Genomic DNA, 272,420 nt, shown 5'->3' with positions numbered 1-272,420 from the left:
AATGAAGGGGGATAAGGAAGGTAGATAAGCATGGATACGTCCATCAAATGGAGAAGAACTCACCGTGTGTGCTCACTTCACAGGCGTTTAACACACCAATATCAGAATGATATTACTGCAGGTGACGCCTGTGTTTGAGATGATATTAAGACATTTGATTCATCTGAATGTGCAGTGTGATAGTTCATAAATGGGTCTTGTTTTATTTTAATTTTTTTAAGCTTAAACTTGTATAAGAATTGCCTACATTTTCCCCAATGTGATAATCTACAATGACGCTACCTATATTTTATTTATCGACAAATATTATGCATGTAAGTTCTTAAGTATGCTGCCTTCAAAATAAGGGCGCGAGGCTTACACAAAATGTTTCCATATGTCATTTGCAGACTTTCTGCAGTACAGCTCGTTGGCACCGTGGATCTCAGGATTTCCCAGGGTCCACAGGAGCAGGGAGGGAAATGGTCAGGCTTAACTCCGGTGGGAGGCCGTGGATGAGCCTGACCTTTTCCTCATGTCAAGCAAAGGTTAGAAATCTCCACTGGCCTTAAAGCAAATGCACTTGTTTGCCATAATGGAGGAGGCCCCTGCCTTCTTTCAGCTAGAGACCAGGTCTGGTCTCGGGGGAGTTCCCTCTGATGGAATTCTCTCTGCACACACACACACACACACACACACACACACACACACACACACACACACACACACACACACACACACACACACACACACACACACACACACACACACATACACACAGTATATATTGAGTACTGTCTCCATTGCTGCCTACTTTGCTGTATGATAAAGTTTAAGGAAATGTCAAGCTCTCTTCTATCAAACAGACAAAACTATTTTAAACATGTTTTGCATGTTGTATTTTCTGGTGCTAAAACGACCACATCACATTTTTATTATTATAATAATCACTTGTCTTTTACATTCTGAGTTTGCAGTCAAACAGTCAACAGTATGATGAGACCGCACACAATGTGAGCAACTTAACTACGAGGAAATCAGCCGTCTCTTATCCCCTTCTACCAGATACACTGTAGAAATCTCATAAATATCCTTGAGACCCTCCTTCCGCTGCCTATAGACGTCCTGTACGTCATATAACACATATGACCGCTTGTAATTCACACATTTATATTCACAAACCTGATTTTGTATTTAAAATATGACTCATAAAGTGTGATATATGGAAATTGACGGATCATATGTGATTCCTGAATTAAATATCATATAGATCACATGTTTTATGTCCCTTTCTCTCCCCTCTCCTTGCCGAAAAAAAGGAGCCTTGACCACGCAGGCAATTTACAGTGTTATGGGATGAGTGCAAAACATGCTGTAAATAAATAAGAGTCGACCCATTTCATTTGAGTTACCCCCCCCCCCCCCCCTCTTTGTCCCCATGTTCCCCACCTCGCTGCCCCTCTGAAAGCAGTGATGTCCCATCACTGGGTGAATCTGTATATCACCCTGAGAAGAGGGGGCGGCAAATGGGGCAGCAAGCGACACTATGCAGTCCATTTGCTAATTTCAATATGGTGTCCGTCTGTGTTGGTATGGCCTTGGGCACTGTAGCAACCCACCCCTCCCTCTTGGTTCCCCTCCGTCTCTCCCTTGTGTCCCTTTGACCTTGCACTCAATCACAAACAACCCCACACATACATATATTGACTCCAGAAACGACACTCACCACATCTGTTTTCCAGCTTCTGTTTTTATAGAACGCGCACGGCGACTCTGAGATAAATTCTGTGATACTAATTTATCCATTTCAGCATCCGGGTTTTTCTCTTTTCAAGTGTCAGTTGTTCAAAATGCAGCCACTCAAAGTGCCTCTGCCATAGTCAATGCAAAGGTTGCCTCTGTCAATGCCTGACACGCATCAATACCTGCAGCTGCAAGACTCTTCTTGTTGTCTTTGTGTAGTAAAAGCTCACATATTGGCAGGTATTTTAGGGCCCTTTTCAGTGGAATTAACACTGTCAATGAGAGCAGACAGGGGATAGATTATTGTAGAAATGTGTGTCCGTGGTTGTGTTTCTTTTTGTGTGTTCCTAGGCCTCAGCAGCATTGAAAAACACTGCATAGTTCTGTTTGATTTGCTGTGATTTTCCCAGCAAGTCTCTACGCTGATGTGATGTGGTTATGTCCATTCCCCAGCTAAACAGTGTGATATCAAATGAGTACATTTTTTTTCGAATATTTTCTCCCCACATTTAGCCTTCTCTCTCACACATCTATGTTCAAGCAAATTCTGATCTGTTTGCGAAAAAAGGGAAAAAGTAACTTTGAGATCATATATCAGTCTTTGTTTAATCCTTTGTGCAATTAAAACGTCTCCAGTTTCTTTTCCTTCTGTTGTTGCAGTTTGTTGCCTATCAGTGTCCGTATGTCTCCCCTCATCCTCCCAGTCGTCTCACCGTGTGTGTGTGCGCGCGTGTGTTGGTGTCTGTGTGAGGAATAGGTGTTAGAGCACAAGCAGAGGGAATATTACACAATCCTCTGTGCATTCTTGTAATTAGATTTCCCAGGATAGCTCAATTAAGTCATACTGCTCAAGGGAGCCACTGGTTTGTGGTTTGACTCTCACTCACAAGGGGTCCGGTGTGGTAAGTAAGGTAGAGAAAGCCAACTGTTAGAACAGTCACTTTGTCCTTAAAGACGTATAGCTCCACATTTCTGCTTCCATATGCATGCGTGTTTGTTTTCCTGCTGCCTCTTTTTTTTTTTTTTTCTGCTTGCAGAGGGCAGGTGGAGGTAGAGCGCACACTGCAGCTCAGCTCTGCTGCAGCTGAAGAATGAAGGACACACAGCGCACAGATACCCAAGGACAGCCTTATAATGTAATGTAATGTATATTCTAATGAGAAGAGCTCCATCTATGGACCACCTGTTGAACTGCATTCATGATGAAAGAAATCCAGCTGAGAAGAAGCTCAGGAAAAAGCTCATGATGGTAAACGATATTAAAGACGTGTTTTAAGCAGCTGCAGGATAAATGTGATGGACACTTGAGTGTTACTGTAGAGGTCAGCTTTAAAGGCTTCCCTGTGATTATTTATTTGTATGAATAACAACAAAATTGGGAATATGTTTGGAGGAATTGCATGTCATGTGTGGTGACAAAGGGAGATTCAGCACTTTTGATGATATGTGGTTACATTACTGCTCTCAAGGCTGGCACCGAGTTTAAATGCTCCAGTAACATTTCCTTTTATTTATATCTGCAGACCTTGGCTGAAATAAATGAGTTGAGACAAGTGTGAGGGGGGCCCGTTGTTACGAACAATTTCTTCCTGACATCGGGGGAAAACGAGTATGCGCAAGACATTCAACTCTTTCACTGCCAGTGGCTGACAGGCTCGTCCCGGCTCGGCAGCGGGAGGCCCCTTAAAAAGATTCAATGTCGGCATCAACGTGAAAGTCGTTGTGTCATTATCTTAAATCTTAACTATCCAGCAGGATTAAAGTGAGAGAGACAACCATATCTGTCAGGGGCCGGCAGGAGATGTTTTATTCTCTGTGTACAGTCTCACACACACGCTGAGACTCAGAGTCCCGAACCGAAAGGAAGTCACTCCACAAGGGTCATTCTGCAGCCTGCCTTCAATTTACTGCCACTTTTAATATTCTGTCACAGTTAACATTTTTATTGCCCTCTTTTATGACCATATCCTTATGTCCCGTGCTTATGAACTTTCCTATGCAAATCACTCACTTGGATCAAAAATGGTGTCTGGTGCTCTTTGTTTTCAGGAAGCTGAGGCATCAAAAAAAAAAAAAAAAAATTCTGCCTTTGTTGTCATCTAACACTCTTTTTCCTCTTCGGTTCTCAGTGTTTTGTTTTTGTGTGTGTGTGTGTGTGTGTGTGTGTGTGTGTGTGTGTGTGTGTGTGTGTGTGTGTGTGTGTGTGTGTGTGTGTGTGTGTGTGTGTGGTCTGGTGGAGCGAGCCATGCAGCTGTCCAGACAAAACAACTGAAGAAACAGCCGAAGATATCTGGAATCCAAGAAATGACATCAGCTTACCCACAAAAAAATATCAAGAACAGAGGAAGTTTCTCCGTGTATGTGGGAAAGTCGACTGTGAGAACAAACAGCAAATCCTCAGCTGAGCCTAATGACTCTCGGTTGGGTTTTTTTTTTTTTTTTCTCCTGTGGAAGTGCACACAGTCTCACAGGGGACTCGTTTTTTTTTTTTCAAGCTCAACATTTGTACTTGCTTCACCTCGCCGTATTTCCACACGCTCGTGTTTGCTCTTTCTTGGAGGCTTGACAGGCCAGGGAGAGAGGAGGAAAAGAAGACGAAAGAAAATGAAGAAGTAACAGAAGTAGAAGAGGGACGAAAGAAGAAGAGAAGAAGAAGAAGAAGAAGAAAGGCATTTGTGAGAGATTTACAACTGAATGTATCTGATGTTTATGAATACAGGGTTTGTCCTCTGATGCTTTAGGTTACGCAGCTCTGTGCAATGACACAGTGACACATGGCAGCCAGCCGAGTTGGGGGTGGGTTGGGTTGGGGACAGAGAGGGATGCTGGGACACTGACCAGTGGCCGGCAGGACTGGACTATTGTCATGGTGCCATGGAGACTGCGACCAATCAATATTACATTAGTATGGATGCACTATGGATACAAATATCCTGGTGACTCTTGCTTTCTGTCTGTCTGTCTTTTCTACACACTTTCCCATGCACACACACACACACACACACACACACACACACACACACACACACACACACATATGGGCTTTTAATGATAGTTATCTGATTGGGAAAAAGGTGCGTGGAGGAGAGGGCTGGCCTGACCAGGGTGATGTGTGGATGTGCACGGGGCCTCTAAGTGCTCATGAATGGTCCTAATGAGGGTAGAAAATGGAGACATAAAGAGGGAATGGGTACACTTTTCACTTTAGTCTGACATACCGTTGCTGCCCCCAAAAGCCCTTGAGGGGGCATTTGGAGAGGGGTGCGACCATGCTTCAAATCCTCCTCCTCCTCTCCGGACTAATTGTTGAGGAGATTGACCTTGGGAAGGAAAAGAGAGCGAGGGGAGGAGGGAGCGAGAGGGGAGTTTGGGTGAAGGGTTGAGGTGGCTCACAGTTCAGGCCGCTTTGTGACCTACAGAGAATTTATTCCCTCTTCAAAGCGGCCCACACACACACACACACTGTTTACAGTCTGTAGCTCTGTGTGGCCGTTTTGGAAGGAAGAGGGATCGAAAGAAGAGAAGTGCAAAAAGGCGTCAATGAACGCAGCATCATAACTGCTGGAATCAATCAGTCCAATTTCAGGCCTCATTTTCAACCCATGTCATTGATCTGGGGCACACACAGCACTATTGGATCCATGCTGGAGAATGCACGGGGGTCTCACACACAAACACACAAACGTCGCCGTGCCCTGTCCCTCGCCCTGACCCTGATCCGTGTTAGACAAGTTCACCATCCTGCTCTTCCTCAAGTCCCAGTCAATGGGTGTCAATACGCTGGATTGGCCGGGCGACAGGGGCCAGAAGGGGAGTCGATGAGAGGCTGATAAGCAGCGAGAGGCTGCTTTGTTTTAGTAATGACGGCTTAAACCGACGCTCACCGGCTCCTCTGTTAACCCACAGCGTCACCTCAAACAACAGGTTTCATCAATACAGGGGCGGACACAAAGTGGACCCTCGACAAGGAGTATTCTGTCTTCTTTTGTGACATTTATTTTAGGCACTTTAAGGATATATTGTGTTGTACTGCTTCAGAGAGACATGAGAGAAACATGCAATATGCTAACATTGTTCAAAGGTATATGATAATATAAAGTGTGATGGATAATCAAAAATGAAATTGTGCTTACTAGGTACAACTCAGTTTTTGCTGTTCTCCATGGTTTACACATTGCTTGTTTGCAACATGACTCATTCCAAAAAGCTTTTTTTTCTCACCACATAATTAGCACCAATCAATCTGATGCTAGCTGATGCTAGCTGAAGCTTCATGTGTCTGCATCCAAATAGTGTTAAGAGCATGATCATTATAGTCAGGCCTTCATCTAATAGGACAAATATGCTGAGTGACAAAGCATTGCTTGTTCAATCAAATATTTTTTAATTGCAATTCATTTCAGACTTTTATGTGTTTGTTGTGAATCCTCATGTCCCAACAGTTGAAGTTGCGGTGAGTTGTGCAGCATGAGCATTAGTGCATTGCAGGAGAACTTGTAAAGACTGACTTCTCACTGCTCAGTATTGTGCAGAAATGATGAAATCTAAAAGTTTGGCAGCAGTTAAAAACTTCCTTTTCTTATTTGTCATGCTGATTAACTACCATCTTAATGTCATTTTATAACGTTACATTAACACTTTAACGATTTAATACTCTTAGTTCTGCAAAGCAATATCCAAAGTTCATTAGAAGTAAATCTTGTGTAATTACTGAGGGCTCTGTAATTATTGAAATAATAACTCTGATTTATATCTCAATAAGATATGTGGTACAGTTACAAAATCAGGGATCTACTAAATATTTTATCAGAGGTGAATATCCATGAGTATCAACATATGCATCCTCACTGCTCTGCATGCTTTGTGTTTTGTACCAGTAGTTGACATTGCTGCTCAGATAAACACATGGTTTGGTCAGAAACACATTTCTTAAATCAACTTGATGCACTGCGGTATTTTCCAGAACTTTGAATTGGAGGAGTTATAGGCAGAACGATGTCTGAATACAAGATCTGCTTTGTCATTTTACACCTTTAATTGACTCATATGCTCCTGTCCACAGCGTTAATTTAACAATATGTAGACATGGTTTACAGTGATAAAAAAAAAAACACTATAATGAAGTAAATCACAACGGTATAAAAGAGGATTACTCTGACGTATTTATGGCATTAATGTGGGAGGTGTAAGAAAATAAAAGAGTCATGTTTTCAATGGATCATTGCCCCTGTTAACATTTAGCATAAAGGCTGTTCCGCCATTGCTTTGACCACTTGCTGTATGGTATGACTGCAAACAATAGCCCTTTATTAGAACACCCTCCTCCTCCTCTATGACAGGCTTTTATGGCATGACAGTTGCACTATACCTCCGCAATTACTTTTCAATTAGTGCGATGAACATTTCCAACACTGCGCCGCAATTATTTTATAGCCCAGTGTCTTAGCCCATTAATGGTCCTACCAACAGCACAGGAAGTGATAAACCATCTGGCCGGGCTCCCAAAGAGATAGAGCACACTTAATGGAGTGAAAAAGTAAAAGCAATTAATGTCACATTAATATAATGATAATAATGCCTTCCCGCACAGCTCTGGCAGGCAGAGCAGGGGACTGGGACAGGACGGGGCTTTCATGAGCGCCGCTTAGCGAGGAGAGGAACTCTGCTGGGACTCTAGAACGCAACCTGCAGGACGGGTGAAAACAATGTCACTACGGCTTCTGCAGCTGAAATGTGCACAACGTAAACAGTACTCCAGCCGAGGAGGAAAAGTCTGAATGGAGGAGAAAGCAGATACGTGAGCAAGTAGTCGATGATGTCGGATAATTAGCATGTCTTCATTTGGATTATGGAAATGGGTCGTTGGTTGACACCAAAAGAAAGTATAGGCTATTGCTTCTAAGTATGACAGCTATCAATATATCCTGTCACATAGGTAACTTTTTTTTGTCTATGCATGCATTTATACAATTGCAATTGTGTATTGACTGGGTTTAATCAAGAAATGAAGTGCATATGAGTCTGCATGGTCATATGCTCAAAAACAGTTTTTCATTTAATTTGAGCCTCCCTTTCACTGTCTCTCTCTCTTTCTGTGTGTGTGTATGTGTGTGTGTGTGTGTGTGTGTGTGTGTGTGTGTGTGTGTGTGTGTGTGTGTGTGTGTTGCAGTGCCTGTCTCAGGAGTAGCTCCCCCTGTCCTATCTCCTGACCCCTCTGTGTTCCCGACGCCCTGCTCTGTTTGTGTTAATTCCTCTACATCTCCAGGGTGGCTTACATTAGAATATCTTAACCACTGGGCTGCATTAGCATAGCGTGATGGATGCCGCTGAATCTCCATGCCAGATAATGTCCACATTTTGCATTTTAAACTAAGCTTCGCTATGGACGTGCTATCCATTTTCTCAGGGGGAAATTAGGTCCTGGTGGGAGAGCGCCTGGCACTCTGTCATCCCCAGCGAAGCTCTCTGCCCAGGTTTTATGACACCTCTGGGGCACCATACAGAGACAGGTTGAGGGTCATTGTCTAGCACTGGTCAGCTGTGATGTCACATAAACACTTGGTAAACTTGGGTGTCAGTTAACTCCACTTGTTTTTTTAAAAGCTGGCCAAAGTTGGGGATGGAGTGCTGAAATATTCATGTGTTACCGCGTGTCCACCTGTCCAACACTCTTTCCGCAGCACCCCCTTGTATTTCTTCTCGTGGAGTTACTTTCAAGTGAAGCGTGATAAATCATGCATAATTTCCATTTTAATCCGTATAGTCCCGCAGACGACTTGTGTGCATATGTCTCGGTGCAGCCAGACTGCCGTGGCTGCGAGGGGAGTGTTGATTTCCGTTACAAGGCTGTCGCGGCCCCCGGCAGCTGATCAATAGGAATAAATCAGAGGGCTCCTTTATGTGACATGAGATGGTTGTACATTTATAAGCCTCTTTATGAGATAAGATCTCAACACTTGAGCTTACGTCATACACATTGACACTTGATTACAAGCCGAGCCGGAGCCTGGATGCTTACTAGAGCACACAAAAGCAGCGCTGTCTGTAAAGTCGTCCTAAGGGGGGGGGGGGAATTCCTCGATAGATATACACAAGCTACTTGTGTTCTCTTATATGGAGATAATATAATATGTTGCACAAAATGAGTAAAAAGATCAACAAAGCATACACAGAGTCATCCACAGACCCACACAAGCGTGTACACACATCCACACGTGTGTGAGGAAGATTTTCAAATGCGCTCACATATCAGCAAGAAGTAAAAGATGTGTGAAAGCATACATTGCAAATATGTACGCATGAGTGGATTTATTTATGTATGTGAGTATCAAACGCATTAATAGATCCGCAAATGCATGCCAGGTAATGTTAGAAGGTGAGAGTAGGGGATGACATGCAGCAAAGGACCGAGGTCGGATTCAAACCCATGGCCGTGGCAACAAGGACTATAGCTTCTGTACACGGGGCGCGCGACATATCTGCTAGGCTCTCCGCGCTCCTTGTCTGTTTGTTTGAATCCTCTCTGTCTCAGCAGATGAGTCTGAGTTGTGCACGAGATCTCTGCCTGCAAAAGGAACTCTTCCCTTGCCAGTTTTGCCAAAATCTTGCTCCTGAGTGGCTTAATGTTGGGTAGTTTACCTGAAGTGTCACAAAATACCATTCTTTATGATTTGAAAAAAACAGATTGGCTGAAGACAGACGGCTTAATACTCACTGACAGTGATAAAATAACTCGGATGAAGATTGTTAAGTACCAACTAAGACATAATTCTCTTTTGAAGAAAACATCTGAAAATGTATCTTGTTTCGTGTACGTGTGTTTCAGAGGTTTGCGATGTATTAAAACTGTCCTTATCCCTGGAATTATAGTCCCATTGATTAGTCGTCTCCTTGCTTTCCCTTCACACAAGCATGAAAGGCATTGCCGTGCAGCCGAGTAATTCTGTAATGTTCTGCTAATTACGTTTGACTAATTATGATTCTTTTATGTGGCAATATAAGCTGGGAGTTTCCCCCCTTATTACGATATAGGTCCTGGCTCTGCTTCATTGATCATGATTTGATACCGAGGCTTCCGTTTTCTGTTTATTTTCTAATTAAATATTAGCTTTAACCACTTTAGGGGGAGATAATTAAACTGTTATAACCCCTCTCTGCCTCCCCCCCCCCCCCATTGACCGCTTCAGAATGTGATCAAGTGAGACTCAAGCTTTAATTAGATGCTTGGACATAAGCAGGAGTATTTTTTTTTTTTCAGGTTAGGAAAACTGGGCAGGATGCTTTCAACACCAAGCACATTGACTGAGCTCAAATTACATCCGCCTTTAAGTAACAGATTGATTGGGAAAGGAGAGGCTGTCTTTACGAGCTAAGTGTTTCTGAATAGAGCGATGGCGAATACATCCTCCTCTGTCCTTTCACATGGCCCATAAAGAAGAGGGCTCCCCTGGAATGGAGTGTAGAGTATGTGAAAAACAGGAGGGATAATTTAACAACACACGTGTAGATGAAAAGGGGGAGGGGGCCGAGGGGGTTGGTGTGGCAAAGACGGGATGTCTCAACAGAGAGAAAGAGTGTGCAGGGAAAGGTGTGTGTGCAGAGGGGTTGAGGGGGAGGTGGAAGGCAAAGTGCCACTGCGCTCTCTTTCTATTCCTCCGCAGATGATGGATAGCAACAGTGGGGAGAACAAAACCAAGCATTCCTCATGCTGTCACCACAATGAAACAGGGACATAACAGGATTTGGTCACAATGCGAGCGGAGCACTTCAGAGAGATGCCAGGCCATCATGCCACTTCTACTGGAAGTCAAAGACTCCATCCATCACGCATAACGTCCCCTTAGCATTTGATTCGGGCCGGGGCTGCTGTCTTCCCTGGGACTTCCCGGCCTAACTCACGAGTCGGTGTGATGAATTTATTGCGCGAGCTATTGTTTGGCTGTTGTTGTTATTCCATTTGAGGAGGAGGTTGTCAGTGGGAGTGTGGAGCATTTAAAATAATCTATGTATAGGCAGAAAGAAACCAGATTTGGTTATTTCCTTAAGTGGTTCAAAGACAGATTTCAGAATACCAGGAAAAGAAGCGTATTGCTTTCTGGCTGAGAGTTAGGTGAGAAGATCAATACTCCTCTCATGACCGTAATAAAACATGTAGATGCAGCCAAGAGCTGAGGCTTACAATACAAATTTGAAATAGTCGGAAACTGTGGGCTTGACTTTGTCCGAGGGTGAATAAATCTAACTACCATTTCCTCTAAAGCTTGTGTAACCATGCTGGATTTTACTTGTAATATAAAATCTCAAGGTGGCCGCTAAACAACGATGTATCGCCAGAACACGTCAAAGTCTTTGGGATCTTTTTAATGTGTGTCGATGAATTTGTCATTTGTAACTGCAATCACAGCATTATGCCAATATGGTGGCAGTGGTGTATCCTAATTAGTCCAATCTGAGGAAGAAAAGCAAAAGTAGAAATAGTAGTAAACATTTTCAGCAGAAAGCTGAAGAGTATTTTTGCTGCAGCAAAGGGTGTAGAACTGAGTAGAACATTAGGGGTGTCCCTACCAATATCATGCTACATAAAGGTTTTTTTGAATATTAAATGACATGTGGTTCAACCAGCAGAGGGATTGTTCAGTTGAGGCAGCTTTCACTGAGACTCCAGAGTGCAATGTGATGTTCCCTTCACGCCGCTGATAGACCTGAGACTTATACAGAGCAACAACACGCTTCATGATCAAATGAGCCATATTTGTTTTGCATCCACACTTATGTTCATACATGCAAATCTCTATCTCACCCCTTCGCTGGCACTGTAGGAGTATATTACCTTTAATAATGATATATTTAATATCAACTGGCCTCGTGCCTCGGTTACAACATGTTAGCATGTCCTTTCTTTACCTATACAGTTGTTAGAATTCCTAACAGATGTTGCTCGTAAGTGTTTGGTTAAGCCACACAGTAAGAAGGGTTCCACCTCCATCCCGTTTTCAAAAATCCTGACGAAAACATGATCGGCAGAGCTAAGCTAGCTGCTTTCCCCTGTTTTGAGTCTGATGTTAAGCTAAGCTAACTGAAAAAAAAAAAAGGTCAAAATTAAAAGTCTGTTAAATAATCTCATATCAATCTGTTCCACCATTTTACTTTAGCAGATTTCAGACATCAAAAAAGTGAACCTAACAGACTGGATTCTATGAAATACTTTTATTAAATTAAATTGTAAATTAGTTCATAATTTGATTGTGTGAACTGTGTAAAAAAAAACAACCGTTTATTTCATTAGTCGTATCAGTGCTCACTATTGATATGTCTCCTCTTCTTCAGAGAGGACTGTGATAGCAGGTTTCCATTGAACCACAGCTAAATGACCAGGTTTATCTACAGTGGTGGGCTGTGCTCCAGTCTGTAACGTGAAGCCCCCCATTCACACTACACAAAAAAAGAGAACTGAGGGGGAGGACAGCATTTACAATCAGGCTGAATAGCTGGCACCGGCTGATAAACATGATTGTGTAATACTCCTGTATGTGATGATGGGAATATTGTGCCGTGAGGAGCGGCTGGGGGGGGGGGGGGGGGGGGGGGGGGGGGCGGCGGCTTAAGGGTTGGGGGGGGGGGGACTAGAAAATGAGGAAATGGAGGAGGGGAGCACTGAAGGGGGAGTTGCATTCTCAAAATTAAAAGTTGTAGCCTATTAGTCTGTGTTTGGTAACTGAGCACGCGCCCATGCCTAACACAGCTGCTAATAGGAAAAGATGTGTGGAAGTGTATGATTTATGGGTGCACGCAGGCAGGGGTGGAATAATTTGGTGCAGAACGGGTACTTACTGAACGGCAACAACTCGGCTACTTATCCGTACTTTCTCGTGATAAATTAGCTCTTGTTTAAAGTAGCAGGAGACCCATTTTTCATTTTGATTACTACACTTGATATCTCTTTCTTTCTTACTCTCTCTTTGTCAGCAGAGATTCTTAGCATTTTTTATGTACGGTTCTGAGTAAGGTATGTGTGTTTGTGTGTATTCAGCCCAGCTGCTGGTTCCTTAACCCCTCAGTGACTGAAACACTGCAGCAACTTTCATGTTAAAACAAGAAAACGTTGTAATTGCGACGAGTGACACGGCTTTTCTCATTGAACATGCGCTGTCCTGCTGCCAGCTGGATGCAGGGCTCCTGTCAATCAGTAGCCGACCCCTGCTAGGACCTTCCCCTGTTCAGACAAGGTTCCCATTGATCCCTCTGTCGGCCCTCTGACAGGAAGCAGCCTCAGTGGGGGAAATAAGCAGGTGAAATATTAAGTTATAAGTCAGCTTCCAATCAATAAACAGAGCCAGGAGCAAGGAGGGGCATGGCCAAGTCCCCAAAGCGGGAGCCCTCACTAGCCGGGGGGTAATGCAATTGAGGTCTGTGGATCACCCCGAAGACCTGCAGGCAAACCCTCCCTGACTGAGCCCATCACAGACTCCACTGCCAAGTCCTGCAGCTCGGGCTGGCATCGGCTCTTATTGTCCTCTGTTTGGCACTGCCAGCTGTGCCATTGCCCGGGCAGAGCTGGACACTCTACAGACAGCATAAATAAAACATATGAGCGCTGTAATGAGGAAAGAGCTGCAGGGCCAACAGAGCCAGAGAGCGTTGTTCATTGATACACACAGATAGACAGCTCCAGGAGAGTCCAGTACAGTTGTAGCAGACAGCTGTAGAGCCAACAGCTCCACCTTTAGTTCTGACCGAGCGCTGCAGCGTGACATTGATCACATGTCTGCATGCGTCTCCACTCCATTGTCCTGAGTAGTTTGTTTGAGTCTCTGGCCCTGAGGTTGGATAGCTTGGCAGGTGTCAGCGGTTATCTTGGCCTGTCTTCTGTGGACAGGACAACTGAGGAAGGAGGAGGTGGGGGGGGGGGGGGTGCTGAGCCCCTGTCAGCCCCCCTCACTGTTAGGCCTGGAGGGGGCAGGGACAGAGGGGCAGCAGGGCAACCTGGAGAAGGCCCTTTTTTCCTGCAAGGGCAGCATCTCCGGGGGGCTGCTCCTCCAGCCTCCCCCCCCATCCGTGTTGGTGCTGCTGACTGACAGCTATCTTCCAGCTGCGGGACATGCACCCCAGCAACCCGCCGCTGATAAAATGTTAATGTAATTAACAGATAATGGCTGTTGTTTTTAGCTGTCAATACTCGGACTGGGAAGGGATAAAGGATTGGAGCTGCACAAAGTCACATTCAGATATCTGCCAGCCATTGTAGAATTCAATTATTTCGGCAACACTACCCCCACCTGTCTTCGGCTACTAACCTCCACACCGCCATCTCCAGCCCCCCTCCACCTGCCTTCATGGTGTAGAAGAACATCTGATCGTCTTCATGCGATACGGAAAGTTTCCTCTGGCGTGCTGTTTGAACCAGCTGGAGGGTAGACAGGCTCGCTCTCTCAACTTTTTCATATTCAGCCATGTCTTCCTGCTTTCTGCTCTGAGATCATAAATCATGTGACTGAGGCAGACAGCCACAGGGCTCCTCTCACCTCGGACAGCGCGTCGGACACAGGCGCACCTAGCCCGCCACAAGACAAATGTATTTATATTTGTAACAAAAAAAGAAAAAAAAACAACAAGACGCCTATCAGGATGTGGCCGGCGCTGCTTTGGACACTGGCCGCCTGACTATTCTGGTATTTTAATAAGTATCAAACCCAAACAAGATTAGGCGCTTCCAGTTTACGAAATGTCAGTGAAGGCAGCGCTATCACTCATAATAAATGGGCTTATGCAAACAGCGGGGTTTTTGCCATGCATAAGAGCTTGTTTGGTGTGCACCACGGTGATGCTGTATGCTGATATGCAATTATTCTAAAGAGTATCAAAGTTCAGGTGTGAGTCTACCATCTTGCTGGAGCAGAGGGGGATGCTGTGAGCAGCTACAGATTACTGCAGGAATATTCCATGAATAAAGAGGAAAAACTTGCGACGATAAGGGGGAGCCTGAGAGTATGATAAAATGTATTCCATAATGGATGGTGCTGTGTGTATTCATATTTTGTTTTCGGTCCAGCTGCTGATACCAGTGATAATTCTGTAGCTTCACCATCAGCTGGATCCAGTCTGAACCATGTCATACTTTGATCAGTCCATCTCCACTGTTTGTGCTCGTGCGCCCTAATTGAACCCAGTTTGTATGTGCTAATGACACCTAATTATCATTTGTGTAACAAGATTGCTCTTGTTGCCATAATGAGAAAAACTCCTTCAAATGTTGCTCCTCTTACAAGCGCCTTTCTGCTGTTATTAGCCGAGTGTTTATGCAATCACATCTAATTGAAGTGTTAATTAAATCAGGAATGCCATTTTGCCAAACAAAGACGCTAAGTAGTGCAAGTTGGGCTAAAAGCTAACACGCCCCCTCTGCACCAGCCATCACTGTAGATACCCTTCAGACCACAACTCCCCCCCCCCCCCCAAACCCACACCCTGCACACCAGCACCCTCCGACCCCCAGCGGCATCCACAGAAGAAGAAGGAAGAAGAAGAAGAAGAGCCAATCAGAGTTGATTGGCACTTTGACTGGCGGGTGAAAAGGGCCCCTCCCTCCCACTGCTTCAGTGTTAATTGCTATGCACAGGAAGGTGGGAGGGCCACTGGCTCCTGACCTTGTCCACTCGTCAATATCCACGCAGCGCTGGACGAGGGCGATCTCAGGTGACCAGACACACACAGGACAAAGAGAATTTTCAGCAGTCAGCAGACAGAGAGTGAACACACACTATAGGACACGCAGTGGGTGTGTGGCAATCAACACTGTTACATTTGAAAATATTCTCAGATATGATGATTACAGTGTTTCTTTGTATTGATCATAGATGACGTGACTAAGGTTCTCTGTGTGATAACTTAAAAGCAAAAGAAGGTGAATATATTTGGGATTTTAAGATACCAATAAGAGAACTCTGACTGAGCTCAAATGAAACTCTAAGACAATAACCAGTTTTAACACAACTGTGATTGAATATTTTGTAAGAAAGGAAGCCAAACTAAACACTGTTGTCAGCAGATGTTCCGCAACTTGGCAGTAAAACTAACAAAAGTTACCTGTGTCGATATATTTAACAAACGAGCACATTTAAACGTTATGAGAATAGTCTAGCAGACTCTACTTCAAGACCTTCTGTAATACATAATATTCACTTGTTCAAAATGATAGTGTTGTGCTCAGCAGGAAAATATGGAAATACCCTAACCCTAACCCTTAGCAAAGAGACACTGGCATGTGAAGAAGAGCAAACATCAGACCCTGAGACACTAAAAAGAAGAGCTGCTGTCCATAGCCTACAGCAACATACATTGATGAGTGTAATATCGTCAATTCAATGCCAACACTTATATATAAGGTGCACGATTTCTCACTCTGAGATGAGCCATCTCCACCTCCTCAGTATTGCTTGTATCATGTAGTTTTTCTTTTTTGTCTCTTCACATGAAGATATGTTCAAAAAATAAAGTATGTGTTCCCAACTTATGTACGTTTATTACAACTGAAATGTTGAGAATTGACAAAATTAAAAGAAAACACTCAAATAAAGCTAAACATTTTTTTTTGTTTTAGATGTCTCCAAAGGAATTGTTTTGCAGATTATTTTTTACATTCCACATTGAATTAAGAAATATTCACATTTTAATCAAAGAACTACATTTTTCAACATCAGATGTTCACTCTTTTTATTTAACAAATGGAGATAAAACATTTCTTCATTCGGAAAAAAACATCTCACATGAATATGCTAATTGTTCCTTCTATCACTCTGTGTGTCAAAACAATATTTCAAAACAGAGCCAACAGAGTAATTCAGTAAGTGTTGGAGCGATATATCTTTCCGCTGGGTTTGCATACTGATCCCTCGCCCAGGATGATCCATTTCTCTTCTCTGTCTTTACCTCCTCCTCTCAATCTCATTTCATACCCCGGTCATTACGTCTCTCCCCCCTTCTCCCATCCTGCTCCTGAACGGGACCCATTGGCCTTGATTAATCTGCTGCATTTGACTTAATGAGAGGTCATTCACATATCTGATCACAATGGCTACAGGAATCAATGATAGATGGCCACTTGGCAGAAATACTACGGCACTGAAAGAGAACTTATTAGATATCCCCCCTCTGCTCTGTGTACAGGAGTGTGTTGTATTATTGTGTTAGGATATCTCTTTCCAGCCTTTAAACGCCTCTCAGGCTGCTGCTTCTTTTCCTACCTGTAAGTCAACTGTGCAACTTAGACTCTCAGTCAGCACTATGAAGTCGGATAAGGTGAGTGCTGTGACTGAAATGTGTGTTTGTGTGTGTAAAGACTAGATAAACAACAGGTCGTTCAATAATACAGCATCGTGATACACACATCTAAGCAGAGAGAGATGTAGCAAGTATCGGCAAATGTGCACACACGCACACAGAAAAACCTTCAGTTAGGAGATTATGAATTGATTTCTCCCGTCCTGCACAGCCAGTGTCTTCCTCGCTGAATGCCATAATGTGTCCACTTGACCTTTCACGGTGGGCTCCTTTCGGGTGAATTGACTCCTAAGTGTTCGGCCCTGGCCTTTTCAGCACCATCAGTGTCCTCCGTCTGCAGCGTGGCCCGGGCTGGCAGACATCTGCAGCCTGTCAGCACATCACACTCTGCACAAATGCAAACACGCTGTTCCCTCGCTCTTCACAAAACTGCGGCAATGTGACAGAGTGGGCCCGTGTCATTCTCAGGCTATATCGATGGATGCAGGTGGGGGATTTCTTTCAAGCTTGCATCGCTGGCAGCAGAGGTGGCAAAAATACACAGATACAGATTTTTGACTAGAAGAGACAGTAAGAAAGAAACTCTGAATAATAAACTTGAAACTTAGTCTTGATATTTAAAATGCACTGAAGCCCGAGTTACAATGAAAAATGTGAAAATGCAACGAGTAGGAAGTGCAGTTAAGGACAGATATCTGTAAACTTCACTGTGAAGTATTTTATACATTCCACCGCTGGTTGGCAGATGGAAAAACAAGCTGTTCAACGAGAGCAGCACATGACACTTTACTTTGATGACCTACAGCATGTATGTTGTCTTTTACACTGCGTCGTAGATATAGTTCTACACAGCAGCCTGTCAGTGATCCATTCCACTACATTATGCAGAGTGAGACACGTGTATGGAGTATTAGCTGCCAGTGAATTTTCTGGTCTTTGTCCAAGTGCCATCTCAGGTCCGTGGAGTGTGGTGGCAGTGAGGCTGGTCAGTGACAAGAGGTCCAGGGCATCTGAACCAGCATCTGTTGCGGACGGGAGCAGCACAGCGGCCGCCCTGTCCTCGCTGTTGGCCCGACACCATCCTGCACTACCCACTGTCTGTCACACCCGGCGCCCTGCAAAGTTAATTGTGAACTGGAGTGGCGCTCTGGGGCCCTCTTCGCTAAGCAGCCCCTAATGACAGGCAGAGAGACAGCTACACATGTTCTCCGACTCTCCCTCTGGAGGAGGCTACAGATAGCGCTCCGGCACAGACACTGACCTGTCACAGAGCTGTCAGCAGCCAGCCTGTCAGCCATGCAAGCCCAGCACGCGGCCCGACTATCCCAGGTGCTCGGCTGACAATCTCCACACCCCGTTCTGTCGTCTGCTCTGCCAAGCCTGCTGCTGCTAACATTCATTAAGGCTTTATTTAAAGCGGACTCGGCCACTTCATTATGAGCCCACTTAAGACTGTGCAGGACATGAATTAACAACACTTTTCCTGCTTTGAATGGCTGTCCAGAGTCTTCCAGAGTCCATGTTCAGGCATCTTGTACTCCTCTGTTAAATTTCCAGAAAATGTTCTCCACCTTGTTCCACACCTTGATCTCCAGTGTTAAGAAGACTCCTGAGGTATGCGTCTTTTGTTTAGGAAGGATTCTCCTGTTGGTGTAATGGAGCTCAGCACAGACGTATGGAACACATGTGCTAATATCTCCTCATAGGAGCCCAAATGAGCCATTACAGGAGCTAATCTGACAGGCATACTGCGTTCAGTTCCCCATCTGCCAGAGCTACGGTGTGTTCCTCCTGAGTGCAGAGCAGGGATGGATGGGCCAGATGGAAAAAAAAAAAAAAAACCTACTTTAGGAGCAAGCCACTGACCATGGACGCAGGAGCAAGGAGGATATGAGCATTGAATCACCTGGTTAGAGCAGGAAGTTTGGGAGAATCAAAATCCCCCACTAGAAAGCTATTGTACTGTGTCTACATGTCCAGTTTGGCTCTCCACCTCTCCTCCTTCCATGCAGTTTTTTCTTACTTTAACCCATGGAGAGCAAGGGTAGAAAGGGTGAAGGGAACAAAGGGGCAATCTAGGCTGCCTTCTACCTCTTGGGAAGAAGACATATAACATTAATGGTATCCGTTAACATCTCCTTAACCCCAATCCCCCCTTGCTTGCCGAGCACCTTCCATCCCCTTCTCCCCCCCCCCCCCCCTGCAGCCAACCGCAACCGGCTCACAACCCCACTGGTTCCCCATCTACTTCCACCCCCCTCAGGCTCTGCTCCCTCGGGGCCTGTTTGTTTCCCTGCCAGGGGCACAGGCGGCGGAACACTGATGAGGTGCTCAGACCACCGTGAAATGCGCCATAACCTGCCAGCGCAGGGGCCTGGTGAGATTGCCGTATTTACTTTTTAATCTGGCCGCCTTAATACATGCGATAAAAACTTTGTCACATTAGATGGTGACAGATGGGCCCGGAGATGTTATTACTGGTCGGGTGGGGAGTGAGGGTGGCTTGGGAGGAGAGGGTGAGGCTGAGGGGGAGGGGGGGCACGAGAGGGAGAGAGGTAATGCCCCCAATCACGATAATTTTTCATCACCCCAATTACATTGTTGAGTGCGTCTCGGCAGTGGCATGTGCACACCCAGCGCCGCTGCTGGGTAAAGAGCGAGGCAGAGAGACATAAATAAAGATAAAATGAGGTGCCCTAGGTCCTCTATCCCGCACACTACTCCTCTGCCATCTCTCCAAACTGATGGAGGCCCTGTTTAAATGAAGGCTAAATCTTATTTAGATAAGAGAACCGAACTGCTGCCCAGGATGAGAGCATCATTGTTTCTAACTGCTGGCTGGAGAGCGGGAGGGAGGAGGAGAGGAGAAGGGGGTCGGGGGGGGGGGGGGGGGGGGGGTCTGGTCTTTGCATGTTGTTATGCTGTAAGAGAGATTGAATGTTGTTTGTGTGTATGCAGGCATTCAGACCACTTGCAGGGGTAGATCTGTCACTATACAGATAGACAGGTATGGGTTCTGTTTTCTAAGTGTGCATTTGTGAACTGAGTCCCCTGGTAATAAAATTTCATCGTAGTAGATCCATCCTAATGTCGTTTCCTATCTCGGAGCTCTTCGATGTGTGTTGCATGGAATACAATATCAAAAATATAGCTGTCTTTTACAACTTCTCTTTATAGGTGGACATCAAAATGTGCGTTGGTGAATGTTTATTTGTTGAACAAACATTTTGTCTGAGCTATTGCGCACACAGCATCCAGCTGCCTCAAGCAGCACAAGTTTAGCAACTGTTTTCCCTTTTTTAATTGTTGTGGAAATTAAATAAGAGTGTTTGTGACAAGGCTCTTGTAGGTAATGAGAGCCTGAGCGCAGCTGGGAGCTGTGGGCCCTGCGTGCGCATCATTAGGAGCTCAGAGGCTCCCAGGCTCCACGCTAGCGTAAGCCACTAATGAAAAGAATGTAGTCACAGATCTCATTTTTCAGGCAATTCTTGTGTAAACTGGAGATTTTCCAGTGTATGCACAGTGGAACAGGGGCCCCACATAAATCACACAGGCTGGCTGCCTCCAGTGAAGGAAAGAGGGGGTCTGGAGCACATGCTAACCACGCAGACATATGCTGCAGGAAACTGGGAATCTGCAGCGGCACAGCCAGAGAGAGAGAGAGAGAGAGAGAGAGAGAGATAGAGAGAGAGACACTCGCAGCACCTACACCTGTCCCCCCTTCCCTCCTTTTACCCCCAACTCTTCTAGCTCTCTATCCATCTCCACTGTGCTGTCCAACAGCCCAGCCCCCATCCTCCCCCCGCTCTAACATCCCCTCCTACCCGCAGGCAAACCAACCAGCAACGCCTGCATGCAAGCCATTGAAATGGGTCATTTTTTAATTAAATACAATATTAATTACTGCGAGCATCATTACCGATATGTGAGATTTGACTAATTAGTGTAATAGTTTTGGAGTCACGCTCATTAAATATGAAAATTACAGCAGTAGAAAAGATTGGTTCCGTGATCAATCTTGTATGGACAGAGAGGAAATGATTTAGAGAATAGCTTTTATTGTACAATTAACTCCATTACAACCTGCCAGACAAGAATAAAGAGAGCAGGGAATTTGGTCGCCGTGAAGAGTTTCACACAAGTGCTGCCTTCGGGTGCTGCCTCTCTCCCTCACTTTCAAATGCAATCTTTTGCCTGTAACTAGATGAGACACTTGCCAAAGCACACAATACCCTCCAGAGAAGCCGTAGCTTCATCACCCACTCAATTAGGACAGCTGCTAAATGGACGACTTGTTGATCTCGTCTATTTGACACCCTCAGAGTTCATTGTACTTTAGTTTGGCAGCTTTGCACTTAAATAGAATAGTAGGCCATTGTCACTTGACAGGGCAGTCTTCTGGTGAGATGTGATTCATTTTTTAAATCAATACGAGCTCAGAAGCTGCCGCTGCCAATGGCAATTTGACCGTGATGTTTTACCGTGTTCCAATACCACGTCTTCTTCCCGATACTGTCACTGAAACTAAGCTAATACTGAGAATCCCTCTGATTCAGAAGCACATACTATTGGTGGAAAAACCATAGACTGTATGGATGTAACCTCAGTGATGTCACCCAAGCTTACTTTTGAAGCACATCGACGGTGGTCGCCATATTGGAAATGCTGTCATCGGGTCAAGCTAACATTACATTCCCCACCAACACCGCACTGTTGTATTTGGTTAACATCGTAATTTACTTGAAACCATTTGATTTTCAGGGGAGCCTAAAAATGATGGATTTGTGAATGAACTGCAGAATACCAGATACTGCATTTAGGGCTCTGTAGTAAAAACTCAGGATGTTTGTTATCTAACTGAGTTTGGAAAGGACAAAATAATGATTTTTAAAAGTATTAAAACAAGAATTAATGGGGAATATCATTCCCTCATTTACCTCAACTCTATTAGCCTCACAGAGTTAAAGTAAACAATGTTATGCCTGACAACCTTATTTTAAAAACTAAGGCTGAATACTATCAACAATTTAGTTCTCAGTATACAAATGAAATGTTTTGTAATATATGAAATCCACACTACAATGAAAGGCAGTCCATTGTGCCTAAGTGGGATATTTTTAAAGGACCTCAGTCATCCATTAATTCACCACTTTTAGCTTTTGCCTTCAGGACAAAGGTACAGTGTCCCCTTTGCAGAAAAAAAAAATATTTGTCCCAGTTACCATAAAACATCTTAATCAGTAAGGGCACTTTAAAGTCAGCCTGCTCCCTCATACTGCACACAGCACTTTATAATATTATTGAACACCCCTTCAAAATTCACCATTAACAACGTGCTGCCCTCCTTTAATGTAGACCTCTATTGGGTCTGTTTTTATTACGTGTATTTTGTGCTTTTTTAACCATGTCAAATGATTGTTTTTAATGTGCCACCCTATGTTAATGTGTTATCCAAATTACATATATTTTCAATTGCAGGTCAGAATCAGAATCAGCTTTATTGGCCAGGTTTGCTTACACACACAAGTACATTTACTTCGGTGAACAGTGCTCTCTATGAACAAAAGTACAACATTTAATATCAACAATAAACACAAAATAAGCAACGACTAATATGTACAAGACAAGTCAAAGCCAAGTTCCTGCCTTTTGCATGCAAAAAGTAGACCATCAACATTGAGCTCCACGAGGAGCTCTATATGGGCTCTATATCAGAACAGGTCTATGTTTCACCAAATCAAACCAGGAAGAAAGCTCTCACACAGAAAACACATTTACTTGTGTCAATGAGTTGGTGAAAGCCAAAAAAAAATGACTTTGCGATGCAATTAAAGTATTAATCAGGCATTAGTGTAAGAGCTTTATAAACTTACCATAGAGCTCTATATCGGAACAAGTGTTACTTGTATCAGTTTGAGCACTACAATAAAGTACACAAGAAGACATAATCGCACAAAATGAACAGTCCTCATGCTAAAAATCGAGGATGGATGGTCTCCAAGATTTCAAGTGAGCACTGAACTCCTCTGTTGTTTGTGTGTATCAGGGTCTCTCTCCACTGCGTGGGTAAACACATTGCATAGGACCACAGCCAGTGCATAAGAGCTGAACAGAGCTCCTCTATGTCCTCACCATGTGTATGACTAAACACTGAGCGACAGAAATTGGCCCCTTTGCTGGAGTGGCTTTTGTGTGTTTAGCATATCAAAGCTGTGAAAATAACCGTGTTTGCGTTGCCTCGTCTCTTTCCAGGTGGTCTATCATATCTGGGCCCTCAGAGCGGATGGCACGCGCTGTGTGTGTTGATCACAATGGCATCTGGACGGAGGGGAACACCCCTGGCTGGCACCGCAAGTGTGTTAGTTTCAATACAAGTGATGGCAGCCATGACAGAGCAAACAAGACACAAACCTCATTCAAATTAGGGGTCTTTTGACATGAGTGTGAAAATGCTGATAGACAAATGCCATCAAGTTCAGTGCTGAGCATGCCCTTGTAATAACAAATCCATTAATTACTTTTACATGTATCCACCAGATTTATAAGTATTTATATGACTATTACTTTAAACTGAGTTAAATGAATTATTCCTCATTGACCTTCAAAAAGCACCTGGACTTCATTGATCGCTAGAAGTCATTACATTGATTCAGATATTCTTATATATATATAGATATAAGACGTCCAACATTTGTCGTATTTTTTCTTTTGTTTACATCTCTTTACATCCCTCCTGCAGTGAAACTCTCCACTTCTTATGACCTTGTACCATGAATGTCTTTGTGAGCCTCTGCTGCTATACGTATGTACCATAAACATTCCCCCTCTTTGAATATATGCAATAATCCTATCTGCAGCCACATGAATACTGGCCCTCCATATTATTGTAATGCTAACCTCCAGACTGCATGCCTGATAGCCAATACTTTATCACAGCTTTGCCTTTTTTATGGGTCTGGTGTCTCCTTAAAATGATTGCCCCTGTTTTGATCTGATTAATTTTGTGTGAGCACAAACAATTACTTTTCATCTTTATCTGCTCGGGGAATCACCCCTTTTTATGGGTATCATTTATTACAGGTGGACAGCTACTTGTTTATTAGAATTTCAAGCAGCCTATCGCGGCCGAGATCTCCCGCGGTTTATATTTACATTTCAACTTCAGCTAAACAGGCATGACAAACACACATAGCAAAGGGCCAGCCGAGGCCACACTTCATTTTCATATTGCCTCCTCACAGGGCCAGACGGACTGGACTTAATGCAAAAGTTCCTGACATGGTGGCAGAAGGTGCTGAGCAGCAGGGAGAGGAGACGGAAGGTAGACGGAAAGAAAACTGAACGAGCGTGGGAGCCGGAGAGAGAGGAGGGGAATGTGGAGGGATGGTGAGAGCAGGTTGACTGAGTATGTGTTTGAGCTTTCAGGTGAGTGTCCATCATTCAGGGAAAGAGGATGGGTTCATGGCCTTTGAAATCCTTCCATGGCAAGGGGGTCTTCACAGTGAATATAAATATGTGTGTGTGCCACGGCCAGGGCCACTCTTGACAAGCCAACAGCTGTTAATTATGAATTGGCCTGCAGAGAGGGAGACAGGCTGGTGAATATGCAGAGCTGAAGGAACGCGCAGAGCCCGTGCAACACAAGTGTCAGACCCCCACTGCAACCGGAGTGGCAGGGGCTGACCTGGGTGTCAATCACAAGCTCCGGCCAGGCAACAGGACAGGGATTGCTTGGAAATGACCCAAAAAACTGTAGTTTGACTCGTATGGAAATTAACTTTTTCATTTCAAAGAAAGTTAAGTTTCATCTCACTTCTCAACAGGACAGATATTGTGACACTGAAAAATAAAGGCTCAAGGTTGTGTTAAGTCAAAGGGGGAACAACTAGGCAGTCTCCACTGTCCCAACTATTATATTTAAATGCTTTTAGAGTGTTTTATGTCTCATTTCTCATAGGTGGTTGAAGTCATAACTTGCCACTCAAAGTTTCTGCCGTGCTGCAGAAAGGTTAATCAGGAAATGAGCGCCTAAGCCCACTTAGGACAACTTTAGTATTGTAGCACACATCATGGGTCAACGCAATTTAGAAATAAAGAGCATCACAGGAAAAGGTGTATATGTGCTTGAACATTTCTGGAGTTGATGTCACAAACTGCACCAAAATAGCAGACAAAAATAATCTATATAAAATACATACATGACTTAAGAGTCAAATTTAGAGCAACAAAAATACAGCTATGCTTGCATAACATACTCACATCTTAAATTACAACACACTGCTGTTTCGCAAATGTAGTGTTTACCATGTTCACTGTCTACATTTCCCCCGGGGGGGTCACAAGACACCAATTTCTGCTTTAGAAATTGGCTTTTTGAATGGGGTGTGTATGTGCTTCTGCAGCCAGCCTCAAGTGGATGCTTGAAGAACTGCAGGATTTTGCACTTCATCATCTGCTTCATTTTTCAACACCAGAGGTTGCCGCTTGGTTAATGCATGCAGCTTAAAACATGCTAATTAAAACATAAAGGCCTACAGGGTCCACAGATCACAAGGCTAATAGAGACAAGTAGCCTACCCATAGCAAAGCAAGCACAATGTATACCTTGGATTACTATTAAACAAAACAACTGCTTGAAATGATGTCACAACCACAACCAACCATGACGATCCAATTAAAAATCAACACAAACATCACCTTGTCGTTTACTAAAAACCTTCAGCTGTAACTGTGAGCAAATACGACTGTAGCAAACCTATCAAAGCTGTTACTTTAATATTTTATGTAACACAGATACATCTTTCATTTCTATGAATGAAACAGCGATACACACAACTCATGTTAGCATGCAGCTGCCTGCCTGCTTTAGCCTATGATTAACAGCGCGCATGACATGAGCACATAAGTAGCTAACTATAGGCCCGACTTCACTCACAGTTTTGATGCAGGTCGTTCATACCATCCTCTTCTTCATCGTCCCCGCTGTTGTCATCTTTTCCATGTATGTTGCCACATTCCTCCATTTGTGTCATTGATGTCATCAAGCACGTTACCAATTAGCATGCCCCTCAAACACCTTCTGTTTTTCACCTTTCTTTCGCAGTGGGCTGCCTAGCAACGTATTAATCATCAAATAAAATAATCTGTTGAAGTTGATCCAACACTAACTGTTATCATGAGGTAGGCTACTCGGATTGTAGATTTCAAATATCTACAATCGATTGTTACTAGTTATATTTTTAATGTAGTATATTCAAAATTAGATAGGCCTAAATTATGGATTTCTTGAATATTTTTTTCATTTTGGATACATAAAATCAATTGGGCTTTACATAGGCTATCTGAGTATGACATTGGAATGCTTATTGCAGATACTGAAAATATGAATTCTGGATTGGAAGAATGATGTTGTAGATTTCGGGAAATTAAAAGCCCAGCAGATGAATTACAAAAGTGACATTATCTACAGAAGAATGACATTGTGGATAGCTGTAAAGAAATTTGTTGATAGGAAAAAAGTCATTGTGGGTATTTGAAATGTTCGTTTCGACTAGGAAGAATAATAAGATAGGATGAACATTATTGATCTCCCTTCTGGGGAAATGTGGTTGTTACAGCAGCTCAAAAAAAAGCTATAGCTATAAAATATTAGATCTGTTCAATATGTAAACCTAAAATATGATCATAGTTAGTTTTTATATCTAAACCAAAGCAAAGTTGATTGTCTCTATAAATTACTTTTTCTAAAAGAATTATACATCCAGTTGCATACCTATTCAGAGCAAGATGATTCCAATAATGTTACTCTAAATTCAATTTTGATCCAAGAGTAAATAAAATTGGGAAAAGAAAAAAAAAATGTTTTAAAGAGCTACAGCGCTGATCCCTTATTGACCTAAGTTAAGGGACAGATCCTTCACTGTCATCTCTAAATACTTAATACTTCTCCTTAAGCCATAGTGGGGAGCCCCCATGTGAACACACCAGCCGTTCGGACCAGGGTTAACAGAGCCTGTGCCTTTAACGACAGGAATATCTCCAGGAATTTTAATGAATTTTCCACTCTTAGCAGCTGAATCTGCGTTAATTTCCCCCTCAAGGACTTTTACAAATTTCATCATTAATAAAATCAGACATTCAATTAGTCCCAAAATCCAGATTGCCAACTGTTTCATAACAGTCCTGGTCTGATTTTCCCTTTTTTATTAGGTTGGCTGAAAAAAAGTAAAAACTAATTTCATTAATCTAATTGTCATAACTTGGAACCATCTCTTAATTAGTTCAAATTAATATGATTAATCACAATAATGACAAAAACTCATTCAATTACAGGTTTTCAATGGCAAGTGGATGTGTTAGGGGTGATAGGGGCATAAAGGATGAGGGCGGGAAGCAGAGCTGGCTGTGAGAGACAGGATTGGCCGTGATTATTCCAATGACTGACAGGTTATCAATCATGCTGCACTTTTAATAAAGGCTGCTGGAACTTCAGTAAGAGGCCTGGCTCAGTTGTCTTCTTTCTTGTTTTATTTCTTCAAAACCCTTTGGAACTCTCCTTATTCCTCTATGAAATATGATCCTTCCTTGGATGACTCGAGCTGCACATTTTAATGAAGAGAGCGTAGTGCATAAAAACAAAAATTGACTCATCCATATGTAAATAAAATGACTGGAATGCATGTGCTCATCTCCACCATCCCATTATTGTAGAAAATTGCATGCATTTATGTGCTGGAATGACATCACTTTATTATCATTTATCTGAGTGTTTGCTAAAGCTGCAGATGAGTCTGCCGCCTCTCTGCAGACATATGGATCTGACGGATGCTGCCTGCTGCGCTGCTTTCAATCAGGGCCACTGATCTTACAAAGCAGGGGAGCAGAAGCATGTCACCATTTGTCACATGCCACTGGGGCACAAGCTGAGCAGCAGACGCACCCTCGGGTGCTGTAAGGCCAGGAGGGATAGCTACAGCTGCCAGTCTCAGGCAGGTTCCCTCTTGTCCCTTGCTGTCGCCCTGGGACCAGCCACCCAAAATCGTCCCCAGCCAGTTGTCTGGGACCATTTGACCTGTGATCCACCCATCTGGATGGAGGGCTGCACCAGGAGGACTGCGAAGCTTCCATCACCCTGAGGAAGGAGTCTGATGATCTGGAGTCCCATCTGGGGATTGAGATCCCTCTGGAGAATCTGAACCTTGGAATCCTAAAGATGCAGCTTTTTCTTTCCACTTTAGTTTCCTGCCTTCATTTCTTCTGCACGTTGATCCTCTCACTCCCAAGCTATCAACCTGAGCAAGGGAATTCACCTCGCCAGCCACCTCAGGTAAAGTCAACCAAAGCCTACTCAAGCATTAAGCAAAGCAACGCATAGATACATATGTTATGTCTCTGTGACAGTGCTTATCATGCAGCTCAAGGGCTCCCATCCTTTACCCAATGGTTATATCTCACACAGCATTGGATCCATGTCTGATGCATATCTTTACTGACAGCATAGTTGAAAGCCTGTAAGCATGACAGACATGTAAAAGTGTACATTGTGCACCCCAAGTGTGCTGTGGGCTTTTAAGTCGCTGTACTCTGCAGCAGCATGTGTTTACTGCTGGCTTTGTTTGTGCAGCCCAGTGATTAGAGGCTATTGGAAGCGATGCAGAACCAGACAGTGAGCAGTGCCATACTTACAGGATGCTGTGACCACATGGGGCAGCATATGGAGCTATTTCCTCTCCTCTCTCCAGGACTTTTTAGACATGTCAGTTGGGCCTTAATCAAGCATTTTTCTGCATGAGGGGACAACTGGAGTATCTGTGCCGAGCTGGCTTCTGTGCCCTGTGGGTCTGCACCAACACAGTCAATCAATAGTACCCATGCACCGCTGTGTACACACCGCAAACGCATAATCACATGCACAAAGAGTTTACCTCTTCCACATTTAGGAGCTTATTCTGCCCTTTTATCAAGCCAACATGCTTTAGACTATCTCCTTATTGCCATCATGTTTTTAATTAGAGAAGAGTGGAAACTGCTTGATGGGGGGACTATACCTCCATAGTTCAGCCTTCCAGAGACTCAGGGACAAAAGGGGCATTTTTCAAGGTCTAAACCCACCCTCCCCTCATGTGCACAGCCATCTCTGAGTCCCCAGCCACCCTTGAGAGGGTAGCACAGCCTTCCATGTGCATAAAGTTGAAATAAACTGCAGTCTGTATTTTCATTGGGGAAAGTGAACCCAATTTACACGCTGCTCCATTGGAGATGAGCACTCTAGCGTACCCTAGCTGGTAATCTCGCCCAGATTCCCCCCTTTGTGTCCCGCATTATTGTTGAAATAAATAACCTTTCACTGCAATCAGTGTGGGGATCTTCACTTAAATTATCGCCCCGCAGATAGCTCACTCATGATCTGCTTCTATATCCATTAACTATCCGGGAAAGTGATTTATTGGTGAAGGGTAAGAAAAAAGGAACGAGGAGGAAGGTAGAGGAGTTAGTTTGGTTAGACAATAGTGCCCTCTACTGTAGAAAAGTGGACTGTTTTCACTGAGAGGGAACGGAGATTGGCACTGACAACATCTTCAAGCCAATGTGATGATGAAGTTTCAGTGAGTGCTTTGTGTCTTCCAACCTCAAACCAGTTCATTTGACCACTAATAATGACCAAACTGAGACAAAGGGACCAAATTAAGCAATAAAAACAAATGTAAGCCCAAAGAATGAGAAAAACCACAATATAACCAGTTCTTTACTGCAAAAAAAAAACCCAGAGCTCAGCTCCCTTTCATACCTGCAAGTATGGGCATCCACATTATGCCCTCTCTCAGTGGCATGCCAAGCCAGGGCTTTGGCACCGAACCCCCCCTCCATCCCTCAATCCCTCCTCCGCAGTCCCTCCTTCTCCACACTCCTGTGATGTGTCGTTACACGCTCGGCTGGCTCCTCTTCCATGACAGACTGTTACTTCCTGGAGCGGAAACGCATTTGATTGTTAACATCTGGGCCATTACAATTGCAAACTAGGGCTCTGTACATCAATCAGGAAGTGATTTCAAAACAAAGAGACCGTCCTCCAATCAATCTATCGGGAAGCGGGGGCATTACATGCTCCTGTAATCCCGGCTAATTAGCGGGATAATGGGAATGAGATTTATGAATGTGCTGAGGAGGTGTGGAGGTGCGAGGGCACACTCAAATTAGCAGGGATGCACAACAGCCAGGGCTGCAATAAGGAGGATGTGCTGTTGGTTTTTATCAACTTCTTGCCGCCTGGACACCTTTGGCTCGGCCTCACTGTGAAAGGAGCATCACAGGCTAATGTACAGGCACTGTGTGAAGCACTGTTACACTACATCAAATCTCTGTTTAAAAAGGCAGATGAACTTTGTGTTAACATCCCCCAGAGGAGCATTTTCAGTTCCTTATAGCTTCTGTTAGACATCTGGTATTTTACAATAAAGGAAGAAACTGCATCATCACAAAGTAGAATTAGACAAAAGGAATGGCAAAGGACACATTCGATGTATTTTTTTTATCCATGGATTTAGACTCTTTGGAAAAGTGGTTTTCAATCTTTTTCAAACCAGAAATCCCTTTCAAATGTGTTTTATTCAATGGCCCTTACAATTTTCCACCCAACCAAAAAGACTAGAGATGTACCAATACCAAAAAATTTTCTAATCAGTGACTAAAGCGACTAAATTAATGGTCAATATCAGGTTCCTTTTTATACCAGCGCTTTAGAAAATCATAATTTCACTATAAGGAAAGAGCTGATGTTGACTTTTTGTCAGCTTTAATAATCTCCATTAGCACCTCCAACTGTTATTGTCATACAGTATGTGAACTGACCTGGAAACAGTTGATTATTGGGGGTCTAGTAAATTATGGTATAGGATTGATGCATCGACCGATGTTGTTGCCAATACCCGATGTACTAAAGGCCGATATCAGAACATTAACAATGACGTGCACAAAAACCATCTACACCTGAAATCTGAATCTGGGTTTATGGCCTAGGAAGTTTATACAAACAAAGAAATTGTCATGGTGTGTTTTTTCCTGCATCAGAGGAAACAAAAATAGAATAAAAAAAATAATAATAATAATTGAACACAGCTGTTCAATTAGATTTTTTTTATTATTCTATTTTTGTTTCCTCTAATTCCTAGAATAAAATAAATAAATAAAGATGTAGAAAATGTTTTTTGGTGTTTCACAAGAGAAGAAACAATGATATAACACATGTAAGTGATAAGGGATTATATTTGATATTAATGAAGAAGCTCTGATTATTTGAAATGTATGCAAAATTTTGGAAGATTGATTCCCTGCAGTCAACTCATCTGCACCTGTTTCCCTGATCTTTACCATCATTCTATTTGACAGACAAGGCAAAAAGGTAACAAAGGACAGGTGCAGGATGAAGTTCCAACCTTACTCATCTGCTTTAACCACTACATTTCTGTTCTATTTTCTACAATCAACTAGAAACTGATTCACATCAAGAGTGGTAAACAAAAGCATTTGTTAAGGATGAAAACCTCCCCTTTAATCCCTTTCCAGGATCATTTGAAGCCTTAGTGAACGTGGCAGAGTGCATGTACAGCACTGTGCAGCAGTGTGTGTGAGGCGATGCATCCCTGGAGGTGGCTGCCTTGGTGCCACCCTGAAGCCTCTTCCTCCCCGGCGGCCCCGCGGCCTGACCTTGCCCGCTGGCGGGGGACATCTCCCATTAAAGAAGCGCATTGTGATAAGGCCATTTCTTTTCCTTCAGCATCCCTTTAATGTCATCCCTGAAATATGAAGTCATTAAGCGATATTAAAACAGTGCTGACAAACTAATTAACAGAAGACATTATACGGGATGGGCTCGATTAATCCGCTTTAATTGCTCTTTTAAATGGGGGCTCCAATTAAAATTAATAAAGATTTACTGGTGATCACACCAAACTACACCAAGAAGTGGTTGTCTGAAGGGCAGCTTAAAGTCAGCGGCCTTACGTTCTCAAGTTACACTCCCTTTTGCTCCCTGCGCCCTCCCAGTGTGAGAATGCTAAAACTGCTGTATCTGAGCAGGAGATTAAACCGGGGGTCTGTCCCAGTGCCCCCCAGTCCCCCAGCTCCTTTTGTCTCCAGCTCAGAGGTTTGATCCTGGTTTTGTCTTTCCAGGACCCTGCTAAGGAGACACTCAGCTCATTTTCCGATTAATATTTCACCACACACATACACACCGACTGTTCACAAATCTGACATGCTTTTCCAACAATATGTAGGAAATAAGAAGTTGACAATTAAAAAAGATTTCACGGTGTCCATTTCCCTGAAGTCCTTACACTGTGAGAAAAAGAAAGTCAAACAGTGGTTGATATAGTCACTGGAACAAGTGCTCCCCTTTGTGGAGACTACAGGACACAACAGGCTCTGATGCTGCATATTTAACAACTAAAACACTGATTTAAAGGGCAGTTTCTTTCGAAAAGCCTGTTTTAAATTATTGCCTAAAATATTGAATTCCCAATTTATTTACAACAAAACACTAAAGTGAAATAACTCCCTCATCTTGGTCTAAGCTGCAGAGTCACCTCGTACTAGATGGTTTTTAGAAGTGATTAAAACAGGACTAAGGATCATCTGAAAAATGATGTGCATGTTTCATCTCTGAATTCTGCTTATTAATTGTTCCTTTAATTTCTGTGTTGTTGTTGTTGTAGTTGTTTATTTTAGTTCATTAAATGAAAATCTCTTTTCTGCTGCTGTCGACATGGACTCCTTTGACAAGAGATTTTGTTTCTCAAAGGAAATATTCATGATAGTAGACAGGTTAAATAAAGTAAAATATAGATATATATATATATACAGTATTTATATATATATATATATATATATATATATATATAGATACGTGTATATGTATATATATAAATCTGTATTGTCAGATATGAATGACTTTGAGGCCAGAGGAGATGTGTGTATTATAGTAAAGATTCACTAGATGATGCTGTTACTCTTTTCTGTTCATCCGCCTCCAAGAAGCAAAGGATCGGCCCTCATATTCAACAAATTCATTATAAAATAAAATAAAGTACAGCTTCATCAAAAGCAGATTTTTTAAAAATAAATCTGAGGTTAAATGCATTACACAAAGACAGTGTTTTTTATTAAATGTTATCACGTCCTGCTGCCTTTTTCCTTTCCATTTCATCTTCATTACAAAGCCTGCTGTTTTATCGGAGACTAGGGTTAGTCTAGTCTAGTCGAACATAATTTCATATCTGTCTGTTTAAGTTGAAGGTCTGTCAGCCAGAGGCGGTTCAGCCACTGGAGGTATTTTCTGTTATTTTCTTTCATTATATCAGAGGTCACCAAGTCTTGTTCAGAAATTGTAACACAACAAATTAATTTCGAGCGCCTCACTTTGCTTCATCCAGAGGCATTTTAATTGAGTTGAGAATGTAAATCAATTTACAGAAGAAGACTGATCTAATTGAAAAGAAATGTCTATTAAAAGATTAGTGAGCATCATTGTCTCCAGTCTGTGTCATCAACCAATCCAACTAATGTTTTAATTTCCTTAATGTTATCATTTCTGATGTAATTGGTGCTTGGGTGCCTAACAGGTTTTTCAATTAAATGTTTGGTTTTTGGGCGCTGACGACTTATTCTCACTCGGGGAAAAGAAACAGAATACTTTTATAGAAGTGGTCAATTCTGTTTTGAAAGACAATGTATTTTTCTTTCATTTTGAAGGCACCTTGTTGTGATTTAAAAGCATAAAAATACATGTTAACTTTTGAAATGTATTTCTTCACGGATAAATATATGATTTAATTCACTGTTTTTATTTTGCTGTTTATGTTCAACTTCAGGCTTAAAAAAAAGCTTTTTGTGACATCACCAAACGTATGTGTATGCGTGTGTGTGTGTGTGTGTGTGTGTGTGTGTGTGTTTGCGATCAGCGTGCTTTGAGTCTGTGCCTGGAAGAAAGAGTCAACAGGCTGGTGGAATTTTGCTTTGGTTGCACAACTGTGATATGAGGTCACCTCGGCATTAGTCATTAGGAGGGAATGCATTGTGGCTTTTTTTTTAAGACATGGCAGTTGTCTGCATCCGCACGGGCCACACAATGAATGCAGGCCTTAGAAAGTTGACTTGAACTGAGCTACGGTGAACAATGTGAACAGCATAGTTTGGGGGACATTTAACAGCTGGCTGCTGGACACGGATTAGAGGCACCTTCGGGGGCTCGGCGGTGACACACAGTGTTTTCATAGGGAGAATTCAACATTACCGGTCAAGAAAAAAAAATAAACTACCTGCTGTGTCTTATTTCTTTAGATGTGAAAATGTGTTAAATATGCAATTAAAGGGAAAACAAACACAAGCTCCACATTATAATTTAGTGCATCTTTAATTTCAATAATCATCCAGTACAGTGTTGCTGACTGAAATGTGAAAATGATTGTACTTTACATGACCTTTATACATGATATTAAAACCTTTGCAGTGTTTTCACATGCACATTCTGCCAAACATAATTATAACACATAACTGCAACATGAACATTTACACAACACACACACACACACACACACACACACACACACACACACACACACACACACACACACACACACACACACACACACACACACACACAGCTAGGAAATCAAGTAGTATTAAAGCAAAGTAATACTGACAGTCATTTGCCAAAAAAAAAAAAAACAAGTCTTCGAGTTCAACTAAATCAGTACAAACTAAACTACACTCGAGTTTAATAATACTGAAGAGAAAGAGAACACTTGTAAACATTTGTACACACCTACAAACTCTCTAAATGTGATGAGGCAGAGTATAAGAGAACACTAAACAATAGAATAAACCACAAGAGCATCAAGAATCATTAGCTTGTAGGTAAAAGTAGAACATTCAGTATTTAAGACTAGTTTCTTCCTTCTTTTTTTTTAAATGTGTTTGTGTGCTTTTACAGTTCTACAAAATGATTCATTATCCAACACCTACATTTCACCTCACTAAAATGCACTACAAGAAAGGATGATATAATACTGTTACTATTCTCCGCTTTGGCCTATAAATAGGAGGATGTCTTGAACTCGTCAGGCACGTCGCTGTCCAGCTTACAGATCACCTTGTAAATGGCCTTCTTCCAAGAGGTGTCTGAATCTTTGGCTGCAGAAATGGCGTTGTAGAATTCATGCAGGGTGATTTCAGCCACCTCCAGGAACCTGTCTGGAACCTGCAAAAAAGAGAGAGAAAAAGAGGCAAAAGTTGAGACAAAACACAGCGAAGAAGCTCTTTGTTTAAAGCTGTTTTACAATCAGTCTTCCGTTTCCTCAAAGTCAGATACATATGATATGCAGACCTGTAGCGCAGTTCTTCAAACACTCAAGCGGATGAAAGGGAGCTCACCTCTTTGTTCTCTGCACACAAATGTGGTGCTGCAATCATTAACGTTCATTTGGGGGCCTCTTTGATTAACCAGTGTTGTTTTCTTGAATCTAAAACTCACTACTGGTGAATTTTCTCCCCGGGGGACTCTATCTAGCTCTGTCGAGATCAGTCGACAAAGTATGATTATGACTCCAACCAGGAATATGGCCGGAATCAGAAGATTTTAATGATTTGGTTGAAGGGACTGAGATGGTCAAACAGCAAAAACCCAAATCGCTTAGCACGTGTATTTGTCTAATTTCTAGTAAAATTGATCTCATTACACTTATTATAAGCCACATTCACCAGACAAGTCCAGACAAAAATGTTATTTCAAGACATAAAAAGCAACTAAGAAAAATATCGGCCAACACTGCAGGTGAGATGTCTCTATCTAAATGAGTTAGTACATCTAATTTCAAGACACTTAATGAATATAATTTGATTGCTGCATTGGCAGATATTTTCTACCTATAATGTGCAATTCTGGCCTTATTCTTTGCTTTTATATCTTCAAATAAAAAAGTTTCTCTGGACTTGTCAAGTGAATGTGGCTAATAATAAGTGAAATAAAGCAGAATACACATGCTTAGATTTGTGATTTGCAGTTCACGTTTAAATTCAAAGTAAGGTTTAGGTGTGGTTTAAGTTGGGATAAGATTCTGAGAGTGATCAATAACTACAGGAAGATCCACAACATTATCAACACATCAAGTCTAGATGCAAAGGATGCTGGGAGAAAAACCGCCCTGCAGCCCTTGTTTCCCACCCACTGAACAGTTAGCAGAAGAGTTGTTGGCACAAGTTATTTTCTTTCCCCTCATCTCCTGACACAAAGGCATCCCTGGGAAGGGAATGTCTTGGTCCCAAGGTAAAGAAAACGGTCTCATCCCTTTCCCACCAAACAGCCTTCTCCCTCGGCATCCACAGCGTCTTTCTCAGCATTCCGCATCAGTAGCAATCTGAGTCTCGCTCAGGCGTACTGGTCCTCTAATCCTGAGTTGTTTTAGTGGGATTTTGCGGCTTCCTCTTCCCACAGTTTGATAAAGCATCACTCTGGAGTTTAGATAATGGCTGTAAAGGCTGGCCAGCCACAGGTGCAGTGTGACAAACAGGTCAGCACTCGGACATATGTGACCGCAGCAGCTACATGCTGACACAAAGACATACTTCAGCAGGTTAGTGCTGTTAGTAAGTGCTGTGCTTCCTGTCACTGCCACGACTCGACTTCTCAAAAGAATTACTTTGACATTTAGGAAAATGACCCTGACTGCTTTCTGATAGGCTGTTAGATGTAAAGATCAATACCTTTCTCTTAATTGATATGAAGCAACAGCCAGCTGCTGGTTAGCTTAGCTTGAGGGGGGGGGGCAACAGGCATTGTTTGGCCAGAGGTAAGAAAATCCACATACCAGCATCTCTACAGAATCTCTATTCAGCAAGTTTTTTCTCATTTAATAAATTACGTAAGAACATACAAACCAACAAATCATGTTTATCCAGACGGCTGCTTGCAAATAAAAAACATATATTGTGTAAACTTGTGTGGTGGTATAGGTGGATTTTGTTACCTCTTGAGCAATTCAAGCTAGTTGGTTCCTCCTCTTTTACAGTCTTTGTTCTAAGCAAGGCTACATTGTAGCTTAATAATGACCTGACTAAAAATAACCAATCTTATTTAAAACTGTCTGCTAAAAACAAAATGTAGGCTATACTTCCCTTAATTTCAAACATGCTTATTGAACAAAGGGAGGCCCATAACGTGTTGTTGTTTTTAAGAACAAAAAATCCTGTCGTGAATGAAAAAGTATAGTGCAAGTCATGGTTACAAGACCTGGACAAAACCTGTAGAAGGGGCATAAGGGTGGTGAAAAACGATGTCAAAACAAGTCATGTGACCTCTAGAGGTGCTGATATGCTACTTTTGATAAGGTATGAGGGGGCATTTCCAGTCATTGTGCTAAAATAAGCTAAGCTAACTGATGGATGGAAGTAGCTTGTTAATAAGCTGACAAAAAGAAATGGGAGTTGTATCAATTTTCACACTTGAATTAAACTATGTGTTTGAAAAGAAAATAATTACATAATTAATTGTCTCGTATTTGCTTTAAAATAATAATTGTATGACTCATTTTTTTTTTTTTTTTTAAATCCAGCAAAGTCAGCGAGATCTATCTTAACACTAACAATACAAACTGTAATATAAAAGGATGAATGACTAATCAGGGATACTTACGTGGAAGTCATTGGCTTTATTGTAGTGCATGTTGAGTGCCCGGAACAGCTCTGAGTCTCTGCTGACTGTCATGTCTTTGACATCACTGATGCCGTCCACGATGGCCTGACGGGCAAACTTCTCCATCTGGATGTAGTAGAACTCCCTGAAGTTACTGAACCACTTGATGAGCTGAGAGGTGATGCAGCGGTTGAACTGCAAATTGAGAGAAAAGTATTTTTATGCCATATATATTTAAAGCAAAAGATTAAAGAGAAGAAGAATTGACAATAATCTTTTGAATTAATATCTCGGTACAGAAGGAACTCTGATCCAGTAAAGAGGGCAAAAGAAAGCATCCTTATTGGGATATATGGAAATATGTTATGACAGAATTTAATTTTAAAAATACACTAACTCCAAGTAGAAATGTAAAAACATTTTATCTCCATGGTTTTCAATTATAAAATCAACTGTGTCTCTCTATAATTGCCTGAAAAGCAGCATTTGTACCTGTAGGGCAAAATGCCACCAAATGGTCTGTCACTCTACGCAAAATTAATTGCTCTGATCCTTTCCCACCAATATCCTGCATGAAAAAACATCTGTCAGGCCTCTGTGTTTCTAAACTCAGTCTTGACATTAGTCTTGTTATTCTATCTCCTCATCCAGAAAGACAGAAAAAAAATGCCTAAGGGCTGGGCAGGCATCAAAGACGCTTCTTCCCTCTGGTGTGGTTGGTGAGAAAGCGGCAGCGTAAGGACAGAAGGAAGCTTCCCTCTCATTGACTCGGGCTGATAGGATGGAATCAGACACTGGGATTAGGTGCTCTTTTGTTCAGTGCCACTTCCCACCACAGGATTGTAAGCAAGGAGGAGACGTTTGCAGGGACTGCAGCAACAGCATCCTCCCCCCTGACCCCGGGGGTCAGAGCAGGGGCCCGCACTGGCTCAGAAATGGAGGGATGAAGAAGAAGAGAGAGCAGAGAAACTCGACAGGTGTTTGAGTGTAACTGCAAGGGAGGCAAGAGAGGTGTATAAAGGATATAGTGTTCCTATTCGAAAAGACAAAAAAGAAAGAGGCAGAAAGAAATAGATAATGAGGAGTACACGGACACAGATAAGGAGACAAGAGAAAAGTGGACACAGAAGAGAAGGCCTGACACGAGACCAAGGCCAAAATAGACAGGATGTTGTGTTTAGGGCCAGCTCATCGCCGCCTGGTTGCAGCCGCACAAGTCTCTAATACCAACTCTGTGTTGACACTCAATAGCAATGCCTTTCCTACAGAGTCCTTTGTCACTCCATTTGCTGACTGGAGTGGCCTTTTTAAAGAGAGAATGCCCCTGTATCTCCCTCTGCCCCCAGGACATACTAGCAGCTCAGCGCCTTTGTTGTATAAACCCTCTGCCTTTTTGTTTCCCTCCTCCGACACACTGCTGATTTTTCTGTCCCAAACACAGCCTGACAAGTAGACACCGGAGAGTTCAGCGCAGGAAAAACAAATCCATGGGTTGTTTAAATAAAATGAGATTTTTTTTTTTTTTTACCTTAACATCAGGGAAGAAGGTTTTCAGCACGTTGGAGCTGGGGTAGCGGGTGTAGAAGAACATGAGCTTTGCCTTCTTCAGGTGGCTTGGGGTGAGACCCTCCTGGATGTTCAAATTAGCGTCAAGGCAAAAAAGCTGATAATTAAATATATAAAACACACACAGCACACAGTCCCGTGCAAAGTGATAGCAGAGCAGCGGATTGTGTTGCCTCAATCTTCGGCTAAATTGGATTTCCCTAAAGAACAGCTCGACATTAGCCACAGAGTCAATAATGACCCTAACATGTGCTAATTGGCAAAACAGAATTACGAATTCGATTTGGGATTTTTAATTAGAGAGTGGAGCACTTCATGGCTGGCAGTTAAGACGGCTTGTTTGGAAATGTTTTGAAAAAGGAGCTGACTGTCTGACATAATTAAGTTGGTTTAAAGACAACATATGTTGCTGTATCCTTTTTTCAGAAAAACACATTGAACAAATATTCCAAAAACATATATAATTCTTTCATAGATTTATGTGCTTTACTTTAAATAATTAAAATGTATTATATATATATCTATATATATATATATATATATATAAGACAACATGTGTCTTTTATTGCAAAAAGGAATACATTCTATACCTTCTCAAGTTTTTCCCCTATGGCAAAGAAGACGCTCAGGAGCATTTCCTCTGTAGTCCAGCACCACGCCTTAGGTCATAATATTTCCTTATCAGGTAACAGCAGCGTACATTTTATTAGGGATCCCTACCTTTGAAATAAGGAAGTTGGAATGAAAGATTGATGTGGTATTGTTCAAAGAGAAGCAGAGCTCTTTTGCACTGTAAAGAGAGAGTGAATCCTGAAAGGCATCACAGAACAATAACTCTCTAATGCCTTGCAAAAATAAAATCAAGCCAAATAACATTTTTATGACTTCTTAAGGACCTTTAGGAGGAAATCATTTACCTTATAATCAGTGACAGTGAAAAATAACGTATGTATTTAAATTTATGAGTGATTACATTTATTTGTTATTATCTTTTTTGTGATAATTTCTGCATGGCGTGACCAAATAGTGTAAAAAAAGGTTATTTTGGTTATGTTACATAACTATATTTTAGAATACTTAAATATTTTCGATTGGATGCATTTCGAGGGAATTTCTTCCTTTAGGAAATAAATACTGTTATCGTGCTCTCTTTCCGTTGTGTACATCCTCCTGACAAATGTATCCAACAACAAATGCTCAAGACAAGAGCTCAAGTGTTGTGGTTGGCAGGCACTTTTGATTTCCACCAGCACTCAGATGTGACCTTTTAGATGCACCCCTATCACTCTGATGATGGAGAAATAGATCCTGCACCTTTTCAAGTCTGAAAAAACGACGCTTCCTGAAACAGAAACCGATGCTTTCTCTGCCTTTGAAAATTGGCTTTTGTTCCCGGCAATTCTTATCAAAGCCTTGTATTCCTTTTTATTTGTCTTTTTCTAAACTTAAAGTCATTACTCGGCTTGGATTAAAGAAGACGCTGTAATTTTCTATGGGGTTAGCGAGATCAAAGAAAAAATTCTCCTTGAAGTTTGTTACTGGAACTGCCCATGCTGCAGCGAGCTTCAACCAGCCATTGTTCAGATGGAAGAGCTGAAATAGAGGGAATTTGTTTGAAATAAAAAACAGCATATATTTGAAATTATCAAACATACCCTGCTGTAATTTGCAATAGCACAGAAAAATAGGATTTTAAATCACGGTTGTCACTGCACATTCTGTCAATTTGACAAGTTGACATTTTAAGTCTTGAGTAAATGTAGTTACAATCAAAAGAATGCATTCTAAAAGATTGTTATAGTTTTATAACTGTACTATTTTCTTTTTTATGTTGCTTTTACTTTTAACAATATGTCAGGAAACATGGTGTTATATGTCTATGTTTTTTTTGTAGAAGTTGTTAAATAAAATCTTAATTCTGCATCAAAAAATGGCAAAAAAGAAAAAGAAAAAAGAAAACATGCAAGAGAGCAAACTATTATTTTCAAATTGAAAGGATATATTGAGTGACATGTAGGGGTTTCTTTCAGCCATGCTCTGCAGCTCCCCACACTCCATCTTCACATGCGGGAGACACAGATTGTCGACTGCCACTGCCCCGAGGGCGGAGGGACGCGGGTGGTGTCCCAGGTGGCTAGACGTCACCTTGGCCCTCATGGAGATGGCTTCCCAGGGCAGATCTACTGAGTCCGGGGAGGTCCTGTCCATGGATGGAGGCATGCAGGGGAGTCCCCCGAAGCTGGAATGTGGCCCGTACTTCAGGAGATGCTCCAGGATTTGACTGTCATGCAGAGGAGTTGGGTAATTGAACTGAAACGGCGTCTGGTGCACAGGATAGGGCCTTTTCACTGTTTGGTTGACCGAGCTTAGAGGGGTTATAGCTGGCTTGCGCACCACCAGGGACAGTGCCTCGGTCTGGTCCTGTGGGCTTTGGGCCTCAGAGCTTTCATAGTACTCCAGAGAGTGGGGTTTCCCTGCAGCCTCCTCTGCCAGGGGCTGCTCCTGGGTGGAACCCACCTGCTGGCTCTTCCTGTCAGCACCCATGTTGATCTGCAGGTCCGGAGAGGAGCACATGCGTTGCTGGGGGGACAGGTCCAACCCTGAGGATGAGACTTTCTTGAAGACTCTGTCCACACAGTCATTCACAGCCTGAGAAAGCTCCTGCTTCAGCGTCTCCTGCAGGTTCTGACTTTCTCTTTGGTGGACCAGATAACCTACTTTCATTCTGTCCTTAGTCTTCCTTTCAAAATCCTCTTCAGTGTGTGTGTAGCTTTCTCCCAGGCTGTCATGCTCAGCAGCCAATTCTGGCTCCTGCGTGTCATTGTGTTCAGGGTCCTCCTGATTGTAAACTTGAAGGAACTTTTCCTGCAGCTGACGCAGGAGCCTTTGCATGCTGTGGAGCTGCTCCTTCAGCTTGTGACACTCCTCATCCTTAGTATTGCAGTTGTCACTGTTAGTGCTTCCAGGACGTCTGTTTGCTGGTCCTCCAATGCTGTGCTCCTGATGCTGAGGCAGCCTCTGTTTGCGTTTGTTCTCCCTGTATGTTTCCCTGGTCTCTCTTGTGTCTCGGGCATCAGTGTCCAACCTCTCACTGTCTCCGTGTTGCCTGCTGTTTGGAGAGCCAGCCATCACCCTGATAATGTTCTCCACCCTGGCCCTCTTGGCCTGCAGGTGGTCACTGATGGGATGCTCTCCCTCTGGGCTGCCTCCTGTAGAGACATGAGCACCGGGAGAGGCAGCTTCCATAGTGCTGTCCTTAGACGAGACGCTGCTCTGGTCCTCCTGGCCGGAGTCAGGAGCAGCAGAAGAGGAAAGAAAGAAATGGCTTTCATCTAGTGCCCTCTTGTTGTGGATTGTCTTGCGAAGGAGTTGGGAGATGATGGATCCGTTGGAGTACGAGGCCAGAGGCTCGTCGTACATGTTTCTGCGGAAGCATGGCAACATGATGTCAGGTTTGTCGTCTTCCAGGCAGCCTTCAGAGGAGCTGTGCATGTTCTGGTCGGGGAGACTGAGGTTCATGTTTCATACACGACGCACAATCAGAGTTATGTGAAATGAAAGAATCTGAAAACAGAAGAAAATTATAAGAACAAATGTTGGAAGCACTTAAGATAAGATGTGAAAAAAAATTCTCTTTCTCATTCTCTTTCACACTGCAGTTTCTTTTACAGAAATAAAGTAATAAAGATATATTTAATATGTTTGTGTCAGCAGGTAGTTGCTTGTGGCATTTAAATAAACAGTAATGACGATAGCGTGTGATATTTCTATATTGCTTGGATGTATAGTAAAGGTATTTTGTCAAGCAATTCACAATTTTTTTCTTTAAAAACTTAAATGACCCTTTTAAATTTTACAAAGAAAAAATGAACAAACACGTGTATAGTTACTCCTACGTATCATAGAAATCTATGTATTGGAAAAAAGAGCCCTGCATTATTATCCAGACTCTCAGGTCTACAATAAAAATAAATCCTCCATCCTTACACGGTGAGGGAGTGCATTTGTTTCTATTATTTCATATTGAGTTTGTAACAATAGCTTACATAAAGGATAAAAGAACATGTGTAAAACAACCATGAAAATAAATGTCTGCTTATTAAAGCCAAAGAACGGCATGAACAGCTCAGTGTATACATTATTTAAATGATGAATATCACACGGCTCTTTCTTTTTCATGGATTTTTTCTTAAGAATGAATCAAGAATGAATTCAAGGTCTGAAAATAAAAGATTTCAGGGTCACTGCATTCATTTCCTTTAAGCCGTATTTTAAAATATTTCCTGTGCTGTAACAGAAACTTACTCACACAAAAGGCTACAGTGTTAACTACATAAAACACGCTACTGCATACACAAATGAAATGGACCGACTGAAAAATAATAAATGTAACCAGTCATGTTCTGCATAAGACAATGGATTATCAGCAATTTACACTTTTGTTTCTTGCCCTTAAAAAAAAGAATTTTTAAATATACAAAATCACATCAGGAAAACGTAAATGATAGTATATACAAAGGAGAGTCACATATGCCACAAAGCAAAGTTTGACAAATGTAATCATTCCATCATTTTTGGCAGAGAGAATGGTTTTAATGTTTTCTTTGCTCTTAACAGTTTGTAAATGATAACAGTCTGTTGGTCAGGCTATCATATCCTGAAGTGGTTTGTCAAATGTTTAAATCATGTAAAAATGTAAAATGTAAAGGTATCCATACAGGACACTAAATCAGGTAAAGTTGCAGCTATAGATTCACTAATAACTTTTACCCTTAGAATAAAGGATCGAATAATCAAACCAATCTGTTTAGTCAACTCACCCAAGAAATTCACTCAACAACCATTAAACCCGTATTACCTCAAATTCAAACTCACCTAAACTATATACCGCTGTCAAAGAGCAAACAAACCTATTTTAGAAAAAACTAACAAAACAAAACTGATGTGGTGGGTTTCTAATAAGCTGCAGACATGCACTTTGTCACAGCCCTAAAGAGCTGCAGTCTAACGCGGTTGTAAGTGAGCGGCAGTGATGGGACCTTACCTGTTGCTGGGACGAGCTGTCGAGCTGCTGGCCTGCGCACACTGTCAGATACACAGAAGCAGCAGCACGAGGAAGAGGCGATGCATCAAACCGAGCTGGGGCGTGGCCATTAAAGAGCAACGAAGTGGTCGAGCATCAGCCACGAAATGTCAAGAAGAGCAAAGTTTCTGTTGAGAGGTGTTGGAGTTAAAGTCTAGTCACATAGTGGCTGAATTGTGTTTTTTTTTTAATAACTGATACATCTGTGCATACTGAATTAGCCAAAGCAATGTCTGGAAATATGCATTAGTAGCCAAATAATACTTCCCCAACACGCATAGCTGCAAAAAAGAAGGAAAGAAAGAAAGAAAAAAGAACTAGTCAATCGCCAACGTGATGCATACATCTAAATAAACAATTCTATTTTGGAGCCAGCAGTAAAATAAATATTTTCATCAATTTAATAACTCTTTCCACAAGTAAGTGTACATACTTTGTATTATTCTATTATTGTATTTTTTCTCCCTTTATTTAACTGATGTACATATGTTTGATTTTTAACTTCTTGTTATTTTTGATAATTATATTCCTGTTTCCTGTTTCTTGAGCTGTTGTGACAAAAAAAATTCCCCCATGGGGGATCAATAAAGTTTATCTTTATCTTATCTTTCTAAGAAGAAACTATTTAAGAACAATCTATACGTTAAACTTAACTAAACTGTACTCAAGTTAAATTATGAATTAAAAATATATATCAGAACAATTAAAAACAAAAATGAAAGTTACAATCTACTCAATCATTTTTTGCTATTCTATTTTATTTCACATGGTTTATGGTTTTGTCTGTTTTACTTGGAATGTCATCGCTATTCTATTGTTTTCTACTTTCTGCTCAAATGTTAAAAATGTATTTGGAGTTGAGATCATATCTTATCTATTTTATCTTATCCGTATTTGCATTTTTGTATTTTATATAATTAGCACAATGTTGGTAGGCTGTCACCGTTAAATTATCTAATCTTATTTCTATTTCTTTTTCTCTGTGTGTACATTGTTACCTGTTATTATTTGTACAGTCTATGGTTGTTACCTTTTGTTATTTGTACAGTCTATGGTTGTTACCTGTTGTTATTTGTACAGTCTATGGTTGTTACCTGTTGTTATTTTTACAGTCTATGGTTGTTACCTTTTGTTATTTGTACAGTCTATGGTTGTTACATGTTGTTATTTTTACAGTCTATGGTTGTTACCTGTAGTTATTTGTACAGTCTATGGTTGTTACCTGTAGTTATTTGTACAGTCTATGGTTGTTACATGTTGTTATTTGTACAGTCTATGGTTGTTACCTGTGTGCTCTCAATGTGGTTGCTGGTGTATCATATTTGCACCAGAGCTCTGATTTGCACTATATTTGTAGATCATTTTTGAATTGCCAGTAGTTTGAAAGACCAGGGTGAAGGGTGAAACACAATGTGGACCCCCCTTCCCCCCCCTTCGGACAACTTGGTTCATCCCACACTACTTCCTCGTTTCTTACGCGTGCTGTGACCAGAGATTCCCTTCCGCTGACAGGCTGCTGTCACACAGCCACCATGTTATCCCATTCCCGGTGTCTCACCCGGAATTTTGGCCGTTCCCTCTCTGCCATCCGCCAGGTAGGCAACAAGCTAATACAAATGCTGTTTCTCCCGCTCTCGACAGTCTCCTCGCTGTCTTTCAGAGCCTCAGAGACTCTTTAAAGAGCTCGCATTAGCATTATCCTGCTAGCTGCTGTAGGCCACGGAGAGGCCGTAACATTGTAAGCCAAGGACAGTCTGACACTTTCCTCCAGAAGTCTTTGCTGCAGCCTTTAAAGTTAAAATTAGTGCCAAACTTTTTCAGTGAGTCTGTCATTTTGACATGCATGTAAAAAAAAGTATCTGGTCCATGTCACGTAACGTAAACTTATTCAGTATTGTCTTTTAAGTTAGCATGAGCATGTTAGCCACACTGTACTAAACAGACGGTGAGGTTAGCTTTGTGCGTTTAGCTGTCATGCTGAGGTCATATTATGGTGTTTCATGGAAGGACGTCCAATTGAGGAAACCCATTTACGTTAATTTTAGTTTGTATTCAGGGTGTTACTTTCTGTTGCTGAATTAGAAGCTAAGCTAGGTTAGCAACTTAATATATTAGTGAAGTGTTTTTGTCTTAATTGATATCTGCCATTAAGATCAGTTAAGATAATGAAGCTTTTGTGTCACATTCCTAATAAAAATGACTGCATTGCATTTGTTTGTCATGTTCCTGTGTCTCTCAATCAACCTGTTTGTCAGAGTATTTGATCGATTATTTCAAAGGTCATTGTCTACATTGTGACTTCTAACAGACAGCAGCTTTCTGTACTGTAAAGTACTATACAGCTCAATCTGATGTTTCATATTAATGTTACACATTGTTAACTTATGATGGCATGTTTTGGTTTGTATTAAAGAAATTGTATTTGTAATGCATTTGGTTGTGCATTACAATTAAGAGTTTTTATTTTTGAATTATTCTAACATTTTTAGAGTAACAGAAGTTTTGTTTTGCTCATTTTCTCTTTTTTTTAGGGGAACAATGTCTTAGCTCGTGGAGCCACTGCAGGTATGTGTGTTTACTGTTCAAGCCCGAAGTCCTGCATTTCAACTTGGTTTTGATTGCCCAACTGTAAGAACGTATATGACATGTTGCTCTATTTTATTTTCCTACAGCTCTATCAGTAAGCCATTCTGTCACTCTCAACAACCATGTGTAAGTAAACAAACACTTAAAGTATCTTCACTGTCAGAAATGAAGTACACTTATGACACTGTTTTTTATTTCTGATATTGATAGTCTTGTCATTGGTTCTAAAAGCATCATAGCTATGCAACCTGTTAAATGTAATGAATATATTTTTAATCACTCTGTCTTTATTGAGTAAATATAGCTTTTGTCTTTCCAAATGCAAGATCTAAATCTGAATTTCCATTTTTATTAGCACTTTCGGATGATCACATATGTATATTTGTTTTGGGGGATTTTATAATTAATATTATGAATTTCATTTTTCTCCAGAAAAACAGATCCCCGGTCCAGTGTCTTCCAAATTCAGTACTTCAGGACATCTGTAGCCTGCAGTATGTTTGAGCCTGTTTTTCTCCATTTCTACAGTTTTTGAAATTACCAGCCACTGGTGAATACATTTAAATTAATTGCATTTCCTTTAACTTGTCTTTGTTTTCCAGGAAATGAAGTTGTCACAGTTAAGACCCCTGCATTTGCAGAATCTGTCTCAGAGGGGGACGTAAGGTGGGAAAAAGGTAAATTTGTATTATTGAGCATTTTATAATTATTTCTGTTTAAGATATCATCCAAACAAGAAAAAAAAGAGTCCGCTTGTTCTCAGATGCTAAAATCATTCTCCTGTTACAGCGGTTGGAGACAGCGTCTCTGAGGATGAGGTGGTGTGCGAGATTGAGACTGATAAGGTAAAACAAAGTTACTGTCATTACTCTCCTCTGTTAATTGTCTGATTTTGCTTAAAGGCAGGGTTGGTAATTTTCTCCAGACATACTTTTTAAGATTTTGGTTGAAATTGTCTTTAGGTCCTGCCAGAAATTAATAACTCATGTGCTCTGAAAAAGGAAAAAAAGACAATTGGTCATCTGTTGCCGTTGTACTGTAAGCATGTAAAAAGTTCGACCGATGTCTGCCACGAGGTACCAATTTTAAGTTAGTTTTAGAAAATTACCAACCTTTCCTTTAAGGAAGTGAAATCCATCAAATTTCAGGGTAAAACTAATGAAAGAATTGGTGCATGACGGTTTCCAGTTTCCACTTTATCCATAAAAAGTCAGTTTGCTGATGCTGAGTGGTGTGAGAGATAGTAAAAGGACAAAACTTTACTTTTGTTCCCTTTTCAAACATGCTTCAATATTAAATTGAAACAATGCTTCAAAAACATTGGACATTTGATTTTTAATTACATTTACACTAAAATAAATGTCTGCCTTTATTAGTTTGACTCAAGCGGCAACATCTGGTAATGAAAAATGAAGCCAATGAGGAAGTGCAGAATCCTGCAGTTCCTTGAGTGTCCGATTGAGGCTGGAACACCAGAAGTCACATACACATTACAGGCAAAGAAGCTGTTTTTAACAGCGTAAATAAACATGTTTACAGCCTGGTACAAAAAAACAAATAGGTCTGATTAGTTATTGTGATCACTGGCACACACTGTATGGGGGGTGATTATTATTATTATTTTTAAACGGCTCTGTTTTGATTTTGAAACAATACGTTTTATTCATAGTTAGGCGCATAGCTGACGTGACTGACAGGTGGGCGCGATGTAACGGTTATTCAAGAGGCTTAAACCCTGCCTCAGCTTTGGTTCTAAGCCCCTCGTTAGGTTGACTAAAAGTTAGGCTGAGACAGCATTTCCAGCATGGCGGCGGCTGACCATGAATGTCTTGAGTCCCCTGCCTTAACAGATGGCTGACATCACTCAGGATTCATCCATTAATATTTACAGTCTGTGGTTTGACTCCAGAAAACAACAACATACATCCTGTCAAGAAGATCTTTTTAGAACTGTCTTTCTCCACTAAACTTTTGATTAATTTGACATGTATATTCTTCTCCCTACCTTTAGACATCAGTGCAGGTTCCTTCTCCTGCTGCTGGAGTGATCGAGGAACTTTTGGTCCCTGATGGAGGGAAGGTGGAGGGAGGAACACCGCTCTTTAAGCTTCGAAAAGGAGGTCTGCAGTACTGTATTATTCTTGCATAAAAAGACTGGATAGTAACATCATGAAGATGATTCTTCAAAATCAGTTTTATAACAGTTTTTCTCTGTGCATTTAGCTGTTGCTGCAGCCACTAAAGAAGCTCCAAAAGCTGAGGCCCCTGCTGCTGCAGCCCCTCCACCACCTTCTGCTGCTGCTCCTCCACCTCCCCCTCCTCCACCCTCAGCTGTGGGCCCCATTCCCACCACTATGCCCCCTGTGCCACCTGTGCCAGCACATGCTATGGACACCAAACCAGGTTAGTCGAATGAGACAGCAGGCCTGTGTCATGTGAGAAGTGTTTTGCTTGACATCTGTGCTCTTGACCTCTAGCTTACAGGATTAATCATTGTTAACGCTCTGTAGGCAGTGACTGTGACTAACAAAGTGTCGTCAGTAGACACTGACTTCCTCTTTATGTCGGTCTCTTAGTTTCAGCCATCAAACCCACTGCTGCTCCCGCTGCTGCAGCAGTTCAAGCAGAGACAGGGGCTAAAGGAGCCAGGACAGAGAGTAGGGTAAAGTGCAAAAATCAAAATATCACCAAAATAGTTTGGCTAGAGTCATTTCATTTTTATTAAATGGTCTGTAAGAGTTGGACTAGATTTAAGATCTTTCACGTTTAATGACTGATATATATATATTTTTTTCTTCTTTTCTTTCTTTTTTTTCTCCTCGAGTTTAGGTTAAGATGAACCGCATGAGACTGAGAATTGCTCAAAGACTGAAGGAAGCCCAAAACACCTGCGCTATGTTGACTACGTTTAATGAGGTCGACATGAGGTAGGAAATACTAAATTAGATGATCTACTTTATTAAGCTCTCAATGTTATTTTACTTGGTAGATGTTTTTAGACGATAATATACACAAATAGAATAAACAGAGGGAAAGAGACAGGCTTTATTAGAGCAAAAAAATCAAAGTGGTTAAAATATTTTTGTCTTTTTTTCCTCTGCAGTACTAAACAGGATGCACACTGAATGTACAGCTGTGTTAAAAGCCAAAACAACACTTGGTTATAGATTGGATCAGCCAAATAGGAAAAGCTTTCTGAAACCCAATATCCTCTTAAACACTGGAATGTAAATATTTGGTGGTAATGCCATCTAAAACGAAGATAAGAATTGGTAAAACGGGTTTTATTAATTTACAAGGAAATGTTATTGTCTCCACTCGCCCCCTGTGCTGAAGAGGACACTTTGAGGATTTCTTTTTCCCCGCAAATCTGTGGTGTCAGCTTTCAGCTATTCAGGGTTTTCTATGTATCCTAATTGGATTGACATTGACGGTCTGGAGGAAGACTTCCCAGGCTAGGGCTCATCTGGAGCCGAAGGAGCGAGTCAGAGCAGGAGGCTGGAGCATCTGCAGGGGCCCACAGAGACCTGCGCACTGAGTGGAAGAGCAGCCTCAACCGATATGGGCTTTTATGACAGCCCAATAAGATTTACAGGCTCTAGAAAGTGAAGATTTTTATCGCTTCTTCTCTCCTTTCTCGGAGAGTCTGTGTCTTGGGAGGGGCTAATTTTGTTAGCGGAGAAACCCAAGAGCTTCAACAGGGTTAGAGACAGGAAAACAAACAATTAAAAAGAGAGATACAAGAGAAAAATGAGCAATGATGAAACGATTACCAGGACAATTTCAATAGCTTACATTCCCCCCAATATGTAACAGCAATGTTTCATTGCCATAAAAAAAATTCATTTTTGGTTCTTTGAAATTATTTAATATTTGTGTCTATTGTTTATTTTTACATGATTAGAATATTTGTTCTATATATATAAATATATAACTTATTTACAAGAGTTTTCTGTATCTTTATGTCTGTTTATAATCTGTTCAATTATACAGGAGAATAAATTAGATTTTTTTTTAAAATGAACATCATTTTTACACTTCTGCTCTGTTTCCTGAACTAACAGCATAAAAAATGTAAACCTAAAAACAGTATTGAAAATAATTTTAATTTGTGTAAAAAAAAAAAGGTTCAGATTCATTGATACAGACTCCTAAAAAATAAATAGATAAAGTTCATGTTTTATTATTTATTTTTCAAAAAGTGATATTTCTAAAAGCCTTCAGTATGTCACGATTTTCTTACTGCCATCAAATCACATTTTAGATTGTCTTAAACCCTGTGTGTTGCTCTTTTTAGACAATTGAAGCTCATTTATCTTATTTTGTTCTCTTTCCCTGCAGCAACATCACGGAGATGAGGAAGACGTACAAAGACGCCTTCCTGAAGAAGCACAACATCAAGTTGGGCTTCATGTCTGCGTTTGTGAAGGCTGCTGCCTACGCTCTGGCTGACCAACCTGCAGTCAATGCCGGTATAAATTCAATCTTGAAAGATCAAGAAATCTGTCTTTGTGGTTTCTGTTTTGACTATGTCTTTGCATGTTTGGTTTTGTCAAGCCTGTGCAGACTTGTGTGTGTGTGTGTGTGTGTGTGTGTGTGTGTGTGTGTGTGTGTGTGTGTGTTTGTGTGGTTAAAGAAAACGATCTCAGGCCTTAGTATTCCATTCCAAAACCTCGAAACCAACACTTAACTTATTTACTGCCTTCAGACCACCCGACCTATTTAGACAGACCACAGGTAATGGGGGGAGGGGGGCCCTGTTTGCTAGCAAAAAATGTAACATTTTCTGTGGGTTTCACCCTCCATGGCTTTTCATATGCACGTTATAATAAATGCCACATGTGAACAGGAAATGTAGAATGCAAATGTAGTGGTGGTTCACAGGTTAATCTGTATTTTAACTGTATCTGCCATTTTCTTTTTTGTTTAATGATTTTGTTTGACTTAATCTGTTTACACATTTTTTTTTTGTTGTTTTCAGTTATTGATGACACAAGCAAAGAGATTGTGTACAGGGACTATGTGGACATAAGTGTAGCTGTGGCCACGCCAAAGGTAAGACAAGTGCATCACATCCTAACGTTAAGTTAAGTGCTTGATGCTCCACTTGTCTCTTAATGTAAAGGGCAGAAAATTGAGTAACAGATTTTTTCTCTCAGGGTCTGGTGGTTCCTGTAATCCGAAGCGTAGAGGGAATGAATTTTACTGACATCGAGAAGGCCATCAACTTGTTGGGAGAAAAGGTAATATTTGATTGAAGTTAGAAGATGTGTGTTTGTTGTAGTTGTGTTTGATTCTCATGCTCTTAAGATCTCCTCATTATGAGATGGGCAGTAATTCTGAATGTATTGTATGCAGGCTCGTAAGAATGAGCTGGCCGTGGAGGACATGGACGGAGGAACCTTTACAATCAGTAACGGCGGCGTGTTTGGGTCCATGTTTGGCACACCGATTATCAATCCACCACAGTCTGCTATCTTAGGCATGCATGGCATCTTTGACCGGCCGGTTGCAATTGGTGGCAAGGTAGGTTTCCTTGATGTTACACAGGGAACATTTAATAAAGTATTTAGAAAGCTTTGTGTATGTACAGAGAATGGAGGCTAAATGAATAAGTGATATCTAGGGCAGGTAAAAGAGTGCATTCAAGTTTTTTTTAACCAGTGAAAAATCCCAAATGTACATTTTTCTATCATCAGTTGTAATCTACAACTTTACTTCGTCAAAATTTAGTAGTTTCTTGTGTTTTTTTTTACAGGACATTTCTCAATATTTCTGAATATATATATATATATATATATATATATATATACTTCTGAATAAACTATAATAATAAAGTAGCCTAGGTCTTATGCTTGGCCTAATATTCCCATTCAGACCAGTGTGAAGCTGTCTTTTTAAATGTTTACACTCTTACAAATATTGAATGATAATATGTGATACAGAGATTTGAAGAATAGATGAAAATCATCTCAACCTTGTGTTATTGTTGTTTGTTTGAAAACATGTTTTTCTTTAGCTAGAACAAGTATTTATTTTTTCTCATTATTTTTTTTGTGCTCAGGTGGAGATCCGTCCCATGATGTATGTTGCCCTGACATACGACCATCGTCTCATTGATGGAAGAGAGGCCGTCACTTTCCTGCGCAAGATCAAGTCAGTAGTGGAGGACCCACGGGTGCTGCTTCTTGACATGTGAGCCGCTGTGAGCTCCAGGCCCACCCAGACAAACGACCCCTACACGAACAGTGGCCGTTTCCACCCGATGAACATTACCCGTCACTGCAGTTGATGTATTGTTGTTTTGGTTAAGTAGAAGAAAAAAAAGTTTTTTCGGGGACATTTGTAAGGCTGGTGGTGCTGAAAGGTTTAGTTCTGATGTGGGGAGATGTTTGGGGTCGGGGGTTTCTGTGGTGCTGGTCTCTAGATCAAAAAGAAGATATTCTTTAACTCATGTGTCATTTTCTACATATGAATGAAAAATATTGTATAAAATGGAAGACAAATCGATGGACTGCATAGTATCATTTGATTATTTTGGTTGAGAGAAGAACAATGAGCACATATGCAGCCATAAACCAAGACACACTATGTTCTCAAATGTCCAAAGTCAAGAAACCCTCTATGAATTAATGTCACCTGTTTTTCAAAAGTGAGGATAATTCTCTATATGCTGTGTAAGAAAGACTATTTAAGAAAAAAAAAGAGCGTTTTAAACAATAAAAGCTGCATTACATGACTGTCAGTTTATGTTTTGTTGTGTGCTCTCATATTAACACTGGACAGTATTCATTCACCTATGATGCAGATTTATGGCATAAAGAATGAGTTTAAAACATTAAATCGTACTAGGGTGATACTAAAGGATATTAAATGGATTTAATGAAGTACATCTGAATTGAATCAGCTGTTTCTCCCCTTAAATATTTAGGTTTTTACTGATCTTGTATGTGTACAATGTGGAATATTAGTGGTTAATTAAGTTGTTTGTAAGCTCTTCTAAAAGCACTAACATAGTGTTAGGATGTCATCAAACTTTCTCTAAAGAGCAGATACCAATGTAGGACGGATGAAGAGGAACAGTCGTGTCAGTGAGCTGGAGTTTGGATCTCTGACAACTGATGAAAACACATCAAGACGCTAGAAAGCATCTCCACATTAAAACTAAAGTCACCTCTTCTGAAGGGTACTTTGTAAGTTATGTTGATGTAAGTTATGTTGATGTGCTGATGCTGCTTGCTCAAAAACTCCAGATCAGTTCAAACGAATGGAGACAAAGTACTACTGTAGAGAAGAGGTTATCATTTATTGCCTCATTTCTGTGTTTTTGAACGACTTTTGGAGTCAGTCCAAATATTTGTAAATATCAGAATCAACTTTGAGTTGGTTTCAGTTTTCATGCTGGGGAATAAAGGAGGTGATATTCATGGATACAACAAAAGTGAGAATTTTTTTTTTCTTCATAATATTCGGAAGTTAAACATGGTTGGTCCGATTAGTTCTAGTTTTTTTTTTTTCTTGTGGAAGCACAAAAGTCAAAGGAGAACAGGGGTCTGGCTCTGCCCCCATTCGGCCTCATTATGATTTGATTCCATTTAACCCCAATCTTCGAGCAGGACGAGGGGATCAGAAGAGCTGCAGCTGCTCCTGCTAGCAGCTCAGAGCTTTCCAGGAGACAGCGCTGAAGAAGGGATGACACTTGATGTCACTGACACCTCCACCTCCAGAACCCAAACGATAGCCAGCATCGAACTGAAGCAACTGTGGAGCAGAGTAATCGAGGGTGGAGAGATAATGTTGGATCAATTCAGAGTATTAAAAGTGAATGTTGCTGAGTGCTTTATATAGAAGAGAACAGAATCCTTGAGGGTGTTTCAAGCCTAAAATCTGACCTCAGTGAGCAGAGACGCAGCTGCCGTGCTCAGGTGGTCTGGGATGAGCAGTTGGGTGTGGGAGTGGATTCCTGCTGGGTGGAGCTGCCAGAGTGGCTGGAGACACAGTGAGCAGAGAAAACATTGACCTAGTAATGTAGTTTTGCATGAATGATATGCAATGAGAACGCTGCAGACTTAATTATTCGGCACTGAAAAAGCTTATGAAGACTTTGCTCACCATTCCTGTTAGAAGTTCAAACAACAAAGCCCCCAGACTCCACCAATCACAGGCTTCTGTTACCCTGGATACGCCACCAATCTCTGTCAACAATTAATGAGCCCGGTTTAGTTGCATTCATGAAAAACAATACATGAAAAAAATAACCCTCATACAAAGTGCTGTACTGCCTAGTTCGCGTAGCCTAAGTGTACCATCTAAATCTTTCCACTAGGTGGCGCATAACACCAATGACCCATTGCTTTCAGTCTGCAGCAATGAATGTTTCTTACCTGGAGCACAGTACATCTGGTCCACGGCTTTGGAGCAAATCTCTGACTGAACTTCACTCCACTGGCCGAAAAAAGTCAAACACACCTTTCCTGCAGAACACATTATGTTTGATCAAAGTCTAACATCTTCAGATGGGGACATGCAGTCCTACATTTATTTACACCATTTTCCTGAGACGACGAGTTTTCTCCAGATCTTCTCACTCATCTCTCGTTATCTGCTGGTTTCCCCTGATACCTAGTTCATTTCAGCTGGTTTCTTGAGATTGTCTTTCTTGTTATTCCTGAGAAAATAAAGGCGTTTTTTCCCCATACAGCGGATTCATTTGTCCCATTATCTCATAATCTTTCTGGCTAATCTGGAAAGCAAAACAGTATGCCGGTCAACGTGACAAAACCACAGAGCCGAACCCCATCACACCATGCTGACATTTCCCATAAACAAGTAAGTTAAGCCTATTTCTGTTTTTTTGTTTTTTTTTATTGCTTTTGCAACTCTTGTAGTACAAGATAATTAAGTTACGGTCTCAAGCACAACCAGAAATGACACAGTTATCACAGGAGAACAGAGTAAATATGAAGTGCATACATTTCCACTTGAGGCATCGGTAGACCGCTGTATCACACATGAAGTTTTAAGAGGACATTTGATGAACTCACCATTGCTGGTAAGCAGAACATTCCTTGGGTTGAGATCCCGACACAGGATGCCTTGCTGATGCAGACTCTCCAGGGCCAGTAGGATCTGAGCGCCCCAGACACGCACCTCGGCCTCAGGAAGCCCCCAGCAGGTCGGCACAGCTCTATCTGCAGACCTTGACGGCTTGACAGGGAAGCGGGGCAGGTGGCACCATCCATCCACCTCTATGATCTGGTCTTCCCCCTGACACTCTGACCCCTCCGATTTAACGGGAACATCTGTGTCCCCTGACTTGTTACTGGGCGGGGCTTCAAGAGTGCCGGAGGAGAACCAGCTCATAAAAGATCTCTCCTTTGCAGGCGCTACCTTTTCTTTTGGACTCAGTTCACAGGCTTCTTCTACACCATCTCTTAAACATGTTTCCTCTTTGTACTGGTCCCCTGTGAGGGCAAGTTGGACCCCTGCAAATGTCTCCTGTTTTGTGGCAAAGCTGTGACAGAGCGAGGCAGAGGAAGTCCAGGAACTCTCTACAGAGATACATGAGTCTGTGTGTTCAGAAAACACCGCTCTGTCCGTGCTCCGTATGACTACCATTCCATTTCTCTCCTCGTTTGTCGGGCTGCTGTCCTGCTTTGACTCTGAAACTGTATCTGTGGAGTTAGCGGTCAACACAGACCCTTGGAGCGAGGCATTGTTTTCCCATGACGCCCTTCCCCGGATCTGAGTTTGGCAATGGAGAGGAAGATGCAAAATGGCAGGGGAGGAACTCAAACCATTATATTCACTGTTTGGTGATCCTGCTTTTACAAATGAGGTCTGACTGGTACGAGGTGAAGTTGGTCCTTGTGTGCTATGTGAATGACTGTCGGTCACTGCATAGGGGTTGTTTTTCTCACAGTTTTGTGCCGCATCTGCAGTTTTCCAAGCCACTTCAAACTCAGAGCTGCACTCCGTCAGCCCCATCCCAGCGTTCTTTGCGTGCAGTCCTGACATCACATCGAGGGCCTGGCTGACACGAGCGCAAGACAGTGGGAGAGCGGGCTGTTCCTGAGTTTCACTGGAGTGCAAACACAAACTGGGAGCTGGTGGATGGATGCGGGTGTTGACCCGTGTTTTCGTGGGGCCAGAATGCAACGTCAGCCGCTCGAGCTTGGTATAAAATGAAGCGGCGGAGCGTTTGTTCTGCAAACAGCCCGTCTCCTCGATGTAGGAGTGAGTCCCGCAGCTCTCCAGACGCTGCTGAGTCTCGTCCCATGAAGTGGGGAAGTCCGCATCCCCACTCTCATCCCTCGGTTTCCCTTCCGTGCTCCCGCTTGTGTTGTGCTGGTAGTCTGCGCTGATCGCTGGCGAGGTGTAACTGGTCTTCATCTTGATGCTAGGCTGCCCGGAAGTGAAACATTCAGGATGCTCCTTGGCTCTCTCGTTCCTTAGTTTGTGCAGCTTGGAGAAAAGCCTCCCACCTAGGATGATAAGGTAAGAAGCACTGGATCAGACACTGGCGCAATGATGCTTTTAATTGTTTCTGATGCTGAAGGCAAAACTTGGCTCAAAGCTCATAATAAACTGTATTTACTCTTTCTTAAAGCCTCACAGCCTGTCCACTGTCCCAGCAGAACTAACAGAGCTGATATTCAAAACTCACCTTTGATATGCTCCAGATGCAGGTACACAGCATCCTCGCTGACATAATATCTCAGCAACTTCACCATGTAGGGCACCCCCTGAGGAATGATGGTTGGCTGGTCCCTGCTCTCCCAGCTCGACTTTACCAGACTCTAAAACAACAAATACACAATGATGACGGATCTTTCTTTAAAAGAGGGAATATGCATGAATGCAAAAGGAAAACAGTGTCACTCATGCTTTAAAAGCAGAAGAAAAAAAGACATATCGGCCTATTATTTCATGTACTGTCTCTTTAAAGATCCTGGCCTATCTGTTATGGTCTCTGGTCAGTGAAATTTGAGTCGACTTGCACTGGCTAAAAGTGTGAGAGCTGTCAGGCAGATCAATGCTGGGTGATACTCAGGGAGACAGGATACAGAGAGCTCCCATGGACCAGCCTGCCACACAATACAAGGACAGGCTCACTGCCAGAAGGCAACCCTAAAAAAACGTATCAGATTTCAGTAGTTAGATTTTGAGCATGAACCTGTCTTTAAAACGGGCGGTTTAAAGCGTCTGGGTTTGAGATTTAAGCAGGTACTTAAATTATTATTGGTGCCTCTTTATGACCAACGTAAGCAAACAAGATCATCAGGAATAATTTAGTCATTTTCTATACAGTGATTTTAATGCCTACAACCTGCTGCTGCGGGGTAGGTGTCAGATAAATTGATAAACAGCACGCTGCAGAAACAGTCATTTTCTGTTTTTACAACAAAGATTCTCAGTGAGTGAAAACTCTTAAAATAAGCACAATGAGATTTTTTGTTTAAAAAAAAAAAAAAAAAAAAAAAAAAAGAAGCTTTATACACATTTAGACGAAAATTAAAGAGGTAGCGCTGAGTCAACATGGGGCCGCAAGAATGAACACAAGCTGAGAGTTACTCACAAGAGCTTCCATTTAACACAGCGCAATGCCAAACCGTTATTCACTGGATCTTCCTACTGACTGTATCCTTGGAAGAAAAGTGAATACTGACCTTTACAACAAATGTCTCCTTATTGACCATACTTTGGACGATCAGGACCTTTGGAAAGAAAAAAAAACATCCTCAGACAACCATCGAGATACAACTAGGAAGTTCGGACAAAACGCCAGAACAGATCCCTAAATGCAGTGTTAAGAGTTCTTAAACATTCATTCTTACCTTATCAGTCACTCCAACCACCTTACACATCTCTAGGTCCTCCACAGGCGAACTCAAGTGTCTGATTGGACGGAACCTCAGACTGCTGTAACCCTGGAGATGACAGGCACAGACGATATCAGTGACAGACAATGACGCGAGCAAGAAATGCTACTTTTCCACATTTTCCACATTTTCCAAAGGGTTTTGCTTGAGATAAACAGCCGCTTTATACTTCATTTATTCATTAATTAATCTCACTTATCCAATATCAGACATGTAAACTCAAAAAATGCGTCAGAATGCACTGATTTTATAACATTATTAATAACAACTCAGAGGTATTTCTAGGCAACAATCAAGATCTGCTTTTGTGTTAGTAATTGAAAAGGATGATTGTCTTACTCCTAAATAAGAGCTTCCCTTGCCGAGGTTGTCCTGCAGATGTGTGATGAAGATTTCTTCGGCTCTTTTCAGATACTGGGTTGTTTTCCTCTTCACTGCCTCTCGACGTTCCTTGTTTGGGTCCACTGAAAAACATTCAACTCTGTCAGACAGCAATAAAAAGAAATAAAGAAAACACAGTAGGTTGCGTGATAATGTAACAGACAATACACTATTTAAACACCAGCTAACAAATGACTAAAGTGAGTGTTGTGTGACTTCCTGTTTTTATTCTCGTTCATATGTTTCCCATCACATGTCTTGTGCAAACACGCCTGATCAACCCCTTTTACAGAATCACAAGCTTTAAAAAGACATGCGTATTGTCCACTTACACTGAACCCCATTCAGCAGCAGGTCCACCCCATTCTTGTAGTAACTGAAAGCCGCCTCATAGTCCTCGTTGACCTCGCTGTCCAGGGCCATGCGGATCTGCTTGGCCGCCTCCACCAGGTAATCCCTCTTTGCCATTGCTGCCTTGTTTAGGACCCTTCAGGGACCGGATGGGCCTGAGCACAGCAAAGACAGAAAACAAGACACTGTTGATTCAGCAGGACTAAATTCAGACACAGCTAGAGATGAGAAACTAAAAAAAAAAAACTAAATCTTAAGCTGCAGTAAGTGAATCATTCGGCTTCTGTTTGACTCATAAAGACCATAGCAGTCTAGCTCGTGCCTTACCTTTGCACTTTGGTCTTCTCATCAAAAGGACACATCTCTATATGTTGTCCCTGGGCTCTGTAAGTGTCCGCCTGCAGCGACTCCAAGGCTCAGGTCTGTGCAGCCTAGCATGATCATCTGTGCAAACCAGTGGAAACAAAGAGTTAACCTCCAGACCAGCACAGGAAGTGAGTACAAGCTTGAGCCCACTATTTCTAATGAATGGAAAGAAGCATAAAATGCAAACGTCCAAAAATGACTGGGAGGTAACTCAGAGCACTGAGGAACATTGCCGTGTGTCTCGGGTACATCAGGTTGACATTTTTTAATGTTACACGACAGAATATGTGAGCCTCCAAACCGTGCTTCATATTCCTAGTTACATATGCTACAAGCACATGTTTTTTAATCTTACAAAGTGGCTGCATCAAAATCGACCCACATAAGCCAAAAATCACATGAAATGGATTATTTTCCAAATGCTAAATACATTCTCTGCTGTCACGAATATTTAACAGCACTAGAATTATGAATTAATATTTGTCAGATTTAACAAATATATCACCAGTAGGGCAACTGAGGCTAATGCTAACAAGCAAATACAATACAATAAACAGATGTCAAATATAATGCTGATTTTTTTTTTTTTTTCCTGAATGTGGCTGTAAAACAAACATCTCACACACACACACACACACACACACACACACACACACACACACACACACCCTCATCCTGGTTACAGTCATGGAGGCTACATCCTCCAAGGGGTGTTATGAAACACACAAAGCCATCTTCAGTCTCCTCCATCACCATCCATCACCTTCCAAACATGCATTCCCATAACGAGTGACACAGCATGACAACAGTGTTAAATAAAGGAATACAAATCACACTGTACCTGATTTGGTGCGATCATGCCCTGGCCCCTCCACACCTAGCAGCTATAACAGCAACACCAGCATCATCTTCATCATCAGCAGCACCCGTGTCTTCAGCCGACTCAACACACTCCTCTCAGGAGCAGAGGAGGAGGAAAGAGCTCAGGCAAGGCTGCTGATTGGCTGAGCGTGATGTCACTTCAGGGTACCATTTCACACAAGGCGCGCACTCTCCCCCCTCCCTCTCATTCTGACAGATGCTGACCGATTTAAAGAGACAGTACTGTTTTTGTGCGTACTGACTCAAGACCACTTTTAACCCTGAGTTTGACTCCCAAAATGGATTACAATCTATTTAGTGCTGGTGTTTAGTGTTAGTGATTAGTGTTTACTGCAGCCAAATCCCATAGGAAAATGATTACATTTATAAATTACAGTCTGCAGTTTTGGCTTGATGTCTCCGTTCCTTTATGAATAGAGGGAAACCCTACTCAGGATTTATAATCTGCTGGTTCTTGGTGCTCAGTACCAGATGGAGCCAGGCTCCAACCACAGCACAAAGGAGAGTCGCTCTCTCCCAAGGGAGGGCTGGCTTACAGAGGAGGGAGGCAGGATGGAAGGAGAGGAAGAGGGGGAGGGACTGAGATGTATCAGCTGCTGAAACCTTATCCAAAAAGCAGGAAGGGAGGGGTACAATTCATTTTTACATGACATTCTGACATTTTAATTGAAACCGGTGGACACTAATTTGAATGCCCAATATTAATTGCATAATACAGCAGATTGAAGAACACAGGCCATCACTCTTTGTTAAACCTCACATTATAGGACACATAATAGCTATGGCTGTACTCCTCATCCGTCTTGGTGTCATAGCAGTAACAGATCTCCTCAGTCTTCAAATCTCCAGGCCTGGTGGAAAACATCACCACACAAGCAGTAAAGGCTTTCCCAGCTTGTAAGTACTGGTGCTCTATTCATCCTTGAATGATTTCTGATCGATTTTAGAAGAAAGATTTTACCCTTGGCCCCTATTGTGGCATACATTACCCACAATCCTTTTTCATCTGCTGAAAAATCATCAATCATATCATTTTTTATGTTCTTTTGTGACTTCCATGTAACTAAAAACAGATGAGGTCAAATTTAATTTGGCCATTCTGGAAGGATCAGCAGCCTGGTAATAAATACTGTTACCTTGAATCATTAAGTTATTCCCTGTGCCTAAGTCGCCTTGTGGTGAAGTGTGGTATGTAAAGGTGGATCTCTGAAGGAGTTTGTCATAATAAGAGTATAAGTAAAATTCAGAACAGTTCTTAACAAGGACATTTATCTTCCGGACTTACGAGCTAGGTCAGTGCAGGGCTCAGATTGGCAAAGAAAGATGCAGCAGTTTATGTGCATTGTGTCTCTGTTTAGGCTGTCTGTTGACTCTCTGATGAGACTGCTCCTATGGTTTGTGGGTTTCAACACTCTTACTTGCAAAAATCAAACATGTGGCACATGTGTCAACAGTCGTACAGTAACTATTTACGTCCCTGAGACCAGTGCAGACATGTCTATTGATAACACCACAGCAGGGTTATGAAGTTCTGGTTATTTCTTTATTAACCAAACTTCAGCATGTAAATAATCAATGCTATCTGCAAATTCTGACTAAATTATTGGGACAAATCATTTGAAAAAAACATGAACATTTTGTTTCCATATGATTTGGTTAGTCCATTTTTTTTTGGCTTTTTTGCACCTTTATTCGAGAGACAGGACAGTGGATAGAGTCGGAAAGAGAGAGAGTAGGGAATGACATGCGGGAAAGGAGCCTGGGCCGCCCGCTTGGAGAACTACAGCCTCAATACATGGGGCGTGCGCACTAACCACTGCGCCACCAACACCCCTCCATGGTTACCATTTTGATTAGTAAGAGAACAACACAGTGAATATTTACAGGAACAATGTTTTGGGTAAAAAGCCCAACTTACGTGTACCTCAGTGTTTCTGTATGAAGTGTACTTTAATTCCTGAATTCTATATACTCTTTATGATTATACCGTTACTTTGTCTCATGTTACAGACTTCACCTCCTATGTGATCCTTGATTAGCATGATTTAACCAACTTTTACTATGCTGATGTCCAACATGTGGCCTGGAGTGAACTCAAAGACTCACTGAGAGATTTCATGAGCACATCTTGAGCATTCTGGGTTTCCTGGAATAAACAATTTGACTAAGGAGCAAAAAATAAGGGACATTTAATTTTATGAAGCATGATATTTGATTGTAGGTTCTTCTTTGCACTGCTTTTAATTTTTATTTGCTATGGCTATTAGTTGGATTATGATAATCATCTTTTATTTAACCCTCTGGGAATAAAAAGAAAACGTAACAACACTCAAAATTTTGGGAACAATCCTGTCTTGTATTACTTGGAAAACAGATCGTATCTTGTGTATGGCGGTTCTTCTGTTCAAGCTGCAGAGTGCATGCAGCTAACAGTGTTCATGTTGATCTCAACACTGTTTTCAAAAATTCATTGAACATACCTGGCTGCTGCAGCACTTACATTCTTACAAATGTCAAATAATTATCTTCTTTTATTTCTGTCATTTTGGATATGAGTGTTGCATATTGTGATCACATCTGGTAATCCCAATCCTTAAATCCAAAATGTAATTTGGTAGAATATCCTATTCAAGCGAGTATCAAACCGCATTATGTAAACCTGCTTCAAATTGTGCTTGCCTGATGTCTTTGTTCGTTTAAAATGTGATAAAGATTCAATAGGATTTTACAATGAGGAGTATTAACTTGTAAAAAAAAATTAAATGTAGATTTAAATAAGTCAGAAAGGAACCTGCCTGACATTACAGACTGATAAATAGTGATACATTAATCATCATATAATGTCAAGAAAGAAGAGTTGTTTACAAAACCTTAAAAAAAAAAAATGTATCCCACGAAATGTAGCAAACCTAACCTTCTCTCTCCAAGTGAATTTAAGATTTATCTAAAAAAAAACAAATATGGTATCATATTGGATTGTACTCAAAGGTCTTTTACTTTTAATGATATATACCTTCATGTTATTGTTGGATTTGGATTTGGATTTTCTCAACAACAAAACAAATTCCTATACATGTGATTAATGAATTAATATATTCATAAAAACTTCAATCACTTGACACATTTTGAATGCTTCAGTTTGATTTTATTCAAGAAAAGATTTTGGTAGATATATAGATCTCCCAGGGCAGCGTGATTCAAAACAGATCAATCGTTTTAATCACAAAGCGATGGATCACAAAGACAGAAGCACTTATTCTTTGTTGAACCTCACATTGTAGGACACATAGTAGCCGTTGTTGTACATGTAGAGCTTCTGATCAGTGGGATTGTAGTCCAGGTTGAAGTATTTCTCCTGGAACTTGGGGAAGCGAATGCTCAGGTTTTTCTCCTCCCTGGTCTTACTGTCAAAGGCGTAGAAGATCTCCTCTGTGGTCACATCCACTGGCCTGGTGACATACATGACTCCACAGGCCATGAAAGCATTACCAGCCCTCTGCTTGTACACACCAGTGCTTATCGCATCCTCGATGCCAAACGATTTCTCATCGATTTTAGCCAGGACTATTTTACCTTTGCTCTCTTCAGAGGCATACATTACCCACAATCCTGTTTCATCAGCTGCAAAATCCAGGTTCTGATTGTCTGAGTAACTGTACGAGAACTTTTGACTTGCAGATGGAATCACGCGGTAGTCTTTTGCAGAACTGGTCAGATTTAGTTTGCTCATGCTGAAAGGATTGTTGATTTGATAATACATGGTGTTACCACGAACTATGTAATTGTTACCAAAACCTGACCATGCTAAATCATGGTATTTGGAATTAGACCTGAGAAGCAGCTTTTCATAGTCAGCATACTGATAGAAGTCGTGCACATAGGGGCCGCTATAAGCACCGTACCAGTACATTGACTCAGTACCTCTAACTGGTTTGGAGTCTTTTCCCCAGCCACCATATTGGTATCCCGGGCTCAAATGAGCATTCAGTTGGCCCACCAATGGCTTGCTGATGCTCAGGATTCCTGTATGATTGCAGTTGCCTGGGGAAAAAAGGAAAATATTAATATCAGCAGGAAAAGTTTGCTTTTTTAAAACCATTTATCCCCTTCTTTCTTGTTGTCTTACCAATATCCGGCTCGATGTACTCCTGCTCCTTCTGGCACTCCTCCAGCTTCTTCTGCAGTTTAGCAAACTCAATGCGGATCACCTGCAGGTTGCTCTTGTCGTATGTCTCCAGTTGGTTCACAATAAGGGTCATGTTGCGGATCTGGGATCAAACACATACATTAGATTAAAAAACTATTATATTACTATTATAATATCCATATTATATATTATTATCACCTCAGTGTACAGGCTGTTGAACACGGGCGAGGAGGAGTTTAGGGACTCTTTGAGTTGAGACACCAGAGCCTCGAACTCTCTGAGCTCGATCCTGAGCATCTCAAAGTCCAGTTTGATGTAACTGTCAGCACTGCTCTCCAACATGGTCACTCGTAAGCTCAGGTCCGCCAGTTCCCTTAGATAGACCTCCAGCTTACCCTGGTAGCCCTCAATCTGAATGAAAAAAAAAACATGACTCAGCAGGAAAAAAAATTATTAAATGGGTGCTTTAATGCATAAATACTGGCAAACACTCATCCCAATAGGCCCGACTGCACCTTGTTCAGTTGAATGTCCACTTCCAGGATCAGATCCTTGCTGACTTGTTGCATATGCTGAACCCGGTCTACAGGGAAGATGGTCTCAGGCAAATACACATGACAAAGGCACTGACCAGACTCACCCACTGATGTTGTCACATTGCCAGACTCCCAGTCCTCCACAGGCTGAAATAACAGAAACAACAACACTGATAACATAATAAATGACAGATACACCAGCATATTCAGGAGAAATAAGTGGTCACTTGCAATCCAGGCTGAAGCTGGAGTGAGGGCTGAAAGAAGCAGCAGCAGAAGAAATGGCAGCATCTTGTATCACTTTTCCTACCAAGTGTCTCCTTGTGGGCCAGCATGGAGGGCTTTTAAAGACCAATGTCATCATATAAGAACACCTTCTATCTCCTCATGTTTATCTAACATTATCAGTTTATGATTACACCTTTGTTTACTGAAGGTCATTCTGCCAAATCCACCACGTCAGCTTTCATCTGCTTATGGAAGGTGGATGAGAACAATGCCAGATGTGGTGAATTCTGGCTGCTCCTTGTTTTGTTTTATGGTCTGTTAGCTGAGTGTTGCATGTGTTAGTATTGTATCAGTCATCAGTCATCAGATTTAAAACCGGATACAGTTTCAGATACGGGTATGGAAATTAATCCCAATCTAATCCAATGAAATGCAACATATCATCTGTGTTAGTATTTTCATCAATAAAGAAAAATGTTTTTCACTTAACTATGGATGAAAGAGTCAAACTACTTCATTGTATTGCTTCCTCATTCACTATTGTGTTATCTTTTGCATGTGACACCATGACTGTTATCACATTATCACAAACACCGTCTATCTTCCCATGGTTGGTTTGTTCATATTATTAGATTATGAGCATATCCTTGTTTGCTAAGAGTAACTTTGCTGAGTCCACCAGCTCAGGTGTGATCTTTACATAAAGAGTGGATGAGAAGAGTGCCAGATGTGGGGAATTCTGTCTGCTCCTTGTTATGTTTATGGTCTGTTGGCAGACATATGACAGATCACATGTGTTTGCATTGTCATCAACAGAGAGCTCTTCCTCATCTAATATTGTGAAATCTTTTGCACGTGACTTTTCTGTTGTTTCTAACAAAGAAGTAGGTACTGTGCCTCAAGTGAAGTTTTAGGTGAAATGCTGAATCAAACCCCAGTAAATTACTTAGTAGGAACACTCAAAAGCAGATTGAAGAAGAAACATTAGTGCAGGCGTGACAGCTATCCTACCTTTATGTACACCATATATTCAGTTTGGGTTGTGGGGGGCTGGAGCCCATCCCAGCTGTCACTGGGCAAGAGGCGGGTACTCCCTTGAAAGGTTGCCAGTCATGTAGACACACAACTATTCACACTCACACCTGTGGGCAGAATTAGAGTCAACAAACAACCTAACTATATTTTTTACCTGGAGGGAACCAATGCAAATTCCACACACTTGAAATCAAGAATCTTCTTGCTGTGAGGTGACAATGCTAACCACTGCACCAGCGTGCAGCACAATGTCATTTGTAAATGTGTAGGAATTTAATGTTACGCTTTGGTTTACTAGAACTCAACAAGCCCTTTCATATCAAACAATTTGACATATCATTTCTAAAAAAAACTGCTGGTGTTGCCGATTTATTAATTACGGGTACTTCACATTTAGGTTTACTTTAACCTGGTGTTCTGCATGCTGGCTCATACGAATAGCATACAGGGACACTTTCATATAACCGGGCCTATATTCATGTTAATCCATTTTTTTTACAATCATTTCCATCATCCCCATCAAAACAATACAGTACAGCATGTAAAGCATGGTGCTGCAGCCATGTTGTCTGTGTTGTATAGTGTTGCAGGTTGTATAGACATCATTACTATTTCAGAAATAATTGTAGAACAGAAAATGAGAAATAAAACTTAGGTAAATCAAAGCATACAACCACACATAAATGAAAAGCATCAACATAACAAGGTACCTAAAATTGAATTTTTAATATGATAGTTTGTCTTGCCATGGTAACAAGAGCATTGGGTTTGTTATAACGACTTTTTGCATCCTTTGTCGAGATCTGTCACCTCATTGAAGAACAGGGTCTCACTCTCAAAAGAGACCTGATCAATACGACAGCAGCTAAACGGCTGAAATAAAATGTACAAGACCAAACCTCAACATATTCACTCTCCAGCTTTTTCTGAAAGTGTGCACTTTCAATCTGAGTGTGTCATGATAGTGTGACAGTAAGCAGCCAGGACCAGGAGAACTAGGCAGCTTTAATAATTAAGTCACCATTCATTTTATTATTTACATTGCAGGTTCTAATGTTTGCTGGCCTACATACTTTAAAGCACTGTGTCTGCTGTATTCATTATTATGCTGTATCCTGGAAGTAAACACTATGACAGCAGACTAAACATGGGCAGCAAAAACTCCCAGGAACCTTCCAAACAGACAATTCTGCGGTGTGAAAGTGTGTGAAAAGCCAGCATGAATGGGTGAGAGTAGCTACTCTCATGCTTTGTGTCATTAGAAAACAGTTCAATATCTGTTCAGGAGAATTTGCACAAAGACACACGACAAATGTTTTGTGATGCTTGAAATCATTTATTGGCTCACAAGAAGAAGGAGAACTGAGGCAATACAGGAATTGCAAGAAAAAAAATCATGATTCTTAAATTCAAGTAAATCATTGTGAATGATTTAGCTCAGGAGAAGTGGTGGTTCCACTGTGGCTTCCTCTGTGTGATTAAACCACAGATGGTAGTTGACATAGTAGCCATCGTTGTACATGTAGAGCTTCTGGTCGGTGGGATTGTAGTCCAGGTTGGAGTACTTATCCTGGAACCTCTCAAAAGGAACACTGACGTAGCTCTCTTGTTTGGTTTTAGTGTCAAACTTGTAAAATATTTCTTCAGTGTGGGTGTCTACTGTTCTAACTACATAGAGAACGCCACACACCATGAAGGCATTGCTCACTCCTGGTTTATAGACACTAGTCAGCCATCCCTCTGAAACCCCAAAGGAAGGCTCGTCTATTTTAGCAATGATCATGCGTCCGCTGGACTCTTCTGAAGCATAGGTCACCCACAGGCCGGTTTCATCTGCTGCAAAGTCAAAATTCTGACTGGGGGAGTTGGTGTAGGAAAATCTACTGCTAGCGCCAGGAATCACCCTGGACTCATATTTCATAGTTGTGAAATTGAATTTCCCCAATCCAAACGGGCTGTTTAACTGGTAATAAAGAGTGTTATCACGGACAATGAAATTGTTCCCTGTACCGGTCCAGCTGCTGTGTAAGCTGTGATGCTGAAAATGGTCTCTCAAAATTAGGTTTTTGTAATTAGTGTAGAACCTAATGTCACCCATGTAGGGACTAGTGTAGCTAGAAAACCAGAACATAGATTCTCTGTCAGGAATGGGCTTTGAATCTTTACCCCAGCCTCCGAATTTGTGGCTAGTGCTTAGATGGGCATTCAAATGGCTAACAATTGGAACACCGACCCTGATGATACCCGTATGTGCACAGGACCCTGCAGAGAGAAGGGGGGACAATTGTAAAGTGTGCCAATGAGAAGGCTAAATGTGGATCTATGTGAAGAAGCTTACCAATGTTAGGGTTGAAAAGCTCCTGGTGGCGTCTCTCGCACTCCTCCAGTTGTGCCTGCACCTTGATGTACTCCCGACGGGTTGCCAAAACCAGATTCTTGTCATAAGTCTTCTCCAGCTTATTCAGAGTCTCCACCATACCTGTGATCTAATCAGGGAAAAAAAGGAAACGGTTTGCCCGTGGATTAGCATTATTCTGTTATCTGTTGATAAACTGACTGCCACTATCAGGACATACCTGTGCTTGCAGAGACACAAAGACAGCCGTGGAGCTGCTGATGGAGAGCTGCAGCTCTTTGATCAGAGCTTCCACTTGTTTAATCTCCACTTTCATGTCCTCCATGTCGGCGTCATTGTAGTCATCGGGGTTCTTCTCCATTTTTTCAATTTCTGCTGTTAACTTCATTATCTTTTCTGCATAAGACGTCAGCTTGCTCTCATATTCTTCGATCTGGAACAATATTGTTGTTGTTTTTTTGTTGTTTTTTTTTACACATTTTGTACTTTTCAAATATTTAATTATCAAATTAGATAAGCCTGAATACCTTGCCCATCTCCAGCTCCAGTTTGTGTGAGACCTCCCCAGCTGTCTGCTCCACCACCACCAGGTCTTTAATGGCAAAGGTAGAGCTGGGCAAGAAGGCATCACATGTGCACCTGTCCCCACTTCCACCTCCTGTCTCATTCCTGCCCTCACTCCACAGGCCTGCACGCTGAGAAGAAATGTCAATTTTTGTGCAGAATTTTAAATACTGATGATCAGCATAACCCTAATGTGGAAAGAAGCTCGAAGAATGAAGTAATAAATTAGTCAGTTAGTCTTTGAGTGCCATACCCCCCAGGCCATAGTGGAGCTTAGCAGTGCTAAGAAATGCAGAGTGCCGATCATTCTGGTGAAGTCTGAGTTGGTATGATCAGTACAGCTGGATCCTCAGAGCTTATATAGCCTGTTACAATATTTGAAGGTTGTAAAACCTGTCTTAGTTCACAGCATTGCTGGCCGAGAAAACACCCATGTGTTATCACCTTTCTGTGGATGGTCTCCCTCATTTAGCAACAAACTTAATGACATACTGATTCAGAGACACATGCTCAATAAAGGCATGCAGAATAAAGTGTTGACATGTGTAATTTACAGAGATTACAAAGATTTATTGATTCATCAATTAAAACTTTTATTCAAACCTTGCAAATCGACAAGATTCTCTCATTCAAATTATGTAGAGTTAATAAAAAATACTGGATTTAGAAAATTCAAAAAAGGCTACAGTCAATGAAATGAACTACACTCTGGGCTCAAGCGGCTGCAGATCATCATTTTAAATTGAAGTATTGATCTTTAGAATGTGTTGTTAAAAAAGGTCTTGTTGGGTGCACAAACCCTGAAGGTAAACTTTTTCCAAGTTTAAAATAAACATGCAGGACTTGAAGTGTTACAATGTAAGTATTAGTTTGAGAGGGAAATGGGGTCCAGTCTGGAACAAATGTTAAAGGCTGATGAAACAACCAGTAAAAAAAAATGTTATATAGTATAAAAATGTTTTTATCACACCTCTTTGTTAGTATTCTAGAGATCATGGGTAATATATTTGAGAAGAGGGGGATACACAGTCTAGAGGTTTGATAGTGGTAGCAGGAGCATGCCAATAGATCAACATGATCTAGAACTGATAGAAAGAGGCCTCTACTATACATTACAATACACTTCAATTGGGCTATTTTTTATGCAAAAACCAACATTTTGTCACAGTTTGTCAAAGAGAAAGTTTGACATTTTCAATATGGTCTTAAAATTATGTTACTATCTACTACATCAAGCCAAATACTTAGATACCAATGCTATGGGACACTTTCAAAATAGCTTTGTGTCAGTGTGGAGGAAGGCTGTTATATTCATTATGTCTTGAGAATAACTTATAACTTTGGTTTTGCTGAGTTATGAACTACTTTGAGGTTTCCTAAAGAACACTAATAGAAGGCTGCAATTTGTCAAAAGCCATCTGTATAATGTCTTCTCAACCATAACGAATTGTATCATCTGCATAAAGATAGATATTATATCAAGAAAATGTTATATAAATGTCGATTTTAAATAAGACAGGGCACTGAACTGATCCTTGTGGAACACCTTTTTTGTAAGCTCCTAACTGAATATTTCAGGATGTGAAACACTGAAATCTTTCATAAAGGTTATTCTGAAAAATTGTCAGAAAAATGGTGTCAATCTCAATATCATAGTGTCTTTTATTTTATATTTGTAGGTTGCAATTTAGCCCTGGTTTTCAGATGAAAAACAAACAGTCATTTCGAATTTTGAAAGTCATTTGACAGTTCGTGTGGGATTCTTAGAGCCTTTATCCACACGTTTTGTCGTTTTCTTCTTCTTTGCTTTCTTGGTTTTGGGTTTAACCAGAGGTTGCTTGGCATTAAGAGCAGGCCTGGACCTGGTCAGCTGGTTAGCAGTGGGGCTGAGCTTGCTGTGGCCCATCTCCGGATCGGAGCGTACACCCTGAGCAGAGATGGACTTGCCTGGAGAAGAGCAAGTGGACTCATCCAGTAGGTTTGGCTGGGAAAAGGAGCGCATGGCTGTAGAACTTGTAGGGCGGTAAGGTGTGGTGCCTCCTAACATGGGCAAGTGGATGTGTTCATTGCTCAGATTGGTGACAGAATAGCGATTGCTGTTGGACATGACAATGTGGTGCCAAGAGCTGAGCGGCGTGGCAGAGAAGTGCTGTGGGCCGCTTGAATCCTCTTTGGCTACTCCAGGAGACATGACCAAGGAGCCGCGTGGTGTTACGGCCTCCACAGCACTCTGGAAGGTCTTCAGGATGCGGTCACTCTTCTGCTTCTCTTTCTTCTGACGGGACTCAACCTTCCTCAGTTGGCGGCGGTGATCTCTCATCATCTGTTTCCTTGTATCTGCCAGTCCCCTGCACAGAAACGTCACAAAACCCAATAAACATCTTGGACTGACTGACTGACTGGAAGGAAGGTGTCACTCGATGTGAAAACCTGGTTGAATTCCCAGCTCATTCCAAAAGCAAACATGGTTACACTATACCATTGTTCAAGATATGATCAAATGACTGCAGCAGCAATACCATAACTCAATGTTTAGCAACAATAAAACTTATCAACTATCAAAGCCTGACTATAAGAACAAATGTAAAAAGCCCTTCTGTGATCATTAACAAACATGAAGAGACATGCTCACCTGTAGTCTACCATCCCTGTCCTGTCACGATCAAGCCTCTGAATCAGCTCCTCAATCTGGTATCGATCCAAAGGAATACTTGATTGCTTCAACGATTATTTTTTAAAAAAAGGGAAAAATGTAAGAGGGGTTAATTTATCATTTTTACCTATCCCTTAAAGGATGCTTTTATTTAATCACTATTGGCTGTATATTGGTCAGAAAACATTTGTGAATATTAATAGAAGGAAGCTGAACATGCATGATTTAAAAGGATGTTTAACCCTTCAAATATCATTGACTCTTCAAAGTTCAATAAATCAGCTTGTTTTGGAAACCTGCACTGCCTTCCTGAAGTCAGCAGTAGGGACCCGCATGGTGCCATCTTTGTCAATATTACGGAAGAAATCCCACAGACGGAGCTTACGCTGATCCAAATAATCCTTCAAAAGAAAATTGGGATACAAGACATTTTGACAGTTAGTACCCCTACAATATCAGTGCCATTTACAAAATGCAAAGCTTTCTCTGCTACCACAGTGCTGTTTTACTATCATCAAAACTGACTTGGATGACTTTCATTGGATCGACACGTTTCAGGGGCTTCTTAGCAATGAACCCTCCTACTCCTCCATACTGTACTTCCAGACTTGGATGCTCCTGACATGTCACATCCAGCAGGTGCACAAAGGACTCATTTACCAGCACATTCTGCAGGAGTATAATAAGGTAAAAAATAAAGATAGAAACAACAGCACGCATGTGTTTTTTTTATGTCTTATTTCTTCCAAGAAATGTGAGATGTTTAAGCTGTGATCAAACTGTTTGGAAGTATGACAGAGGCTCAGTAACTCACACATATGTTGATCTCCTCCAAGGCAGTTTTAGGTGTGTTCTTCACCACATTAACCAGAGCCAGTGCTCCCTCTACTGTTAGAGAGTTGTAAGCCAGCTACAAAAAACAAAGAGTATAACACTGATTCTGCAGCCTTACTGATGGTTTAGATTTGATTAACACAACTCGTCCACCCACCAGTAGGACCCTGAGCGTGTCATTGAACTCCAGACCCCTGCACAGCATGCCAACACCCTCGTTGGTGAGCCGGTTGTTGTTGAGATTAAGGTGCACCAGAGTGTTGTTGAATTTTAGGGCCTCTCCCATGGACAGGGCACCCTCATTCCCAAAACCGTTCCATGATAAGTCGAGGTGTTTTAGCATCATGTTGACCTAAATATTAGCATGTGATCAGATTCAGTGATCATACAACTTACACATTTCTCACTAAGTCTTACCTTGAGTCCAGCACAAAGAGCCACAGCCCCTTTCATTCGGAGGTGGTTCCAGCTCAGATCAAGAAACTCAAGACCCTCATTGTTTGCTGTATAAAAAGAAGTAATGTATGACAAAAACGCTTTGATATTGTGCCCTCTTATTTTGTCATTTTCCTTGTTTTAAAGAGTAAAGAAATGTATAAGGCCGCATCTTAAAAGACATCAAGATTAGGGGTTTAACCATACCAAGCAGTTGTCCCAAATGTTCCCCTCCTTTTCCACAAAAGGCATTATGGCTCAGGTCGAGTTCCTTTATTCTGGAATTTATCTAAATGCAAATATATCAGGAACAAAGTAAACACAAATAAAACCGAAAATTATTTATTTGGCATTGATAAAAACAAACCACAAAAAATGCTTTTTACAGAAATAATCACACTTACTGACAAGGCGTCTGCAAAATACTTAGCATCATCATCAGTGAATCCGTTTCCTATAGTGGGAACAATTCAATATAAACTTTCAATGTCTTGTTAAATTCATTTAAAAAAGGGTTGAACCTTGACAAGCACCAACTGGTTGGGATTCACTGTCACACACATCAACCATAGGTCAGTACAATGTAAATGCTGTTAATGTGCACATTACCTGAAAGTTTCAATGATTTCAAAGAAATATTGTCAAGCAGCATTTTCCCCACATACTCGGCCCCCACATAAAGCAGTTGGTTATTAGATAAATCCTGAAAGGAAAAAGAAAGATGCTCAAACAGGTTCTATTATACTCCTCTGAAGTCGAGCACAATGTCAACTGAAAAGCACTTCTGCCCTCTAGTGATGTGATGACTGTACGACATACCAGGTACTGAATGGTGAAATTAGCCCTAAGCATCTCCACAAGGTATTTGGCTCCCTCGGCTTGAATGTGATTGTCTGCCAGTTCCAGAGTGTTGATATTCATATCAGTCTATAAAGTCACATTATTAGAAACTATGTTGTAAAAATGACACCTGATTATTACACACATAAACTTATAGAACTTACCACTAAAGCAATAGCGAGTGCCTTGCACCCCAAAGGTCCCAGCCCGTGGTGGCTGAGTGTCATGGTTGAAGAGTTGATGTTTCGTATAAAGTAGGAGACTGGCACCACACCAACCAGCTTACAGGCCTGGAGGTACACCTCACATATCGATGCCTTGTTGTGGCTTTCCTCTTTTTCTGAAAATGAGTAAACAAATAGTGTGAGTATCATTGTGTTGGCCCTTTCTGACAGATAAAGTAATGATAATTGCAGAAACAATTTATCAAATCAAACCATTTACTTGCTGTAAATCAATCAAATAAAATGTTTATTGTTGAACTCTCATTAGATACACTTACCATCTGACTCCAAGTCGGTCTCATCCTCAGTGTCCTGGGATTCATTTGGGGATGAACAATCATCCTCTTTTAAGCAGAGGGACTCAAATGACAGTGTTGACATGGCTTTCTCTGCTTTAAGATCCTACTTACAGTTTGAAATCATTTTTTAGACAGAAATGGCGTACAGCCTTCAGTGTTTCTTCCTGTGTTCTTTGTGCTGGCCAGCACTGTGAAATGAAATAGGTTTGTGCTGCCGAGCAGGTAATTCTACCCCTCAGGTAATGTGTTATGTGTAGTGACATTAATAATTTACTCCACAGTAAAGTTACAACACACATGTTTTCAACTATGGCAGTTGATTGTATGATTATATAGGCCTATAGGCTACATATAAAGAATACTTATATTCTATATTAAATGTGGGTTGAAGGGAAATTTCATGAAATTGGCTGATTTTTGCGGTGAGGATATCTTATATATAAGATATCCAGATGGAAATGAAATTTAAAAAAGACAATTCTCTACACTACAGACCTTTGAAAGAAGAAAAAAAAACACCGGACCTCACATCCAATACCCCAGAAATTGCGCATGCGCTGATTTCATTACAGAAGCATGATTGGCAGTGTGTTATTTTATGCGCTATACCCCTTGTCGAGGTTCCTGACCGGTCGACAGTCAGGTAAAACTATGTAAATGTTTCAAAACTAAGTTTGTATTACACTTGGGTAGCTTCTGGGAGCTCACAGTTGCTAACCCCGTGTTTGCTGACTGCGCAGTTTGTGTTTGTGTTACGCGGCAGGGAAGTGCTTGTTGTTTTTAAACTTGTATTTCACCACAGAGTCGATGCGACACATTTCTGGTGGTCTCCCAGTATGATCTTTTATTGATTTATTCCTTTTGCAAACGTGGATACTTATTGCACATTTGTGTTGCAGGTTAGCTAACGTTAGCTCAGTGAAACGTGTGTTTGGAGCACCTGTTCGTTTTTTTAAGACACCTCTCATGACGTCAGATGTCACCGCATGGTACTGTTTTGCTGTGCAGTTTAGGTATCAAACAGAATGGTTTGGGTTTTACCAAGAAACTATTTATTTGTCAAATCTGACACATATATTCATTATTTTAGAAAAAATAAACGACTCAATCTAAAGAGCTGTGTCTTCACTGCGTATTCTGGAGTCCCAACTGTCTTCAGTCGCTGATCTTGTTTTACAGAGGCCCCCAAAAAGGGTCACCCTGCCGTGGTTAATGGCAAGGCAGTGTGGGATGGTGGTGCTGTCAAAACCAGAAGGTTCACCCAGACTCAGACGTCGCTGCTGGACCAGTGGCTCAGCTCAAGCAGTGGGACGGAGACAGAGAAGAAAGAAAGGATGAAGGAACCAGTCCCAGAAAAGAAATGTGATACCAGGCCGGACACGGACAAAGAACAACGTATTCCTGTCCTGCGGAATGAGAACAGTGACGTTCAGCCTGCAGAGAGAGAGAAAGAAGCAGAGAGAAGAAATGGAAAGGTACATGATGACCAAGAGGAAGCTCCAGAGAAAGAGACGAGAAAAATTCCACATCAGTTTGAGGAGTATTATGTCGCACAAAGCACACAGGAGGGGAGCGTTTTTCTAACTGAGGACATAACCCCACAGCAAGATCTTTGTGCGCGGTTAGAGTGTCTAAAAATGGAGGAAAGCACTCCAGAAACGACCTCCTCTGTGCAGGAGAAATTAGAGAAACCAAGCTTGGAAGATCCAGCGACTTCAGCTCAGACTGACATACAAGAAGCGACCTGTCAAACACAGGAACAGACACAGCTACCGACAGTGACAGAGTTGAAGGCTCCAGATAAAACCCCAGCAGAAATAACTGAGTTCTGGGATGATTATTTACTTCCTGCTGCTGATGAAATGCAAGGGGGGGAAAGCAGTTCTACGCTGGTATTTGCCTCCCCTCTCTCTAACACTCAAACCCACCTTCAAATCTGCAATGAACATGATACACAAACTGGCTGGCACTTTCCGGCAGGGCTTGGACTAGCAGAAGAAGTGCAGTGTCCACTGTGGCAATTTCCTGCAGTGAGCTATTACCCTCCATTAGAGCCAACAGCACAGTTTGAAGGTGAGAATTACATTTCTCCCTTTACTGGAAGCTTCATTTTGGGCATTTTCACCCTTAAGTTTTCCACTATAATGAAATTTATCTCGACGTAACGCGTTTGTTTTCTACTCAGTAATGTGGAGAGTGTGGGAGGAGGTGGATGAGAGTGCCCCTGCAGAAGGTACTTCCCTAAAACCCCTCCCATTCACAAACGCCTCAATGGAGTTCACTGTTATGTCCTACAACATCCTTGCTCAGGATCTACTTGAGGCCAACGAGGGGCTGTACACACACTGCCCCCTGGAGGTGCTCGGCTGGAGCTACCGCTGCAGCCTACTTTTAGAGGAGATACTGAAATGGGCACCAGATGTGAGTCAAGCACTAGCTGGTACAAAATAGACCACACCTTTGACTTAATTTGAATTTAGAAATTGCATATGTTCTTGTATGTCCTCCTGTGTGTAGATTTTGTGTCTTCAAGAGGTTCAGGAGAACCACTACCAGGAACAACTCTTTCCGGTCCTGTCCCAGATGGGTAGGTCTTCTGAGATGATACAGTGGACCATTTGTCGGAATATTTAACTGTTATGTTTATGTTGTCTCTCCAGGCTACAGCTGTGTGTACAAGAGACGTACAGGAAACAAGACGGACGGCTGTGCTACTTGCTATCGTAGCGGTCGCTTCTCTGAGCTGTCAGTCACCCTGCTGGAGTTCCTCAGGCCTGACACAGAGCTGCTGGACCGGCACAACGTGGGTATCGTTTTGTTGCTTCAGCCAGTGGTCACCAAGGGCCCAGAGATCAAGGCAAAGGGTCCACCGCTCTGTGTGGCCAACACCCACCTGCTCTTTAACCCAAGGAGGGGCGATGTGAAGCTTGCTCAGTTGGCCATACTGTTGGCAGATATTGACAGTGTGGTTAAGTCGTGTAAGGCAAACGGTGAACACTGTAACCTTATACTATGCGGCGACTTTAACGCCCTCCCCCACACGCCTCTGTATCAGCTGATTGCCACAGGGGAGCTCTACTTCCAGGGTTTACCAGCATGGATGGTGAGACTAAAACACAGCATAGAGTATAATCAATGAGAAGGAAATGACTAGACTTCTCCTACACTCTGCGGCCTGTTTGTTACATTATGGTCTTTGATTCATGCTGTCTGCTGTTCACCTGAATCAACATTTACCTTATTCTCCAACAGATTTCAGGTCAGGAGGACCTGTCGTACAACATCCACTGTCACAGACTGCAAGCTCCGCTGTGGCCCAGCAGTGTAGGAATCACAGACAGCTGCCAGTACTCGACTGTCAAGGAGATACTTGAGAACCAGCATCAAAAACCAGGCGAGCGTTTGAAGTCGTAGAATCCTTTGAACCTCTGTTTTTTATGTGTTAATCTTGATCTGAAGACCAAGGATCAAGTTTCTTTTTATATTTCTTTTCTCACTTCCCTTCCTTCCTTTTCATATTGTGCAGGGAACCGTCAGTTCAGTCATGACTTCCTGCTGCAGCTGCGCTTCTGTCCGGCTGCATGTGTCCGCCCTCTGGACTTGGTACTGATCCCAGGCGTCACTGACAACACACCAGGTACAAATGTGCAATAAAAAAAAACTTGGATACTGTTCGATTTGAAGAAGCATCTTTTTTCCTGTATCGTTTGAAAATCTGTGTCTTCTTTCTTTATTGACCAGATGCTTCAAGGAAAAAAAATCTGCCGTATGATAAAAGGTCAGTTCACCTTTCATACGTTCAGAATAAAAAATCCAGGATAAGAAGGGAGTTAAGCAGCAAGTTTAAATATGATAAGCATAACAAGTTAATTAATATAAATAATTCTATATTTGTCTCAGCCAATCTATTTTGCTTGTCACACATATAATTAGTGTTGAATGGGAAAACCACTTTGATATTATATGAAATAGGAAATTAATGAAAAAATTAAATAGAATTGAGAGGATTTTTTTTTTCTTAATCAATTTTGTGCCACAGCTTCAGACACACAGTCCGTCATCAGTTTGACCTTGAGTCAGTCTACAAACACATTCTCCCCGGCTCTGGCAACCCAGAAATCACGACACTGCACTCTGAAGGAGCAGCCACTGTCGACTACATCTTCTACACCCAAAGACGGGCGTTAACTGCTGATCAAAACGGTACAAAGACACAACACAACAGACACAGTCTTTCTGCTCATAATACACGTGACTTATTTATTTCCTTTTGTCTTTCTCAGTTGGTGGTAACTCGGTGAATGAGGGTCTGCAGCTCATTGGATCTCTCTCTCTCCTATCAGAGGATGTTTTACTGTCAATGAGGGGTCTTCCCAATCACATATTCCCCTCTGACCATCTCAGTCTTCTTGCCAAATTCCAGCTGGAACTGAATGCTTCATGAAGAAAAAAAGAGTCTGACTAAATTTAAAGGATGGCAGCATAATGCATATTTTGGTTCAAATGGTTATGCCCTGTTAACATTTAGTTTGTTATCTTTTCAGTATGGTACTGTTGTGGATTAATCCTGAATCATAGTTTTGTAAGTTTAGAGTGAAAGGAAAGTAAAGAAAGACTAAACAGAGTCTGGTGCCTCATGGTGTTGATGAGAGGAAAGATGCAGCGCTTTAACTGAGATATGACAAATCATTTCAATGATGCTGTAATAGTTCATTTAAAGACAGGTAGAGGTCGCTTCAAGACTTATTGGTGTCATAACTCACCTGTTCATTTGGATATGGTTTGTTCTGTTTTAATTTATTTGAACAGTTTTTTGAAAAGGGAGTATGAGTCAGTTTTATTTTTTTCAGATGGTAAAAATATTGAATAAATATTTTAAAACACTCTGTGGCTCCTTGATTTAATTAATTTTTTTAACTTGAGCACATTACCAAAAGAACAAAATGTCCTTGAGAATGTCTTGCTCTGTCCTGCATTTATTATGTATCACTTTTAAATAAACAAGATGACTGGCTCTGTGTGTGTGTATCCGCCTGGTCGACTGCTCAGACTGTGACCTGAATGTTTGCTCTGCCCCTCCCATCCCACGATACTGAAGCACTCACTTTGTCAGGGTGAAGATGTCTGCTTGTATGCATGTGTGTGTGTGTGTGTATCTAGTTGATGCATGAATGAATAATTGATTTAGATAGTTGAGTGTTCATGCATGATAGAGCTCAGTAAGAGAGCTTTGTGTAATGTGTGGGCTATAGAAAATATAGCAGATAGGCATTTGAGGGGAATTCCATACCACCATCCATGAGAAGCTGAAAAGGTCAATGAATAATGGAATCAGATCGTCTTTACTCTTGTTTTAGCATTAAATGTAGGCAAATTCTAAAGTAGATCATTAGAAAGAGGTCATCACTCCTGGTTCTATTTCTTACAAGCACAGCAGGGAAAGATGTTTGCATCAGAAATTCACCAGAAGAGAGAATAATGAAGTTTGAAGAGCTCTCTTTTGCCTAGGAGAATTTACACTACCACACCTGTATTCACATGCAGCCCTTTAAGAAGTATGTTGTTGACCTACCGATGAAAGTGGTTCCTTGCCTGATGGTGGTCATTGAACGCAGCAGCCATTAAGCCTGATTAGGTGATTAGAGGAGCATCCGTCCTATCGGTTATCCATTTAGCAGGAGGATCCCTGATCAGGAGAACAGCACACGTGGTGCCAGCCAATAATCTTATGACTGCAGTGAACACTTGCAGCACCTAAACAGTATGATAGTTGAGAGCAGTGAACAGAGTTTTTCCACTTTAAATACTGTGAGGTTTGGAGGATATTGTGAGGTCTTGACAGATTTCCCATTGAATTATTTCCTTTGTATTCAGACAGTTTAAAAATAAATTTCTGCTTCACACAAAGATTTCTGCTTCCCTTTTATGGAGTTGTTTGTGTTAAGTTGTTTATCCTTTGTATAAACCGAAGAAGGAGTGCTCAGATATCATCATTTGCCGCTGTTGCCAAAAGCTGCCCCCTCCAGTGAGGACACCCTGTGCTCAGTTTGAACCAATGGTTGACAGAAAAACTGGCACCATTTCCCGCCTGACAGCCAGCCCGCGTGAAATCAAATTAAGGAATACTAACTGACTGAATGATAAATGTAATTTTCATAGAGGACGTAATGCTCCATAAATAACGCTTGCTTACAAACTCATGAAGTCTAGTACTCTATGAACTACTATTAAATTAAAACAAGAAAACAGAATGAGAATCAGAGTGAGTCTTTATTTTGATCTTGTAAATTAACAGTCTTTTGGTACAAAACAATTGTGTTTTACAGCACTGAAATAAAAGTGGACATCTACAGTACCAAACACATACGAGTGTTTTTTCTTTGTGTCAATCAATTCCAAACAGTTTGTGGTAAATATGAAGTGCTCCACTGGTGATCATCAACACTGAAGGTAGTATAAAATGGCAGAATCCCATATTTAAAAAAAATACAAAATGCCATTAAAAGTGCTGCAAACAAACGTCTTTACTCCTTGAATGGAAGTCGGTTGCTTGGATACCATTTAAGGCAAGAGAACTATTGGAGAACGTTGCTACAAATGAAATCAGGAAACAACTATTTATAAAGCCGTTTACAGTACATACTGACTGACTTCCATTTCTTTACATCTACATTAGATGCAGATGAGCTGAGTCAGCTCGATTGCCACAAAACACCTTAATAATTGTCATATAAAAAGGTCAACAGATGCAAAAAATTCCAGAACCGGTCGCCATTTCGATTAGTGATAGCTAGCTAAACACGCTAGCATCTCGATATGACAATTTTAAAAAAACGACTCCCGTGATTTCTTTGATTAATTTACAGTATTTAGGAAGTGCAGGGTGTTCAGTTATGTAATGAGAGTAAAGGGTTTTAGATGAAAAAACAAGTCTCTTTGAATTTTCAAACAAGGCACAAGGGTAGTGGTTTGCAAACTAGTCACTACACAAGCAGTTGCTGCCCAGCAGAGCCTAAGTGGACTTCAAATTACATTACATGTATTTGCACACTTACAGTACGACGATACAGATTGCAGACGAGCAGAGCAGTAAGAGCTTTTGTTGAACTAATAACGCCACAGATACCTACGATATGTCCGGTAGCATGATTACACTGGGTGGTGGCCAAGGGTCAGGGAAGAGTCATATTTCTCTTGAACGAGTCGGAAAGACTTACCAAAAATGTTTACAAAGTACTGCACTTTTTTGTCCCCCTTTCTTTAGAGTTTGGGAACCTAGCCAGCACCAATTATAGTCTGCAGTAAGTGCTCCAGAAAGCCTCAAATAACACAGACATAGGGACGCTCAATGAGGCATTTGTTTTTAGAGGGGAAGCTGCTGGTGACCTATTCAACAATGCATCCAGTGAACAGGCCAGTTCATATACATATTTCAGCCTCAGAGTAATTCAACGGCCCTGTTGGACAAATGTCTGGTACCTTGTTACTTTCCAAACTAAAACTAGAATTCCTTTCAGACTCGAATCTGGTATCCATTCATGTCTGTGGACGGCTTTTGCTCCAGAACCTTCTTCTCTCCGGAGGGACTGCAACAAATCAAACACAAAAAAAGATACAAGATAATGAGTTTTAATCACGAGGAGGAAAATGTGACTACTTCATAAACTCCTTCAGGTCATGAGCGCGACTGTGGACCAACAATTTTCCAGCAACTAAAAATGTTTCACCACAGTGGCAGAAATGTCTTTATTCTTAGCAAGGGAGAAATGTATCTTAAGCACATGATTCCTCATACCGTCTTTCGACGCGGCTGATTCTGCGTATGGGGCTGCTCTGTCCTCGAAGGGGTGAACCCATGCTGTTTCTCCTGTCTTTGGTGGGAGAGGGCGGTGCAGGCTTTCCAATCTGCAAAAAAAACGATCACAGAAAAGAGCATCTAACCAAAAATGTCCCTTATGGATGAGTCGACTGTGCCCTACGTCCTTGCCGTGCAGTTTTTTTTTGCAGAGCAATCGCTGTAAAAGATCAGCTATTGATGGACTGAGGTGGCCATGCATGAAGCACAGCAGCGCAGAGTGAAGCCATCACATTAGTTTTATTACACACAGAGCTCGGCGCCAAGGCTGCCTTCATTATGAGAGCATGAGAGGTGATGAGAGCGTGTCATTTCAGAGGAATGACTCCTCACACAGCAGGTCAACTCAGTGTCACTGAAGAAGCATCACGTCAAAGAAATCGAATAAGCTTTAAGGAAGGGCGGCTAAGACTAATTCTATTTATCATCATTGTTTTTCAACCTGCAATATCTGTCAGCATGCAAAACGAAGCTTAAACGTGAGAACAGAAAATGTAATGTTACACAAAAGCTGAACCTGTCCGAGCTGTACCTTCAGCCTCATGTCTCGAGTGTGTCTCTCCAGCTCCTTCCGCAGCTCCTCCTTGGTCAGCTTGTCCACGTCGAGTATCGAGTGCTTCCAATCTATCTGCTCCACGCTGTGAGGGTCGTGGGACACGTACTGGCCGATCCTGACCTTACGCAGAGTGTGCCAGTAGCCCCTGTAGGCGCCTTCGAACTCCTGCACCAAGTCCATGAGTGTCTTAAACTCCAGGGGCTTGAACATGAGGTCCTCCCGGCGGCTGATGCCCAGTGCGCCGAAGCGCCCGCCGCTGTGAACCCCCAGCACGATGTGGTGGAAGTGGTTCCCTGAGAAGTGAGACTGAAAGCTGAGGGGGAAGCGCTCCACTCCGGGCATGTTGTTGGTGAGGTAACTGTGCAGGTATTGGTCAAGAAACTGGAACTACAATCTGTGACTATAAAGGCACTTTAGCAACGTTTGGAAAGACAATGAATGTCTGCCAAAAAAAAAAAAAAAAAAAAAAACTTTATTAGCAAACTAAATCAGGAGCATACACATGTAAAAGTAGCGAGATCAAAAATAAAACATTGCAAATTTCAAATATCATAGCTGGAGTTGTTCTGTTACCTGTATTGGTATTTACCGTATTTACTGCCTTAAACTAATTAGCTCCAAATAATCAATTTGTTTTAGGTAAATTATGGTGTGACAGTTGTTAAGTGTAGGTACTGGAATAAACACATCAAAACATGTCTAATCATAGCAGACAAGATGTCATTTAAAATGATCCTGCTGTTGTAAAGATACATCCCCAGGATCACCGCCTCCAGGCATTTGATTGGCAGAGCCTCCCGTGTCATCTCTTTAGCAATGTCCATCAACCTGTGCAGAGGAAGAATGAGACAATAACACTTTTACTGCCTGAATTAAAAAAAAAAGAAGCAGTTATTCATTTCATGCAGCCAAAACATTTTACGTGAGCATTGGAAATTAGTTCTGCTAAATCGAATTAAGCTAGCTCTGGAAAAGTGTGTCCAGGCCTCTGCTGCTTGCTGTTAGGGTCTTCTGACGAGCCTCTGGGCTGAGCCAGTGATGCATCTGCTCCACACACATCAGGCTTCAGCAGCACAGGCTAAAACTATTACAGATGAACACGCACAATCTCTGACATCCTGTGATTTAAACCCCTATAAGTGTGTCATTAGTGATCAGAAAAGAGAATGTGCTTACGCAGTAAGAGGTCTGCTCTTCTTGATTTCAAAAAACTGTGTCCCTGTGTGATTGTACCTGCAGGGTAACAGTTCAGGTCATAAGCTGGGAGAACGTGAGGCGGCTTTGAGAGAAAACTTTGCAAGAAGCATGCAGGGAGACGACACAATCACTCAGAGTGCTTTGTGATATTCATAGGGTTGTTGGTTAATTATGGATGAATTTCTGCTCCGACTGGAAATCAAGCTTAATATAGAATATCAAGACAGTGGCCTACTTACTCATGTTTGGCCCATATCTATCAAAGTGTGTCAAAACACTGGGTCAGTAGGATTAATCAAAGAACATTGAAGGCATTCTTTTCATTTTTCATCCCTTTCAGTGAGATTAGTGCTTAAAATATATCTTAAAAGGTCATACCAGTTTTATCAACAACAAAAAACATCCATCTATTGTGGTTCTAAACAGCCAGACTTTGTCAAAGGATACTGCAATTCCCTGATGTATTTCTGTATGGCTTCGAGTCGCTGTGGGACAGTGGTGGTAGGTTGGTACGTAGGCACACTTGGTATTGGAATCTGTGGGAGAGAGCGTCCAAACAGCTGCATTAAACAATCCCATGATTCACTGCAGCTGGAGAATGTAGTCTTGTGTTTTCAAGTATGGCAAGTGTAACTTAAATACTCTTTAAGCGCTCTTACAAGGAATGAAGAAAAAGTTCCTTTCCTTGTAACATCTGTAACATGTAAACAATAAAATACACATGTCAAATTGACAAAACGATGTTTACTGCAGAAGAAAAACAATAAGCGTATTTAGTGGCTTTCCATCAGCCATGTGCGGCTGCATAGTAACACTGTGAAACACATCCCGCAACACATGGGTGTTAATTGTTAATCTGAGCTGTGTGTGAAGTTCACCTGAGGAGAGTTCAAATCAGATGCAGATTTTGCATTTTTTTTTTTTTTTACCTTGGGAAGGTCAGTGGCAGCCCGGATCTCTTTCCCCAAAGCCTCCCCACCAGGATGTATACGAGCCACATGGCGCCACATCCTCTCCCAGGTCTCTTCATCCACCGGGAGGCCGCCTCTGTTGACGTAGAACAGCACCCCTCCATCCCTCCACTCTTCTTCACCTTCATCCTCCTGCTCCTCATCTCTCTCCTGCACACAGCCAACAGTGGCCCTCAGCATCGCTCCTTCTCGTCTTCGTCCAACACAGAGTCCAGGGACACACACGTCCTGCCTTCTGATGCCGTGGACCTCTCACTGGTTAATCTGCTCGCAGGTTTAAGCAGGATCTCATAACAGATGGCCACCTCATGTCACCAGGCAGCTTGTTGTGCCAGCAATGTCTCAAAGACAAAAGTCAGAGCTGTGCTGTGTTCAATATGAAGGCGATCTGCTGTAATTCAGACACACCTCTATGAAGCTGCTGGTGATGCACCAATGATTTCAGAAATAATTTAAAAAAAATGTTTTTTTTAAATAAATAATTGGTTTGCTGAAACTATTCAGCACTTTGGTACAATTTAGCAGACAATTTAACAATCCGATATTAATGTGAATGAATAAATGGAGATACTACGGTGAGATATGAAGGCTAGCTAATGGTTACGGTGAAAGTTCATTAAAAAGCACAGACACAAGTACGCCAATGTAATGCTATCAATCCGTAAGAGGATTGGCACTCAAGACAACAAAGTATTACAAATGACTAATTCCCTTGTACCGTTAGAGGTCATTCACAACACAGAAATCCCGAAAAAATCTCTGCTGGGGTAGATTCCCATCACCTCGACACTCCTCAAATGTTCCATTCATGTCCGTTTCAAATCGTTTCCTCCCAAGTCAACCGGTTCATTGTTCATGCAGATGCTGCTGGGTTCGGTTACTGCGGGTGAGATTCACGTCCAACGAGCTGCTCAGACACTCCCAGACCGACGCCGACTGCGCATGCGTGCTACTTAGCGGATGATCTCAGCAGCGACAAATGCTGCCTTCAGGTGCTCCAAGAAAGGTGTCAATCCGCGTCTTAATAATCCATATTAACATGCTTTTTGGTCATTAACAATTCGCAAACTCGTATTTTTCAGTACAACTTTCATATTATTAACTTGTCTAATTATACAGTTTCATTGTGGAGGAACAATGAACATATTTATTCAGAGATTGATTAAATGAAAGAAAAAAACTACTAGGCTCTAGAGAGAAGAGAGAAAGAAAAGACATCCTGGGGTGTTTGATTTAGAGATTAATTTGTCATTTGTTTTTGAAGGTAAAATAGTGTAACATTTACATGAACCTGTTTGCTTTTATGTTTTTCAATACATGGCGTTGTAGGGAAAAAATGATGGAAAATAGACCAAAGTTATTGGGTCAAGACCCTCAGAAATGGAGTTTACATGACTGACTGTGTAAAATATGTATCAAGACGAGTGAAGCTCATATTTCCTGAATAAATGAATATATTTTCTCATTTAGCTCTGTTCTTTTGCCCTACAAAGAAAATCAAGACCAAAGACGACATGAATTGAAACAACAATCGATTTATTCTTGTCACAAAATGTTTTAATGGAATATGAAAACTTAAAGTTATTTTCAGTTTGCTCAAACACAGCCCACCAAGCCAAATCAAAACCTCACACCATCTTTGAATTACATAAAGGAAAAGTGACATTCAACAAGAAACCTCCGTCTATTTACAGCTCTGTCCCAGTTGTAGGAATATTAAAACCTTGGTGCACCATAGTCATCAGGCATCCGCTCAATATTGTATCTGAAAAAGAAAAGAAACATCCGTTAAGCAATGTTTTTGACATTGACAAGTCTTTACTGACTCCACTATAAAATCTCAGATTGTACTTCAAAAAAAGACAAATATCTGACATATGTTTATGCTAAATTCTTTAAAGTGTTACCTGTGGTTTGAGATGTACATGATGGGGACCCCGGGGATCTTCCTGACCCTTCTCTTCAGATCTCTGTCCACAGTGGCAAGGATATAACACTTGTGCTGTGAAAAAAAATGCATGCATACAAAATGATACATTATATTCAGCTGCAGAACAAATCAAGAGTGCTGCAATATAAATACAATATAGTGCATATCAATACAGGTACACCTCATCCTACTAAAGCTCAAGCAAAACTAAATTTGACAAGTCACATTAAGTGAACCAGTTAGCCAGCATACACTATTCAAGAACCTGGAATGCAGTTGTTTTAATCGTTAACACATTCACCCAAGATTAGATGTCTGACCATGCTCTATACAACTGAACACACTAGTTTGGGTACAGGGGGCCTCTGAGTAGAGAATGCAAATGAGAAGAGGGCTGAGTCTTCTGTCATGGTGACTGTTTCTGGATTAATATCACAACTAAATGTATGAGGCTGTTTTTGCAATACAAACGCAGCAGAAGAAAACAACGCAGACAGCCGAGGTAGTAAAATTATTTGAAAATTTGCTTAACATGAAAAACTTAATCGAACCAACCACTTCCATATTGTAAATGTTTCAAGCTATTACCTGCCTGGTTCCTAAGATCACCTCTAATTTGTGCCAATTTGTCCTTTTTTACTTTTAGAGGTTTGGGCAGTAATAACAGACATTACCTGTGTCACTCTTTGCACTAAACAGTCATCAGCATATGTTCCCTTGTGGGTGCACGGTAGGCGCTCAAACCTCGGATCTTTGGCTATCCTGCAATACAAACAAAAAGTAGAAGCCATTAAAATGACAAAATAAGGAAAGTGGTTATCTGAAACGCTGTCAGGGACAAGTGTCATTTTATATTCAGAAGATCGTACCTAAGTGCAACTCTGTACTTCATTCCAAGCTTTTCAATCTCAGCCATCACGCAGTCTGTGATATGTGGGATACCTAGAGTGAATTCATTTGCAAAAAAAAAATAACAGCAAGGTTATTTAAAGAAAAAAAAACAACAACATTCTGAACTACTTTCTACAAAAAGTACATAGAAAAACACTTTGCAACAGTACTTACATTTGGCATACAGGCAATCCATCATAGACTGCACAATATCCAGTTTTGCCTTGATGGAGAAGTTTATGAAATTGGTGTCGACTAGAATGTGGTATGGTGGACCAAGCTGTGTATTGTACTGGAAGAAGAGGCATGAAGGATGCTTTTGCCTGCACAGAAAGGTAGAAGAAGTCAGGTTAAAGAGCTCCCCTAAAAGCAAACATCCAAGTGAGCCCAACTTACACTTCTCTTTCCTTCAGTGCAGATGGATCTTTCTTCTTTTTCTCTTTTGCTTTAGAACGATCCTTCTCCTTTCTACAAAAAAAGGTGAACACACAACAATTAAAAGCTTTGTTGAAAGTTGAAAAACTGTTTTGTGAATCATTTTATTGAACAAATGGGGACTTTGGCTAGAAAACATGAACATTTGAAAACTCACAGTCTATTATCTTTCAGATTAATCATTCTCTTCATCGCAGCAAACTTCTTCGTTTTTGCTTTCGCCTAGATTGAACAAGTAAAAAAATAAAAGAGGTTACATCCATCAGAATCAGTAGTTTTTAAAGTGTACACAGAATTTAAGCATCACAAGGTGAAATGTCAACAGTCTTCACATCTTAACGTTTCATCAAAAGGGAAAACAAAACAGATATTTCATTTAATTTTGAGGCTTTTAGATCAGTAGAGTAACTATAAAGGTACAATGAATACAGAATAAAAACACTAAATTGATTATCTTAGCATTACATTCATAGTCAGAATTTAACATGAGACAGTTGTCGATTGAATTTCGTAAATCTTGTGGCCACCATATTGATATTGATGATTTGAAGTTAGGCTACATCACAAGATATTATCACAAAAAGCTGCGTGTGTACGTGTGGATATGGACAGGGCAGCATTAGCTAACTTAGCCTAGGGGGCAAAAAACAGAAACATCGCCGAACTACGATAGTACAGCACTTCAGCGGACAACAGTTAGCAAGACGGTCGTATTGTATTTATAAAACATTAAGAGGTTACAAACCATGGTTCGACGTGAAAACGCAGCGAAACGTATCCCCCCTTCCCCTCGTGTGTGTCGCTTTTCGTCTACTTGTGACGTAATCAACAATCGACACCTATCTGCGCTTCTTCTTCTTCTTCCGTTTGCTAAGCTAATGCCTGGCAGACGAAGGTAGATGCAGTGTAGCAATCAAGTGAGATTATTGCAATTGCATTTTTTTTGTTGTTGCTTTGAGTAACTGTGCTAATGGAGGTGGTCTCTCATGACCGTGTTGCTATGTGGTCTTTGACAGCCGGGTTGGTGAAGAGAGTAGTAAATACGCTGATATAGATGGCTAACTTGGCTAACTGTTGTTAAGCCCCCATCATTACGCTGCGCTCCTGCTGTCACAGAGAATTGATGATATTGCAGTTGTTCGCTTGTCTGTGTTCATTTTATTTCTAGTAGCATTCCGGCAAACTCGACTACAGTCAGATGTTTTGGGTTCGTTAGTCATCCAGCTGTCGTGTAGTTTGTATCGGGCAGCGGATGGAGGCTGAATAACGGGGTTAACACTTTCTGCAGGTTTCATCATTTTCCGTAAATTCACCTTCATTTGTTCTGTTGTTGTTTGTGATTCAGAGTGTAATTCACTCGAGTTCTTTGACTTTGATAGTGTGGTCTGTCTTATGTGTGTTTTATGTCCATTCTTTAGTGAAGTTCTTCATGCATTATTTAGTGTTTGTGGATTATATTTCATGCTATTCTCCCATCTAAGCTGACTCTTGAATATTCATGCTTTCTTTTTGGAAGAGCAATTTATTCTGAAGCTTTGGCTTTAATATTTTACTGCATGTTTTGACAGTGTTCCCCTTAAGAATCCATTTGTTGTTGTTTTCATGTCATGTTTTTGTGCTTAAGTGTTTGTTTTGTTTTTGTAGGAGACCTGACTAGCCACCTGTCAAGTGGCAGTTTTCCTTTGAGGGCACACGGGGGTCTCAGTGAAGGCTGAAAGATGGTCTGATGGACCGCCGCTTCTTCCTGACCTTCCTCTTCTGCTCCGTGTCGTGGGTCTTCTTCTGGGAAGTGCGCTGGAAGAAAGGCAAAGAAAGTCAGATTGAGGAATGGCTCCAAGGACATAGCCTCTCTCAATACAGACACTTATTTGAAGGTCAGTGGGTTCAATTTAAATTTCGTGACTTCTACAACAAAGAGTGTTTGTTAAATCAGCTCATCCGGGGTAATGAAAGGCAGTGACCTGACTTTTTGAATAAAGGTGCTTCTGTCAAAACAGGTGTTTATAGGCTTCCATTAAGGACAGGACAGTTAATCCAACCATGATGTTTTCATTTTAGAGCACCATGCACAGATGTTGCAGGAATATTTAGGTTTAATATTTGGATTTGAACTATGTTTAATGCAAGGAGATCTTGTTTCTAGTAACTTTGACCCTGGTATTTTTTTGGGGTGGGGTATAAGGGGGGCACTGAATATTCAAGATTATAACATGCATGGGGAATAAATAATAATAATAATAATAATACATTTTATTTCTAAGCGCTTTTAAAAACTCAAAGACACTTTGCAATAGTTAAAACATAAAGAACAGCACAGTAAGGACAGACTAACGGACATCGCAGCATTACACACAAATCATAAAGATAACAACAATAAAGGTAAACTACAGAAAACAGAAAATACATCCCAATCATACATTAAAAGCTTGTTTAAAGAGGTGAGTTTTGATCAGTGATTTGAAAGTAGGAGGGTCGGTGCAGTGTTGAATGTGTGTAGGGAGTGAGTTCCAGAGGGAGGGGGAATGAACTGACAGTCAGCACAGGCTTAGATACTTATTATAATTGACTCTGATGGATATTTAAGTCTGTTCCTGGGCATTACTGATGCTGATTTGTTGGCTGGTCTGTGATTGAGGTTTTGATGTGCTTTTCATGTGTCATCCAGATGTACAGACACTGGAGGAGCTGAGCCTAAGTGTACTAAGTCGCCTGGAAGAGGTGGTGAAGGAACAGCAGTACTGGAGGGAGATTGCGGACGCCCACATCCAGCTGCTCCGAGACTTTGCCTTCCAGGAGTGGCTCTGTTCCCAGAACCTGGAGCACTATTACCAAACGTAAGTAATAAAACATCTAAGCCTCAACATTTATCTCAATGTTGGCGAACAGTTGTGAGCAGTTTTCCCCCTTGGGGAATGGTTACTTTTGTTATAAATGTTGATTTTTCTTCGTATAGGTTAATGTTTTTTGTAAATTGGTAGTGTGGTTGTAGTGGGGTTATGCTGTTTAATACTGTGTACGTTCGTGTCTGTCCACTTGAGGGCAGTCTCTCCTTTCATGGCTAGCTGAGTTTGCTGACACTAAGCTGTGGAGGCTGCAGTGTTTCAGAGGGTCACTGCAGTCTTGCACTGTTCATGTGAGACCCTGCAGCAATGCAGATGTTTGTGTCTGTGTTAAGTGCTCTCTGTTGACGTCATCAGACCATTAGTATGATCAGTAAGTAGTTGCTTGTATCTAAATGATGCCTGTCCATCCTGTCTTAGTTTACAAAAAAAAAGCCAGTTTTATTGTTTCTAATGGTCAGCAGTTTTTGTCATGCATGTAATCATGTCATGGTCATCGTGTTATGAAGGGAAAAACAGACATTTTTTATGGGACACTGTCACATTTTGAAGGTCATAGGTCCCGGGGGTTAAAAAGAAGGACTTAAAGCCTTTACCACTCACACAGTTTAAGATTCAGTTCAGTGATTGACTGTGTAATTAGAAACAAAAGAGGAGCTTTGCACAGATTCTTCGGGTAAGAATGTTAAACTGAAAATGGGGAAGTTGATGTTAAAGAGCAACCTAAGCCTCTAATCACTTCTCAGATAATTAGTCACACATATATAAGAATACAAAAAGAGTAAAACAAATTGAGTTCATCAAAGGATAAAGTTTTTAATCCAGCAGCATCACTGTGACTGATCTCAAACACAAGGTGGATAATTATCATCACCACACACTGTAAAATCAGTACAGGAACAGAATGACAGTAAATTTGCATTTTCACACTTGTCTATTACAAGTTAGTCATGTTAGGGAGCTTTGTTGGAAAGGGCGTCATTTCTTGAGAAAATTGTCTGTTTGAAAAAAGTCCCATGATTATTTTTTTCTGAGCCTAGTTCCTAGTGGTACATTTGTACTACTACTACTTGAGAAGCAGTAGCAATTGTATTTATAAAGCACTTTTCATTACAGGTAAGCTCAATGTGCTTTACATCAAGGTTAAAAACACAGCATACAAAAAAACATGTTTACACACTCAAGAATAAGATACAGAAATCAAATCAATAAAGTCATACACACGGCAAAGCAAACATAACCCAAGTGATCACACACACACATACACACACAAAATATAATGCTCGGGAGAATAGATAGGCGAGTGAGCAAAAATGAAAGTAAAACAAAGGAAACACTGTCATGCCTTTGTTCATTACATTCCCTGTAGGAGCTCCATTCACCTGTTTCTTGTGAGTCTTCGTTTAACTGTAAATAGTAAGTTACACAGAGGCTTCACTCTGGCTTACTTCAGAGCCAGTAAAAGAGACCGAATTTCTTGCAACTTACTTGCAATGAACACGTCCTTAGTGTGTCAAGACAACAAAATCATGAATGTAGGTTTGGGTAAGTTCTGGTGCACCACAGGAAGTTGGGAAATCCAACCGCTGAATTTGCGAAAAAGCATCTAGCAGAGTCGTAGCTCAAGTTAAACTTTGATCTAGAATGGATTGTTAGCTGAACTTTCAGATATCTGTTTATAGAGATATACAAATCAATGTCACATCACCGCAGACGGGATGTGATTAGTGCAGATAGAGTTCTGCTTACTTTTGTTTTACAGACTTTGTTCTAAATACATCAAAGCCTGCTGATTGGTTAATACTACTCGGACGATAAATGCACCACAAACAATTCCCAGAACACTTAGCATTAGAATGGTAAGTGTTCTGGTATATTAATATGTATTTATTCCTCTTGGATCTTACATGTAAACATAATTTTCAGTCTTCTCTGTGATTGTTAATTGTTTGTTTTAATTGGTTTTTTTTTATGTTTTCTTTTATTCTCACCTTCTCCCTTTGTCATGATGCTTTTGATGTCTTGTGTGAAGCACTTTGAATTACCTTGTCGCTGAAATGTGCTCTTTCCATAAACTTGCCTTGCCTAAAATCCAGATTCTACATTTAAATGTATAACCTGTGAAAAAGATGAACTCAATAGTAGCCCTAATGTTTTTGATTGATCTGCCAAACATTTCCCCTGCTTTGCAGTCCATCTGAACTTTTCATGTAATAAACTCTTACCAGTTGAACCTGAATTCTTCTTTTAGACCAGGCCACACCTTCTCACTGCACCCTGTTGACGCGGCTGTAGGATTGAGCTGATTAGCTGGAGGTTACTCTTCGTGCAGAGGTTCATAAAAACTTCTGTTTGTTTAGCATATTGGACAACTAGTTGTACGCCGAAAAGTCAGCAGTCTTGCCCAATAGATGCGGAGTAACAATGAGCAGTTGTGGTAGGGTTTCTTTCTTAAGTGTCCAACCTTTTTGAATGATTCATCTATTCTTCCGTTTCTATTATCTACGTCATTCTACTTTTACTTTTGTTTCTCCTACAGGCTAAAGACATTGGGTTGTTTGAATCTGGATGACCTGTCTCAGTTAGACAGTCAGCTGCAGCTGTCTCTAGCTGCCTGGGGCTACTACTACGAAGACTACATCAAGTTGTCCACAGGCATCAAGATCCTCCAGACGTCCAGGGGGAGTAGGGACCAGGACTACGAGATTCGGCTGGTACACAGTCTTGCTGAGAGGCGTCTGAATGAAAAGTGGTCACTTGGTGAGATCCTGGTCATTTTTTCCGCCTCTTGTTTTCCCCGCAGCTGTAGAGTGTCAAAACAATGTTTTTAAATAGAGCATCGAGATATAAGGTGTAAACACACGCTGGATTACACTGTTGCTAAGTCTTGTCAAGTGTTTTCACAAATGGTGTTACAACAAGAGTCCCAATATTCTAATGGAGAAGTTCAGTGTTGCTTCATCTTTATGACATCAGCATGCGTTTGTTTTTGTCCTCTCTACTCTCATAACAACACAGCAGCCACTTCTGTTGTGGGTAGATGTGAATCATTATCAAACGAGTAAAATGTTGTCAGGTTTTAGCATTCCTGTTGCAAAACCTCGACCCTTGTTACACTGGTATTCTTGCCGTTCAAAGCGCCACATTGGCCATTAATAACATCATATTTTTGGCTCTGTGTGAAGTACAATGTAGTCCTGCTAATGTCCAACCTGATGTTTAAAAAATCATAAAAGAATGACCTGATGTCTGATGATCTTTAAAAAAAGAAGTCATAAAAAAGTAACCATGAGGTTCAGATTAGGCGCTGTGTTTGTCTTCTTTGTAATTATTCCTGGTTATAATGTGCCCTCATCCTTTCAGCTGGAGCTCTTATATTTGGCTGTACTGTGGCGCTGTGCTTCTTGATAAGGGACCTCATGTTTTACGTGATTGGTGAGTTCAATGTTTGGATTTACTAATAAGTGACTCAGTCTTAATCTCTCTCTCTCTCTGCATACATAAACATTGAACCATGTTGCAGTACTTTGTCACACTGTAATCTTGACTCTATCTTGGTTTCAGGTTAACTCACCACTAAAACAAACACATGACGTACGATTCAGCAGCTTGTCTCCCTGCGCTCCTTGTCTTCTTTTGCAGGTGGAATTACTGTTTCCATCATAGCATTTGTCTTCACCATCAAGTTCCTCTGTGAGCTTGCAGCGAGAGTTGTCAGCTTCCTGCAGAATGAGGATCCAGGGCGACGCGGAGACCGCAGCATCTATGACTACGTCCGGGGGAACTACCTGGACCCTCGCTCCTGCAAGGTGTCCTGGGATTGGAAGGAACCGCAGGAAGTGGGGCAGACTATGAGCTTCAGGGTTCAGGTGATAACTAATTCCTTACGTGTGTGCCTAAGCTATAGATGTGGGATGTAGTTTTTCCGGATAAGTGCTGAATTCCTGATTTTTCATATTGAAGATGTGACTTCAAATCATTGATTTCCAAAGGGGGGGGGGGGCATATGCTGTTCAGTGTTATGAAATTGAAAATAAACTTGTATGTTCTCAATATTAAATGACACTCTATTCTCTCTTGTGTCCTCACAGCTGTTCTATAAGAATGGACAGCCTTTCCCGGCCCATCGGCCTGTAGGACTGCGGGTCAACATCACCCACATTGAGCTGGCCTTGGACATTCCTGTCACACAGGAGGTTTTACAAGAGCCTGAGTCCAATGTTGTCAAAGTGGCCTTCACAGTGCGCAAGGCCGGACGATACGAGGTCGCTGTCAAGCTGGGTGGCCTCAATGTGGCCTACAGCCCTTACTACAAGATATTTCAGCCAGGTATTACTACTGTCTGTTTTCTGTTCAACCCGAAATTTGATCTGTAAATGTTTCTATTACTGATTGAGTATTTGTCTGTTCTCTATTCTCCACTTCAGGTACAGTTGTTCCATCCAAAACCAAGATAGCCTACCATTTCTCCACGCTGGTGCTAACAAACTGCCAACAGCACACTTTGCAGATTGAGCCAAGGGACGAGTACGGAAACCCCACCAGCAACTCCACATCTCTCACAGATGAAACTAACTACAGTGTCCAAGTGCACTCTGTAAGGCAACAAACCTCTTTTTCTCTAACGCATTCAACTTTATTTTGAAGATTTCTCTCTTGACTGTTACTAAAACAAAGACAGCCTATTGTTTCTAATTACATAGTTGTGGGCCTTTACTGATTTGTTATACTATCCATGTATTTCCAAAAATCCTGAGCTTGGAGTCATTTGATTGTTCCTGTTCTTCCAGCTGGGCACAGTGGATGATGACAGTCTGGAGGAGTACTGCAGTAAGTCGGTTACTCTTAACAAGCAGCAGTGCCAGGTTCTGCTGAGACTGACCCTGAGGAAGACGGGCTGTTTTAGGGCCTGCATCTCCTACAAGGACCAGCCGCTCAGCAACGGGGAATTTGACATTATTGTTCTCAGTGGTGAGCTGCTAAGAAAACTGCCCTTATAGAAATTGAGCCCAGACATACAGTGATACTTTTAAAGCCTCATATTTGTATTTTGACTGTGTTTTGTAGAGAATGAGAAGGCCTGTGTGGAGAAGAATGTGTCCACTCCAGGCATAAGTATCTACTTTGAGGCGTATCTGTACAGCAGTGGGAACTACAGCAGCTCCTCCTGGCAGTTACCAGCCTCCTCTCTGCTGGCTCCTCAGAGGAGGCCCTCTATGGGAGAGGAGGAGGACGAGCATGATTCTCCTGTGGAGGGACAACCTGAGAAGGTTAAGAAGCCAAAAAAGGTCTACTGTTACATTTCGCCAAAGGTAAGAGTAGGTTAGGTTTAATCATTCTTTTTCTGCAACTTTTGGATTTGTGAGCATGAGAAATGAAGAGATCTGGGTGCGCCGGTAGCCTAGTGGTTAGAGCACGCGCCCCATGTTCGGAGGATGTGGTCCTCTAGGTGGACAGCCTGGGTTCAAATCCAACCTGTGGCTCCTTTTCTGCATGGCATTTCCCACTTTCTCTCTCTCCGATTTCTGACTATCCACTGTCCTATCCCTCAAATAATCATAAAAAGCTCAAAAGTAAACCTTTAACAAAAATTCAGAGATCTTATATTTCAGAAGGCAGGATGCAAAGGGCATAAATGTAAGATGACACCGACTCTGACTTTTATTTCAAACAGCAATTATCTGTGAAGGAGTTCTACCTGAAAATTATTCCATGGCGCCTTTTCACCTTTCGAGTGTGTCCAGGAACGAAGGTAAAGAGAACAGATTTTAGATCAACCCTGAAGCACAGGCCTCTCTTATTCTGTTTAATAAGCTAATGGAAAACTTCTACTTTATTTTAGTTTACTTATTATGGTCCTGACCCAGTTCACAAGTACCTAACTCTAGTGGTGGATGATGGGATTCAACCTCCAGTGGAGCTCAGCTGCAAAGACCGAAACATCATGGCTGCCACATTCATTCGCTTCCTGCACAAAAACATTGGTCTGTTTTCGCTTAATTTAATTGCTTTATCCTCGAGCTGTACTTAATGAATAATGTCTTGTGTTAAGACGGAGACAGTAATTTCATGGTTTTGTCCTTAGGTGGCTCAGAAATGTTCCAAGATAAGGTGAACTTCTTTCAACGTGAACTCAGGCAAATCCACTCCAAGAGACCTCGCACCAAGACCTGCCTAAAAATAACCAGACACTCCATCCTCGATTCTGTGAGTGATGCTTTCCTTATTAAAAAATCTGATTCACAAGTTATTTTTTAAAACATAATTGGCATGTGATCACATCATTAGTCAGTCATGTGGCTCTGTTATGATCAGATTCTCCCTTTTACTGCTGCTTAGTCACTGAAGGCCACAAGGAACTTCTCTGTGTCAGACTGGAGCAAGAACTTCGAGGTCGTGTTTCAGGATGAAGAAGGTAAACAGAGTGTGTCTGTAATCACCCCAAACTGACTATATAGATTCATCCCAGAAGGGCTATTCAGTTTCCCAGCCTACCAAGTCATTATAACGTCAAGGGTAAGGTTACCCTAACCCAAAGTCAAGATAATCATAAGGAAACAAACTCAGTCACAGCAGCTTTCTGACAACTCACATGTCACAAACAACAGATCAGCAGACAAACAGGAATAATACTTTACAGCAGTAGTTCTCAACTGGTCTAGCCTCTGGACCCACCACCAAATCCCTCATGAAAAATCAAGAACCGAATTTCAGATATTTCTTAACCAATCAGATTAGTTCAATGAAAAATGGTGCCATGTGGACCTCAGAGGGTACAAAAAGTGACAGAATAAAGACAAAAAAATAAACAAACATTTTTAAAAAGCGCTTAATAGACTTTTTGACACAATATGTTTTCCAGCCACATATCCGCGACCCACTGAAAATGGCTCCACGACGCACTTTTGGGTCCCGACCCACCAGTTGAGAAACACTGCTTTAAAGTACACTATAAAGTACTAAAACAAACACTGTAGTGTTTGGTGTAACACTTTAAAGTACATATAGTTCTTTATTGTACACTATATCAATCAATCACTCAAACTTTATTTGTATAGCACTTTTCATCCAACAAATGTATCCCAAAGTGCTTTACATCAACATAAATCAAACAGCAACAACATGACTCCCTCCCCCACCCCTATCTCACAATCCAAAAACTAAGGTAAGAATAACTAGATAAGAACAGGTACTGAGGAAACGCTATCATTTATTCTAAATGAGGAAACACAGGAGGTTCAAAATGTAATAAAACTAGATGAAATGAGATTCAGTTAAAAGCTCTACTAAAAAGGTAGGTCTTGAGTTTACCCTTTAAAGGGTATTGGCCAATTTGTGGTGCTATCTGAATGACGTGTGGAAATTATTGTACCCTAAATAATGGTCCCACAATGCATTGTGAAAAGCCGTGTATAACTGATGGTCACTTACCAAGTAATATATACCATCATGCATTGTGTTGTAAAGTCAAACCAGACAGACGTCTGTATGTACGAAACAAATAAATCAGTCTTATTGTGAAAATATGGTTTGTTAATTAATTGAAAATACTGCATTTTATACATTTTATTATATTTAATTATTTGTGATGATACTCTCAGTATAATTTTAGTTATCTTTATTTGTTAATGCTTTCTGGCTGGCATTGAGCTGCACATTTTATTGTGTGGCGGCAATGACGTCTTTATTGGCGTCCGGCGACATGGGTAATAGTGTACACAGTGTTTTTAATGAGCTCACTATATAGTCCTCTAAAGAGAACTCTAGTTAGGGAGTAAGGAGAGGAATGAATGAGAATGTGATTCTTGACTCAGCCGAACATGTCATTATACGATGCCCTTTTAGTTCATGAAATTATGTCTTGATAGACGTGACTAACAAAGTACCACACAGCTAAACACTTTGACGTTTCCCTGCAGCTCTGGACTGGGGAGGGCCTCGCAGGGAGTGGTTCGAGCTAATTTGTAAGACCCTCTTTGACACCTCCAACCAGTTCTTCACCCGCTTCAGTGACAACAACCAGGGCCTCGTAAGTTCAACATGCTAAGTGCATTAAAAGCCACACACTGATGCGCAGTTCTGTACATGAAAGCCCTTATCGTCATTTCCCAGGTGCACCCAAACGCTGAGCGGCCGTCACACCTGCGTCTAAAGATGTACGAGTTTGCCGGTCGCATAGTGGGGAAGTGCCTGTATGAGTCTGCTCTGGGTGGGGCCTACAAACAGCTGGTCCGAGCTCGCTTTACACGTTCCTTCTTGGCCCAGATCATTGGCCTCAGGATGAACTATAAGGTAAGGAACACAGTACACTCCCATAGAAAATATGTTTTGTTCAGATGGCGTAACGTCGTGTTTTCATTGTTTACCTTCTGCTGTCAGCCGGTCCCTCTCATCACTCTTAACATTCCTCACAAAGCCAAGAAAGCTGAATCGTTTCTTGGCGTTATTTAGGTCATGGAGACCCAGCCAGCATGTTTTGCTGTTTATCCAACTTCCTTAGGTTTCAAAGCTGCGAGCTAAAGCCGACCTCCGATCATCTTTCTATCCTACACAGAGAAGATGAAGTGCCGTGTTTATTTAAAAAAACGTCATTTTTCCTGTGTTTGCCGCTAACTTTCCACACGCAGTATTTCGAGACGGATGACCAGGAGTTCTACAAAACTAAAGTGTGCTTCATCCTAAACAATGACGTGAGTGAAATGGACCTGGTGTTTGCAGAGGAGAAGTACAGCAAGTCGGGACAGCTGGAGAAGGTGAGGCAACACTTTTGGAAGAGAGCGTCCGCTTTCATCACCTCATTTCAGGCCAGATAGGAGCAATAATCCAAACAAGAGAAACCATATTGCTTGTTTGGCAAGCACGTCGTTGTTCTTTACGAGGGGGGAGCATTGTATGTACACGATTCTGGATCAATAACGTTTGGCATCGATGGTCCTTTTGAAACATTGTTGCTCATTCATTAAATACCATACAACAAGTTTAACTCCACATGTTGAAACAGAGTCAAAGCTACTTCTCTTTAATTAGACACGCATGTATTCCTCTAAACAGATTTTTTTTTAAACTCTAAGATTAATTGCCGAAACTTTTGCACTAATGCTTACGAGTGTGTGACGGCCAAACACATGTGTTAAACCTGTATAAATAAATGTAACGGGTCGGGAAAGTTCCGGACTCTTACACGGGCTTATCCTGCCTCTTCATCTTCCCTTTGTTGGAAGCAGGATTTGAAACAGTTTTAATGTCCTGTGTTGTTGATTGTTTTATGTAATTTGTGTGACATTTATATCCTGCAACATGCTCGCTTGCAGGTGGTGGAGCTGATATCAGGGGGAGCTCAGATAGCTGTTACCAATGAAAACAAGATGCATTATCTCAACCTGCTGGCCCAGTACAGACTGGCCAGCCAGGTGAGGGATGAGGTGGAACACTTCCTGAAAGGTGAGGGAACTTGCACAGCTGCATTCTAACCCTCTTTTTTTGTGCCAGCACCCTGTGTGTAATAAATGTCGTTTTCTGATCAATTACAGGTTTGAATGAGCTCGTTCCAGAAAACCTGCTAGCCATATTTGATGAGAACGAGCTGGAGGTATGTGGGATGTTTATAATAGAATCCTGTTGATCCTTAAAAAGAACACTGGGTAATTGTTTTCTTACCCTTTTTTTTTTTTTTAAATTCCTTCAGCTGTTGATGTGTGGCACCGGGGATATAAATGTTCAGGACTTTAAGGCCCATGCGGTGATAGTCGGAGGGTCGTGGCACTTCAGAGAGAAGGTATGTCATTTCTCTGCGTCACTTTTCTTCCGACAGACGGACACTGAAGCAAACATCTGAGTGTGTTTATTTTCTGTTGCTTCAGGTGATGAAGTGGTTCTGGGCTGTGGTGTCGAGCTTCACTCAGGAGGAGTTGGCTCGCCTGCTGCAGTTCACCACCGGCTCCTCTCAGCTTCCCCCAGGGGGATTCAACACTTTATGTCCCTCATTCCAGATCATAGCCGCCCCCACACACAGCACCCTGCCCACTGCACACACGTGGTGAGTAGGAGAACGCACACAGTTATACTTAAACTAACGATGCCCTTCTTATATTGTATGCCTCATCTTTTGTCAGTTTATACCCTTAGTTAAAACTGAAATAACTTAAAATAATGTAGCAGGCCTTCATGATCAAAGCAGGATGGATCAGTCTGTTTTTTGTTGACCATTGCACAACCTCCTTTCTTTCTAGTCTCACGCAGGTTGAAGACTTTATTGTCTTTTTTAGGATTTCAGTGATAGTCGACTTTTCTTTTGTCATAATTGCTTTAGTCTTGGTTTTTCTCCAGCTTGAGAACATGACTCTGTATTTCACTACCTCTAATCCCGTCATGTGTAATCTATGGCTGACAAATAGAAACATGGAAGAAACAACAAAATGTTACATTTGTATTACAAGCAAAGCTTTACAGAATTCCCACATTTAGCTGAGCTCTGTATTTATTTATAATCATCACATTTTAGTATGCATGAATCCTTCCCCTTGGTGTGTGTAGTTTTTGTTAATTGTGTGTATTTCAGATTTACTGCTGGCTGTAAAGCAAATTGCCCCTCTGGGATAATACATTTTACGCTGACCTTGCATGAAAACACTCACACAGTCACTTACAGTGCTAAACATCAGGATGTCCACATTGTCATTGTGAACAACATTAGGCTTACAGCATCCTTGTACTTGAGTAGTGCTCCAAAGAGCTGCCAGCATGCCTGTGAACTCTTCTTCTCTTGTTGAAAAAGGCTAAAAAAAAAAAAAAAAAGATGTAAAATGTGTAGGCTTTGTGGTTTTAACAAGCATTCTTCAAAACTCTGTGATTTGTATGTCTTAAAATCTTTTTTTATTGGTGGATGAGTACAGATGAGCTGCTCTTGCAGTAATTACTGCAGCAGGATGGTATTCTTGTGAGTTTTTTCACAATAAAATATTTTTGTTTGCATTATGTCGATGTCAAAACATGTCGCTGAACACAAAGGTGTAGCAGATATATTTGTGGGCTACAATCGTATCTTGGCATTATTTATGTTATTTTCTTTCTGTTGATCACATGTTGCATTATATAATAGATGAACTTTTATAAATCGGTGTGTAATCCTCTCCTCTCTTCTGACTAGTTTTAACCAGCTGTGCCTCCCGACCTACGACTCCTACGAGGAGCTGCACAAGATGTTGAAACTGGCCATCAGTGAGGGCAGTGAGGGCTTCGGCATGCTCTGACTCTCACACCACCGGGACTCTGGTTCCACTAGTACAAGAGGAGACTTGCTCGAGAGGACAGGCTCCCTGCATTTGACCATATTTATCAGTATGCTTCTTGGCAGACTCACCCAGAGTGACTCTCTCTAAGTACTCCTCAGGATTGAGAGGACATTACAGGGAAGGCGGTGCTGCACCTGGAACTCAAACATATGAACTTTAGTGCTACTGTATGTACATACTATATCTCTCTCTTTTGTATAAAGGAAAACACAAACTACTGAAAAGGGGGATGTTTGAGCTAGTTTTATTTCTTATTGCTAAAGTTAGCTTAGTTTTATATGTTTGGAAGAGGCTAAAGCAAAGGCCCCATTATTACTGTATAACTGCTTCTATTGCATTTTGCAAACTGCGGAACACTTAAGTGCGACAGCAGCCTACACGTAATGTGAGGGACGCCTGCAAGTACAGCACTGGCCTTAAACGATCAGGGACTGATGTGTGTGTATGTAAATATATATAATATCACTCTTTTATTTCAATACTTGTACAGAGTAGTGTGTATACAGAGGTTTTCATTTTGTTCTTGATTTCATCTTTAAGGAGAAGGGATTTCTTTATAATTGCACGTTTTGTTGAAGAGTTAAAATAATTTGAGTTTTTTATTTTTTTTCTCAGTCAGAAATGAAAGGTTTTTAAAAGAAGCCAACTAATTTCTATTGTTTATTTATGGTTTTTTAAATGATATGGTCCTGTTTAAACATACAGTGGAAAATATATAGATTTTTTTTTTTTTTTTTGGTTATGTTTTATAACCTGCCTTATTCATACCCTTTGCCTCTGATTGTATCCAGAGAGGTGTGTAGTTGAGAGACGCAGACATTAGGTGATAGTTCTATTCTGACATTTCTACAAGTACATTCAGGGCTCACTGTGGATGTGAGTGCTGGTGTGACGTTTGGGAGGACCCGTGTTTTACAAAGATTGAGTTATCTATGCTGTTTGTTCCTTTGACATTCACAGCCTTTTATGGGTTTACCTCAGAATCCTATGCCACCTTCACATCCTCAGAAACAGGTGTGGTGTGTGTGGTGACGTACACATATACTAAAGCATATACAGTTTGTCAATAGATGCCTCCTTCCTGTCCTGACTATACAACTTTTAGCCATATGACACACCCTCAGTGAACTCTAAACATCATCCACATGGAGATTATGCCCTGTTTGTCAGTCTATGTTATTGTAAACATATTTATCTTTAATGCTGTTTATGAATTGTTTTCTCTCATTCCTCTCTGTTCAGAATTGTGTAGCAGTTTCCTTTGCTGTTCCATTGTTTACATGTTCATTAGCTGTTCTTGTAAGTGTGTGTGCTGCCAGTCAGCGTCTCTGTAGAGCATTTAGACAAATTCATGTTTAGACTGAAACAAAAAGGAAACATTGATTGATGACTTTCTTAATAGAATTTGAATTTGAAGAGGTTCCCTTTAAGAGCACTCTGGATGCAGATTAGGATCCTTTTATAGTATTGTTGACAGTTGAAACAGTTGGAAGTTTGACTGGGCCACCAAGAGATTGAACTGCATTGTGTGAAACAGCAAATATTTCAGACTTTTGACGTGTACTGTATTAATACAGCGCCTGCCTGGGAATTGTCGAGCTTTTGCAGATGCTTTAATTGCAGTGTTCAAACAATATTAAAGGGTTCATTCATTTGTGTTCGTTTGGGTTGTGCAATGTTGACCTTATGAACTGAGGAGAAAAGTGAAAATGTTTCAAGTGCTTATGAAAATGTCACATTGAGGTGGCGTTTTCAGCACCGATACCAATGGCTGATTCCATATTTATTAGAAGAAAAGGCGGTTTAAGCATTACTTGTGTTAGTTGTCCCATTATATGTAACCATTAGAAATCCAATATGAAGGAAGTATGTCCTGTAGTTTTATGTTCTTGTTCAATGCTTTGCTTTTTTTGCGCAAATGCTCTGTTTTATGTTTGGGTTGTTTCTGGATTAGATGTCCTGATTGAGACTTTTAGCGATGTAGATAATGTGAAATATTTGCCTATGACTTTGAAGCTGAGGTACTTCTTATTTTTTTCTTTTTTAATGGCGAGCCTCTGCTGATGAATGTTTGAGATTCTCTGCACTGCAGGCCCTTTGTTTATGGGAATAAAAATGATGGACTGCATTGTAATCACCTCATCTCATTTTGTTCATTATAGAGCCGTACTATTACCGTTGACTGATTATGATACAGCACCTTATATAAATCTGAAGGCACTTAATGCTAAGCGTTTCAATCAGTTGTGTTAAATAGTGCCAAATCACAACAAAACATGTTTTCAACACATTACATACAGAATGTCAAAACCTAATGTTTTATATATTTACAAACCAAACTTTTATTGACAGTGGGAATCAGTAGGGAAGAAAAGCTTCATTTAAACAGGCAGAACCAGAGTCATTGGCTGAAAGCCATTACTCTTAACTGGGAATAGACCAGTGATTACTAAATCAGGATCTGTGTTTCCTTGGGATTGGGATCTGGAAATTGCCAAGAGTTCAAGTAAAGGTGTTCTTCACAGTGATATTAGGTTCAGTATGACTTTGACTATGTTGTGTTTTTTCTTTAAATAATTATTTTTGGGCATTTTCTGCCTTTATTGGAGAGATATAGGACAATGGATAGAGTGGGGAATGGCATGCTGAAAGGAGCAACAGGTTGGATTCGAACCTGGGGCGCCTGCTTTGAGGATTACAGCATCCATTTATGGGGCGCGCACACCAATCTCTGTGCCACCAGCACCCCAACTTTGACTGTTTTATTTTAAATGTTTTCATTTAAAATAAAATAAAAATCATACCAGTACTGTGTTCTATGGTGAGAGGGCCGGGAATAGTTAATAAGAGACATTTTAAAACCAAAGAAGAATCACTGTAGGAGGTCATAATCGATGTGGCATTTGTTGCAATGAAGGACCAAAATAAGAAAAACTTCTGCAGACTGAGACACATACATGCATAAGGGCACTTATTCTGCATATCAGCTTTTGTATAACCCCATAAAGACATGAGCTAAACACTCTACTTCATCTTTTGGCCAACAGAGTGCACGTTTTGGACACAAGGGGGCAGAAGCTGAACATGCGACATGAACATAGGATACCCTCTCCCTCTGTTGTCATCTCCTGGGATGGTTTAACAGTAGAGAATGATGAGGAGCTTCCCTGTCTTCGCCTGACCCTCACACTCTCATTTGCAGAGAGCAGGCAAATTCATCTCCCCTCCATCGCAGACATTTCTCATTTCCTCTCACATACAATACATACCTCACCAACACAGGAAAATAAACAAGGCTCATTCGAACCTGCTGCTTTCACGTCAGCTGAAGGCGTAATGAAATCAATCTTTTGGGAGCTCTGCTGTGTATGGAATGTGATAATAACGAACTGGAAAACAACGGCTCCCTTTCCTCTCCACTTGTGAAGATAGTGGCATAACTGACAGCCCCATCAGCACAAGATGTGATGGGAATAACCTCTCTTACATGGCTGAATATTTGCAGCCTTAGTCATACATTTTCTGATCAAGGACTCTACAAGTTAAAAGTCCTTTTTAATTGCTTTCCTTGAAGGCTGTGGACATGCAGGCCCCATGGCCCTCCACGCTACACCCACATGTTCCTGGCGTGTGTCCTCACACTGTGGTCTGAACACTATCAGGAGAAGGCAGAGAGGCATCTTGAAGTACTTGGAGGGAGAAGTCCAGTTATTTGGTCTTGGCATGCACCTGTGGATTTGCATAATGGTCTCTCTCAAATTTCCCCCAGGAATGCTTGCTAAAGAGGGACCACAAATCAGAAAGTCATCCTCTGGCACTTTCTCAGGCTAATGTACCTCGTCCCTCCCCGGAGAACGTGCGGGAGATCACTCAACAACAATACTGTGCATTTTTGTTAATTCATCTAGTGATACTAATTCCTTGGGAGAACACGTTTTGCCGACAAATTTTCCATGTACTCTTCTGTAAACATCTCCAGATCCTGGAGACTTCCACTCGATTTTCAGGGTTCAGGGGTTGCCAAGTTCCAGGGGGAGCCAATTTATGGGTGGTTTTCCTGAAGCAAAGAATTCATATGATCGAAAATGCAGTGCCTCATTTCCCATCTCTGAGTCAGACACCCTGCCTCTGAGGATCAGTCGCTTGCTCTGATCAAAGACAATTGGCCACGGACAGTGATCTACACGGGGAAGACAACACAGCGTGGCTTGGATATGACTTTGCTTCCTTAGTCCTGCTCAGCCGTTGCGTTGTCTGCTTCCCATTCCAACATTCATGTCCTCATTACCTGATTGGATGCCGCTGATAACTGCCAACTGGATTGGCTGCAGGTACTCAAAATCTCTGATTGATCTGGCCGATTTAGAGGCCAATCTCAATCAGGGTTGTTGCAGGGCAGGAGAGCATCTCTCCTGCTGCTGCAGGACTAGATTGAAGTTCTCCACTGGAGGTTAAATCTTCACTGTTAAGTGTCCTGACTTCATATTACCGCAAAGATCCCTCAGGCCTGAGCCCAAACACATGCAAACTTCAGGACCTTGTGAGTCAGCACAAAAAGTTTTCCTCCTCAGATCAGAGCACAAAAGAAGAGTTTTTTTTTAACAATGGCTGACCACAAAAACTACTTGCTTTAGGGAGAGATTTTTTTTTGGTCTACGCTGTGTCTTCTCCAGTTGTCCTATACGGATCTTCAAAGGCTGCTTTTTTGACTGTCGACATTGCAGCTCTGCAGTCAGCGTGCTTGAGGATTATGGGGAAAACGGCTGTGAAAAAAACACATCATGGTGATGACAATGGTCTGGAGACAGAATGCATCCAAGGAATGTATGGATGGGATTCTGCGGCTGATTACAGAGATATTTCCCCCCATCTTTTGATATGTCATAGATTCTTTGTATCCCTATCAATCCTCTGTGATTTAAGTACTGAGACCTGACTATCAGCACCAGAGCTGGGACGCTGCAAGTCCACATTACACAGCATACAGTACAAGCCACCACACACAGATGAAAAGGCCTCATTAAAATACAGTCCATCAGAAACAGGGCTGCCAACACATGTTTTATTTTGAAAATGATATATCCTACACATCCATGGAAAAAACTAAAGTCTGACTCAAGCAGAAGCTAACAGCTAGCAGCGAGCGGTCATGGAAAACTGCTAGCGTGGAGATTAAGTGTCCCTCTGCTGATGGCTGTCTGTGTTATATATGACACTGGAGTGAAGCTGTTGATTCATGGGGTTAGCTGTCCTGCTGGGATGTGCAGCTGTATTACATTTGGTGTGTCGGCAAACATTTCAGTCCTTATATTTCCTCGGTAAAGAAAGGGCCTCTATGTTGGGCGTCCTAGGGTCAGTCTGACAAACACCCCTGTGCTATATTGTCTATGGTTGTCATCACAGCAGATGGGTTACAAAGTGGGATTCAGTGGGACAATTTAAAATAGAGAAGAAATGTTTCAGCTAGGCTATTTTCTAGGTGTAGCAAGGCTTAGTTTGGTTTTGGTCTGCTGACACATCTAAACACTGAGGAGTTTTAGTACAGAAATTAATTTTCTCCAGAGGATGACTCTGATGGTCCCTGACATACCCTGTGGCACTACCAGCAGGTCAAAGTTTTCACTAAAACTGAGACATATCTCAATGTATTGGAAGGATTGACAACCCAACATGTACTAACATTCATTGTCCACTGAAGATGACGCTTGTTGAAGGTGCTGTCCTGAATTTTTTGTAGCACCACAAAATGCTATGTGTGCAAACCAGTAGTTTAGTTGCCTTGAAAGTTGGTACAGAAATGAATATCTAATAAAGCATAAATAAAAAAGCCTTCATTTATCCTTTTACTTTGGATCTACTTTTTTAATCATTGGTCAACATTTAAGTTTGTCCAGTTATCCAATTTGCTCGTTTAGTCAGTAAATGACTGAACAAACAGACAAACTTAATGGCATTGCCATCAGTCTCAGCTGTACTGTTTTTAGTGCTAATACGCAAATGTTCGCATGCTAACAATGTTAAAAAGATGTTGAACATGTGCACAATATACATAATAAGCGTTACCATGCCACATTGTCCCATGCATACAGTTTCTGAACCATGGAGAAAAGCTAAGCCCTCAGCTACACAATCCTTCAATGTGATGAAACCATGCATATAGTTCCAGCTTAAGGCCACAAGGTCAGCACCAAAGACACCATCATTAATCAGGATAGAAAAAATAAGCAAGACTTCATGGGATGCATGCCACGCTGGCCTTGTTCTGTGCCAAAGACTGGCTGGTACTGACCTTCTTTCCTACCACAGTCATGGCAAGCCAGCACAGAGCTCAAGGCCACCGGACTGATCCTGGGCTCTGTCTCCAAGAAAATCCTGCACACCAGTGTAGTCATACTTATCTATAAATCTACATGAACAGAGCCAGGATGCAGTGTTTGTGGCAACAGCTGGCCTTTTATATATAAACTTGTTTGTGCCCACATCAGTCAACATTTTGGATAATGTTTCTTAAGACCGTGTAAGTTGTGCAAAAGCATCATGATCATATCTTTTTCTTTTATTTATGTTGGGTTTTGGGCAGATCTGTAATCTGGATCATGCATCTGCATTGTGTGTTATTTTGGTTTTCATTGGTATGTGTGCCTCTGTTTATATATGGATTTTTTTTTTTTTACCTTTTTTTTTGGGGGGGGGGGGTTTGTGCCTTTAATGGAGAGATAGGACAGTGGATAGAGTTGGAAATCAGGGAGAATGACACGTGGGAAAGAAGCCACAGGCTGGAATCAAACCCGGGCCACCCGCCTGGAAGACCACAGCCTCCATAAATGGGGTGTGCGCACCAACCACTGCGCCACCAGCGCCCCCCCATTTTTATTTTTTGATGCAACTGTGGAGGAAGCTGAATGTGTGCAGCATCTGAGTTTCCCAAGGAGTTATAAATCTATCGTATCTCACTGGGTCGGGTCGCGTCATATTAAATCGTGTCATATCTTGTTGCCTCATATCATATAGTTTGGTGTTGTTTCGTATCGTGTCATATCGAGACCCTTTCCAAACAAGCCCTTTTGTTTTTAACTTACCCTCCTGCATGAACCTAATAAATAGCTGGATCTTTAAGTATTCCATTGCATAAAACAAAAATACTCCAGGCTGAAGATTTGTGAATGAACCACTTTGTTCGTCTGTGGTTAAGACTGCACCACAACAATGATGTTTGAGTCATCTTTCCAGCTAAAAATCATCAGCTAGTTGATCAAATCGGAGGGGAATTCATTCATTCATACTTTCTGCTGTAAGCGGATGAGGTTTTAATGATGAGGTCCACAGCCACAACAATAGTAGGGACATCTGGGCCACACATGTGCCATCTCCTTTTGTGTACAGATCAGCGATGGCGAGTGTTTACAGTGCAGAGCCAAATGTCACCTTCACCTTGGTTCTGTGAAGTCAAATCTGTTGAGAGAAAAACTGTTTGACTGCTGCATCAAAAGCAAGATGTTAAGATTTTCACTTTCAGCTTGGCTCAAAATGCAAGAGAGTTTAAGGGACAGAGCAAGCCACACTGTAAAATTTCCTGCAAGGAGCCAGAGAGTTAGAGATATGTGAATGGAAAAAAAGAAAAGAAGCGAGAAACACACCTGCTTGAAACTGCTGATTGAGGGGAAATGTGTTCCTGTCCGCTCCAGCGATCTCTGCCAAAAGATGGTCATTGCAGCAGGGACCACCTACTCCTGTGAGAGAGATTTGAGCAGGGCGAGGCTGTGTTTGGACCAACAGAAAGATTGACCGTATCCTATCATATGCTGCTTCCACAAAACATGCCCGGTTCTAACTGTAGTCAATGGCAGCCTGCTGAACAGGCCCTTTGAAAATAGTCTTCATGTTTTCAGTCTGATTTCATTTCAGCTATGTTCACATGAATAGCAGATTCACATGACTCCTCTGAACGATTATTACTGCATGTTAATGTTGGATTCAGTGTGTGCTACCACAAGTAAAAGCTACACAACATGATGTGTTTCGCAACATTTTTATCACATAAAGTTATCAGGTTCCAGGTGCAGGACAGCCATGAAGAGGATATGATGTAACTCGTCCAGGCTCCTCTCTGCTTTCTGTGTTAGTATCGTGGGTCATGGCAGGAGTCCTTTCCTGTTCGAGGGTGTCAGCCACCCAACGGGATAATGAGGATACCATCCAGGACACTCTTGGGAGGACATTAAAGGCCAGACACAAGTGAGGACATGAGAGAGGCCACGGACATGGCAGAGAGTGTTTGCTTTGCTGTGGATGTGAGCTGTGTGAGTATCCTTCTGTATATTTTTCTTTTTATGGTGACTGGTCGGAACAAGGCTCCGTAGAGGAACCCCCAACATGGGGTCACCACGCTGCTGCACCGAGAATATCAGGGAGAATCATGTAAACAATCTGTATTTTTAACTATGCCTTTAAAGCATGTGACCTTTTGCTTCTTCGCCAATTTTCTGACCACATGACCTTACAGATTTGTTTACTTGATGAGAAATATGACTCACTCTCTTTGAGTAATTTCAAAGACTGGACTAATGGGTGGTTTATGCTTTAAGCAAGAAAAATCACACGTTTTGTTTCCTTCTGAGCACTTAGTCAAAGATAAAAGAGTCATATGGCGCATGCAAAACAAAGAGTTTATTTGTGCTTTACAGATTTTAATGGATGCATGAAAGTAAAACATAAGCTACAGACTCTGATTTAGATCAAACACAGCTGAAGGCTTGTTGCTGTGCAATTTAGGCGTAAAGTCAGTCGAAGAAATTACATATTCTTTACATATGGGCTGAAAGACAGGGGAGAGACGTGCCGTTGATTTATTGAGCTAGATTAAGACAAACATGAAGAACATGATAGAAGACCCATTGCTGACTCTCTCCACGCTGTAAAATCCAGTGAAAACACACAAAACACTCCTTATTCAGTGTATCTTCTGCCATTACACTGTCATGATAATCATGCTGGCTGTTGAGATGTTGCATCCGCTCCTTCGCTCCTTTGCTCCTTCGCTCTATGAGGTGGAATCCCCCTACTTTTTAAAGCCGTCCAATGCAGACCGCTGTCATCATTTCAGGGCCTTTACCCTTTGTACGACTGGCCAACTGCTCCACGAGAACATACACAACTTGCTAGATATCAAACATCCTCAATGGACTTGCGGTCGAGATATTTTCCATTCAGTGAGATCTAGTTGCAGTCATTAAAGAATGCAACAGCAAGACGTCTGTGGCAAAGCAAAAATTAAATCAGCAAAGAATTTCCAATGAGGTTTTGCATGGAAGTAAACTTCCAAGTACATACAGTATGTAATATGTGTTTCTAATATGTTTCCTATAATAAAAAGTTAGTAGTTAGTGAGTAGAAAAACCTAAAATTCTTTAGCTTTCGCTATAAGCTCCAAAATGACATAAATACGGCTGTTATGCAACTTAAAGAGTTCCTGGATGTTTGACACATACATAGAGCTATTTTCTGTTTAGTTTTGTGATTAACAGCACCCAGGTTGCCTCCAGATGTGGCTTGGACTCGGATGCACACTGAGTACATTTTTTTATCAACTCACCCATAAAAAAGTGACCCTACACAACACTATCCATCACCATAAGGGATGACGCAGTGATCGAATAAGTAGATCTGACTCCTTGCTGCAAACACTGAATCATTCATTTATGCTAAATGGCGGACAGATGGCTGGGCCTTCTGCAAACAATCACAGCCAAAGAGTACTAAATGACTCATCACACACTATACACTGGAACGAGGAAAACAACAAGGTGGCAGGAAACGGTAGTAGGACTAACAGGAATTCATTCAACCATCACAGCTTCTAATATTAGCCTGGTCTTTTCTGGATTTTATCACTGGCTGCATCGGTCTTTGCTGTTTTTGTAAGAACATTTAAAAATCTGTTTGTTTTCAGAGAAAGGCTTAAAATACTCTGGAGCGGTCCTCAAACAACAAACAGAAACTTGCTTGTTTATGAATATGGAGTACACCCTTCCATTCCATTCCCAATTTGCCCATTATGAAATCTCCAGCAGCTTCAGTCCATTTCCAAACACAGAAAAACTTAGTAGAGAACAAAATGTGCAAGATTTTAAGCCAAAATGTTGCTCAGAAAAATATCCTAACATCCCACGCAAAATAGATTTATATCATGGTCTGACATGCTAGTCTTATTATACGACTTCTCTGATCGATATCTGTGGGTATTTTATCGTAATGGGCCAACACAACTAAGTAGAAGCAGTTGAAGGAGATTTGATGGCTTTACGGATTTGTTAACAGCTCTTGATAATAGCCACGTCCATCATCCAGTATTATTCTCCTCAGACGTCATACTGTTGTATTCATTTAGTAATTTACCTCTTCCTCAGATAAACACTGGTAAACACTGATAAACACAAGATTATCCACAAAATAAAGGAGGCTGGGTAGTCTGCATGGAGAGCACTTTGAGATTTATAGAAACAACAGTGGATCAGTTATCATACTTACGGTAATCCACTCCCTAATGACAGGTTGATGAAGTAAAACCTTGTTACGCTCTTATGTTTTCATTTTTCATTCCCTTATTTCACTGGTGCCTTGTATCGTAACATTTGTCTTAGAAACCCCACCAAAGTTCCCACTCACTCCAGTCTTATCTTTAGATTGTAGAGTACAATTCAATTAAAGGGCTGCTCTTGTTGTGGATTGTAGCTGATGTAATTCAGCTGCAGTCTGGTGTAAATAAAGAGGTGGCCTTTTGAAAAGTAAAGTACAAAACTTATCCAACTGGGAAATATACCTCACATCATTTGTCTATCCTTCTACCTGCTACTTGTCAGACAGAATCATTTTGATGAGAAGAGATGACCTCTCTCATGATTGACCGTGAAAAGGCTACAACTAATAACCAGTTAGTTAAGTTTCCATCCATCCATCCATCCATTATCTATACCTCTTATCCCTTTAGGGGTCGAGGGAGGGGAGGGGGGGGTTGAACCAATTCCAGCTGTCATTGGGCAAGAGGTGGTCACCAGTCAATCACAGGGCTGACATAGAGCCACACTCATGTTCATGTAGAGTCACCAACTGACCTAACCTGCCAGGAACCCTCTTGCTGTGAGGCAAGAGCGCTAACCACTTCACCATGGTGCAGCGGTTAGCTAAAATCAACGTAGATTCATAAATTTTTCCTAGCTAAAATGCTTTACAGCAGGCTTGCAAAAAGTAGAAAGACTTTGGGTTAGACTACCTATGCTGAGCTAAGCTAAATGGTTGAAGAATTATTTTCCACACACAACTGCTTTCAATGTTCTCACTGAAGCAGAAACAAGAAAGCTAAAATATTTAGAACTGCCAAAATTTTGTTTGACTTTCAAAAATCTGAATCATCTGAATCAGATTAGCTAGTTTACCAAATTCAAATTAACTAATTATCGTTAGCTCACAGAATTAGCATTCTGTATATAGCCACTCACCTGTGCCATTCTGCTACACAATGGGTACTTTACTTTTGATACATCTACTTCATTTCCATATTGCTGACATATACCTTTAAAGTTTTGCTTGGGAAAAATGTTAAGATATTAGTAGACAGTAGCCTATACCGATAATGGAATATTTTTACATTATTTATCTCTACTTCTCCCTTATAAGCCTGCTTCTATATATTATTCTCAACCACTGATGAGAAAATAAAAGGCCAGTGGCTCAGATAATCATCTAGTTGCTGGTTTACATTCCTTGTTCTGCTGGAAAAATAAATTTGAGTGAAGTGAATGATGATCATTGTCTTAAACGCCCTTGGGCAAGGCATTTAGCCCAAACCAAGGCTGCACTTGGATTGTGTTGGTGTGAATGTGCAAACTGTGTGAGTGTGAAGTACATAGTTTACATGTTAGGCCTAAGTTAACTTCCACTTCATAAATAAAGTATAAAATACAAAACAAATACTTCTGTCTTACCCAACAGCTTTAATTGAATGCATCTATCCAACACTAACGTCTTTCACATAGTTTTCTCCCAGGCCTGATAGTAATGATGTTCAGTAGGTGACCGTTGGGTCATGTACGTAGATGCGTTGCTCATGATGCCATGTGAAGTCACGAGGATCAGCAGGATAAGTAAACTCACCTCTTCTGGCACTTGAGGCTGTTTAGCAGCATGTCTGTCTGCGGGCTTATTAAAACTTGGCTCCCTAATGAACATTCGCCCTTGAGGCCTGCTGAGTGCTTAGTGCTGCTCAGGAGACGGGGCTCTGGACACACGGGGCCTCTCTTCCTGCTCCCCATGGAGCGCTCCAGTATAAAAACTCAGCTGTACAGGCAGGCTGTAGTGGAGTCATATAAACACTTTTACATTACAGTGAACTGGAATGTTAACAAAAGACAGTCGGCAGAATAAATTCTGTGGTTCCTCCTCCGTGTTTTATTTTTGGGGAAACACTTTTTGCGAGCTGATGGGGAGAGCAGCTCTCCACATGCGACTGTTCCTTGTTTATGGTTTTGTCTTTGTCATTTTGTCATCTTTGCCTTGGATGATTTAAAGCCCACTGCCGCGGCATGGGAGAGTAGGAGGAAAAGGGCTTTCCACATGGGCTGACTGAGACCTTGCAACTATGCCATGACTTCACACTCCACTGTGAACATTTATCATGTGTGTGTTTGTATGTGAACATTGGACAAAGTTGAGTGTGGTGTGGGCTTGTAGACAATGTTGCACAACAGCTCCCTCAGGGGTGTGATTTACGAGCTGGGCAGTGACGGGAGACATGAAGGAACTAAGGCCTGTTTAACAGACATTTAAATCCCAATCTGAATCTATGAGCTAAGAATCTATTTCATGGAACCTCTGTGTTTCTGACTTAAACTGGTTGGACATAAAATAAAAAGAGCAGTTCAAAGAGATTTCCCCAAAAGTGCCATGATGAATGGAGCATTTCTGCCTAACATCTGTTGGAGGCCTCGCCGTCTGTCTGCCCGGGGGGGCTCTCGAAGACAGGTCAGCGCAGTCAGAGAGGCTTCCTCCCTGAGCCTCACACGCTTATTCTTCCCCTCGGCCCTGTCCTGTGGATCCCATGGCCATAACAAGGTTTCATTGACGGAACTGAAGTTTCGTCTTTGTTATACGCTGCTGTTGCTGTTACCCTATTGACCCTTGCGCTGGAGGGATCCCCACCCAACACTGGTGACTGATAATTAGCGAAGGCCTGTGGCAGAGAACACTTTGAAGTCATCTTGGCTAATTGTGTGTCATCCCTCTTTCCGTTGAAGCGTGCTCAGACTTAAGGGGACCTATGTTATGGTTTGTTCTGACTAAATGGACTATGGGGAAAAGGTTTAATGGATTGAAAAATAACAAATTTATCATGGTTAATAGGAAGCTATTCAGGTCAAATTGACCTCATGCGGGGGGTTAAATCGCATCATAACTTTCTGGCGCTCGACCTTCACTGTTAATTGGGGGCAGAAAGAAGATTTCTCATTCACCTAACTGTTGCTGAAGAGAGCACATGATTCTCTGCTCACAGCTTACCGAGCATGAGGCCGGTCCAGCGGGAACAGCAGACATGAACATTACATGAAACCTAATGCTACATACAGGCAGGAGAGCACTGCTTGAAAACACAGCTAGCAATTAGCCAGCATACCAAATTGATTGAATTCAGGTCGGAGGCTGGGAGGCACGTGTCATCAGTGAGTCAAGCAGCATATTTGGTTTATGCATCATCCATTCCCAGCAGCAAATGTAAACACAGTCTAACCTGGATTACTCAACAGGCTGCAGTCTTGTATCAAAACAACTGACAAATTGTTAAAACTTTCCTTTTCCCTGTGTGCGGTCAGGCTGTGGAGAGGGCAGCGTACGGGTGAAATTAAAAGTGTTGTACAGTGTTAGAAGATCAATGTTTTGTGGCATTACTGTTGTCTGTAAAAGAAACCCAAATCCTATTTGTAAGTCTACACACAGAGATTCAAAAGACCTAAAATGAATTGTAGCAGACAGCTTTGCAAATACCCAAAGTTATCAAGGCAAATTGAATTATATGTGATTTACTTCAACAAAATCAACATTATAGGTTGCTTAATGATAGATCCTGGTGTAAAAACATGTTTAAAGACAGAAAAATAACAACTACAGAGGTAGGTGAAAGTAAAACTTTGTGTGAGCCAAAGTTTTTACAGGCCCTCGTTCAATAATAAAACCACTTTTATAAGATCTACATATTGCTCATTAAAGCTGCATAAAACAGGAGGAATTAGATCCAATTTGGGCTTTGGACTTGGTGCAAACTGGATTTTCTTTTTTTAGCCAGGGGAGACTTCATTAAATCCCTTTTTTCTTTCCAGCATCATGTTTAAAAACGGCACTCAACAAACTAACTGTTAGAGAGTCATCTGCAGATTGGTACCAGAATGTTGGCATGACTTTAACGAAGCCTGCCTGACCTTTGCTCCTCTGCATCCTTCATGTTGTCTGTTATGGAGCTGTGTTTAATAGAGCCATCGGCTGGTAAGTTTTTCTTCTGCAGTGTTAGTGAGGGAGCGAGGGGTGTAGAGTAATTGGAGCAGAGATCCATTTCTATCCTCTTGGTAAAGCTGCCTAATGTGGAAAAAGCCTAACCTTGATTTTTCCATGGTTGTTTGGTGGAGACACTGTGAGCAGGGACTAAAGCTGTGAGGTGTGCAGCCATATACCACTTCTTTAGGACAAATAGAGTCTGACCTGGAGGCCAAGTCACAGCCAGGAAGAGTTGACGGGAATAAATGGATTGAGCCTTGGACGGCAGCTAGAGAGGCGATCAAAAGGTGAGAGGAAATTTAAAGGGAAGGGAGAGAAAATAGGGAAGAGGAAGTAAGCTGCCCTCCTTCTAGTTTTTCTTTTGTCAACTCATCCAAGATCCACATAAAACATATACTCAGAATTTACAAGAATACAAGGCATGGGGCGTGATATCTATGCCTGTCCGTTCCAACACCACTGCCAGATTCATTCTGAGATTTTATGTGATCTTGAATGTTTTAGGCGACATCTGGCTCTGACTCCAAGGCCCTCATCTTTATAATTCTGTTCTTTCTGCAATGTTCTGACCTAATTGGCTGCCAGTGTGATCCACCCTTTGAATCATCTCCAGTGGCATTTGTCACGCATCAATGTGACATCACTTTGTATATTGTTAGAAGGAGATGCGATTAAATCACACTTCAAGAGACAGACAGGCTGCACCACAAAATTGAAGGCTGAAGTGGAGGATTTAGAAAAATTTACAGAAATGTGTGGTAGATTTTCCCCCAGACCAGAGGTGAAATCATTAGCCAGTGTGTATTTCAACATCCCACTGAGACTGCCATCAATGACAAAGTTTTAATGCGATAAACTACAACCATAAATTCTAATAAATCCACAGGAATCTGCCTCTTTGAACAACTCCCATGGTCAAACAAATTTCACTTTCAAGAAAAGAAATGAAAAGTCGAGATCGGATTTCTTGGTTATAATGTAATGTGGTTCCTGGATCCCATTTCAAATAGCGGAGATGATTCTGTCGGATTACCAGGCCTGATAAAACATAACAAATGAGATAATTATTTTACTTTAAGCTAATTAAGCCCATTGATAGAAGCAGGAGGGCAGCATCTGCTTCTCTTCAAGTCTTTTTAAAAATATCATTTTTAGAAACCAGCGTCCACCCGAGTGTGTGTGGGAGTACATTTTGAACCATTGACAATTTATCACAGGATGCCTAGCTTCTAAGCGATAGCTAACAGGAGAGGGCCATGATTTAGTACTGCAGTCATAGCTTTGCATCTCAGCTAACGTAGCATACGTGCTAACTACTATTGAAAGTCATTTTGTAATTCATTATTTGGTGACGAAAAAGTAAATGAATCTTTTCAGAAGGCTGTCCTTTTGTTGATTCTGACCCAAACTGTACCAATACATCAAGCCTTCCCAATGCTGATTGTCACAGTGGTATTGTCTGTTGATGAAGAGAGATGTCAATACAAATTTAAATGGCTACCCAAACACAGCCATGAGAAATAGTCTAAAAAACAAAATGTGCTATTTTTGAACTAAGACTCCAATATTTATAAATGTTTATTTTCATTGAAATATTTGTGGATGTTTCATTACTTTCCTAATTTGATCTCATATGCTTTTTTTTTTTTTTTATTAAACCAAATTTCCACTTTTCCTTTAAAACAAAACATGTATCTAACGCCCATAAACATTAAGCCCTATAAAGCGTCAGAAAGTCAGAATTGACCCTTTCGACCTGTACTAACACTGAAGAACAGATTCATCATATCCCTCACTAATACAGTAAATCAACTAAACCTATTGGGGTTTTTTTTGGTTTCTCAACCCTGACCTTTATCATGTGGCTTGTCTCCATTTAATGCAGCATACAAATGGTTGGTTATCGTACGGCTATAAGACTCCTTATATTGCTGACTTTCCTGTTACATGCATGTATAACGGTTTCTGTACCAAAGCCAGCACCACTTGTCCTCAGGGGCAGCTTTTCAAAACAGTGCAAAAGGGTGATTTGTAAAGGGAAGTACTTAATCTAATCTATGCAACAGCTTTCTTACAGATTTCTTGACATCCCAGGCAGCTTAAAGCCTTTGTTACATTAACAACTCACGCCCTTAAATGAAAGAGCCAATCACTCAGCCGTGAAGTAATACAGGGTGGATGTATTGCCAGCGCTATGACATGCATCAGAAATGTAGCCAATGGTGATATAGTTTGTCAGACTTGAACATTTTTCTGGATTGTTACCATATTTGAAAGCATACACGGAGTTGATTAATTTTCCCTTTGCTTGAATGTATTGCTTTGAAGCACACACACATACAGTACAAGTCTCACAAAACCATATAAAAGGAAACGAGTATGAATATCATGAAAGGCGAAGTGGAAGTGCCTGTCTTAAATACCGCCCATGTGACCTACTTCTATTACACAGCTGACAGCACCTCATTCATACATGCTGCATGGGAAAGACCCTGTAGTCTTTGGCCTAAGCACATTACATTTATCCCCCTCTATCTGTGACTGTTTCCACTGGTTGCCCGAATGCCTGTTTTATGAACGTTGCTAAATCTGTTGCAAAACGTCACTAATAAAGCACATAATTTCATCTTTTATGGAGCGGATCCCTGCCAAACGAACCTCCCTTTTCAGGTTTTCCCACAGGTCCTCAGTGCGCTGCCCTGAGAGAACAATGTCAGTATTATGTTAGCTCCTGGGCAAAGAGGAAGGAGAGCTGAGGGCTTTCAAACAAACAGCAAAAGGTAGCTAACCAAAGAGATTGACGTTCCTTGTTGGTGCTCTCCATTGAAAGTCATCACAGAGAGCGATTCACATGGATCACTTAAAATTCTGGTTGCGAGGCGGAGAATACGCTGTTGATACTTGCTTGTAATGAAAGCCCTGCATTCTGGGTGTAATGATACTGTTTGGCTTTCTAATGGGTACACTTGAACTCTGACCCTCTGCTCACTCAACAGTGTCAAGGCAGTCACTTCATCTAAATGGATGCAAATGTGTTTCTCATGGGATGTTCATGCTAACAGGTAAACATGTAGGGTTGGTTCCCATTGATACAGTTCTTCAGAAGTGTTGGCAAAAATAAGAGCAGGTTTTACTCAAGTAGAAGTCCAGATGATTTAATGATTCAAGTTTTTTACTACAGAAGAAGTGAAGAAGTCTCTGAATTATACTCACAGTTCAAATTAAAAGACACCCTCTGAAAGACATTGTTACTGGCTGATTTTGTTAAACGCTAACTAAGCCTCATAACTGGTACACTTTCAAACTTTGTGACTTAAAACAATTTCTTGAAAATAATGAACAGTAACTTTGCAACAGTGCAGACATGTTCCATGGGGAATGTCTTGTTGCTCTCGTCTTTCAAGTGTGATATACACTGAAGGATACGCCAATAAATTGTCGGTATGAGAATTAAATTGGTCATGGTGTTTGGAATGCATCAGCAATGATGAAAAAAAAAATAGTGCCCTAGTAACAAGACTGCTTTTAACATGTCGATGTAGAGCTTTAAAGTAGGCCCTACTGATTTGTTTTAAATGTTAGAGGTAAAGCATAGCGCTACTTGAATACATTAGCAAAGTATTTACTTTCAAACTCTGTCCATTAGAATTCATCTTATGTAATTTCAGTGCCCTAAGAACATTTGCCCCACAGTTATGTAATGTCAATTATCTACGAAATCGGTCAATCAAAAGCACCAAGTAGTCCAGACTCAAATCAAATCCAACTTGAGCTACGTGGCGCACGCATATACTGTACATACAAGTTGTTTGCTTCAGTGTAATTACATGACTCGGGTATTGTTATTGTTACTATGACCCTAAGAAACGGTGCAATGTAATGCAGTTATATTTCTGCTTTGCATTTGAAAGATGATAGGAGTGGCTGGGTTGTCATGCCAGAGTATTCAAAGGACTCTTTGTGTAGAAGCGTCGGTCAAAGCCAGAGACATCCTCCTGGTATTTATTCCAGAGTTCCTCCAGATGCTGCAAATTGTATCAAATTGAGCCACATTAAGGCTCACTTTCATAACAGCTGCCCTGAACATCTTCAGCGTTTCCCAACCAGGGTTATTTATTTGTGCCCTTTGGGATTAATCTACACTGTGTAAAAAGATAATTGGAACGTGAGAAAGGAGAGAGGTTTTAACAGTTTGTAAATAATTAATATCCTATTAAAATAGTTATTGGGACATATGAGGAAGTATAAAGAATTAGTTAGCAAAAGGTTATGAATAAATGGGTAAAAAAGATACCTTATTTTTGGATTTAGTGAATCAGTGGCTACATTCAAGCCCACAGGAAGTGAAGCTGGCTGATTACAAACAGTGAGCAAACAATGTAATTACAACTTCAAGTTCTGACCGACATCACCTTACCATCACTTAACACGCCTTAATTTTAATCATCACTTCCAAAGTTTTCAAATTCACTAATATCTAAACCTGTGTGGATTAGACTTCATGGGCTAAAAGATGCAGAAGTTTTCCCAATCATCTTCAAATTTCACTGCACCATGCACCACTCAGCAACTTGTGTCGGACAGGCTCGTCCATTTGTCCTTCATCACATCCATTGATTAAATAAATAAGCTAACTTTAAATAACGGATAAACCCTTGAGGTACCAGCTAGTTAAGCATAATAGTTAGATAGTGGTTAAAAATGTTTATATACAGCCTTATTATACATTAACTAGTTCAAACATATTTAAAAGTAATGGATAAATATAGTAGTAAGCTAGGTAAAGAGCAATGGATGAACATTAACATAGCAAATGGTATTAATAGATTGCCTAGTTATAGATTAGCAGTTACAATAGGCTGGCTAAAGGATAAGCATTAAAGTAGTTAACTAAGTGGTGAAATTGTGAAAATATAGCCTAATCTTAACAAGTTTGACAATTTTATGCTAATTGTTAAACACCAAAAACAGTAACATAGCTTAAGCTTCAGAATAGCAATAGTAAGCTATTTGGATAAATGATAAAAATAGATGATTGTGGATTAACAGTTGCAATATGCTAACAAATGAATAATCAGTCAGACAACCTAATAGTTATGAATTTAAGGAGATCTATTATGCTGATGTATTTTCATTACATAATGTTACGATGTTGGATGTCCATACTATACTTCTGAAAAAAAAAAAAATGTAAACACAGTAAGAAAAACAGTTGTTGGCTTAATCCCCGGGCGTGGTTTCCTGCTGCTCTGAATGAGACGTCAGAACTACTGGAGACTTGTCCAGAACCTGACACTCTTTCAAGAACACGCCCACCTGGAAGCTCACTCAATTTTACCACCGCAAACAGAGCTGGCCAATTGGAGGAAAGAGGGCATGAGGGGGCCCTAAAGAGACAGCAGCTGAAATGAACCGTTTCAGGCTGAAATGAGGGGTTTTTACTGACGCCAGTGTAAGATAAATAAGGAGGTTTGTGAGCTACACATCACGCAACCCTACTGAATAGGTGACCCAGACTGACATGATTAATGGTGAAAGTGAGTATAATAGTAATCTCCTTTAACGGTCAAAATACACTCAATCATATTTCATCAGGTACCATTCAAAAACAAACTCGCAACAGTTCTGCAATGCGTCATACTTTCATGAAAGTTTATGTTCAGATGTTGTTGCAGCTTTAAGACCCACAGCTTCTTTCCCGCATGTCATTCCCACTCACCCCTGGTTCTTCCTCTATCCACTGTCCGATCAATCAAGGCATGAATGCTTAAAATAATAACCTTTACAAAAAAGTATGGTTATTTTGGAGACTGTAGTCTGCATTGCTGTTTAACTTAATTGCACCATACATCGAGTAGTTCCTTGTTTAACAGTAAAAAATGTTGGAACCAGGCCATTGCATTCGTGTGTCTTATAACATAATACAGCACCATATTAAGCCACTTATTGAGGCTGTAGTACAGCAACAGTGGCGTCAGGCAGCTGCTCACTCACTCACAAAGGTCACTTAGCAGGGAACACTTTCTGAATTTGTCTGTGCATGCCCTGGTCACCTTCAAGGCTTCAGGGGTTTGAAGGGCTATGATCTAAAAACATTGACACCGGCCAGGCAGTGGGCCTGGGGGAGGAGGGATTCTGCTGGACAGTCATAAGACAAATGTGGCCAGCTTCTCTAATTAGATTTCTCATGGGTTGCAAGATGAGCTGTAATCAGCTGTGGCTCCCAGCCCAAGTCTGCACACAGACATGATGTTTACTTGTAAGTCAGAGAGAAAAGAGGGCAACACGCTGTCCCCTCAGTGTTCATATAGTAACCATTTTTTCATGTGTTTTTGCAGTGAAAATCCCCTTTAAGAGGTTTGTATATCCCAGCTCTGATGGGAAGGAGAATGAATGGGCAAACTGCTGTCTTCCTCTCCGCAGCTGTGTATTTTGGATTGCAGTCATGTGAGTGGTTGGTGCTCAGGGACCAGTCATGAGAGAGATGGGCGCACATCTTTTGTGGGTTGAATGAGAGGGGGAAGCCAACTCTCTCTTGGGTTGTTTTAAGATCTTATGGGAGAGGAGAAAAGTGTTGTTTCCAGACCGTCAGAAGGAAAGTGATGATGCAGCATGGATGAGAGTGGGAGATGAATGGGATTTGTTACATAACCTGACCAGTTTTCCAAGATTTCAGATTGAGTTTTAACAGAGAGCTTTATATGGCTTTACTGTAAATTCAAAGTGTATTAACTTATTTCCAGTATGTTGTGATTCATTTGACAAAGTGCTATCACTGTAATAAGATGAACTATACCTTGCACTCCGTGATGCACATCAGTATAAAAGAGGATGCATTTACTTTAATATTCCAGCAATCAGTGCTGCAAGGTCTAAGACAAAACCATCTGGCTTCTAAATTTCCATGATATTGTAGTAGCCTGTCATATCAAATCTAAATTGAAGCTAATTATTCACGCAGCTGTATTCATGACCATTCCAAATAATCCTGGTCTAAGGAATCATAGAAAAAGAAGCGCAGTAACATGATGTAACTTGGCAGGGAAAGTGCGTGTGGGCACATGGACCGAGCGGTGCGGCGAGTGAAGCAACAACACAGCCGACAAGGGGGAGTTTCTTCTTGCAAAGCGCATGCAATCCCTACAAAAATTCCCGGTGACTTCAGATCCAAGGAGGTGGTGATATTCATGGGAGCACGAATCAAACTCTCTCACTTTGGAGTAGGAGAACAGCTTCAGCAGTCCTGCAGCCAACACGCTGCTCTCTTTGCGCCTCTTGTTTAACATAAACTAAAACAGATGGAATAATGTTTGCTTGAGATAACATTTTTTTTCAGCGCTGGAAGGAGGAAAGTTAAGAGTTGCTTAGTTTTTGGACTAAAGTCAGGTGCTGATTTAACAACCAGAAGACAAACTGCATGCACACAGTCTTACCTGGGCATTATGAAGAGGTATCCAGGCTATTTTCATTCATGGGAGAGGATGCCTTCTTGTTGAACTTTTGCAGGGTAATCGCAAATAGTGTTTAATTTGATCTTATAGAACTTTGCTGCCGTAAAAACTGTTACTCAGTCTGCAATTTTACGCGGTACTTTCAAAAGTTTGCATGCTCAAAATGGACCGTTCAGGATTCGCTGTTTTAATTCTTTTGACTATTGCGCTGGTGCAAATTGGTGAAAGTAAAAAGGACACAACAGGTGGGAGGAAAGAGGGTGCGGGGGCCGGCCGGGCGGTCTGGGACCAGCAGCAGTCCCGAGAGAGGAGTCAAGGTCAGTCACCAAGAGGACCAAAGGGCAGTGCATCCCCCGGACCATCTGGTGAACCTTCTCCACCCTTAAGGACACTGGTCCGGTTACCCAGGGGAGCATCCTCCAGCGGGGATAGCAGGCTCATGTCCGCAGCAGCGCCGGTTCATTCGGCCAGCTCCTCCCGGGAAGAGCTCGTCTCTGCGCCGCGGGATGGTGCGCAGCGCACCGCGAGGCAGCCCGGCAGCCAGCAGCACAGAACAAAAGTGAACCGCAGGCAAAGCAGCAAGCCCAGCTCTACCAGCACCAGGAGACTTACAGGGTAAGAGTAACAGCCAAGTGCTCTGCAGTCCACTATTAAAATGTTTCACTTTGCCTTATCCATCTGTTGAAGTTATTCAGTCATCTGCATGAGCATTGGGCTCCTTTTAAATAATGTGTGTGACCTATTTTACAGTAGATGAGGCCATGTGGTTTACTGGGAGGTAGTGGTGGCCCACTTTAGCAGAACCTCACTTCTTGTAAGGCAAACCAAGAGATGATGTAACAAAATAACCCAGAGGAAATGGCTCCATAAATAGAAAAGTAGTTGGATGTAAAGTGCATTCAAATAGGTAGAACAGCTACTCCAACTAAATATGAATGACTGTTATGTATTGATTTTCTCATCAGGGTCATGGCAGGACACGAAGTGATTGCTGAGGTTAAACACTGTCTTGATTACTATAGGCTGATTGTTGAAGCATAAAATGAGCAGCAAAAGTATAGAAATGGTTGAACTGCATCTGAACTAATTTGAGACTAATGCAACACTGGTGTTATCACCATTTCCTCCCATTACTTCACATTACACTATATTTAAATCGTGGTAGGAGAGTGGCTGCAGACTACTTCAATGTGTGTGCCCCAGTTTTGTGCTGTTGCCCCTGGCCATGTTTTGTAGTGGCTCATATGGAATCTTGGCTGCTGGTGAACATTTGCGAATTTTCTTAGTGATCAGAAACACCTGTTTCTCAGATGGCCCTCTCTCAGTGCTAGCAAATCCCAATTTTCTGTCTCTGCTGAACTCCAACCAGGACGATGTGTTGTTTCCATATTAGAGCCCCTTTCTGTTTGTTAAATGAACCCTTGTGCATCAAGTCCTGTTTGTTCAATAGGGACAAAGCATGATACACATTGGAGGGGAGAATGTTTACATAACAATCAGAGAGGGATTTGAATGGCTCAACTGGGGTTGAAATCTGAATGAATTATCTCTTTTGTGTGTCATACGAGGGCCTCTTACCTTTAGGAAATTGATTGTTTATACGGCCAATTTATGGGCCTAACAAGCAGGAGGAGGATTCAGCCAGACTTGTCGACACCTGTCTTAAACTGTTTTATACGAGGAGGATTTAATCATTTCATTCTACGAGTCTTTCATCTACTGGCCAGCTAATGATATGCTTTTATGTTAAGACGGCTCTAAGATGTAGCACCCTGAAACCAAACACTCACACCTGAGAAAAATGATTGACAGTCAATGAAATGTAATGAAATTGTATTAAAAGAGTGCACATGTAGCACCATTCACCATCAACGTGTCCTGATCTACCAAACCTCCAAAAAGCAACATCTTCCAACAAATCCATCAGCTAGACAGTCTCACTGATGCATGTACATTTAAATCCTCTCATAAAACAAATAGCTGGATCCAACATGCTTTATGGCAGCATGGGGCGAATGCCTTGCTCGACATTGCCAAAAAAACACGCTCCAGTGTCCGGATGAATGAGCTCCTTTGAGTTGAAAAGAAACCTAAAGGTGGAGTAACATAAATTGCACGGGAACATTACCTTATAGTCTCTGCTCTGTGATTTTAACACTTTGATTCATTAGCTTCAGATGAATCATCCGCTGCTTGTTAGAGAAAGTGCTTTCATGACACATTTCCTCTTGGAGTTCCCAGTAAGCGCGCTCCTTTACTGCACCCTGAGGCTCTGGCAGCGCTCTGTTCACTTAACTCTCCTTTACATGCGTGTTGACTCAGAATGACTCCCCGTCTGTTTTCATGCACCTGTCAGACGTGTGACTGATTGGGCGAGCTTAGAGGTGAAATAATACCCCCATGCCTCGTGTTGGGGTTTAGATAAAAAATATAACTAGGTGTGAACATGGTTTTATCTGTGTTTTAACCTGAGGCGTCATACTTGTGTTGGATGGATTTCTCCATTACATGCATAGGTTTAGGCCTGATGGAATTTGGATGGGATGACTGAGGTTTTTGGCACGAGCCTGGCCTGATGTGTTTGATTTATGACAAGGCTAAGCCTGCCAGAGGGCCCAAACAACTGCATGTTATCCCTGTGACGCCTCAGTAAGACTCGCACTATCTAATGAGTGCAATCCTGCTGAGGTCAATGAGTCAATTCCTGTTATCTTCTCGAATCACCGTGAGTCAGACATCCACTTACTGTAATAACTTGTGAAAAGATGATGGGGCACAGAGCCATGGCAGCGCGTTGACTTGTGCCCCGAAGTTGCTCTTGCGGTCTGGTGCCTTTTCATCTTTCTCGCTGCAGAAATTGGCCTGCGCTGCAAGTGCGGATTAAAGAGTGCAAAGAATCCAGTTATTACTGTTTAAAACTTGTCATCTCTCATTTGCTCAGTGATTTATAGAAGATGCAGGGTGCTTTTCATGTCCCGTGTGTTTCGCATAATCCCTTCAAGGCTCAGATAACTATATTTGTTTTCGCTCTGGATTTTTCGCCTAATAGAAAATGGGACTTGAGGGTCCATATTCAGATAGGGTTTCGTGACTTACCCTGACATTTTTTCTTATTGAATAAAATGCAATTATAGCAAAAATCTCTAAGGTGTTCATGTCGATAGGCCAGCCACATCGGGATGATCTGAAATTATTTCAGCCTTTGCAATCAGATCAGCTTGTCATGCGATGGTTTGAGGCCTTCCACCTTCACTGTTATTGCTCCAAGATTATGACACGATACATACTCTCTTTGTCTATTTTACCCTGGCTTCTGTGTGCGTCTTCTTTTGTACAGGCCTAATGTCTGCGGAGGTCAGCAGTGCTGCTCAGGCTGGGCTTTCGCCCCTGGAACGAATCGCTGCATAAAACGTGAGTACAAATGCTTCTTTTCCTATGATAATTATAAATGTACTCTCTTTTTTTCATACATATTCTTTTAGCTCCAAAGACAACAGTTCCTATTTTAAAACGGAGGTCTTTGTGTAGTATTTTAAAACACTGACATACATGATTAGAGCTTCCTGAACTGGTACACTCCGCAGACAGAGAGGCTTTACAAACGTATGCACACAGTCTTAAAAAAAAACAAAGTAAATGGCGACTAATGACCATCCTGTCAAGTGGAATTGCCCAATGAAAGTTTTCCTTAGCGTATTATTGGCCTCATGGTTATGATCATCATGTGGTGTTTGCCTTTTCTTTTCATGTGCGATCCTCACATGAAAATTACCACCACGTAGCACGCGGCTCTTTTTGACACAAGAAAAAGCCCCTAATTATGGGTGGGACATGCGTCTTCATTTATTTTACCACAGCTGTGTTAAATATCTTACCATGCGAAGAATAGAAAGAATAAAAAGACACCAGCTTTGGATCAATAATCAGCCCTTTCTTATACTCTGAATCTTTACAGCGTTGTTATCCTTGTCTTCAACTTGTTCAATCTGCAGACGTAGAAACTGGGCTAGTGTGTTAGAGTCTTAACGGTGACCTGTAAGGGGCCCAGTTGGCTGCAGCTTACACCAGATTTACTCTTTGCATGTCATGTTTCAATTTCACGTTTATGACCAGACCGCTATTGTTTGCAGCAGTCTGAAATAACACACTGGAATTGGAGCTTTTTAGATAGAGTTATCTTTAAATGTTACGAGTGCTGTAAAAGCAGTAGCAGCTGGCATTCAGTCACTTACAAAGACTTCTATCCTCCTTTACTCAATCTTGACTTTTTTTCTGTTTACTCTTTTTCTCAGTTCCCTACTAATTATCTCCCTAACAACAAGCACACATGCAAACACAGTTAGCACACATTGCAGCCACCAGATTACACAACAAGCTGATTGGACCCAGCAGCCTTCATATTAGATCTCCTTCTCTCCTGCCCTCCGATTTTTTTCTCAAGTCCCAGCTAAAGGCACACTTACTGAGGTGTAAATTACATCTAACACAGAGCTGCAGTTACCCAAATTATAAGGGTAAATACTCTGAATCTGCCAGAAAGTAACAGGTCCGGTCTGACACTGCTATGTTAAACAAGTAGGACAGTGCATCTGAGCAGACTGAGGGTCCGTCCAACCATCTGGACCCTCTTACAGCTTGGCCCTCACCCAGGTCTGACTAGAGGCTGTGCTATCATCAGCTGAGCGAAGCCCCACTGCCGGCAAATTGCCAACACAAAGGCCCCAGACTGGAGCTGGGACTGGAAGCCCCCACATAAGACCTCCATGGAGGAAAGCAGGCTGAGGCTATCTTTACTCTGTCCCTGCCAGAGACCCGGGCTGCTTTATTAGGAGATGGCAGCATGAGAAAACATGTTCACAGTGGGGGAAAGAAAAGGAACAAACCTGTCTGCTGGAAGAAAAATAAAAACATAACGTGGGTGAGCTGCGTCTAGGAAATTCACGCTGAAAGGATTGAGGTAATAACTAATATTAAAAGTGTCAGCTGTAGGCCTCAACTGAAGGCTAGAATTATGGCATCCTGACAATAAGTCCTTGTTCAGTGGGTTGAGCTCAGAGCAAATATATGACAGGAATTGTTGTCCATGGAGTGCGCTTACAGGTCTTAAGAAAAGTTCCGACAAACTCTCTACGTCTGGGCCTCCACGTGTCTGGTTCTAGGAGGATTTGGTCCTGCCTACGTCCTGAAGGGTTTGGTACTGAGTGATTCGGTTTTCAACTTCAGGATGGATTGTTTGCAGACTTGTTTGTATATTTACCCAAATTCCATGTGCTGAAAATAGCCTAGTTGTGTGTTAGGAAGCTTTTATCCATAAAGAAGAACAAAACATTTCCTTTCCACTGCTGCATCATGTTTATTCCCCTCTGGCTCTATTAACCTCTGTAATTAAAGATGAAAGGTTCTTATGACCAATAGAAATTGTATTAATGATGGACAAAAATCAAAGGTGTGTGCGTGATGTGTTGGGCTGGTAAAGTGGGTCCAGGTGTGAGCCAGGTCTACTTCCATCTGTTGACTTGCAAACTACTATACAACTAAATGAAGCATCTTGTGTTTCTGGGTCAGCACTTATTCCCCTCTGTGCTGAGATTCACATCTGTTCATCAAAAAGTATATTGTTCCTAAGAAGAAGAAGAAGAAGAAGATGGTTATTGTAGCCTCACCCACTCACAACCCAGCATTAGTCCTGTCTGAGTTATAATGGAAGACTGGAGCTGCTGGTATTAACACAGGAACTGAAGACAATTTCATGCAGATGGGAGTTCAAAGTCTAAATTGTCATAAGCCTTTTACAAAATCTTGCACTAATTTTCACAGAATTGAATACAATGCTTCACCAGTAGATCAACAGCAATCATAAAATATGCCACTAATGGTTGGCTGTGGGAATGTTGTACACATGACAGTAATTATAAAGAAGGGAAAAACAGCATGTTAGTTCAATGAAATCTGTACTATAGGTTTGTTTTGGGGATGCCCATAGTAATCTGTTTCCAAAACAGTTAGATACTTTGCTTTAGAATTAGGATGAAAGTTTGAACTTTTGCAAGTTTTAGGATAAATACAGCAACCCCCCAATTACATGATGTGTACATCCGTGTAGAATGACTGTTTTGAAGTTTTTGTTTACAACATTTAATGACAAAAAAACAACTGACTTTTAAAGCCAGTGTTTCTGAAGATCATATTCATATTTGATCTGTTCTCTTTTGCATCTGCTTTCAGATGCTTAACTATTATCGCTGCCCGTTTTAATGTAGGTGTCACTCAAAATGAATGTAAATGGATTCTTGGATATGAGAAGGAGGAATCAAACAGACAGCTAAAGGGGCTTTTGGCAAGCCATGTGATAGAGTCAGCTAAGATAATAAGAGCATACAGCCATGCTAGCAGCTCTGTGAAGTTTGAATAAGTTTCTACACTGTGGTGTGAGCTGACTGCTAAAACGTTCCTCACTATCATGATGATATTTAGAAGGTATGTTCTTAACCATGATTACCACAAGCACTAAACACAAAGCACAGCCAAGCCTGTAGGATTGTTTAATACATATATTTAAGCTGAGATACAGATCAGGGAAGAGCCAACATTTGGCAGTTAATCTTCAGCTGGACTTGGAGGTCTTATATTTTCTCAAATCCGTAATTTTGTATTCAATAGTTGTGTCTTATGCACAAATTTCAATGCAATCAGTTGTCAAGATATATGAATCTGGACTGGAAAGTAGTGGAGGCCGGAGCTGACAGTGGAGGTCTGCTGCCAGACTGTCTTGGAGAAGTCTGCAGTCTAACTTTGCCATCCATAGAGTCATGCTGCTCATGTGTAAAAAAATAAATGCTACATGTTAGCATAGCTCCTACTGGCAGGGTCACTGTATATCAGAGTTATGCAGCGTTGCTCTGGCTCCTCCAGATGACATGGCTGTTTTTGTAATTGGATTAATGGCATGGTTTACCACACACAGAGTGAATGTACGGGACTATATAGAGCACTTTCAATGGGTGAAAGACTCCCTGTGGCACAGACAGGAACTGGCTTTACATTTTACCTGAGCTCATAGAGCTCCCTGAAGTGCAGCCTGCGTTCAGATTCTGCTGTGGAATTCATTTCACCACACTATACATCACTTTTTTTTTTTTTTTAAACCCTCAGCACGTGGTAGGCTACATATGGCAACATGCTGCAAGTAAAGTCAACAGCGAGCAGACAAATCCTCGAAGGAAAATCTGCACACAGATGGCCCTTGATTTAAAACGGTTGCTGTCTTAGAGCGATGCAGATGAAAGGTGCATCATTCACGTGGATGAATAAAGTTGTTTTCAGTCTCTTAAGCAGTTGGTGATTGACACAGTGAGACGCGGTGAAGAGGAGTTTCTTTTTGATTGCCTTCCAGCTTTCTTTGGCCTGCTGTGCCGCTCAGGGCCCCATCCCAATCTGAAAATATCTCCTCATGCAGAAAGACTCTCTCTTTATCTCTCCTCCGCTTACATCTGCCACCGCAAGGTAACTGGCCCGCTCTTTCCAAACAAAAGATTCACCATCGGGCACGTCTCCCTGATACCATCATGACCCCGGTGACGTTTGAGTAGGATTAGAGCGCTCCAGGGTTGAGAGACAGCAATGTTAGTCATTTTAAGCTCTTCATTTTGCTTTTTAATGAGACATTTTCACGGATGTCAAATCCAGCAAAAATGTGGATTTAATAATAATAGCGTGATAGCAAAAGTATGATTTTCACCTCATTTCACACTATTTACCCTAAATCGTGTTTGTGAAACGCTTTTTAATAGTCTTCCTGTCTCCAACAACATGTGCAAAGCAGCTGGCAAAATATCAAGGACAAGAAGTGATGATTTTCTGACCTCCAAATCAGCACCCAAATATGACGTCTGTTCTAGTGGTTTGCTTTTTGTTAACCTCCCTCCCACACAACTAAATCTGCATATATCTGATCTTACTGTAACTGCACTGTGCTGCCGTCCTCTGTGTTCAGATAATAAATCTTCTTCAAGATGTGGGCTTAAGGGTATCTGCACATCAATAGAACCGTGATAATTGCTCTTATCTACACCAGTCACATGTTTGTGTTTTCAATGGTAGCAAAGAGATTGATTGCGCACAGCAAGCGTTTGAACTGCATTGTTTGGGGCTTACGGCATTTACACTTTAAAGCGTATATTAAACATGCAGCTTGAGGTCATGAACTTCAGGCACATGATGTTGTGCACACCATGACCCACTGACTCACCAGGACATGAGTGGCTCTGCTCATTTCTGTTGATATGATGAGTCAGTATCCTGTGTAAAAAATGAAGTATATGATACATTTTATGATAAGTCAGAGAATCTGACTTATTAAATCATTCTGCAGCATCCACCAAAGAGTTGACTTTGGAAAAGATGAAGATAGAAACACGACTTGCAACATAAGGTTGAAGAAAAGGACCAAACACCGATGAGAACCAAGACTTCCCAGCAGCATGCTCTGTTTTACAAGAACAGGAGGAGGTTTCCAAATGTTTTAGTGTTTTTTTTTGTGACGTCTTTGCGATGAGCCGGGGTGGAAATTACCGCGGCACAGACAGCCGCAGAGACTTCGTCAGCTTTATATATGTCATGTGGGGATTTGTAGGGGTTGCACAGTTCACAGTAAAGGGGCATAACTCACTTTTGGCAGTCCTGTAGAGAGTTATGGGCCATTAGACGGATCCTGTAATCAATATACACCCCATCATCCCAGAACCCGTCATTAACACGGCGGCTGGACAGCTCGCTCTCCGTTTGTCTTCACAAACCAGGAGTGCTGCTTTCTGCGCACCAGCTGCTGTGTCTGTTTGTAAGTTGCAATTGGGTCCTGTTGCAGGCTCCTGCGCCACATGTTTCTCTAATTGCCATAGATGAAAGTGTGGTGAAAATGAAGAGTTACTCAACGTCTGGACCCTAGACGTCTTCCTGTAGAATTCCTCTCTTGTTTATTTGTACTTCTTTGTTCATGAGCTGTTATAATACCGGGAAAAAATGAAGAGATAAGTAGAACAAACGTGGCCCTGTTGAAAAGTATAAGTCAATATTTGCTTCTCCTTTTTCATTATGTAAAAATACTCTCTTAGATCCTTAAACAGTAGGCCTAGAGCAAAAATGTGCTTGCTAAAAGCAACAGTTACAACAAACACCCGCCTCCTTCAGACACACACACGCTCGCTGAGCCGCAGTGTTGTTAGTTAGGGCATATATTGACCATATATCACAGCACCCTCCTGCTTAAAGACCATATGGAAGTTGTTGGGATGTGATCCCTCAGGAGGATGGGGTTTTTTGCTTTGCGACGAACACGTCTCACAGAGTCAGCTTTACAAGTTGTGGGCACACGCCCCCACATCCAGATATCCTCCACAGAGCGGCCTAGCATGTGGCTCATTAGAGGCTGAATGTTGGAGTCTGAGGGGTGTGGTGGAGGCACGCTATAGTGTGGTTTAAAGTAATGTACACAGTGTCATGGGTCAGCCGTAGGTTAACAAAATCCCCCGACAGAGCCCGAGGTGGCTTTGGAGAATGAAGCTCCTAACCCAAAATCCCTCCTAAAACCCACACTGTGATTGAAAAATGTGCATTCACGACAGATGCACCTTAATCTGATGAAATATTACCCTTGTAAGATTTACCACTCAGATAAAATGAAGGATCAGTCGAAACAACGCAAGGCAGCCCTCCATTCTGTATCAGATTAGAACAACAGAGAAGTAAGTCTCTGAACTTTAACTACAGCAAAAGCACTTATTTTGTAGACAGCAAAGTTAGCACTTGGCACGCCTGAGATGATAGCACTTGTACTGGCAATCATGTGGAAATCACATGTTGTAGAGAGATCAACACTCACTTGAAGTGATTAGCATTAAGAAGCAATTGTATTATCTGCTCAATAGACCAATTTTTACTTCTTCAGTGAATAGTAAGTCCGGTTAGAGGCAACTTTTTTTTGAAGCTTGTCTTTCCCTGCTGCCTCCCACAATCTTCACCACTTGACCTATTTCATTAGATCTGGTTAGGTGGTGACTCCAAAAGAGGAGAAGCTCATGCTGTCATCACAGGAGGTTTACCAGTCACAAGATTCTTAGACTTGTCAGTCATGCTCTGCACAGTTTTATGCAAAATTGTAGCAATTTAAATTTTTTTTTTAAAGTAGTTCAAGGCTTTATTTTCCTAAAAGTCATTACATTTACATGCATGTACATTCACTCACTTTTTTCACACATTTCCTTTACCTTATCTATTAAATTAGTATAAAAAATGGCCACACTGCCACATCCAGACAAAGGTCACATGATGTACCAATGATATCACATGAGATTTTATCTATTTCCCAACTTCCTGTCCCTCAATTACAGGGTTTGAAAAGATTCCTAATCCAGCCTTTTCAGCTCCCGGCTTCTAAATCTCATAATGGCGCATAATGTGCTCAGCTTGTAAGGGGTCCAAGATTGTTGCGATTATGCTTTCACTATCAATATTATTTTCCAAAATGTCAAGTTACCTCTGGCAGCACTGTTGACCTGTGTAAAGTGAGAGATTTCACTGCACGTTAAAGAAATGTCATATATTGGTTTCAGATTGCCCCCCTGGATGAATGAAAGGACTGTAAAGATTTGATGGGTTCTGTTACTCTGAGGCTGAGCGAGGGGAAGGTGGATCTCTGGTGGATTGTAATGGACTGGAAATGAGCCCTAAGTTGGAAATGAAAGTCCGGAGGGAGGGAGTGTGGGAGGGGGGGGGGGGGGGGGGGGGGGATTTTTCCTCGAAAGACCCACGCGCAAACCTGAGTTTATAAATGGAACCCGCTAGAGAAATTAACACAATACCAGACTTAATGCCTTGAGTTGCTTTAAATAGGTACAGAATTACCGTTTGATTGCCTCAAATTGAATCAAGAGCTCTGACAATGGAAATAATCTTGTTAAATAGTTTGCATTAGTAGAAAAGTAAAAGATAACCCTGAAGTGAATACTATGGGTAAAAGTGTACTTGTAACCACAAGACAAAAACTATACCTATGTTTCAAACTTCAATTTTAGCCTACAGAAAATACTTTTCTATATTAATAATGTGTTTTTATCACTGATTTGTCTGTATTAGCATATTTGTTTGGAAGGTTCATTGCCTCCAACAACATTCTATTAGCGTCCTCTTTTCAGATGACTGGATCCGGACACAAACTCCCAAAACTTGGCCAGTGTGTCTAAGTCATAATTAAAGCTGAAGTGGTAATGCCAGGAATGTTTGTCATTTCTCCTCTTTTATTTCCGATGGATTGTCATTTTATTATTACTTGCCCAAAGTAATAATTGCTGCGCATATTTGCAAAATGGATGGAATGTGAGGCAATTAGTTTTAATGATGTGAAGACAAATCTGCATGACAGCAATTACTGTGACAATGTGTTCAACAGCCCAGAGGCAGGGCCCAGAGACAACACAGACAAGCAGTGACAGTGTGCGCTGCGGCCACGCTACAGGCTTCATGTGGGGCAACATGCCAGGACCCGATCCACTGACCTGTTCTCTCTATTGTCAGCACAGGCGACATGTTTGTCTGGTGTCATTGCTGTGCCTCAAGTCACACGTGACAGGAATGAACACATATCCCGTCGCATAAGCCAGCCGGGAATCTCTATTTATTTGTTAGTTTTCCGCCCTGTGCTGTGTCTCTTTCTCCTCAGACTGTTTATTTAGAATATGTAGTTTAACACATTACCAAGTTCTCCCCTGCAGCATTATGTCACTGGAAGTTTAGCCTATTGGATCAACCTCTTTATCCCCAAACTTGAGGTTAAACAGACTCAGGACAAGGGGGCGGCACCAAGCCAGTCTGTACTTTAGTTAGATGATGTATTTAAGCCCTCGCCAAACAGAACTCATGCAATTCCTTTTTTATCCCATGATGGAAAATTCATATCACATACCAAGTTGTACAAATCCACAACCACACGTCTTAAAATGTGTATATTCCATCAGAAAAAGGCCTATATTTTCCTAAGGGTCGTTTAAACAAAATGCTTGAGTGATAAAGTTGGTCTAAATAAAATTTGCTTCAGCCCAAAGCAGTAGAAAGCAATGATCGTCTGATACTTAATCTTCGTCAGTTTGTTTTTCTTATCATACAGTAGGCTGATGATGCATGCAAGTGGTTTTTCAATAAGAATGAAGAGAACTAAAACGTATTTTGTGGTATATGTCTGTGGAAATAGAAGTTACATTTCAAGCGACTGTCATGTTCCCTCCGGTCGCTTTGAGCTCATGTCATCAGAAAGAGTATTTTCAGGGTCCAGATTGCTTTCACTCAAGACTTAAAGAAACATGAAGTGGCCCCGGAGTCTGAGTTGTATCACAATAACAGGAAATGTGCAGCAGGTAGAGCGCTGTTCGTACCAAGTTCGGCTCTTTTCGAACTGCCAGCACTCCTCACTGCCAAGTGCCATGGCAGGGTTCCTGCCTGCAAGCTGTCAGTGTCCACAGCATCTGTGTCAATAGCATTCCGTAGCCGTGTTGACAGAGTGCCACTGTTTGCTTTAGCCACCACAGACCAGTGGCCTGATTTACTGTTTGAGGACAACGCCATAAATCCCCCAAGTGCTGTCTACTACATACATTCATGCCACAAGATCGAGACCTCGTTTATTTTAAGTTGCATGCCGCTTGTCTTTCAGTGCTCGAGTATCTGGGCTGTAATGGAGTATATGGGGTAACACAGATTATTTTTCCATGACCAAGAAATGACCTCAGCTCTATGTATTTATCAGACTGTTGATAAATATTATGCATACATTCATCTTTAGTACAGTAAGCCCCTTCACATTTTGTTTTTCAAATAAAAGACACAGGTCATTTCTGTCATCTATTTGCAGTTGGACTTCAGCAACAGCTTTTTGCCATTCACTCATTTTTTTTATGACCTCCTTCTGTTATTACCGTTTTAGCTTCCTGTGTTACAGAAAAAAACACACACTGGATACCAGATCAGTTACGAAAGGTACTTTTAGGAAATCACTCCGTATAGAAATGCTGGCTGCAATTAGCTGGAGTGTAGGCTTTACCTTAGCGAGAAATTGGATAAGGGTTTAATGTAAGTCATCAAAAACATTCAGACTAAACAGGGCTATTAAAGACTCAAGAGAAATCAAACATGACAGCCCCTTCAGGCTCTCTGAAAAGGACAGAAAAGGGTTGAGATGTGAAACTAATGTACCTGTTATTGAATCATTTTAAAGTGAGCACTGTTGTTTAAACCAGGGGAAGATATTTCTGCTACTGCTCCTTCATACGATACATGCAGGGCTTGTGCTCTGACATGACCTGCTGAAAACTTGATCTCCATCTGTGCTCTCTCTTTTCAGCTGACTGCCAGCCCCCCTGCATGAACAGAGGCTCCTGCAGTCGCCCACATACCTGTGTGTGCCGCTCCGGCTTCCAGGGGCCCCGCTGTGAGGAGGCGGCTCCGGAGCAGGTGTACATCCGTGACGGAGGCAGCCTGAGGCGCATTCAACCCGGAACCAACCCTTTCCAGAAAGACCAACCACGGAGAAGGCCCTCAGAAAGGCAGGCCATTGATACTTACAAGGTCCAGACCCCACGACCTGCGACCACCAGACAGACTGTCCACCCAGTGTAAGTGAAGCAGCTGTGTATCCCTTAAAAATTCTTATAATAGCCAGGACGAGCCTACAGTTTTGCCTAATATGGATGGCTCCAAAAATAAGTAATTCATCGACTCCACAAAAAAGGAGTTGCTAACCCTTGTAGGGTTCATTTGTTTACCTCTGTAGCTAGTAAGCAAACAGCTAAGAAACTATCAAGTGACAAATGCTAGTTTGATAGCTGCTAGCTCATATGCTAGTGCTTGTCAGTCATTGTAGCATATTTCTAATATCTTAACATAATTTAGTCCTCCCTGGCATTTGTATGCATGACATTTTATATTTATTTGAAATAGACAATGTGAAAAGGGTTTAAAAAAGTCCTCAGTGCTAGCTAGCTTGTCAGTTAGGTTTTGTTAAATGTCAGGAGGCAAACTTGTTAGCTAGATCTCTAATGTGACAATGAGCATGCACAGGTTATTTCAAAAACATTTTTGCAACAACAAACCTTGTTTTGTACCTACCTGCATACCATTCTTGTTTTGTGGCTCAGTTTTACCCTCACAAGGATGGTCTGAATAAAAGTCAACGTAGCATCTAAGCTAGTGAATGCTACGCTTTACATCTCAGGAAGTTGTACAAAAAGTAAATAAATATAAAATGCTCTTTATCAAACAGTAGTTCTTTACATCCCTGCTTACTGCTAGTTTGTTTATTGTTGCAATAAATAAAAACCAGATGAATGGTGTCATATGTTAAATGTTTAAAACTCTCGAAGTAAATCAAATACTAAATAAAGTTTGTTTGCTTTGCTGCCGTGTTTGAAAAAGCTCAACACTAAATCTTTAAAACGGTGGAAAGTATAACGTGATTTACCCGACAGAAGTATTAACCCTATGCTGTTTGCTATGAAAATAAAGTAGCTGGATTGTATTTTCATTAAGCTCTGAACATCTGAGTTTGCGCTTTGATTTACTGGAATAACTGCGACTATAATGTATCCAACTAATAATTGCTCAGACGAAGGACTCTGTCAGCAAATTCTCCAAAGACTGCTAATCAGACAGGCCTAATAGTTTCTTGGCATGAACTCTGACCGTTTTAGTTCCAGTATTTTTTTTGCCTTGATTAATGTCTTTACCGTACTCTTGATCAAGGGTACTAGAAGGGAATAATTGCTTCCGGGACTATTTTGATGGATCGTTATTGCTTACAGGCTCTGACTATCTTGTCAAATTGTGTTGCATTTGGACTCAGGCCCAGTGTTTTTTTAATCTGCACACAGTCAGTTAAATTACCGTAATTTGTCTTTGCACCAAATGCTTTTTAGCCAGTTTGTCAACTGGGTGATTATCTTGACCAAACCACTCAAACATCCTCCATCACAGCTGACTTTTATGGTGCTAATCATGCTAATTGTCATGGTTTATTTTTCTTTTTTTGGATGGTGTTATAGAATTACGCCAGCAGAGCCCCCACATGTTTTGGTAGCTCTTTGAAACTCTAACTAAGTGATTTGGCAGATGGCTCATAAAGAAGTTTTAATACATCGTCCTTCCTCGTACGATTAATGTGGAGTCATTGTAAGTCTTCTAATCAATACAAGCCCTCTAAAGGCTACACAGTTGCATTGCACATGTTTGATTTGTTCTTGACTCACAGACAAGGTTTGTGTCCTGAGTCACACAACAGAGTCAGAATAGAAAGAGAAAACACTGTCAGTAGCAGACAGGGGTACTGAGTCACAAATGCCCCTACTATGACTGTGTGGACTTCTAATTTATCGGCTGAATCTGAGTAACTGTTACTCAGAGTTACTGTAAGGTTCAAGATGAGCCATTTCCCTCTGCTAGAGCGCAACATTTCCAAGCATGCAGCCCAGACTAATCTAATTATTAGTCTTTGTAACCAAATTTTCCGGACAGTCTAAAAACTTCTGCCAAAACTTAGCATGTCTTCACCTTAAAATCAGCCAAACAATTATTGAAATAGTTGACTCTCCTTTATTGAAACGTCCAAGAATCTATTTGAGTGCTTGTGTAATTTAAAAAATCAGTCCCCGTGAGCCGCTGCGAATGTTTTGCATTCTCTCAGCCCAGAATGATCTTTTTGGGGTGGAACAGTTTTTCCCCCTGGAGAGGTGGTGGATGCAAGTCTTGGTTTCATATATCAGGGTTGAGGTTCCACTGTTTCTAAAGCCAGGAAAGCACGAGCAATGTGAGGTCACATTGAGTGAGACAACGCCAGAGCCAAGGCTCAATTAAAGAGTAAGAAGAGGAGCAGGGAGGACAGACGCTTGGTCTGAGATAGATCATGTTGGTCTTGCCCCCACTTATTCACTCGAGGGAGTTAAAGGCCACCCTGAACACGCAGCACCAAGCCAGTCTCCTTTAATTTCCCCCTACTAGAGAAGGTGTGAGGAACTATATATGTCTTTCTTGGAGCGGACTTGACGTGTTATGTCAGCAGCACCCTGTTACTGACCCGGCCTGACAAGCGGCGCCAAGAATAAGGAATAACGCAGAGGAGGAATGAGACTGACAAGGAGGGAGAGAACAAAAAGAATGATAATACGAGAAATTGTTAATGAGAGACAGAGAATGTCATATATATTCAGCTGAACAAGATCAAGTGACAGTATTTAAGCTTTAATGAATCAAACTTGTGCTTCCCGTACCTGTCGCTTTGCCTGAGAAGTCGAAGCTATGAAACCGCTCTGTGTGCACATGTCAGCACACGGGGAAAGATGTAGTGTCTGCGGTCAATATTAAGAGGATTTTCAACATCTGAGTGAAGATGATTCTTAAATCTTTGAGCAGGTCAGCACCTCAAACATGCAGCTAGAGAGACTATATTTCTAGTATTGAGCAACAAGAAGCTATTTTATGTTCCGGTAACTCTGTTAGAGGATGAGTGTATTTACAAAACCATTATCTCAATAACCAAATACGAGGATTTCAACATATTTCTACTGTTTCCATGGTAGCCAGCAAAATAATTTTGTTTTTGTTCATATTTTAGTCTCTCGTCTCTTTGGCGTAACTTTGTCAGTAGCTGTTTTTTTAAACACACCAGTATTCATTTGAGCAACAACAGACCCCCTGGTCTTGAAGTTGCCATTATTTTTGGCACATTCTCGATGGTAAACCTATATAAAATTTTAGAATTGAGTAGCTCTAAAAGTGCATAACCAACATTGAAACAATTATTGGCCATTAGATTCAAACATCATGATGCTTTGAAGGTTTGTCAAATCTGTCTTCTTTTAGAACTTTTCTGACATAGATGTAAATCCGTCTGTTCAAACTTAATTATTATATCCCGCAAATTTATAGTTTCAAAATCTGTAAGCATCTGAAATTATTCTTGTTGTCGGAAACATTCTGGTTTCTCTTCGTAGTGCAAGTAGTATCATCCACAGTGGTTTCATTGGCGACTTGCTGTTACTGGTGAACAATCTGTGAGAAGAGCAAAGGATTGTGGAACACAATTTGCTGTAATGCAATCCCAGCTCCCTTGCTAGTCCAGCTGAAAATCCACTCTTTGACATCATCTCTAAATTCCAGCTCCATACTCCCCAGTTTCTAGTCGGACTGTAAACAACAGCAAGTTTTATAAGGGGAAGTCTTGGCTATAAGTCCTTTATCGCTTACTGCCGACTACACTGAAAGCTTGATTGACAGTCTTACAAAAAAAGTCTTGTTGGGATGGACAAAACATACGAGGAGCCTTCTGTTCAGTGGGATTTTGGAGCATGGGAATACGACTCCACACCCTACTCCCTCTTCTTGTATTCCTGTCTGGAGTCTTCCGTTTCTCCTCTGACCATTTGAACTGTCTCCCAAACGTCCCAGCTGCCAGTTCTGCAGGATTAAAACTTTAAAATTAAAAAAAAAGTTACATCCTATATGCAGCTGGCAAACAAATAACCGTTTCCTCCTCTGACCTTATGTGTTTCACTGTAAGACCAGTGTTTCCTGTGAGCGCCGTGCTCAGCAATAGTGAAGGGCTTGTCCCCCGTCAGCAGGAGATCCTGTAGATCACAGCTCGTCTGTCAGCTCCCAGTTTGAAGGTCAGGGCCAGTGGTGAACACTCCCGGCTAAGCTGGAACTGCGATAACGCTCAGAGGACGTATTCAGCACCTCCTATGAGTCCTTCATATCATCTCTATACCCCCACCGCTCTCTGACATCAGGCCTGTGCAGGAAACAGAGCAGGGCAGAGCAGGATGTGTGTGCAGTGTGCAGGTTGTCCCTCCAAAGGTCATCTCTCTCTGGTCTCTGTTACATAACCAGACTGAGCACAGCTGGAAGCAGATACCTGGATAACAGAGCTTTGCAGTGATGTTGCATACAGCTCATTGTTTTTGCTGTAGAGCTTAGCATGTGGATTTGATAGCTAGTTCATGCACTGAATTCTCGATTATGATCTTATGTTATAGAGAACAGAAATTGTTTCGACTTGGGGTCAAGTTTGCGGATAATGGTGCACTTTAAGTTGAAAAATCTTGTGTTGCAACTCCACATTTTTTTGATGCAACAAAAGTGCACCATTCATCAAAACCAATCAAAACTTTTCCTGAGTGTAATGTTACACCTCTACAGGATAATCAACTCAACACAGTCTATTTCATTTCAATGAGGCCTCTGTGTTTCAAGTGGTGGGGTGTCAAATGAGAGGCATCCAAATGGAAAAAAAACACAGTGTTATCCTGCCAAAAATAGTTAAACCTGACTAAACCTTGGCCGAAAAAAAACCAAAACTGCACAACATCCATCAGTGTACTATGTGGGCCAATCAAAAATGTGTGAGGGCAGAATTACATCACATCAGGAACAATGCACTTTTCGCTGTTTACATGTGGATCATTGAGTCACAGAATGAATTGCCGCTGTAATATCTTTCCAGACTTGTAAAATCGTATTTATGTGTATTTTAAACCACTGCGAAGTGTTTTGATAAACTTTCAAACTGATAGCTGTTTGTGAAATCAGCATTCCTGGATTCCTTCATAATTTCATCATCCCATCAGTTCTTGAAACAACAACCCGTATCAAACTGCCTCTTTTCAGTTTTTAAAGGCCAGGAAGTTAATTGCCAGTCCTCTAGAAGTGCAGGTAGTTGCCTGTTTACCACATAAATAAAGGGACTTTGTCTTCATCATTTTAAAATTCAACCATCAGTTACAAATTATCATTTAATTTAACTACAGCTGTGCCCCACCTAGTCCTTGACCACCACAGTTATCCCCTACTAGGGAGGTAAAGATTCATCTTGATGCAGTTAAAAATCGATTCAAAGGAGTCAGGGTTCACATCGGTACTCTGAAAAATGAATCACAATAATATAATGAGCGTCAGCAGCTGTAGAGCAGAGGCTGTTGGCACCTACCGATTGTTGGTTTATAGAAATTATTCCACACATTGAAGTAAATAGAATATATAAGAGTGAACGGGGCAATCACAGGGTCCCTATTTATCACCACTGTTTGTTTATTTGAACTGTTTCAAATTTAATTTCAGTGCATCAATGTCTTGGCCCATTACATTAATTTAATTGCTGTAAAATTTTGCAAAGCGCAATTTGCTTCAGGAATGATTACAAATTTGGTCCCACCCAGTAACATATTGAGATGGTGAAGAAAAACAAAAACACCCGGTGACGTGGAGCAGTGCGACCATTAATAGGGTGATGCATTAAACTTTCTCTGCGTTAACTGCTTATATCAGACTTCAGCGTTTGCCTGGTGAATAATCAGCCTGGCGGTTATGTGGCTTGTTGACTCAAGGCTTTGCACATAGCCACACAGCCGTTTCTCAGAGGAAACTGTGGTCATAGTGGGAGTTCTCCATGTTAATCATGGATCACTGGTTGCTTTCACTCCCACTCCAGACAAACCACACCACCGGCGCTGACGGGAGCCACTGTCAAAAAACCTACAGGTCACCTCAGCACCTGTGTAAAAATATTATCATTCCATCATCACCAATTTTGGTCTTAGTGATGATCACTGAAGAATCTGAGGTGTCAAGTATAGCAGTCAGAGCTTAAATAAAATATGATCGTAAGCACTAAAAGACGGGAATGGAAATTCACTCAGAAGGTTTCTCATTACTCACTTGAGAGGATAATAAATTAAAAGAGTATTTCAGATCCTAAAGTAGCTTTCCATTCTCTAATTCTCTTGATGACTTCGACTGTGATCAGATATGTGTGTTCTTAAGACAAATATATACAGTATCTCTGAACATTCATCCTGGGAAAGTTTTCCGACTGTACCACCTGGCAGACTCCTTTGCTGCAAAGAGGACATGTCCAGAATCATCCTGTTGTCTCCCTTTTTGGCTGCTGCCAAAACAGAGGAGGCCTGCAGATGGGGAGTTGGGCTGAAGTAGCAAAGAAGGGTAAAGTTCAGGGTAATTCCCACAGGTTGGATGTGCTGTGCTTTCCCTTTAACAGGATCGTTCTTGTTTCTCATCCAGGCGTGACAGGGTGCCTGGTGATTTGTGTCCTTGTGACGGTAATATGAATAAACTTGAACTTGTGGTCAAGTCACCTTGTTTGTCTTGCATGCTGGTTCTACAAACTTCATGTCTGCCCTGACCTCGGTCCCAATGCTGAGCATTTTCACTTGTGATGACTTGGATGAGGCTTTACAGAGCAATGCTGGACATCCTCTTCCATGGTTATGTGGTGTGGGGGGGGACAGTGTGTACCTCAGCTACTGTGGGTTTAACATCAAATGAGTACAGACTCAGCTGTGGAGGCCACCTTGTCCTTACGTGAACTCTTTATGTGCATCATGCTAAGTTAGGCTAAGTTGAATTTAGCATCACATAGGATAGTAGAAAATGAGGTGAGTTAAATTCAACAAATTTTTTGAACGAGACCAAGTGGTGAAAGTGACTGAGCCGAGCCAGGAGGAATTGGTGAGTTTTTTCTTTTTTTTCTACAAACACAGAGCCAAACGAGTCCCATGAGTGATCGGCTTCTTGCTAGGCCAGAGGGAACAAAGGACTATAGAGAACTCAGCACTCAGCGTGGGACAGATATGTCTTTCTCTCCATCCAAACTCTCCAAAGCCCCGTCTGAAACACACTGTCTGAGCTCGGTGTCCGTAGCCAAGTCCTTACAATCACCCTGTGCAGATGCAGCTGTCTGAGGGACAAATACTGTGCAGCAGTTACAGGAAGAAGGGTGACTATCCCAGAATGCACTCCAGCCTCCTGCTACAGAGCTCTGGCAGATGGAGACAGCATCAATCAGGGGCATCTCCCAGATACGGGTCTTGGGTGTTGAAAGCCTGAATTAGCATAGTATGACTCTGTGTGGAAACGTGTTATCCAGTTGGATGTCAGGATGTAGAAATTCTGTGGTGCAAACACACATCTAGCAAGGACATATTTAACACACGGCAATTTATATCCAAATGTCAAATGGACTTTTAAAATGACATTATAGCCTTGTCCACATTCTCCTCGCTTGTTGGAAGAGCTGTTGGGCTTCTGTCGAGTAGTTTGACATATGACACTGACCAGCCTAAGCATAGCCTCAGTCAGCACATTGTAACAGCTCTTCCTGCTGACCTGTCTTGTGGCATTTTACTAAGTGAATGATCAGAGCAACTACAATAAACTGGAGAGTATTGAATGGCCTCTCAGCTCACCATGGCTTCAGGCGTTTTGATTCAGACCCCTGAACCACAGCAACCACACTGCTTTGCTTCCATCCTGAATCAGGCCTTTTTGGACTTCTTAGTGTTTTAAACCCCAACTTTTTTGAATGCTGAGGTCAAAACAGACAGATTGGCACTACTACTGCCCCCCAGAGAAACAAAGGGAACAATTCTTTTCACAGCTTTTGGCCTGTGATTGAGTAGACGGCAGTAGTCATATGTTTTGATCATGTAGTGCCTGAAAACCTCAATGAGGTCAAATTTACAGAAAATCTATTTTCATGCAGGCAACGGTGGAAGTAATACCTATAAAATAAGGCGGAACTTCATCCTTTCTTTTGTCTGAGTTTAACTATGGGCGAACTAAATGATAGTCTTTGCTAAATACATTTCTTAAGAATCTTTTTTGCTTTCAGTTCTACGTGAGGCCCAGTTGTTGCTCTAATATAAGCCTCATTCCCATAGGGGAGAAAAAAAAAAAGAAAAGCTTTCTGATTCAATCCAACTCGGCTCTGATACAGTTCACCCAGGATCTGGCTGCTACTAGCGGGATTCCTGGAAGGCCATCCAGACAGAGAGAACATGATTTAATCCAGCCTCTTTGGCTGGTGCGATAAGCCCTCAGACACACCCTAGATTTTCACAAGGGGAAAATATTCTGCCAGGACCCACAATTATCCGAGTCATAATGACTAGAGATGTTATCAAAGAGAGCCTGGGTCTTAATTGCACACTGATGTTAGGCCTTATGCAGCCATATAGAACTTGAGAAGAACTCGTCCTTGTTTCAGGAGAAAGAAGCTTGTTGTTGAAGAGCTGTGGTTCTTGGACTTGGTGTTTTCCTGTTATTTTTAGTTTATAGTATTGGACACAGTGGGCCACTGGCACTACTGGCATGATTTAATTTAATTTCCATGTTGATTTCAGCTTTAATTTAATCATTTAAGTTTGGTTTTCTGCATATTAACTTTTCACCGAGTAGGAGAAGATAGCCGTATTCATTTATCCAAGAATCAAATCAGATCAGTTGTTTGTTATCTTTATCTTTCTACACATGTATTGCTGTTTTTCTGTTGCTGATGCTGTAGAGTTACTTTTTTTTATTATTATTATTTTATTTAAGATTTATTTTTGGGCTTTTTATGCCTTCAATGGTGAGATAGGACAGTGGACAGAGTCGGAAATCAAGGATAGAGAGTGGGGAACGACATGCAGGAAAGAGGTCACAGGTGGGATGTGAACCCGGGCCGCCCGCTTGAGACGACGGCCTCCATACATGGGGCGCGCGCACCAACCACTGTGCCACCAGCGCCCCTCTGTAGAGTTACTTTTTAAGCTTCTTATCACCTCTTTGATGTTTGGGCATAGTATGGATTGAGCACATTTATTTGTACTTTGCACACATTTTACAACCAACGCTTATTAGGGATTATTAATATTATTGTATAATTGAAGAAAGGAACATTCTCACATTAAAGCTTGTTTTCTGAAAATATAAAGATCAGTATTCAAAAGCACTGCAAGGTAGAATAAAAATGTTGCATCTAGTTTTAGATCATAAGAAACCATTGTCATGTTAGAATTGAAAATATGAAATAGGTGACATCACTTAGTTATCAGTACCAATAACCTATTTCCCCAAACCAGTTAAATATAAAATGTGTTCTCACACTGACATTTTTGTTGGGATAAAACAAGCACGATATCAGTGTTAATAACTGATTCTGTTTAACTATCAAGGCTTTCTTTTCCCATCTCTGATCTTTATGCTCAGCTCAGCTGTTCTGCTTCTGGCTGTGACTTAATTTTCACTATAAGCATACAGACATGCTTGCATCAACTTCAGCTCTGGGCAAGAAAGAGAAAGAAAATCGTATTTCCGGACATGTCAAAATATTGATATTTATTAACAACAACAAGAGTTTTACAGGTTTTAACCATGTGAAACAAAAGTTGACATGCAACCTTCACGATTAACTTGCAAAACAAGCTGTAAGAATAGCCAGAGTAGTTCAAAATATTTACTCCACAAGATTAAACATTTACAAAAAGCTGCAATTTAGGTCGAGTGTTGAGTTATTTTCGAATTTCCAATAAATACAAACTTCACCACCACATTATTGCATTCATGTTGCTATGAGAAACACACGACAACAATAAAGTGGGAATGCCCTTGGGATTGGATGTTTTATTTATTGGTGTTTGCTAAGGTTCAAACCTCAGGAGTTTATTGAAAGAAACACACAGGGACCTCAGTGGTGAATGATGAATGGATGAGGGCGTTTTGCATAAAGCCTTAGGAATGAGTTGTGTGACCACAGCAGGGTTTGACCACTGCTGGTGCAGATGGTTTGGTGCATTGACTGGGTAAGAAAGGATTACGTTTTTCTCAGGCTGTTGAGACTCCTTTCACCTCTTAAACTACCCCAATGCTGTTGGGGTGAACCAAATTCTGAATAAAACCATTGCCCCCTTTGTGCAAAGATGTAGTTTAGCATTGGCACCAACCCCATCATTCTGTACAAATATAATGGAATTAAAATATCTTATTAGCAATATATTTCATATCAAATATCAAATATGAAGGCTGATTTTTTGGTAAAATCAAATTCTAAAGCATAAAAGTCATTCTTGGAACAGGATTCCAGTTCAGCCTTTGATTGTATCTGTACTGCTAATCCAAAATGTGTTCTCTTTTCACAGCTACATCCTAGTTAATGTCTCAGACGTCAATGAGATTCATAACACTGTTGGGCTTTGAATAGCAAAACATGAACAAGAGTCAAGTGTGTCTGTCTTTGCTAATGTTCTTGAATAACACCTCCTGGGACCAGATTCAACAGTCTGCACTCTCGTTCCTGTCTGCAAGTCTGAAATATGGAGCAACATCTGTTGTTAAGCTTTTTGCTGAAAAACATCTCCCTCCTGACCCTGCTCAAATTAATACCAAGAGAAGGAAGATTCTTTTATTTGAGACCATTCTAGGTGTTTCCCAGTTTAACAGTGACTCCTGGAGTGACTCCGACACTGGATTCAAATTCAAATTAAAAAAACGCTTAACTATGTAAATTATGATCTGTGTCCAGACTTTCAAATTATGGGAATTTTTAAAAAATCTAAATTACAAAATATTATCATTGAAGTTTTCTGTACATAAGATTGGTAAGCAATTCATTCAGAACAACAGTCAAATGGCAACAACAGTGGTACTTACTTGGCTATTTACACTTAGAATTCACATCCTCTGCGGGTGATTATTGACAGATGGAGGTTATTTTGTTAGGTTGTTTTTGACAGCAGTAGTTGAGTGTTGACTGTGATAATTTACTTACAGTAGTCACTGTTGTACAACATTTGAGGCCGTTTAGCCGTGTTGTAATAACTCACTAGCTTTAAACGCTCTAAAGCTTTCAGTTTTGAATTGCAGTCTTCGAGAACTAAAAGGAGCAGCTCAGCTAAAATAGCACGTTTTCTCACCGCTATAACTGCAACATGGATAGCAGAGCATTTTGTAATTCATTGTTGAATCAACAGTTGAAGTGACTGATTATCAAGTAGCAAATTACTCAAACATACAAGGCAGGCCAATTCTGATCGTCAGATGTCGCTGTGTGTGGATCCATGGAAATGTTAAACAACATATGATCTGGCTTGCCTAGACCTTCTGGAGAAAAGACCTAAACAGTGAAATGAGCGGTTTTTTGTTTTTTAAATCTACCATTTCCAAAAGTTGTGAAAGTATATTCTCAACCCAAATTTCCAGCAGCCTAAAAAACATTGGAATAGGTCCAGTTCGCTTTGTGCCAAAGCGCAGGTCCATACACACTCATAAATCTCCCTTCTTTTGTTGCCAGCAATGTTTTCAGTGGTTCTCCAACACAAAGTTTTCTTTGTTTCGGGTGCTGTTAGCACAATTCTTTTTAGATTTCTTCTGTTGCCTCCAGTTAGAGTGATGATCTGCATGTCCAAGCTTTGAATTCTACAATAGTCTTTAACACTTCCACTGACTGAGATGAATGAGTGTAAACTTTGATTTACACTTGGTCTTTGGCGGTCATCATTAAATTTATATTTGGAGAGTAGCTTTCAAATTGCCCTAATTCTGTGCAGTTCTTATGTAATGCTGGTTTTGGCTGACACTGTGTTGGAAAGAGGTAAATGGAACCATTAAACATTTTGTTTAAATAAAAAGAAAAATGACCTTCTTCTCCTCTGTGGGATGAAACAAACTGGTGTGTTGATTGTCGTAAACCCACCAGTGGTTCCAGAGGTTTGCCACTCGTCACTCTGGAGGTCTCGTCCAGTCCAACACAAAGAAAACTGTTTCAGGGAAAGTGGCAAGGCTGGCAGCCATCAGGTTGTTCAGTGTGACCCAGTCTGGGATACTCATGCCAGACACTTCTGCCTGCTGTCAGACTGTCTTGTTTAGACAGTTTGTTCAAAGCCAAATGACTCGGTCCAACAACCAGACAAGTTCTTCATATTAGTCTATTTTCTGCATTAGCTGCCAAAAGCCAATAATCAGAGCTGTTAGATGTGGGTTCAGACTTAGATTTTCTAAACAAATCAAATGAAAAATGAACTCAGCTTTAAATGCTGAAGAAACACTTTTTGATACCACGATCCCTTAACTCTTGCCAACTTGTAAGTTCAGAAGATATAGACCTTTCTTTCTGTCTGAAATGTATTAGCTGTAGCTGACCAATATGTTTGTTTTTCATGGGGGAAGATAGACATAATACTTCAGAGACTGAACTGTAAGCGAGTGAATCAGCTGTGACTCTTACATTACAGTGTAGCGCTTCACATAAACACAAGGCCGGCTCCGTCATGGAGAGTGGGCTACGGAGAAAGATGTAAACAGTTCTTGAAGATCTGGGTCAATGCTTGTGTGTCTGTGTGTTTAACTGTTTGGGGTGAGTGGGACAGTCAGATAAATCCAGAGTTTTCCCGTCTATGTAAGAGGCTCCTGTTTCCAAGTGGGCGAGGCACAGTCAACACTTGGATTACAGGACAATGTTGTTTTCCAAGCCATCACAATACAAAGGTTTCCGGGGACTTCAATAAAACCAACTAAGCCATTTTCTCCATGTAACTTTGCGCCATACTCAGTGCGCTCTCATCAAACTTCAAAGCACACCTCGCATTTTTGTTTGGCAGAGTATTTCATTGGCTTATATTAACGGCGTGGTTTATGAACGGCATCAGCAACAGCTCAGAGTTCAGAGCAACCTCCAGTTCCTGGTTGGCTTGTTTGACTCTGTGCTGTTTGTGCTCCAAGCGTGCCTCCTCTCCAACTCATCTGGGTCAAGAGGCTCAGCTCCAACCATTCTCGCTGCCTGTCATGAATTCAGGAGAGCTAATATTCACATGTTGTAATGCTGCGATGAGTTCAAAGTAACAAAGCGATTTTTCACCAAAGAATTCTTTTGCAACAAGTTGGAAGCTTTACAGTCTTTTTATGCACAGAGTTCATTCTTGGCCATCGCTGTGATTTGTAATTTCCGTAGATGTGATGAGGTTTGCTTCTAATTGCTTTCATACATGTGCAGTGAGTGACGATCAGGGAGAGTAGACAGCGCCAATAGCTTTATGTCTTAGTTGGAAGCCTTCCTTTGCTTTAAGATATAAACCGAGGCTTTGATCAACTGTTTGGACAGAGATATATCAGTGTCAAAGAAATGATTGTTTCTCTTTCAGTGTAATTATCCAGCGAATATTTAGAGCATGAAATAATACAAGTTGTGTATTAAAGTCAGTCAAACCTCCTGCTGTATGCATATTAATCTTACTTATGTAATCAAAGTGTCGAAACACTGAAACAGGATTTGGCATCATGATTTCAACATCATGTGTGTCCATAATGCTCCTCTCAGGTAATTTGTAATGTATTTCGTTGAAGCTAGGTCAGCTTTTAGCATTTATTTGGAGTTTTTCTTCTGCCGCATGGTCAATTAAAGTCCAGTTTTAACTCTTGTCTTAGCTCTGTTCTTGGTTCCTACCTTTACATTTTGTTCTCTTCTTGCAGACACTAGTTGCTGAGTTTTTTGTTGCTGTTATGGTCTTGTCAGAAATTTCAACTGAAAGGGAGTGCTGGTAGTGGTTATGTCGCTTGCCCCATACAGAGGCTATGACCTCATCGCAGAGACCGATAGTTTGAATCTGACCTCGGCCCTTTGCTGCAGGTCATCTCCCGCTCTCTCCTCCCAACATTTCCTGTCACTCTTCAGCTGTCCTGTCCAATAAAGGAATAGATGGCCCCAAAAATATCTTTAGTAGATTTACAGTAAGAGTTTGTAGTATCCTGATATCGATGGATAAGAAACCAGATGGTTCATGACTGAAAAAATGGTGTATTGCTTACGAACATCTGCATTGCTTGTGTCTTTCACACATTTGTTTGTCTTTTTATTTTAATTAAATCCCAATGGGTATCATTTCATTGCCAAAACCTAAATGCAAGCCATAACAAACAAGGGAATATCAGAAAGATCGAAGATGAGTGCAGTGGTTGCTGCTGTAATTTTAAGAACCACTTATTTTGAATATTGTGTCAACTTAATTTCTGTCTTTGCACTATATGCATATATATATCCCTCAATTTAGCAACTCTCTTATCAACACTGCCTTAATTAAATCTGTATGGCCGTTGTTTGTTACCCAAACATTTTCTCCATATGTCTGTTCAAACCATGTTGCATGTGATCTTGGCAGAGGTCTTCAAATTGCTTTCAAGTCACCCAGAACAAGGCAGGGGGATGGTTCTTCCTTGGATGGCCGGGGCCTTGAAGTTCCTAATGATGACATCAAACGTTCAGAGTGAGTCGTGCTTGCCCTGTTCGCCCTCTGATCTGCAGGCAGCGAGAGCAGCGGTGAGCTCATGCTGGGAGGAAGTCACTTTGCCATTGAAAGTGAGAGAGACAGACATGGCAACATCTGGCTCAGCCCAGGAAGTGAGGCAGGATGCTTGGAGGCCAGGTGTCACTGTAAGCCATGGAAAAACCCAATCATGATGTAGAGTAGATGGTGTAGCTGGGTTATCCACCTCCTGTAGGTCCTTACCACCTTGACAAGAGCACCTCTTCTTTCCCTGTGTCACATCCTCTCCTCGGGACCCGCCCTGAAGATTCAGGATCTGGGTCAGCAGCTGTGCGCTGTAGATGCTGCCTGTTGTCTTTCAAAGAGTTGACATGAGAGACTATTATCAAATATTTGTCTGACTTTTTCTCCTTCTCATTTAGTGTCCTGTTGCCCTTGGAAACAGGAATGCTGTTTGTACGCTGTGAATAAAGAGACATGCATAGACTTGTGCTATATCTAGCACAGCTGGGAAAGGGTGTGTGTGTATACAAGTGTGTGCACATGCATGCATTTTTGTATGCACATTTGCCTGATTATTGTTGTGTGTCTGCGGGTAGACAGAGCTGATTCAGTGTGTAAATACGTGGTGTGTGGCTACAAACCACACGTAATAAATGGTAATTCATGGTTTATATCTTCATTTGAGGTTTGATTACAGCCTCAATTACCTTACAGGGCCACAGGTGGGCTTTGTAGAACGTTTCTTCTGATCTACGCGGTGTGGTTCATCTTTGTCTTGCTCTGTTGACTGTCTGTCAGGGCAGATCAGTGGGATCCAGATGTTGTTTTTTTTTGCAGGCCTGAATCCCAGCACTCCCCTAGCTTTCATAGAGCCGATGCAGGCCTGTCTGCCCGTCTGTCTGAGAGGCACGCGCCTCCCCCAGGTCGCTCACATGAGCTCAGCTTCCAGGTCGAGCAGCACAGGCTCAGTAATTGACCCAAATCAAATGCTCACTGTTGAAAAAGAAAAAGTGCCCCTTGCAGCCTGTGGTCAAGTTTTTTCTTCATCCCTAGTTTTAATACTTCCTCCGACTCGGTGCAACAATCAGGATGTTGCTCCCTGCTTGACCACAGACAGACAGAACAGGGAGTTCATAATCTAGTCAAGCAGACACAATGGATGATGGAAAGGTTTTGTAGTCCTGATGGAAAGATCTAATGGTTTAAAAATGTACTTATTTTCTGGGGCCAGAATACCAGCCACACACACAGATAAATACTGCAAGTCTGATTCCCTTATTGTTGCCTGATACTTCATTTTTCTTTTGTTAATCAGCAGTGAATAATCTTCTCTTGCGAAATATCTTATTTAAAGTCAAACAGAATCTTTCATTAATTAGTGAGGGTCACGGCTCTCTGACATACAGCAGATGTTAGTTGAGAAACCCTATTTGCTAAAAGAATGATATGGTATTATTAATTTAATTAAAACTAAATTATTTTCAAATCATTCTCTCTCGTCTATAAAATCAATTAAACAAAGCTATGACCTAAGACACCATGTTTGTCCCTGAGGAGTATTATTTTCTACTGCGCACACTGACTTCTTTAATGGATTTCATGGTGATACATATATGTTGCTGATGGGTGTATCTTCGCAAGTGTGTGTGTGTGTGTGTGTGTGTGTGTGTGCACGTGTGTGTGTGTGTGTGTGTGTGTGTGTGTGTGTGTGTGCGTGTGTGTGTGTGTGTGTGTTGAACACAAGCTTTAGTCTGAGGTCATGTGTTTATGATCTTGTGATGATGTGACTGACAGGACCCAAGTGAGACGGGGACCCCCTGACTCCTCCCCTCAGCAGACCGGGACCTCCCGCACTGTGAAACGTTATCCATCATCCTCTGGGCCAATAACCTCCAATGCTCTGCCCAACGGTAACGGCTACGCTAACGGCGACAACGCTGAGAACAGGAACTGGCACGGACACAGAAATGGGCACGGCAGCGTGCACAGGCCTACCAATGACAGACAGCTGCGCGGACAGTTCAACAATGCAGTATTACCTGCAGGTATGAAGGAAAAAATAAACTAAACATATCTGTTACATAATGAGAAATGAATATCATAACACTAACTTCTGCTCTTACTTAACATGCATACTTAGAAGTTCCACTCTCCCTAACCACATCAAAACAGTCACAGCCCATTCTCTGACGCTAGGATACGTACATGCACATCCTGTGGTGTCATCGTTTAATGGAACATTAGCCACGAGAAAAAAAAAGAAAACACTGGCAGCTTCCCAGGCTTTCCTTCTTCTTCTTCTTCACTGTCCACCCACGTATGGCAGTCAGAGGATTTATCGAAGCTGCACACAGTGCGTTAGCATGTCCGTGTGTGTGTGTGTGCAGTCTGCTGAAAAAGAAGCATGAGCACAGTGTGTGTTGTTGTGTGTCGTGCACTGTTACATGCTTTGTTGCTTTCTTCTCTGTCACCTCGCTAACATGACAGGCACTGAAGCTTGGCGCCCTTAACCCACAACAAAAGAAATGTGATCTCGTCCTGAATCATTTTTGATTCACTCTTCACTCCTTCATCACCATCTGATCCACTATCCAGCACACACAGCTGTCTGCTCTTCAGACTCTTGTTTTGTAGCCACGTACCAGAGCAACGGCTGTTGAACAGCTTCCCAACATTACACATTATGCTCTCTTTGTCTCCTGCACACATCCAAAACACCTTTTCAGAAGATAAAGGGCTTGGATGCTGGCCCGTTACCTAACAGTATTCTCTCCCCTATTTCCTGGCCTGTGGCACATCGCTCACTCAGCTGCAGCATGCCACTGGCCAGCCGTCAGCACACACCCTCGCACACTTATAAACCTCCCTTTGCCCGGGCGGGGAGTGTGTCACAGTGAGGCTGAAGAAGGAAGGATGCAGCAGCTCGCCTCTCGCCGGTCTCTGCTTCTTCTTCTATTGCACCTTCTCACCCAAGTGTGTGTTTGTTTTCCAGGGGCCAACCTTACCTCCAACCTGGACCGCATCAAGATTGTCTTCACACCCATGCTGTGCCGCAGGGTGTGCAGCGGCGGGCGTTGCTACAACAGCTGTGAGAAGGGAGACATCACCACAGTTTACAGTGAGAACTCGCAGCAGCAGCAATCGCAGCAGCAAACGCAACAGCAGCCAAAGAGCCAGGGCTTCAGACTCTGTGAGTGTCGACTCCGGGCCTCAGATCAGCATCTTTGTCGACTGCTTGGCAACCTTTTACATCTATTCTCCTCTCGCTGTCTCTCTTGCTTACTTTCTGTTTCTTACATTTTTTTTCTTTGTCTCCATCCTTCTTTCTCATGCCTTTTTTTTTAAATGTGGGGAGCCCCATCAATATGGGTTCCCAATGGTGGCATGCTGTCTGTTCTGAATAACATGTTTTGAGTTGAGACGCTGTGATCAAGATTAAAGCTGAGCGCTATGCTGAAAAACTCTCACTGTCAAAGAGAAACAGGGAAAGCAAGAGAGAAAGGGATAGAGCAGTTTAAAAGCAGGCTCTTTAAAAGGGGGCTAATCTCCCCTCTCTCTCTCCCTCTCTCTCCCTCTCTCTCTCTCGCTCTCTCACACACGATCTGGTGGTCCCACGCTCCCAACACTTAGCCCCATCTCTTTGCGGTTTACACCTCGCGGTTGGCCCCGCCGTTAACCATTTAGCGCGCTCCCTGGGTGAGCAGGAACGAAAGAATGAAAGAGAAGAGGCAGAGGCAGAAAGAATGAAAGAGAGAAAGAGTAGCAGCATGAACAGGATTTTATAGGGATTACATTAAAACCTTCCATTTATCCGGGGGCTTTGCTCCAAATTCGCACAGGAGTGTCCGTGGGGCAGGGACGACTGGTGGTCAATGCGAAGGAGAAGGTCGTAACCCCTCTTGTTTCGTATGTTTCTCATCTCATTTAACGGTACAGCTAAGGTTCAGACTAATTACTACTTGTGGATCAGAGGGTGCACATGCCATGCACATACTTACAAGTCCTCTCCAGTCACAACACACATAAAATGAAACTAAAACTTCCACACAAACATGCACCCACCTCCACCTAAGTGCACTAGAGGACCATGCTGACTTCTGTGCCCATTAATGGGGCTTTGGAAGAATGGTCTTGATATTCTAAACACTTCAGTATCCTGGCAGAGATCCTCTGCAAGATTGCATTCCTGGCACCTCGGCTTCTTCCTAGGCTCCAGTTTGTTTTTGTGCCCCAATTTTTTTTTTTTTTTTTGACTTCTGCAGGAATCTCCCTTCATTATGTCAAATCAAATCGTGCTAAAATGGGTGTTAAAAAGAGATTGCTTTCCATTTAGGCTCACATCCTGTTATTGCTGTGGGTGTGCGTGCTCTTCGAGGAATGTCAAGTGGACAGCAAACAGTTATCTCATGCTGTTGTTATGTTCCCTACACGCTGCAGTAAAATCTGGATGGATAATTACAACAGGCTCCCTTGATACGCACCCTGTGTACAACACTTACCATAAAGCCTGATATTAGATTGGGTTGAAGGCTTTTTATTGAGTGAGAAGTGTGTGCGTGTGTGTGTGTCTGTTCTGTTCTAAGAGCTTGTTAAATGGACAGACAGACAGGCAGACAGGCAGCGTGGTGTGCAGAGACAACAGACGGGTTTTCGTCTAAGAATAGTTCTTGCCCCATGCTGATGTGGGACTGGCCTGACGCAGACCGGTGCAGACCTGCAGCCCACATTGAGAGGATTTAATGACCTCCTTGAGCTGATAATTTAGCCAGCATGTCTAATCACTGGAGGCCTTCCTGTGTGTGTCTGCTCGGACACCAAAGCTAAGTCTCACTGTCTGTGTTTCCACAACTTTTTTTCCCCTTACATTGTTTATCCCCTCTCTCCAGCTCTCTCTGTCTCTTTTCTGTTTCCAATCTATTCTATTCTCATTTTCCTCCCCTAATCCTGTTAGTTCTCTATCTTCTTTTCGTGTTCCATCCCTCCCTCTTTTCTTTCTCCAGTCTCGCTCTTGTTAATACTTTGTGACAGGGAGCTCATTCCCAACATGCCATCCAGACTGTCCAGAGTCTCTCTGTTCCCAGTTTGCACCCTGTTAGTGTGTTTCTGTCGGTTCAATGAGACAGCGAGGATGCAGCTCACAGCATGTTTCCATCACTAACGTCCTCTTTCATCTCTCAGTTTGTGGGCCATCTGTATTAACTGCAGTCTTGTAAAGAAGTTTCTCATATTTGTGGTGTGCGGTGTGCTGAACCAGAAAAGTAGAGAGCTCCACTTTTCATCCTTTCTGCAGCAAACTGGTTCTTTTTTCTTATCCGTCATGGTTGGATGGATTCTTTTATTTTACAGTCTTTGATGTTTTGAGATGGATGAGGTCAGGTCAGAGAGAATCTGTAGACAGGAGCAGGCTCAGGTATTTAGGGTGCTGGGCTGTTACCCATCCTTTAAGCCAAGAGATAAGGCCAGAGAGAGGGGTGTCAAAGCAGCACTGTCAAACACCATCTGTCTAGATTTAGCCTTTTCTGAATTTTTCACCTCGTGGTTAATCTCAAATTATATCCTCACAGGTATTGGGATTAACGCACATGATTAAAAGCTGGTTGCCCCTCTTTGAAGATAAAAACTAGGATTTGATTGTTTGTGAAATTCTAGTTTTTTTCCCCTTTCACTTCCTCACACATATGCAGGCACTTGTTTTTTTCTGAGAATTGTTACATGACGAACCATCACTCATCACCCTGCACAGAAGTATGTAATTATTTTTGTTAGGCTAAACATGTCAATAAAAGAGGTGCGGCGTGATGGGAAGTGCCGTGACTGTGCCTTCAGGACGGAGTTACAAATCATGTCCACATGAAGCCTCATCACATGCCACTTTTATCAGGACTACCACTTCAATACAAGGTCATCGGGTAAAATGATGCATAGATAGGTGCAGCTTAATTTGGCACGCTAAATACGCTTATGAATATCTGACTTTCTAAAACCCTCTTCATCTTCTTCTCTTTATCTCTAATACACTCAACCCTGTTATTCTCTCTTCTCTCCCCACTGCAGTCTTCTGTCAGATACCCTGCCTAAATGGAGGTCGGTGCATCGGCAGGGACCAGTGCTGGTGTCCGTCAAACTCGACAGGGAAGTTTTGCCACCTGCCGGCCCCGCGTCCTACCAGACTCACCCCTCACAACAAGGATGCCAATCACCAGGGTCCAAAATCTCCCTCCCACTCTATGTACACTCTACCACTGTCCAATCAACAACGTAATTACACAGCACTGTGACCTATTTGGAGATGTTGACTTCTGTTTAGACACTTCAGACCACATAAGATGTAGAAATACACTCTTGTTTCAAAATTAAAGTAATGCAGATATGCCTTCCAAATATGAAATATGATGGCAACTGACCTGACTTCTCAGTTGTTTTTTTTACCTGAGTAAACATTTTTCTAATGAATTAATGGGATCAATTGCTTCTTTCAAGTCTTCTTCAGTACAGCCTGGTGATTTTTCATTTTTTAATATGGCCCCTAAAGAGTTAAACCAAACAAAAGCATAGTATGCTTTAGGCGTATGGCTATCTTGATTGACATGTGGTTGACATCAAAGGCTACATCCCAGTCGTATAGTCTTTGGTTTCAATTAAGAATGTAACATAGCTTACTAGCCAAATGACAGTTACCAAGCTTGATTCATGTAGACCTCTGCTCGACTCATGTACTGTCCACAACCCATTTATCTTGTGTTGATACTGTACGTTTAAACTCTCAACTAATGCAGGTTTAGGAGAGGATGCTTCAACACAGCTCGCTACCTTAGCTTGTTCCATTGTGTTTTTTTTCTTTTCCCAAAAGTCATCACAGTCGAGTGGGCTTAACGTTGGTCATAAACAAAAGCAGACTTTTTTTTTAATGCTGGAGCTACATGTTTGCCAGTTGCTCAACTTCTCCTTATAATTCCAGTAACTCTCTTTTTAAATTTGCATGGATCTGATCCTTAATTTTGTGTACTGTTTATCGTGTCGTGCTCTGCCGTTTGAGGCCAGCAGCAGTGGAGGTCAGACTCTATTTTGAGGCTAAGTAGTAATGACTCAGTGGAAGTCCTCGTATTGTTAGCACAATGCTGCTTTTTATCAAGAAGGAGTGGATATTTGAAACAGACGAAAGTAACATCATGAAGTTATAAGAAAGAATGTAAAGAAGGAAGATTCGCTCATTTTTCCATATCTGTCTCTGATGTGATTTTTTATGTCATCACTTTTGGCTCAGCATCTCGCTCGCCTGACAGCAAAAAGCAGAACTTCATTTAAGATATTTGGAATTTCACTTCGAAATCTTTTTTGAATATAACTTCATCAAAATCATCATAAATGGCATTAGTCCAATCTAATTTTTACTTTTAACAAAGGAATGATCCAATGCTTCAAACATTTGCGGAGGCAGTTTCACGTGCAGGACTCTTGATAAGGTCTACTTCTTCTCGTTGGACTCTCCCTGCATTCTGTCTATGTGACTATGATTTATGAGAGTGGGTCTGGATACTGGGAAAAAAAAACTCTGGCACCACCTGAAGATAGATGCTTCCCCTCTGTCAGAAGGACAAAAGAGCTCATTCTCCCCATTACAACAGCTTCTCAACTCCTAAACAACTCTGTTTTTGGTCTTTAAAACGATTTAACATAAGCCAGAGAATCCCAATCTCTTTGTGATGTTTTTTTAGCGTCTTGAAATTGTCTGCTGGGACTTCCCCTTGCAGATCACATAACTATGTGATCGAGAAAGAAAAAAAAAAAAGGAAATCTTGTATCCCTGTGTTAAGGATCTTTCCACTTTGATTGTATAAACTTTCCTCTATGTTGTATAAACTGTTGGTCTTGCCTTCTCCAGTGTCCCTCCACCCGTCTTTGGTGAATGTCCACATCCAGCACCCTCCAGAGGCAGAAGTCCACATCCACCAAGTAGCTCGGGTCCAGCCTGGGCAGAGACTGGCCAGCACAGAGGGGGCTCACTCTGTCCAACAGCGCTCCCAGCCTGGGAATGGGCACGAAACACACTCTAATGGACATGGAAATGCAAATGGGAATGGGAATGGGAACAGCCACGGCAGACCACATAACCGACAGAACGGACATGTGGGAAGATGCTTTCAGGAAACAGTTGATGGACAGGTATTGTGTTAAGTCATTAAAGCACACTATGTTCACTGTCATCACTTGCTGATGTAAGCCACCTGGAGTATCCTTCCTCTTTGTAGGTGTTGAGTACAAGTCGAGGAATTGTGTTGTATCACCACAGGTTACATAACTATATCTTTACCGTCCAATCACCTTCTGTTAGACCGGTTCTCCCGATTCAGAAGTGGCTCTGTGGCCATGATTTATGACATGTACAAGATTTATGAGCTTTGACCACACTTGCTGTCTCATGTTCCCTCAGTTCCCTGACATTAGCATGTGATGTGTTTGGATATGTTCAAAGACTAAAGGTTAGGCCTTAAAACCAGCACTCAAATGGGAAGACTTTCATGGTCATGCACACAGAATGGCACATACAGTACTACAGATTTATTCTAACCTGCATGGTCAGGATGATGTATGGTCATCACAATACAATAATACAAGGGAGAGTGGAATAAGAAAAAGTAATAGGTGCATGAGCTTGGCTAATCTGAGACTTTAAGGCATCTCTATACAGCATCATAATTGACTTAAAGCCTTAAGGTTTGCACTTACAACAACAATTTTATCTACAGTGAATTTTCTTTTTCCAGTGCTATTCCTAAGACAAGTTTGTTTGTTCTGAAGTGCAGCTCCCACTTTCTCTACTCTGGTTTCATAGAGAGCCTGAAACTAAAGCTTCCAGGTTAAATGAGCTACCCAAGAAAAAAAAAAAGGGACATAGAAAAGCTTTTCCCTCTTCTCCTGCCAATGTGCCAGTTCGGTGTTCTCCAGAAGAATGCCTCTCTGTTGCCTCTTTAATTTCATAAATCTCCGTTGGCCAAAAAATCCAATAAGTACGGTCTGATAGGAATCTCTCTTCACAATTAGCCAAGTGCCTAAATGAGGCACGCGAGGCGGTTCATAGCAGGTCTTGAGACTTTTGTTTATATCCTCGTCCATTTAATGAGTCTCAGATGTGTCTTGTTCTGTGTGTCCTTGCAGATAGGTATACATGCGCACTCTGACACAAACACACTAAAAAGCTATGTCCCTGCCAATGAACACACATTTGCATGCAAACATGCATGCATGTACAAACATGTACACCCATTTTCATTACTTTTTTGATGTAACACAGATGTGTGTTGTTGTAGTGTGGCAAGCCTCTGCCAGGACTTACCAAACAGGATGATTGCTGTGGAAGTGTGGGCGCCTCCTGGGGTCTTAACAAGTGCCAAAAGTGTCCAACCAAACCAGGTAAGCCCTACTGAGTAAAGCCATCAGATCCGAGCAATTTTGTGTTACTCTCTGTTCCATTACATGCTTAAATCTAATCTATTTCTAATCCAGTCTAATTCTGGTGAAATTAATTTCTGTTGTGCCTGTGGTATGTTGATCTCTTGGTATTCTTGTTCTGTTATTCATAATGGTTCAAAACAACAAGACCCAGCTGGACTTCTCTTTCATAGCGCCGTATATTAAGGGGATTAGAAAGTGATGCCTGCTATATTCCTTAGCAGCCGTTTTTTTTTCATGTTAGGGAATGTTACAGCCTTTGTAGGCCTTAACATTTTCTCTTACATCACACTCAGGGTGGGAAGCTAATATTCTCCTTTAATGCCATACTGCTGTTTTCCAGATCAAACGTCAAATGAATATAGAAATCTGACAAACTATTGTCATTTAGAAAAACAAAATTTTGAATGTCACTGGGACATGTTTCCAGTAGAAACCACATAACCAGTTAGTTAGTAACCCTAAGACAACATCTGTTGCCAGTATTAAACCACTTCCTTGCTTACATTGATGTCATTTTGGAAAACTATCGTGTCATAAAATATTATCAAGAGTTAATTTTAGCTTTCAGCCACCGTCTAGCAAATGATAATGTAAGCTAGGAAGTGACTGCATGCTTAGCTGTAGTGTGATGTAGCTTATTAGCTTTAAATGATGTTTTTTTCACATGAAATATGGTTCAATGTCTCTCATGATTGTTCTCTATCCATTATCATACCAGTCATTTTTATTCATAGGAAAATGGTGAATTAATAAAAATGTCCAGATTCCCTAGATGTATACAACTTGCATTCTAAAGACAGAGCACGACAACGTTGTACCAAAGAATGATGTTGGAGGAAAAATTGCTGCAGTGAATAATTGAGTCTATTAATACTGAACGAAGTAAAAAAAAAAAAATCTTCATTAGTCTTAAACTCTCCACTCTCCAAGGTGGCTCTGTGGCTCGCCCATTTAATCATCCAGTTGTAAAATGAGGCAGCTTTGGCTTCAATATAACCTAAACCAGGACACAAATGAAAACACATTTAGCCTACAGACAAACGCCTGGCAGGAGTGCCACCCACCCTGTGGGAGAATTGAGCCAATGTAGGCATGAAAAGAGTGAGAAAATGATCAACCACAGTGCTGCTTCCCACCCAGAGCTGCGGTAGGTTTGAGAAACAGCAGCAGGGTGGTTGAACGCCGACAGGCTGGTTGGGTGGTGGTGACACCCTTTACTGTAAATGGAGACTCTCACCAGGCCTGCCGGCTTTGTGTGTCTTTTGAAGGCACAGTTATGCCCGGGGGATGGTGCAGAACTTGCTATTAGGGCCTTATGTAGAGCGAGCTTTGGTGGCAAATGAGGACACTGTTTTTTCCCGGCCCTTTACTTGCAGTCTTATTACACTGATACCTGCTGATGTCAATGCCTGTTTACTGTCTAACCTGATCTAAATCAGAAGCAGACATCCTTCTCTGACTCCATCCTTCATAGCTGCCGATCCATTCTTTTCTCCTCCACTCTCTCGATCTCTCTCAGCATGCCAGACTCTGCTGCTCTTCCTTAGTCCGCAGCATGATCTCTTTTGGTTCCCAGGTGTTTTTCTGCTCCCTTCTTTGAAGTTTGAAGGAGAAGCAGAGCCAATACCTCATTTTCAGGATGTTTCAGAGGGGGGCGGCGTACTGTAGGTCCAGGTCCCATACAGGCAGGGTAGTGAGAATGAAAGAGAGGAAAAATTAAGTCAAGATAAAGCCATTTACTGCGTCCCAGAAGTCTTGGAGGGAGCTTTAATAAGAGAAATGCTTTGAATTCCTCAGGAGTGTTATTGTTCTGAGTTTAGACACTTGGCTGGATCTTTCAGATGCATTCCCACATCACTGGCTCAGATTTACGCTTTCATATGTGCATGACAGGAGTGATATACAACCTAGAGACAGCAGGACCCGAAAAATGAGGCTGTTCCTTTTTTCCATCGTCAGTGGGTCAGTTGACGACTGGAAGTGTGAGGAAAAGGCATAACGCTGTATATGAGTCTCCTGTGTCTCTTGTTGAGTATGTGATAATGATGTCATGAAAGCCTAGTTTGAATAAAAGGGCGTAACACTACCATCACTCAGTTTATGGCTGGTTTCGTAGCATTGCTACTTCATTTATTTTATTACATTTATAGATGATGACAGCATGAGCAGACTGATAAATATAGTTTGGTTTCGAGACAGGATTTTTAGTTTCAATTTAATTACTGGATTTACCTCAGATAAGTCTATTTTCCTGTTCTAGATCCATTCTACATAGATAAAGTGTCCGTAAATTTGACCTTATAGACTGATAATCAGCACAGGTGTTTAAACAAATAATTCAGACTCATTATTTATGTCTGTTTCCTCAGTCTTGCTTTGTTTCTTTTTGACTATATATAAATTTCTGCACTGCTGACGGCATTATATAGCTGGCTATAACTTCTTACTATACACCAAGGACTTTATGTCACTGTTGTTGCAATAAAGGAGGAGATTATGTATGTTATGTGTCTGGGTGTATGTGAATGAAGGCTGACGTTATTGAGGCACAAATGCCAGCGTGTCCCATCACAGTGGGAGCCGAAGCCTTTAGGAGCCAGTGCCTTTAAAAGTTGCATGCTGAGGATTCCTGGGTGGTAATGAGATCCAGACAGAACAGGCTGCAGTCAGCTCTGGTTCTGATGATTAGGTGGAGTCGTAAAAACTCCTGACTACACTCTGTTTGAATCTGAGACTTGTTCAATCTGGGATTGTAACTCCTGATAAGGGACTGATGTAAAGATGGTTGAAACTTTCTTTAAGTATGAGAGCTGACCAGTGACTTGTGTGGTCACTGGTCTTGAGTGGAGTGGAAAAGAGGTTACAGTTTGGGTACACAAGTGACACTTAGAAGAAATTGATACAGAGTTTTAACCGTGAAAAGAAGAAACCTAATATTGGATAGTTGTTTGTAAATCCATATCAATATGAGATTGTTTTTAATCGATAGTGATGCCGAATTAAAAAGGTAGAATTCATTAATTAATATACTGTGGCCAATGTGGTACATTTTTAAACTTGAATGAGAATGACCCTATTGTTCAATAATTGTGCACCACTTTCTCAACAATCCGACTAAATTAAACATAATTACACTGTCAACCAATTCATGGCAGACTCAAGAGTGTTCATCAGTGATGCTCTGCGTCACGAGCTGCAGACAGTGCTCAGAGAGTTTTAAACTGTAAAGTTGAAGCGCAATCTTTCTGAATCGTCGTAGAAATAGTTTGCTGTATGAAATGATGTCAAGAAAAATAATTAATGGTGCATACCGGAAATCATACACCAATACTAAGGTATCTGTGATAGGCCAATATTCGGATGTATTCATTGGCTTGATGATTATGTTAGTTGGACTCTAATAGACTTTAATCCAACACACTTCTTGACAGATTTAGTAAATATCTAACTTGGCCTGATTGCTGCCCATTCTGTATTGGGCTGAAAAATCCTTTGTTTGTACAAAGCCCTGGCTTAAAATGGGTAAAACAAAGTAGCTTGAAGCAACAACACAAGAGATATCCTGCCAATTAGCAACAGCCAGCCTCGTATGCACTGCAATCTGACCTTACCTTTGACAGCTACACCAACAGTGCTACACCATGAAAGCAATAAAGATTTCAACCCTTATTCAAATAATCAATAAAAGACTTTGCCAGAACTTTATTTTGGTAATGTTTACAAATATGTAATCGAGAATCCTTCCCCTTACACCACCACTATGATGAAATCCTATAAAAATACAGACAGCTACGTATATTTATTTGCTATGTGGCAGTGTTAATAATGCTAATTAGCTAACATTTGCTTGTTAAAGTTACCTAATGGTGGTATCAGGATCAGCTACACTTTATGAATCAGATGGGAATCTGTCAAAGCACAACCCGGGCTTGTCTCCTCATCTGTAAGTGCATCTAATTAAATGACAATCTTCGTTTAAAGAAGAAAAAAAACATGTTAGAAGTCATAGATAGGATTAGAGTCTGTAACATTTTACATGGTGTGCAGTAGTATAGGAAGGTATTGGTTCTATCTAACTGGTGATGTCACGTGAAATGAATTGACTTATCACTACAACAGAGACCTGTCAACCACTATAGTCAGGAATTAGGGATGTTCCTAGCAACTAACCTGTAGGTTAAATGAAAATTTGAGTCACCTAGTCTAAAGATAAGAAAACACTCGGAAATCAGTCAAACTTGAGCACAATTTATTTAAAATGGCTAAACACAGGATTGCAGCATGTAGGCTAAACTATGTAAAATTGCTTTGTGCGTTGATAGTGTTAGCAGTGCTAACACCACCAGCCTTTGGTCCCCCTCCAAAATCCAAATGCCTGTGCTGGTTTGCAGTCAAGTAGTTGTGAGTTTTGGATGACACAGCCTAGTTGCCATTAACTGGAGCTACCGCCCTAGCTAGTGGGGAGCAGCTGCGTCACAGCTTACACACAACATTTGACCAGCATTGTGGGCCTAAATTGAAATATTAATCATTATTTTAAGCAACAAGTACTGGCTCTGACTAGCATGGGTAACAATGTTAAATTGTTTAGTTGGCTAAGTGCACACATGTCTTGTAAGAATGTGAATACATTGAGTCATCCAAGTACAGTTACTTCAGAAAAACAAGATGGTGACAACCAAAATACCCAACTCAACTCTTCATGAGAGGCCTTAACCAAGTGGTGATATAACAAGGAATTGGTCCACTTCATTATCAATCTGCTCTGTTCCCTGGCAATGCCTGTTGCTTTTATTAAGGAGGTTCCAGAGCCTTAGACTAAAGGCCCCAGTCTGACCTATATTTTACCCCTGGCATGACTCTGTATAATTGTGCTGGCAGCCCCTTCCTCACTGTTAGTTTCACAGCTAATGAAATCCCAAAAGCTATTTGTCTCTGCATCTGTCAATGGTGGGCAGATTCCCTCTCTGTGCCTCTCCCCGTCTGCAATGCTGGTAGGCTTCCCAGGGAGCCAGATCAGACATCCCTTGGGCCCAAAGTAATCTCCACACCCACAGGAGCTTTGGCTCACTTCTCATCTGCATCCCAGGGTCATCAAGGTCTTTATGACATCACTGCCCTGATGCTGCCTTTGCCCCGCCTTCTATTTCACCTCTATTATGTGGGAGTTGTCTGCCTGTTGGGCTCCCCCCTCTCTCTGTAATAAGGACAGTATCCTTCATGAGGTTTGGATCAATAATGTCAGATGAGGCAAAGAAGGAGGGGGCCCAAAGAGCTCCATGACTTCCAGATCTTCCCATATGAACTCATCCCTCCCAAATCCCCCATCTATCCCCCAGACATTTGATCTGACGTTCATTTAGAGGCCAATTCTTGCACTTATTACTTTTTATTAGCGCTGATCAAACGTGAACACTTGTTAATGACCAAGAAAAACCAGAGATGCATGACTTTTCCTCTGAAATATACAGTGAGAGAACAGATGCATTGGAACAGCTCCAAAGCAGCTCTCCACTGTGATTATAAGATAGAGACGTCATGTATCATTGACAGCATTTGATTCATTGATGTTGACTTAGTTTATCCCTTCACAACTAGAACGATGGAATCTATTATCCAGGCAGCATTGTGGCCAATCAGGGCTGAGCAGACCTAACCGCTACGAGAAGTAAATCCAAGTTGGAAGCATATGGATGCAAAGTTTGTGTTGAATTTCTTAATAGGATACAAGCTAAGTTAAGCACATATTTATTGGTAATGTACCATGGCATGCCTTCTTTTGGAAAGTAGCCCATGTGGAAAATATTCCACTGCGAATTGAAGATTATAGCGGAATGTGGATCGGTTTTAAATGTGTTTGATGTGGCTTTCATTCCCATCAGCAACTTGGAGAAGGGCGTTAAACAGAATTGTCAAACTACAAACAGAGATGTTCAATTGCCTATTTTCGTGAGTAGAAACAATGGAAAGTGTGTTTAGAGTAAAGATTTTCTGTCACAGAAAATTAAATAATCACTTCATCAAAGCATTTTACTTGCTGCATCACATTTGCCTTTTGTGTTTAAGTTATATGATACAGACACACAGCCAAGACTGAGAGTGATTTAGCAAATACAGTATCTTGCAGCATGTACCAAATATCTCTATTAGCAGAGGAATATTGATATTAGACTCGTATTTTCTCACTGATCAGCTTTGCATCAATATTAGGGACACATTTTTCTACAGGCCATTCCCTATGGGGTTTTTGCCAAGAAGACCTTTTGAAGGCAAATGATCACTTTAAACCTTTGTTTTTTTCCCAAATCAAGCATTAGGCTCATGTGCCAAGAAGAGATGAGTCAAATGAAACCTTCCAAGGTGGAAAAGCTATTTGCTTGTGGTTTTCTCTCAGTGACACCAGTTTGTATTGTGGCAAAATTACAGTAAAACACTGGAACAGGACCTCAGCAAACTTTCCTTTGTTTTGAGTTCTTCACCTATGGAAAGCCCCGCAATGGAATGGAATGGAAGACTGTTTACTGTGCCTGTCCTGCGGGTGGTATCAATCCCTCCTCATTCCTGTCTCCTACGTGTTGCCAGCCAGTTGAGGGTTGAAGCCAAACACTAAGGTCTCCTCTCAGTCAGGTCCCTGGGGAAAGTGGTGAAGAGCTCTCAGCTCTGTGATTTATGGACCAGACCTCTCAATCATCTTTGAAGATCAGTCTCCAGGCCGGGTGGTCTACAGAGTGATTGTTACAAATGAGCAATTCAAGGTTTCAGTTTTACAGAGGAGACCATCTATTTCAACCTCTACACTTTCTCAGCCTCCTGCCTGGTCTTCTCTTTGTGTATCATTTTGCATAAACCTTCTTTTCATTTGAATACGCTCAGCAGCTTCCTTCATGGACAAAATTTTACTTTCATGCTAAAAAAAACCTTAAAGGGACTTATTCAGATTCTTATTTTGGACTTCACCAACAATGAGGAAGCTCCAACAAATCTGGATTATACTTTCGGGTCAGGGACTTTGGGCAAATATTATTGAACAGTTGGCAGTTGAATGCAAAACACAACTGAATGGAGATGGACAATAAATTAGTTTGGGGAGACAAAGTCTTTTGTTGAAGAGGCTTAAATGGATGGACAACAGTCGGAAGGTTCTGTCTGTAGCCTCAGTGGATACAGACTAGCCTTGGTCTACAGTCTTTGTAACCATGGGTGACACTAATGATGCGCAGCTTGAGCTTACTCTTGCAAGCCACTGCCTGTGTTACTCTGTTTTCAAATACAAATGGATGTAGAAACAAGCATGAGAACGGAAACATCATTAAATCCTACATGGAAACTGTATTTTTTTTTTTTAACTTCTGCGACTATAAAACTGCCAAGTTGTCACTGGGTTTAGTCCCGGTACATATCATCTTTTCATTAAAAAAAGAGGCATGGGTCTAGGTGTTCAACGGTTAGCCAGGAGTTTCTGATTCTGTTCCCCTTCAAAAGCACCCTACAGAAAAACCTGTACGCTGAATTGCTGCAGCTGATTTTTGACCCTTAGTTCTTACAAGTTTCCCAATGGGAAAAAATCTATGATGAAATATGATGAACTATGATGAAAAGCAGTTTAAGAATCAGGACACAAATTGTGTGGAAATGTTGTATAAGAACATGTTCCGTAAATCTGTCTGTATATAGAAAGATACCAACTGTTCGTCTCTGTGATATTTCTTATGTACTACAGTACTTTATCTTGTTTCTCAAGACAATTTTAAGACATTCAAAATTTGAAAGCGAGCTGTCTCTTAGCTTAATGTTGAAGCTGTTACTGACTACAGTGATCCTCACCTTCCTGCTAATAAGCTTTATTGAGACACCCGGACCTCCCCCACTGAGCTCCCCTTGGCATGTGCGCCCTGCTGTCACTCAGGCCAGACTTTCCCTGATCCTCTCACTGCAGGAGGGCATGCCCACCGCCCTACCACAACAACTCATTACTCAGAAACTTTGAAATGGGGATTAGGAGGGTGCAGAGGAAGATGAGGAGGCAGACAGAAAGGAACAGGGCCTTCGATTTGACACAATTCCCCGCTTTTACCCATTGCCCCCTTCAAGCTGACCCACTTCAGCTTTGTCAACCCTCAGGTACATTGGCCTGGCCTGGTCCACTGGGTCACAGCAGGACCAAAACATAACTCAGCGTCCAGGGCGGTGTTCCCAGACAGCCTCTATGTGGCAAACATTCCAGCCACTCCTGGGAAAATGACACAAACTTGTGAAAGATCGCTAGGTTTTGTTTTGACAGTGTTTATTTACAGAATTTCTGAATTCGGTATCTTTAAATGTTGAAGGCTAACAGAGTCTTGTTTTTGAGCTGCTTGGTTTGGATTTTCTACCAACACACTACCAAATTCTTTCCAGGGACCAACCTTCAAAATGAATGAGTGAGCTTCTAAAACACATCTTAGAAGTACTGGAAATTCACCAAGGGGTTTGATGTTGCTTCTAATCTTTGGTGGCATAGGCTTTCGTAGAGTAAAAAAATGGGTTAAACAGATGAAATCCACCTATCCTTTTTTCACAAACACAGCACAACTTTTCTCGCTCGCCCATCACACTTTGCTAGGGTAGGAGATATGTTCTCTATGCTGGCAAGTGTGACCATACATCATCTCATCTCTGTTTCAAACCCTAACCCTTAAAAGCAATTGATATACTTTGGCAAAACCATATTTTTTATGGCTATGGTGTACACCCAAAGATGTCATCATTGTAATTTGTTTCTTAAGGGCAAAATTTTGGAGATCATGATGATGATGCAAGTAAGACTGAATGAAGTTGTTTTTAATGTGCTGAAAAGGTAAAATGCCTATCTTCTTGAATTTGAAAAGTCTTGAGGATAAGCTGAGACATGACCAACTTTGTTGTACATATACTGCCAAAAATTTGATAAACTCTTGGCAGAAACTTAGTGTGTTTTGTTCTATGGGGAAAAACAGAGACATAGCTATCATGACAAGTCTGGTTCTACCATCATTGAAGTAAGTCTGATTTATGGCTGTTATTCGAGCAGTGAGACACAATTCCATCACAACGCATTTTGTTGTTCTCAGGGTCTTTCTCACCTGAAACTCCTATTTTTACTCCCAAAATTGTAAGACAATCTCCTTTCAACATGATAGCAGTAAAATTCTTCATCTCAATTTATGTCATGGAAAGATCTGCAACTAATAATGACCATGGTTAAAAAACCTAGAGAACCTAGTTTACACTAGCTCTTTCTTCTGTGAAACACACAGATGCAGATAAAATCTCAAACACTAACAGATACTTTATCTTTGCCATTTATTAGTTGCAGTGACCCCTCTGTACACTTAATTGAGAATTCTGGGCCTTGACTAGGTGCTGAATGAGTAATGAGATAATGTGCTGAGGCCTCTATAGCTATGGCCACACTTTGTTATTTACTGCAGCACTTCTATGATCCTCTAGTGTATACCTGATGCACACACCATGCGATTTTTTCTTTAACAAAACAAGGAAAAGGGAAGATTTTGGTCAATGGTTGTACAGTTTCTAGTTTGAAGTAGATCTGCACTGTGGCTTATGATAAAGGTCATGGCTGTCACATAGGTTTCCTCAACAAATTTATGATGTAAGAACATCCTTCATCTGTCCCTTGGGGTTGTGGAGAGTTATAGGTGATGTGATTATTAATGACGTTGAGTGCTGGTTGGCAGTGCTGTCTTATAAATGTGGTTGACAGGGATCAATTTCCATATGCTCACTCTGGGGTCCCACAGGGACCAACTGTGGGTCCCCTCGTTTTTCCTCTTGCCAAGATGTTCACATCTGTAAGTTATATGGACTCCTCCTAAAGTTGTGCTTCTCTTCCCTATTTGTGATTAATGCAATACTTTGTGACTGAAAAGACCATCTCAAGGCTGGGCTTTCTTTTTTTGTTTGCAGCTTATGCAGTGATTGCAAATGGACAAGTGGAATGTTCCAAAGGCTTTAAGAGGATGAATCTCACACACTGTCAAGGTAAGCTTCAAATTATGATAAATAATATTTATAGTTCACTATGTTGTGAATGTCATTGTATGATTTAACTCACTTCAAATTTTAATGTTCAGCCTTCCCATTATAAAGGCTCACATTAAATGAAATGTAATGGCATATATGTGATAAAAACTTACTGCCCACATGTTTCCATGCTTCCATAGACCCCTGGGGACCTCTATAAAAGTATTCATAGCTGCACGTCTGGCCCCCATGGGAACCAGGTCAAGACTACAATTAGCCTTGGCCTGGGGTCAGAGTTCAGCAGCCAATAAGCACCTGGGGCTGCCGTTTTAATTGGTCTTTTGGGTTCTGAGTGGAGAATGGTACGGTGGGCTGTGATTATGGTGAATGTGGCTCTCCATGAATTTGGAAGAAAGCTCGAGCTGGAGACGTGTTTGTTGCTCAGACTCTCTAAATATGCTAGCAGAAGAAACCACTCTGACTGCCAGCTCACCCAGCCGTCTGTATGTAAAAACAAACTTGGCTAGTTCCTGAACACAAACTGTATTTTCATGACGCAGTAACCACCCAGCATGTCAACCCTGTAGACAGTCTTGCTCTAGAGAATTCAGACTATTTGTATTTGTTGGTGATGTTAGTATACAGATGCCTCTATAAAAGGACATGAACAAATAAACGTCAGCAGAAAGACCCTAGAAAAACACACAACTTAATCTGTGAACAAGGCAAGTGATTCTGACACTCACACCAACAAAATGAAGCTTTTCTGACAGTCTACTCGAGCTGTGTCATTGACTTGATTAATGGTGTCATAATCCAAAGGGCAATGCTTACTGAAGCCTATGGAGTGCAACAACATAACGCTCCAGTGGACAGCTATGACTACATGTATAACAGGCCTCATCCACTGGTTCAGCAAGTTCAACATGTTTTCTAATCTCTACAGGACTATGATGTGTCAGGTAATGACTGAGCTGGGAGACATTTTTTATTATTAGAAATACCTGTAGACAAGGACACAAACTTTTTCCAATAGTGTGTCAACCAGTCAACAAGCGAGGAAATTTATCTTTCTATTATTCAAACTTTTCTTCAGTGATTGTTTCAAGATGTTCCTCCCTTTCAGTTTCAAAAAAGCAGAGCTGACAGCTACCCACAAAATTTACTAGAGCATTTTGACGTCTCTGTCCCAATCAGCCCCTCCATTCATTAAAATATTTCACATCTTGCAACTGCTGCCAAGGAAGCAAAATCTTGCATTTTTTTAAAGATTTTGGCATTATCAGGATGTTCTTAAATTTGCCAAAGTGTGCTTTTGATTTATTTATTTTTTGCAGTGGAAATGATCATAGTTTCTCATATTCCATTAAAGGCATAATATAACCCTCCTACTTTGTAATGCTGACCCCTGTGACCCTTGCTCCCCAGAGCCATCTGCTGCTTTCTGACTTCAGAGAAGATTCCTTATCTTCAGAAGCTGCTTCTGAAGGAACAGGGTCATATATGAATTGGCCATTTGTTACTTCACTTGTTAGATTAAAGGCACATAGATGTATGAGTAGTCTGTGTTGTGGGTGGTAAAGTGCTGCAGGGAGCAGATCAGATTATTCATCCACCACTTCAGAGAAGAGATGATGAAAATCTTACATAACTCATTTGACTTTTTGGATAAAGTCAATAAAAGCTACACAGAATCTTAAAACTATGACATTAATCATATTGATTACTGCCTGGGTCAACAGGTTGAGACCTTGATATATTTGGTCATATGATAGGAATGTGCCTGTGAAACGTACTTTTCCCGGTAATTGCTGCTTTTCCTGTATTTTATGAATGTTCATTCCTGTTATTCACAGTTTCTAAATGGATGCTTTTTGGCCCAATAAGTTACGTCTGGTTTGAAACTTCCAAAGTGGCCATAAGGCTCTCCCTTTAAGCCAATACAGCCAATACCTATGAAGAGAGTAATGCTGCCAATTTATTTTACAGTATCCATTAATAAAGCCTCTGGCTGTTTATGAGAATCTTTTTTTTCCCAGGAGGAAACAGCCATCAGGGGCAAATGAGGTCACATCAGATACTAAATGCAGATTTTTCACCTTTCAGATGGAATTCAGTCATTAGTAGGCCTATTAGAAAATAACCACAACCTATATAAAAAATAAAATAATGGACCCTAGAAAAATCTGTAACACAGGTACTGTTTGTCAATAAGTGCAGCCAGGCATTCATTCAAATAGATGTTGAGATTAATACAGGTCATGACAGGTTGTCATGAAAGTCAGTTTTAATCCAAATCAACTCACCAAGCAGACTGTAACAATAGCACTAATCTGGGACTCAACCGAACCATGGATTAAAGACCCCATGTGATGAAGGCTGAGCCCAATGCTGACCTGAACTCTGACCAGATAGCATGCTGCTTAAACTAAACCCATGTCCCCAAAGTACCTGGATATGAAATTCTGATGTTCCTGGCTCTTTGGAGCCAGTAATGGACAGTAAGGGCAGTACAAATAGCAACTTTAGTTGTTTAACTAAAGTTTTCATAAGCTTTTGGGAATCGTCGCTGTTTTCTGAGCCGAAAAGTAGATTAGCTGTTTTATGGATCAAGTTCTGTGGTAGCGTCCAAACAAGCTACATTTTCCCACAACAAAGTTGAAGTGCAGCAAAGCGTTTTGTTATGGTGCAAAATCAAACTTCTAAGGAGAAATTCAAGATGCCAGCTGACACACAGACATGTAGCGGATGTAACATCTTCCGTATGGCGGTGACATCATAGTCTAAGCCATGTCTCCCATAACGTCCTTGCTACTGGCGATAGCGCTGCAGCAACTAGTAGCTTTTCTCACTACATTTTACAAGTAGCTTGACCAAGTCTGTTGGATTAAAAATGTCTACAAAGGAAGACATGACATCTTTGGTATGTTTTATTAACTTCACACTACATGCTTCATCTTCACTCATAGGTTGCTTTGCTAACAGGGAGGCAGGCTTGTTTTCATTGTGGTGGCTGAAATATGTGTCATTATACGAACCAGCTTTAGATTAAGGAGGAGTTGGTTCTGGGGAAAAATAAAAGGTTGAAAAAGAAGACACAACAGGAAACAATAAAAGGAACATTCAGCTATTCCCTGGATTTGCTTCAGTCCAGAGATTTTATCAGCCTTCATCTCTTATAAACTAACTTTTTCCAGCAGGAAGTCAAATAACAAAAGAAGAGCAGATTAATTAGAATTGGGAAAGTCTGTGGTGGCAGCCTGTTGGGTTTCAGTTGTCAAAGCAATGAGAAAAGACCTAATGATGTACTACGTTTAACACGATAGAACAACAAACGTCGCCTGGTCCCAATGTGATCGCATGACTAAGCGCCTGAAATATGTCCCCCCTATGCTCCTGCCAGGCACTTTAACTGCCTGCCTTGCCCCCAGTAGGCTTAGTGGCTCTGGAGCTGTTGGAGCGGTAAGCAAACTTCACTGGCCACTGTTACACTCCTGCAAACTGTTAAGGCCAGACAGAAGGGAAAAACTCTGTGACTTTTACTCATTGACGTAGGGGAGGGATGCTCTGACCTTATTGGACACTGTAAAGGAAAGGAGATTTCCTCTATGTCTGGAAGACAAGGTTACCGTAACCAAGAGAGTTTATAATACCCTGCAGTCAGAGGTATACTTGATTGAGTCCATTTAGCTTTTTATTGGTCAAATTTATTCTGCATTTTCCCTCACGTCCTCATACTTCCAAACTTTTAATATTTCACCACCTTCCTGCACTTTTTTGTATTTTTTTTTTTAAGGGAGAATGATTTCTTTACATCAAAGCTGCTTGTCATTAAGAATGAAGGCACTGTAAACCCACCTTCAAATGCAGAAATAAATCTAATATGGACATCTTGGAAGATTCCCTTTAAGGTTTTATCGGGTGTTTAAAAGATGACTAACCAGACTTTGTGATATTTTCATCATTAGAATATACTGTATAAGTGACATACAACATATTTCACAGACATCAATGAGTGCCTGCTGCCTGGTCTCTGTAAGAATGCTGAATGTCTCAACACCAAAGGAAGCTACAGGTGCACATGTAAACCAGGCTTCATGTTGGACGCTGCCAGAAGTCACTGTGTCTGTAAGTATACCCCCACACACACAATTTTTGGTGTCTGTCACATTACTTTTTAAATGTGGCATCTATCAGATTCCCATGTGAACTACACATGGTCCTGAACTGATCTCCATGCACACAAAAACAACAGCAAAGACGTGACAAGCATCACAAAATGCTTCCAAACTGGTCGGTTACAGTTCCACCCCTCGAGTTTTGCTCGGACAGAAGTGTCACCTCAATACTTACAGGGTCTAACACCTCACTGACTTTCTCCATCGCAGCTGTCTTTCATGTTTGTTTTCATTGAGTGAGAGTCACTTCCACTCCCATCAGTCGACTGGTAGAACAGAACTGTGACGAGTGTCACTCAGGAGTGATGTCAAGTCACATGGATTCAGACCTGGCTGTTCAGACTGAGGTCACATTGCAAATATCCAACCTGCATCTGACCCGTCTGAGGACCCGTCTGAAAAAAAATTGCCTTATCTGAAAAAAAATCTAATTCCATGTGCTGCTCAATTTGTCCTAAAGAAATCAGATCTGAGTGACATATGAGCAAAAAAAAAAAAAAAAAAAGGATTTGTGTTCCTTTTGCATGCAGGGTGAACGTAGCCTAAGGCTGAAACATATTTCTTGTTGAAAAATGATGGACATGTTTACTTCTACCTCACAGCGGACAAGGCTGTTTCCGACCAGAAGGCATTCTGCTACAGATCCCTGTCAGCAGGCACATGCTCTCTGCCACTCACTCAACACATCACCAAGCAGATTTGCTGCTGCAGCCGTGTGGGAAAAGCCTGGGGCCCTAGCTGTGATCGCTGTCCTCTGCCAGGATCAGGTACCATTGAAAGTTACTCCTCCACTACTTTAAGACTGTTTAAATTCAGACTTGTCTTTTTATCCCTCTGCAGACATAACCTTCCATTTCTGTTTTTCCTGACTAACTTTTTTCTGCATTAAATGCTTTTGCAGATATAAAATGTCACATGTAATCTTACGCAAGAGCAAGCAATGGTAGTGAAAGGCAAAGGCAAGGACTATTTAACGCTCTGTCACAATTCAGCTCTTTGCCAGACTTGTGAAGCCGTTCAAAATAACCATATCTGTTTGGAGTGGAAAAGAACGTAAAACATAACAGTTTTCATATTTTGGAGGCTACATAACAGTGGGAGTCAGTCTTGTGTTATCACTCCAACCCTCAGAGAGAGAGCCCACTAATAGAGCAGCTTTACTGCAGAAATAGCTCAGCCAAGTGAAACATGGGAAGTAGTTGTCATCTTTTTTTTTTTTTGTTCCTTTCTTACCGATTTAATCTTCAAAGTCTCCGCGAGAAACAGGCTGGTTTTATGGAGTGTCTGTACAGGCCAGTGATTCATGGGGATTGTCATAGATCAGATATCACAGACACAGACCTCCATGGTGCTGCTCTGCCAGGAATGACACAGTACACACTCACACAAACACACACATCCTCTGATTATTTCTGATGCTGGCTTTTGTATGGCCTGACAAGCTGTTAGAGCCATCCATGTTCTGAACAAAGCAGCCAGGCCCATTTCTTGTAACTTGGTAACAGGAGCCAGTTGAATTTCAATCCAAATTTGCCGCGGTTCCTTTTGATGTGGCTCCTGATCATATATAGCTCAATTTCCCTCCACTTTAAATTCATCATTCAGTAGCCTATCTGACCGCGCTTCCTGCATTTACACAAGCATTTACAGGGACCACATATCTGTCGTTGCTCATATCGCTATTCCAGACTCTTTTTGGCATAGGTCGCTGGTTTCAGGTCAGTGAGGGGACGCGGAGCTTCTCACTTGTAATGGATTCACCATCGCTGAGGTTTGTTGGGCTCTGACACAAAGAGGTGCAGTCTACCTTCCTTTGTCAGGCCAAAGAAACCTCCATTAGCCTCTCACTCTGACGCTTAACACCAAAGAGTTCAAAAGTCAGGCAGTTATACATGATCCTCCGTTTCCTGGCATAGCTGTGTCTGTTTCAGAGTGCAGATATCCCCAAAAGCCCCCCACTGGTAGCCCTCTGTGACAGCTGTCAGTGGCCTGCCAGCTCGCTAGTTCTGCAGCAATAGCAGGAACCTGACCCCATCATTTGCAGCACACAGTGAAGCCCAGCATGCTCGACATAACAGTATTACACGGATGGCTTATGGTATTCCTGTGAGCATCAGGCAGAAATATGAGCCACAATTACAATCTGGCACCATTTTATGTCAGCAATAGGATCCTGGGAGCAGCATACAGAGGTGATGTTCTCTATGGCTCATTGTTTGTTCATTTCTTTTGCTACATGTTCCCTCCCATGCAGATCATTTCAAGGAGATCTGCCCAGCCGGTCACGGATACACCTACTCGCGCTCCGATGTGCAGATATCCCTCAGACAGCTGGAGGAAGACGATCTGCAGAGCACGAGATTGTCATGGGAGGAGCAGAGCCCTTCTTACCCCCAGCCGCCATCCTCCGAACCCTCTCTGCTGTATCCCAACAGACCCCAACGTCCAAGCTACCCGCAGACTCCACAAGTACCTCAATACCCTCAGTACCCTGAGACACCGCAAGCACCCCAATTCCCTCTGACTCCCTCTCACCCTGCCAGAGAGACACCTAAACAGCCTGAAGGTGAGGAGACAAGTTTAGTGGGAGTTCACTTTATTTACTTAACCGCTGCATATTTGAACCACAACCCAGACATCAACAATGCAGGACAGCGGAAAAAAAACACAACAGGATTTTATTTTCTACAATTTGCAAACAGTTGAGCACTTTCTGTGCGAGTCTTAAAATCATCAAGATATTTGATGTTTGTAAATAAATGGAATATATTAGGTGTATTAGTCATACCCGCCGTCATTCAACCCACTGATGTTTGAGGTTTTTTGTTGTGATCTTGTGTGCATGTATTACCTTGAAGATGTCTTTTGAGTGCCGTTGTATACAATCATTTACAGGTTTCTGACACACATACACATTGTCTGTTATATTTTTTTCCACAAGATTGGTATGTTTCCAATATATTTGTGCAAAAAAATGAACTGAATTAAACCAGTGGAACCCCTCTGAGCAATCTGAATCACCTTGCTGATTTAATGCATGTGAGCCATCATTTATGGCCAAGGAAACAACTCCTTAAATAATTTGAATTTCTGTCTTTATTATCAGAGATATCAATGTCCTATGGTGTCTCTTTGCATTTGCTCTGTAGTCTGACTCTCCCTGTTGAGCTCAGAGGATAAATATGCCTTAAGCTTTGTTTTATTACAAATTAAGACCTCGAAAGCTGCAATTCATGTGCCTGAGGAGAAAAAGAGTTGTTGTTTATGTTGTGTGTGGTCACTAATGTTACTTGTTAATGGGAACAGGATGTCAGATTTGCTACTGCTAAACTTTCCCTCTTCTCTCTCTGTCTCGTTTCAGATGTGGAAATTCCGAGCCCGGTGAGTTCTCCCTCCCTGTCAACCTTTTGGCACGCACTTTTGAAATGTTTATGTTAGAACGATATGCTCTAGCTATCTCAGCTGGAGGCTCTGTTTTGGTTATATAACTTATTCAGACCACATTTTGGTGGATACGCACGCCTAATTATCCCTGACTGTGACGACAAAAGCAGACACACTCTATGAACATGACGGCCGTGATGAAATGTAACTAAAATGTAACTTAAGGTGTAATTTGCTTGTTTTCTAGCCAGCTGTTGTGACTGACTCACCGCTGAAAGATCCAGGTATTTTTATCTCTTGGCTCTTCTCACACAAATCACACAGCACACTGCTTGCTGTGCATAAACAAGTACCTCAGTGCTGGCGTTTAATGCTTGTTGTGTTTTGGCTTTGCATCTTAAGCTCAAGGGTCAGTCGTTGTTTGAGTAAGGCGCAGACACGTTATTATGTGTTTTTCTATTCATTTCTCACTCCTGTCTCAATCCTCGTCTGCTGTGCCCTCACGCCATTAAAAACATTGACATTAAAGTCTTAACTTTGACTTCGTTCAATAAGTCTACCTTTTTGTTTTTTTTCGGTCAGTGCGCTGTTTTTATCCTGTGAAAGGAGTACATCCTTTTTATATTACTTGCCCAGCGAGTGATGGCTAAGTCAGGAATGGCTGGGAAAACACGCAGTGCCTCGTTTAGGTTGTAGAGAACTAAGTGTAGCTCATTGTGTTCACACTCACCCAGACTTGATTTCCTCTTCACAGAGACTCCAGACTCCGACATCATCGACCAGAGGCCAGATTCAGAGGACACAACCCGCACTGACTCATCCAAAGGTAAAACACACATTAGAGCACATTGAAAAACTGGACACATAATTCAAATCATCGCTTCTTAATTAAGTGATGGATAAAGAAATGTAGGACGCCCATGAGCACGAGAGACACAGAGATCAACTCTTCATATTTTGTCCTCTCCGTTAAGTGCTGGCAGACAGCAGCGCATATAATAAGACATTTTTTCAGGCTTACAACGAGTTAAGCCGTGGAGAGCTTGTTTTAGGCTTTTATTTGGCCTATTTCGCTCAGAGCCAATTTGGCTGGAAGATGCCGTGCTGCAGCAAGGGTGAGAGGGCGAGAAACCAAGACACACTTTGCCTTTTGGAAGGTGAAGCTATTCTCACAAGGAGCAGAGGCCAGATTTTGAAAAATAAAGGACTAGAGGAGCGAAAGGAAGAGCATTAGTGAGATAAAGGAAGTAAGGAGAATTTACCATAATTCCAAAGATCCTCTACTCCTTACTGTAGTATTTTTCTTTGCTTGTAGAGACACACACAGGGGCCAAGTTCAATGTGTCTGTTTGACCACAGTCCACTTGGCGAGTAAAAAGAGAAGAACAACACTAATGTCAGGCTCTACTGTGCGTGACCTGTTTCTAGCTGACCCCTTTGTAAGAGCTCCACACCACCTGTTAGAACACTACGGTGCTGTAAAACCTGCCCTCTCGTCCAAGAATCCACCAATAAAACACAAGATGAGTTCCCATTCAAACAACATGTGTTAGAGGAATGTGGTTTTTTTTTTTAATTATTTACAGTGTCTGTAATGTTGCCTAACCTGAGGTCAAAAATATTCTTGTATACTGCCTGAGTCATGGCTGTGTTTGTCTTTTTAAGATATTGACAAGTGTGCCACCACGCCCGCCATATGTGGCCATGGGAAATGTGTCCCTGTGCAGACTGGCTACACCTGCGACTGTGATCCAGGATTCAAGCTCAGTGCACTGCAGACCAACTGCATAGGTAAGAAACGATGGAAGAAAAGAGAAGGAAGGGGGGTAAGGGCTAACCTTGGCCACTCAAAACGCTCCTGAAAATGTCCTGACATTATCCAGGGGGAGCTGCATGTGTGAGCACAAATAGAGGTTTCAAACTGACTTATCCTGAGTTTTTACCCCTTTCGATTTTTACCCCCTTGTAAAATATCCCCCAAGAAATATCCTGGTAAGCCATTGTGGGGACACAGCAGGTAATGGGAAAATGAATTGGCAGCAAGTGCTGATGTCATTCATGTTGAGCTGAGCTTTGTTGCTTTTTATTTACTGCTTGCTTCAATTGTCATAATAGTATTTTTCCACTCAGTAGTTTGTCCTTAGACATACTGTAGTGATACAAACCCATAAATAGTCTCTATTGCGATAGACTCCTGCTACTCCCCAGACAACCCCACACACCTAACCCAATGTAGCATTTTGAGTTTTGAAAACAAATCAGACGCACATAATCTCCCGCTGTGAGGTGCATGTGTGAAAGGCAAGATGATGAAATGGTCTGGAAAATGTTTAAGAGTTTATGTGTGAAAAGGGATCAAGAGACCGAGGGCCACTCAGACAAGAACATAATGGAACGTCAGACACCACAACTCCAAACATTACATGACACAGAAGCCTGTAACAAAGCAGACTGAGCCAAAAAGAAAGGGATCGGTTTGTTTATGCTGACCTGTTCCGTTATGCCTGACAACAGCATACGAGCCATCCAAAGAGCTGCCATAGTGATCCCTTACCTTACGCTGATGGCCTTGGCTGCAGCCTCTGCTCTCCTCGACTGGGCTCAGGTCCATCACTGAGGAATGCCTGAGCAGTAGAAAAGGCTCCATAGTCGAGAAAAGTGGAAAATGAACCGTCTCTGCTGGGGTAATAGAACTGCACTGTGACGTTGCCTTCGATCTTTACTGATTTGAATATCTGTCACCCATTTCAGATGTGAACGAGTGTGAAGAGGGCCCATGTGAAGGAAAAGGCCACTGTATAAACAGCTATGGTTCCTACACCTGTCAGTGCCACGTCGGCTACAGCCAGGTGATCACCCAGAACAGGAAGTTCTGTCAAGGTGAGCAGGGAGACACTTTGTTTTCAGTGGATGAAAGCCACCATAGACTGTCTGTTAAAGCACTGCGAGTTCTTGTCCGTCAGCGCTGTTCATTTAAAAAGCATCCTGCTTTAATTAATGCTGGGGAACACAATAGTCACTTTCTTTTCCATTCTCCTTGGTTTTCATTCAAACTTGCAGACATTAACGAGTGCAGCATGCCCAACAAGTGCCAGAACGGCAAATGCGTCAACACAGAGGGATCTTACACCTGCGAATGCGCCAGTGGCCACGCCAAGTCCTGGAGAGGCCAATGTGAAGGTGACATGCATGCACAAGCACCTATGCACTCAATCTCCCATAACAACCCACTCATAGCCAGACCTATTTGTTTGCTGCCATGAGTTAATATGCAGCCGGTAACAAAACACATGTATTTTCCTAAAGTCAGAGCCAAGATGAAACTATGCTGACTTCGTGTCGAGTGTGTTTTTTGCCTATAAACATTTGTGACCTTGCACACTTTTTCTCCAATGCCTGTGCACGTCGTTTTATAACAACTAATACAAATGATTATTTTCATGTCCCACCTTCTCATCCATCTCAGACGTAGATGAGTGCAGAGATCCGAGCTCCTGTCCCAATGGTGTCTGTGTCAACACTCCCGGCTCCTTCCTGTGCCAGGCTTGCGGCCCGGGGTTCAGGCCCGTTGACGAGACATGTGTGGGTAAGGCAACACCAAACCTCCTCTCAGCAGAAGCACCACAACCTCTACCCAAACTCCTGAGGGGGATTTTGACCACTGCATGGAAATAAGATGGGTTTTCCTCTTACACATGTAAAAGCTTCCTGTATTAGGTAACATTTACGTAGAGAAAAGCCACTGCTCCCTGCTGGCATCACCAAAAACAACCGAGCGGTGCCGTTTATGACTTCATGACAGCTTATGATGGAGTGCAGATTACCAAACTTCATAAGCTGAATTAGTTTCACTAAAATGTGGTTTTTTGCTCAAAGGGCATTCCGATTGCTGATGTGCATGGAAATGATTTTTAATGAATTGTATTTAATGCCTCAATAGACTTTATATTGGATGTTTTACGTCCAGTGTGGACCACTTCAGTGCCTACGTGACAGCCCAAAACCCCAGTGATGAAGGCTATATTGCATGGGCCACGTGCAACCTTCTCCACATTCAGTGTTTCCATCGTATGATATATCAACTCCTCCGCCCTGCAGCCTCTGCATATCCCCAATATTGTTTAAACACATCCAGCATGTTATTGCTGATCTTTTGATATCACTGGCCTCCGTAAAAAGATTGTTTATAATACTTCAATTTGGGAGAGTCCAAATATTTTCTCTTGGCCACAGCCTTGAACAAACAGCGTGTTATTGTTAGAGAGCTCTGGCCACTGAACCGTTGGGCCCGGGCAAGGTGAGAGGACCGAGCGTTCTCTGGAGATGTATGAGGAGGTCAAAGGTTCAATTCCCTGCAGCGAAGAGGTCCTGACACACAAATAAATTATCTCACTCACCCAATCACTAGTCTGCGGTCCACTGTAAAACTCAAACTATGGATTATTGGATTTGAAGACAGAGTATGCTTAGAAACTGCCCTGGTGTGGGTTGTGTTTAAGCTAACATGCCAGCAGCCCCCCAACCTGAAAGTGGCCCTGTTACATAACAGCCGACTGGTGTTACTTACCACATCCCCTCTCCATGACCTTGCACCCCTCTATAATTTGTTTGGAAACCTAAGCTCCTGGAGTGACTATTCCAGAAATGTGGAAAAGCCAAAAGACCAAATGAGGATGGAAAATATGTTAACTTTAGTTGTAATTTGGAGTTCTTTATCATCGATTTCTCTGTGAGTCTGGAGATTGATGGCCTTTTTTAAAGGTCTAAAATGGCCTTACATCCAAAGAAAACATCTACTTTCTCTTTTTGAGTCCCCTCGAATAATTCATTCTGTGTAAAAATAGTAGCTGAAAGGAACCGTGTAAATGAGGGATAACTTTGGGAGTAAATATTTTCATTCTAAACGTCCACAAAGGAAGAGCGAAACGTTTTGCGGCATACATTGGGCGCTGTGGGAGTCACATAAAAAACAGGAAACAGGAGATCTGGGTTTCCAGTGTTTGCTTCAGTCAATTGACGGTAGCGCAGTGGTTTGGGCCCAATTGGCCAAATCGTGGATAAGCCTAATTGCTGGTGTGATAGAGAAAACTGCTCCATTGCCTGGTCAGGTCTTATCGTAGATGGCCTGAAAGATGCTGGATGATTGAAGGAAAACTAAAGGGCCACATTGACAGACGTCTGGCTGTGCCCACAGCTAGGAAAACAAAACCCAGTCTGTGACTCTCTGTCAGTGTTTTCACTTTACAGCTCTTTGTTTAAGCATCTCTATCAACACTCTGCAGCGTCTTCTTAACACTTACTCTGCAGGAAAACACTTTTCTTCCCCTCTTGGCTTTCCCTTCCTCTTTTAATATCTTTCTCTCTCTTACTCACACACTCATTCTTATTTCTCTTCCCATAACTTCACCTAACCTGAAAAACAGCCACTGTTAACACCCCAATAAATTCCACTATTAAACATTATATCTGCATGAGGTTTTCCACAAACATAATCTTGAGTAAACTGTTCTGACTCATGACGTGGAAAAAACAGCTACTGCTGCAAGTTGTAAAAGGCCTTCATGAAAGAGGCCTGAGTTTGTGCACTGATGTAATTTAGTGACTGCTGTTTTACAGTCACCCTAATTATGCTGTAATTGTTTCCTCTTTACTGCTGCTCGGTTGTGATTTGACCCATATCTTGTATGTAGGTCTTTGTTTGTACTGGTGTATCTTGTTGTTTCTCGCTGCAATGGCAGCAACAACAACCAAATTACAAAAACAACACAACCTTTCCCAAATTCCAGGTGTAGCTAGTCATGATAGTTTTATGTGCCCAGTGTAAGGGAAAGCTTTTGCTCCTTTATATCAACTGTTTGTTTTTTATGTAAATAGTCCTCAACAGGACACCAATTTTATTAAGTTGGAGCTTGCGCACCATAAACAAAGGCTACAATGGTAGATGCATCAACCACGGGTTCGACCCGCAGCCTTGGCCCAATCTCTCTTCCCCATACTGAAAATAGTCTGAAAGAAAAAAACACCAGGATTTCTGTGGACTATCCAGACTAACTTGGACATAACTGGAGGGATATATTTCTGCTGAATGCTTTAAATGTAAGTTTATATAGAGCTCCACAATTAACATTGTATCTACATTTTAGCATTGTTCTGGCAATAAATAATTTGTTTACAGCCTAGGGCTCAGTGAACTGGACAAAGAGGGGGGGGGCACACCATTTTAAAGTGTTTTTAAACTGTAATTTATTGAAAACCAATAACAAAAACCAAATGAAAGAACGTGCAGACTGTAAATGAGCAATGATGAATGTCTGTGTGGTGTTGCGGAGGCAAAACAAAGACAACAAACCAATTGTGCGCTACTCTATAATTATGGCATTGGAGAGCTAGATGAAGAAGTCAGCTTAAAAAAATAAAGTCTGACCAGGTTCAAGACATCAAATCATCTGGCTCTGCCTCTGTACCTGCAGGCAACCTGGGTTAAAAAGGAGAAAGACCAGACAGCAGGAGGAGCATTGACACAGTCAGGGGGGTCATCGCATTATAGATGTCACTACAGGGGATAGACCTGACCCTTTAACCACACAATGTACGTAACTGTGGCAGGATGACACCTAAAGCCCTCCTCATTTTTATTGTTTCCTGTCTTCAAACTTTCTGTCCTCAGATATAAATGAGTGTTTGAACCAGACTGTGTGCAGTCGTGGAAGGTGTGTCAACACCGAAGGCTCCTATATGTGCAACTGTTTCCAGGGATACAAACTCTCACCAGACAACTTTTGCAAGGGTAAGTGTCAGTCAGGAGCTCAATCAGACATTATAAATGCTTCATTTCAAAGAACAGCTCTGTGAATAGTTCTCCATAGTGCTTCTACAGAAGCCCCGCGGCACATTTAAAGGTTTATAAAAAAAGGCTACAAAGATTTAGCGGTTGTCTGAGGCCCCTCTTCTTCTTTTTCTGAATCCTCCCTCCAGATGTGGATGAGTGTGCTCTTCCTGGCGTCTGCCTCAACGGCCGCTGTGTCAATGTGGACGGCACTCACGAATGCACCTGTAACCATGGTTACCAAGCCACCTTGGATGGCAAAGCATGTGAAGGTCTGTAAAGGATTATCTGAAGCTGTTTGGTATATCTCATCACTGCGTACTCGCTCGACAGCAGAATAATGTCTGCAAAATTTTTCTTTTTGTTAGATGTCAACGAGTGTGCAACTGCTAATGCTTGCCCCGCGGGAATCTGCATCAACGCTGCGGGGTCCTTCACATGCCAGAACTGCAGGCCTGGCTTTGAACCATCTGCTGATGGACTGAGATGTGAAGGTATGAAATCAGAGAATCTCATGATTCACAGTTTGAGGTGTGTGGGGCGTAACTGGGGACAGAGATGAATTGTCTGCACAGCTGTGGTGAGTTTTGTGTTTTTGTATTTAGATGTTAATGAGTGTGCCCAGGGTGACTTGTGTCTTGGTGGCGTGTGTGCCAACACGGAGGGATCCTACACGTGTACTAGATGTAAGACCGGCTACAGAGTGTCTCAAGACCGGAAGAGGTGTGAAGGTAATTTCAATCTCCAGCTATTCAGAAAAAAACCAAAAATCTTTCTACTGTTAAAAACTCACTTAACTCACCGTTACGACTCCTTTGCTGTGTAACCAAATTCCACCTGCTTATGATCCAGTCTTTATAGTGCGGTTTATAAAGGTCTGTGCTGGTGTGCATGTTTTTCTTCCAGATATTGACGAGTGCCAGTCCCTGTCTACCTGTGCCAACGGCATCTGTCTAAACTCAGAGGGCTCTTACACCTGTGAGAACTGCCCCACAGGGTACAGAGTATCATATGATGGAGAGCTCTGTGAAGGTTAGTTCATCCAACACCACTCATCGAAATGAACTCCTGCATGTATATTAAATTCGGCCTGAACAAACTAACTGGGGGTGGCGGTGTGGGGGGGGGGTTAGTGGTTCCTGCCTTGGATAATGAATTTGGCAGTATCTTCTTGGCTGCAGAAACACAAGTCTCCTGCAGTAAATGTCTAACAGTCTTTTCTTCCCCACACCAGATATTGATGAGTGTGCGCTGCCCACTACATGCCCCCAGGGAACATGCACAAACACAGAAGGTTCCTTCACATGTCTCATCTGTCAACCTGGTTTCAAAGTCTCTCAGGATGGACAGCAGTGTGAAGGTGAGACTTCATGGCTCTGTTTGTGCAGGAATGTGTTGTTCTACTCGAGCACAGGTGTCTTTGACTCCCTCTTCTATTCAGCCGTGCCAGGCCTTGCCGTGATACCTTACAAGAGAGCTCTTGAGCATGTTTCCCAGCTGGTTCATGTTGTAGGTAAACAGCATCAGGTGTGACTCGAAAAAAAAGCCCCATCATGTGAGCTCAAAAGCCCAAAATACTCCTTCTAGACATGACATCATAGCTGGCTCCGGAACCCCTCCGCCTCTGGCACCGCTCATGTGATCCTTGCTCAACACAATGAGACACCATCGCTCAAATAGAGCGAGATGATGTCAGGCAAACGTCCTGTAGATAGAGGTGTCGACGTTTGTAATTCCCAGCTTTGTGATTACCGATCGAACTGATTACAACTGGCGAGCTATATTTATTTAAAGCCAGAGATGGTAATCTGTGCCATGATGTGTCTTTGTTTTTGTGTCCAGATGTGGATGAGTGCCTGGTGGCTAACATGTGCCCAAGCCAGCTGTGCCTGAACACGGCAGGATCTTACACCTGCAGGAGCTGCGGATCAGGCATGCAAGTGTCCGAGGATGGTTACGGCTGCGAGGGTAAACCTGTTCTCTCCATTTACCTAACTGCTTACAACAGGTTCAGCTGACGAGAGAATAAATATTTAACAAACACTGAAGTAAAAAGTGAAAGCCTTAGACCCAGAACGTGATTACAGAAAATCTTTACACTGCACTTTAATTTGTCATGACATGATTTATGAGATCAATGCGGTGAGCTGCTTTGACGAATCCAGGGAGGTTGGATCTGTCATGACTTCATGGGAAGCAGAAAAGGAATGATTATTTAAATGGATTCAAACATGGTCTCAGTTAGTCATATATACTGCAGTGTGTTTTTGAATGAAAGTGTCAGTCTAGCCCAAGAGGAAGATCCACCTCCGATGTGTGTCTTTGGGCTGGGAAAAAGTTTGACCAAAAAAAAAAAAAAAAGAGCCCAAGTCCAAGTCGGCCTCTGATAGGATTTTAATGGATGTATGTGATGCCATGGAAAATATTAAGGGGCTTAATTTGAAATGAAGTCAACTACTCCCTTGCCTTCTTCATACTGGAGCAGCTCGCCCTGTTGAACTCTTTGTTCACCCGAAGGCAAAACGGAGCCGTCTCAATCACTTAACAACGGCCTGCAATCTCTTGTCTATGCGAGAAACACAATCTGTACCGGCTGGAGGAATTTCCAATGATCACATAACAGCGAGCCAGTGACTGTTTGTAGATACAGTAATTATAAGCCACCTGTAATAGCTGGCTGTTTTGGATTCAATGGCTGTCCGGCATACTTATCTTTCCACCGTTTTTAATAAAACACTGTCAATGCGATCTAATAAAGAGGGCTTCGTTAACTATATGTTAGGCAGTGTGTAGTCACAGATACAGTGAGCGATGAAGAAATGGAGTCTTTGGAAGTCCCTTTTCTTGATATGACTACCTGTCTGCACCATACGTCTGCACAGGTGGCAAAAAGTCAGACACTCTTTACTTAGGTAGTAATACAGATACATGTGTACAAAAAAAAAAAAAAACTGGCAAAAGTAAAAGTAGTGAACCAACGTCCTTCCTTAGTAAAAATGTTCCAGACATGTACTCAGAGTATTAAAGTTAGTTAAAAGTCGCCCTCTGAAGGACTTTCTTTCTGGCTCTTTTTGTGCAAGCTAACTAAACCTCATGTCATATTTGGGAGACTTTTTACCTCAATTATTTGGATTTGAAATCAAAACAATTTACTGAATATAATGAATACTTACTTCGCTCCAATGTGTAAATCACTCAGATGAAGAAAGTCTTGCCGCACTGAATCTACACAAACTCTTGCGTAGTCTCATTTATATGTTATTGCTCCATACATTGCGGTACAAGCTGTTCGTCATGTTGGAGAGGTGGCCACAGAATGGTGCAAAATCAATTTTATCAGAACTCCCCCTGAAATGCATTGATGCCAGAATAGTAAACCTGTTCCAGGAGTAAAGAAAGTACAGATTTTTGTGGGTAACATGAGGTAAAAGTGAAGAGTTGCCTGAGAAAATATCCAAAGTGTAGATGACTGAAAACACTTCCTAATCCCTTTAGCAGAGTTTGTGTATTCATTCTGATCTGTTCTTCCTTTGGCTACACCTTGTAGACATAGACGAGTGCCAGACCCCAGGTGTGTGTCCTAAAGGTATGTGCACCAACACTGAGGGCTCCTTCTCCTGCACAGTGTGTGACCCGGGCTTCAAGGTGGCACCCAACGGCTTCTCGTGTGAAGGTACAATACAGCAGGTGGCTCACTGTGCACACTTACATGTATGTGTTCTGTGTAATCGTTTTCCCAGTCATTCATTACAGTATGCTGTATGATCAAATGTAGTAAGAATAGAAAATGACATGATGATGTCGATGATGCATGACTCTTCTGACATACTCTCTGTGGTCTGGAAGCTCGTCATGCAAGTGTCAAAACTTGGGCAAAGTTGAAGTGAGACCCAGTGATTTACAGCGGGTGTGAATGGGTCATAATGATGACGTGTGTGTGTGTGTGTGTGTGTGTGTGTGTGTGTGTGTGTGTGGTTTCAGATGTTAATGAATGTGAGGACAACAGCCTGTGTCTTGGAGGCCAATGCATGAACAACATCGGCTCCTACAGCTGCTCCTGCCCCCCTGGTATGGAGCTGGAGGATGGGAGGTCCTGCAGAGGTACACACACACACACGCACACATACACACACACATTTTTACATACACACATGAAGTCCAAGTCATCTGAGAGAAAAAGGAAAATACCATTAGTGGTTAACCGTTCCTCGTGGCTTACCTCATGCTGCCATCTTGACACAGCTGTGTGTGTATATTTGTTTTTGGTGTGTGACAGATATCAATGAGTGCCTAACCATCGTTGGGATCTGCGGAGAAGGAGACTGTCTGAACACTAAGGGCTCCTACTCATGTGTCTGTCATGATGGATACACCACCGTCGAAGGCAGGACTGTCTGCCAAGGTATAGAAACATTGCTGCTGCAAAAGAAAAACATAAAGACAAGCCATGGGAAATCTCTTTTCTGGTGTTTTAATGGGCTTTGTGTAATTGGGCGAGGCTGAGGCGAAATTGGAGAAAGTTGGTAATAATACACTAATGGTTTTTAGTGCATATTGCTGAGGTGTTTTTAGAGTAATTTGTTATTTGGCGCACGTTTCTTCTTCAGTGTGAACAGGCACACAGACTGTATTCTCACCCTGCTGTCCTGGGTGCTGAGGCCAGGCTTGGGACCCCTGGCATGGGTGCTCGGGCCAGCCTCTCTGTTCAATGGGCCATGTCCTCATCAACCCTCTCAGTTCACCCCTCTCTCTCCACTCGGACGTTAGCTTGATGTTTTTCCAACCGCACCCAGTGACCTGCTGGTTGTAGCAATGGGAGAAAAAAATGATCACCAGCTTAAGCTTCTCTTTTCAACAACAACGTTTGCTTTCAGAATACATGAAATAACTTTGTCTGGGATCTCTGAATTGGATCAGTGTTGTTCCTGGTGTGTCCTGCAATTCAGTAGGAGGTAAAGTTAAGTCAACGGCATGATTTCTGGCGATGAAATATCCTGTCATGATGTGAAGCAAATAGGTTTGGATCACTGGGTCCAGGTCTCTGAAAGATGCTGGCATGGTCGTCTCATGGGCCGGTTTGACTCACAGTAGAGGACAAAGGGTCAGTGCCTGAAAACAGACATTCCTCCTCTGCTGCTTTAGCCTTGGAGCCTTTGAGATATCCTCCTCTGACTCTGAGTAAACTGCCCCGGTCTGCTACAGGTACTTTGGCTGCCAGCCACAACAAATTTTGGTCTCTAATTATGCTATAAATCAGCAGTTGTCGTATATTTTCTTGTAGTGCGCCTCTGTGTGTACAGTGCTAACACAATGAAAGCCAGGCCCGTCTGACATGATCCGTCAGGGGGAGGTACAGGGAGGATGAGGGTGTGTGAGTTTTTCGTAATGAAAGATGGGTTTAGGTTTAGCCAGGTGAGGTAAAATGATGCTGGGCCTTCACCACACCGGTCTTTCAGCAAGAAGAGACCATACGTAATAAAGCCCTGAACGCAGACTGAAACGTGGCTAAATTTAATCCACATCAACAGGCTGTGCCATGGCCTCGCTGTGCCTTCCAATACTGGCTTTGAAGTACTTGAATTACCTCCAAAACTATCCAGTCACTGCATATTTATGTGTTTACTTAAGGTCTGGGATATTGTTTTTTGAGCCTATCGTTGTATTTGGGTGTTTAACTTGTCGTCTCTCAGAGATTCATCTGATGGTTGGAAAAGGAAGACAAGCTTTTCCCCAGAAGTGATTTTACCCTTTTCCTCGCCTTTCCCCCAGAATTTACCCCGAGTCCAAGTACCTTACAAGTTATGTTGTAATGCTGCAATTATCCACCAATCTACGGCTAATCAAGCATGTCACATTCATTAATAATTTTTACGAGTCAAAGGAAATGTTCTCAACCTGAAAAGCTTTTCTTTTTCTCTTTTGTTTCCTGTTTGCTTCTACTGCATGCTGTTAAACGCTCCAAATGGTCAATGTATCTTGTGCTCAGACAAGCGCTTGATTACACATTCTTTTGTGATGCTTATGAAAAGGAATGGTGTTCCCTGTGGACTCAAAGAGGATATATGGGGATATTTAGTAATCATCAATATCTCGCAAATCTTGACCCACCCTTTTTCTTTTCAAATGATCAAAAGTATCAAATTATCTCTCTTAATTTGTCTGCTTTTCTTTTTCATGTTCTCCTTCCTCCCTCCTTCAGATGTGGACGAATGCAGCAAAGACAACGTATGTGTTCAGGGTCAGTGTCTCAACACTGACGGCTCTTTCTTGTGCTTGTGTGAAGCTGGCTTCAAGTTTAACACTGACACGGCTGACTGTGAAGGTAAGACTTCTGGATAAAAATCCCCTGTGATGTTCTGTTGTGTATCTCATGGTGATTATCGACACCAAACTCTGCCCTGAGCTTTCCAGTCTTTGAGTAAAACAACATGTCAGCATTAGCTGTTTGATCGTCATGCTACATTTATTCTTCAGAGTACCCATTATAGCACAGTTGGCTATGATTGATTATGTATAGCGTTATTGTTGGGACCGGGATCCAGTGAGAGTGTCCAAACCTGCCTTTAGAGGCTTTCCTCCTTGGTCCCAGGACTTGAGGGGTGCCTGGACTACATGGCTGGAAGCCTGAACTTACTATCCCCTAAGGGAAGCATGAATGACCCCATTGTGAGCAGGAGGTGTTTCTCCCTCTGGAACGTCTCCCTTTAGCTCCTTCACAAGTTCTTTGGTTGCTGAGATAATATTGTTCTTGGCCATTCCTGTTGCCTGCTGCGTTTACTGAGGACAGCTACACCGCAGGCCTCCTGGCCGACTTCTGCTGTACAGACATTAGAGTGGAAGCAGAATAGCAGAGGAGGGAACATGAGTGTGTGTGTGATTGCACATGTGGCTGGGTTTGTGCCTCTGTTTGTCAGTTTTTTAACAAACATCTGCATCTCTCTCTCTCTCTCTCTCTCTCAGACCAGAATGAATGTAAGGACTTTGGCAGCTCAGTGTGTGGTACCTGGCGCTGTGAGAACACCATCGGCTCCTATCGGTGCTTCATGGGCTGCCAGCCTGGGCTCGAGGGGGGAGACAACACTGACTGCGGTGAGTGGTAAAACCACATGTAGTTAAAAGTCTATCACAGGTAATTATGCCAAGAAAAAAAACTTTTTGGGGGCTAACCATAGATTGTATAAAAAGATGGACAAAATGATATCCCTCCAAAAGTGAAGCCAAAACATTTGAAGCTCCCCCTTCTGATTGGCTGTAGTATAGGTCATAAACTCCGCCTCCTCCATGTTGACAGATGGGACATGGGTCAAACGAGAAAATCAAAATACAATACATGTTTTATCATGCCAATGTATGGTGGATTGTTCCTTTTTTTCTGAGAAGTTTAGTTTCAATGTATTATTTGATGATGTAAAAAAGGGGGTTAACAACATGATTGACAGCTCTGTGCACCTTATTAGCAAAGTAGAAGAGAAATAGAGAGGAAAGGTAACCTATGCCAGCACAAAGGTTACTTAATTTTCCATAACCGTGACTGTCAGCTTCAATTTGACACAAGAATCTGTTGTGTTTTGACTGTACCGACCTGAGGGATTCCTGCTGTAATATCGGTTAGCTAAAAGCGTGTTTTGATGAGTGAAAGGGGTCGGGAAGGTCATCTCCACAAGAGAATCCCAACTTCACTAACTCTGTCTCCAAATCAGCCAGAAATATCAGAGCTCGTCACGGTGGTATTTTGGCTTCATTTTTGTACAGCAGAAGTAGCTGGAGATGCATCATACAGCTTTATATACAGTCAGCGGGGCTAACTGTTTTTACAATGGATTACAAATGCATCGTATGAACCCATCAATTTTTTGTACCGCACATCTTCTCTAATTCAATCCATTTACAGGAGAGTCTGAAATCAACCCAACACTCTTCATACTCCGCAGGACTCTCCCTCTGTGAATAGATAATGATATGTGTTTGGCAGGCTCACACAAAGAGGCTGATCTAAATCAAAAGCTATCAGGTACTCAAGGTTTCGTGCAAAAGAGGCCTGGGGAGAAACGAGGAGAAGTGGTCTCTGAAATTTGGGCACTTTAGAAAGAGGAGTGCACTGTCATTGGAGGCAATGTGTGGGGCCAGCACCTGATAATGGTCTCCTTCACTGAGCTAATGGAGAACCTCTGGCAGAGACACAAAGTGAAACCTGATCACGTCTGTTCTTCTTTGAGGAGAAGATTGTCAGGCACTTACCTCTCACCCCCCCCCCCACCCCCCCCTCACCCCTTCCCCCCCAACTCCTTACACCCCATGGAGGAGCCTGGTCACCTTGGTCGACTGGCTATGTGCGAAGATCAGCTACATCTGGGCCCAAGCGTTGCCAACAACAACGACATATGAGCATGACTTTCCAGAATGCATGATGCCTTTTGTATTTACTGGCATGATCAAGCACCTAGGGCTTCAGAGTTTTACATATTTTTTACACAACAATTCAAATTTATCACTCTTTATTTTGTAGCAATGCATTGCCTTTCTTTGTCGCTCTCATAGCACCATAAAACAAGTCTGGAGACAAAAAAAAGGTTGTCCTATAACAGAATCCAAACAATCATCAGAGAGTGACAGGAGGGGGGGGGGGGCAGTCTGAGAGCATCACAATGGAATGATGTGTTGGACTGCAGATGGAAGCTGTGGGTGTTTTGTGCGGGTGTGCAAGTTTAAGTGTGTGTTCGTGCGGTTATCTGTGTTTTCTTGCATCCACTTGTGTGTTTGTGTTCAGGAAGGAGAACTCGTAGAGATGCACTTCACATATTCTCATGACCCTGAATTTTTATTGGCCTATCAACAGACAGAGATCAGGGGAGGAAAAAGCCGCCGCAGCGCTGATCAGTGACAGATCAGACCTCCGCCCCCTCCATCACCCTGATCCCGGCTACGTGTGGCTGCCTCCTCGCTGCACTTTATGGTGCTGTCTGTCTGGCACCAGCTGAGGAGTGCAGGGGCCTGCAGTGCGATAAGGGCAGATTGAAACCAGCTGCTCACCTCCGCTCCTTCAGTGTCAGAACCAAAGCTCTGCTAACCAGCTTGTATAGGACCAAATCAGCGTAGTCAGTGAAGTCTAACTTTACATTCCTGATAGCATACAGTACAAGAGACCAAGAGACCTCTGCCGCCAAGCTTTACGTTACACATTTTCTTTCTGCTCCTACAAAACTCCTAGGTTAACTTGCCTGTATGGGTTACCATTTGTGACATCGCATTATTATCTCTTACAGTTGCCCCGTTGCTATGTTGTTTCTGTTTTCGCCAGACCCCACAACAAACACTCAAACAGCTCACCATTGACTCATATCCCAAGTTTGAAGACCAAGCCCTCGCACCCTCAGGAGCCCAGCGCTAAAACACAATCGTGGCTTGTTTCACCTCCCGGTGGTGTGTTGTGGGAGATGCTGCCGTCACCCCAATAAAAGTTCAGGGAGGGAGCTCAGTGACTGCGGGGCATTTTTCTCTGCTTGTAAAAATCATCAAAAATTGAAGGAAGAGGCCAGACGCTGTAATTTGCCGTTTCTGTGAGGGGCGTTGTTTTATTTTTTTTCTCACCGACCTCCGAAAGGGGCAGCGGTTGTCTTTGGCTCCGCTTGCAGCCCTCATTTAGATTTAGAGGCTGTGATACAAAAGGGGAAAACAGGGTTTTTCCGAGGCAACTGTGTACTCAGATCTGCCATGATGCTGTACACACGGCTCCGTAGGGCATATGAAAAAGTTAGCATGTTTTGCAGGTTATTCTATTTAAGCTTTAATTTGCCATCATGCTCAGAAATTCCCTCAGGCTGTGCCTTGCCTTTAATAAGCCTTGCCCGAGGCCGGAAATTGTCTGTGGTCACACTCTTGCCAACCTCCCGCCCCTTTTAAACATATAGAAATCCAAAGACTTTACCATATGTATGTGTGCGATTGCTCATGCTGTTGGGCAGATGTGTGATGTCGTTTTTTTTTCTCATATAAGTGCACATATGGTATATCCTCTGTTGTAGATAACCCAACACAGGTTGAAGATGTAAAAACAGGCTTTACGGAAAACAAAAGCTCACCTCACCGTTGCCCAGTCTTGTGTGAAATCAACTCTGCATATGGGTCCAATCACACCAGGGGTTGCCCAGAGAAAATGGGAGAAGTGTGGGTTGCCAAGGGTGAGCCAACAGTCACCACTTCCTTTATTCTTGATGCTTGCCCCCATGTGATCCACATTAACACATGGAACAGATAGCCCACACTTTAGATAGAACAACATTTAAAACAACCCAGTGGATCCTGAAAGCGGCTCCTTCTTTGACGGACCATTTTGTGCCGGTTGCTCTCCCCACTCGCTCCTCAGCCCTGATTTTTTTCCTCTGAGTAATTTACAGCTCTGCATGTGTCCTGATGTAACAGATTATTACATGGAAAGACTAAGAAAGGCAAGCCTGCATCCCGCTGGTGTGAGACAGGGTCTTTGTGGAGTTATCTCGTTTTGGCGTTATCCATTTTTCCCCACAAACCATCAGCACACTGACTTTGTGTTTGGATGACAGATTTTAATATCTGGTCAAGTAAGGCTGCCTCTCGAACACAAACAGCGTCAGATACAGTACATAAGACCGTTAAGGTTATTTTGGTTGCGACGCTCTCATTCCTCCCCAGGATGATACTTTGATTGCATCTCTTCCCAGCATGTGGTTTGCAACAGATTTTGTTCCACGTCACACATGAATGAAAAGCTGCCGGCAGACGCTGATTATATCATATATTAGTGGCGAGCTTTCATCGCCCTCTTCCCAGACCTCCCAGCTGGCGGCCGCTGTCATTCCAGCATTCCTAACTTTACTTTAGGTCTTCACACATGAAGAAACTCCGACATACAATCTTTTTCACCTGAATCTGAGCATTCCCCTCGGCAAGCTATGGGAATAACATTCAAGAAAATGTATTACTCAATTCCATGTTATGTCTTACAGTATCAAAAAAGCGTCAACACTTCCACTCCAGTTCAGTATCTCATTCCTCAGCTGCAAAATGCAAATGCAGTGGGTTGGAGGTTTTCAGTATGTGTACATCTATCCTCCCTCTCTCATTTTGCTGCCATTTGAGCCCACACGTCTGTTCTAGCTATTGAAGCACTTCTCAGCATTTCTTATGAAAAGAACAACAAAGACAAATTTTGTCCCTGCAGTTTTATTAGCCTGTGTGGGCTTCTGTGTCTGACCCCACAGGCATGTCAAAGAAGTGGCCAAGATTGGACAGAAGTGATGTTTAGACTGAGAAAGCAGATGTCTTTGTGGAAGAAAAAGAAAAGGTTCTTGATGGGCGCTCTGTGGCTTTCCTAAATCACTTTCTTTCTTTCTTTCTTTCTTCGGATGAAACAGAAATATGAGTACTGCGGCAACTAAAAACAAGCTTAGACCGTATATTAATGACATCTTCACACATCTTAGGTGCCACTGGACTTTCTGTCTCAATTGATGTTATGAGCGAGCTCATTAATGGGGATTCCCAACTTGGACTTTTCAGCTGATACCATAACCAATAATTGGTTGCTTCTTATTGCTGTAGCGTAATTAATTTATTAAGATATTATATCTTTATTTAACCTCGGATTCAGAAAGGACACCACCTCACAAAGTAAGGAAATGAATATGACTTAGTAATTAATGAATCAGTCAGTTTCATATCTTGGAGAAAGTAAGTTCTAGAAATGTTAAACCAGAAAACACACAGACAAAGTTCTGAATTTTATGTGTAAAATGTAATATAGAAATGATAAACAATAAGGTATAGATGAAACAGATAAAGAATATGATTCTTATGATCGGGATAATGCAATTATAACGTATGGTGACATTATATATTTAATAACAAGCTAAAACGCTGTATTTTCTGTCTTAATCAGCAAATTATCGAAGGTGAACAAGTTGATAAACGAATTTTGGGATTCTATTTGGATTTAAAGGGGGGCTCTGAATAGACACGACTCACCACCTAATCTCTCAACACCCACTGCAGAACCAACACTCTTACTGTGAGGTGTGTTCGATTGAACTCTGCCGACTGGTCCCGTTTCAGTCTCCGACAAGTTGTTACTTCCAGGGCTACCAGAGAGGTCCACGGGCCAGATTAGATGCCGCAGCAGCTGGGTCGGAGTATGCAGCTAGGATGGAGGTGGAATGACAGTTCAGCCGTCGTGGTTGTGTCTTGATCGGCTCCAAGTGGATCCAATAGGAAAATATTAAAGAGTCTTTTGATACATCGATTTCCAATTCAGATTAACCTGATGGCCATCTCAATGAATCCAAATTAAGAAATTGGCGTTCAAAATTGAAGAGCAAAGACTTTGGAGAAGAAAGTTCAAAAGCCTTGTTTGAGCCAAAATAATTGATGTTTCAAAAATGTGCTTTGAAAATAAAAGTTCAGTAGAGATTCGTCTCTCTACGGCGCAAACTTAAAAAAGTCTTAAGGTGATTCGAACTAAAGTCCGAAGAGAAGTGAGCAAGCTTCAAGATGGAGATCTGAGCTGAGTCTGAACTTTTATCAGCTGCAAGAGAGGGGGGCCGCCCAAGTGTTACTCCCACTCTGACCAGAGGACAAATGTTTAAATTAAACTGAGTTTACTCAATAAGATTAAAAATATGAATCTAAACATATATACGTCACCATACATTCATTTCGATATTATTTCTATCAGATCCACGTTGATGTAGGTTCACGTCATATATTTCTATCAGATTCATGTTGAGATGAAAATCACACCACCTGGGAACATCCTCAGTTAATCCCAGCCTGTAGGTGAACAAAACCATGTTATACAGTCAACATTCTTAATAAGACATATTAATAAAGTAGGAAAAGAAATTGGTGTCTTTAAATAACACCTTCTATAGCTAATATCAAAGAGTATGCTTTATAACACATCTAAATGTATAATTATGAAGGTTACGTATCCATGGATATGCTAACACTAGATGGCAATACCGCTCCACGTCAAATTCCTATTAAATTTATAATAACTCTTATTTGTATTCTGAACATCAGATTTTGAGTTTAAAAAGATGATTACAATACATTCAATGTGACAATTACAAATATCTAGATGAAGAAAGACATAAATGTTCATTTGATGTAGAATTAAAAGCTGTGGTTTAATCAGTTCTTCAGTAGTCCTTCAACAGATGGTCAATTTTTACGACTTTGCAGAGACTGGTTTGGGTCACAGTTCATGTCTTTGGGGTCAATTCGTACATAGCAGAGTATTCTGTTTCTGCTTGGTTGTTTACTCAAGGCGTTGTAAAAGTTTATAATATCCTGTCTTCCAGAGCCTGTCTGAGACGGAGACTTAAATCATTGATAAGTTCCTTTGTTTCTTGGTAAAAAGTAACCAAGATGTTAATCCACATTCCTGAGTACTACAGAAAGAGAGGTTGTGAAACGTGGCTGCTAATATCGGCTACATTGCTTAAACCTATAATATTTTGTAAATTTTTTAAATTTTAGTAGAGTTTATGTTTACCTGAGGCTAAGAAAGGCTGAAGTACTGTGACCAGAATGCATGATTTAATATCCCATTTGTCACTGAACCCTACATTGACCACAGATTGCAGTTGTGATCTACCCTTTAAAACAAACTGTCCGCATCAGCAAAATGTTTTCACAGTTTTCAAATGAATTCACATGGTGCTTTCAAAAACATGTTATCTTACAGAATTTTTCCAGCACATTTTTCTGCTGGTGTTTAGAAAATATTAAATAAAATAGTAAGCCAATGAAAAATACATACCCATAATAATGTGACAGGCCAAAATATACAATATATCATACTCTACTTATAACTATGAGCCTGTTTAGTGGAAATGAGATAAGAAATAACTTGTTGTTTTTTATTGAATTTCTTTCCTAACTTGGTCTTCCTGTTTTTCATAAACGTATTATCACTGTGGTGGAGTAACTGTAATCCATGGAAACTCTGAATGGAATAGTTATGGAAGGTTGTTATGAAACAACAAAACATTTAGTCAGGATTTTTTATGAAACAGACAAAGCTTGGATTGTCCTGTCCTCTAATTTCATAAAAACAATTCATATCAAGTAACAGGCCTTTCTGCCATTTTGTTCCAAACTTAATGACTTACAGAAAATATACAAGCATCGACTTCCTTTTATCTCTGACTGAGGAGTTTCCGCTGACCTTGGTTGTTTTTTTTTATATCAGAGCTGAAAAGAACAAGATGTGTTTTCTAACATGAGTTTCAGAACAAATCCCACATTAACTTTTCTTCAAAAGAGCAGAACAACAGACTTTTTCAATGACTGTTTATGCTCTTAGAACAAATAAACAGTCATTGAAATGAATTCAGTAACACTGATCAATGCTGGTCTTGTGACAACTTGTCAAAGTAAGTTTGGTCTACACTGACCAGAAGTAAGAGAGAACACATTCACTAAGGTGTGGTGTGGTTTTCTTTACAATAAACTCAGATTCCTCAGCAGTTGGGAATCAGCACTGCTGATACATGGTCCTGTGTTAACAGCATCAATATGAATGCCTCTCTCTCCCTCGCTTTGATTTAAAGCACCTCGTATTTCCACAGTTTTATTGACTATGCTTGAATGTCTTTTATCATACCATTTAGCTGTAACTGAGATCTTTAATTGACTTTAAATCCCAAGAAAGTTGGCTTAAACATGTTCAATAGAGCTTCTGTGAGGAACTTTTGGTTTGAGTTGTTTTTGGCGCCCCCTGTAGACAAAGTGGTATCTCTTATCTCTTGGTTGATTTTGTCCTGTACTTGTGGAAGTATTGTTTTTTAACATAAAATATCATCCTGCTTTTTTAAGAGTCAGATGTATCACTCATCTTTACCAGCAGTGCGCTGTTGTTGAAGATAAATATAGCGAAAGATTCAAATATTGACAATAAAGACTCTATCTTGATCCTGATGGTCTTCTTTGCTTCAGTAGCTCACAGAGAGCTCAATTTTAATTTCAGTATGTTTCATAACCAGTCAAAAACTCTTCACAAGAGTTTGAATAAGAAGGGACAGCAGTTGCCTGTCCAAAAACCTTTTCATGCCAAATGTAGTGTCAGCCATCTTTCTCCTGCTGCCTGCAGGGTGTCTTCATGCTGTAAACTACTCCGTCTCAAACATTTTTCCAACATCCTGGTGACCTAATTGTCACTTCCCACTTTACTCACTTGCAGTTTTCCAGATCCACACAACACTCAGTAACATTCAGCGAAATCCTCCATAAATCTATTTACAAACACTAAAGTTTGAAAAGCCTCTTAATGAATAGTCTGATCTGGACAGCGCCCCTGATATGTTATGATGGCAGTGATTTCTGCTGTTATTGTTGGTGGGGTCAAATTGGTAGTGGTGTTTATCTTGGAAAAGCGACACCGTGTTTATCGTGACTTTTTGAACGTGTATTGTACAGAGCGTCATTGTAAATATTAATGTTGTGCACTCCTCTCTGTGCGTGCTCTTGTCTTGCAGATATTGATGAGTGTGTTAATGAAACCATCTGTGGGAACCACGGCTTCTGCGAGAACACAGACGGATCGTTCCGCTGCCAGTGTGACCAAGGATACACCAACCCGCCAGGAGATATGAGCAAATGTGTTGGTCTGTATATTGATTTATTAATTTGATTTGCACGGAAATTGTCAATTTACAATAATCAACAGTCAGACAAGTGTTTATGTACCCGAGTTAGCTTAAAGGCTAGTTTTAATGGGAAGTCTCTTTGCTAGACTTTGTTGGGCATCTTAGAATTAATTGTGCAGTCTCTCATATACTGGAGCTTCCTCTAGTGTTTCAATTTGTGGTAGTTTTGAAGTTGATTAAACTAGACAGTAGAAGAGGAGCTAAGCCATGAAGAATCATATAAACAAGACAGACGTTTTTGTATTTAATAAAGTTTTCCTAACAAAACAGACTGAACTAATTAAGGCTATGGCATGAATGAAAACATAATGGTTTTATGTCTTGAGTTTTGAGTGTTTGTTTATGTAATGATTCCAGTGGTTTTAGGGCTGTAGAGTGTGTATAAGACCAACTTATCAGATGGTAAGCAATAGGTAATGTGAGAGAGAATCATTGAGTATAACGCAGCTGCATATATTGATAGAACGTTTCTTGTAAACCTGAAATTTGCCAAATAGAATTTAACTTTATTTAGAGTGCAACCTCTGCTGGGGTTCTACCATGAGTATAAAAACTGTATCATCAGCATACATTAAAATATCTCACTTTTCATACAATTGGCAGACAAACTGAACAGAAGAGGGCCCAGTACAGAGCCCTGTTGGACACCAGTTGATAGGTGAAAGGAGTGGGATTTATGATCATCATTTTCTACAAGCTATAAGCGGGATGAGAGGAATGATTTGATAGCTTGAGGTTGATATACTCTGTGGAACAACTGAAACTGAGTAGTTTATGAAGGAAGATGTTATGATTAACAATGTCAAATGCTTTGCGCAAGTCACGGATCACAGCCCCCACAACTCTGCCTTCCTCCATTGATGCCTTAACTTTCTCTCTAAGGACATGTAGCTGTTTCTGTTGAGTGATTAGTTCAGAATTCAAATTTTACAAGGTTAGCAGCCAATTTTCAAATACTTTTGACAATATGGACAAGATACTGATTAGCCTGTAGCACCTTCATTAGTTGTTGCATGCATCGCTCTGTTCTACAGCGAAACCCTTGGGCTATGGTGGCTGCTTAGTTTACAAAATACTGATTTAGGCCCTCTATTGGGCTCTGTAAGATTTTGTCATTGACCTTTAAGTCGATTGGCTTGGTTATGGTACTATTTTGACCTTTTAATTTTTGAATCTGGCTCCATAAGGCCTTTGAGTAACTGAAAGAAGAATGCCTTTGCTTGTCTCAGTTCTCATAATAACTTGTTTCAATAACTTGTTTCTTGCCAAAGAATTAGCTGGAATAAGTAGTGAACCGTTTGCAGGTCAATCTGAGTAACAATAAGTCTTACCCTTATTTTACTGCTTTAGCAGATAAGTGCGGGGAAATGTTTTGCTAAAAATCCCGTAAAAGGTCCAAAACCAACAGCAGACTGATCCTGCTAACAAGTATTTCCTATGTAGTCAAGGCCTGATGCAACTTATTCCTCTGTGCCACAGAGCTCTATTGTTGTTCAAGAGCACATCAGTGAGTCACTCTGTTGTTCTAGTTGACAGAACATATTACACTGTTAGTAGTGTGCTTTATGGTGAGTCATTCCCACATACTAATGAGATATATGATAGAAATGATTACTCACTCCAGCACTAAATGTGTGTGAATCCTTTCTGGTAGAGTCCCTGATGAATGCTGAGCTCACTGCTGCTTGGATAATCTTTTCTCTAAACTACATTGCCCGGTAAAGCAAGGAAATAGTTAGGCCTTTTAAAAAAAATAATTAAAGCACTTGTTTCAAAAGGTTTCCATTTTTATTAGGAAAAACAAAACGTTTAATTAAGTCCTTACTTCGACTTCTAAGGTGGCTGACAAGTGCAAACAACCTGAATATTTCCATTAAGACAAACAGGATTCAAATTCAGAATTGATGCCAGTTCAAAACTCAATTCAAACCATTGAGCGGTGTTGAGCAACCATTGCCTGTCTTTCTGAGCAGGGCTGCACGGTGTAGGATTAACATTAATCGTCTCACAGCAAGAAGGATTACTGATTCAAATGTGTGTGTGGAGTTAATACGTATGTTCTCCTCATGCATATGTGGGTTCCTTCCAATGTACGGCTTCCTCCCCCTGTCCAAAGACATGCTTGTTAGGTTAGTTGGTGACTACAAATTGCCCGTAGGTGTGAGCATGAATGTTTGTTTGTCAGGCCAGTCATTTATTAGAAACCTGTGCAGGATGGACCCCGTCTCTCCCTCGAAAGCTGCTAGGATTGGCTCAATTCCCCTGTGATCCCAAATAGGATAAACAGTATAGATAAAGAATGGATGGAATTAGCAGCCTGTTTCTTGAAAATCATTAGGGCAGTTGCCGTTTGTTTGCAGTTGCCCACCACCAGAGAGATTTACTCAAAATGCTAAAGAAATACACAAAAAAGAGAATATCACCAAACCTATTGTTTGAATTAGTGTGTACAACTTTGTGTTCAGTTTGGGTATATTTTATTGAGCATAATTGAACAATTTCCAAATTTCTTTTATCCAAAAACTAAAAATCAACCTTCAAATAAGGTGTTTCCTCTTTTTCTTTCCATTTGCAAAAGAATAGAAATTAAGATGATTCAATCCCCACAAAGAAATGTATGTAACAAAATAAACTTCTGGGTGATAGACAGTGATTATTTTTGGTGACCTTGCCATGACCTGGTTGAGCACATGCCTGTGTATCATCCTGTGTAACCCTCGCCCTCCTCTCCTGTCTTTCTCAGACGTGAACGAGTGCGAGATGAGCCTGGCGCTGTGCGGGGAGGCCCTGTGTGAGAACTTCGATGGCAGCTTCCTGTGCATCTGCCCCAACGACAATGAGGAATTTGATCCCATCACCAGCCAGTGCCGCTCCCTGGGTAATAGAGCAGGACCAGCACTCACAGTGACTCACAGGACTTAATTCTCCATCCCATCACGGGGAGACGGAGTTTTCCCTGATTTAATGAGCCGTCTCTCATTATCCAAACAACGACGGTGCCGAGGTGGACGAGTCTTGCTTAGAGTATCTTTTTTTGACCTGGCTGTTTCCATTATTTTTATGGTCTCGGCTTATAGTTGGGTGGGATGGCTGCAAAAAATTGTATTAGACTAATCCCTTAAAGGAATGATGAAGTAACACCTTGAGTAAAGCCAAGTAAATACCCTGAGGGCCTAGTTACTGTAAACCCGTTTCCTAATCAAGACAAACAGGGATAAGGTGTAGCTGTTGGCCAGTAGCGCTACCATCATCGCTCTCTTTCGTACTAAAATGATCTCAAGTGCAAAAGTTACAGATATGCAACATATTGAAATCCCAGAATGACAAAATCAGTCAGAATCAGAATCAGTCATAGAAATAGCATCACTTCTTCTCCTGCTTGATAGGCGTATGTGTGCACGGATTGGGCATATTTACATTATTGAGCGACTCACCCTCAGCAGGGATGTTTTTTCTTCTGCCTGGGCACTAAACCCCAACTATGCCTTTGTGTACCTTTTTGCCACATTCCACTGTTTGCTTTTGACGTGTGTTAATCAATCATGTGAGAGTGAATGGTGTGTTGACTCACATGCCAGTGTTTCCATTTGGCTAAGCCAGCAGCTTAAGGGTGAAATGCCTGAGCTCAGTCCTTTGGACGAATGAGCGGGCTCAGCAGTGGCATGCGAGGGAAATGCAATACTGGCTGGAGGCATTTGGACGCTGCCTGATGCTTTTACTGTCTAATGATGTACAGTACGACTAATGTGTTTAATCTTCTGTGACCTGGGCTATGACTTCAGGAATTTTGCTGTGATTTTTACCCAGTTCTAAGTCCAAATTTCCCTAAGGGGACAGTCGGTGTATCGCATCATATCGTAGCCGAACGATCAAATCCCATCCTATCGTTATTTCCTATTGTATCATATCATACTGAATCATATTATATCTTTTTGTACTCTATCGTATCCTAACATATCGTATCCTAACATATCGTATCCTAAAATATCTTATCGTTAAATGGTTAGGTTATTAAAACTTCAGCACTAGGATATTTTATCTTGTGAGGACGATTTGACTCAAAGTTGGTTTATCTGAATGCTCAAAAACTGCACCACCTCCATGGGTGCTTCTCTGCAGCATACCATGACCTTTGTCCTTCTCACCCAAATCACATGCTGTCTTTATTCATCTGCAGACATCAACCCCAGCCCCGCTGCTAACGTTCCTCCATCCAGTACCTCGTCTGAAGAGAGGAAAGAGTGTTACTATAACTTAAACGACGCAAACTTCTGCGACAACGTCCTGTCTCGTAACACAACCAAGCAGGAGTGCTGCTGCACGGTGGGAGCAGGATGGGGGGACAACTGTGAGATCCACGCCTGCCCTGTCCCGAGAAGAGGTACAACAACAAAAGCCTGATAATATGAATAAACATCTATAAACACAATAAAATTAGATTAATCAGTGCATTTTATTCTTGTTACATCCTCTTTTAAACTAATGAAGCCATGTTTTTGTGTTCCAGATGATTATAACCAGTTGTGCCCTCACGGCAGTGGATTATTACCCCTTCATGTTTCCTCTACACAGAGTCTGGGAGAACAGCGCCCTTACATAGGTACTGTTACATTCATAAAAACTCAACTATCTTTTATTGATATTCTTGAGCTTTTATAGCTTCCCCTCGTACAAAGCTTTACGTTGGCACAGAGAGGTGCAATGTCCGTCTGTTTTGTTTCCACTTGTATGAACTTTTAAAGCGGCATTGAAACACATGAATCCTTACCACATTTACAAAGCCTTCTCAACAGCTAGCCGAGGCTTAATGGGATACCTGCCTGCATACCTGACTAACTACCTTAACCACAGTGTGTCCTGGCAGCTGCTTACAAGAGCAGTGAAAGAATGACATTTAGAGCAGGTTGCAAAGGTTTTAAGAAACAGTGTCAGATTGCTAGTTTCTTGCTTTCCAGCTCACTTTTGTAACACCAAAGTGCGACTCTCTCCTTCTTTCCTCAGATGCAAACGAGTGTGACATGTTTGGACCAGACATTTGTAAGAACGGACAGTGTTCAAATCTCTTTTCTACCTACACCTGCTACTGCCGCTCCGGTTTTTACTATGACAACATCCGGCTGGAGTGTGTGGGTAAGACATTACATCTATTGTAGTTTTAAACACTTGTAATCATCCATGTAACAATAACATCTAAAGTGAGATAGCGTCATTTTTCATGAAATGGGATTTTGTTTACTTGGTGGTTTTTATGAAGACCACATTTCCCATAAACTTTGTGGGTTTGAGGCTGCATTCTTTCTAGCCCCATGCTTTCAAATATTTGTTTAAAAATCTTCAGACAGCCATTCTTTAGATCTTACTTGATGGAAGCTGCACCTCCATCCATTATCTATGACGTTTTTTTCTGTTCGGGGTGGGGAGTGCTGGAGCCGATCGCGGCTGTCATTGAGCGAGAGGCAGAGTACACCCTGGACTGTTTGCCAGTCAATCACAGGGCTGACATACGTATAGAGACAGACAATCAGCAACATTCACACCCATGGTTAATTTTAGAGTCACCAATTAACCTAACGGCCATGTCTTTGGACTGTGGGAGGAGGATGCTGCACCTGAATGATTAAAATTACTGTTGTACATTCATTCATGATTTTTTTAAATCCCCCTATACCCCCTCTTTGTAAACGCTTTTCAGACTATGATGAGTGTGGATTTGGAAATGCCTGTGAGGACGGAGCGTGTGTGAACACAGCCGGCTCTTTCAACTGTTTCTGCAGTCCTCCATTAGTCCTGGACAGCACACGGCGGCGCTGCATAGGCCTCAACTCCACCGAAGGTGTGACGGCAAACATACGATTTTTGAGTTCATTTTTATGGTCATAGTGTTTTTAAACACGTGTATCAATCAGGTTGGTTTCAGAGCTTTAAAGCAGTGATGTAATAAAAGAGCCACGTATGACTGAAACAATTGATTACTAGGTTGATGGAAGGAAAAATCAGGAAGTAACAACTTTGAAAAACTGTCAGACAAACAAGGCATGTGGAATATGTACATTTATGCTCTGAGTATTTTTTACTATCTTTACTTATCTGCACGTACAATACACTTTCACACTCTCCAATGTATATACTCACACATCAAATTTAGGCTAGTATTCAGAGAGTTACTTTATGGACACGAGCAGTGTAAGTTCAGTGGACATTTTAAGTAGACTGTAGACGTGTTCACATTTATTTTCGCTACCCCAGAATGAGATATTTGTGAGGTAGATATATATTTAGGTTGTCTCACTGTGAATCTGCTTACTCTTTCCCTCAGAAACTCTGGAGCCTGATAACGACGTGCACATGGAGATCTGCTGGCAGCGTCTGCAGGGAGACAACATTTGCTCGGAGCCTCTTCAGGGCCGCAGAACTACATACACCGAGTGCTGCTGTCTGTACGGCGTTGCATGGAGTGGACAGTGTGCCTTCTGTCCCATGAGAGACTCTGGTGAGAAACAAGCCCCCCACTTTAGCGACACTATTCATAGATTTCCATCTTTGCATGAATACATCCTGGTGATTAACATCAAGAATATCACTTTGACCTGTGCGATGCCGTTTTCAGAGGACTACGCCATAATGTGCAACCTGCCTCGGAGGGGAGGAACAGACAGTCTACGAGAGCGGCCAGGATACGAGTATGGGTTAGAGGGGCCTGAGGATCCTGTTCCTCCTTACTTTGACAGTTACGGCAGCCCTGAGAGTGTTCCGTTCTTCAACGACAATGACTACAGTGTTCAACAGCCACCTGTCCGTGTCCCCATTCATCGACCACGGGAGCACAACCCAAGACCAGTGGATCCATATTCTGGTGGGTACATGCATCCTAAGAAGACACTGAAAATATGGGTGTAACCTAGGAGCCTCAGATGCTGATTATAGAGGTCAATGATATAAAATAGGCTCCTTGGATTCCTCCCAAGTCTCTAATAGTGCCCTATTTCTGCTGCAGCAGGCAGCTGCTTTGGTTTGCTTTCTCTTCAAACACTCTTTACCAGCTTCATTTCATCAAACAGATAAAGTTGGTAACTAGATGGTGAACTCAGTAAAGCATTATGAAGCCAAATGATTCAATTCTCTCCTTAACAAGTCAGTAAATGCAGGTTTAAGATTTGACTTATAGTTTTGTTTCGTAATGTAGCCCATCATATGTTACATGTAAAACATAATGTGCTGCAATATTTTCAGTATCTCTGTAAATGTGTTTTTCTACAGAGAATCTCTTTCTGAATGTTCTGCATGTTAAAGAGAAGAGTGAGCAAACAAACAAAAAAGAGGTGCATCAACTGACTTTAGGTTTAGTGTCTGCTTATAAAAGTGGTGAGGTACTCTTCAGGAAACCTTGGAGAATGTGCAGTTCCTACATAATGACTTGAGGCCGGCTGGAGATTAGGGATACCTTCCTTGATCATTCCAACCCTTAGAGAGAATCTATGCTTGACTGATATCTGTAGATGAGGATGAAGAAGATTTTTTAATGTGTATTTTCTCACCCTGTTTTTTTGTGTCCAATCAGAACGCTATGAGGGCTTTGAGGGTCTCCGGGCAGAGGAATGTGGAATCCTGAACGGATGTGAAAACGGCCGCTGCGTTCGTGTGCGAGAAGGCTACACCTGCGACTGCTTTGATGGTTATGAATTTGACTCAAACAAGATGGCCTGTATAGGTGAGTCTTTTATTTCTTCCTCTATACAGACCACCCACACAGAGAATCGTTGTTCCAAGTAAAAATGTTCCACGACCTTTCTCGATTCAATAGGAAATCATTCAACTGCTTTAATCTGGTCTCAAAATGTTGTCTTGAATCTCGGAATCAAACCGCAGACAACTCATCCCTCAGGTCTTAAGCCTTTCGGAGTTGGGTCTTGGATTAATTTCAGTGAGGTAACTCTTGATGCAGTATATTATCAAGCTCAAGTAGAAGCTTTGGATTTAACAACCTTGCATGAAGTTATATTTTATGGGAAACTAATGAAAGCAGTGCACTCCTCGAAACCACAACGTGTTGCCCTTTGGTTTGAAATTCCCCAGTCACACTCTGCCAAGAGTAAGAAGGCCTTGAGTCTCCTCCACTCCGAGTATTACATGAGATATATTATCCTTTAAGTGTACTTTGTTTGTTTTGTGAGAAAGTGAGACTGCCCTGATGTAATGAAATCTTTGATTACAATATTCAGTCTGAATACGAGCCTATCAGCTCCAAGGCCAGACTTTTTCACAGAGGAAAGAGATTGAATTCCAGCGCTGTGGAAACATGTGGGAGCTGTGCAGCTCTCTCCATGTCTCTTTTCTTTTCATAAATATCACCACAATTTCCCCAGCAGAGCATGACGTAAACAGAAGGAGGGTCGTTTACGACTGACTGCTATGAAATGACAATCAGACCTCCCGCACTTAAAAGGGGAAAGAGAGATCAACTGAAGGCCAAAAGGAAACAAAATCCCACGCGTTGTTACTTTTACCGTCATTCTGAACGGCTCAGTGCAGGAGACGGCGGATATTTCAAGTTCAGATTGGATCCAGTCGACACGCAACATGGCGATGTTCTTGATTTAAGATATACAAGAGGAAATATTACAAAGCATATTGGTGGTATTCTGGAAAAACCTCCTCTGAAAGTAAATCTGTTTGGGGTCAGAAGCCTGGAGACGGGTTTTATATGTAGACAGACCATTTTACAGTTTTTGATCAAAAAATGTAAAGTGTGTTTTTAATTAGCACAAAAATGCTTTACATAACAACTATCGTACCTTGGCTCCATTTAGCTGTAGTAGATCTTTGATCATATGGAATGATCTCCAGCAGCACATGGAGTTCTCTCAGGGTTCTGTAACTACCACTTATCAGTCAATCATCCTTCAGAAAGTCAGACAGGCTCATTGGTCAATGGGAAATGGAATGTACCTATGGTGCTTTTCTGGTGTTCTGGATGTTACATTCCCCCATTGGCACACTAATGACAGACGGTACTATGCAACATGCCCGTCAGTATTAACTAATCCCATTCGTACACATTTGCACGCCGCTGGCTGTTCCATCAGGAGCAATGTGGGGTTCAGTTCTGGGATTGAACTGCCACCTTCAGAGAAAAAGACAGACAATCTGCTCTCCCACTGATCCACAGCTGAAAAAAGAAAACACCTGATGAGGCCTGATGATAGAATATAATCATGATACTTAAGTCTCCATGAGATGATTTCCATTTAAAACACTTTTAGATGTTCTGAGTGTGGGAATAACATTGCCATTTGTTGCTTTTTTTAAAAAGCAAAATATGTCACTGAAGGAAAACTTGGTCCACATCTGACAAACAGAGCAGCATTGATGTTAAAAACCGACATAAATGTTGACATGTATGACAGTATTTTAAACAAAGCCACTTTCCCATAATAACACATTAACAATTATGAATCCATCTTTTTGGACCATCTGGATTCTAACCCCACTGACTGTAACCTATGACCTGCGCTGGCCTTCCCACATGAAAACTCATGCACAAGCACCACCTAGTGGACTGACATAGCAACAGTTTTGACATAGTTCAATAACTGTATGTATACAAGTTACTCAATCGATACAATAAGCAGCGATACTATATGATGTCAGACCAAGATGAGAAGCAAAGCATCTTATTTAGGAAGCTCAAATAAATAATTAAAAAGATGGTTTATCATAACATTTACCTGTTTTAGCCTTTATTTCTTTACCAAAAGCTTTCCTGGCCAGGACAAGGTTTTTAACTTCACTATGACATTTTGATTGACTGAATTAATCAGTTGAAGTTTTAAAATTGTAGATGAAGAGAGAGAGGAGAGTAAATGAAAGTGAGAGAGATGAGGAATGAAAGGATGAAGGAAGCAAGAGAGAATGGAGAGACGGAGGGAAGAAGTATCTACACTTGAAAGATGATAGGTGAAGAGGGAGGAAAAGGGGACAAGGGAGGAAGGAAGAAGGATGGGAAGGGAGACAAAGTGGAGAGGGTAAGGAAGGAGAAAGGAATGAAGCAAACTAGAATATGGACGTAGAGGAAAAATGAAGAGGAAAGGGGAGAAGGTATAATATAGAGGGAGAGAGGGAAGACATTAACAAGGAAGAAGGGAAGGACACCAGGACTGCCAAAGGGTACTGTGACTGCTGTAGAGCTGCAGATGTGATGCAGGCAGCTGTTTCAGCTGTGCGCGCTTCCTGCTCACTAACTCATCGTGTCTCTTTCTCCTGCAGACATCAACGAGTGTGAGGACATCAGCGACAAGGTGCCCTTGTGTGAAAACGGGCAGTGCACCAACACAGAAGGGTCCTACAAGTGCACCTGTTCGCCGGGCTTCGTGGCCTCTGCCAAACCGCACAAATGCATACCGGCCATCCCAGAGCTGAGGCCCACGGAAACAGACAACTGAGAGACTGAGACTGTTGGAGTGCTGGCTTCTCCTGCATCCATTAAACATCACCGTAACCCCCCCCCCCCCCCCCCCCCACACCCCCACCCCTCCCCTTGCCCTTCTCCTGAGGGCCTGGCAATAAACCTCCAACAGTAACGCTGAGACGTCCAAACGTTTTTCCTTACAAACGCACATAAATACAAAAAGCACACACACATGCATTCAGAACAGAACACCCCCCCCCCCCCCCCCCCCCCCCCCCATACACACCCAAGAGGACCAGGAATTGTGCAGTGAATGTATTACATGGGATTTAGTATTCACCAGATATCCATTGCCTTAAAGGGATTTTGTGGACTGATCTTTTTTATTCAGTAACCCCAGGCAATTTGATATGCAGATATACTTTCCATATTATTTTCTCTGTCACTTTTTTGTGTTGTTATTTATTTCATTTACATGACGGGCCTCTGCAAAATGAGAAAGCAACGTATTTCAGAGGGCTACTTGATTCCTTTATTATGAGTCTCACAAAGAGACAGTGTGGGAAGATCATTGTTGTGTTTTTTTTTTTTTGTAGAAGAAGGAATGTCAACCCATAAATCAGCTTGTGCTTCACATGTCAAACCTCTGTCCAATATTTACCCCCACACCATCATTTGAACCAGCATTGGCCTTGGACTGAGTCGATGCCAGAGCTGACAAAAACAAAACAAAAAATCAAGAAATTGTACGACAAAGATTTTTGCTCTCCGTTCTTCAAGATCAACTACGGGCTGAACTGAAGAATCTTTGGACCCAGATCACGGAGGTCACACGCCAAAACTTACACATCAAACATTTGAACATGGACCTGGAAAAGACTGTAGATGTATATTATGGTTTCTGTTATGTTATAAAGAAAAAAGGTGCAATAGGTAAAACCTGCCTTCCTGTGTTTGACAACAGTTTACAATCACAACAACCCTGCTCATTTTGAACTGTATTCATTTGTTTCCTACTCTTTAACAAACACATATAAACCATGACTTTTCAAAGTTTGATTCTAGGTTCTAACCTAACCTCTTAAACAGTAAGGTAAGTTTAATTATCCACAAATATTACAGCTTAAAGTGACAGATTGGTTTTATGGGCCATTGTTACACAGGCCCTGCATGTCTCTCATCAGACCATTCCCATGTCTGCATCGCCAGATGGAGCGTTACACGAAGGCTTTGTTGGAGAGCTTTGGTATATTTTGTACAGATCTAGTACTATGTATTATTTTTGTTACATATTCTCTTAATGCATTATAGCACAAACAATATTTCTTTGACATAAAAGCATACAATGTAAGACAAATCTGGCATTATAGCTTTGTAGATTTATACATGTCTGTACAAATGTTTTTTTTTTTTTTTATGTGTGAGGAGAGTGGCTGACACTGTACCAGAGGAACTGTGTGTGTATACCCTGCCCTGTGGAGCAGACAATGAAATATATTTTTTTGGAAGTGGCAGCACTGTTCTAATCACAGATATTTTTGTCTCTTCGTTACAAAGACAATGCTTTTCAAATGCAAGCACCGGCGTCTGTACATCACAAGTTTGAATTTGAAACATTACTTCTTTTAGCCGCTGTTGGATTCTATTTTATGAATGTACCGTAGACAATATCAGCATAATCATTTGGTTTATGAACTCTGCTCGCACCTTTTTGTCTTTTATAATCAGGTTAAAGAAAACAACGGCATTATGGACTGAACTTCTCTCAAGAAATCGTAGTAGTGCAGGACCATAAAGTCTACTTGAATAAAGTTAGACGTGTGTCCATATCTCGCATTCATAACCTATTAATTCAAAGCTGTAAAAATGTTTCCACTTTAAGTTGACTGTTCCTGTTCACATCATCACCTTAAGCGGACCAGAAGTCGGACGTTTAGATCAAAGTTGAAATATTTAAAAGCCTTACCATTTCACGAATAACTTGAGATAAAGGTCTCGTTGTAAAGCTGTGGTCATTTAAAATATCTTGCTCATTCATTATGTTTACCTCTTGACTGTAATCTCTATCAGTCATTAAAATAAAAATGTAAAAAACATCAGTCTCTTTGAACAATTACTCTAAAAATGGCACTCAACACAAATGAACTTACCATGTATATCAATTACAATCATATTCAGATAATTAACTGAAGTTATTGTAACAATTATGAAACTTTATGTATCTTACCAAGTACGTTTCTGTTTAAGGTATTATCAGGTATTTGAAGACATTGAGAAGAAAAGGCACTTTCAGAGTGTTTTTGAGTAATACATCATCTTTAACCCTGAGCATTTGGGAGTAAAGCTTTCAGTATGAACCACAATTACTGAATTTACTCGAATAATAATATGTATCCATTGTATTAAAACTTTTCAACATTTAAAACCTCTTTAAAAATAAGAAATAGATAACTAGCGTTAAGATAATGTATAATACTTTGGCTCCCTCTAGTGGACAAAAAGAGCTGCAATTCGTTTACGCTTCCAGAGCTCCATAACCTTTTCCTATTGGTTACCCGGGGACGGCGAGTCATCCCATTGGGATTCTGGGAAATTGTGTTTCGCTTGGAATACCATGCCACACGCGAACAATACGCTGGAATACATCTCCCAGAAGCCACTTCGTCTCATACGTGTTTCGTGATTCTAACGACAACTTCTCGCTCACTGGGTAGCTAATACGATTTTCTTTTATTAAAACGTTAATTTGAGGCAAGAGAAACTGTACGCAGTTTATCATCTGCTACTGTTTGGAATGCAGCCTTCTGTGTAGCAGATAGACTACTCTGTAAATTAGCAAGCTAGGATAAGTATGTTATCGACACAAGATCCAGTAGTTCAGTGACCATGGAACTGTTATTATGTCAGATAATTCAAGTAGGGAAGGTGCGACATTAATTGTCAGAATCGTCAGTTTTCACAGTCAACATTGAGGACTGACACCTGGTGCTCAAGTGTTAAATTTAACTATTATCTCAGCTAAGTTAGCTGACTTTGACGTTCAAAACACCTACATAAAACCCGTTACCTAGTTGTTTTTAACTTGCATGATAAGGTAGTACAACCTTAATAAATAAAGACTTACCTGGCTTCTAGGAGTCTGGCCATTAAACATCAAGTTTAATTTTCTAATGGCAAAGGAAGAATGCATTACACAGTGGAACACAACAGAGGACACCTCAACACTACGAAACAGAAAAACTGTATCCACCTCCCAGAACCAGTCCATTCCTTCTTCAAAAGACAGAAGCAGTCAAACTCCGGGACACTTGTCAGAAGATGACACTCAGTCCTCAAATGGGACGTCGGCTAAGTTTGTGGCCGGAGGAAATGTCAACAATGAGTCAAAGAGCAGAGTTTTGCTGATGCTGGTGGTGGGCTTGTCTTTCTCTACACGCCTCTACAAGATAACAGAGCCTCCTCATGTGTGGTAAGTAACAGTCCTTTGCATGCATGAATGTAGACTTTGTGCTTTATGTGTTTTTAACAGAACTGTTTTGGTTTTTCAGTTGGGACGAAACACACTTTGGAAAGATGGGGAGCTACTACATCAACAGGACCTTCTTTTTTGATGTTCACCCTCCTCTTGGCAAAGTGAGATGGCGGATTATCCATTTAATGCAGGCTCAATTTCTTCAGGCAGAGTCTGGCTAATGACTCCTTCTTTACACTGTTGCAGATGCTGATAGGCCTAGCAGGTTACATGACTGGTTATGATGGCACCTTTCCCTTCGTAAAGCCAGGAGATAAATATGAACACCACAACTACTGGGGGATGAGAGGAGTAAGACACTCTCTACTCTAGAGGACATGCCAACATTCGTTAAATGGACTTAAGGCAATTTAAATGTAAGATTTCTGTCACAACTTTAAGAAACAAGGGGTATCTTTTCCTCCACTTTCTCTACAGTTTTGTGCCGTTCTGGGCTCCTCTCTCCCGGTCTTTGCCTACATCATCGTGTTGGAGCTGTCGCAGTCACACACCGCTGCTTTCATCGCTGCCACCTTGCTCATATTTGGTAAGCAAACGTCTTAATTATTTAAAAGAGTTGCACAACTCAGAATATAAAGCAGCATATACATATTCCCTGTCATAATAAAAAAAGGTGTATTTTTGCTAATCTCACCCTCCTTTCAGACACTGGCTGTATCACCATTTCCCAGTACATCCTGTTGGACCCTATACTCATGTTCTTCATCATGGCAGCTGTGCTGAGCATGGTCAAGTTTAAACAGCAGAGATACAGGTAGGAAGACCTTGTGGTAATCAGCTATCCATTAAGTAATCCACAATTTGTTTTCTTTCAGTTAAAATGCAAAAAAAAAAAAAAAAAAAAAATTGCTTGATACAGCTTTTTATTTGCTTTTATTACATTATAATATTGAAACAAATCACACATGTTCAATGGCTGGTACATACCCTTTATTTGGTTGGAGTTAACTCACTCCTGTGGCTGCGGCTCAGTGGTAGATTCGGTCGTCTCAGGGATTCGATCCCCAGCTCCTGCAACCACATGTCTATGTGTCCCTGTGCAAGACACTTAACCCCAAGTTGCTTCCGCTGCTTCGCTTGCGGCGTATACATGTGTGTGAATAGATTAGGTCATTCTGATGGACACTTTCAATAGCAGCCTCTTGATCACTGTGTGAGTGGATTAGTGTGACCTGCACTGTACAAGCTCAAGCACATTTACCATTTCATGTATCTTTCCTTGCTGGTGTCTACAGATCTTTTACTGCCTCCTGGTGGTTCTGGCTGATACTGACTGGTGTCAATCTCGCGGGGGCACTGGGGGTGAAGTTTGTGGGTCTATTTGTCATCCTGCTCGTGGGACTGAACACAGCCTGGGACCTCTGGATTCTTTTTGGAGACCTCAGCCTCTCACTGGTAAACAACAACAACAACAACAACTGATAATGTAGATGTATGTTAAAGATCTAAATATTCATCTTTTTCTAATCTTACTTTCTGTCTCTAGGTGGAAATCGCAAAGCACTTCGTGGCCCGGGTTGCTGGACTCATCCTGCTCCCCCTCCTCTTATATGTTACAGTGTTTGCGGTCCACTTTGTCGTGTTGAACAAAAGGTGTGCCCTCGTTGATATATTGCGCTAACGGTTGTGCGATGGCGTTCACTCGTCGTTCGGGTAATCATGATTGTTCTTCCTCATCAGTGGGCCAGGAGATGGTTTCTTCAGCTCGGCCTTTCAGTCCCGCCTGATTGGGAACAATCTACACAACGCGTCCATGCCTGAGTGTAAGTCTAAAAAACACAAGTGGATAAAACCACACAACACTGCAGCTGTGTTTACGGAAGAAACAAAAAAAACAGAAAAGGGGGTCAAAGAGAAATAAAGGCTTTCCTTTAGTACTGATGACAGCCAGATGTGATTATCTAGTGTGGTCACTCACTGTAAACGCTTCAGAAGACATTGTTCATTTACTTTAATGGTGTCTTGTGATTTGTTTGATGTTCTTCTCATGCAGATCTGGCATATGGTTCCACCATTACAATCAAGAACCTCCGTATAGCTGGAGGTTATTTGCACTCTCATTGGCACTTATATCCTGAGGGAGTGGGAGCACGGCAGCAGCAGGTCAGACTACACACTCGAGCATGAGGCATGATTATGATGTAATAATATCTGTGCTATTTTCATTTATTCCACACGAACTCTCTTTCACACAGGTGACAGCATATCTGCACAAGGACTACAACAACTTGTGGCTTGTTCACAGAGCGGATCTAAATAATTGTGAGAGAACACGGTTGCCGTATTGTTTATACGTATACCAATCATTCACGTATGACTTGAGGGTGTAATGTATGAGCCTCTTAATTTAGAGTTCTATTGATTATCTCTTTTAAGCTCGTTCTGGGACACCTGATTTGATTCGTCATGGTGACATCATTCGACTGGAGCACAAAGAGTAAGAACATCAAAAAACGTATCTTATTGTTTGCTGTTTTAAATGCTTAAGTGCTATCAACTCAAATAATATGCCGATTTGAAAGGAAATATTGTTGCTCCTAATCCTTTTAGAACAACTCGTAACCTTCATGCTCACATCCATGAAGCCCCTCTGACAAAGAAACACTTCCAGGTTACAGGATACGGCATTGTGAGTATGCACATGACACCTGAACATTAAACAGCGCTAAGCTAAAGGCAGATTACTTGTTTCACTTCACTGCTCTGATGGCATGTTCTTGTGTGTATGTCATTGAAGCCTGAAACTCATCTCCACCTTTGTTTTGCACTCAGAACGGCACCGGTGACCTCAATGACCTGTGGCAGGTGGAGGTCTGTGGAGGCCGTAAAGGTGACCTTGTGAAGGTGCTGCGCAGCAAAGTCCGCTTTGTGCACCGAGCTACCGGCTGTGTGCTCTACTCCTCCGGAAAAACTCTCCCGAAGTGGTGAAACATGTCTCCTCTGCTTGTGATTCCACCTCAGGTTCGTGTTATGTACGGACAGTGACAACGTCGTTTTTTTTGTGTTTAGGGGCTGGGAACAGGTGGAGGTGACATGCAGTCCTTACTTGAAGGAGACTCCGAGCTCTCAGTGGAACATTGAAGATCACATCAACCCCAAATGTATGACCAAAACCTGCTCTTTAGTGTTCTCTGTTTGTACCCAGCGATGTCTGCACTAACCAACATTTACTTACTTTTCCTCGTCTCTTCTGGCAGTGCCCAACATTAGTCTGTCTGTGCTGAAGCCTCATTTTCTGGAGATCTTACTGGAGTCGCACATTGTCATGATAAGAGTAAGAAACAAAGAGAAAAGAAGTGACTCAATCTGTGCTCAAATAAAGTGTTGTATTTGAAATGATCTACTGACAGCAGAATGTGTTTTTAGGGAAACAGTGGCTTAAAACCAAAAGATAATGAGATGAACTCCAAACCATGGCACTGGCCCATCAACTACCAGGTACATTTAATCATTAATAGTATTGAGTTACATTTACAATGTTAAATACAAATTCAAACTACTTCCTGTTTGTTTCTGTAAAGGGATTGAGGTTTTCCGGAGTGAACGACACAGAGTTCCGTGTTTACCTCCTGGGGAACCCTGTGAGTCTTGCCTACTTGCTGCTGTCATCTTGTCCGAACAGCTTACATAACCCCCTCATGATTCAATTCTCTCTTTCTTTCTTTTTTAAGGTGGTCTGGTGGATGAACGTGATCACTTTAGGATTGTACCTCATTATGGTGGCCGTGGCGTCTGTAGCCCTACAAAGAAGGTTCTCATTGAGCCAAACAAGAATAGGTGTGTTTCTAAACATGGTCAAATAACAACGTGTACTGTTAGCTGCAGCAGTAGAATGATGATTTAAATATGAACTCCACATTATCTTTCAGAGCATTCTCTCGTTCTGAAGAGAGAAGGCGGGTTGCTGCTCCTCGGTTGGTTGCTGCACTATGCACCTTTCTTTACTATGGGCCGTGTTCTCTACTACCACCACTACTTTCCTGCAATGCTCTTTAGCAGCATGCTAACAGGTACCAAACTCAAGAGCATTTTTAGCTATGTGTGCAGACGATGGATCTTAAAAATGAGGGATAGTTTAAGGGGATTGGGAAGGGGATTTCTTGGGGGAAGTTTTCCTTATCAAAGGTTCCTAACTAAGGCTCTCCTGTACAGATCGAGTATGATTGTTATGGTATCGATTGTAAAGCCTGTTAAAGCAATATATATGTGACTATGAAAGTCTAACTTGAACTTGGAGAATCTGATTGCTACTGAGTTTAGTGTAAAACCAAAGACATGATACATGGATTTTTACATATTTTATTATATACAAATCATAAATATGCAAAGTCAGAGAAATTAAAAAACTTGCCCGAGTGTTATTAGTTAAGTTAAATTTTCTTCAGTTTCAAACTAATCCAGTCGGTGTTTGTTTACATCCATGTGGATAGAGTCGGAAATCAGGGAGAGAGAGTAGGGAATGACATGCGGGAAGGAAGCCACAGGTGGGATGTGAGCCCGGGCCGCCCGCTTGAGACGACAGCCTCCATACATGGGGCGCGTGCACTAACCACTGCGCCACCAGCGCCCCAATCCATGTGTGTCTTTCAAACAGGAACTACTTCTAGATCATTTGGCATACTGGTAATAATGCCAAGTTGCAAATGTGAACAGATAAACCATTGACCCAAACATGATGCTACATGTTAACAATGTGCGAGCGTTATAGAAACTGTAGAGACGAGCTTGATTTTCAGAAGCATGATTTTCCCCAAACTGAAGAAAGACAGGATCAATAAGAGGAACAAAAATGTCCTTTAAATGTTCTTTCAAATTCAGTTGTCATTTCAGTCACTCTAACCTTTTTTTAACCCCTGATAAAGACAAAGCAGTTGTGTTGGTCACAGGTTTTCTTTTTTTCTCGTTGCAGGAATAACCTTAGATGTTCTTTTGAAAAGCACTGACCTGCTGCTCCGCCCTCCTTACTCCAGCTGGCTTCAGAGAGTCGGGCTGCTGGTGCTTCTGTTTGGTGTTCTTTACAGGTGAGATGACCAAGAGAGCAATAACTGTAAAAATAAATGTTATTTTTATCCTTAAGGGAGTGCTTATTTACTCTCTCTGGGTACAAAGATTGGCACCAATCTCATATCTGTCAGTGAATATTGAAGCTAATGCCGTCAACTGTTTGGTTTAGCTTAGCTTAATACAATGGCTGAAACAAACAGCTAGGCTGCATCTGTCCAAAGGTCAGATCTGCCCATCACAAGCTACTTTATTAGAATCTGTAGTTATCCTGTTAAAGCTTTTTTTTCCCAGTTTATCTCGGCAACCCAAATGCCAAATCTTTATTAGTATACTTCAGATGCAGATTATACACAGAGCCACACTAGCTGTGTTCCTTCCAGTTTTAATTAATGTGCACACATACAGTAAGAGAGGAATCAGTCCTCTCACAGGGAAAGTTCACGCGTTTTACAAATTCTGTTGCAAAGCAGAAGACTGGAGTCACTTGTAGTGGATTTCTCCCTGGTGACCTACTGAATGTATAGCTCTCTAAAGAAGCTGAACTCCTACTCAGGCCTTAATTTAAAATGGACTTGTAACCCCTATCTACTTCAAAAGTGTTTTTATTTGGACTTTGTATTAATCACAGTAATCCACTCTCTGTCAGTTTCTACCTGTTCCATCCGCTCTCCTACGGCATGACGGGTCCTCTAGCACACGAGCCGGGTAGTACCATGGCTGGCCTGAAGTGGATGGACACCTGGGAGTTTTAGTCTTCTTTGTATTGTTTTTTTTTTTTAAACAAACAACAATACTATGATGTAGGATGATAGTTCTGAGTATAAGGTACTTTAATCAAACATGACTTACTGTATGGCCAGTTTACATTCAAGGATATTTTCATAAGGTACTGACTGCACACTACTGAAGAATCTCTTTGTCTAGGTATTCATGTGTCCCAACATTTCCAAGTATTGTAGTCTATCAGGTTAAATTTATATTTTACAAGAAGTACCTGAAAAAGTGCAATATGAAGCCAGAATATTGTGGAGAAAGTTACGATCCAGACACTAATAATGTCCAAGTTGCCTTAAATCAAGACACATCTTACATTGTTCACTCATAATAAAAATGTACACTTACAGTATTTCACATCAATAAGCTGAAGTGCCTGAAAGGACTGGTGAAAGTTAAATGCTGCGTCTTGCTGCTCAGAAAACATTTTTGTTTCATAGGTACGGAGCATGTTTTTGTTTTACATTTGTCTTGATCTCAATGTTTACTCTGTATTTGTTTTGTATCAGTGCTGTCCAGGACTGAATACCCCCCCCCCCCTTTTTTAAGGTTAAAACTAACTCAGTATCATATGTAGATCTCAGTGTTATCAATAAACTATGATATTCTTGTAATCTATGGTTACTTGTATATATATGCCATTTATTTCAACATGTTTGTGCTCTCTTTAAACTTGCATAAGATTTATCTTATATTTTTATTTTAACAGACACTTAAACTGGGGTTTATCTTCCTTTTAAGATAAACAGAAACAATACATTTCAGGTATATAGTATAAGACAGGCAAAGTAACATAGCAGTATCAACAAAACCAAGAAAAAAAAAAATGACATCTCAGAATGAAATTGTAACATACCTTTAAATAACTTTAGAGGTGTATACTTTCCCACCACCTTAGCTGAAATGGCATGGGACACAAAATCACAAAATGAACAAACTACTTTCAGTCACTTGGGATAAAAGAATACATTTCCACCTTAGATTTGAAGTACATGTATGAATCGAAGACTACATCTAAACAGGTATGAATAGGCACTTTATGTATTCATCATAGAAAATAATTGCAAGTGTTATTTGATAGAGACGATTGAATTTTGTAAATATAGATTGCTTGACATGAAGCTGTATTCACCTAATTATAGAAAAAAAAATATATATATATACGGTTATGACGTAAATTTAAATATATCTAGTGCACTATTTGCCTCTTGCCTCACCTCCACATCAGTGTATTGTGCTGGTTTGTTAACATTATTAAACCGGTAGGCCGCCTGCTGGCACGCTTGTGAATTACACCCCTACGCGTCAACTCTCAAGACGGCTGCTGCTATTGGCTGTTATTTGTCACGTGTTTATTGTGAAGATGGCGTCTCCAAATGGAGGTAAATTCTAAATCCTTACCCTGCTATGCTGTGTTAAAATTGTAAATTGTACCTATATAAGGGCGTTAAATCGTTAGCGACTCACTTGCTGTCTCTCAAGAACACCACGGGACGGCAGAATACACATGTTAGCGTATTATTCTTATGGTTTAAAGATGTTTTTACCGTAAGCTAAAGCCTTACTAGCCCTAGTGTTGAGTCTGTCCAGTTCACAGGGAAGCACCGGCGATAACAAGCCTGAACCTTTTGTACAGCTTGACCCTCACTGCTCTTACTGTTTGTTTTGCTGCTAGTAATAAACACAGCTAACCTCGGAAGCTGCTGTTCTTTGTACAGGCTCATTTACCTCCATATATATCTTATAGGTAAGAGTTAAAGTGTTTTACTTGACAACGTCGTGATTACTCATGAGCTTTACAAACTCTATTTTCTGCTGTTTTGAATTGTTTTGTACATGACTTTATTGTTTTTCCTTTAGATAGTTTAAACAAGCAGGATCTTCACTGTAAATATGCATTAAACTGAGTTTACCTCATGTTTTTCTTAGTCTGCATTTGCCCGTTACCATGGTAATCAATGTAGGTGTATAAAACATCAATATACGTGTGTATCGTGTTTATATTTTCTTACATAATATGCAATTTGTCTACAATATGAACATTTGTATCAATATATTTTTGAATCAGAAATACTTTATAAATCCCCAGGGGGAAATTGGGTCTTTACAGTTGCTCTTATTACATAATATAGTAGGAGAAATATAGGAATAATGGTAATATGAATAAAATAAGAAGTTTAAATGTGAGCTAAAGCAATAAGTACAACAAGAAAGAGTGTTGAAGAAATAAGCTATGTACCAAGTGCATGTCATTGAAGAATTAGCTATAAAGTGCAGACTATTAAAGAAGTAAGCTAATTACAAAAAGCACAGAGTTAAAGAAAAGATGCAACATACACAAAAGTGCAGCATTAACAGTAAGATAAATGATATGAGCTGTTATGTGGCCATACTGACTATATGTTTCATACAAACATATATATATATATATATATATATACCGTATATATATATAGTATGTCAACAACTCTTTTTAAAAGGCTATTGGTCACATTCCCCTAAATGTAGTAATGATAGACTAATGGGAATTTCTATTACCTGCTTTTGTTTCGGGCCTGCAACTGAAACATATCATGTTTATAGTTTAAAAAATATATATTTATAGAGTAGAAACTTCTAGATAAGTCCTACTTGGTTTCTGTAAGGCTGCTACTATTGTTTCATCATTGATTTATCACATTAGTTGCACAATTAAACAACAAACTTTTCATTTTTAAAATATCACAAAACTGTTAACACAATACTTAAGATCCTAAAGGGACATGGTAAAGTGGCTGTCCAAAAAGTAAAGACTCTTCATTTGTAATATTATTCTAAATTCCAAAGAATTGCAAATCCTTACATGAACTATCAATTGTTTGATGCCTGAAATACTACTGAAAAACATTAACAATTCACAAAATAGTTTAGCAATTGTTTTTCTTTTCATCAGAATCAGCTTCATGGACCAGGTCTGCTTACACTAACAAGGAGTTTGACTTTAGACTGTGCTCTCTATGTAAAAACTGTAACAGAAACTAATATGTACACGCCTACATAAGACAATTGTGCAGTGGTGAGCTGTGCAAAAGATACTGAAATAAACATGGTAATAAATCATGTAATTATATGGTTTAACCATCAATCCGTCCACTAGAGGGAGTTCATTGTTTTGAGGACAGTTCTTGGCCATCTCTATCATCTACTAAAGTTGTTTCTTTTTGGTGACAGGTGATGATTTTGAGTCCTCATTGCTTAGCTTTGAGAAGTTGGACAGAGCATCACCTGACCTGTGGCCAGAGCAGTGTAAGTTTACCTTTTCCTTCTGTTTTGTGATATTACTCTCAGTGGCATTTTGTTTCCTGTTGTCATAATAAGGATTATAATGTTATCTCTCATAAAGTGCCCGGTGTTGCAGAATTTGCTGCATCTTGTAAAAATGTAAGTAAGATTGATCACTTTGATTTGCAAACAAGACAATGAAATGTGCTTGATAAACTGTAGTATATCTACTCAGACATTTGTTGTATGTTTCACAGCCCATCACTAATTCACCCCCCAAGTGGATGGCTGAACTAGAGAGTGAAGACATTGAAATGTTGAAAGGTAGTGTACCAGACTGTGTTGGGATTTCTAACATGTTCCATGTACCTGAACAATGGGTGTTAAAGAGAAGTACTCTAAATGTATAATCCTGTCATGTGGGATAACATATTTGCTGAAACGAGTGCATTGTAGCTTAGCGCTGTCATTGTGTTTTCTTCTGCAGAGCTAGGCAGTCTGACCACGGCCAACCTGATGGAGAAGGTCAAAGGACTTCAGAACCTTGCGTATCAGCTGGGATTAGAAGAATGTGAGTACATGAAAAACACCAACTACACAATGTACACTACAGACAGTGTGTGTAAAAGATGTGTTAAAGGTATTTTTGCTTTTTATGACAAAACCCCTGAATCAGAAACTAGTTTGCAAGTGGACAGACAGCAACAGTTGCAAAACACATAATTTGAGGTGAATCAAAAGCTGCAGTGTAGCTGCAGTAATCACATGTTGCCACTAGATGGTGCTCACGGGCTTTCTTTATCGAGCTAGTGTATTTTAAAAGCATCCCGTTTGTTTTGACATTGAAAACCCTAACAGGCTGAGAGCACATAGGCTTGTATGGTTTATCCAGAAACAGAACAGGCCTCATTTTCAAACTTGTAGTTTAAAATGCCTCTCTATTACTATGAAACAGCATCAATAAGTTGACTCTGAGGTCTTGAAACAATGGATTTGGGTCAATCTTGTTGAATTGTAAAAGGTAAGAGACAATGGCTTGCTCACCCGAGCCCCTAGAACAAGTGCTCAAGCAGTTGATGGATGCAAAATCTCGTTTTTAATCCATTCCCGGCTGCCTCCATTGTCATAATCCTGAGGATTAGAGAGATGTTGCTAAGTGCTCATATTTTCCTGAGAAAAGGTTTTCTCGTCAAAAGCACACAAGCAATTTAGAATTGTGGGGAAGCTCTCCTCTTATTGGGATGGAATATATAAATAAATGCACATCTATTTTATTTCTAGGTCAGTGACATTCAACCAACATGCCCGATCATAGGGGCAAACAGTGATCTGAGGTAGAGAGATGAAGAACCATTTCCTGCATAATGAGCGGCTTATAACAGCTTCAAATGAGTTCACTGCTTTATAAACTCTTTAAAAACAGCCCACATGTATGAATTGAATGATGGCAAACATCATTTTGAGATGTTTCGATGGAATTGAGGGGAAGCATATGCTGAACTTTTTTAATTATCTTAAGAGATCAGATTTAAGGAAAGGAGCTGACTGCAGAGGGATTGAAATGTTTAATATTTGAAGTGGTGTAATGCACACATGTCAAACTGAAAACTACAGGAAAGTCTAGAGAAGAGTAAGTACTTATTAAGCCTCAATAGATTGTGTAGCATGTGTCATATTTTGCACCAACCACAAGTCACAGATACTTTTCATTGAAAAAGTGTCTAATCTGCCCGACTTCCCTAAACCCAGAGATGCATGTAATCTGTCTGGCATTAAGATGTTAGCTGTCACAGGTGGAGGCCTGCAGGCTTTGCAATCATCTCATGCACCTCAGGGTGATGGGACACAATGACGGTTATTACGGGTGTCGGAGCAGCCCTGTAATGGGTGCTGTTTAATGCTCTCTGGTTTAATTTTCTCCGTTTCCTGGTTGTAAGGAAAGGCCTTGTAAATCTCAGATAGTTTTTCATCATGTTTGTGCTCTCTTCACTTGCCGTAAACGAGACTCCACAGAGAATGGCCAAGCGACAGCGGGGGGGGGGACAGGATTTACTGCCCCTCCCCCTTCAACATGTGGACCATTAAAGAGGTAGCTGGTTAATGGGTAGAGCACAATCAGGCTGTGAAAAGTCACCCACTCTACCGCAGCAGAGAAGAGAACCTGGAGCAAACATTATTGCGAGAATAGCATTTCAAATACTCTGGAATACAAACATTACTAGTGCTTGTTTCAGCTGTAAACATATATATCAACAGGGTTTGTGGAGGGAGGATGTTGCAAACCAGTAATCCCCACTCAACACCCTACCCACTCTTCTCCCATAAACACCCCCCATAATATCTGTATGACGCTGGCCGGGTCTAGTCCCAGAGGGGTTTGACGCGTGCCTCTTCCTCAGGCCCCAGCTGTTACTCCGCTCCGTGATGAATGCCCCTGTCGTGGGCCGCTGAGCGCGGGCATCATGCCGGGAGTCTCTGGGGAATGCTGAGGGCTCTGATAAGTGCTGTTATTGGATGTAATTGAAAGCTGAGTGTTCCTTTGGGACGGGCTGGAGGGCCTGAGTTAAAGAGCACCGAACTGTTAGAGCTGGTGATGACGTTCTGTCACACTTGTAGGCTCAAGGCTACTGAATGCTGTTAAACTCTTCTACATGTAGGACATGCTGTTAGTATTTGTTTCTTTACAGAAGATTACAGAATCTTAGAAAACAGACAAAACAGACAAATTCTCACTGACAAGCTAAGTATTTCCAGTGTCACCCTTTTGGGAGATCTCGACAAATAGTCCAGAAGATAGTTTGTTTTTTTAAACGACCGACCGATCATTAGGCTGAATTTGAATATCAGTGTCTAACATCATCAGCAATCAAATGCTTACAATCTTAACAACTGCATTAAAGCATCACAATAACTATATTAAAGGTGACTGTATGTTCTCATATTGAACTTTCTGTTGTATATTTGAAGGCGTTATAATAAGACACTCTGTTGCATCACTTTTTCTTTAAACAACACACATTTTGGGAAACTGAGGAGAATAGTTTATATAATTTTTTAAAGTACAATGTTTTACCCTAATGTAGGATTTCCGCTGTTGAACAGTTCAGGGTCTCCTTTGTCTTGTTTTATGCTTCATAAGGCTCAAAACATTTTCAATGGGTGATAAGTTGGGACTGCAGGAAGGCCAGTTTATCCCCCGAGCAATGTATCCTGCATACAGAGAGCAAACAGAGAAGTCCTATCTATAAGGATGATGGCACTGTTTTTTTTTGAGTGATCAGTCAGTGGCACAGCTTTTCTCTCGCCCTCTCTGGCATGTGGGCAGTTGTTTGTTAGTTTCTATGGTTACATAGACGCTCCGTGTCTGTCACTAAAACCTTCCCCAGTTTATCAAAATCAAGATTCTGTTTAACGAGAGAAAATAAAAGAATGTCTGCCTTACATGGAGTGTGCTGCACGACAGTATGTGTCACCCAAATTAACCTCATTCGGAATTAAGTTTAAGTAAAAAAAAAAGAAGATTTAACTTTAATATTGTTGTATCCCTGCAAGTGCATAAACAAATCTAATAATCCCAGTCATGTTGTGAAAAAACTACATTTTAACTGTAGCCTACAGAAGCTTGTATACAGCCTACAGCTATAGAAACTGCAGTGCTGAAATATTACTGAAACAGGTTTGACATTACAGTTACTGCCTAAATGTTGTTGTCACTAAAATATATATATATGTAGGGGGGATTTTCTTTTTTGTAAGATTGCAATCACATCCCTGATTGTTCTTAAAGTGTTTCACTATTTGCCAGCCTCTCTGGAATCCTCATTTTTGTACCCAATCATGTTATTAACCTGTTGCCAGTAAACATTATTAGCTGTGAGATAGTCCATCTGGTGTTCTTTAAGAGCATTTTACAACTTTTCTAGTCTTTTCTTGCCATTGTCCCAGCTTTCTTGAAGGTTTTCTGCACTCAATTAAGATTGGGCAAATCAATTTATCCCCAAAAAACGTAATGCCTCCGTTTAAACATTTGACATGTTGTCTTTGTTATTTTCAATTCAATTGGAAGATTGTTGTTGTGATGTTATGCAAATCATCACATTCTGATTATTTTTTTTTTTTTACACAACTTTGCAACTTTTTAGGAATTTCGCTTGTAAAAGCTTTGATACCCTCGTAAATACAGGCATTGCCGGGTGAAGGACCACCTGTTGTCTCTCACGTAGCACCCCACAGCACCTCTCCTCTGCCATGGTGCCACCCAGTTAGACCCAGACTGACCCCTGTTGCATCCGTCTGTGAAGGTGAGACTGAAGGTCGCCCTGCCCTGACAGCTCCTAATGGGCCCACATTCACCAGCGCCTCCTCCTCCTCACCCTGAGGATCAATCTCCGGCCTATTAGAAGCGTGCTGCTGCTGAATATGATTGCATTCACTGGGCTCCACTGGTGCTAATGTGCCTCCATCAATCCATCAGGCAGGCTGACCGCGGGGCGGGCCGTTATGAAGTACCTGAGCTGACAGCCGCTGAATGAGGAACAGGGGATGTGTCCCCGCCACCGCTGCCACCACCCTACCTCCTCCTCCTCACCTCTACTATACTTGTCTGTCCCCTGGTTGCTAATAGTCGCGATGAATGGCAGTGTTGTTGTGCGTCTCTCTTTGAAGGTTACACATTCACAGAAAGGAAAGCGAAACAAGGATCAAGGGTATTTCACCTTTAAAAGTTCAGTTTTTATCATCTGTTTGGGCCTTGTGTTGTTTGGTTGTTTAGCTGTTTCAAGATAGCGCTGCTGCTTTAGTGATGCTTCCATTGTTGGCACATTTTTGCAAAAGGGATGATACGAGTCTCTTCTTCATCGGCGTAGCAGGTTGCAGCTGTATCTGATAGAGCCTGTCCATATCTTAAGCAGGATCAGTGAGTTGTGTGAAAGCGGAGGCAGGCAGAGCTCCAGACGTACACACACACACACACATTTACACACCACTCCTCAGTTCTGCAAGCCTGCCGCCTCCCTGAGCAGATCGGAAATGACACCTCATTTCCATAAAGGCATTAGGAATTCATTGAATTTTCTTTCCCAGCTAATCATAGCACGGGTGTAAAACCTTTTAGGCTTTTTAATGAATGATTTTTGACTGATTGCCTATTAATAAGGACACCTCTTGAACAGGCGCAGGCCTGGGCATGGGTTGGGAGGTGCAGATGTGTTTGTTTTGGTGTGTGTGTGTGTGTGCGTGTGTGCGTGAGTGTGTGTCAGCCAGGCGAAAATGCATTGGAGGAGAAGGAGGAGAGGAGGGGTGGGCCCTCTCGGTTGGGACATAAAGAGGAACCAGTGGCTCCCTTGGGAAATCACAGCTCGTGTCTGCATCTTAAATATCCCTGTGAAGTATCAATAAGTGGGTAATTGAATTTTGAACACAAACATGAGCGTCATGTGTATGTGTTGCTGGAGGGAGAAAGGGGGTTGGGGGGGGGGGGGGGTGTATGCTGAGTGCGTGTGTGCCTTCAAGTGTTTCTTGGCTTGTGTGTTTCATCTCCTCTGTGTCTCTCTCGTCCCCTGAGACGAGGGCGGTGAAGGAGGATGTTAAATCCATTAAATAAAGCTTACAGGCCGTAATAGCTGAGCAGCGCGCAGCGATGGGCAGTGAGGGTCAGATAAGTCCTCTTTGCTCTTAATGAAAGTGAATCAGGGCGGTCAGGGCGGGGGTCCGGGACTCCAGTTAACCCAGGTGGTCTTCTGTCCTTGGCGCTAAGAGGGGTCCTGCCGCTCATGGGGAATTTGCCATTGAGAGAAGCAGGCATAGGTGGAGGGGGTTATCAGGGAGGGCGGAGTAATGATTACTCTCATTTTATACCCAGGGGAATTGTGGTGGGGGGGGCTGGTAGTGGGCTGTGACAATGACACCAAGATCACTCACCATCAACAAGGGGAGAGTGAGATGTAACACCACCACATCTACATTAGAGCCTCCTGAGATTGAACTGATGAATCTGGTTTTCCTGTGCAGAACAGGAAGTGGAAATCGAAATCGTAGTTTTAATCCTTTCTGTTTGATATAGAAAAAATGGCCATATTTTAAATAGCCTCAGGGCATATTTAGCTGTTTCCAGATATAGGTTAATCTCCATTGTTGTGATGTACCTTAGCAGCAGTAATCGGGCTGAAATCTACATCCAGAGGATTACTGTGCTGATGTAGGAGCTACACAGGAGCTTCAGCAGACCGCTCTTTTATCAGCTCCATACCGGCCTCTCTTTTCCTCAGTCAGATGATAACCAGGAAAGCTGTTTGTTTTTATTGCTTCTATTTATGGATGAAAGTCATTCAAATCGCTCGGATAACAAATGGATTGCAGCGAGGAATGTCTCATATTGGTAAAATGATTATTTAGAGCATGATGTGGCCGTGATAACTGAGCGGGCACTGGGGAATGTGATGGAATCCAAAGACAGTCCGGGCTAAATGATAATTAGAAAGCAACAAATCAACAGGGCAAGGAGATGGCCTGCAGGATCCATAAGGTGTCATTTAGTATGGATGGCAGTCCTAACAAGATGCTGATTAACTTAGTACAAAATTAGTAATTGACCTTTCTAATCAACTAAACAAATCTCTAAGTCCCTCTAATCAGTATTGATCTCCCATGTTGTATGACAAAGCCTGTGTGTGTGTGTGGTGTGTGTGTTTGTGTGTGTCATCTTCATAAATAATTTTCTAGAAAAGAAAAGTGAAATAGCGGTTTTAGCAAAGTTAAACATTTTGATTGAAATCAAACATGCATCATCAGTAGGGGGGAAATGCAAAGCCACTCAACGCGATGTGTGGCCCACAAAAAGATCCTACAGTACAGCGATTCTGTGATAACTGATACTTGAAAACAATCATATCATTACACATCATAGTGTGGGATCTACTGAAGAATGTAAAAAAAGCCCCTACAAAGGTACCGTGCAGGACTAATGGATTTATTTACTGCTCTTTGGTCAGTTTTACCTCTTTACCACGCTTTATCACGTACCGGTAACGTAAGTTCTTTTCACCGCTGTCCGACATTATCCTGCAGTCTTCTTTGTTGGCCAATTACATTCTGTTCCCGTTACGCTCATTCATGTCATGAGCACCCCTGTCATGAAGTGGTCATGCAGTGAGTCATATTAGCAGGGACATCTATTGTGAGTGCTGTATTATTATTATTATTATTATTATTATTATTATTTAAAATTAAATATCTGTATTGTCCACCAGCGATTCAATAATTGTACCACACAAGTTAGGATGACGATATATTGCAAAGTAAATATGAAGCCCTAGTCATCAAGTCAATTAAGTCAAGTAATGTCCTCAATACATGTACTTATACATACAATACATGTTTACTTGCTGCATGTTTCATTGAAGACATTTTTACATCACAAGTGTAAATACATCACAAAAAATGACTTCACTCCATTTAGCTCCTTCTGTTTCAGAGTCATGGCATTGCATACACCGTCTAATGAGTTTGCATGCACATACACTTAAATTCCATTTTGAAGGTGTTCAGGAGAAATGAAAATGAATTCTGAAATTGTCTAATCACAACTACCAGCTTCCTTTAGGCAATAGATTAGAGATATACAGGTTCATTGAGAAACATTTGGTGGCACAAATTCTTAAATTCTCGGCTACTGATAAAACATTGAGGAAGCAGACTGCTCATGGAAAACATGATGATAATATGGCCTGTTGTGAAGGTTACATTTTGCACACCGCTTCACATTGATCGAATGTTTTTGTCTGCTGATGTTTTTGCCAATGTTTTAACTATTCTTTCACAGCATTGTCATTAAGGCAATGGACACATAATGCACTCAACACGTAAATGGGAATACAGCCTCAGCCTGTGGTGCTTAAGGCTTCATATAAGTCGATCATCAGAGCCCACCTTCACCTTGGCAATCATAACACTTTCCCCCATATTTCCTTGTTATAAAAGAGAGCAACACATCATAAATTGCGCTCTGATTTATGTTTAATGGGGTCTTTAATGTGATGATATGAATGATATTTCTCTCTGAGTAGGGGGATGCTGAAGTGAACCTTAATTAATGAGACGCTCAGTGGGGCGAGGGGTCTCGGGAGGAGTGGCACAGCCTTCACTGATCTCTTTTACAGTTTGTGCTCATCATAAGATGGAGAAAGCGATAACAAGAGAGAGAGGCATAAAACATTTGAAAAATCCAAAATATCAGCCGCTTCCCTTTACCGTTTCTGGCGTAACTGCTCCTGATAAGCAAGCGACATCACAGTACCTGCGGCTTCAGGGTCATCCCGATGTAATTGCTTTCCCTCGCTTAATTTTGATGGCTTGATTTCAATCTAAAGCACCCTTTGCATGTCCAGGGGTCCCCTGATAACTTTGTTTAGGCTGATTTGAAGAGACAGCAAAGTGCAAAACGAATCCTTCCCATTCCAATTAGCATCATCTTTAACCTAATGTCAGACACCTCAAGGTGACGTGGCCCCCACGCCCAGATGCACCATTATCATTCCATACCGGGCGACTCATCTAAATTACTGACTGGCCTGGCTTTTTCATTAGCCGCCGTGGGTAGGAGGAGGCGGGGCCTCATCACAGCAGCATACAGGCAGAGAGCAGCCATCCTCTGCACAATCTCCCTGCAGGCGTGATGAAGGTGGATGACTTTCTGCTTAAGGCCCATTAGAGCTCAATCCCCTCTTAGCTTATATGCAGTTTTGTATATCTGTGTGTGACAGAGAATAGATGATCTTTGTAAAATCATAAAGGCTGCAGTGAAGAACCTGATCATCTTGCCATCTCTAACAAAGAGTAATTACTGTACCTGGATGAAATCCCCTGCAGGCTCTCTGATGCTGCTGCAGCTAAGTCCCCACTCTCTCTAGTCTATACTCATGTGAGTTTTTGTTTTTGACAGAAAAGCCTCTGATTCCAACCCCCCGTGAGGCCAGCTCTGTTGTAATGTGAACAAGCTTTAAAAGGATTCAGCCCAGACAGCTTTCAGTGTAGTGGCTTTACCAATTTTTTAAAAAGAGTTTAACTTGAACCTTGAACTCTACCGTGTCAGGCCAATGAGCGAAGCTGGAAAATGTTTGAACTCATAATGTCAGTTATAGGAGTGTAATTAGTAAATGTTACACTGAAAAACAGGGTTACTTTATATGCTATATGACTAGTAAAGAAAGTACAGCATCTATTGTAGAAAAGAAGATGTTTAGTACATCTATTAAAGGTCAACCTTGAAGCATTATGTTCTTTAAATCAAAGGAACAACTTGTACTTTTCACCATTGTCCATGTGTCTAAATACAGTACAGTATATATTAACTAGGACTTAACAATCACTTTTTTGTAGGATTTTAAGTTTAAATAATTAGTAGCAAAACTGAAGAAACATTTGAAAATATAAAAAAACATTTTTAGTTGAAAATGTGAAGGTGGGGTCAGTAGAAATGTTTGTTGAAGCTTATAAACGCAACATTCAAACTGCTCATCGCCCCCAGAAGCGCTCACACACTGCAGGACGTAGTGTGTTATGTTTACTGCTTGCATCTACACTTCAAGCTAACGCACGCATGCACAAGCTATCCGCCGATGTTTGGCACCTGCCTGTCCAACAGAAAGCAGGCCAAGTATGCATCCCAGAGTAAAAGCCAACCCAGGGTTCACCCTCGTTTTAGAAAGAGCTTTATCCACTTAGCGTTTGGCCTCACTATGTTATATTTTCTCCTCTTACGATAAGCTACGCCCACAACCGTCACATTAGCTGGTTTGATTCCGAACCGTATTTGAGCGCTGTCAATGGCTGGGGGGGACAAACATTCACTCCCCGCCCAGAGATGTCTAGAGTCAACCAAAACAAACTAAAACATTAAAATACATCCAGAGGACAGTCTCTGCAGACACAGTCACCACCACTCATGTATATGGAGGCCCATAAGTCATGATTGAAGGGCATAACTTTAGTACAAGTTGATTTTATTTTCTTGAGGAAAAAGCTACTGACTCTATCTTTTTAATTTTCTATCCACTCCCACATCTCGTAGCTCTCGTAGATTTATCTAGTAACTCATTTTTGCAGGTTGAACACAATTGACTGTAAGGGTTCCTTTTACTGATCATTTTTACAGCTTAGTCTTCATTACTTTTTAGAAGAATGAAGCTCTTTTGCCTCCAAATAGCTTTTGTTATTCTTCTTATTTCTAGTTGTCCTAGCCGTCCCTATTCTATCATCACGTCTCATCTCTCTGGATTGAATACACACAAACACACACTTTAATGCATGCATACAGCGTTGAGTACTTGCACCTCACTACATTGAGACAGCAATCAGGCAGATCACAAGGTAGCTAGTCTCCATTTAATGTTGTTTCCCATGTCCTGAATGAACAGATGTTGGTATAAATTACCTCCCTGTGTGACACTGCAGATATTAAATACATGCTTTGCATTGCTAAACAACATCTCTGTTCAGAGCTGCAGGCACATAGTGTTGAATACTGAGGTTTTTGTTCTAATTATAACAAATAAGATTGTTGGAAGGATGTAAACAAATTGTAGTCTTTTTCTTACAATCAGTATATTGTTGTAAAAACATCTACAACTATACAACTGTTTATGTTGCATATATATGATTTTTGGTCTTCTTTTCTTTTTCAGCGAGAGAAATGACCAGGGGGAAATTTCTGAACATCTTGGAGAGGCCCAAGAAATGACACGTTATCTTTTTATTTTCCTTTTTTTTATTTTTTTTTTTGCAAGCAAACAGCAAACTTTGGACTACAAGATGACCCTGCCTTTACTCCAAACATGTTGAGATCTCGACAACAAACTTCAAAGACTTTGCACTCAGACCTAACGAGAAGCAACATGCTTCCTCGGTGCACCTGATGTTCTCTTAGATGCCTTCACATTAAAGTACACTTTGAAATGTTTCACTTCTCACTCAGTTTATCTGTAGCTTATTGATGCATTGCTCACTATTTATTCGTGTTTCTATTTCAAACATGATTTACAGTATTTTGCAATTTGTGAAGTTGTATAATAAAGTTTTAAAGCCAAAAGATGATTGCCTTGTATGATTCGTTTAGTAGTTTGCAGCAGCTTACTCTGCAGACGCAACAGGTCTTTAATCCGGGCAATAAGTGCACAAAGGGCTGCACCTCCCTGGCCCCTGACATGTAAGCAGCCCGGACATGACAGTGCTTTCCCGGTTACCAGCCCTTATTTTCCTTTTAATGAGCATTGGAAGCAGAGTCTCCCTACACAAAACATTGCGTAAAAATAATATTGCTCATTGTCGTCGTCGTTAATGAGAGATGACATAATTACTAGGACCATTTCTTCTCTAATTAGCACACTTCAGACTTGTCAGAGCTAGTTGCCGGGCAAAAGGGAATCAGACAGGCATGCCGAAAGGGAAACAAAAAAGAAGTCCATCCGCCATAATTAGGTAAGACAATGCCTCGGACTGTTCTCGGCTGGAGATGTCGCTGGAGCTCTGGCCGCTCACTCCCAACAAGTTACACTTCTCCGCAGGCCGCTAATAAGCCCCTCTTCGTCTTTCCGATTCACACGGACAGAGGCCGCCATTGCCTCTGCGGCTTCACCCCCTGCCTCTCACGCGGACCCTGATTCACCCCTGTGATTCTAACATGTGGATAATTTAAACAATCTGCAGGTTTAAAAAAAAAAAAGGGCTACTTCCTTCCCAATTCTGTTCTAGAGCTGAACGAGACTGAGAAGATATCTGAGGAGCCTTGAACGCAGCGTGACCGGCAGTGAGAGGACGAAGAGCCAATTGTGTTTTACATATCTGGGTTTACCTTAAATGTAGTTTTCTATTTATCACAGAAGCTTTGTTAAGAGATTAAAATACCCTGTGGCAATGATAGCCTACTCTTGGCTTGATGGAAGGTGGACGAGGAGCCAATTCAGTTAAACTGACCCTAATGTTGTAGCCTATAGGTCTTCTTTGGCTTTGTACGTTTGTATTGCATTTGTAGCTGTAAGGCTACCCAAATATTGTAGTTATTTTCTTTTCTTTTTATGTAGACGGATTGACAGTGCCAACTAATCAATAAAAGCGATGTGTTCATCCAGGTGAATATGATTAAAAGAGGGGTTTTCTGATGGGGAAAACGTGAGGGTGTTAAAGCCTATAGGCCATATTAGATACCGCACTGGGTCTGTTTAAATGTTTTGTTTTTACTGTCGTGATATCTAGCCAATAATACACTTTTTCCTAAATCTTAATTGTACTATTTTATGAAACGATAATATGCCTTGTAAAAAGTATACAATTGTAATTAAGGCTATTCCCTGTTTGTTGTGAGTTACATGTTTGCTCGTATTCAGTAGGCACCTGGATGTGGCCTGCTGTCTGGCACTGGTTGCATGCGGACACTTGTTGCTGCTGACCGATGAGCACGCAGTCTGCTGAGCTGAGCGTTGATGTGGTAAGCGACCTGACATCCTCAATACGCTACACGCACTGCTGGCTGCCTGTCACCCTCAGCCTGCCTCCCTCCCTCCAGCCTGCTAAAGAAACGGGTCAGTCCCTGCAGAGTTGCTCATCCATACGGAATGGGGAAAATCCCAGCTCCTCCATCCACCTATCCATCCACCATCCTGCCGCTGCGCGCTGCCGTGACCTCACATAGCCTCTGTGCCCCGACAAACGTCAATCCGATGTGCCTTGAGTCCTTAAATTAGCTGTCAATTAGGGCAAATTAATCAACTGCTCGCCTAATTAAGCAATGTAGACGGGCAGCTACCAAACATGCCATTGTTGGGGAGCCATGAGAAAGCTGCGGGGCCTGCAAACTTTCTCTGTAGCCTACAAGGGAGGGAGGGGTGGTGGTGGTGGGGTGGACATCACGCCCCACAAATTGCATTGGGAAAGCAGAGGCTCCGACTGTGCTCGAGTTTTTTTCCCCTGACTCGTCTCTACATGTGTGCTGTCATCGAGTTTTCCGCAGCCGGTTCCAATGAAGCAGCGTGAAAGCACTACTGAACCACACCACATTTTTCTATCCTCATTACTAAAAAAAAAATGTGTGGCTTTACCACACTTTGATCAGCCTAATAAGGAAGTGACAATGATTCAATCAATCAAGCAATCAATCATTTTTTTATTCAAATAGCGCCAAATCATATCAAAAGCAAGCTCAGGACTCTTGACGACAACAACAACAACAACAACAAAACTGGTCTAGACTGTAAAGTTTGCTATATTATTTGGACACGCAACATAAATCTACCATGGACGAGCACTCGGCAGAAACCTCGAGCAGAACCAGACTCGTTGATGCCATAAGCGTTGTCCGGATAGGCAGAGGATTGAATTGAATATATATTTAGAAGTGCGTCAAATAAATTATTCTTTTATGCAAAACATGTCTGGGGATTATTTGACGCATAAAGTAATATCTGCTTTGACCTTCCAGTAAAGAAAAAGTTATTCATTATCAAATATGCATTTTATGCGTTTCCAGTCGCATCAGCAGGATGTGATATTCATTGTAGTGGGCGTTTTTTTTCTAGACCTGCAGTAATACAGCTGTGTGAAGGTTACAGGCTATGTCTTCATCACTGCATATTTAGCACGTGCGGATCCATTTGAACAGGACACTTTATTTGCCTTTTCCATTACTCAATTAAAAATGCAAAGAAGTGTGAGAGGAGGAGGGGAAAAGAGATGTTGGTGTAGACGATGGTGATTAGGTGGAGGTGGAAGTGGGGCTTGAGGGTGGCAAATAAACAAAAATGTCCCAACAGCTGTTATCTTTTTTTTTTAATCTGCAGCCGTCAGATCCTGCAGCTCTTTGATGGGCAAACCCAATCTACACAAATGACTGAACTACATCTTCCCTTAATCTCGAGCCTTATTAGGCAGCTTCTCCTCTGCATGTAAATCAGCGAGCAGCCAGTTTTAGAGGAGATGGATTATTAAAAGCTACACACAGAGGACACAAACAAACCAAAAATAAAGAAGCCATTGGATTTCAGCAGGAGTGATGATGGAGTGAGAGTGGCAGTAACTCGCCTGTAATTGACAGGTCATCCTGACTCACAGCCTCTATGTTAATAAACGACTCTATCCCAACAGGCTGATGTGTCATTAGCATATCCTGATAACACTGATTTCTTCATTAATAGAATTTCCACTAAATAGGCTCCAATTACTTTCAACTGGCCGGACACTAATTGCAGCAGCAATATTTTCTCCCTTTAATCAGCAGCTACTTTCACACAGTTTGATATTAAATATGACTTAAAGGTCCAGTTACTATTCACATACATTATGCTTGAGCCGCAATGCCTGTGTACATCTAACCAGCATCCTCTCAGGTACGTGACTCGATTTTTCCGCGTTTTCTCGCAGTAGGCTATTATGTGCATTTTCTTACTTAAGGGTTTCCTTATAGTTCTCTATTTATTTATTTTTAAGAATACCCATATTTAGTTTATAGGACCGATACATTAAACGTAAACTAAAATATGCAAATCTCTACCTCCCCCTTCATTTTCCAAGTGAATTCATGATATAAATGATAAAAAAAAAATAACAAAAGGATATCCATAGGTACCATGATTTTTTATTTTTGGCACATATATGTAAAATTAAACTCAAACAGAAACTCAACACTGTTATTATCTGTTTGCTACTAAAACACCAAGAAGAAAATATGGCGTTTTTTTAATAACATCAAATTATTTAAAGAAACCACATTACCCAAACCTCCAAGCATGTCTTTATTTTTTTTTTACTACTTTTATGATATTAGACTCATATTTAAATCCACTTAAAAGTGCACTCAAAAAACCCAACATGAATGGCCTTTAGTTAACATCGTTACTTTTCTATGGAAGCCATAATTAGCCATCAGGCTATGGGGCAAAGTTTGAGTCTGTATATAGATCAGATTGCAGGACAATTACTATTACACTGATCATAAAATATAGTTGTTTTTTATGAAGTGATAGAAAAAAGGAACTTATTGTGAAGGTCTTTTACTCGTGTCTCATGTATGGTTTGCAGTTTGGAATAATCTCTGCAGCCTGATGTGGGATCAGGTCTGCAGCTCGCGCGCGGCTCCATGTCGTCCAGCTGTCGTATTTGGGAGGCTCTTTGATTCGCGTGTGATGAGTTTCCCACAGCATCTGGAGATCAATTATAGTGTGTGTGTGTGTGTGTGTGTGTGTGTGTGTGTGTGTGTGTGTGTGTGTGTGTGTGTGTGTGTGTGTCAGCGAAAGGCAATACTGATTTATTCTTAGAGATTGAGGTAATTTTCTCGGCCCACACAATTTCAAAGTATAGGCCTACTTGAGGTGTGAACGATTTAGATTGGCTTTCTGCAAGAAATAGACATTATGCATTACTATATCTGCAGTGAGTTTAGTCTGCTTATACATTTTTGTAAGTCTGTAATAAAATGTCCCTTATCGTTTTTATATTTTAAAGAATCAGCTTGTCAAATGTCATTCTTTTTCTCCATATATCGTGTTTCTTCTTGCACCCTTCTTCCTTCCTTCCTCCCTTTCTTTCTTTAGCCTAAATCCTCTCCGCGTTTATCCATACAGTCCTGAGAAAAATGCAGATATGATTCGGAGGGCGTATAATGCATCCGTGATCCACAGGAATCCTGAATCCTTGCACCTGATTGGCTGCTGGCGGCAGCCTCTTGCTGGGATGGACCTGTTGGATAAAAGGACCATTTTCTAAAGGACTCTGGTGTGGTATAGAGGACCATGCACTGGGGACCATCCTGTGAGACGGTTTAGTAAGAATAAAGGCCTTTCTTGTATCGCACACAGCATGACGGGGAAACAGGGTGCTGTGCTGTCGGAAAGTTTAAATCTGTCGGAGAAAACCTCTCTGGGAGCGAATGGAGGAACAAACAGCCACCAGCCGAAGAGCAGCGCGCCTCATCCGCCACCCAGGTGCACCGGCTTCGGCATCCAGGAGATTCTGGGGCTGAACAAGGAGCCGTCCGCGGCACTAAGAAGTCCGCTGGGCTGTCTACCGGCCGGAGCGCACCTGATCGCCGCCAGGTCCCTGCTGGGCCCCGGAGGAATGGGGATGGGTGTGGGGATGGGATTAATCGGTCCTGGTGGAATTCCGTCGTTTTACAGCCAGCCAGCTTTTCTGGAGACGGTGCTGCAGGACGCACATGATGTTCACCTGCAGCCCCACAGCAGGTCCGTGGGCCCGCTGGAGACCAGCCAGTCCGCCAGCTCAGGTCAGCTGCAAACACTGTAATACTGAAAAATAAATAAATGATCACAGAGCAGACGGATTATTATTATTATTAGTCCAATTATTATTATTATTAGTCCAATTATTATTATTCTTAGGCCTCTTATTAGTATTATTATTATTAGGCCTATTATTATTATTATTATTATTATTATTAGTCCTATTATTTTGAATAGCATTATTGTAGTTGTCTGATTATTATAAATGAAATAACATCAATGCAATTAAATGAAAGCTGCTCTTAGTCATTGTTAACATTCTTTTTCTAAATGTTCTTGTTATGTGTTATAGACTTTCATGTCTTTTTATTTCATCTAGACTCGGAGGATTTATCTTCAAATGAACGGAAACTCTCAAAGTCTTCAATGAGTCAGAGCAAGAAACGCAAGAAAAGACGTCATCGGTTAGTGTGGATCTCTGCTTAACAACGGATTATGATGTTCATTTTTACACACTGATTTCTTCTTTTTCGTTCAATACTTACACAATTGTCACGATTACGGTATTTCAGTCTGTCATAGTTTTATTCTTTGTGTTTTTTTTTATGGAATAATTTATAGGCTACCGAAAATTTGATATTTCAAACACTGATTTAAATTGACTAGGCCTACTAATTAGCCTCAGATTGTTTATATTTTCTATTATTATTATTGACTTTAAAAAGTGTGAAACTTATCCTGATCTTGCTTGCCTGGTTTGGTTTAAGTTTGTACAGTTATTCACATTACAAATCAAATACTCTCTGTTTAATTGAATTGGCTATTTTAGAAATATTTTCAGTTTCATTCAGTGTCTTAATCATTGAACTCACATTGGCCTGTACCTTTAATTTAAATTATTCCTGGAGGCCCTTATGTATAAAGTTTTAATATGTCCATGTATTTAGAAATATATCCCGTTTCCACAGAACCATATTCACCTCGTACCAGCTGGACGAGCTGGAGAAGGCCTTTAACGAGGCGCATTACCCGGATGTTTACGCCCGAGAGATGTTGGCTATGAAGACAGAGCTGCCTGAAGACAGGATACAGGTGATCATATACTCACAATTAATACCCTGTTTTAAAATTATGATCTGACATTATTCATTCCACAATTGATAGTTCTTTTATTTTTACTTTTTTATACTCTAATCTAGAACTCAGTATTTTTTTGTAAATTAAGTAAATGTATTATTTTATCTATTATTCGCCCTTATTGTTTTACTTGTAGGCTTCATATAAGTAACTATAGGCTTACTATTTCATGTCTTAATTCTGACATCTCTAAAGGGGCTATAAGGTTATTGAAGTGATAGCCTACTTTAGCCAATGATTGGCCTGCTACAATAATGCAACATCTGAACGTTATAATTATGAATAGGCTATAATGGAAATATACCACAATTATTCAAATCTACACATTTAAAGAAAGAAAGTAAGAATGAACTAGAGAAAGAAAGAAAGAAAGAAATGGAAAAATTAGCCCTAAAAGATCACTCGCATTTAATTGACTTTAGGCTATCTTTCAAATTCCTGACTTATCAAATTAATGTTCTTTTAAAGTTTAAGTTAAACCAGTCTGGTAGAGTCTTATTCATTATTCTTTTTTAATGATAAATATCAGATAATTATTTTTGTAGGTCTATTAAGAAATAAGATTTTATATTCGAAATGATAACCTATATTTCTAAAATCATAAGCCTGATAAATATTCAAACATAAATATACCTTTTAAAGGAAATAGCATGTTTATCTTATGAATATGCAATATGCATCACAAATATAGGTCTTTATAGAATAGCAAATTATAATGTGTACAAGTTTCTGAGACATTGATATGTCTGCTCCTGCAGCCTCTCCCTCAGCCTCCTCCTCCTCCTCCACCTCCTCCACCTCCTCCTCCTCCTCCTCCTCCTCCTCAGCAGATCATCTCTCATCAGGTTCAGTTGGATGTGAAACAATTTGTTCTCGTAAAGGAGCCGCTAACGACCTAATCAAGCTATCAAGGCGGAAGGAGATTGCGGTGTGACCCGGACCATCCATCTGCCTGGCCGCCTTTTAATCTCTTTCTCATTACGCGCTGCAACAGAATAAATAATAAAAAGGAAATAAATAAATAAGCTCCCCTCCTAAATAAAATTAACACCCAATTTTCTCATTGAGTGTAATTAGTTAAATCAGACTGTGCTCGTGAGGCTGCTGCCGCCGCTGCAGGAGACACGCGGGGAGTTCAAATGAAATAACTACATTGAATTTATTAGCACGGGTCAATAGCGCGGCTCCCTCGAGTCCCGGTAGTTTAATTTCCCGTGATATTTGCCCGCCTGGCCGCCATCGATTGGGCCTGAAATTAACTTATTTTTCAATCAGCCTCCGCGTGCCCCAGGGTCACTCCTCCTCCTGCTTCCACACGTCTCTCTTTTGAGGGCCACAGAAGCAATTTCTCCTGGAAAAAAAAAGTATCTTGTATGAAATAAGGGTTATCATCAGAATTACCAAGAAGATAAAAACGGTTTGATCGTTTTCAATTTAATATCTGTCCCCATGTCGCAGCCCCTTCCCTCTCCCCTCTCAGAACCATCAGAGCAGTCTAAGCAGAGTTTAACCATCCTGTGTTGTTGCTTTACAATCAATGAATCCCCCCCCTCTCTCTCTCTCTCTCCCTCTCTCTCTCTCTCTCTCTCTCTCTCTCTCTCTCTCTCTCCTCTCTCTCTCTCTCTCTCTCTCTCTCTCTCTCTGACACACAGCCCTGAAGCATTGTGAAGTGTCTGTATGTGCCAGAGCGTCTATAATGGTAGCACAGGTAGCAGGAGATGAGCTCTGACTGGAGGCACAGATCCCTCTCACCTGTAGCCTGTATGGTGGGAAATCCATATACTTAATCCAAACACAGGACAAGTTATTTTAAATTACTTTGATCACGCTAAAGATTTCAACAGTGGTCGACATTAAAATATCTTCTTTTTCAATACTGAAATGCTATAATATAAATAATACAATATCTGTAAAAAGAAATCAGACCCACCTATCAGACCAACGTTTTTACCTTATCATCAGATAGAAAGTGTATGAAACAGTTATTCAGCAAATCATTTGTTATTCCAACCCTCCTGAGAAAAGCCTTTTAAAAAGCTTAATGTGGTTTGTTGGCAACCTTTGAAAGAAAAAAATAATCCTGGAGGTTGCTGTATATCTTAACTCTGCTTCCTCTGATGTCAAAAGTTACACTAGTTGCTCCACCATCTTCCGATGATTGGGAGTAGACTCATCATCTAATCTGTGCCATTTCTTTAATCAGGACAAACAATCTCACTTTGGACTATTGCAGCTATTTTCTGAATTATAAGAGTTCATCTTCCTAGTTTCAAAGAGGCGTTAGAGAAATGGACTAAATCTCAGCTCAAGAGTAAGAAATCGTCCTGTAGCCAAGTTCTTCAAAACTTACTTCTGCAGGCCATGGATTAAGGGACTTGATTGTCATGGTTGGATGTGAGACTGGGGTGATGGTAACTATTAATCCTTGTCCTCATGTCACAGGTGTGGTTTCAGAACCGCAGAGCCAAGTGGAGGAAGAGGGAGAAGTGCTGGGGCCGCAGCACTGTGATGGCAGAGTACGGGCTGTATGGAGCCATGGTGAGGCACTCCATCCCCCTGCCGGAGTCCATCCTCAAGTCTGCCAAGGACGGCATCATGGAATCCTGCGCCCCATGGCTGCTTGGTGAGGCTGCCTCCGAACTGTAACCACATATATTCAGCATCTATGTCTCATGGTGTCAATTTACCATGATTCAACTTACAGTGAAGTGTTTCCCCCTAAAAAAAAGGACTGATATGCAGACAAAAAAAAAGCCTTCTTTTCAGAGTAGATGATTTATTTTGCAGAGCATGACCAATGAGTACATGACATGGACTTTGCATTAAATCAAATATTTTCATCCTCTAATCTGGACATGCATCGTCATCCTCCATTCATACATTATCTTCTAAACTGGAACTATTTTTGCTTGCTATTTTCAGTCCAAGATGGCTTACCAATCAACAGACGCAATTCTAAATCTGAATACCCGCAACTCTTTGCAGGGATGCACAAAAAGTCCTCGGAGGCAGCAGTTCCCCCGCCCACGGGAAAGTGCGACGAGCAGCAGCAGCAGCAGCAGCAGCCGAGCTCTCAGAGGGCAGAGGAAGCTGAGGTCGAGGAGAAGAGGTCCGAGGTCACGTCCACCATTTCTAAAGAGGAGCTGAGAGAGAACAGCATCGCTGCACTCAGAGCCAAAGCACAGGAGCACAGTGCCAAAGTGCTGGGGACCGTTTGTCAGGAGAGACTACAGGAGGGGAAACAAGAGAAACAGGCGGCTGAGGAGAAAACTTGCGACCCTGTGAGTCCAGCAGATAAGGAGAGGAGTCCATAAAGACTTTTCTGAGGACTGGTGCTCTGTATGTGTACAGACTAAACCAACAGGTTTTCATTCCTCCTTGACTCCTCTAAAGCGGCCTGAAACTGGACTTCTTTTGGAAGAACACTGATCTGGCCTAAACTGACTCTGCACATAAGATGCAAATGCACTTTTTCTGATTTATTCCAAACGTAGTTGTTTTTCGCTTACAAACAGCAAAGAAAATTTGACTGACTGGAAATAAAACTGTCAACATTAGTGTATATAGATCCCACAATTATATGTAGCGCAAGACGAGCAACAGTTTATTAAAAACAACAGTTAGAGCACACTTGAACTTGGACTACAAATGAACAGTCTCAAGGTCTATATTTCAATCCTGAACATTTGTTTATAAAGTCGATTGTACAGCTCCTAAATTGTGACGTGTGAGATCAGAACCACCCCACCGACAGAACTCTTTAAAGAGAAAGAAAGTATTTGTTCTCTTTTATCGCGCTGTACATACTTGATATATTAATCTCTGGCACTAAGGCACATTTCGAAAGCTGTTTTCTTCTAGTCTTAAAAATGTTTGTGTTTTCATTTGCAGACATATGTATAACTCCAACATATAAAGCATAAAATAGAAATCACCTTTTATTAAATGTGGCTTTTTGTTGTCTATTTTTTTCTGCTGTCTAAATGTGTAAAAAAATATTTTATTTTGAAGGCCTCTTATGGAGAGAAGTTGCCCTCTTTGTTGGAGTATCTTCTTGTTGTCACTTGCTGCTCTGCCAGGCTCATTAGAGTCCACAGCTACATGCTTGGGTCGGTCTCTATAATCTGTTGCACTTCAGAGCCTTCCATTTCAGATGAAACTAGGGGACTGGTACTTTTGGCACAAGAGGGAAAAAAATAGTGAAAGCATCCTAATTGTAGGATGACCTCCCTCTGATTTGAATCACTTTAATAGATGCTACCACCAGCTGATCATCAAGCTGTTTCATCCTCTTGTTGAAATATTTAGCCAGAGTCTAACAGCTTTATTTGTTGGCAATCTTCATTTTTTCTGACTTTGTGTCGGGCGCAGCTTAACAACACCTCTATGTGTCTGCACTAGCTTTAATCCATACCACATTTTACACCTCATCATCAGTTAGCCGATTGAGCTTCCTAATGAGTTCTACTCCAATTAAACAGAGAGCAATTTCAAGGGGCAAAGGGGCGACTATTATCGGTATGCTGCTGTGTGTCTCAACACTGAATGGCTCTCAGATTGGAACCATAATGTCACAAGATGGGTAAAAGGTTGCTAATTATACTGTTGACAGAGAAAAGGATACACACTATAATTAATGAAGGCTGGGGAATGGACTGGAGTGTGACAGAGTGTTGTAAGAGAAAGAACGATAAAATGAACCCTGACGTTACACTAATCAGTCTGTAGAGTAAGAAGCTTGACCACATAAGAAAAGGAGTGATATTCATAAGATTTATTTTTAAATTTAGCTCATGTTGCAACACAAAGGAAGTTCTGTTTATTCAAACATAGCAGACCAAAGCCTGAATTGTAATCTATTAAAACATATTAATTTGTATTGTCATTTTGAAGGCAGAACCACTTTAACCAGACTTTACTTTGTAAAGGCTAGTTTTTTTTGCTTTCTTGTTTAACAATTCCACAACAAAGGAAGCCATTTCAAATTATTTCACACACCAAATGTTAAGTCATCAGTGATTATGAGATAAAAACAAACTATATAAAACATGGATGTGGTCTCAGTGACGTCAGCCATTAATACTGAAGGGGAGTTTTGAAAATGATGGCGGTCGCTCGCCATATTGAAAATCTTGTCTCAGACTAACATTGGTCAACCTAAAGTATATAGTATATAACGCGGCCACTTGCAGTCATAACAGTCACACCCCTAATTATTCATAACTCTTGACCTAATATAAAATCAAAACTGATTATTTAAACCCCCCATACAGTATGTGATAAAGCAATGAACAAGACCAAAGTCCAACTGGACAAAAGTAGACCTAAAATACATTTTAGTACCAGACTGTAAACACTTTCTGCTGTTAAAATGGCCACGTTAACATGGGTCTGTATTTGACTTCCGTGGCTTTTGCAGCCAGCCTCAAATGGACACTTGAGGAACTGAGGAAATTCATTTTTTTGCACTTCCGCATTGGCTTAATTTTTCAGCATAAGGTTGACGCTGGGATAAAAAGCCATTCTTTAATACAAACTCTTCATACCTGAATGTTTGACAGGTGCGTCAGAGAAGGGTCACATTTAAAGACAAGATGCACACGGTCTTGTTTTACGCTGACGTAGGCTATATATTTGATCATACGACAGTTAGGTCTAACCGACCTTCATCAGGTATTATACCTGATAAAAAGCCATTCTGCAACATGGCGTTATGTTGGCAATGTTTGATGGTCATGTCTGTTGGTTAAATGTCTCAACAACAGTCAGATAAATTGACGTTACACTTTTGACCATTCAGGATGATTAGGCCTACTCTTGATGGTCTCTTGAAATTCATGCAGCACTTATGGTGGCAAAGGAGAATGAGGCTGATATCTCTAAATATTAAGCTTGAATTAAATACAACTTTTTTGTAATGCATGTGATGACATCATGAAGTCCTAGTGACGGCAGTGATGATGATCGTTGACCTCACAGCTTGGTTGATTTCATTGGTTGGTTTTGTTTCAAGTCTGTTTGAATTTGCAGGACAACAACATTACTGTAACAGTGTCTAGTCTGGGAGTTAGGCCCACTACAAGAGTCAATTTGTTTCGTTGTAGTACAATAACTGTGTGCTAACCAGTTGAGGATGTGACGCGTTTCTTTTGATAAATTGACAAAAGGGAAATGCAGATAGGCTAACATGGAAACATGGTGTTACCACAGGAGACGGTAAAGAAGAGGGCTGTCTGAACAAGCTGCATTTTTTACAGTAAGTTTCCGTCGTGAGCCGAGAACAACTTTCTGTCTGTGCTGTTTGGCTAAGCTACCGTTCAAATACAGCTGCTAGCTAGCCAGCATGAGCTGTGTGTAGCTGTTTCTATAGTAACATGAATCTGCTTATTCAATAGACGCTGTTTGTGGTGACCATGATCTGATAGATTTTAATGGTTTGTTATGGTAGCTGTATATAGCCTACAATTGATAAACATTTAATATTGTTTTCATTTTAGACTATAATGTTATTGTGCCTACGGAAATAATTGTGCTGCATTCTACATTAAGACGCCTATAGCTTATTTTTAATTCTATAGTCAACACAAGATAAACTGAGTATTTTTTGTAGTAATATTTATTGTAATGTTTGATATAGGCCTACTTGTCTGTTTCTCCTCCACTGCCTAAATACATAAATATAGGCCTATAACCTATAAAAAACTAAATCCATAACTTCTATGTGGTTTTCTGGCAATCATATTCCCATATGAACCAACAAATTGATTCCTCACAATTCTCCCTGAGCTTAATAACCATTTGTGGCAGCGTGACTGAAATGGTTTGCAATAGACTGAGCGCTCACCTCAGACCCTCAACCCAATTCAGTTATTGAGGCCAAGACATACAGGGTTAGGATTATTCCTCTAAAGTGCACAGCTATTTAATCCTCTGAGAGTGGAATGGGAGGGTATGATAGCAGATTTACTGAAGATCAAGCTGTTTACATTGGATATGAGGAGGTAATTCACAGTATCCCTGATGGACAGTCTGCTTGGTGAAGACCATTTTAAGATCATCTCTATCCACGCAAAGTGAGATCAGAGGGGGGTTTATGGAAAGATTTGGTCTAATGCAATATTAACATTCAATTTTCTTTTGATAGGGGTAAGAGCAGTATGATTTCAGTGCTGAGATTAAGTCCGTGCAGATCATTTTGGGAGGGCTGCTGGCTTTGGTTGCATGTGAAGTTGAGATAAAGCACAAGATGTAGTTAAGAGAACCACAGCGAGGTGAAATGTGGTGTTGTGCTGCCCTCTGCTGCAAGGAGTGATCAATACAACTGAAGACAACAAAAGCACAATCTTAGTTTGATTTAGTGCTGATTCAGTGATTTACTGCATAAATACAAACAATGCATATCCCTCAGTTTATATCAAACTCAAATATTTTATCCAAGCCTACTGAAATAAAACCATCACAAACTAAATAAAGCTTCTGGTTTTCTTAATCTGTTAAAATCGTAATCTTAAAATCTTTTATTTTCTCGCCCTTTTGGTCTTCTGATGTGTCTGTGTGAATTGTCATTATCCTTCTTTACTCATAAGCAGGTTGGCAGCATGCTGGTTAAAGAACATTCATAAGTTTGATGTTAAACGATTTCAGCCTCTCGGGCAGAAGAGAATAAAAGAGAAATCTTATTTTGAAATTGCCATGTTCGGCAACATTAATCATTGTATATATCATCTTATAAGCAGGATTCACCGGATTTGGCTTGCTTAGTAAAGGCCAGCTGATCAAGATGTTTTCACAGCCTGTTTAACACAGTAAACAACTATTCTGGAGCTTGTGATCATATATAAATGGATTATTCATTTGTCTTTTATCTCAGAATAGTCTTCCTCTTTTTTGTGCACCTAACTGTATTCATGACTTCTTTCAATGCTCTTTTTTTACTACAAAAAGATCTGTTCTGAATCCACCTCTCGTGGTGAGGCGAAAGCAAAAACTGTACAGGAACTAGTAAGAATCAATTCATATTGATCTGTTTGACAGAGACTGTCTATGGTTAGAGATGACAATATTTACATTAATTGAGTTGATTAAAACAAGTTTTTTTTTACCTTCAGTATCATCAATGTTACCTTGTTGTAAACTTGTATTGACTGACAGTTACACAAAGTACCCAGAGCTCAGCTATTCTTCCTGGGGTCCACATTAAAAAGAGTGTGTGTGTGTGTGTGTGTGTGTGTGTGTGTGTGTGTGTGTGTGTGTGTGTGTGTGTGTGTGTGTGTGTTAAAATAGAGTGCATCTTTATGAATTTGATTTATTATTATTTATTTTTTATGTGTCATTCTAGTTATAATAACACATATGCAATAGCATTGTAACGAAAACTGGCATTGCAAGCTTTATCTTGCTGATTGTGTGTAGTTCAGCATTTCTCCACATGGTGGCAGTGTTGAACTTCATTGAAAATCGAACCTTTCTTAAATTGATTTACCATATGTGTGAGTTTTATCACAAGTTCACAATCACATCTTTGATATGATGTAGCCAATACAAAACATCTACTGCTGAAATTATCTTCATTCTTTTGCATTAATCCTTTTCTGTCAGGCGTATATTGCACTCTCTCGAGGTGACATGATCTGATATCTTGATCAATATTTGTCATCCCTTGTCACTCCTCCTCTGCCTCAGTGATGAGGCTGTCTGCACTGCAGTGGGTTAATGGAAACTGGATTGATACTGCCGCTAAATGATCTGTCCTGGATGGTGGCTGATTTCACCCCCAAAGCTTCATTTTTCCCCACAAACACCATACTTGGTTGATCACACAGAACAGCTCTGTGTTACCCTTCACTGGCTGAGAGTCCTCATCCATATAAACCTCTATGTGGCAAAAGTCAGTATTCACAGTTTGAGGATATTATCACATTATTTGTTCGAACACAATGCTAGAAGCCCCACAAGCCTTTTGATTTAAGCTGCTGATTGACTCTGCTCTTGATGTCTGAAGCCTACTAAATATTGCTTTCATTATGTTAGATTAAAGTCTGAAGTTATATAATGGAAATTAAACAGCATGTTATTTCACCTGCCAACTTTTTGGCACTTCCATGAATTTTATAGCTGCAAAATAAGAATTTTAAATTACATTCATTTTTTCCTCTCAGGATTTTAATATAAAGGATCAAACATTTGAATTACAGTCTGATGATGAAAGTTTTGTGTCCCTGATTAACCTGTGCTACCTCAGCTTTCCAGACAAAGACTCCTTTCTGTATCTGCTGCCTTAGTGGTTATCCATTTTCTCTTGAAGTTGGACTTGTCTGCTTGTCCTGGAAAGATTTATGATGTGTGGCACAACACCAGCAGCCGTCCACTGCAGCCGCCCTCCAGCCTTTCACTGATCTGTTTTTTTCCGACAGGCCATCTGTGGGCAACTTCACATGCCAGCTCCAGTCTTCTGAGCAAACACAAACTGTGTTAGACTTTAATATAATCTCACCAGCAATATTTTTTCTCCCTGCTTTTATGTCTCACGTTTCAAATAAATGACATCACCCCTCCCTTTGGAAGTGTCAGCCACTCAGGTTGCAATTTAAAAAAAACCCGTCAAATCTCTATTGGACGGCTGCTGGCGCAAGAAGGCAGCTTTGAGGAATGCTTGTGGGTGAAAAGAAAAAAGGAGTCCAATCTGTACTTATCAGAGGAAGAGAAACATAAACAGATAGACAGTGCTGCCTTGTTGCTGGAGAGTGATAAGTGAAGCCAGGAGACACGGCTGGGAACACTTATCAGGCCAGAGTGTGTCCTGGAAAATGACGGCAACACAGAGAGAGAGAGAGGCATGTTGCTGTGCGACAAAGGTGTGAGGGCAGATAAGCATGTAAGTGTGAAATGCTGCAAAGATGAGCTTAACACAGATATTAAAGTGGGGGGTTCAAAGGAAAAGAGAGAGAGAGAAAGAATAAGAAGGAGAGAGATGGGGGGAAAAGAAAAGGAGGCTGTCTTCTTTTGTGTTTAAGAGATGTCTTCATTTACAAATGCACGCTGAAGCATGCATGGAAAAACTTGTGGGGAATGCACATTAGTCAGGCTAACGCTATTCAGATCCTTCAGTAAAATACCAACACAATAATGAGAAAATACCTCATGACAAGTAAAGGATATAACCCAGCAACACTTTAACATGAGGGAACAAATAATAAGTAATGATTAAATAATCCACGACTCATTATGATATATTACATGAATTAATGCAGGATTTATAAAGAATTTCTCACCAAGAATGTTGAATATGAATCAATGCAGCTAGATCTATTTTACACACAGTAAAGGCTCAGTTTTGTGTAATTTATGTATTTATGTCTGTTATATAATATTTGAATTAACAAGCTGTTTGACTGAAACCACAGCTCCATATTTAGATTTTAGAGAGTTTAAAGGTTGAGCAAACACAGAGGTCTAAAATGAAGGGGTTTATTATGTATCTGGAGTCAACCTGTTTTTTTATGCAGAGCAATACATTTACAATGCATTAATGTAATACATGAAGTTACAGGGTTTTAATTCTGCAAGTGATGATCTAGTTAGTGCGACCTTATCAAAGTTCAAGTGATGATTTATTGATAGTGAACAACAGGGATTCAGGAAATTGTCTGCATTTATTCATGAATTTAATCATCAAGAGTGTTACAGTGAAGTATTAGTTAAGTGAATCATTTCTACCCTTAAATTGGGAAGGACTTCCCAAAATCCCTCTCCTCTAAATCTGCATAATAAATGCCCCTTGTCAACAGTATGTCATTATACATGGAATTATTCGATAATCTGACATCCATGGATCAGCACCAGGAAGTGGAGCTATAGTTAGTTTAGTCCTGTGGCTCCTTCAAAGGGTCACAAAATAAATCTAAGGGGTCATTTGATACTTAATGCAAGAGGAGAGAACAACAACATTGGTATTCCCATTTTGCGTTTGCTCTTTCAGTCAAATATTGAGGAGATTCACCTCTTTGAACCCAAACTATTATGTAAAGGAACAATTTATAGAGATAAGGGGCGCAGGGTCAAGAGCTAAGAAGAAAAAAAAAGGCATTAGTTCTCTCCAAAATGCTGTCAAGTAGAAGTTTAAAGTGGCAGATAATGGAAGTACTTAAACAAGCACCTGTGCAGTGAAATAGACAAAAAACTTCTTGAATAATTATTCATTACATTTCATCACAAAGATTTACCAGACTAAATCCTTCGAGATTTGGATAAGAGGGATACAAATTGATAAAAAAGAGATCTTATTATGATGTCAATATGTTTTGTTCTGAGGATGAAAGATGAACTGAACTTTAGTGGGAGTCTTGTTTTTAAAGGTTTCTATAAAAGCATGAGTGGGCTATTCAGTCTATTGTTCACATACTGAACAATAGACATGGAGTGAAAAAGCCTCTGGACAGACTGTGTTAGAGTATCTGGAACTCTTGGTGTGTAACAGTGCAGAGTTGCTAATATAACATCCTCATTATTTCCATATCTGTTGAAGAACTGATGAAATGTCAAAGGGAACAATACAACAGTTTGGTTCCATCCACTGCCAAAGACGTCATTGGTGCCGCTGGTGACCTAGAAATTGTTCCTGGAATAATCAAATATACATTAAATGTATCCGCCTGCCTGGAAAAACTTCTCTGGATGAGCTTCAAACAGCATGCAAGTGTCTGTAATCTACCAAATGAACTGTGTGGTTCTTATTAAAGATCTGATGAGAGTGCAGATCCAAGAGGGTTTCCATTTTTACATGCTAACCATTATTTCCCCCTCTCCTCCTTCTCAACCTCCCATTGTGGTTATTTGAAAATGTGTCTACTGAATTTCATTCCCCAGTATTTGATTTTCACGCCTTGCTCACGAGGAAAAGATTTTCAAGTTTTACTGTCGACAAAATGTCAGTAAAACGAAAGGATACAATGTCTACATCGACAGCTTACCATCAAATAAATCCTCGTTTGCAGAGGCACAGCACAGACTGGAGACGCTGTTTGTGCGTCTTTAGCCTGCGAGTAGAAAGTGGTGACAGGTATTAAATCAAAGGCTGTGACAAAAATCTGAAAATGCCTTTCAGTCGCATGAACAGTCAAGAGCACCGTGCTCCTTATTAATGTAGCACTCTCTAATGTCTTTGTCTTTGCACTGCCTTTCAGTATCTTATCTCTTTAGCTTCAGCCCATTCATCATTTGTTTTTATTGTAGAAATGGGTTTTCTCACATTAGGTCCTTTTGCAACACCTACACATTTTCTTTCTTCTGTCATCTGCTGGATGTGACAGGGGTATGACTTTAGGAAAAGCTCTTTGTTTAATATCAGACATTGGGATTACTCAATCCTTTTAAACAACAGATCTGTGTTGCATACTGTTTGCAGACACCAAACTTTTACTCACATATGTAATGAAATATTTGCTGTGGTTCAGATCCAACCTGCTGCTACCTCTTGGAAAGTTTTTATTCATGTGGGGGTGGATGACTAATAAAACCAGTTTGCTTGTGGTGGTCTAAGCTAGCTATGGATGCTGTGAAAGAGTGAGCGAGCGAGCATGGCGTGGGTGAGGCTTCCTATCTATTGAGGGACAGAAAACACAGCAGCATTGCACTCGCTCGCAGAGTGAGCCCACTTCAGCTCCCCATACAGCTCCCATTGATGAGAGCGCCACTTTTCGCCCCCGTCTCCCCCATTGAGCCGCATATCATGCATTAGATGCTGGAAGAGAAGCTGCAAAAAAGAAAACAGACAAATATAGGAGAGGTCACTCTGTGAGCGCTTTCCTGTAAGACTTTTTGTTTTTTCATTTCCATACACTATATTTATCCTGCTGCTGCAAATGATAAGCTGTGCAGGATAATGCCAGGTTGACGAGGATGAGGTGTCCATAATCAGGATTTAATTGACAAGATGGAGGTCAGAATGAATGCTTCTGCAAAGTCCTTAAAAATCTAATTATGGACAAATCAATGTGCATCATCCTGCATCCATCATGATCACTTGCTTAAGTAGAAATATACAACCTTTATTTATAAATGCTAGCTGTAACTCCACCCTTTTTCCTGGTGATGCATGAAGGACTGACTAATACCTGAAATGTCATTCCCATCCCATATGTACAATGAAAACATTGTTCATCCTCCAGGAACTAGAATGAGTCTTTGCCAAGACTTGAAAACAGGAGATATTTCTAGTACAACGTAGCTCATGTAGAGCTTGGGGTCAACTTTCTAGCAAGATTCAAAGTCAATCACATTGTGTACAGCTGACATAAAGTAAATGTTTGACAGTTGGTATAACAAGACAAGACTAACTAGCCAACCAGCTTGTTTCTCCCCACCTCAACATTTTCACAAACGAATAACTGGCCATGTTCACGGTTCAGGCTGGATATCGGATGGAATGAGAATTGATCGTTGGATGTGATCAAAGTATTAAAAAGTTAAAGAGGAGTAGTTTATTTCTCTCAGCTTGTGTTACATGCACACAAGCTTGATGAGACGTTGTCCCTGTTGCCATGGTTACTCATTTTTGGTTCTAGCTATTAAAACAACAGCATTTTGATTTAGAGTGGTAAACAGAGACAAGAACATAAATTCTTTCATTGGCGTCCAATTTTCAAGAGTTAATTGACACCCTGCAGCCAATCAGAATCGGGTATTGACCCAGAATATGGTTGGTAATGGGTGTTTCATTCTGTGCTCCTTGATCTCAGTGAGGGATCAATACTGTCTATAAATTGGACCTTAAGGGCACTGAGTGGTTTAGGATACTGCTGTGGGGGAGACAAATGTTGAGGTCGGTTGGCAGGAAGGGGAAAGAGAACTGGACGTGCATGATGGTTTGTCCAAGTCTTGAGGGGGAAAAAGGGCTGTTCTCATTTAGTTCTGACATCCTGACTTTAGAAAGCAGGCATTGTTCCTGACACTCACGGCTCTTTGGCAGTTAAAGTCACCTCGAGGCAAGACAGTGAGTGATGCCAAAAGACGGTTTAGACTCATGCCAGTTACAGCGGAGGCCTGTGTCTACAGCAGTGAATAGTCAATATAACGCACAATGATGGACAAATGCTCTGACAGGCCGCTGTTTCCACAAAATCCATGTCTTGTTCAGAGGTTTCCAACCTTTGTTGTCTGATGTGACCTGACAGCCCATCAGATGAGCAATTACTACCTCATCGACCCTGGCCATAAGTTCCAAATATGCACTTACAGTACTTTTATAAACTGGAAGTAACATAAGATAAGATAAGATAATCCTTTATGTATCCCACAATGGGTAAATTTACAACAGTAAATTAAAATAACAGTCCTTTTCTCACCTCTATACCTTCTTATTACGAGCAAGTAGAACTTTCTAATGCTTTGACCTTTTTTCCATCTCAAATGTTCAATATAATTCTCCCTGGTTGATGTTTTCAAAACATGCTCTTAAAGTCTGCAGGCTACACAGCCATCAAACTGCATTTATTAAAGCTTACAATTTCAACCTTCAATTCCCATTTTAAGCTAACTATTTCAGATGCTAATCCATTACTTTTAGCTAGCTATTTACACTGTTATTCCTTACTAATTGAAAACTGTTCATTCATTTCTTTCAGTAAAATACTTCAACCATTTAGCTCTTACGTTTAGCTAATTATTTCATCAGCTGTTTCATTAGTTTTAAAGAATTAACTATTTTTACTTTTCATAAATGGCTGTGACAGAAATAACTAGCTACTACAATGTGGGTACACCCTTTTGTGTGCTGTGTGAATATAAGTAGTACACAGTTTGTGCCCCCCATGTGCTGAGGCTGTGGTCCTCCAGACAGGTGGCCCTGGTTCGAATCGACCTGTAGCTCCTTTCCTGCATGTCATTCCCCACTCTCTTTCTTCCTGGTTTCTGACTCTATCCACTGTGCTATCTTTAATTAAAGGCATAAAAAGACCAAAAATGAACGGTGAACCTTTAAAAAACAGTGAATAACCCATGGTCACTAACCAAGTCTATTGAAGCATTAGAATCACACCAAGTTGCTATCCTCCATGACTGAATATTTTCACACAAATATCTGAACGTTTTGATAAAAAAGTATATGTAAATCCCTTTTTCTTTTGAAAACTAGCTTTATTTGCTTAATGGAGCTTTGATCCACTTGAATCCTCAGATTCACCAATTTGTGTAAAAAAAAATGTATGTTCAGAATCACTGCGCATGAGTCTTCTTTCATAAAACAATAAAGGAATGGATAAGACACATGGCAGAAGATGTCTCATTATTCATGCCAAATGTATTTATTGACTATATTTACAGCACACAATAAACAAAAGTAAACGTCCTGACAATTGATGTGCAACTTCATGTGACGTACAATGTGACAATCACCTTTATACTCTTTATAAAGTGTCCACTTCTCTCTGTTTGCAGTCTGGATGAATTTCTGGTATATTCCTTGGAAAGCAATCACATAAAAACCCACTGGCTGACTGTTTTTCTGTAATTTACAATAATACACAATATGTTATAGCATTGACAGAGAATACAGCTACTATTAAGGTAAAATAAAACTGCTGTCAACGACTATGGTAAAAGGTAGGTAGTTCTTCAATTTAATGAGCAGAGTTTTTTCATGTAGGTACAGCAGTCTTTGTGGAAGAGCGTTCATCTTTCTCTGCACAGTCTACTCTTTTTGTCTTGTTGTTGTGGAATACCTCGGTGGAACTGTTTCAGTCTGATCGATATGCAGTCCAAGTAATGCTCTATCACCTCACCTTGTTTTCTTTGTCTTTTCTTTTTGCAGACAGCCCCCACCTTCAGGGGAGTTGGAGAGATCTATTCAACTCGTTCTTTTTCTTTCCCAACCGTCTTGCCTTGTCTTTCTCTCTTTCTGACCGGCTTCAGTGTTATACATGTCCAGGTTTGGACAGGTAGGCTATGAGGGCCACCACCACCCCCACATACATCCCAGTCCCGACTGTGATGGAGAGAGCAGCCAGGAACAGGGCTCTTCTTGAGCTCATTCCTGCTCTGGAGAAGTCTCCCTTAGAGATGGCCTTGCCAGTCTGACAAAAAAAACAAAGAGAAAAAGGGGAGAGAGAGGAATGAGCTGGTGTGTTACTCATCAGCACAGAGTGTATGAGTAGGTGTTCAGCCACAGTTAAAAGAGAGAAAACAAGAAATGCTCTTGGGGAGCCATTAGTAACTATGGCAATTAGGTCATTATACCTCAGCTGACAGTGACAAATGTGTTGTTTGGGTTTCCTATCAAAAAATGAGCCTGGCCTTTATTCATTCTTTTGACACAATTTTTTTCAGTTCTGGTATAATTGTCTCTACAATTAATGTGGAAGATGTTGCAAAAGCACTTGGATATGCTGTGCTTTGAGGTTGTAGGGCAGAATTTGACAAACTAGGGAGTGTATGAGTAAGTGCTCTGCTCAGACAGAAACTTACTCAGAATAAGGAATGGGGCATCATTTTTGAATATTATAATAATCAATAAAAATCAAAGTGTTCATTCAACTTTAATCTCATTTAAAAAAAATATGTTCTATTTATTTTTTTGTAGAAAATTTCTGGGCTTTTTCTGCCCTTATTGTAGAGATAGGACAGTGGACAGAGTCTGAAATCAGGTGGCGAAAGAATGGGGAATGACATGTGGGAAAGGAGCCACAGGTTGGATTTGAAGCTGGGCTGCCCGCTTGGAGGACTACAGCCTCTGTGCATGGAGCACACACACTAACCACTATGCTACCTGCGCTCCCTTTTCCATTCTTTTTAGCGGCGTAATGCAGTACTGCCAGCAGACAGTGGCTGTAGTGCATTTAAAAGCTGTTTGCTGACCGCCAATGAATAACAGAAGAAGAAATCATTAGTGTCAGGCAACACAACTGTAACATTACAGACTAGAGATGCTAAGAAACTAGCTTATCATCTTAAAACTAAAGGAATGATCCATTGTACTCAACATTGTTCAGCACAATAGTTTGTTTCTTTTGTTAAAATTACAACAATTCTGAAACTAAATGTGTTTATTGGCCATAAGGCACCAGCCACACTGGTCTGTATTAATACAGCGCAGTTAGGAAACTATAACATAGAGCGATGTGTTCATCATGTAAACCTTTTTCTGTGTTTTTTTATCATTTCAGTCATAATTATCGTCTCTCCTGTTCCACTTGTGCACATAAGAGTACAGTGTATAGTAGTCTAAACCTCCTGAATTTACGTAGTCAATCATCTAAAACAACTGCAGTGTGGGTCACAGGGTGGAAAATGGGCTGAGGTAGCACTTGTCCGAGTGTCTGCGCTCGCTGACCTTAAATAGAATGCGTTGTAACCAGAGTTAATGACAGGCTCGAGCTCTGTGGGTCTTTACCTTGTGAGAGTAGTAAAAGGCAACGATGCCCAAGGGCCAGAAGCAGCAGAGCATGGAAAAGATGGCGAGGCCCAGGTAGTCCCGAGGGGGCAGTACGATGAAGTTGTCCTCGCTTTCACTGTCACTGGAGCTGTCACTCTGGAAGACAGCAGGATGATGAAGAGTAATTAAGAGTCAGAAAAAAGAATATGATGATATGATGCCTTTTTTATGACCGGATTAAAAAATACAATTTGTAAGGCAATCCACACATTGAAAACGTTGATAAAAGTTAACGACATTGATATTGAGTTTGCCACTAAAGCGAAAAGGAAAGATGTTGTGTTCGAGAGTCTGATGTATTTTGGCTGTCTTGGCTGGGTATAGCTTCACAACTTGTGCCCCCCCCCCCCCCCACCCCCACCCCCACCCGACCAGTGTATCAACCCTTGTTCCTCTGCCACCCAGGAAAGGATGTGCTTAGCCAGCCGGAGAGGATTTGGTGCTTCTGTCAACACCCATGAGCGGCCTGACAGATAACACAGGATTAACGGATTGTCCCATCATTGCACGGTGACAGGGGAAACAGCAAGACGACAGTGTCATTTATGTGCTAGATTGCCTCTACAACAAGCGAGACCACCGCCATCTCTGCTCAATACACCTGTCGTCTTTCAAGGCTGTGACTGTTCAACGAGCTCCGGGTTCTATGCCACGATGCTGAAACTCATGGGCCACAAGGGTGGAGTGGGCTAATGAATGATAGATTTGCCACATGGGTACATTGGCACATGGTGCCTGCAGCAAAGAACGCAATGTGACTGCACGAGTGACCTTTGAGGGGACGCTGCCTTCTTTCTGTCCGCCGTCCCAGACACTGAGTGGATGTCTGTCTGAATAAATAGCCCAAGGAAAGAGCAGGTTTCATTTGTTAGTCTTGTTGCCTTTAGGGATCAATCAAAGGGGGGAAAGAGACGGCACAAAATCGAAATCGATATGTAAGGCAGGAACTGAACCAACCATTTTCGAGGTAATTAAAGTACAGTCAGGGAGGCAGGCAAAGTAATGAACCATACGTGTTCCCTAATTTAGTTTCTGATCTGCTCTGCATTTACCAAACCATGCAATCTAATATAATTATCTTGAGCTATTTTGGGAGCGTTTCTGAGTAGAAACCTTACAGTATTCTGATGTTAGGGGGAAGTAGAGGACAGCAGTGCTATGCGACTCAATTTCCAAAGGGCTACCGTGGCCAAGGAAAGATTACGAAGCGACCTGTTATCTGCTTTATGAACACCGTCCACCTGGACAGCCGTGTGTGATGCATCAAAACAGCAGCTGGTCATAACCACATAATCTGACATCATGTGCATAAACCTGTGGGCAACAAACAGCAGTAATCTGCTTTTATCTTTGTAGCAGGACTTGATAACAGATGTGAGTGACGGCTGCATTCAGTCCTTCTGACAGCCGATCTGACACCCAGTCTGGCTCACTGGGAGCAGAATCCCAGTCTAGTCTGAAGCAAGCATTACTTGTGATGGTTCTTCCACAGTGCTACAGTGCCTTTAACAACCCTGTCACAGCTTTCTCCGAGGCCTTGTTAGAGTCTAGAGGGGCTTCAGTCGACTCAAAAGCAGGGCACACGCAGACTCCTGCACCCTGTTAGTCTGGGCTGTCGCTGTGGAATCCTCCACACAGTCTTCTTACTTTGTTACCTGCAATTTATTATTTCTCTGTCACACAGATGTCAAACATTATGCTGACAAAAACTAGCTGTGGAATTACAATTTAAAAGCTACAGTTCCCATGGGGATGTCCAAACTTGTTCGACTGGACTGCATACACTGAAGCCTTGACTTGTGCAGGGTTTGCATAAAGTGTGTGCTCAGATAAGTCTGAATAGCAATTCATTGTCATTTCTGTCCCCACTAATCATAACTCAAATTAAAAACACTCAACATTATAGCATCATTCGTTTTGTAAAGGCTCATAAACAAGATGTATCTCCAAAATGTATGGTAAGATTACCAGCCAAAGAAAATGTATTGCCAAAAATGTACCAACAGTCTGCTGCAACATAGACCAATAAACCGATTTGAGCCACTCTGACAGAGCATGTAGCCAATCAAAGTTTGAAGAGCGATGTCTGGGTTTGCCAATTAAAATTTCAGGGGCTGATGCCATCCCCTGGACAAGGGCCTCAAGCTACCTTGATTTGTACTGTTGCTGGGTACCATGAAATTGTTGGTAATATTAGTGCAAGTTAGGACCATTGAAAATATCATATCTATAAAATCCAGGAAAAAAAAATGATATATGTAATTGCCACAGACTTTACTCCTGAACTCAAGGATGTGTACAAAACCTTCACAACTGCTCTTACAACTTCCTTATCTTAAGTCTTGCTTAAAATAAGCACACATATACAGACACCAACGAATGAAAAGTAAAGAAATGCAGATTCTGAGCAGAAGGTCTCATGTCACAGCTTGGAGAACCTGAGCTCTGTTCACATCAGATTCATTTGTGCTTTTGATTTGACGGGGAATAACTTAATCTCCAAGCTCTACCTGCTCCGACAGCACTGCATCAGCGAAGTCCGGCACAGCATCACTTATTGCATTAATGGCAGTTGCTGCCATGTCTCTATCTATCTGCTAGGTCTGTGAGTGACAAGAACTGGCGCGATAATCAGCCCTGAGAGGTCGCTATACTTCTTTCTCTGCCAGCTCAGAGCCCTCAGTGTTTTGAAAATGTCTCTGGATGAAATTAGATTTTTACCACTTCTGAAAAAGCTCTTTTTTTTCCTGTCATGGTTTCATTTGGAGGGAGAATCATAGCCCTTAAAGAAAAGTATAGTCTTAATAGATCATCTCAGATGTGTCATTTTCTTAGAATGTAATTATAAAACAAAAGCGAACAATTACTCCACAATAGATTTAGAAAGACTCCAGTAAATTGACCATTTAGAGAACAGAGTGAGAAGTGAGCGTGAATCATGCTGGCAGTCTATTAGAATGAAATAATAACCTTCACTTTACGCTTCATGACTCACTTTCTGCTGAAAGATGGCTCTTACAGTTACGAGTAAGTGCTGTAACGCCTTTTATATCATAAAGTAACTCAATGTTCTAATTACTCAGTGAAAGACTGACAAACGACTCTATTTTTTAAATCAATTGTCTCTTTAATGTGTTTAGTTGGAGTAATTATTCCCATATAGCATGTAGCAGGAGTGAGAGACTTCATGTATAGCTTCTTCTGAAACGCATAATCTTGCTACAACAGGAATACATATACAGATTGTGTATATATTTTCTTTGTTGTGATCTCTGACCTCGTACTCGGGACCCTGCTCCTCCTCCACGTCGTACGACACAGTCTGGATCTTTTCGTCCTTCTCTCCTTGTGCGCTGGCCAGGTTTATCTCCGTGGAAACTCCATCCACCACGGTGTCCTTACTCTCTGTGAACGTGGTCTCAAAGCTCTCGCTCTTGGAGTCCTTGCTGTGCAGACTTATGTCGTCCTTGTACAGGATAAAGTTTGGTCTGTAAAAGGCCTCCACAGCCAAATGCAGGGAGGTAGCATCCAGGAACTGTTGAGTCTTCTTGCCATTAGTCTCCGTGTAGTAGTAGCCGATGAGGCTGTCCTGGTAAGGCTGGCTCGGGTAGTCGCACTGGTAGCCCTGGTAGTCGTTGTGCACCACGTGTTTACTGGTTTTGTCAAGCAGGGGGTTCTGGAGCTCACTGAGGCTCTCCATGATGGCAGGCTCAAACGTCTAGGGGATCAAAGCGGGAGGTCCAACAATGATTTGGCAGTCTGGAGGCTGGAAATGTAAATACAGTTATAATTACATTTGGTAAATACAAACTATAAAATAACAGGAAGTTCAATCAAACTCAACATATATACGTGTTGCTTTTTGTTGTAGTGAATTCAGAGCAGGACATATTTCATCTTGTCTGCATTCCTCTCACAAGCCAGTCTGAGCCATGAAATCACCATCTGCTGTATGTTCAACTGTTGCATCTCAGACCTCCAGATTCCTATAAACACACAGGGGGAAATATCTCCCACACGTCGAGGCTGCCTAAAAAAGCAGGAAAAGTGAGGCAGGTGCTGCTGTATTTTGCACTGCATACCAATCATTTTGACAGTCTGTGGTGTGGGCTTGCTGAATAAATCCAGACAACGTCAAGTGCAACTGAGGGACTAATAAGAAAAAAAAAAATCAGTTTTTTAGGGGTTACTAGTATAAAATAACAACAACACTGAGGTCAACAAGTCTTCCAACAAGAGGCTGTGTGATCCATTGTGCAGGTCTAGTTGGGGTTAAGCAAATGCACTGTTTTGTTTTGCAAATCCAGGACCTTTTTTGCCCACAATGACCACATTTCCAAAAATATTTTTTCATCCATATTAAACTATGATGTGTGAATTAGCCTCTTAGGCAGCTGCATCTTTGATGGGAAGAGTAAAGGAGTCATTTTTCATGCTATTAAGCTGAAAGTGCCGCCGTGATAATTTTGCCCCGGGTTGAGTTCATATTTAAAATATGTCAAATATTTGACTAATAAGAATAGAAGTAGTAGGCAGTGGCCTGAATGCGATGCTTTCCAGGGATCTGGAGAAGATTTGTAGATTTACAGCAGAACCTTTAGCCTCTGCGACCCCGAGGGAACAAAAGCTTGTGCAGTGAGTCCCAGAGCTGCTGGAGTAGAGTAGATGAAAAAAGTGGGCCAGGCAGTGCCTCAATCTGAACCCACTCACACCAAAGACTGAGGCTCACATCTCACACACTGTGTCCTGCAGTCTCCATCCTCACATGCCTCTGAGGCTGAGCCACTCTCCAGATAACAGGGAATTCCATTACACACTACATTACACAACAAAAACCACATCCCACAACCACAAATAATTAATCTGACAAGAGAAGATGTGCACTCAGCACATGTGAGAGTGTGCTTAGACTCCACAATTATTCATGAACATGAGCACATACAGCACTTCTCTCTTCCTCTTGTCTTTCTTTTGCAGTTCATTTCGTACACAAAGGCACACAACTGTCTTTATTGTGATGATATCACCCTTGTTTTTACCCAGCATAACACTGCAATTTTGCCATTTCAATTTCTCTACATCATCATAGGGGAAATCCTTCTGTTTGAACTGTTTTGTTCGTTACTATTAAATCTGATATGGAAGCTAAGACATGATAAAAAAAAAATCAAATGATTGATACTAGCAGCTAAACATCTCCAAAAACATCTCACCTGTGATGCAAAATCCTTCCGCAGCTTTGTTCAGCATCGTTCCTCGGCGAAAACTGACTCGATTGAGACGGACAGACCCTCCTTTCCCATACTTCACGTTATCAGTTTAGGTAAACAACCATGGTAGCACAACATATAACATATGGCATCCGTGAATGAGGAAGTTAGTCCGCGCGTGCGAGAAGAACGGACTTTGTTCGCAGAGCTCTCCCCGCCATGGCACCGCTGCTGCGTCTGACAGGTAGATTTTACGCACAGTGTGGCACCGAGCTCAAGCTCCAAACAACTCCGACAGAGGCTCGGCTTACTTCCTGTAACTGATTGGGTGTGTGCGGCGTGCTGAGAACTCCAACACAGACCACGGATTTGATATTTCCAAACTCTCTCCTCGTGTTGCCTGGGCGCCTTCCTCCAGCCTTGTGTCTCACATGCTGGCTGATTTTACGCCCCCCCCCCCCCCCCCCTGCAAGAGGTGGTACTATTTTGTCTTTGATGCATAAGCAGAGTGTTTGGAAAGAGGTTGGGTGCGTCCTGACAGAGCAACTGTATTGGTTTAGCCAGCATTTTCCCTTTGCAAATTCACTTGGTTCATGAAATAATTACATTGCTTGTTTTACTTGCACAGCTGAGTTTCAGTTTAAGTGTTATGCCTCCCCGCTGAGTACACCCACCACATGAACACAGCGCAGCACAAAAACTTCACAGCTCATCTTTAATAAAGGTCTCCCTCTGCTGCATGTATTTTTGGATTCTCCTTCCTCATATTTTTTCCTAAGTTTTTCCTTATAGCTGAAAAAATGTGCCAATCTAACTTAATTTCCTTGTCCATGCAGCTATGTGCATGGCTCTGATTTAATTCCAAAAATAGCTCAGGTCCACACCACTACTAAATTCATTGCGCATTTAAATTTGATGAATATTTCAGGCAAATCCCATGCATTTATCATGAGCCTGCCAATTTGGTTTTGCCTTTAACCCCTCTCTGCTAAGCTGCTTATGATTTCCATGCCACAATTTATCATTGTAAACACTGTTTACATAACATTAATATGGATGTGTTTCTCATGCGGGCAAATGGGCAACATAATAGATTCAACACAGGAAAACTAAACCTCATTTATTTTCCTCCCACTGGAGAGTAATCATGACTACAGTATTTACAGTGCTGCTGTCTGTGGTGTAGACTCATGTAAAACACTAAAATAAGCACCTATCAGAGGCTGTAATGCAATGCCAAGAAACTAAAAGACTGATATACAGCCTCTGAACACTGGACACATATCTTATTCAGAAGGAGCACTCTGTTCCACAGGCTCATAAAAATGTCTGGAGTTAATAATGTGCAAGCCCAGGCTCTGTCACTTTCACTGGGAGATATGCATTAAGGTGCTGATGGACACTTTATGGGGGAAACATGGGGCTGCATTTATAAAAGCGGACACACATGAGCTGCTGCGTCTCATTCTCTCCCTCAGAGTCACCTTGTGTTCACATGCAAGCGGGGATGTGGCATAACAGCCCCTCCGTCTCCGTGATGGATACCACTCCCTCAGGAGATGAGTATATTACAAGAGGGGGCGAGGAGGGGAGCAGAACCTGCAACCGTTTATCCATTATTCCAGATCTTTCTCTCTCTCTCTATCCATCAGCCTTCACAACAGGATGCAGAATACAATTTTCTAACAAAGATCTTTGTCATAAAATTGCACTGAAAGACCAAGAGAGTCCAACATATCCAGATTTGAAATGTGTGGCCTCACATTCAGCATAGTTTATGAGAAAAGAAGATTTCTCCTTGGACCAGGCTCTTTTCTGTAGATGGACTGTGAATATTTATGGTCCTCACTGTGCCCCTTATTATCTGCTCCATTTTCCGCTCTATATTTAGACATGGTGTCACTATGAAACAGATGCACTATTTGTCAAGTGTTTCCCCCCTCAGAGTCTTGTAATTTCCAGAAACCAAACAGCTGATTACGGATAAATATGCAGGTACTCATGCACAGCAGCTTGACAAAGAGCAACAATAAAGCAAGAAATGTTCTTACAGTCTGCCGTTCATTATCTCTCTCTCTCTCCTCCACCCCGTTGGATATCTCGGCCAACTCTTGACACTGTGAACTTTCCTGAGGCCCATTAACCGTCTTTAATCATTCAGACACTTTTGGGAATTCACCAAGCTAATCCGATTGGCAGGAAAAGTATCAAAGCACTTAATTTGATCTGGCCTAGTCGGCTTTTACCAAGAAAAGGGGGGATTTAAGCAGCTTTTCCCACATGGACGTTCTGTGCTTTATTTCCTGTTTTATTAAACACTTTAACAAGCGTATGCCAACAGGGCTCTTCTAACCACAGACCCGACCCATGGGAGTGATGAAAATGAACAAAAATCCACAATTTAATCAGTTTGGATGGATGAAACACAATAAAGTGAAATAGAATAACATGGAACATTTACATAAAATACTTTTTTTATATTAAAGGATGTGTCGAGACCAAATATAAAACCCAAGACAGATTTAACAAGTAGATTTCAACCCCCCCCAACCCCCTCCCATCTTTCTTGTATCTAAGAAAAGCTGAGCCCCCACAGGACCCACCCAAAAAACAATCCATTGCTGTCAAAAATTAACATAACATTTTCATTGTTTTCAGTGATAAATCCCAAAAGAATAGGCCAACTGTAAAACTTGTTCTTCCCAAAAATAACTTTGCACCAACTCTTACAGTGTTCTTTATTTTCTTTAACTTTATTATTTGTAAAAGATCGAAAAGGGAACATAGCTCATCATAGGGGGTTAGAAGGCCTTTGCTATAAGCAGGGGCCTGGTGGTCATGTTGAGCCTTAAAAGTAAGCAATTAAATATTAAAAATCAATACAGAAAACGACAGGAAGCCAAGGAAGGGAAGCCAGAATTTGACATATTATGATCTTGTTTTCTTGAACCAGGGATAATTCTAACAGCAGCAATTTTGACCAATTAAAGGAGGCAGAGGGAACCAGAGTAAAAACCGTTAGAGGGCATTACAGAAGTACTAATAGGACAGAACAAAAGCCATAACAACCCTGTGTAATTCCTCAATGGACACAGTAGAAATTAGCCAAGCTGAAAATCGTTCTAAAGCTGGACATATACTGTATATGGTCATCTCTGTTTTAAAATGATTACATTTAAGGACAGTTTGAGAAGTAGGAACATATTTGAAAAGCAGGCTTGGAAGTTAAATCGGACTGCTGTGTTTGTTGTAGACATGTTATTGGGTGTCTTCAATATAAGGGGAGTTATTGTTTTTCAGGCACATTTTTTAATCATCTTGTATCAGTTTCACTCTTTCTTTTTAATAAAGAGCCAACCAATTTTTATATTTGTGTTTTTATAGTATTTTTTTTAAATAGTGCTCCTGGTGTTCATTACAGAAATGAAATGCTCTTGCATTCAGCAACAGAAAACAGTTGGCAGAAAACAGCAGGACTTTATACCTGCAGCGCCAGGTTCAGGTGCAAGATCAGGAGGAGTTTTGGCATAAGGGAGGGTTTTGACAGGAGCAGAGGATGGACCGTCTTCCAGTCACGCTGCAAGCCTGCAACTGAAAGCCCACATTTGAAGAGCCAAACACTGCCTCATATTCAGCTCCTGACTCAGTGTAAAATGAGCTGGCCAGGAAGCAGATGACGGCGTCATGCACTATTAGGGGCAGAAAAAGAGAGAGAGTATGTAAATTACACTTGGTGATGAATAAGATAGTAGGTAGGTGAGGGAATAAATAACAGATCAAGCTGAACACCTTCAGGCAGTGGGTATTTCTTCCAAAGGAGCAAAAGCTCTTTTGAAAAGCTCAATTTGTTTACCAGGAAACAATGCTATTAGACTCCCACAGAATTAACTTCAGAAAGCAATATAACCAAACTTCACTTTAGTTATTTGTTGAGGTCTAACAGTAAAGTCTAGCGGTCTGCAGGGCATTAAAAGAAATGGATTTATTGCCTGCTTACATCCTGAGGAAATGAAAATGAGTTTGACTCCTACAGTAGGTTGTCATAATGAAAAACATAATAGTCGGTGAATGCCAACATTATGAGAAGCAATTCCATTAAAGTGTTTGAAAGTTGCACAGTACGTGACTTTTCAAGGTCCTTGGACAAATGTTTAATCAGAATATTAGCAGGGTGTGTTTGGATGTTAGCCCAAGTTGCGGGGCAAACGGGGAGAATGGATGTGCGACGAGTCCCGAGGGACCAGCAGAAGCTTTTGGCTTTGCAGTTCTCTTAACTCACAAATGCGATATGTGTCGAATTAGTTGAGAGAGCTCCATCAGGAGGTGAGAGGTCAGAGTTTGTCATCCACGGTTTCAGACAGAAGTACCACTTTGTAGCTGTACCCTTCACCTGTACCCACATATCCCTTTAGCAGAGCGTAAAAAATGCAAAGTGTGCAACTTGGGAGAGAGCCAGTCTGCGGCGGCTGCAGTTAACGTCAATCATAATTGAACTTCCTCCCACAGAAGGAAAGTGAACGAGGACAGTGGGGAGCTTCTCATCTTCACAGATCGCTGGCACTGGTACAGCAGCAGACCGCTGCACTCCAGAGAAACGCCGTGTTTCAGATTAATGGCTTTCTCCGTGGCAAGATTTGAAAACTTCCATTAATGGAACACCAATGATAATTTATTTGGACAGGCGAGCTGCTTCTCTGTGAATAATGAAGTGGGCCTGGGATCATTAAAATGATGGATTTCCTCTAATGTGATGATGCTGTGCCAGCTTGAAAAAAATATAATCGCAATGTACATTGTTTGCATTATTGATCTGTTGACTGAAAACAGCCATGACTTGATACAAGAACCATGCCTGTCTTGTATGAGATTAACATTTACAAGAAATAATACCTGAGGTTTGCATTTTAACATTAGAAATACGCAATGTGACTGCTGTAGGAGTTGAAGATATGGTTTCATCCTGTCTTTATTAGTCCAATCTAAAGAGGCAACAGTTAAATGTGTTTTACCAGAGCTGCTGTGCTAGGTTTAAGCTCCTGTCTTGGAGACTTCTTTCTTCTTTGAATGGATTAAAGCGTTCATTAAAAAGCAGAGGATTTAACCATTACATCTTCAGTGTGCTTCTATAAGCAAAACAGAGCTCAAACAAAGACAGATTTTCCCGTTCCGTCAGCGCTGCTCGGCTGCTGTGGAATAGCTATAAATAGGTGATGGTATGGAGCTGCTGCAGGTTAAGCAGAGAGGCTCGCTGAGGGCGTGGGTGACTCATTGCCTCGTCTCATTGCATTATGTCAGTTACCTGGTGTCTGCACCTGCCACAACACCTCCTACCTACACCTCAAAAGCACTGACTCACAACATAAACAAGAGCCTGTTACACTGTACTGAACACATATTCTTCAGATTTTCCAAGCAGCTATGATTTTCTTTTTTTCTAAATTGCAATTGAATAAATTACCACATCTAATGTAAAAGGCTCTTAGTGAATAAATCTGCTCTTTAATCCCTCCTCTGCACTACACAGTGTATAAGCATCTTTTAGCTAATTGTTTTGGTTCGTAACCTGCACATTTATTGATTTGGTTCAGCAGCCAATGATCATAAAGAGGCTAAAACCAGTTGGTGTAGCCTTTTAAGCAACAACCCTGTGTCAATTCAGTCAAGCTTTAGAAGCAGGTAAAAGTAGCATATTAGATATTTCCCATGTTATGGAAGTTATTGCACCTAAACGGGGATACAAAAAAGACCATTGTTTCAAACAGTAAGTAGATATTACACTCTAAATAAAGTTTATGATGCTGCAGCATGTGTAGGTAATGAGATATCTGCTAACATGTAAACTGTAGTCACTATAACAGCAACATAGATTGTTTTGCGGCCTCAAACTTGTTATAAATGATTGCAGGTTGAAGTAGAGCATGAGCTCACACTGCTTAAGAGTTTAAATCCCTGTGGAAACATTTTCTCCATGAACAAAGATGTAGTTTAAGCTAGTTTAGCTAACATTGTAGCAGTCGTTGCGATTGTATGCTCTGATACAGATTGTGTTGTAGTTGTATTGTTTTTGTGCATTACGCAGCACATCCAGGAATTCTTTATCAGTAAATGACAGTTTTTATCATGTACAAAATCCTTTTGTACTTAGTGAAGAATAAAACAAAAGGGCTGATTTAGGCTAAAGTTTTTAGCAGATTGCATCTTCTGCAGTGTGATTGAAAACCATATTCTGCAGGAACAAACATATGAATCTAATTATTTCATTTCCGGATACTTTCATTAAGTATGGGCTCTGGACTCTTCTGTTCCAGACGCTTGTTTTGAATCGACAGCCACACATTCCCTAATGTTCCTCTTTAATGTTCTTCTCTGAGCTGCAATTTCAGGTGGGTTTATTATCAGAGCCTCAGCAGGCAGCCTTTTTTAAAAGGCTGTTTTCAATGTGCACTGTCACCGGCCAGTGTTGTGACCGATAAACAATACAAAACACCCTGTGACTCCTGTTGGTGTCAAAAGGTCAGGAAGGACTACTTGTTTGTGTCCGCCATCCTGCCTCTCATTTTTAAAAGCCTCTAATGGACCCAGAGGGGATGTGAAAGACCAATCGGCACATAATTACAACATGCCAGAAAGCTATGATACACTGCGACAGGATTGCATTCTACGTGAACGGCCACTCCACAGGATATGTCGACTTGGACAGGCTTTTAAAGGAATCAATGCTCACATGTACAACCCCAGGGAGAGGTGTAATCATGTGGATCTGAGACGAATAAAGATGAATTTCTGTAACTGCTCATCCATTCGAGCACTCAGGTCCAAGGCTCGTTAAATGGCCGGTCTGCTCTGCCATATTAGTTTGGTCATCTATCCCTGGACAGCTGTCTGCTGCAATAGAGTGATCCTGTGAAAAGCAATGCA

General features: G+C 41.3%; 15 protein-coding genes across 17 annotated transcripts; 7 read left to right on the top strand and 8 right to left on the bottom strand.

Moving 5' to 3' along the window:
* Positions 1-34,386: 34,386 nt before the first annotated feature.
* On the bottom strand, positions 34,387-44,502 carry prox2 (prospero homeobox 2). Its single transcript, XM_061063258.1, has 5 exons — positions 44,292-44,502; positions 41,249-42,811; positions 39,210-39,317; positions 37,682-37,876; positions 34,387-35,251 (listed from the first exon to the last, which is right to left on the bottom strand). The coding sequence occupies exons 2-5, from the start codon at positions 42,764-42,766 to the stop codon at positions 35,084-35,086; spliced, it is 1,989 nt and encodes a 662-aa protein (XP_060919241.1). The 5' UTR covers positions 42,767-42,811; positions 44,292-44,502; the 3' UTR covers positions 34,387-35,083.
* A 1,270-nt stretch (positions 44,503-45,772) lies between these two features.
* dlst (dihydrolipoamide S-succinyltransferase) lies at positions 45,773-53,656 on the top strand. Its single transcript, XM_061063678.1, has 15 exons — positions 45,773-45,925; positions 46,862-46,895; positions 47,003-47,042; positions 47,349-47,410; positions 47,519-47,593; positions 47,706-47,761; positions 48,928-49,036; positions 49,140-49,319; positions 49,493-49,578; positions 49,746-49,843; positions 51,258-51,388; positions 51,898-51,971; positions 52,076-52,159; positions 52,275-52,442; positions 52,981-53,656. Exons 1-15 carry the CDS (start codon positions 45,863-45,865, stop codon positions 53,113-53,115), a joined length of 1,395 nt encoding a protein of 464 aa, XP_060919661.1. The 5' UTR covers positions 45,773-45,862; the 3' UTR covers positions 53,116-53,656.
* A 547-nt stretch (positions 53,657-54,203) lies between these two features.
* On the bottom strand, positions 54,204-60,826 carry rps6kl1 (ribosomal protein S6 kinase-like 1). The gene is made up of 12 exons (XM_061063677.1): positions 60,738-60,826; positions 59,858-59,974; positions 59,512-59,685; positions 59,138-59,262; positions 58,754-58,846; positions 58,586-58,633; positions 57,583-57,715; positions 55,961-57,400; positions 55,301-55,390; positions 55,029-55,111; positions 54,809-54,904; positions 54,204-54,677 (listed from the first exon to the last, which is right to left on the bottom strand). The coding sequence occupies exons 3-12, from the start codon at positions 59,645-59,647 to the stop codon at positions 54,567-54,569; spliced, it is 2,355 nt and encodes a 784-aa protein (XP_060919660.1). The 5' UTR covers positions 59,648-59,685; positions 59,858-59,974; positions 60,738-60,826; the 3' UTR covers positions 54,204-54,566.
* A 3,075-nt stretch (positions 60,827-63,901) lies between these two features.
* On the bottom strand, positions 63,902-65,830 carry olfm4.2 (olfactomedin 4, tandem duplicate 2). Its single transcript, XM_061063679.1, has 5 exons — positions 65,693-65,830; positions 65,441-65,608; positions 65,124-65,336; positions 64,905-65,046; positions 63,902-64,819 (listed from the first exon to the last, which is right to left on the bottom strand). Exons 1-5 carry the CDS (start codon positions 65,750-65,752, stop codon positions 64,032-64,034), a joined length of 1,371 nt encoding a protein of 456 aa, XP_060919662.1. The 5' UTR covers positions 65,753-65,830; the 3' UTR covers positions 63,902-64,031.
* Positions 65,831-68,039: 2,209 nt separating this feature from the next.
* Positions 68,040-70,028, bottom strand: olfm4.1 (olfactomedin 4, tandem duplicate 1). The gene is made up of 5 exons (XM_061062920.1): positions 69,898-70,028; positions 69,608-69,775; positions 69,301-69,513; positions 69,063-69,210; positions 68,040-68,986 (listed from the first exon to the last, which is right to left on the bottom strand). Exons 1-5 carry the CDS (start codon positions 69,949-69,951, stop codon positions 68,157-68,159), a joined length of 1,413 nt encoding a protein of 470 aa, XP_060918903.1. The 5' UTR covers positions 69,952-70,028; the 3' UTR covers positions 68,040-68,156.
* Positions 70,029-70,091: 63 nt separating this feature from the next.
* Positions 70,092-75,095, bottom strand: LOC132993221 (leucine-rich repeat-containing protein 74A). The gene is made up of 13 exons (XM_061062919.1): positions 74,909-75,095; positions 74,571-74,746; positions 74,386-74,493; positions 74,176-74,269; positions 73,971-74,020; positions 73,774-73,855; positions 73,549-73,634; positions 73,289-73,483; positions 73,112-73,207; positions 72,823-72,966; positions 72,594-72,698; positions 72,277-72,362; positions 70,092-71,992 (listed from the first exon to the last, which is right to left on the bottom strand). Exons 1-13 carry the CDS (start codon positions 75,009-75,011, stop codon positions 71,383-71,385), a joined length of 1,935 nt encoding a protein of 644 aa, XP_060918902.1. The 5' UTR covers positions 75,012-75,095; the 3' UTR covers positions 70,092-71,382.
* Positions 75,096-75,468: 373 nt separating this feature from the next.
* Positions 75,469-79,812, top strand: angel1 (angel homolog 1 (Drosophila)). Its single transcript, XM_061063350.1, has 10 exons — positions 75,469-75,572; positions 76,109-77,002; positions 77,115-77,350; positions 77,447-77,516; positions 77,590-78,032; positions 78,182-78,323; positions 78,456-78,566; positions 78,671-78,707; positions 78,969-79,132; positions 79,213-79,812. Exons 1-10 carry the CDS (start codon positions 75,506-75,508, stop codon positions 79,371-79,373), a joined length of 2,325 nt encoding a protein of 774 aa, XP_060919333.1. The 5' UTR covers positions 75,469-75,505; the 3' UTR covers positions 79,374-79,812.
* A 1,368-nt stretch (positions 79,813-81,180) lies between these two features.
* On the bottom strand, positions 81,181-86,442 carry vash1 (vasohibin 1). The gene is made up of 7 exons (XM_061063112.1): positions 85,467-86,442; positions 84,985-85,073; positions 84,517-84,573; positions 84,094-84,168; positions 83,317-83,698; positions 82,725-82,834; positions 81,181-82,515 (listed from the first exon to the last, which is right to left on the bottom strand). Exons 1-7 carry the CDS (start codon positions 85,686-85,688, stop codon positions 82,443-82,445), a joined length of 1,008 nt encoding a protein of 335 aa, XP_060919095.1. The 5' UTR covers positions 85,689-86,442; the 3' UTR covers positions 81,181-82,442.
* Positions 86,443-87,043: 601 nt separating this feature from the next.
* fcf1 (FCF1 rRNA-processing protein) lies at positions 87,044-254,299 on the bottom strand. Its single transcript, XM_061063155.1, has 9 exons — positions 254,282-254,299; positions 89,510-89,532; positions 88,922-88,986; positions 88,726-88,797; positions 88,504-88,652; positions 88,308-88,380; positions 88,113-88,200; positions 87,416-87,510; positions 87,044-87,273 (listed from the first exon to the last, which is right to left on the bottom strand). The coding sequence occupies exons 2-9, from the start codon at positions 89,510-89,512 to the stop codon at positions 87,225-87,227; spliced, it is 594 nt and encodes a 197-aa protein (XP_060919138.1). The 5' UTR covers positions 89,513-89,532; positions 254,282-254,299; the 3' UTR covers positions 87,044-87,224.
* Positions 89,622-105,023, top strand: arel1 (apoptosis resistant E3 ubiquitin protein ligase 1). 2 transcript variants are annotated; one of them, XR_009676457.1, is made up of 23 exons: positions 89,622-89,681; positions 90,409-90,638; positions 91,430-91,598; positions 94,144-94,364; positions 94,968-95,039; positions 95,247-95,473; positions 95,696-95,933; positions 96,032-96,201; positions 96,395-96,575; positions 96,672-96,916; positions 97,279-97,356; positions 97,447-97,588; positions 97,690-97,811; positions 97,944-98,019; positions 99,524-99,633; positions 99,717-99,896; positions 100,232-100,357; positions 100,916-101,045; positions 101,135-101,193; positions 101,290-101,379; positions 101,465-101,640; positions 102,751-104,161; positions 104,232-105,023. XR_009676457.1 is itself a non-coding variant. In XM_061063154.1 (22 exons), the coding sequence occupies exons 2-22, from the start codon at positions 90,491-90,493 to the stop codon at positions 102,851-102,853; spliced, it is 3,063 nt and encodes a 1,020-aa protein (XP_060919137.1). In that variant the 5' UTR covers positions 89,622-89,681; positions 90,409-90,490; the 3' UTR covers positions 102,854-105,023. The 2 variants fall into 2 exon arrangements, 1 of the variants encoding a protein (XP_060919137.1); XM_061063154.1 differs by having other exon boundaries at positions 102,751-105,023.
* On the top strand, positions 124,626-215,035 carry LOC132993355 (latent-transforming growth factor beta-binding protein 2-like). Its single transcript, XM_061063153.1, has 41 exons — positions 124,626-125,499; positions 128,222-128,295; positions 138,272-138,542; positions 154,803-155,053; positions 156,001-156,198; positions 159,063-159,266; positions 160,891-161,171; positions 162,317-162,419; positions 172,407-172,481; positions 176,469-176,591; positions 177,244-177,408; positions 178,896-179,207; positions 180,003-180,022; positions 180,273-180,309; positions 180,780-180,851; positions 181,691-181,816; positions 182,777-182,905; positions 183,086-183,205; positions 183,492-183,611; positions 186,693-186,812; positions 187,001-187,123; positions 187,220-187,345; positions 187,457-187,582; positions 187,758-187,883; positions 188,086-188,211; positions 188,694-188,819; positions 190,399-190,524; positions 190,833-190,952; positions 191,128-191,253; positions 193,051-193,173; positions 193,812-193,940; positions 202,364-202,492; positions 205,278-205,412; positions 206,712-206,915; positions 207,042-207,134; positions 207,536-207,664; positions 208,227-208,367; positions 208,851-209,024; positions 209,142-209,387; positions 210,093-210,242; positions 212,798-215,035. Exons 1-41 carry the CDS (start codon positions 125,039-125,041, stop codon positions 212,971-212,973), a joined length of 6,216 nt encoding a protein of 2,071 aa, XP_060919136.1. The 5' UTR covers positions 124,626-125,038; the 3' UTR covers positions 212,974-215,035.
* On the top strand, positions 215,593-222,863 carry pomt2 (protein-O-mannosyltransferase 2). Its single transcript, XM_061062965.1, has 21 exons — positions 215,593-216,408; positions 216,488-216,572; positions 216,658-216,762; positions 216,889-216,997; positions 217,117-217,225; positions 217,707-217,866; positions 217,958-218,064; positions 218,152-218,234; positions 218,465-218,574; positions 218,667-218,733; positions 218,848-218,908; positions 219,022-219,100; positions 219,244-219,395; positions 219,481-219,572; positions 219,669-219,745; positions 219,838-219,909; positions 219,993-220,052; positions 220,143-220,248; positions 220,341-220,481; positions 221,381-221,492; positions 222,122-222,863. Exons 1-21 carry the CDS (start codon positions 216,110-216,112, stop codon positions 222,225-222,227), a joined length of 2,292 nt encoding a protein of 763 aa, XP_060918948.1. The 5' UTR covers positions 215,593-216,109; the 3' UTR covers positions 222,228-222,863.
* On the top strand, positions 223,584-236,593 carry lin52 (lin-52 DREAM MuvB core complex component). Its single transcript, XM_061062973.1, has 6 exons — positions 223,584-223,631; positions 225,460-225,534; positions 225,632-225,669; positions 225,768-225,834; positions 225,998-226,081; positions 236,190-236,593. Exons 1-6 carry the CDS (start codon positions 223,613-223,615, stop codon positions 236,243-236,245), a joined length of 339 nt encoding a protein of 112 aa, XP_060918956.1. The 5' UTR covers positions 223,584-223,612; the 3' UTR covers positions 236,246-236,593.
* On the top strand, positions 241,044-246,832 carry vsx2 (visual system homeobox 2). Of its 2 annotated transcripts, none has more exons than XM_061063398.1 (5): positions 241,044-241,774; positions 242,110-242,194; positions 242,699-242,822; positions 245,310-245,490; positions 245,790-246,832. In XM_061063398.1, the coding sequence occupies exons 1-5, from the start codon at positions 241,351-241,353 to the stop codon at positions 246,179-246,181; spliced, it is 1,206 nt and encodes a 401-aa protein (XP_060919381.1). In that variant the 5' UTR covers positions 241,044-241,350; the 3' UTR covers positions 246,182-246,832. The 2 variants fall into 2 exon arrangements, with proteins under 2 accessions (XP_060919381.1, XP_060919382.1); XM_061063399.1 differs by having other exon boundaries at positions 241,046-241,774; positions 245,853-246,832.
* Positions 254,300-258,142: 3,843 nt separating the features above from the next.
* LOC132993354 (synapse differentiation-inducing gene protein 1-like) lies at positions 258,143-265,955 on the bottom strand. Its single transcript, XM_061063152.1, has 4 exons — positions 265,506-265,955; positions 263,570-264,058; positions 260,251-260,388; positions 258,143-258,934 (listed from the first exon to the last, which is right to left on the bottom strand). The coding sequence occupies exons 2-4, from the start codon at positions 263,990-263,992 to the stop codon at positions 258,776-258,778; spliced, it is 720 nt and encodes a 239-aa protein (XP_060919135.1). The 5' UTR covers positions 263,993-264,058; positions 265,506-265,955; the 3' UTR covers positions 258,143-258,775.
* Positions 265,956-272,420: the final 6,465 nt, after the last annotated feature.

This window comes from Labrus mixtus, chromosome 18, assembly GCF_963584025.1.
Source record: "Labrus mixtus chromosome 18, fLabMix1.1, whole genome shotgun sequence".
Lineage (NCBI taxonomy): Eukaryota > Metazoa > Chordata > Actinopteri > Labriformes > Labridae > Labrus > Labrus mixtus.
Note: the sequence above shows the minus strand (reverse complement) of the source record. Positions and strands in the feature narration are given on the sequence as shown.

What these genes read in the sequence shown, in the direction of transcription:
- prox2 (XM_061063258.1), bottom strand. Translation starts at nt 42,766, where the DNA reads ATGAACCTCAGTCTCCCCGACCAGAACATGCACAGCTCCTCTGAAGGC. An exon ending in ACCCCTACATGTCACTCAAT is followed by an intron (nt 39,318 to 41,248) that starts ATATCCTTTCAA and finishes GCTAATTTGAAC; the next exon opens with ATCCAGGAGGGTCTCACCCC. An exon ending in CCTTCTTCCCTGATGTTAAG is followed by an intron (nt 37,877 to 39,209) that starts GTAAAAAAAAAA and finishes CTCAATTTGCAG; the next exon opens with TTCAACCGCTGCATCACCTC.
- dlst (XM_061063678.1), top strand. Translation starts at nt 45,863, where the DNA reads ATGTTATCCCATTCCCGGTGTCTCACCCGGAATTTTGGCCGTTCCCTC. An exon ending in TAGCTGTGGCCACGCCAAAG is followed by an intron (nt 51,972 to 52,075) that starts GTAAGACAAGTG and finishes TTTTTCTCTCAG; the next exon opens with GGTCTGGTGGTTCCTGTAAT. An exon ending in TCAACTTGTTGGGAGAAAAG is followed by an intron (nt 52,160 to 52,274) that starts GTAATATTTGAT and finishes TATTGTATGCAG; the next exon opens with GCTCGTAAGAATGAGCTGGC.
- rps6kl1 (XM_061063677.1), bottom strand. Translation starts at nt 59,647, where the DNA reads ATGGCAAAGAGGGATTACCTGGTGGAGGCGGCCAAGCAGATCCGCATG. An exon ending in GCTGCTGAATGGGGTTCAGT is followed by an intron (nt 59,263 to 59,511) that starts GTAAGTGGACAA and finishes AATGTTTTTCAG; the next exon opens with TGGACCCAAACAAGGAACGT. An exon ending in AGGAGACATTTGTTGTAAAG is followed by an intron (nt 57,716 to 58,585) that starts GTCAGTATTCAC and finishes TTGTTGTTTTAG; the next exon opens with AGTCTGGTAAAGTCGAGCTG.
- olfm4.2 (XM_061063679.1), bottom strand. Translation starts at nt 65,752, where the DNA reads ATGCTGCCATTTCTTCTGCTGCTGCTTCTTTCAGCCCTCACTCCAGCT. An exon ending in CTCCAGCTTCAGCCTGGATT is followed by an intron (nt 65,609 to 65,692) that starts GCAAGTGACCAC and finishes CTGTTATTTCAG; the next exon opens with CCTGTGGAGGACTGGGAGTC. An exon ending in TCAACAGCCTGTACACTGAG is followed by an intron (nt 65,047 to 65,123) that starts GTGATAATAATA and finishes GTTTGATCCCAG; the next exon opens with ATCCGCAACATGACCCTTAT.
- olfm4.1 (XM_061062920.1), bottom strand. Translation starts at nt 69,951, where the DNA reads ATGATCGGCACTCTGCATTTCTTAGCACTGCTAAGCTCCACTATGGCC. An exon ending in TTGTGTCTCTGCAAGCACAG is followed by an intron (nt 69,211 to 69,300) that starts GTATGTCCTGAT and finishes TTCCCTGATTAG; the next exon opens with ATCACAGGTATGGTGGAGAC. An exon ending in GCTTTTCAACCCTAACATTG is followed by an intron (nt 68,987 to 69,062) that starts GTAAGCTTCTTC and finishes TTCTCTCTGCAG; the next exon opens with GGTCCTGTGCACATACGGGT.
- LOC132993221 (XM_061062919.1), bottom strand. Translation starts at nt 75,011, where the DNA reads ATGTCAACACTGTCATTTGAGTCCCTCTGCTTAAAAGAGGATGATTGT. An exon ending in ACATTTGGGACAACTGCTTG is followed by an intron (nt 73,635 to 73,773) that starts GTATGGTTAAAC and finishes CTTTTTATACAG; the next exon opens with CAAACAATGAGGGTCTTGAG. An exon ending in ACTTCAGGAAGGCAGTGCAG is followed by an intron (nt 72,363 to 72,593) that starts GTTTCCAAAACA and finishes TAATCGTTGAAG; the next exon opens with CAATCAAGTATTCCTTTGGA.
- angel1 (XM_061063350.1), top strand. Translation starts at nt 75,506, where the DNA reads ATGATTGGCAGTGTGTTATTTTATGCGCTATACCCCTTGTCGAGGTTC. An exon ending in CCTGACCGGTCGACAGTCAG is followed by an intron (nt 75,573 to 76,108) that starts GTAAAACTATGT and finishes CTTGTTTTACAG; the next exon opens with AGGCCCCCAAAAAGGGTCAC. An exon ending in CGTCACTGACAACACACCAG is followed by an intron (nt 78,567 to 78,670) that starts GTACAAATGTGC and finishes TTTATTGACCAG; the next exon opens with ATGCTTCAAGGAAAAAAAAT.
- vash1 (XM_061063112.1), bottom strand. Translation starts at nt 85,688, where the DNA reads ATGCTGAGGGCCACTGTTGGCTGTGTGCAGGAGAGAGATGAGGAGCAG. An exon ending in GAGGCGGTGATCCTGGGGAT is followed by an intron (nt 83,699 to 84,093) that starts GTATCTTTACAA and finishes ATACCTGCACAG; the next exon opens with TTACCTCACCAACAACATGC. An exon ending in CTCGAGACATGAGGCTGAAG is followed by an intron (nt 82,835 to 83,316) that starts GTACAGCTCGGA and finishes TTTTTTTTGCAG; the next exon opens with ATTGGAAAGCCTGCACCGCC.
- fcf1 (XM_061063155.1), bottom strand. An exon ending in GCACTGAAGGAAAGAGAAGT is followed by an intron (nt 88,653 to 88,725) that starts GTAAGTTGGGCT and finishes CTTTCTGTGCAG; the next exon opens with GCAAAAGCATCCTTCATGCC. An exon ending in ATGTACATCTCAAACCACAG is followed by an intron (nt 87,274 to 87,415) that starts GTAACACTTTAA and finishes TTTCTTTTTCAG; the next exon opens with ATACAATATTGAGCGGATGC.
- arel1 (XM_061063154.1), top strand. Translation starts at nt 90,491, where the DNA reads ATGGACCGCCGCTTCTTCCTGACCTTCCTCTTCTGCTCCGTGTCGTGG. An exon ending in GAATGAAAAGTGGTCACTTG is followed by an intron (nt 94,365 to 94,967) that starts GTGAGATCCTGG and finishes TCATCCTTTCAG; the next exon opens with CTGGAGCTCTTATATTTGGC. An exon ending in GACACTCCATCCTCGATTCT is followed by an intron (nt 97,812 to 97,943) that starts GTGAGTGATGCT and finishes ACTGCTGCTTAG; the next exon opens with TCACTGAAGGCCACAAGGAA.
- LOC132993355 (XM_061063153.1), top strand. Translation starts at nt 125,039, where the DNA reads ATGCTCAAAATGGACCGTTCAGGATTCGCTGTTTTAATTCTTTTGACT. An exon ending in CTGTCCTCTGCCAGGATCAG is followed by an intron (nt 177,409 to 178,895) that starts GTACCATTGAAA and finishes CCTCCCATGCAG; the next exon opens with ATCATTTCAAGGAGATCTGC. An exon ending in ACCAGTGGATCCATATTCTG is followed by an intron (nt 209,388 to 210,092) that starts GTGGGTACATGC and finishes GTGTCCAATCAG; the next exon opens with AACGCTATGAGGGCTTTGAG.
- pomt2 (XM_061062965.1), top strand. Translation starts at nt 216,110, where the DNA reads ATGGCAAAGGAAGAATGCATTACACAGTGGAACACAACAGAGGACACC. An exon ending in ACAGAGCCTCCTCATGTGTG is followed by an intron (nt 216,409 to 216,487) that starts GTAAGTAACAGT and finishes TTGGTTTTTCAG; the next exon opens with TTGGGACGAAACACACTTTG. An exon ending in ACTGGCCCATCAACTACCAG is followed by an intron (nt 219,910 to 219,992) that starts GTACATTTAATC and finishes GTTTCTGTAAAG; the next exon opens with GGATTGAGGTTTTCCGGAGT.
- lin52 (XM_061062973.1), top strand. An exon ending in TGACCTGTGGCCAGAGCAGT is followed by an intron (nt 225,535 to 225,631) that starts GTAAGTTTACCT and finishes TCTCTCATAAAG; the next exon opens with TGCCCGGTGTTGCAGAATTT. An exon ending in AGACATTGAAATGTTGAAAG is followed by an intron (nt 225,835 to 225,997) that starts GTAGTGTACCAG and finishes TTTCTTCTGCAG; the next exon opens with AGCTAGGCAGTCTGACCACG.
- vsx2 (XM_061063398.1), top strand. Translation starts at nt 241,351, where the DNA reads ATGACGGGGAAACAGGGTGCTGTGCTGTCGGAAAGTTTAAATCTGTCG. An exon ending in CAGCCAGTCCGCCAGCTCAG is followed by an intron (nt 241,775 to 242,109) that starts GTCAGCTGCAAA and finishes TATTTCATCTAG; the next exon opens with ACTCGGAGGATTTATCTTCA. An exon ending in CTGCGCCCCATGGCTGCTTG is followed by an intron (nt 245,491 to 245,789) that starts GTGAGGCTGCCT and finishes TGCTATTTTCAG; the next exon opens with TCCAAGATGGCTTACCAATC.
- LOC132993354 (XM_061063152.1), bottom strand. Translation starts at nt 263,992, where the DNA reads ATGGAGAGCCTCAGTGAGCTCCAGAACCCCCTGCTTGACAAAACCAGT. An exon ending in AGCAGGGTCCCGAGTACGAG is followed by an intron (nt 260,389 to 263,569) that starts GTCAGAGATCAC and finishes GCTGTCTTCCAG; the next exon opens with AGTGACAGCTCCAGTGACAG. An exon ending in CCTTTTACTACTCTCACAAG is followed by an intron (nt 258,935 to 260,250) that starts GTAAAGACCCAC and finishes TTTTTTTGTCAG; the next exon opens with ACTGGCAAGGCCATCTCTAA.